Source organism: Mustela nigripes, chromosome 1 (assembly GCF_022355385.1).
Source record: "Mustela nigripes isolate SB6536 chromosome 1, MUSNIG.SB6536, whole genome shotgun sequence".
NCBI classification, from domain to species: Eukaryota; Metazoa; Chordata; class Mammalia; order Carnivora; family Mustelidae; genus Mustela; species Mustela nigripes.
Window position 1 is genome coordinate 122,323,594 of NC_081557.1, and position 288,358 is coordinate 122,611,951.

The 288,358-nt window shown below is 43.8% G+C and overlaps 4 protein-coding genes, 1 long non-coding RNA gene and 1 pseudogene across 14 annotated transcripts; 2 read left to right on the forward strand and 4 right to left on the reverse strand.

Annotated features, from left to right (window-relative positions):
- Positions 1-39,653: 39,653 nt before the first annotated feature.
- Positions 39,654-167,900, reverse strand: DPYSL2 (dihydropyrimidinase like 2). 2 transcript variants are annotated; one of them, XM_059372919.1, is made up of 14 exons: positions 167,522-167,900; positions 106,405-106,493; positions 104,559-104,743; positions 70,251-70,415; positions 67,583-67,644; positions 67,017-67,097; positions 66,380-66,448; positions 61,211-61,331; positions 52,485-52,641; positions 51,928-52,069; positions 49,732-49,902; positions 45,592-45,771; positions 44,614-44,779; positions 39,654-42,665 (listed from the first exon to the last, which is right to left on the reverse strand). In XM_059372919.1, the coding sequence occupies exons 1-14, from the start codon at positions 167,873-167,875 to the stop codon at positions 42,574-42,576; spliced, it is 2,034 nt and encodes a 677-aa protein (XP_059228902.1). In that variant the 5' UTR covers positions 167,876-167,900; the 3' UTR covers positions 39,654-42,573. The 2 variants fall into 2 exon arrangements, with proteins under 2 accessions (XP_059228902.1, XP_059228912.1); XM_059372929.1 differs by lacking the exon at positions 167,522-167,900 and adding an exon at positions 109,963-110,321.
- Positions 162,724-163,002, forward strand: LOC131999815 (large ribosomal subunit protein eL43-like). The gene has a single exon (XM_059372941.1). The coding sequence runs from the start codon at positions 162,724-162,726 to the stop codon at positions 163,000-163,002; it is 279 nt and encodes a 92-aa protein (XP_059228924.1).
- Positions 167,901-168,230: 330 nt separating the features above from the next.
- PNMA2 (PNMA family member 2) lies at positions 168,231-175,681 on the forward strand. 3 transcript variants are annotated; one of them, XM_059372964.1, is made up of 5 exons: positions 168,231-168,364; positions 169,931-170,050; positions 170,151-170,186; positions 171,565-171,694; positions 171,991-175,681. In XM_059372964.1, the coding sequence occupies exon 5, from the start codon at positions 172,465-172,467 to the stop codon at positions 173,557-173,559; it is 1,095 nt and encodes a 364-aa protein (XP_059228947.1). In that variant the 5' UTR covers positions 168,231-168,364; positions 169,931-170,050; positions 170,151-170,186; positions 171,565-171,694; positions 171,991-172,464; the 3' UTR covers positions 173,560-175,681. The 3 variants fall into 3 exon arrangements, with proteins under 3 accessions (XP_059228947.1, XP_059228938.1, XP_059228931.1); XM_059372955.1 differs by lacking the exon at positions 169,931-170,050; XM_059372948.1 differs by lacking the exons at positions 169,931-170,050; positions 170,151-170,186.
- Positions 175,682-186,032: 10,351 nt separating this feature from the next.
- LOC132013612 (large ribosomal subunit protein eL21-like) lies at positions 186,033-186,502 on the reverse strand (annotated as a pseudogene).
- A 20,113-nt stretch (positions 186,503-206,615) lies between these two features.
- LOC132013615 (uncharacterized) lies at positions 206,616-220,872 on the reverse strand. 2 transcript variants are annotated; one of them, XR_009403046.1, is made up of 3 exons: positions 220,397-220,872; positions 212,382-212,429; positions 206,616-208,793 (listed from the first exon to the last, which is right to left on the reverse strand). It is a non-coding gene; the product is annotated as an uncharacterized LOC132013615 (long non-coding RNA). The 2 variants fall into 2 exon arrangements; XR_009403047.1 differs by lacking the exon at positions 220,397-220,872 and adding an exon at positions 216,809-217,285.
- A 26,210-nt stretch (positions 220,873-247,082) lies between these two features.
- Positions 247,083-269,490, reverse strand: BNIP3L (BCL2 interacting protein 3 like). 6 transcript variants are annotated; one of them, XM_059372987.1, is made up of 6 exons: positions 269,331-269,490; positions 262,158-262,341; positions 257,212-257,284; positions 252,467-252,570; positions 252,176-252,325; positions 247,083-249,870 (listed from the first exon to the last, which is right to left on the reverse strand). In XM_059372987.1, exons 1-6 carry the CDS (start codon positions 269,392-269,394, stop codon positions 249,822-249,824), a joined length of 624 nt encoding a protein of 207 aa, XP_059228970.1. In that variant the 5' UTR covers positions 269,395-269,490; the 3' UTR covers positions 247,083-249,821. The 6 variants fall into 6 exon arrangements, with proteins under 6 accessions (XP_059228970.1, XP_059228961.1, XP_059228988.1 ...); XM_059372978.1 differs by having other exon boundaries at positions 269,295-269,490; XM_059373005.1 differs by lacking the exon at positions 269,331-269,490 and adding an exon at positions 268,741-268,836.
- Between the last annotated feature and the right edge of the window lie 18,868 nt (positions 269,491-288,358).

The following is a 288,358-nucleotide window of genomic DNA, read 5'->3' on the forward strand; positions in this document are numbered from 1 at the left end:
AGCCGGTTGTAAGGAGGCTACACCAAGAGGATAGAGCACAGCATAGGACTGGGCCAATGGTATTGATAGGGGTGAAATATCTGAGATGCAGAGTTTATGTGCCAGCTCCTACAACTGAAAATTGTTCTCACAGTCTGCTTGGCTGGGCAAATGAACACTGAACTCAGCAATAGCCTATATGCATTGCATTTGGGATTCTAGAACTTTTCTGGCATAGTATAGAGGAAGGAATCCAAAGGGTTATATAGATAGGAACATTAGAAGAGATTTGTCAAACACAACCTGCACACCTAGTCACACCCCTTTAAGGTTCCCCAAGAGGACTCAATGAACACCTCCCTTCTAAAATATCAAGAACAACAGTCATGAGCAAAGTGCCCATATGTTCACAAACCTCACTAGCAGCTGTCTTTTGGATGCCAGAGTGACATTTCCTGAGATGGGCTCCTTGGTTTCAGGGGAATGATGAGCTCTCAGAGCAGCAGAGGCCTATGGCAGCACCTAGATGTCAAGGTGACACAATTAGTGAGGGCAGCAGGGGTGCCATGGTAATTCAGAACCTTTTGATTGTTCTTTGATCTAATGTGGTTCTTTGATCACAATGTTTCTAGGAGAGAGTGGATGGAGAGAGTAATAGTATACTAACATGTGTCTTGGTCTATATAAAAAGAAAACTCCAGATCTGGTGGTCAGAAATATGACTAGAGTCACAACAATGGAAAAAAGTTTACTTCCTACATTCTATTTCACAAACCCTTGGTTGAAGGAAAAACTGGGTCACCTTAAGAAAAGACCCCTCAGGGAGAAGATATTTGCAAATGACACATCAGATACAGGGCTAATATCCAAAATCTATAAAAAACTTATCAAACTCAACACCCAAAGAATAAATTATCCAATCAAGAAATGGGCAGAGGATATGAACAGACATTTCTGCAAAGAAGACATCCAGATGGCCAACAGACACATGGAAAAGGGCTCCACATCACTCGGCATCAGGGAAATACAAATCAAAAAACCACAATGAGATACCACCTCACACCAGGGAGAATGACCATTATTAGTAAGTCAGGAAATGACAGGTTTTGACGAGGATGTGGAGAAAGGAGAACCCTCCTACACTGTTGGTGAGAATGCAAGCTGGTGCAACCACTCTGGAAAACAGCATGGAGGTTCCTCAAAAATTTGAAAATAGAGCTACCCTATGACCCAGCAATTGCACTACTGGGTATTTACCCTAAAGATACAAATATAGTGATCTGAAAAGGCACGTGCACCCGAATGTTTATAGCAGCAATGTCCACAATAGCCAAACTATGGAAAGAACCTAGATGTCCATCAACAGATGAATGGATAAAGAAGGTGTAGTATATATATATGACTGCATAGTATTCCATTATATGTATAATGGAATACTATGAAGCCATCAAAAGAAGTGAAATCTTGCCATTTGTGACAACGTGGATGGAACTAGAGGGTACTACGCTTAGTGAAATAAGTCAATCAGAGAAAGACAATTATCATATGTTCTCCCTGATATGAGGAAGTTGAGAGGCAACAAGGGGGCTGTGAAGGGTAGGAAAGGTATAAACAAAACAAGATGGGATTGGAAGGGATACAAACCATAAAAGACTCTTAATCTTACAAAACAAACTGAGGGTTGCTGGGCGGGGAGAGGGGAGGGAGAGGGTGGTTGGGTTATGGACATTGGGGAAAGTATGTGTTATTGTGAGTGCTGTGAAGTATTTAAACCTGGTGATCCTGGGGCTAATAATACATTATATTTTAATTTAAAAATTAAAAATTTTAGAAAAAGAATAAAAAAACAAAACAAAAAACCCCTGTACCCTTGGGGTTAATAATACATTATATGTTTATAAAAAAAATAAAAAAAAATTAAAACAAACAAACAAACAAAGAAAAGACCCTTCAACATGGTCACAATTTTATATTTATCCAAGCTCTCCCCCAAAGGACATGTGAGCCTAATAAATGGAGATTGCAAACAGGGGAAGGAGAATACCCAGACCTTGTGGGGATTATAAAACCCTAGCTCAGAATGGATGTTTATTCCTAAGAACCTAAAACATCTCTAAGATCCACTAATCAAAGTGAGGAGTTGTAATTATGAGCTGACAAGTGAAGTTTTAGCTCAAGTCTAGATCACAGTGGGCCCAGGTGGTCTGAGGACCATCCTTATTATTATTTCTCCATTTCCTACATGTATAATTAGAATAGGCACACTCAGCAACTGAAAGGATCACCACGTTGACTCTTGGACCCACAGGGTAAGAGCTACCATGTTAGGAAGGGCTACACAGAGTCCTCAAAACATCCCCTCTCTGCTAGGATAGTGAACCCAAAGCTGTACTACATCCTGCGAGGAGTGTGCAGAAATCAGTGCCACCACCACATTTGAAGGAAGAAGGAGGGATGAAACGTACCACTCTTCTCATTCTATAGATCTATTTGGCTCATCAGGAGGTGGAGAGATCTCAGAGAGCATCAGTTATTGTAAATGTAAACAGGCGCTCCCTTCTCTTGCACCTACTGCTCCAGATGTGAAATCTTTCCTAGGGTAAACTGGAACAACTCACTTCATCTTGTATGCAGTGCTTGATGCGACAGATTTTTGGTTTCTCTACTTCAGTTTCCAAGGACCACCAGAATCAACCCACTTTCACTGGCAGAGCCAACAGTACACCTTCAAATTTTGCCAGAAGGTCGGAATATTGATGGTCTTGACAATCACACCAGTCTACTATATTGACGACATTATGCTTATTAAATGCATTGCATATGAATTAGCAGGTACCTTAGGTGCCTGAGTAAGAAAACGCATACAAATCAGGGTGGAGGGAGAGATGAGCCCTGACGTTTAAACAGAGCATGTTGGGATATCTTCTCCAAAGTGGAAACAGTTGCACCTTCCCTCTCTTACCACTGAAAAAGAAATGATAATGCTTGGCATTATTTTATTTTTTTTATTTTAAAGGGAACATGTCACATTAAATGTGCTATTCTGACTCATCACAGTTCTGGTTTTAAGTGGGGACCAGCAGCCAAGGGGGAGTCTGGATTCCGGGACAAGTCGTTCTGTCATTTGGGCTTTGTGGCATGGAATATCCGTGATGCGTGAAGTTTCTATGGAAACTAACAATGTGGTATGAAGCCTCTGACAAACCTCAGTAAAGGTGTCTTAGTGCAGAACCTTAAGGTTTAGAAGCAAAGCCTTGGTCTATTCCATGGATAATTATTTTCCTCTTGAGAAATGGCTCCTGCCTTTTTACTGGGCTTCATAGGGACTGAATACCTAGCCATGAGATATCATATGGCAAAGGGACTTGAGTATCCCATCAGGTGCTGGTGTTATCTGGTAAACTTAGTCATAACATTGGGGATGCACAAGATCAAGGTGCAAATTTCCAAGTAGAAAATGGTACAGTGAATCAGGTTCAAGCAGGTTCTGAAGGCATGGGTACCTTGCACTGAGTGTCTGTCTCAAACTTCCCTGACATCTGCTCCTGTTCAGTCCCCTTGTACAAGATCCTAGGGAATTGCTTAGGATTCACTGATGGAGGTGGAAAGAGGCTCTGCCCTAGTTTCATATGGTTTTGTACAATCCATGAAGCCAAAATGGACTGCTGCTTGCTACAACCCTATCAAGAGTGTTCCTGAAAGATGGCGGAAAGAATTCTGTTCTAAACATCTGTTGTTCTCTTTGGAGAGATAACCAGAGGCATAGTCTGTGCTGATTCATGGGGAGCTGCTAATGGTTTTGCAGGTGTCTAGGACTTAGAACGGGATTGGAAGATTGATAACTAGGGTGTCTAGTGACAAAGGGGTTTGTGGGTGGATCTCTGAGAATTAGCATTGCGTGTGGTGATACATGCATCCTGTATAAATATTAGCTACAGGGCATCATGACAGTGGAGACACTTCCTAAATAGGTGTGAGTGAGCCCGCCTGTTTCCCACACACCCAGTTCTTTGTCTCTCTGTTCATGTGGAAGAGCCTCTGGTTCAGGGGTAGGGGCTGTTTTAATCAGCTCGGGCAGCTACAGCAGAGTACCACAGAATGAGTGGGTTAAGCAACAAGTAGTTCTTCCTCACGGTTCTGGAGGCTGGAAGTCCAAGATCAAAGTGTCAGTGCAGTTGATGCCTGGTGAGGGCACTTTTCCAAGGTGCAGATGGCGACCCTCTAACTGTATCCTCACGAAGTTCTCTGGCATTTTTTATAAGGAGATTCATTCCATTGATGAGGGATCCACCCTCATGACCTAACCATTGCCCTGTAAAGTCTAAACCTCCAAATGTCATCACATTGGGGATTCAATTTTGACATATGAATCTTCAAGGGGACACAAATATTCAGCCCATAACAGGGGCTGTGCACAAACCCACCAACTTGGGCCTCTCCCCACCAAGGGTCATCTAGCCAGTGTCACTGGCTAGCCTGTCAGGCATTCATTCTCCTGTAAGGAATGCATCCACGAGTCACAGACTGAGAGTCCATGATGACTGCCAGAAAGCCTTGTTGGAATCCTCATGTCTCTGAACCAATGGCAAAAAAGGAGACTCCTGACTTAACTAGACTGACTGGTGCTGAGTCCCAGTGACTGGGTTACTTCTATACAATAGAAAGAAAGGAGATCTTTCTAGAACCCAGTGTTCCCAGTGTGTTCTCCAAAATTTTCTTAGTACTACCCTGCTTGGTGATGATAGTTAATGAAAAACTACAATAAATAAAAAAAGAAAAGACCACAGAGGATTCAGACCCTTTAGGAATAAAGATCTGGGTCATCCTAACAGGCAAAGAGCTCCCAAACAGTTGAGGAAAATGGGAACATGAAATAGCCAATGAAAACTTTTATACATTTTTATATTAGAATATAAAAAGCGCAGAGAGGGCCTGAATATCTATGCCTGTTACCCAGTTTCTCCAAAGGCCATCATCTTCCATTATTGTGGTACATTTGCAAAACCAAGGAACCAACATTGGTATATTACTAGTAACTAAACCCCAGACTCAGTTTGGGTTTCAACAGTTTTTCCATCAATTTTTTTTTCTATTCTCCTCAATCCATAATATGATTCTAGATTCAGTTGTCATGTCTCCTTATTGTCCTCTGGCCTGTGACAGTTTCTCAGCTCTTCCATGGCCTTGGCAATTTTGAGGAGTACTTCTCAGGCATTTTGAAGGATGTCTGACAGTTTAAGTCAGTCTGACAGTTCTCTCATGATTAAACTGGCGTCATAGAATTGGGAAATACCACCGAGATGAAGCACCCTTCTTGTCACATTGTGTCAGGGGGTGCATGACATTCACCGGGCATCAGAGGGGGTGTTAGCCTTCATCTCTTTGTCAAGGTTGTGTTTGCCAGGTGTCGCCCAGTCGAGCTGTTATGTATCCCTTTCCATACTGTACACATTAACAGTGAGTCACCACGTCTAGCCCAAACTCAAGGAGCAGGGTGGGGCAGAATTAACCTTCTCCTCTTGAAAGGAGGACAGCATCTGCATACATTGTATGGAACTCTTCTATAAAGAACAGTTGTCTTTTCTCTCCATTTATTTATTCAGTCATTTAATTATATTATTATGGGTTCATTTACACTTTGGGTTATAATGTAATACTACTTTATATTCTACAGCTCAAATTGGTCTATTTTGGCCATAGGAAGTCCTCTCAAGTTGCCTCCTATGTCCTTTTGGCATACCCCCATCTTTGGGGTTGTTTTTTGTTTTGTTTTGTTTTTGTTTTAGTATTTCCTTACTTTCTGGCACCACAAGATGCTCCAGGCTCATCCCGTGTTTTCCCTGCTCCAGATCAAAAATCTGTCATTTCTTCAAAGAATTCTGATTCCATTTCTTAGAGAATAGAATTTAGAAATGAAGACCTGAGCACTGGGTATCCTCATTGTTGCTGGGGTGTCATTGCTTCTAGGCCTTCTCAGTGGACAAAGCTAGGTGACATATGCATACAGACTACCCCATGTATATACATACATCTATAATTGTTTCTGGATCCATTTATCTGTATACAGACATTAAATGAACCTGAGTTCCTACTGATGTCTCCAACTTAAGCCCAGTATTACAGAGCTCATTCTAGCCTTTCCCCTTTGCTTACCCATAACTTCGGGAAAAGGAAGTTTTAAATATTAACTATGACCCTATAAACAAATAAAGCAAGCAAGCAGTCTAGTAGCTTACACATATTTCTCCCTTCTTGTGTTGTGTGTATAGTATACATCAACTAATTCTTCCCTCTTTCTTACTTTCCTCTTTTTATTTCATATAAAAATTATTGGTAGCTGTTAATTGTCAACTTATTATTTAGGTTACAGAATATTCCAGGAGGAGTCTAACTGAATTGAGGAAGTAATAAATATCACCCAGAGGTGGATGATATGACCGACTCCTCTTGAGGCTTCCTGCTTCCAATCAGAGTGGGTGTTGGTCCCAGCATCCTCATTTACCTGAAAGGTGGTCCCAGCCCAAGCGGCTGTTTTCCAATCATCAAACCCCTTTCCCTCCCTTACCCCATTCCTAAGTGTGAGAGTTGCTCCCTGTAATGCCTGTTTATGTGTTACCTCAGTTTCTCCTGTGTACTTAGTGAGTTCTCCAACTCCTGTTTAGCCAATTCTCTATATTAAATTTTCTCCATTAAAACAACTAGTTTACCTTCTGTGTTCTCACCTAGATCGTTACAGATATTGACCAGAGTATATAAGCATATAACTAAGAAACCACAAGCAATATGCAAGGTGAAGATGGTTGTTTCCATGTGGCGAGCCCATGGGTGCTTCTGTATCTTCCTCCAAATATTTCTAAAGTCCTGGTATAATCTGGTTTTGTAACTCTGTGCCCTTTTCAGAGGACAGCGTGTACCCTGTGTACCAGGGCAATCTCCTCCTTTGAGTAATGACAGGTAAGGAGACCAATTTATGTAACTAACTGGTAATTCCGGGATGGGAGGAGATAGAAAGGAAGTGCTAGGAGAAAAAGCAAATAGAATACTCATGGAGATGCTATCTAATGGAGAAAAAAATGTTTTCTGGTAACAGAAAATAATCCCAGAGTCAGAAAAGAGCACAGTATTTTATCACATTAAAAGTTATGCTCTCTTTTACTCTCCCTGACATTTGGAAATGAGTGAGATACGCAGTAAACTGGGGTACACCCAAGAGGAACAAGCTGTGTTTCAGGAAGCATCCTGCAAGGGAGACTGAGGATCTGGTGGGAAGCTTCCTGGGAGTAGCACTCTAAATGTTAATGTCCTCTGTTGACCAGGACCCCGAGGGGAAAATGGACAGCACTTTGAGTGTTATTGGCTGGATTGTCTCTCTTCCAAAATTCCTCCTTTGAAGTCCTAGCCCCCAGGGTCTCAGAATGTGATTTATTTTTAGTTCTGGCTTTTAAAGAGGTAATTAAGGTTAAATGAAGATCATTAAGGTGGGCCCTCATGCAGTGTGACCGATGTCCTTATAAGAAGAGTCCACACAGACAGAAGGCAATGTGAAGATGTAGGGAGAACACAGCAATCCATAGGCCAAGGAGAGAGACCACAGAAGAAACCCTGACACACGATATTGGGTATCTATTCTCCAGAACTGTGAGAAAATAAATCTGCTATTTAAGCCACCCAGCCTGTAGTGTTTGTTATGGTGGCCCTGGCAAACTAACACACTGAGTCCTTGATTGCCATAATCACAGCCCCTCTTTCTTTGACCCCACTCCAGAAAAATGCATATTTTCTTACTAGGTAGAGCTATGGCCCCAAACCCCTATCAAGACTCCTACTCTGGAAAATTGGGCTGGACAAAGTAAGAACTGCAAGGAATTGGCATGGGGTTGTCTCAAGTCCAAGATAGAATGGTTTTCTATTTCAAGAGTAAGAAACATGAAGGATGCATTGGTAGCTCAGTCCATTGAGTGACTGACTCTTGGTTTCAGCTCAGGCCATTATCTCAGGGTCATGGGATTGAGCCCTGTGTTGGGTTCCACACTCAGTGGGAGTCTGCTTAGGATTGTCTCTCTCCATCCGGCCCTCCCCCCAAAAATAAATAAATAAATCTTTAAAAAAAGAAAAGAAATAGAAGAAGGAACATGAGGCCACATGGCACAAATGGAAAGAGCACCAGTTTTGTAGTCAGGTAGATCTGGTTTCAGTCCCAGTCACAACACTCATTGCATGAGAAAGCAAATCAGTTCCTTAGAGATTCCTTCTCTGTAAAATGAGGATCCTAATGTTTACCCCATTGTTACAGACTTTACCATTATGGAATGTTTGTGTCTACCACCAAAATTTGTACATTGAAGCCATTATCTCCAATGCAGCTGTGTTTAGAAATGGGGCCACTAAAAAAGTAATTAAAGTTTAACGAGGTCATAAATGTGGGGCCCTGATCCCATAGGATCTGTCCTTAGAAGAAGAAACAGCAGAGGGGCGCCTGGGTGGCTCAGTGGGTTAAAGCCTCTGCCTTCAGCTCGGGTCACGATCCCAGCGTCCTGGGCGATCCCTGCTTAGGGCTCTCTGCTCAGCAGGGAGCCTGCCTCCTCCTCTCCCTCTGCCTGCCTCTCTGCCTACTTGTGATCTCTGTCAAATAGATAAATAAAATACTTTTTTTAAAAAAAGAGAGACAGCAGAGAGAGCTCTTCCCCACACACCAACACATACACTGAGGAAAGACCATTATGAGGACAAGGCAAAAAGACAACCATCTAGAATCTAGGAAAAGAACTTTTACCAGAAGCCAAAACTGAACCAGCCAGGTCTTAATCTTGGACTTCCAGCCTCCAGAAATGTGAGGAAATAAATTTCTGTTTTTAACCTTCCCAGTCTGTGTTATTTTATTATGGTGGTTCTGGTAAACTAATACATCTATAGAGATACCATCAGTGGTTAAATAAAAGAATAACTAGCTCCCAATATTCGATAAATACTAGGACCAATTATTAAAAGTTGGAAGGTAGGGGATAGAAAGGGAAGGTGACTTCATTTTCTAAAGGACAGAGTTACCCAAATTGGAAGGGAATACCTTTGCAGGTTATGTCTGCCACCATGAAATTAAAAAATAGCTAGAAAACCCTTTGAAGCTGTTGCCACAGAGATGACTCAAGCATCAAAAAGGGTGGGAGAACATGTCTGTTCAGCATCCTTGGAACCCCAAGTGTTTTTCAAAGTATACACTAGGATTTTAAAGTTTTTCTAAGATGCCTTAATACCATTTTATCTAGATAAAATACACTCTATCTTATAAAGTGATGGTCAATGTCATAAAAAATTATCAGAAAAGGTGTCCTCGTCTAGCTATCCTTGTATGTGTGTGTGTGTGTGTGTTATGGTTAGGATATTGAAAATTCCCACTCTTGTGTTTCCCTAATATCAGACCACTTGTCCAGCAACCATAATGTCACAAACATGCACATAGACAAAGAAAAAGCCAATGAAATAGTTAATCTGTGGCTTCTTCAACCATCTCCAACACAAGAGGGCAACCCTAACAAATCTCTCCCTTTTTGTCTTATCACAGGAAACTTTTTACCTGAAGTCTTGCACAGAATTTTAAGGGTTGATTTTATCAACTAGCAACTGAGAGGGCTTAGTGCTGGTGCTTAGCCCCAAAGATGTCCTGACATTTTCCTTCCACAAGGACACTCCTTCCTGGCTGCCCCACATGCTTCAATATCCTGGCTTGGTGTGTGTCTGCAGAATAGCCAATCTAGGCTATCCTTCTGAGATTCCCCCTCACAGGACACAAGAATGGTCACCATGAGTCAGATTTCCTCTCCTTGAGGAAAGCCACAGACAGAACATCACAGTGAACAGAATTCCTTCGGTTTGACTGCCCCTTGCTTTGAAGACCCTTCAGTTTTGTCAAAGATGGACAACTGAGTGAGTCTGGCCGCTGTCATCAGTAATAGCTGCAGGGACCCAACCTATTAGAACCATGAGAGAGGCTGAGAGCCATGAATTTGGAGATTGTGCTGGAAGCACCCTCTGGTGGACAAAGGCAATGCTGCCTTGGTCTCTGGAAAACTGAAAAATTGTATAAAACTGTATTAAATCTATTTGAAAACGTTAATAAAGTTAAGCACATTATCTTGTCTTCCAAAATTGATTGGTAAGTTTATTTAATTTTACTGAAGTGGCATAGTGGCTAAAGTGTGATTTGAAGACACACAGTCGGACTTTGACTTCCACTTTCCAGCTATATAAACTTAGACAAATTATGTTAACTCTTTATGCTTCAGTTTCCTACTCCATGAAGTATTTCACATCATGTTGTGATAATTGAATGGGTAAATTCATGCAAAGTGCTTAGAACAGTACCTAATACTAAATAAATACAATTCTTAATCTTAAAAGATGCTGAGAAGTCAAGTGTCTGATTCAAAGTTACCTTATTCAGAAATCCTTTTTTATCAGCCTGATTTTGTCAGTCCCCAAATGACCAAGACTTCTAACTCTGAAACTAATGTAATCTTGGTGTCAGCCTTTTAGTAGGTATCTCCTGCTCCCCAATGCAAGTTCAGCATGTCCTTGTTGTAAGGGACTAGTCCAACCAGGCCATGCTACTGTCCCATGATGGTGATGTGTGACTCCCTTGCTCCTATAAACCTTACCTTGTTCCTTTCACTCTAGTACCAGCCAGATGGTCCATGTAGTGTCCCCCATGTAACTTAACCTTTGTCTTCTAGGCAGCTCTTTACCTCCTTTGATACAGGATCCTCTTTGTTGATCTTATTCTTCATTCATACCTTAATCTTCTGTCTGGACCACTGCACCCAATATCCATCCTTAATCTCAGATCACTGGTGGAATGTCACAAGTTGCTGGGGGATGAAACAGATTCATTGGACATGGATGATGACAAGCATCTCCATGAAATGCCTCAAAGTACTCAGTTTATTTTTATTCTAAACTAGATGGGGAAAAAATGTGATTTCTTTCTACTGTTACTGTTACAGAATAAATAGAAAATGTTTTCTAAAAAAAAAAATGTTTAAATCCCCCATACCCATACCCATGGATGAAGAAAGTGAGATCCAGATAAGTGGTGTCAGTTAACCAAAGATAGACAGCTAATATGGAGAAAACTGGAACTAGAACCCAGAACCCCTGAGCCGTAACCGGCCTAGAACCAGAAGGTCTTCTTTCTAGGGCACCACACAACTTCCTACTGCTTGAAAATAACTGCATGATGACATTTCAGTCCAAAATGTCCAAATACCTAAGTACTTCACAAATATGAATATTCTTAGTACATAAGTGATTCATACTTGAATTATGAGGGAAAATGGGCTCATCAACCCCTTCCATATCCAAGTGGAGATTTACAGCAGTTGACAAGAATAAATTGGAGGTGAAGGCACACTGGTAACCGACTTTAATCAAGGGACATGGAATGTGAAAGAAAAATTGCCCCACAGTTCACTGTTGCTCTGTGTTAATATTTGAATAATATACTTATATTTTGTCTGTTTCTAATATGCAGCAACAGATGGGATATAAGCACCAATTCTAGGGAAATGACTGACACAATGGGAGAATAGACAAATGCAAAAAAACCTGGAATCAGGAAAGCAAATGGTCTGTCAAAATGGCATCATGGCATAAAGACATAAATGACTTAGCAAACTCACAAAGACTGAATTATCAAGGAAGCTATTCAACATTAACATTGCAGATTGCCCCCGAAACTTAGGAGTTGGCAGCACCAAGATACATTTATATTTATCCACATGGTTACCATTTCCTTTGTTCTCCATCTATTTTGTGTAATCTAGATTTCCATCTGCCATCATTTTCTTTCTGCCTGAAAGATTTCCTTTAACATTTCTTGCAGTGTGAGTCTACTGGTGAGAAATTCTTACAGTTGTTTTTTTTTTTTAATTTCTAAAAAAGTTCTTATTTCATTTTCATTTTTGAAGAATATTGAGCTTGGTAAAGAATTCTAGATTGATAGTTTTTTCTGGTAGTACCTTCCTCCACTATCCTCTCAGTTGCATTGTTTCCTAGAACAAGTCCTCTGTCATTCTTAAATTGTTTCTTCATATATGTTTCTTCCTCTGACTGCTCTTTTTAATTTTTTATTGTTATTAATAGGCTTTATTTTTTTCAAGATTACTTGTTTGAAAGAGATAGTGTGTGAGGAGGGAAAGGGTTAGAGGGAGAGAGAGAATCCTCAAGTAGACTCCCAGCAGAGCACTGAGCCCAACACAGGACTCTATCCTAGGACCCTGAGATCATGACCTGAGCCAAAACCAGGAGGGAGCCTCTTAACCAACTGAGACACCCAGGCACCCCAGTAGACTTTATTTTTAAAGCAGTGTGGGTTTAAAATAAAAACTGAGGGGCGCCTGGGTGGCTCAGTGGGTTAAGCCACTGCCTTCAGCTCAGGTCATGATCTCAGGGTCCTGGGATCGAGTCCCGCATCGGGCTCTCTGCTCTGCAGGGAGCCTGCTTCCTCCTCTCTCTCTCTCTCTCTCTCTGCCTGCCTCTCTGCCTGCTTGTGATTTCTCTCTGTCAAATAATAAATAAATAAAAATCTTTAAAAACTGAAAGGATAATATAGAGAGTTCCTTTATACCTTCCTTCCTCTCCCCATGCAGCTTCCTCTATTACTAATATCTTACATTAGCATGGCACTTTTATTCTAATTAATGAACCAATATTGATGCATTATTAACTAAAGTCATTAGTTTATAATATGGTTTACTTTTTGCATTTCACCATTCTGTCAGTTTTCATAAGTGCAGAATATCATGTACCCACCATTATAGTACCATAAATAATTGTTTCCCCACCCTAAAAATTTCCTATATTCCATCTATACATCTCTCCCTCCCTCCCTGCCTCTGAACCTCTGGCAATGACCAATATTTTTTCCTGTTTGTATAGTTTCACCTTCTCTAAGTGCTCTGTCTTTATTGCAATAAAATTTATATAACATAAAATTTACCATTTAAAATATTTTTAATTGTACAACTCAGTGGCATTAAGTATACATTCCCAATATTGTACAATCATCTCCAATATCCACTTCCAGAATTCTTTCATCATTTTAAATAGAAACTCTGTACCTATTAAACAATAACTCTCCATTCCCACTTTCTCACACCCCCAGTAACCTCTATTATGCTTTCCGTATCTATGAATTTGCCTATTCTTAATATCTCATATAAGTGGAATCATATGATATCTGTGTTTTGTGTCTGGTTTATTTCAGTCATTGTTATTCACTGATGTCCTGAAAATTCACCCATGCTATAGCATGTATCAGAATTTCATTTCTTTTTTGGTTGAATAATATTTCATGGTATGTATATATCACATTTTCTATCCATTCATCTATTGAATAACTTAGATTGTTTTCATCTTTTAGCTTCTGTGAATAATGCTGCTATAAACAAAGGTGTATGGGTGTCAGTTTGAGTTTCTGCTTTCAACTCTTTAGAGAATATAAATACAAGTGAAATTTCTCTGGTGTTTTTAAGATTTTTGCTTTATCCTTGGCTTTAAGCAATTTAATTATGCTGTACCATGATATAGTTTTTGTTGTTGTTGTGCTTATAATTTGCTGAGCTTCTCTGCTGTCCAATTATCCTTTTCATAAAACTTGAAAATGTTTCAGCTATTATTTCTTTGTACTTTTTTCTGCCCCCCTTTCCCCCGTTATTCTTGGAGAACTCTAATTACACATATATTACGCTGTTTGAAATTGCCTCACAGCTCATTGATGTTATTTATTTTTCTCTGGGTTTCATTCTGGATAGTTTCTAATGTTATGTCTTCAAATATACTAATGTTTTCTTCTGAAATATCTAGTCTTCTGTTAATCCCATCCAATGCATTTTTCATCTCAGACATTCTAAATTTCATCTCTAGATCTTTGATTTGAGTCCTTTTTAAAAAATCTTCCATATGTCTAGTTAACACAGCCCACCTTTCCTCTACTTCCTCAAACATCTGGAGATTGGCTGTAATACTTGTTTTAATGTCTTTGTTTACTAATTCTATCACCTGTTTCATTTTTGTGTCTGTTTCTATTGACTGATTTTTCTCCTCATAATGGGTCCTATTTTCCTTCTTCTTTGCATGCCTGATAGTTTTTCTTTTTTTTCTGGATGCCAGACATTGTATTACCTTGTTTGATACTAGATATTTTGTAATGCCTGCAAATATTCTTGAGCTTTATTCTGGAATGTAGTTAAGTTACTTGGAAATTGTTTGATCCTTTCATGTCTTATATTTACGTTTTGTTAGGTAGAACCAGACAGTGTTAGTCTAGGACTGATTCTGCCCCAATACTGAGGCAGACCTAACGTTTCTGGGTATTCTGTTGGTTTCCCTAGAAATTATGAAGATTTTTTACCCTGCTTTGTGGGAATAGGAACTACTTCTGATCTTAGGTGAGCTGAGTTATTGCTCCTTCTAAACCTTTTAGGTGGTTTTCCTAGGCTTGGGGAATTTCCTCATGTGCATACACTGATCAGTACTCACCTGACATCTAAAGGCAGATCCTACGCAGATCATCACAGCTCTTTCTATGCCGTTCTCTTCAGATTCTCTACTTGGGAGCTTTAAGTGTGTTTGCCTCGCTGTATTCCCAGCTCCATTTCCTCAACTCAGCTTCAACAGACACCACAAGGTCAGAGGCAACAGGAACTGACATGGTTTCAGACCATCCTCTGGGGTTCCAGTCCATGCTCTGGCTTCTAGCCTGCCCTTGATATCCATATTCCCTTCCTGAATCCCTGCCTTGTGGACTTGAAATTCCAGCATCAGACATAGAGAAAACAGACTTAGAGAGACTGCTTAACCTGCTCCCCTAATTGTGTGGGGCCACATTCCTGTAACAATTCCTTGATTCTCTATCCCTTTTATACTTTGATCCTTTTTCCTATGGGTACTGCTTCTCTGGTTGAACCCAGGCTAACATGCCTGGAATTTTAAAGTGAATTTTTCCTGCTTCCAGGGAGGGGAATGGGGCAGACTGCATGAAGCTTGGCTTGGCAGAGTCAGAGCAGGAACACCATATGCTGCATGTCTGGGCACAAGAAGCCTGAAACAAGAGGTAACCAAGAGTTAGCATCAAAGAGGTAGAAACCAAGCTTTCAATGAGCAAAGCATGGCACTGAGGGGTGGAGTCAGTGTCAATTACTAGGGGTCAAATTCAAACACAAAGAACCAACTAGAGTGGCTGATGGTGACAAGGGTCACACCTGTGCCATAAAAAGCCACAGTGGCTAAAATGGTCACAGTGAGTAGAACAGAGATTGGCTTGGGAAGCCAGTGACCCCTCTCCCTACACCTCCACTCTGTGCACTCTTAACAGGACCTATTTACATCAGCTAATTTGCATTTTGCCTCAGTTAATATTAAGACAGGGAAACAGAAACCACTCTGCATAGAGTAAAATGGGTTGACATGCTGCGAATCAGTTACAAATGTGTTGGCAGAACTGGAGAAGTAAAATAGAATGAGGATGGGGATTACCCAGAGGTCAGGACTCTGCTACCTGAGCTGGAGCCACACTCGAGGCCATTGTGGTTTCTAGAACTGTTGTCACTGCTGTGGTTGCAGTGATGCTGTTGGACCCCGCCATCATCGGCTACTGCTGCAGTGTCCAGGGCTAGACCCAGAGAGACGCTTCTATTTCAGGCCTCCTTTTTCCCACCACTTCTTCCTGCTGATGGGCCACACCTGGGAAACAGCCAGCAGGGGAGTCTGAGAAATACAGTTTTCAGATTTCTGGCCCACTGTAAAATAGAGGCAAACACAGAAAGGCAGCCATGGAGCTGAATGCCAACAGACAGAATCTGACATGCATGCTGTGCTCTTACTTTTCTCAGCTGGATAGAGGAATAGGGATGTTTTTGTGAATGGACATCCTGGGGAGTGGTGGGACAAAAGAGCAGGTGCCATTAAATCTTTTCCCACCTAGTCCCATGGGCTGATTCTGATTCACCCTGGAGCAAAGTCAGAAAAGTCAGTGGCTGTTTTCCTGAAACTCCTTGTGAACAGAAAGCAGTCAGGCCCAGTCAGACCACCGAAACAAATCTGTAGGGTTCAAGTTTGTTGGATTGCATGCAAGTGCTTCAATCCCTAAGAGCATGAGAAGAGTACACAACTTGCTCGCCCTAGCTGTACGGGTGTACGTAAGGGAGAAGAAAAGACAGCTTTGCAACCAGACAGAGCTTGCCTATCTCTGAAGAGCCCTGTTTCATGTTGCTCAGGCTACCATCACAAAGTACCACAGACTGTGTAAAGGAAACAAAAGACATTTGTTTTCTCACAGCCCTGGAGGCTGGACGTCTAGGATCAAGGTGTCAGCAGGTTTGGTTCCTGCTTGGACCTTCCTCCTTGGCTGGGAGGTGGCCACATTCTCACCGTGTTCTCACATGGTCTTTCTTCAGTGTGTACATCTGTGTGTGTGTCTCTCTCTCATTTTCTGAGGACACAATCATATTACATGAATGAGTAATGACCTCATTTTAACTTAATCACCTCTTTAAAGACCCTTTCTCCAAAAACAGTCATATTCTAAGGTACTAGGAGTTAGGACTTCTGTATATGAATCAGGGGAGGGGAAACATTTCAGCCTATATGTCTGGAAGTTTGCAGAGTCAGGGGAGCCAAAGAATCCTCAGGAATGCCTCTGAGCTTTGAGCAGTCATGCTTCCTAATGGGAGAGACCCAAGTAATACTTTCCACTCAACAGGGCACACATAAGCACATCAAAATTCAGAGGATGCAGTACTACTGCAACAGAACTCATCTGATCACTGTCAGCTCATTCATAATTTGGCATGTGGTTAAAGCCAGTGCTTCTCGAAGTTTCTCGTGTGTACAAATCCTGGGAGTTTGTTAACACACAGATTCTGATTTAGTGGGTCAGGGTGGGGCATGAGAGTCTGCATTCCTGTACTCTTCTAGGGACCACCCATGCTGTAGGTCTTCAAACCATACCTTAAGTAGCAGACAGTAGTTCTCACCCTTGACCATGTTAGAATCTTGGGAGCATTTAAAACCCCCAAGAGCTGGACTTTACCTTACACCAATAAGCTCTGAATGTTGATCCTGGGACCCAGGCATCCAATGAGCAGCCAAGATAGAGAATCATTTCTATTGATGAGTGCCCACTGCTCTAAGTGTGATGAAACTGGGAAAAAGATCATTCCTCCAGTCATATCTTTACCATGATCCCCACCACCACCACCACTGTGTAGCTTTGACACCAGGCAGCATGTAGATGGCAGCCAGGGATATCACCAGAAATAGGCAGGTCTCAAGTGTGACCCTGGATCTCTGCCAGAGACAGAGAGGCAGAATAATTCCTAAAGACAGGGGGAAACATGGAGACTCCCCAAAATAACTAGGGGGGAATCTGAGGAAGCGGAAATTTCACATCAGCACGTGGGAGATAGGAAGTTGGCAAGAGCTGAGTGGCATTTTTAAAGTGACTTCTTTCAGATGGGAAGTCCAGTGGGATGTGGTACATTCAGGCTAGACAGGTTCAAAGGCCGGGGTGTAGACAAGGCAAACGGTTGCAGGTAGAAAACACTAGGCTGTCTGAGAACCTGTCTGGCACTTAGGAGGTAGGGAAGTGATCACCAGTCACTGGCCTGAGTGTTATTGCATGAAGTGTTCTTCTGAGTGGAAGGTACAACTTAAGGAGGCTGGTCTAGACTCGGGAACATTGGCCTGATGGCTGTGTGTCTGGCAAAGCCTACTTCAATTAGCAGTTTTCCTTCTTAGTACATTTGGGCAAAGGTACTGGACATCCTAATGTGCGCCTATGCACGGACCTGTAGAATAAAGAAAGACTTAATTTATGGTTAAGGTGAGATTGAATACCACGGGTACAGCCCGTGGTATTCAATCTCAGGAAATCGAGTTTTCTCCACAGCTCAATCCTGTGCCCCAGCTCACAGTCTCATGAACAAGCCATACCTGAGCCCCATCAAAGAGCCAGAACTGAAATACCTGCCACAGACAAAGTATGCCACTACTGCCAGCCAGGGTTAGCCAAGAGCAAACTATAGCAATTAACTTTAAAAATACTTTTTTAAATTCTTCGGGGCACCTGGGTGGCTCAGTGGGTTGAGCCTCTGCCTTCGGGTCATGATCTTTTCCTCAAAGTTTCCTTCCCTATCCCCACCCCACTCTGTTGATCTTGAAAACAATAGAGACATAAGGAAATGGGGAAGGAAGAAAAATGTGATTATGCTCCTTCACCACCATGGGTCCTATTTGGGACTTATCTTGTTATGAATTGTGTTCCCCCAGAATTCATATGTTGAAGTTCCAACCCCCAGCACCTCAGAACATGACTGTATTTGGAGACAGGGCCTTTAAAGAGTTCATTAAGTTAAAAAGTAAAGTGATTAGTGGGCCCTGATCCAATATGACTGGTACTGTTCTAAAGGAGATTAAGACGGACAAGTACAGACAGAAGACCATGTGAGGACCCACGGAAGGACAGCCATCTGCAAGCCAAGGAGAGTGGCCTGAGAGGAAACTTGATACCTTGATCTCAAGCCCCATAGCCTCCATAAATTTGAGAAAACAAATTTCTGTTGTTAAGCTACCCAGTGTGTGGGACTTTGCTATGGAAGCCCCAGAAAACTACTCTGGTCCCCAGCCACAGATCTGCCTGGAATTGGGATAAAGGGTAAAAAAGCAAGATGTGGTGTTTGGGGCTGGTCCTTTTCATTGTGCAACTAAGATGCAAATGTCAGATGGGACTTGTTTTTATTACTGAAAGCAATTTGATGCCACAGGTTCTGCAGGAGACACTGTCAAAGAGGAGGAAGCAAATCACAGAGCTGGTCTGAAGGCAGTGCGGAAGGAGATACAAGTCATTTCCTGTTTGGACCCCATGGACTTCAGCCTACTCAATAAACCAAATACACCCAACGTACTTTAGTCTTCTGTTGGCTTCTTTTCTCTCCTGAGCCTTTCTTCTCTACTTATATCTTTTTGAAATCCTTTTGCTCAATTTTTCTGATTCTCGGAATTCTGTAAAAGAGAAAGAATGCTTTAAAAGATCTTAAAGGGTAAGAGCTGAGTGCTTTTATGTCATTTCTGTATTTTTAGTGTTCACAAGTCATAGGTAACTAGGACTTCACATCTGAAGAGATTTTTTTCATGAGTAATTTCTTATTGCAGCATACTCTCATGCTTATTTAAAGCCCTTGTTTATTGAGCCATGGATTCAATTTACAGAACCACTTCAGGTGTGAATCATCTCTATGAGTCTGGACTGATACTCCCAGCCACAAAGAAACAACAGTTTCCAAGATGATCAGTCTCAGTATTGGATCCTGGGCCATAGCAATCAAGGCTCTTCTGTTACAAACAGCAGATTTTTGTTGGCTCCTTAAAGGGGGTGGGAAAGAATTGTATTGGGAAACACTGAATCAATAAGAATTAAGAAGAATTAAGAAGCCAAACCTTCGGAAAGACAAACTCTGGGAGCACACAGAGCAGGAATGCACTGAACCTTTCCTCTTGTGCCTCATTATTGTGGCATAGCTCTACAACTGTCAGACTCTGCTTCTCTGTCCAAATGCACACAACAGACTAACACTGAACCTTAAAAAGCAAGGAAATTCTATCTAACACATGCTTCAATGAACCTTGAAGACATGCAGTCACAATAGGACAAATACTATAGGATTCTGTAAGGACCTATTTAGCCAGAGCGCTTCCATCCGGCTAAACAATAATTTTGTTGTTTAAAAAAACTTAAACTGTCCCTGCCCCCCTTCCCCCAGGGGATTTACTTAAAAACAAGTCCCGGAAACCAGTCCCAGGTAACAAAGCCCAAATACAAGGGTGGGTCAGGCCAGGTAGAGACATCCGATCAGTGAGGGGTGCATACTGTCTCCCTAGTTACCAAGGAGTATGGGCCCCACCCTTTGGGCACCTTTTGGGCACCAATTCTGACCAAGGTGATTGGCTGGTTCAAATATCTAGTAGGGTAAATTGTAATTCAATTGGTCACTTATGTGTGACCTAACATGACTGTGCAGCTTTCTCTGCGTGTTACAATTTCATTGGCCACCTGTGCATGGCCAGGCCCAATCACATGGCCTTTGCCCTTAAAAGCTAGTCTGTGAAACAGAGAGAGGTCGCCCTCTCTGTAAGAGGTACGGCCCTGAGCAGTCGGTTTGATTCTCGCTGCTTGGCACGAAATAAAGCTTTGCTTGACTTTTTATCAGTCTTGCTCCTTTAATCGTGGACCCATTATTGGGGGACCAAACATTGGGGACCCAACAATTCTACTTACATAAGGTGCCCACCGTACTGGGATTAATAAAGACATAAAATAGAAGGGTTCGGGAAAGGAGAGTGGGGAGTTGTTGCTTCATGGGTACAGAGTTTCAGTTTGGGAAGGTAGGGAAAATTCTGGATGTGGATGAGGGTGATGGTTGTGCAACAGTGTGAATGTACTTAATGCCACTGAGGTGTACACTTAAATATGGTAAAAATATTCAAAAGCAAAAAGAAGAGAAAATAAGTAGAAATGATGATTAAGAGGTTAAGTCACAACCCTGATTCTGATGCCAGGAGCTAATCATACTCCAAAGACTACAGGCTCATGTTTTGGTTATCAAATAAACAGAGCAGACCCTGAGAAACAGGCAAGAGAAGGTGATTTGCCCATGAAGAAGAGAACTGGTGTTGGGTGATGACCGCATGCATACCCTGACATGGAGCACTGGGCGCTTACAATCAGGATTGTAGGCACCATGGCCCCGTGTTGAGCTTTCTATCTCAGGGCAGTGAGCCCTTGCTCGGGTGGGATGCTCTGTTCCCAGCACTCTCTCTCAGGTTAGCTCACTTGGGAGCAGGAGCAGGTTCTCCAGTGCTAACAGGGGTCTAACCACCACAGCTTCTTCTGCTGTTGGTCAAGATTAAGCCAGAGGCTTCTATCCTGGTCAAGGTACAGAAAGCCTCAGCTGATCCTGAGGTATCAACCTGATAAAAACAAACTCTAAGTCAGAGAACATAGAGGGAGTTGATGTTTTAATTATATTTAGTGTCAAGAGGCTCTAAGCAGACCTCTTCACCATGCCAAGCAATGAACTCTCCCCCACTCTTTACATACAATACAAACCACATTCCCTTAATTGTTCCCATTTATAATCTAGTTATGACTCCAGGCTCAGACAGTTTTATGCGCAAGTCTTTCCAAACTTCCAAACAATAGACAATTCTTGTGCTCTGTAAACTACTTTGCAGCACAGAAACAAATGAAAACAATCCAAATTAATTTAAGATCCCATAGCCTTAAAACCAAAATCTGAAAAAACTGACATATGCAGAAAAATCAGGTCATTCTTAATAATAAATATTGATCCAAATAAAGCTCTAAAAAATTGATACCATCTTTATGTTAAAAAATAATATGTATAAATTATTGTATCACTTTAGTAGATTTTTAAGTATAATTATCCCAAGAGGATTTGATAAAATTTGGTGTCTGTATTTCTACAAAAAAAATGCCAGAATAGGATTTTAAAAATATTTTCTTAACACAATAGAGAATATCTACATTAACACAACAGCCAAAGCCATATTTACTTGATATATCTCAAAATATGTCCCAAATAATTTTAGTTCTGATGGATTTTATTAGTAAGTATATAAACTATGCTTTGAACAAATAAATTTAAGAAATGATTAACTAACCAAATTAAACAGATGTTTATATATATATATATATATATATATATATATATATATATTAACTGTCCATATGTTTCATACCCATTTGACCCTATAGGATTTTGTTTCCACAGCGTATGTCACCAGACTACTATTTTACCGAAACTTACTTTGGAAAATGTTATATTGATAGTTTCCCCAGCAATGTGGAGGACAAAATGGAATATTGCTGATTCCACTTTAGCGTTGTTCTAAAACTTCAGAATAAATTATTCTTAGCTATACCATATTGGTATGGACTGATATAAGGAGTAGACAGAAAATCATTATGAACATTACAAGATTTGAACGATTCTCTCAGCGAATTTGACCTACTGGCACTTTTAGAATATTCCATTGACTAACAGCAGAAAGTTCATTCTTCTCAAGTGCACTTAGCATATTTTTCAAAGTTGACCACATTTAGGTCCATAAAACAATTCTCAATAAATGTAAAGTTATTTAAGTCATACAAAATATGCTCTTTAATTATGATGAAAATAAAAGAGAAATCAGTAACAGAAAGATCTCGCACAAGCTCTAAATATTTAGAAACTAAATACCATACTTCTCAAAAATTGATATATAAAAGAAAGTAAAACACAACCAAGATAAAATTGATAGCACCAAATGCCTATATTAGAAAAAAAGAAATGTTTCAGATATACTTTAGGAAACTAGAAAAAGACAAATTAAACTCAAAGTAAATAAAACAAAGGAAATTATAAAGATCAGGGTACATTTTCACTTAATTAGAAAATAGTAACACAATAGAGAAAAATCAATGAAACCAAAAGCTGGTTCTTTGAGAAGATCAATAAAATTGATAGCTTCTAACCATTGTGATCAGGCAAAAAAAAGAGAAGCACAAATTACTAATATCAGGATGAGATGGTGACAACTGCAAAAGTTCTACAGATAACAAAAACATAAAGAAATAGTATTAACATAATATTTATTAACATAAATTCAACAACTCAGATGAAATGGATCAGTTCCCTAAAAGACACACATTTCCAAAGCATATGCAAAAAGAGAGAACATGAATAGCTTTCTACCTATTGAAGAAATTGAATTTGTAATCTAAAAACCTTACCACAAAGATAATTCCAAGACAAGATAGCATTGATTAAAATTTTAGCAAACAATTTAGAAAGAAAGAATATCAATTCTACACAAAGCTCTTTTAGAGATTGAGGAGAAAATACTTCAAAATTTATTACATAAAATCAACTTTACATGTATACTAAATCAAAGACATTACAAATAAAGAAAACTCAGATCACTTTTCTCATGAACACAGATATAAACATTCTAAATAAAAGTTTAGCAAACTGAATCAAACAACGTAACAGAAGGATAATACATTAGGGCAGTTTGCCCTAATGCCAAGAATGCAAGGTTTGTTCAACATTTGAAAATCAACCTAGGTAACCCATCATACTAACAAATTTTAAAATAAAAAGTATAAGGTCATCTGGATAAATAAAGAAAAAGCACTTGGAATAAAATCCAACATCTATTCTTATTTTTTAAAAATTCCCAAGGGGTGCCTGGGTGTCCAACCCCTGATGTTGGCTCAGGTCATGATCTCAGGGTTATGAGATTGAGCCCCACACTGGGCATGGAGCCTGCTTAAGATTCTGTCTCTCACTTTTTCTCTGCTCTTCCCCACCTCTCTCTCCCTCTCTTAAAATAAACAAACAAATAAAATTTTAAAATAAAGGCTTTTATTAACAGTGACATAAAAATATAATTCTCAGGAAACAAGGAATAGAAAGGAATTTCCTCAACCTTATAAAGAATATCTATAAGGGGGTGCCTGGGTGGTTCAGTAGTTAGGCATCTGTCTGCAGCTCAGGTCATGATCCCAGGGTCCTGGGATTGAGCCCTGCATCAGGCTCCCTGTTCAGTAGGAAGTCTGCTTGCTTCTTCCTTTCCCACTCCCCTGCCTGTGTTCCCTCTCTCACTGGGTCTCTCTCTGTCAAATGAATAAATAAAATCTTTTTTTTTTTAAGAATATTTTAAAAAATCTTAGCGATGACATTATACTTTAAAAGACTAAATGTCTTCCCCATAAGATGAGGAACATGATAAAGATTTCTGTTCTCTCTACTTCTATTTACCATTAGACTAGAGGTTTTAGCCAATGTAATAAGGCATGAAAAAGAAATAAAGGCATCAAGATTAAAAAGAAAGAAGTAAAATCGTTTTTATTTGCAGAAAACCTAATTGTCTCAGTAGAAAATTCAGTGAGAGCTACAAAAAGGTACTGAAACAAATAAGCAAGATTAGCAAGATTGCAAGATATATAGTTGCTCTTTGTATCCATATACAAAGATATATATCCATATATTGTATCCATATATTGTATCCATATGCAAAGAGCAACTATATATCTAAACACTATCAACAAATCAAAATTTATAAAATAATCCCACTTCAGATAGCATCAAAACTACAAAATGGGGAAAATCTGACAAAAATTAAATATCTAGGGTGTCTGGGTGGCTCAGTCAGTTAAGCATGTGTCTGTGGCTGAGGTCATGATCCTGATTCTCCCTCTTCTGCTGCTCCTCATGCTTGTGCACTCTTGCTCTCTCTATCTCTCTGTCAAATAAATAAATAAAATCTTTTAAAGACTTTTTAAAAAATGAAACATCTATACATTAAAATTCTATATACTCTACCCCCCACTCCTTAGTGCAAGATGTGCATGGTAACCTCTTTCCAAAGAGAATAATTTGTAAGAAAAGAAAAAAAATAGTAACTTCACAGAATAAAAACCTGAAAAACTCTGTCTTAGCCAAGTGATCAAGATTCACATCAACATTGATAAATCAGGTTAATAGTACACACCTAAAATGTAATATGATGAGATACATGTAATGACAATGACATTTTACCTCTGTAGTCATCCTCCCCAAACCAATAACCCCCATCTAATTGTGAGAAAAACACCAGACAGATATCTACTGAGGGACATTCTTCAAAGTACCTAACCAATACTCTTCAAAACTATCAAGACCATCAAAAACAAGGAAAGTCTGAGAAACTGTCACAGCCAAGAGGAGCTCAAGGAGACAAGACAATTTGTCTTGCTGGAGAGGACCCCATATCATAAAAGGCACATTAGGTAAAAACTAAGAAAATTTGAATAAAATATAGATTTTAGTTATTAATAATGTACCAATATTTGTTCATTAAATGTGACAAATGTACCTTGTTCATTAAATGTGACAAATGTACCATACTTACATAAGATGTTAAAGATAGGAGAAACTGGGTATGAGGGGGCATGGAAATCTCTGTACTATCTTCAAAATTTTTCTGTAACTCCAAAATTATTAGAAGTAAATATAGATTTAAAATAAAAGTTTACATGCTGAAAGTAATTTCATAAAAGCCTTAAAAAATGGAAATATATACTATATTTTTGGGTTAGAAAACTCAAGGTTGTAAAATTGTCCATTCTCTCCTACTTTCATCTACTACAAAATCCCAATCAGGCTTTTTCTGTAAAAATTGACAAACTCATTCTAAAATTTATATGGAAACTTAGGGTACCTAGAATAGCCAAAACAAATTTGAAAATGAAACAAGATGGTACCAGGAAGGGAGACAAACCATTAGACTCTTAATCTCAGGAAACAAACTGAGGCTTGCTGGAGGGGAGAGTGGAGGGAGGAATAGGGTGGCTGGGTGATGGGTATTGGGGATAGTATGTGCTATGCTGAGTGCTGTGAATTATATAAGACTGATGATTCACAGACCTGTATCCCTGGGGCAAATAACACATTATATGTTAATAAAATTTTTAAAAATTTAAATAAAAAATTTAAAAAATACAAATTTTAGAAAAGAGAACAAATTTTGAGGACTAACACTAACTGATTCTAAGACTTATTATCAAGACAGTGAAATACTAGGGTCAAGATACACAAATAGGTCAATGGCACAGAATAAGAAGTCCAGAAATGGGCCCACACATATATGAACATCTGCTTTTTAATAGACATATGAAAGCATTTCAATGGAGAATGAAAAGACAATCCCACAGACTGAAGACAAAATTTGCATGATATACATCTGATAGAAACATGAACCCAGAATATTTTAAACCCTCAAAATATTCAATGCCAAAGAAGATATACAGATGGTGAATAAGTATATGAAAAGATGCTTGACAATATACATCATAGGGGAAATATAATTTAAATATTAAATAGACTGATCATATCACATGTTGGTTAGGGGAAGCACCAACTAGACCCCTCATACCTGCTGGTGGAAATGTAAAGTGGCACAGACTCTTTGAAAAATTGTTTGGCAATTTTTTTAAAAAATGAAACATGCCATATGATCTAAAAACAATTTCTAGGTTTTTACATACAAAAGCAGATGTCCATACAAAAACTACCTGAAAGCTCATGGCAGCCTTTACTGTAGTAGCAAAAAAGTGGAAACGATCCAAATGACTGTCAACAAGTAAATGGATAAACAACTTCTATGCAAGGTAACACTGTCCAGCCATGGAAAGGAATGAACTACTGATAGATGCAACAACATGCATGAATATAAAAATAATTATACTAAAAGAAAGAAACCAGGCAAAAATGAATCATACATACTATAGGACTCCAGATATATGAAATTCTAGAAAATGCAAATTAGTTGCTAGGGACAGAAACCAGATAATCGGCTGCCTGGGGATAGGAATGGTAGGGGGTGGGGCATACATGAATTACATGGGCACAATGAAATACAGGGGCATCTGCTCGTTATCTTTATTCTGGTGATGGTGTCATACAAGTGCACAGATGTCCAAACACCAGATTGTTCACTTTAAATATGTATAGTTTAGTATATTTCACTTATAGCTCAATAAGGCTGTTAAAGAACTAGCAGACTTATAAAATATTTTTAAAAAGCAAATCATGTCAAAAAATGGGCAGAAGACATGAACAGACACTTCTCCAATGAAGACATACAAATGGCTAACAGACACATGAAAAAATGTTCATTATCACTAGCCATCAGGGAGATTCAAATCAAAACCACATTGAGATACCACTTTACACCAGGGAGAATGACCAAAATTAGCAAGACAGGAAACAACATGTGTTGGAGAGGATGTAAAGAAAGGGAACCCTCTTACACTGTTGGTGGGAACGCAAGTTGGTGCAGCCTCTTTGGAGAACAGTGTGGAGATTCCTCAAGAAATTAAAATAGAGCTTCCCTATGACCCTGCAATTGCACTACTGGGTATTTACCCCAAAGATACTGATGTAGTAAAAAGAAGGGCCATCTGTATCCCAAAGTTCATAGCAGCAATGGTCACAGTTGCCAAAGAACCAAGATCCCCTTCAGTGGACAAATGGATAAGGAAGATGTGGTCCATATATACTATGGAGTATTAGGCCTCCATCAGGAAGGATGGATACCCAACTTTTGTATCAACATGGATGGGACTGGAGGAGATTATGCTGAGTGAAGTAAGTCAAGCAGAGAGAGTCAATTATCATATGGTTTCACTTACTTGTGGAGCATAAAGAATAACACAGAGGACATGGGGAGATGGAGAGGACAAGGGAGTTGGGGGAAATCGGAGGGAGAGACAAACCATAAGAGACTGTGGATTCCGAAAAACAATCTGAGGGTTTTGGAGGGGAGGGGGTTGGGGGGTTGGGTAAGCCTAGTGGTGGATATTATGGAGGGCACGTATTGTGTGGAGCACTGGGTGTGGTGCATAAACAATGAATTCTGGAACTCTGAAAAGAAATTTTAAAAATAAATAAAAATTTTTTTTTTAAAAAGCAAATGATGAACAGGGTGCCTGGGTGTCTCAGACAGCTAATCGGCCGACTGTTGGTTTCAACTTCCGTCATGATCTCAGGGTCCTGGGATTGAGCCTCATATCAGGCTCCTCAATCAGCAGAGTTCTCTCTCTCCCTCTGCCGCTCTCCCCCAACTCACATACACTCTCTCTTTCTCTCTCTCTCTCTCTAAAACACAAATAAATAAATCTTTTTTTTTAAAAAGCAAAGGATGATTTAGGGAAATATTTGCAAATACATTAAATACATTACAGAGAAAGGGTAAATATCTGTATACAAAGGCTATCCAGATCAATGGAAACAGTAAGCACTGTACATTTAAAATGGACAAATGACATGAATATGCAATTCATGAAGAATAAACACAAATATAAATAATAAATATAAGAAAGTGAAATAAATAAAAATAAATATAAGAAACAATAATCAAAGAGCTATAAATAGCACAAAAATAGAATTCTCTTGCTATTTTTATGGTTAGTATATTCGGTGTTAGGATGTGAGGGCACTCAGGTAAATACTTTCTGATGGTCATTTTGACAATGCATATCACAGTCTTAAAATTTTTGACTAAAGAATTGGTTCCTAGCAATTTGTACTAAGGTTAAAATATGAATGAACACAAATCTATCTGCAAGTGTATTCGTTAAAGAATGAGTTATAACAGAAAACAATGAAAACCAACAATAAGAACAGGGGATTGGTCAAATACGTTCCACTTTTTTTAGAATGTACTACTAATCGGCCATTAAAAATGACATTACTAGGGTGCCTGGGTGGCTCATTGGGTTAGGCCTGGGTAGTGATCTCAGGGTCCTAAGATTGAGTCCCACATCAGGCTTCCTGCTCAGAAGGGAGCCTGCTTCTCTCTCTCTCTCTCTGCCTGCCTCTCTGCCTACTTGTGATCTCTCTGTGTCAAACAAATAAATAAAATCTTAACAAAGAAAAATGACATTACTAGGGGTATGCCTAGGTGGCTCAGTATTAAGAGTCTGACTTCTGCTCAGGTCATGATCCCTGGGTCCCGAGTTCAAGCCTGGCATCCGGCTCTCTGCTCAGCGGGAAGCCTGTTTCCCCTTCTCCCTCTGCCCCTGTTTGTTCTTCTCTTGCTGTGTTTCTCTCTGTCAAATAAATAAATAAAATCTTTAAAAAAAAAAAAAACTCCTAAAAAAATGGCATTACTAGGGACTCTTCCTCTGCTCTCTCCCTGCTATGCTTTCTCTCTTTCTATGACAAATAAGTAATTAAATATTTTTTAAATGACATTATTAAATAATATTTCTGTACAGTATATACAGACTGATACCAGGTTTTTTCCTGGGGGTTGGGGGGCGGAATACATGAATGTACATAGCAAAATATATTGCCTTCTTTGTGCTTTATGCTTTTTAGATACTTTTTTGACACTTAACATGTCTTACTTTTGCTTTTAAATAGTTATTTTAAAATGCTTACTTGTTCTATGTTCCATTCATTTAGAGTGTTAAGCCTTAGTTAGCATAGATAGATGAATTTGCATCAATGGTATATACGCAGCTAATATATTACCTATCCCAGTTATAACACCTTGACTCGCTTAAAATACAATGTGAAGAGAACATCTCTCCAACACATGACTTTAGAGTGGAAAAACCGTGCTTTTTAGGATTTCTTAAATGACAGTGTGTAGATCATATTCCTGTACATTAGACACAATAATGAAGCCAAATCTGGGCATGGGAGCAGGAAATGGGAACAGGAAGGAATGAAATGAAGTATGGTAACCAATTGGACCAGTCACTGGTAACTTCATCTGTATCGACAGAGACAGAAGGGAGAGAGAGAAAGAGAAACTTACTATAGGACATCAGTGTGAAACACCAAAACAGACTACAAGAGGAAATGAAGAGCCCAACTGCCAAAGAGTCTGGCAGGCTAACTAACAACACTGCTGGAAAAAAGCCACCACCAAAAGAAAGACCACCTCATCAGTGGAGGACTTGAGACTTCGGCCCCCAGGAATCAGCTTTTTTAGTGACTCTTGTTAATCCTCCACACCACTTTGTATCAACTCATAACTCTCCAAACTCAGAGTCATCCACTGGTCTCCTCATAGAACACAGCACATCTCTGTATGTAGTGGGTGGATGCTTGTTCAGGAATGGGGGGTGCCCTGGCAAGTGTTGCATTGGGTTCTTGGTTGAAGCTTGCTCTTGCAGAGCTGGTACTGCTGCCATCTAATGGGCAAACTATGCAACTTGCCGGAGCTGAGTTCTTAATGGGCTTCTTCTTTCCAAATCCCTCCACAAATACTTTGTCAAATGAGACCATCCTGTCTTAAGCCTGTCAGCCAGGAGGAAAAGGGCATAGCGAGGACAGAAGGGACCCTCTATCAAAGTGGAGGTAAGCATTTAAAGGCAATCAGGTGAAGGATCGGTCTTCTAAGCAAGTTCCAGAAGGACAGAATGTGATTCTGGAATGAGTGGAGGTTGAGCTGCCGGGTGGGGTGTGGAAAAGATGAAGAAGCGGGAATGAGAAGCAGGAAGGACATTAATAATTCCAGTGGAGTAATCCTTTATGAAAATTATAGCGTTTCGATAAGTGTCAGGTTTGCAAATGAGTTACTAAGAACTGACAAATATTTCTTGGGGAATACAGAAGGACCAGAGAAACAGGACATCTGGTCACCGCGGTCCTAACCCGGTTTCATAAAATGTTCAAGTTCAAGCATCAGATTAGTGTCCTTGGAGATGAACTGGGCCTGAGGGGTCCCAGCCCTGCAGGAGCAGACTTCCCCATATTTGTCTTTGTTCCATTTTCATTGTTTAAGACTCATTAATTCTTTGTGAAATCTTTCCCATTCCCTCAGTTAGTACAATCTCCCGCTTGTGCATCTTGTGGCTTATAGTTCTGTTACAACACTAATTTGAGTTGTTTGTTTACAAGTCTGCCTTCCTCTCTAGAACAAAACCTCATTTGATCCCTCTGCTCTTGTACTGGGCATGCCCCCAGGCACCTGGGCCTGCTGGAAGCCCACCTCTCCACAAACTGCACAGGAGGTGAGCATAAGACACACCACACTGCCCTCTTCTCTCTGCCCAGTGAGCCCCCAGTGCGGGGACTTTATGGGTTCAGCACTGAGGACAAGTACATCAAGAGCTGAGGCCATAACCAAGAGAGCCCTGAGATGCTGCTGGGATCCATCCATTCTGGCACAGAGAACTGCGACGCTATGGAATCACTTTCCCATTTTTCTTTAAATGAAAGCGATGAGTATCACATTGTGGAGAGGCACTTGGGTCTTGCAAATCGTCTTTAAATAATCTGAAGGTAGTAACGTCCATAGCATTTTCCACTCCTCCTCTGCTGCTATCAGCCTGCTTTTCCTTTGGGGAACCATCTCATCCCTGGTGTGGCAGCGATCAGACTCTGCGTTAAGCAAACTATGACACAGTCCCCCGGGACGCACAGGAAGTGCCTGTATTTCCCAAGCTCCTTGCAGGTAGGTGGGTCATAAGATGAGTTATGGCCAATGAACTGCAAGTGAAATGCCTCGCATGTGTCCAGGCCTGACCCAAATCTCCTCCCGCTCTCTCTTCTGGCAGACCATGTGCTAAGGATGGTGATTCCAGAAAACTAAAGGATCCAAGGTCCCCATGAAGTCAGGGACCAGGGTCTCTTAGAAGAAAGACACACAGGAAAGTGTGGAACAGCCATGCTGAAATGTGCGTGAATGAGGACACAAATGAACAGTGGCTGCGTTAGCCACGGAGATTTGAAGGCTGACTGTTCTAAAAAGCCTACAATCTACTTTGAAAGGTAAGACAGGCACATTAGAAAGAAAATGACAGTAATAGCAAGTGCTTTACATAGTGCTTTTGATGAATCTGGTATTGTTCTAAGCCCTTCACATATAATAACTTCTCTAGTTTTCACTGTGAACTTCTAAGGTGGGAAATACTGATTATCCCTTAATTTTTGAATGAAGAAGCTGGGGAGCAGAGTGCTTAAGTCACTGGCTTGAGAGCACACAGCTAGTAAGCGGCAGGTCTGGGGTTTGAACCCAGATTAATCAGGCTCCAGAGTCTATGTTCCTAAGTGTGCTGGCTGCTTCACAGTACAGCTCAAGTGACCCTTATTCATTATCTGCTTGTGCAAGAAACCATGCTAAATGCTTATATGTAAAACCGAGAAGGATCTACTGAGGAGTACTGAGTTCAAGTATGGAGGAGTACTGGGGAGTACTGAGTATCAAGTACTGAGAAGTACTGAGCATGGATAACGTAAGAGGCCAAAGAAGGGAGAGCTGACAGTGCAGGGAACGTAGCAAGAACTAACACCCTTTGACCACTTAGTGGGCATAATGGAGCTTTTATACGCCAGCATATTCAAGCCTCACCACTGCCTAATGAGGTGTGTCCTATTCTTATCCCCACCCTATAAAGAAGGACAGGGGCACAGACTTCCCATGTACCAGCGGGGAGATGGCTAAGCTGGGATTCACGTCCACATGGCCTGGCTGCAGAGCCCGAGTGCTTACCCACCAGTCTGTCGGCCTCTGGGGACTCAGCAAAAGAGCCCAGGATGAGACTCACAGGTTTCAAATTTTGCCATTTCCAGGAATATGAGTCTGGGTTCATTACTGAGCTTCCCTTAACCTGAATTTCATCACCTGTCAAAAGAAGCTAATAATGTTTCCTCCACTCACTAAATTATATTTAGGGCTAGGATCATTGATGTTATTCTTATCAGTGGTATTGTCAAACAAAAGAATAGAGAAAAATGGTGTTTGGAGCAAGTGCACTGAGGTCGAACTCAGAAATATATATAACCCAGGATGCCTGAGTGGCTCAGTAAGTTAAGTGTCTGCCTTCGGCTCAGGTCATGATCCCAGGGTCCTAGGATGGAGCCCCACAACAGGCTCCTTGCTCAGTAGGAAGCCTGCCTGCCTGCAGCTCCCTCTGCTTGTTTCTCTCTCTCTCTCTCTCTCTCTCTCTCTCTCTCTCTCTCTCACATTCTCCCTCCCTCCCTACCTCTCAAACAAAAACTAAAAGAAATATGTATACCCCTGCCACAAAATGTCTTGGGAGATCTGTTAGTCATAAGAAATAACTCAGTCCTGCTGACTGAGCTAATTGTAAATATACCTGGGGGGAATGTTTCTTTATTGCTTTATCAGGAACCTTCCCATCAGTGCCAGTTTTTCTGACTTGATCCCAGGAATCTCTCCCCCACAGTTCCTCGGTAATCTTCCTTCCCTACCTTCTAACACTATGGTGTTAGATAGATAGAAAGGGAAGAGTCAAAGAAGAGATGGCCTAGGGAGAGAATGTAGGGTGAAATGAAATAAAAGAGCCACTGTGGCAGTGAAAGATTCCAAATACCAAGTCAAGTGATGAAGAAATGGCAAGCGAAGAATACCAAATAATGGCTGGAGAGATAGAAAGAAAATAAGGCAAGTGACACCAGCGAGCATCAAAGAAAGAAAGGAGAAGTCAGTTGCACCAAGTGCTCCCAAGAGGTAAGATAAGATAAAGATGGAAAATCTCCCCTGAATTTAGTAACAAGGAGGCAGGTCATTTTGCAGTCCAGTCAGGATTTGAATAGGTTAAGGAGTGAAAGGGATGTGGAAAAATGGATCCAGTGAATCTAGGTATCTCATCCAAGAAAGTTGGCTCTGGGGGCACCTGGCTGGCTCAGTGTTAGGTTAAAAGCCTCTGCCTTCAGCTGAGGTCATGATCCCAGGGTCCTGGGATTGAGCCCCGCATCGGGCTCTCTGCTCAGCAGGAAGCCTGCTTCCTCCTTTCTCTCTCTCTCTCTGCCTGCCTCTCTGCCTACTTGTGATCTCTGTCTGTCAAATAAATAAATAAAATCTTTAAAAACAAAAAAAAGAAGAAGAAAGTTGGCTCTGAAGAGGGGAGGAAGAATAGAGTGGTATCAGAATGGAAATGTAGCCTTAGGGGAGGGATTTATTAAAGATATTTGAGCATGCTTTGATGTTGATAAAATTAACCAGGAGAGAGAGAGAGAGAGATAATTTTCTGGGAGGGTGGGTGCAGCTGACACAGGTAGAGGGCCTGACAGACAAAATGTGGGACTGGAAAGGAAGACAGGGGGAATGGGGATAGCTACAATAGTTTTATTCATCCAGTGAAGTAATGTCAAAGACGTTTCTGCCTGATGGTTTACATCTTCCTTGTGAAATGGGGGGAAAAAACACCTCCTGAGGGGGACATACAAAAAAGGAGGGCAGAGATTTAAGATCTGGAAAGTAGGCCACCAGTATATAAATTAATTAAAAAAAAAAAAAAGATTCGTGGGAAATGTTCACAGGTCAGTGTTCACTTGGAGTCAATGACCAGGATTTTCTCATGATAGCAATCTGCCTTGTGTAATTTTCCCTAGCAGAATTCTGTGGTGCAAGTTACAGAGGAGGATGGGTGGGTTCCTCTAGGGTGGAGGTTTGACACAGAGGATACCATGCAAAAGGGCAAAGGGTCAGGGAATTAGGATGGTGACAAGAGAAGAATGAAATGATGTACCGTGAAATCCAAGTAGAATACAGAAGGAAGACAGGAGGAAGCTGGTGGATGGAGAAGCCAGATGGAATGAGGCACAGGGAGACGTGGTGCTGACAACGAGCAGGGACGTAGGAAATACTTGAACAACAAGCCAAAGGACCAGAGGATTGGTTAAAGAGGAAATGTGTACAGTAGCAATTTCAGCAAAGTATTTGGGGAAACGAAATGGCCCAGGGAGTAGGTAGCTAAGGTCGAGTGGAGAAGGGATCGTACAGTTGAAGATCTCGCATACTGGATGGGCCATCTCCGTGGAGTTGAAGTAACTCCTACTGATGACAGGAGTTGTGTAGAGGGAAAAGCTACACCATGGTTTGATGCCAAAGTCTTCCATAAATGAGAAGTGTCTCTGTAATCAGTAGATTACAGCAGCGAGCAGGGCGCGAGAGCACCAGAGCCAAATGGCAGAGGATGGAGGAAGTATAGAGGCTTGAGCAGGACGGCAGCCCCCTACCATCCTGGAGAATGCAGAGAGTGAGATACAAAGGAACTTCCTCTTGAGAAGACTAGGGATGAAATTTTGTCCAGAAACCAGGATTTTTTTTTTTTAAGATTTTATTTATTTGACGGAGAGAGAGATCACAAGTAGGCAGAGAGGCAGGCAGAGGTGGGGGGTAGGGGTGGGGGGAGCAGGCTCCCTGCTGAGCAAAGAGCCTGATGTGGGGCTCGATCCCAGGACCCTGAGATCATGACCTGAGCTGAAGGCAGAGGCTTAACCCACCAAGGCACCCAGATGCTCCCCCAGGATTTCTTTTTAAAATCAGAGCTGTAGAAGGGAACGTTCAGTAAAGATGGGAGTTTATTGAATTAGATGAGTGAGTTTGTTGGTCTTCAAGCACATATGTAGAGTTTGAGAGTGGGAGGTTTGGTCAAGAGGAGGAAGCACAGAAATGACAGATGCCCAGAACAACACGTGGGATACAAGTGAGAACAGAATGGAAGGCTAGATGTCCCCTATTGCACAGTAGTGCTTGGGCCTCTCAGAATCTAGTAGTGTCCTAGAGGGAGGCCAGGCAGCTAGACGTGGGTCATGAATTCTCATTCCTCGTGATTTGGCACATGGTATGGATGCTGGGGAGCAACTAAGCAGTTGTCAGGAGATCCTTGTCCTCTGCGGTTGATGCTCTGGGTCAAGACAGAGTGGTGCAGGGGCCGCTCTGGCAGGGTGCTGGCTGGCAGGGCTGCTGCGGTCAGGAATCCAGAGTTGGGTTCATTCAACAGGTACAGTTTCAGGACATGGGTTCAAAGAAATTGAGGGAACTATTAAGAGAGTCCTGGTGGGTCCTGGTGGATGGCTCTGGGGAGACTAACAGCCAGAGGACAACCAAGTCAACAGACTGAAGGTGTATGATGTCAAAACATGGGTATAGTCAGAGTGGGTGAGTAGAAACGCTGGTCAAAGTGGAAGATAAACCTGGGGTCCCCTCTCCCTACATCTAGGCAAGATACCCACAGTCCATCCCGGCAGACAGCTAACCCTCCTCTTCGTTCTCTTGAGAAACAAGGCAGTCCTTGATTACATTCTACGCTCTCTCACGTAACTCTTAGTAAGAAAAGAAAAGATAGAAATAATTGTCTCCAGCAGAGGGAGCACACCACCACGGAGAAGCAGATTTGTCATAGGCTTATTGTGTACACAGAGGACTTCTGAACCGCTGAGGGATAAAAAATGGCGGCCGCTTGGAGTGATAGGAAAAATCAAGTGGAATAACCACCAGAAATGGAAAGCCTCAGAAGCCTAGCCTCATCTAGTCCTCTCTGAAGAGAGATCAATCCTTAAGAGCTGTGAACAGCATACAATAAGTTCCCTCCTCCTCACTTCTTCCCTGAGGCATCTACACTTGGGTCCCATCGGAGGTCCCTGGTGTCCCCACAGTTGTAAGATAAAGCTGGAAACACTTGGTCCCAGTGAGGTCATCACTGGAAGTGTATGGCCCACATTTCTCTGACCTCTACCCCATGCCCAACCCACGAAGCAGGTTTCCAGAGAGGGATAAAGTTTATTAGGATGAGGAATGTTCGTGTAACTATAGCACAGACAAAGCTTAGCTGCCAAAGCTAATCACATAAATAATCTCAATGTAATACATTATTTGAACCATAATACTTTATGTGCTATCATGTTTGGTCTTCAATTCTCCCTGAGTTCCTTCCATGAGTCCCTCATGTTATGTCCCTCCTTCAAGACCCCAAACCCTAAGTGGAGGCCACATTCTTCATTGCTAAGGGTGGCATCTGCTGTTCCTGTCCTAACTGGACATCCAATATTCAAAAACAGCAATGCACTTATGTATCTGGGTCCCTTTGCTCCTTTTCAAAGTTTTCTTTTTATTTCTCTCTCTCTCTCTCTTTTTTTTCAAAGTCATGACCCTGAGCTCAAGACCTGAGTTGAGACCAAGAGTCGAATGATTAACCGAGCCACCCAAGTGCCCCTCAAAGTATTTTCAACGGACATTACTTTTGAGACTCCTGGGTGGCTCATTCGGTGGAGTATCTGCATTCAGTTCAGCTCAGGATCCCAGAGTCCTGGGATGGAGTCCTGCATTGGGCTCCCTGCTCAGTGGGGAGCCTGCTTCTCCTTCTCCCTCTGCCACTCCCCCTCTCCCCCTGCTTCTGCCTGCTCTCTCTCTTTATCTCAAATAAATAAATAAATAAAATATTTCCCCCCAAATAGACATTCCTTTTTTTTCTTTCCAGGTCCTTATAAAAATTAATTATGTATATACATTTGTGTCTATACATGATTTGTAATTTTTCACCAAATCAATACAATTTCTCCAAATCTTCTCTATAAAACTCAACCATACTCAAGTTATTATTGTTATCCTTCTAACCCATTTTTCTCCTAGCCCTGTGTATTTTGTAGGCCTCTTAATTCTCTTATTTCTCTTAGAGCCCACAGGTCTCCAAATCTGTGTCAGCTGCATGAGACTGTCATGCTCTCTGTCGCCACGCTCTCGCGGGTCCATGACTTCCCTCCACGGATCTCTCTGCCCGCACAGGCTTACTCTCTGCCACTTTCCACCTTCTCTCTTTCTCATGTGCTTCTAAGCAGGAACTTAGTCCTAAGAAATACTAAATAAGGGGCGCCTGGGTGGCTCAGTGGGTTAAGCCGCTGCCTTCGGCTCAGGTCATGATCTCAGAGTCCTGGGATCGAGTCCCGCATCGGGCTCTCTGCTTAGCGGAGAGCCTGCTTCCCTCTCTCTCTCTCTGCCTGCCTCTCCATCTACTTGTGATTTCTCTCTGTCAAATAAATAAATAAAATCAAAAAAAAAAAAAGAAATACTAAATAATATTCATGGAGAACATGAGCCCTGGCCCCAGACCGAATGGGTTCAAGGCCCAGCTCTGAGCAAGCTGTTTAACTCTCTGTACTTTCGACGTGTCCCCTGTACCCAGGGGCCCTCTCCTGGGTTGCTGCAAAGCCTAAGTGCACGGACATGTGAAATGCCTTTAGAGCAGAGCCTGGCACGTGATAATGTTAGCTACCGTCCAGCGGGGGACTTCAGCCAACAGATTGTTCTGTTGGACAATCGACAGCCTCTCTGATGTGTCGCGGTAACAGGCTCAGCGCTCTACTAAAGACCTCTGCCGTCACCAGTCATCCGCTAATCTAGTTCTATTTTAGGACAGACCCTGAGGACACTGTTTCCGGCAGCTTCCCAGTGGTCTTTCACAATCCTCGGCTCTGCACGCCATCTGATGTAAGGCTTGTCCTTTCCGATTTGGTCCTAAACCTGAGTTAGGTTGACATCATCTGTCTTGCAGGAAGGGTAAATAAGACCCATGGAGGCTTTCTGAAAGATGTGTACCTCGTCAGTGGCCCCATCCAACCCTATTCCCACCTCAGTTGATGAGAAAAGAGTAAATCTCCCTTTTCTTACAAAAAGACATGGGCTACAGAAACTTATCGGAGGGTATTACTGCTCAGATCGTGATCTCAGGGTGGTGAGATCGGCCCACAACAGGTTCCACACTCAGTGCGGTGTGTGCTTCTTTCTCCCTCTTTCTCTTGGCCTCTTGTGTGTTCTCTCTTTCTCTAAAATAAATAAGTAAATCTTAAAAAGAATTATAAAATAAAATAATCTATCTTGCATTAAATCCCACCGCCAGAGAGTTCTCTGCCCAGCTCCATCGTCTAGCCTTGTGGCACCCATGGGACTTTCTCTTTAGAGCACCTGCTCCTGGCTACCCTGCCAGTCTCCACTCAGATGGACCCAGGCCTCCCCTCAGCATCTACGTGGGCCTCTCCAGAGGGCAGACCTCACAGCCCGGGATGACCACCTTGGGGGTGACTCTCTGCTAGGGGCTGAGCTGTCTGTCGGCATGAGCAAGGGTACTTTTTGGTGTAGGATGAAGCTAGGGAGGGAACAAGAGCATGGGCTGTGGGCCTGGGTTTTCCCTTCTTGTCATGGGTCCTGTAATAGGGCGAGCCTTTCTGCCCGTTTTCTGGACAGATTTGATTTTCCTGAGAAACGGTGATGTCACCTCATACAGTGAAGGCAGTAACCAGACCCAGACATGCAACACTGGTTACAGGGGGCCGCCAGGACTTGCCCGTAGAGCTGAGGGCAGGAAATCTGTTTCCCTTCTGAAGGACTAATGTATATTCTGGTCACTATAAAACTTTTATGGTCTTCCGGCTGTATCTGCCTTTTTTGGATTTGCTGTTCGAGCTCCCTCCCAAGTTTACAACTTCAGGGCAGGTGTGTGGTACGAACTCCACTCAGGTCTTATCTTATTTTTCCTTGTTTTCCCTTTACTCAAACACTCTGGTTTATAAAGTTTGGTATGGTGTGTGTATTTTTGCAAACCACCTCATATCCTATTTGGACAGGGCTGGATAGAAAACAATGAGAAAGGAAAGAGAGAAGGATTTCCTCAATCGCAGGATGGGCCTGGGGAGCCCCAACCACACACCTCCGTCATTCAGTGTCTTCAGACCCAATATACCAGCATCAGTTAACAAGGGACTGTGGGAATCTAGCGGCCAGCCGGCTGGGGTTGGCCCACCCCCTCCCCAATCTGCATTCCCTTCACCTGCTCTGGGCGTGGAGGAACACGTACTCTATGTCCTGCTTTCCTGCAAGCTACTGACTGGCCTTGGATGCAAGTCAACCCCAATCTCTTTCTTTTACACCTCCTTGTAGCTTGAAGATTTTCCGGGATGAACCAGCTCTATGGACGCAGAGAGCACAGGAGTCACCACACCAACCCTACATGGTGCCCCCTAGACTCCCACTTCCAAGTTTGGGTTTGCAGCTTGATTCTGGAAAGATCTCACACCCTCACTAGGATAGTCTATGACTGATACTATGCTCTGCCGTGCAGCATTCCGTTTGGCCTTCGACCTCAGTGGCCGGGACACAAGCTCAGAGCTGCCTGCAAGTTTACAACATGCAGTGAAAACTCTTGAACTGGGACCATCAGCAAAGCCAGGCCAAAGACACCTATGAATGCTTCGGGAAGGAAGGCTACAGGCAGGCCGGACCCAGCAACCGCCTCCTTGAACATCTCAACACAGACACACCCCTGAAACAACCACATTTTGCTTTATTAGGCGTTCCATGGTAATATAACACAGAGTTCTTAAGGAATAATAAACACGAGACTTTTTTTTTTTTTACCATAATTATTTTGCCATTAAGACAGTGGTTACAAAAAAAAAAAAAAAAAAAAAGAAGGTACTCTCCTGGCTACACACATCGTCAGCTTTAGCACTGAAAGTTCCTCCACTCATGGGTCACAATCACAATTCCAAGGGTTAGAAACCATCTATGATTAAATCCTACAATGTTTTTAGAGCATCAAGTCACTGTAGTTATTCAGTTCGGAGACACTGTCCATTTATTTTAGCATTTACATATGACATTCATTTAACAGACACACAAAGCAAGCCAACAGGTAAACATGCTTACACAGCCTGCAGAAATCTTCAGGTTTTAAATTGTTTTAAAAAAAAACAATCAAAATAACCAAAACCACCATGACCTGCTACAGGAAAAAACAGGAAGACTCAGTGAATACTAAAAGAGCTGCAAGTGTTTCTTAGAATTGAAACAAAAAAAAATTTTTTTCCAACTTGTTCAAATTTCCTCTAAGTGCAGGTGAGAAAAAAAAAAGCAAATATATTAAGTTAACCAATTATTCTTTAAAAGTGCAATTTACTTTTAAAATAACAAACAACAACAACCACCAAAAATAAACCCCAACCATAACCCCAAAGGCAAAACGTGTGGAGAGATGAGTGTGATGTAAGTGACCTACTTCTCCGTGTTATGCTTTACGAAAGCAGATTTGGTTCGGTAAAAGCCTGCAAACGCTAACATTGCTTAAGAGAATCTGTAAACGCGTTTGGAAAGAAATGCAACACGAATCGGCAAAGACAGGGCCCGACACGAAGGCAGCTAGCGGGAAGGGTCATGGATACGAGGGCGGGATGTGGACACAAGGTCACCTGCGGTCTCTATGAGAGCCACATGCTCGATTTGTAAGATCTTCTCCCCACAACAGCTCTGATGGGACCTATCACTCCTTCAACAGCTGTTCCCAGTCACAAAGTAAAATGGACTCTAAGTTGAATTTCCCAAGGATTTTCTGAGTTTAGAAGGCCTTCTTATACGATAGGTCTTATTCATCTGTGGTCTTGCTTTTCAAGGCTTCAGTTCTTGGCGGTCAACCAACGTCCAGAAGCAAGTGCTCCTCCCTCTGACGTACCGTCAGGAGGTCAGCAAGAGCTGCCGCTTGTCACAGTATCTACGTCATTCACGTCACTTCATCCCATCACATAGCCACCTTACTAGCTGACGTCATCCCAAGAAGGGTGAGTATGGAATAAGGTATTTTGAGAAAGAGAGACCACATCCACATCACTTTTATTACCGTATATTGTTACAATTATTCTATTTTATTATTGTTGTTGTTAACCTCCTACAGTGCCTAATTTATAAATTAAAGTATATCACAAGTACATATGGGGAAAAAAACCAATACATATCAAGTTTAGTACTATTTGCGATTTCAGGTATCCACTGGGGGTCTTGGAATGTATCTCGTGTAGAAGGACTGCATGACATCTCCCAAAATAATTGAATAAGAAAATATTTTTTGCCCCGAAGTGAGAAGACCCGGAATGCTCTGGAATCCCAAAAGATATTTTTAGCAAAGAGCAGGCCCCAGGGTCAGACTTGCACCAACTCAACACTGAGCTGGTGGCTGGCTCCAGGATAACTGGTTCACTTGGGCCATGGGGCTCAATTTACAGATTTGACCGCATTTTTCTTTAGTTAGTTAGCATTGCACAGAGGAAAAAACTTATGTCCTATAGCCTCAGGTTTCTGGAACATCTCAGTACTGCTCAAGTTTCTATGCTGAGCCCACAGGTGAGTGTGGGTAGCTCAGCCCTTCCGCTGCACCCGGAAGCATCCCGAACTCAAACGCATGTCCTGGTGGGGGCGGGTGGGTAGCACCAGTCATGTGTGGACTAGGAAAGCATATTACTATGGCTGCAGTGACAAAGCTCAAACCCTTCTAGGCAGGTTCTTACGACCACGCTAAGACAGGAGATCTGGTCATCTGAGAAGACACAGGGGAACGGGGAAAAAACATGGGTCTCAGAGACAAGGGCTTTAGGCAACACAAAGAAAGGAAGAGACGTGAAAACAGTCATGAATGAAAAAGCTAGGAGAGGGAGAGAGAGAGCAGAAAAGATGTTAAGAAAGGAGAAGAGAATCCTCGAGAAATGTAATCTGCAGCAAAATCTAGGCCAAAAGAAAACCTGCCTTCATCAACAATTGACGCAGAAGACGATGGAATGCAATGCGGACATTTTGGAGCCTCTCAGGAGGGACACGAGTCTGCCACCCACCCTGAAGCAGCTCAATGGTTACATAATTGCATCATTAGGATGTCCAGTTCAAACCCCTTGTATTAATATTGAATTAGGCGCCCCAATTTAGTATGTAAAAAGAAAAAAAAAATAAACAAAAACCTACTCCCCCCGACCCACCCACCCTCTCCCTAGACCCATGAAGAAAACTTTCCAAAATTTAAAAAGAAAAAGGCAGCTCTGGGCAATTCACTTTATCTTCCCCCCCCCCCGCCCCCCTCCCCCCATGAAAAGGAAGATGGTAACAAGTACAACAGAGGTTAGAGATGAAAAATACCCTCGTTGTGATTTGCTTTGTTTCGCATGTCTGAGTGTTGGATGCAGTTCCGTGTATGGGGTTGGTGGGTAGACTTGGGTGTGATATTCCTTAGATGTACAGGGAAGTGGGTGAGCAAAATCAGTGACTCCGGGTGAGGGACGGAGTGCAGGGCCCAAGAGGGAGCCCCGTGAACTGGCTGCCCCACAGTAACTATCACAGGCTCTTAAAAAAAAAAGTTAGGAAGGAAGTCTCAGAATGTCCTCAGGTGTCCCATCCCCCATCCCCAAGTAGGCTGCCGGCTGGCCTCTAGCCCAGGCTGGTGATGTTGGCACGGCCACCAGGGGGAGCCACAATGCGCTGGGTGGTGCGGCGGGGAATGTTGTCATCGATCTGAGCACCTGGAGAGGAGACAGGGATGGGGGTCAAAAAGGGTCACATGGTGGGGGGAACCAGTTACAGGAGTCCCCCCTCTAAACCAAAACAGCACAGCCCAGGAGAAAAGGGCCAGGCCCAGTCTCTGTCCCTCTCCCAAAACCTCACTGCAAGTTTTAAACTGCAAAAAAGGGACCTGCCTAAGGTAGCCAAAGAAATCACCGACCCTGTAAAGCAGTCCTTGCAAAAGCTGGTTGGATCCCTCACTTGAAAGAGTAAAACTGTATATGAAATAACACCATGCTTCAGCTGGAGACTCACTGAGACTGCAGCCTGCCTGTGTCCTCATTAGTCAGACTGCGTGGCTTTTCTGAAGGCTTCTACAGCCTTCTCTCCAGCATTCTATTCCCCCAACTCTGTACCTCTGCTGTGTAACCAGGAATAAGAGTGAGGATGCTTCCCTAGATTGGAATGGCCCGGTCAGATAAAAGAGCACAGCCATGATTATGCCCATTTCACTCTCTGACAAAACTAGTGCTTGTTCTTTTCAAAATTTTTTGAAAATTCATAGGTGGCTCAGTTGGTTAAGTGTCTGACTCTTGGTTTCAGCTCAGGTCATGATCATAGGGGTCCTGAGATCAAGCTCCACGGGCTCTGCACTGGATGTGGTGCCTGTTAAGATTCTCTATCTCGGGGCACCTAGGTGGCTCAGTGGGTTAGTCTCTGCCTTCGGCTCAAGTCATGATCTTGGGGTCTTGGGATCAAGCCCTACATCGGGCTCTCTGCTCAGCGGGGAGCCTGCTTCCCTTCCTGTCTCTCTGTCTGCCTCTCTACCTACTTGTGATCTCTGTCTGTCAAATAAATAAATAAAATCTTAAAAAAAAAAAAAGATTCTCTTTCTCCCTCTCCCTCTGTCCCTCCCCCCCTCTAAAAAAATAAAAAACCAAAATAATAAAATTTTTGAAAATTGGTAACCCACAGATGGAATTACACATGGTAACTTTCTGAAACCCAGCATATTTGACAAGGAAAAAAAAACCTATCAGATTAACGGTTTCTTTAACGTCCCATAGAGAGTGGGATACTGATCTGTGGCTCAGGGAGCTTGAAAAGAAGGCTTTTAGCTATAGACCAAATGGAGGAGCACAAGTTTCAAGTAAGGAAGCCTGACAATCTGGACAGCTCACCTTTGCTGACATCACACAAATAACAACTATCAAATGGCTCTGCTGTGAGCACTTTACGTGGATGGTCACTTATTTAACCCTTCTGACAGCCCTATACAAGGTAGCCACTACTCTTATACCCATTCTATAGATGAGGGGACTGAGGCATAGCTGTGTCTGGCTACAGAGTCCAACTATTCAAGCTCCAGACCCCACAAGCTGAGCTACCACAATATGCTGCATACATGGGGGCAAAGAGAGTTCTGAAATACCACAACAATACCACAACACCCTCTTTTAGGATGGACACGAGACTTTGGAGAAATGTCCTCTGCTACATCAAGTTCTATATATACAGAGTATGCACACCATGACGTTGTATGTGCTGTACACTCACGTCAAGATTCTGAAATGACCCAACTGGTCATTCCATAGGAATTACATCTCTGGGGATATTAGTACTTCTCATGAGCTTCATTCCTTCCCAAGTCCCCCCCCCTCTAACCAAAGCATGCCTTGGAGCACCTGGGTGGCTCAGTCGGTTAAGCATCTGCCTTCACCTCAGGTCATGATCCCAGGGTCCTGAGATCGAGATCCACAATGGGCTCCAAGCTCAGTGGGAAGCCTACTTCTACCTCCCCCTCTGCCATTCACTCCACTTGTGCTCTATGGCTCTCTCTCTCTGCCAAATAAATAAATAAAATCTTTGGAGGAATAAAACAAAACAAAATAAACAAACAAAAACAAGCCTTGCTGGTTCAGCAAGAAAGGTCCCATGGAACCAGGCCCAACCAAACCATAACCGTACCAGACAAACTGAATCCAGACTGGTGCAGGTTCCGGACAGGTGGGGCCTGCTGCTTGGCAGGAGATGTCTTAGCTGAGGAGGCTGGAGTGACAGTCTTGGGTGTCACAGACACCTCACACACAGGTCCGTCGTACAGGCCACGAGGAACCCCTCTCAGCTCTGCCAGCTGCAAAACACAAGAGCCCCTTGACTCAGGCCACGTTCACAGAGGACATCTCCCAGGCAACTCTCTAAAGGGGGAAGGAATGGCAGTTAGGACAGGCCTGTGAGAGTGGGGAGGGAGGGCTCTCTTTATGGACACATACAGTGGGGACAGATGTCAGCGAGGAGCCAGCCCCCACCACTCCAGGCTGAAGTTCCCCCAAGATGAACCATGGGTAGTTGGTTACTCTACAAAAACTGACTAACGTCTCTTACCATTGTCCCCCCCAGGCACTTTAACTTACACCCAAGTTCAAAATCTCTGTGAAGAGATTTAAGCTCACATTCAAGATCACTCTCTCTGTAATTCCTTCACAGCTCTGTCTATTCTCTGCCTCACAGTCCTCAAGTACCAGTGCCTTGAATACACTGTACGTCTTCCCTGTTCATGACATTCTAACTTCCTTGTCTCCCTTCTTTGACTTCTCAAACTCCTGCCTAATCCTCAAAACCCAACTCGAAATGCCCTCTTCCCATGACACTTTTCCCTAGGACTCCAGGCAGTGGCTACCTCCTCTGAACCACTATACATCCCAGCACACACCAGTCTTACTTCATTCTGGCTGGCTATGGACATACCTGACTTGTCTACTGGTATTCTGAGCTCCAGAAATAAAAAGATCATGTATCCCTTATTCGTGAGCCACCTCTCCTCCATACTCCTTCATACTCCTCCACCTCCTCCTCTCAATATTCTAACTCAAAGTGCTTAGTCGGCATGTACAGAATTGAACATAACCCATAACAAAAACAGTTCGTAAGATCAAAGCTACTCACTCTGCTCCTCGCCTTGATACGCTTGTAAACAAAATCAGGGAAGGGCTTCCGGGGGATGTAACGCCCAGAGCCTTCAGTGACATGCAGGGTGCCATCCTCCAGGACGATCTTCCCCTGACTGATGACCACCAGTGGAGAGCCACGGCACTCCATGCCCTCGAAGATGTTGTACTCGAGAGACTAGGAAGAGAGAGCATGAAAACTTTAGCATACACCCTGCCCAAGATCTCACAGACAAAAGAAAGGCCCTGTCCCGAATATCCACCCCAGCAGGCACTTAATCTTTCTGTCTTCATTTTCCTGTCTAGAATTATCTTTCCCTGCCTCTCAAAACTCTTGGGGGGAAAACAGCTGAACAGAAAAACTGTGTGGGAAAGCATGAGGGTTTGTAAATGCTAACAAATACAAAGGAAGTGATTCCTTGTATGAGCGGCAGCTTTGTCCTTACTGACTTAAGCACCCATTGGGCTAAAATCCGAAGATGTTCTCTGACCAAGATCTAAATTTTGAAATGCGGCCATCCATGAGCAGGTTTTCCCACTGGCTTTCCTGGTTCTCAATCTGTTAGCAACAAGGTTCAATGGTAGTCCCTGAGTGAAAAGCCTGTGGGAACTCGAGCCAATGCCTTCAATGAATTGTTGACGTCTAGTTAACTTCCAGAACCATGAAGCTATCCTTCTAGCTTCAGGTTTTGCAGGGTGACATATCCGGGCTTCCTCTTGGAAGGCAGGCAAGATCTTTGTATGCATGTGAGTCTGCTGTTGCAGAAGAAGGCAACAGAAAAGAGGAGGCCCCAGTCCCATCCCCCAGCTTCGATTCACCCTGTGCTCCTTCCCCAGGTTCTACAATGCCCTGCGCTTCTTCCTGCCTGCCTTGTTCCCGGGCACCAATGACTGTGGCTGGAGAATGCACAGGGAAGCTCTCACCAGCGAAAGCAGAATGGCTTTCTGGGGAAAGTCAGACTGGTTATCAGCATTCAGGGGTCAGTCTATGAAGAGAAAGCTGTAATGGGCCAGTGCAGTTCGGGAGAACATTTCTGCCTGGCACAGTGGGCTCAGAAGGATGGGGAAGCCCTGGGCTGGCTTCACAGCTCACATTCAGTGTCGGAATGCCGTGTTATTGGTTAAAGACAGCAGGGAAAGGCTGTCGGCACTGCCCGAGACCCCAAAGAATCCTCTGGAAATTACCTAAGGAGTGAGGCAGAGATGCACCTGCAGAAAGGAAGGGGGGGGGCGCTCCATACACGCACTCTGGGACCAGAGTGTGTGTCCTCAAGCCTGGACTGTCTTCATCCATTTGAAGACAATCATGCTGGAATCAGTGCATGTCTCACAGCAATGGAATGAGCTCTGCTGGCGGGCTCTAGCTTGGCTTTTCTCACCGGCCTAGGAGGTGACCATGCTGAGGCCATTTCACATCAATTGCTCAGCCTGACATTTCTGTGGACTGCTGTGGCAGCAGGAATTCACACCACCAACGTGCGGGAGGACCGGCTTGCAGCTCAGCCTCTCAGGAGACATTCTGCCTGCTCGACTCCCAATGCCAATGTTTTGAGGCACACAGAATTCTCTGCACTCCCCCTTCTCCAGGGCAGAGTCGCCTCTCAGTTGTCCTATGCAAAGCACAGGCAAGCCCTAAAGGAGTCTCATAGTAGACTCAAAGTGGTGCATCTCCTTTCGTGGTGGTATACAAACTCAGGGAATATCTTCAAATCAAGGCATCTCGGATTTGGTGAAATCCAGGAGTTGTGTGTGGAACTCTGAGTAGATCACTTGAATCCTGCCTCAGAACTACAGGTTCTCCATCTGCCTCTCCCCCAAGGCTTACGTGAATATGACAACACGAAAGCAACATACGCGGGTAGATCACACTGTCAGAGTCCTATCATCTCCGACCTCGGATTACCCTGAGGCCATCAAGCCCCATCTTTTACTCTGCACCTGCGTCTACACTCCAACAAGCTCTTCTTGCACCCTAATGGAGGACTGACAACCACCCTGGATGTGGGGCCATCCACCTGGGTTCATATCCCTGGTCTGCCATACCCCGGCTGTATGACTTTGGACAAGTCCCTCACAGCTCCTCATCTCCCTGGGATAAAGCCTGCCCCGCAGGACTGATGCCAAGATTCAAGGAAATAAAAGGAACAGAAGCATCCTGCATGGTACTTGGCACAGACCAGGCATTTAGGAAATGTCCAGTCATCCACGATCTGGTTTTTTTTTCTACTGTCCTTTCAAAATAGAATTGCAAGCTCTTTAATGACAGAGTCATCACAACACGCTTAGGCTGACTTTAATTGCCTGTAAATGACAGATCACAAATGACTAAATGGGTCTTGAGCCATCGCCATTTTGTAAAAATGGGAAGAACCAGCCCCATGAATCTATGTCACTTAAAACTAACAAACGAACAAGCCCAATGGTTGGTTCACAGCTCAGGGAATACAGAACCGACCCGCCCCTCCGCCAAACCGCAAAGCAGTGAGGCTGCATTGCTCACCAGGTATAGACCATTTTAACCTACATCCAACCCTGGGGCTCCCTAAAATGACTCATCTGGCTGGATGCCTGAAAAGCCCGAGCAGACGCTTCTAGCAACAGGCTCAGTAATAGTTAGCTAAATGCTACAAATTAAAGCTAATTAGCCCAGTAGTATGAAACACCGTATTACGCTGGGAAACCCTCTCATTTGTATTTTCCCGGATGATTAATGCTGCACAAATGTGTTTAATGTGGACTCTCTGAATCAATCAGGTGAGGACAGATCAGAGGCACTTCTCTTACATGGGGCTGCCTGGAAGTAGAGGCAGGGCAGTGCTATCACTCCAGGGAAGTTTGGGAGTGATGCGTGAATGGCAGACTCTGTCTCCTCAAATCCTCTCTCCCTCACAGTCTCTCTCCTGCCAAGGTAAGGGCTCCATATGCACACTCCTTAGCTAAGTCATCCACAGCTTAAATAATGAGTCCCGTTTTACCCATCCCCTCTGCAGAACGGACTGCCAGGGAGGGGAAGCATTGTCTCCGTCTAAGCCTGCCCAAGAGGCTGCATGTGTGGTCTGCTAGGGAAGCACTCTGGACAATTGGGGGGTTCTAGTTCTGGTTCTACCACAAAATAGCCATGTAACAGCAGACTGGTCACATAAGCTCTCAAAGCTTCTGTTTCCTATCTTCCCACTAAGCAACTGTGGTCATGGTGCCATCTCTTTACTGAGAAGGCCCCAAGAAGAGTAAATGGGACAGTGTTGTTAATGCATATGAACAGGTATGTTCACTGGGCAGGACCCTAGGAGCGCTGCCCGCCAAGGCTGTTCTAGATCCCAAAAAGGTTGTGATCTAAGTTACACGTAGGTGTAGCTGTAACACTATGCTGGGAAGCTAAGCCAGCCAGCAGGGAGGGAGGGAAAAAGTCAACTCAAAGTTCATTCCTTTAAGACCAAAAGAACATCTTGTCATTGAGCGGTTTTGTCTAGAACACTGACATGAGAAAGCAGTGGCTTAAAGGAATAGAAGTGTCCAATGGGCATTTGAATATTTGCTGTGGGTTCACTGTAGAAGGCACTGCCATGAAAGGTGCTGCCCTCCACCATTGAAACGGGGCAGTGCCTGAGGTGCCTGGGTGGCTCAGTGGGTTAAAGCCTCTGCCTTCAGCTCGAGTCATGATCTCAGGGTCCTGGGATCAAGCCCTACATCAGGCTCTCTGTTCAGCAGGGAGCCTGCTTCCCCCTCACTTTCTCTGCCTGCCTCTTTGCCTACTTGTAATCTCTGTCTGTCAAATAAAGAAAATCTTAAAAAAAAAAAAAAAAGCAGTTCCTTGTTAAAAAATAGGGCAGTGCCTAACTTCTAGAAGCTTCTGACATTTGGCATTACTTTGGAGGCTCTGAAGGTCTATAGACAGAGAGCTCTACCTATAAAGAACTCCAAAATGCTGAGAAGAGGAATAGTCTTACTGTCCTGACCAAAGAGAAGAAGATAGCTTTTTTTTTTTCCTTCCCCTTCGGCAAATTACAAGTTATAATATACCCTGGGAAAAAGTTCATTCCTATCACAGCAAGCTCTTTCTGGGGACTCTCCCTCCCTCAGTCCCTTTCTGGGACTCTAATTCATTCGGGATTGGGTCCATGCAGTTAACAGGACTTACGCTGTTGTGGGTCTTGGCAGAGATGGTTTTGACACTGTCGGGGTCCCAGATGACCAGGTCAGCATCAGATCCCACAGCAATGCGGCCTTTCCGAGGGTAAAGGTTGAAGACTTTGGCTGCATTGGTGCTGGTCACGGCCACAAACTGGTTCTCGTCCATCTTCCCAGTGACCTGAAGAGTACGACACACACATACACCCCAAAAGCAAGTTAAAAAGCTGAGGGGTGGAACACTCCTTAGCAAAAGCAGGAACACGCATTAGATCCACACAATGGATCTAATGGATGGATGCTAAGGGCATTGTGCAGAGTGAAAGAACCAATCTCAAAAGGCCACAGACCACACGGCTTTATTTCTAACCCACTCTCAAAATAACGAAGTTACGGAGATGGAGGACAAACAAGGGACGAGGTGGGGTTTCCTCCAGGGGCTGGGGTCGGTGCAACTAGCACAGGGCAGCAAAAGGGGGGGGTCTTCGTGGCGATGGGACGAAATCTGGGTCCTGACTGTGGAGGTGGTTGCATGTCCCTACATATGGTAAAATGACACAGAACCACACGCGAACACTGCAACACTGTCACTCTGTGGGCTTGGGTATGGTGTCATAATAATGCATCGGTGAGACCGAATGAAGGGTAGACAGGACCCCTCTGTCTTCTCTTTGTTAACTTCCTCTGAATCTATAATTATTTCAAAATAAAAAGTTAAAAAAAAATTGAGGCACGGGCTCTTCAGAAAACATTGCTTGGCTGGAAACACTGGTCTTTTCAGCAGCCCTCGGCTTCCAGTCTGGCCCAGCCAGAGGTCCTAGGCCGGTGTCTGGCTGTCCGTGGCATCCCGTAGGGGCCAGCCCTGGTCTTCTCACAGCCTGCAGCTCCTCATCTCTACCACTTGTCTTCCTCTTCCCTTCAGATAGAGACTCTGAGGAAACGACTGCCTGTTTCTGAGTTAAGGAGCCCGCTCTGAAGCTCGTAGAAAAATGAGCAAAGGAAACGAGCAGGTATCAAGAGAGAGAAAGACAAATGTCAAATTAAGGACACGAAAAAGAAATTCACTGTAATCAGTAACTAAAGAATTAAGTGTAAAACAAATTCGCCAGCCAGGTCAGTAAGACTTCTGTTTTGCTGGTGATAATACCAATTTGGGCCTAGTGGCAGAAGTCGGCATGAACAGCCTCAAAAATATACATACCCTCTGACCCACGAATAACACTTCTAGAAATTTCACCTACAAGTATCATTAAAGATCTGTCCAAGGATGTGTATACAAGAAGTTTGTCCCAGTTAAAAAAAAAAAATCAGAAAACAATATGAACATTCAAAGAATGATGAATGAATTATACTCCAGCATTAAGATGGAAACTGCTGCTACCAAAGGTCAAGTTCTTCAGGTACATTTAAGGAAGTGGTGATATTTTCATAATACCCTGTTTCATAAAACAGGCCACAGAATAGTATAGATGATGCCAGTGTTACTTACCCACTCACACACACACATATCACACACACACGAGTGCTCTTGCACTGGCAAAAACCGGAAGGACATTTGTCAAAAATGTTCATTGCAGTTATCTGAAAGATGTGTGATGAGGGATTTTTACTCCCTTCCCTGCTCTTTCTGGAATAAGGATATATTGTTTCCATATCTAAAGAAATCCTTAACAACCAGAAAAACCTGTTGTGTTACTACATTTTAAAACACTGCAAATCAGAGCCTAAAGGACCCCCGAAAGGTTGGTGGACATTCAAAACAAGCCTGCCAGACGCCTGCAGTGGGCAGAAAGGCTAAACCCAGAGAGCCCGAAGAGACAGTTTTAAGGAAACGGAGCCCATTTCCCAGAGTGGAAGATTGCCTGAGACCGGTCACCCGGTTGCTAAAAAAGTGTTTTCCTGAGTGATCAAAAAAGTCCTTATTTTAAAGAGTCTCTGGGTTGGTCTTGTTTTTGTTTTTTTGTTTTTTTTCCAGTCTCCACTGACCCAGAAGACAACGATAATAAATACATATGTAATATTTAGGAGGAAATGACCTCTAAGGAGCTGTCTGGGATTCCCAAACTGGAAAAATACTGTCACACAAGGACCAGCTTCTAGAATTCTCTCCACTGCCATTTCAGGGCCTCTGTGAGACCTACAACCGTGAGACGAGGAGGCAGGGGCAAGCTGACATCAGTCCACGAGCAAGGCCCCTGCTCCTTACCACAGCCTTATCCCAGATGACAGACATCCGCTCCTCAGTGCCATTGGTGCCTTCAGGGATCAGGGTGAAGTTGTCCTTCCCTACAGCCTTCTGGGCAGTGTTGAATGTACAGTGGGCACTGCCAGTGACCTGCAGATCTCCGCTGGAAGGAAAACACACAGCCAGCATTTAACTAATCTTTGACATCAGTCACCCTTGGACAGATTTTTTTTTTTAATTTGCCGAACCCGGTCCTGAAGCTTCATTATAACACTGCTGTGTATCTAAATCCCTTCCGTGAGGTATCTAATCTCTGGGTGTTGCAGCACCACACTGGAAGCCTTCTGATACCGCTCCTCGCTGGTTGACTTTCAAGATGGCACAGGTTTTATCTGGATTTTCCCCGCAGAACAATGTCAGTGTGATAATGCCCCGTTCCCGCTCTGCAATCTGAATTTTGAGAACAAAGGTCTCTCTGTGTGTGAGTCTGCTTCTGCCCACCAGGCTGTACGCTGATGGGTCAGCCAGTCTGGGGAGAGGCTGGGAATGGGGAGCGTGACCGGGTCACCAAGACTCACCAGGACAGCAAGGAGTTCAGAAAGTCCGGAGTGGTCGGGTCAGGGCTCAGGGGCGGGGAGGTGACAAAAGCAGCGGCCTTGGCCCAGTTCTTGCTCCAGTAGTGGGAGCCATCAGTCCCCAAGCTAGCAGTGATGGGCTCACCATACACCACGGTTCCTGACAAACAGAAAGACAAGGCTGAGTGCTCACGTTACAGTGCGGGAAGGAAACCCCCCTGGTGGGAGTCACTGCTGGCCCGGCTGCGGTCTGCCGGCTCTTGCCATCCCCTCCAAGGAGGCCCCAGTGCCCTCTTGCAGGTGAGGACGCTGATGGCCAGACAGCCCCACCAGCCCAAGTCACCACCCAAAGTGTGCTCCCCAAGACTCCTCCTTTGGGCCCCACTCTTCTACCTCTAAAACTGCTGATTCCCACGTCTACTAACAACCTCCTGCTCAACCACGCACCCAGTCCCAAATGCCATCCAGACTTTCTCAGAAAGGCCATGGGACCATCCCTCCACCTCAAGGTGAACCTCACAGCTCACAAAACACTTCTCGGCTCTCCTAACACTGCCCCACTGCCTCCCCTTGCACTGCCCATTCTGGCTCTGGGGCTGAGCGAGGAAGTTAGACCTGAGACCAGTGGGATGAAACACTTGGGAACCTGTCTACAGCCCCGCGGGTGGGTCCAAGAGACAAAGTGGATCCCTGAATCACTACATGAGGGCCACTGTCCCTGAGAGCCAGCAAAGGCACAGCCGACTTGGCAAGACTGAGAAATGAGGGACCCTGCACAGTTACACTGCCGAAATGTTAGTGTTTCCAGAAGCTTGGTCTAACTTAATACATCATCAGAGGATGTCAAATCGTGTCCTCCTCTCTGTTCCAGTGCAAGCCAGAAAATCAGGAGTCCCAAAGCCACGGAATGCCAATGCTTCGACACCTTAAATACATCCTTCCCTGGTCACCAACATTTCTTCCCTTCCAGCAGGCCTTCTTCCTTGCTCCCGGCTCATTCTGACGCAGCCTCCCAATCACAGCTCATATTTGCTTTTGCTTTCTCCAAGTTCTTCCACCCCCCCCCCCCGCTCATTCCCTGTGACACTTTCAGAGCGATCTTCCCACACCATTCTCTTTCATAAACTCCTCCTAAGCAGCCCTCCTGCCTTTAAGAATTGAAACAAACTTTCCAAGGAAGCATCTAATGCCCTTCCTTATCCAGCTTCGTATCAAAGTTCACCCATTCCTCAGCACCATCCATAACCCACCCGGGTCCTCACCTCCAATAACCCAATCACCACCCAATTTTGAATTTTCTGGTTCTCCACCTGATGGGACAATTCCTAAGAAAAGGAGTTTGACTGCACACAGTAGGCACTCAATAAATGTGTTTCACACTGATGAAAGGACATAATCGAGAGCATCAGCGCCGGAATTTGACCTGAGCCAGCCTTAACCACCATCAGGAATGCACCTCTCCTCGCTTCCTCCCTTCGTACACACGGCTGACTCACCCCCACAGCAACCCCCACAGGGTTCCCGCTTCTCCAAACACAAGGTCCTCAAGGCCAAACACTTCCCAGTCAGGAATGCACCTCCTTTCCTCTCCCCAGCCTCTTCCAAGGACTTTTCTCTTGATAATACACCATAACACCCTCCCTGCTGCTCAAGCCTCAGGAATTTGAGAGGAGCAGCTCTCCAGCTGGGGGAGCGTAGCTCGCCTGAGGAAATCAGTTAACAATCCCAGGCAGGAGGGCCCACTGGGCTACAGAACCCAGAGGAAAGCCTCACACAGCAGGAAACCCCCCAGGCAGAACAGGGCCAAAGCTCAGAATCACCCCAAAGGCTCCTGAGTTCCTGATCCACTCAAAGCCTCCCAGGCAGGATTTGGTCTGAGGAGCCAGCTGGGCAGCTGCATAAACGGCTCCAGCTCACCCCGGAGTGGAAGAACATTGCACAATGAGAAGGCCTTAGCTGCTGCCAGCACCGTTTTTAAACGCAAATGGCCAAGCAGACCAATGCTGGGCCCTGGGCTCTCATGGGACCTCCAGCTCCCAGCTTTTGGTTTGCACATTCAGCCGGACCTTCTGACCCAGCTGGGTCTGGGGGTCCCACTACTGCCTGAGCACAGAGGGGAGGTCTCTGCCAGTCATTAGGGAACCAAAGGTTCCCACCCTAAAGGTTTCCCGGTTCTGTGGACATGAATAGGTTCGATAGAGTGGAACGCTCTGAGAACAAGAGTGGTCAGACCTTCTTTGAAAATCCATGGGCAAGCATAAACATTTTCCGGTAACTTGTTCTTGCTCTTCCTCTCCCTGAAACTTTCTTACAAGGGGCATCTGGTTCCTGTAACACCTCCTGGATGCCACAACTGTGAGTGCCCTCGACCACCGTGACCCTTCTGTGAAGTACAAATCAGGCTGGGGAGTCGAGTCCCGTCCTCTCTATGCACAGGAACTCGCAGTTCCCCACAAAGGGGTGAACCCCGCCAGCAGCCCCCCAGCAAGCCCAGCACGGGGTCCGAGCTCCAAGGCCATCGCACACCAGAACCTGCCTCCTGAGACTGAGGACGAGCAGGACACCTGGCCCAGGGCCGAGCTAAGATGGGGATCCTGGAGAAGGAGGGAGGCATCTTGTAGTTCATGTCTGCTCTGGCCTGTTCACATTCCAAGGGATTCAGAGGTCCTTGCTGGCTCTCGGTTGATTTCTTTTCTTCAGCCCCCAAAGGCAGGGCAGGAGTTAAACCATCCTGTAGGGAACCTCCACCTCCAGGGAGATGTGGGACCACCAGTAAGGGGCTCCACCCCTCTGTCCTAATGGCTGCCCAGTCTCTTCCCAGGGCACCTCTCCCATTTTATAAACCCTATATGGAAGGGAGCAGTGGATGAGCTTTTGGACCTGTGCCAGGCCACAGACCACACTAAAGTGCGTGCCACAGAGAACTCCCAATAATAATAAACCATGAAATAAGCTGAAATTGCCTTCACGCACTCCTCCAAACACACTGCTGACTCTTCCTTGGCAGCAGTTAGACCCTCGTGATTTTCTTCTCCAGGCAAAGTCTGAACTGAAGGATGTGACCCCAAGCCAGCCTCTGGCAGGCCCTCTAGCATGGACGGGAACTGTAAGGCCCTGGCGGTGGTGTTTGTTCACCAGGAGCCCAGGGCCTGAGTGCATCCGGGGAGAATAAATGCGAGGCTGGGGTTTAGAAGTATTTGACAGCTCCCGGCTCTGACAGTTAGGTCATTTCCCATGAACGAGAAGCAGGAGGACAAATCCAGAGTGGAAACAATGGGAAACCACATATGTGTATCTCAAAAAGCAGCCATGAAAGCAGAGTAAGAAATTAACGGGAGGGGGGGGTGGGGGGGCGCCTGGGTGGCTCAGTGGGTTAAAGCCTCTGCCTTTGGCTCAGGTCATGATCCCAGGGTCCTGGGATGGAGCGCCACATCCATCGGGCTCTCTGCTCAGCAGGGAGCCTGCTTCCTCCTCTCTCTCTGCCTGCTTCTCTGCCTACTTGTGATCTCTGTCAAATAAATAAATAAATATCTTAAAAAAAAAAAATCGACAGGGACACACACACACACACACACACACACACACAGAACCACTCTCCCTCTCCTCTCAGAGAGCCCACAGCCAGAATTCAACAGCCTAGGGGCTCTCCACGGATAACCAGCACTACCAGTCCATGGAGTGCTGGGTCAACAGATATGCATAAAATATCACCACTGGATTCCCCTATCAAATATGTCTCAGAAGAGGCTAAGTTTGGGTTGACCATGGATTTGATTCCTTAGAACATTTCTGTCAAACTGAGTCTAACAAGAGTGGCTGGTTCTTCCTGATGATACTGGGCAAAGTGGGGAAAGAAAAGGATGAGTCCGGCGATTCAGACTCCTGGCCCGAGCGCTACAGAAATGACACAAAAGTTTCCACATCTGCCCTGAAAGAGAGCCTTATCTCCGGTAGTCTCGGAGTTCAGATGGCTGGAAACCAACCCCAGAGTCTCATCCTGCAAGTGGCTACACGACAACACGGCACTAACTCCCAGCCTGGCAAGGGCCCTGACTGGGAAGGAAGTCTGCCTCTAGACAGCCTCGGGCTCGGGCCGCGCGACCTCGAATCTTCCGAGTCCGTGGGCCTGCCTGGGTTCAGACCTCACAGCACCCACAACCCTGAGAGCCTCTTGCTTCAGACCCGTCTGCTTCTCTCTCCCCCTCTTCCCCTACCCCTCATTCTCTCTCTCCTTCCTTCTTCTCTTCCCCTGCCCTCCCTGCCTCTCCATAGACATATATGGGCTCTATTTCTCTGAAGAGCCCTAACCCAGATTTTGGTGAGACTTTATGACATTCACAAGCCAACCCATATGTCAAGATCATTAAGTTGTGAATTAACGTAATGCTAAGGCTTCATCCCCAAGTTGGGGTGGTCCTCACGGGCCCCACGAACACAAGTTTCTCACGACGCTGGAGTCATTCCGATTGACCCACAGGGCATAGGAAGTTTTGGTTCCAGCTTGGGTTCCCAGGGTTTAACATGCCTCAGCAGTCACCAGACGTTCTGAACATATCCGCCTCTGATCTGCCTCTGAGTTACAGGGGTGGGGCGAGGAGGATGGAGAAAGACGTCTGTCAGATGAGGTTATCAGGCACAGCTGACACACTACCATTCCTACACAGAAGGCACCAGCAGCCATGCTAGATTCCATTCGTGGACAAAGAGGAGTCTGAGGGAGCCATTTCTAGAGAAATCCCCACCCTGGACCCTCAATGAAAAAAGGTGGCCAGGCGTCTGGAACCATGGGCTGGATGACCTGGGGCAAGATATTTACTTTCTGCATTTGAACTTCTCTTCCACGAAATGAGCCTACTGAATTGACCAATGTCTAAGTTCTTCTGAAGAGGAAAAGCTGCCCCCAATATATTTTTCCAGGCTGTGTCTTCATTTCCTTATCTGCAGAATGGGGTGGATGATACGTAGTCCTGCTGATGGGCACAGCACAGAGGAACAGCCCAAATGATGCCGTCTCTCCGGGAGATGGAAGGACAGCAGGTGGTTGCGCTGGGTCTAGTGCACATAGAATATCTTCTCACTTATGGCCATCTCCCATCCTTACTAGCCCATAGACCTCCTGTCTCAGACTTAGGACCAGCAGCCTTCTAGGTGGAGAAGCACATGGGCATTAAGAAGACATAAAGTCACGGTCTTTCAACCGCTCCCACTGTAGAGAAATGTTGAGTCCCCTTATGCAGCCTGATCTCCCTGAGACAGGTGGGGTGTGTCTGTAAACAGTGGCCCCTTCCTCTGTGTGTTCTAACCATACCTGGTGTGCAACTGAGCATTTCCCATTATGACTTTCTATCCAAGTGTCCCACCCCAACGAGCGAAGGAGCTGAGGGCTGGGACCATGTCTCGCCTCCAGTGCAAAAGTCTGCAAGATCACATAATAAAAGTTTGCTGAATAAATGAAGATTTCATGTATCCATTTTACAGATGAAGACAAGGAGCAGCAGAAAACTGGCAGTGCCTTACCACCTGCCATTGGGGACCGGAAGAACGCACCTGAACTAGAATCCTTAGCAGAAAACCCCTAACCTGGATCAGCAGGCATCCTTGCTATACTTCCAACCAACCCTTTACTCTTTGACCATGAGAACAGTGGGGAGTTATTATAAACGTCTGTAGGCCTATCACCTCTGTTAGGTGCCATCTTCACCCTACAAGATAAGTCACTATCGCTAGCCCCTGCCCTCGCAGAAAATGAGATCTAGTGATGGTATGGGAACTGCCTGGCATCACATCCTCATGCATGCGAGCTGGGATTTGATCCAGGACAGGACACACTAATCCCAGAACGCAAATGTGTAATAAAACCTTATCCTACTTCCTTCTTGGTTGTTTGGGAATCTTTACTTCTGTATTACACACAACTCTACTAAGTGACAAGCTCAAGTTTCTTTTTTTTTTTTTAAGATTTTATTTATTTATTTGACAGACAGAGATCACAAGTAGGCAGAGAGGCAGGCAGAGAAAGAGAGGAGGAAGCAGGCTCCCTGCTGAGCAAAGAGCCCGATGTGGGGCTTGATCCCAGGACCACAGGATCATGACCTGAGCTGAAGGCAGATGCTTTAACCCACTGAGCCACCCAGGAGTCCCACAAGCTCAAGTTTCTACCAGGTTTGTCAAGAAACAAAACCCCAATGGGGACACCGGGTGGCTCAGTCAGTTAAACATCTGCCTTCAGCTCAGGTCATGATTCTGAGGTCCTGGGATAGAGACCACATCGGGCTCCCTGCTCTGTGGGGAGCCTGCTTCTCCTTCTCCCTCTGCCTGCTACTCCCCCTGGTTGTATGTTCCCTCTCTCTGTGTCAAATAAATAAAATCTTCAAAAAAAATAGAAAGAAAGAAAGAAAGAAAGAAAGAAAGAAAGAAAGAAAGAAACTAAACCCCAACACATACCAGCACTGCTCATTTAAAAATAATCTCAAAACATGAAGCTACTCGTGTGGCTCTTCAGGCCTGAAGTCAGGCACCTGACAATCAAGCCCAATCCTACCACACACTAGCTCTGAGCTTCGGTTTACTCAGCTGCAAAGTAAACCAAAGCACAAAAATTCCTGCCCGGGCTGCCTCCCAAAGTTGTTATGATGAAGTTCCAACAAGACGGAAAGAGCCTTAAGAGCCCACAAGCAAGCAAGGATCTCTAATTCTTGCTCATTAGCACCCAAATGCACCGGAAATTCCCTTCTGGCAGCTCAGGCCCAAGGAAAGCAAAGGGTTCCACAGACTACAGAAGGTCGGTTGGAATGCAAAAGCCACCGCAGGAACTGTGTTGGAGGCACCACACTGAGGACTCACAGGTGGAAGGTTCTGGAACAGACCAAAGTAGTCCCTTCTTAGTGCTCACTGCCCAATACACACACAGGGTCAAAGTCCAAAAGACGACAGAGGGACTCATCAGGCACTGGGGTGAGAGTATTAGAGCGGGGCTGGACTTTCCAGTAACATACTCCATCTCTCCTTTTCAAATAAGGAAACTGAGGCACGGGAAGGAGAAGCCCCTGAGCTGCCCACCAAGCTGGCTCACAGCACTCTGAGCCCCAGATCAGGGCTGGTGCCAGCCGCCAGGACCAAGTTCTCAGAGACTGACTCCTCCACCCTCCTGTTTGGACAAGTGAAAAGTCTGAATCAGAAAGCAGGTTCTCGGGTTTTCCATTCTGGTAAATGGAACGTTAAATTATATTAAAATTATGTTAAAATGCCCTATGCCCTATGCCCCAGGAGACTCTTAACTCCTTGCCTATTATCATCATCTGGGTACAGCATGGTTCCTAAAATAACTAAAGCTACCCACTCACTTCCTCTTTCCAGACACTGTGCCAACTGTCCCCATGCTCCGTGGAAGCAGTGGTTCTGTGATCAGTGTTAGGGGCTGAGGCTGAAGCAAACATGTGCCCAGAAAGACAAAGGGCCCAGGCGAGGGCGGGTCACTGACAGAGATCATCCACAGCATCTCCCAGAAAACAACTCCACGCTGATTCTGAGTGGATACCTTACTCCAGTGACTGTCGCTTTACTTCGAAAAGGCAATTCCTACTAGCAGCCAGGAGAGGGCAGGTGTCCAGGAGGATAGGAACACAGCAACCCTGCGTGGCCAAGCTTCCAGGCAGAGGCCCCCGGGAGAGCTCCAAGGAGCCCGGGCAACGAACTGCTGGGTCCGTCTGGAAGCCATCATCTCTGGGGACAAGCTGACTCAGTGGTCATTGAGCAATCTGTTCTAGGACTCGCACCAAGTCACCCACCATTGAAGGACTTCTACGGTCCTTCTGCATGCGATCACATCCCGCAGAAAACTGGAAACAGAAGCATAAAGGTCACACCGCTCCCTTCTTGGCAGAGAAAGAAAAACACAGAGATAAAGGGACAGAAAGAGAGAACGAGAGAGAGACCAGGAGAAAGCCAGACAAAGATCAGGAGAGAAATGATGAGGCCAGGACATGCACCCTCACAAACCAGGTGCCATTGGGCTGTCCGCAAACCTGGACTCCCAAGCCCAGGACACGTGGGTGGTGTGAGGACTCAAAACCATGGCAGATGACAGGAGAGGTCTGTTGCATTCATAACGTATAAGGGGTGCCACGGACCAACCTTTGGAAGCAGCAAGGGAGGCTGTACTTAGTCAACTAGCTCCCAAGAAACTTCTCAATGGGCTCCCTAGTGCCAGCCTCAGCCCCGAATAGGTCAATATAATTTACAGGAAGCGACTCAAGCACCCAGAGAACTAGACATGAGGAGGGCCTGGGGGCAAAACGCTCTCTGCCCTACTCCCTCACAACACTGTCTTACTCACCCGGGCAGAAATCACTACCAGCCACAGAGCAGGGACTCATTTTGCAATAGAATGCTCTCCAGAAGGACTCTGGGGCAGATGGACACGGACGCCATCTGTGTGCCTAGTTTATGGAGACTGCATCGAGTCAAGGCCAACTTGTCTATGGGGGCGGGGGCGGGAGGGAAATGTGCTCACCCACCCACTCTTTGTGCGCGGCTTTAAATAGACAGTGACGAGGTGGCCGCAGTGGAACAGACGGAGAAACTGGAGCTCCCTGCCTCGCTCGGTGGTAATTAGGTTAATGCTGGAACGTGATGAACACAGCCCACTTGGCACGCAGGTCTGGAAAAGGAGACGCCTGCCTCCCTCGCGAACCTGCCCTCAGTCAGACAGCCGGTAAGGCAAAACTCACCCTTTTTCCGGGCCTGGGCGATGACTTCGGCCGCACTCTTGCTCATCACCTTGGTGACGTACAGGGGGCAGTTGGTCTGGTTGGCGATGGTAATCGAGCGGTTCACAGCTTCAGCCTCGACCTGCAGAGGAGCACGTGGATGTGAGAGAGCTGTACCCAGTCTGCACCCTCAACCCACCAAGGGAGGCGGAGAGGAATGAGAGGCTGCCACCACGTCCTCAGGGTTTTGCCCTGAGCAGCATCACAGGAGGGGGATAGGACTTTCCCAGGGTAACTCAAAACAGGTGGGTGGAAATGATGGGGCAATTCCTTCCGAGACCCTGTGAGTGGCTGGAAGGGTGCCCAGCAGACCTACACCATCAGCATCAGCCGGGAGCAGCTGATAAGAAATGCAGACTCTCCAGCCCTTCCCGGAACCAGCGGATCAGTAACTCTGGGGATGGGACCCAGAATGTGGGTTTTAAGAGCTCTAGGTGATTTTTAATGCTTGCTCCTCTGAGAAAACCACCGGGCACGGATAGGGATTGCCCCCAAGTCAGTGCTTTCCTTCCAGCTGCAGGGTCTTGAGTCAAGCCATCCAGGGATGAGATTTTTGTGCTGGGCTTCTATCTGACACTCATAAATGGGACGCAAGGAGCAATGTGACCTTACAGGGCTCTGGGAGCAGGCAGATTTGCGGCAAGCCATGGTCTTCAGTATGGGTAACATGTCTGTGGCTGCACAGGCTGGTATGAGCCTCAGTGCGGGATGGGAGAGCTGTTCCAATTCACGATTCCTTAAACCTGATGCTTCAACGAATAATAACCCAGAGACCCCAAGTGATTGCTGCTGACTACCTGGCCAAGTAAGACTACTGAGCGCAAGGTATACCCTACAGATATATGTGTTAGAACGGACAAGTGCAGAGCCCGTGCAATGGTAGAATGATGGCTCTCAAAAAGCCTTTTGTTCCCTCCCTAAATCCTGGCAGAAGCTGGGACTTCAACACCTCACACCAAGGGGCCAGTTCAACTCAGATTTTTTGTATCTTCTGTGCCCCACCCCCAAGAGTTCCCTGTGTAGTGCCTGGTACACAGCAGCGCTCCAAAATCTTTACTGAGCAAATAAATTACTGTATTGTATGTTAACAGTTAAAGCGAGCTGCTACTTTTCCTAAGAGGTAGCTGAGCTCCTAACTGAATTATCTTAGCCAACCAAGCTTCTACAGGAGCTGGACCAAGAGCTGAAGTTCTACAATGGCGTTAACTGGTAATCTAATTTCATAAACGAAGACAACTTCATTCACGTTGGTCCTTTCGGGCATCAGCTATGTAAAGAGAGAGGCCTCAAAATTCAACGGCAAACCAAATGGCTCTTGCAAAAGCTCATTAAACCTCCAAATGTTTTTAATTCCTGGAATAGCTGAGCCACCCGCCCGCCTTCTCCCTGACTCCAGTTACAACAGAAGTGCCTCTGGCCAGGGGCAGCACAGAGGAGGGACGGCCAGAATCTCTGAGGTCACTTCAAGAGTCCACAGTGTGAAGCGCGCAAAGAACTTCTCTAGAAGCCTCATGGCTTCCCAGGGGCGCCAGTGACTAACCCAACTAATGGGCCCAACACCAACACTTCTGAAAGTGAACAGAGGCACTATTAATAACGGCATGGAAGCAACGGGCACGGGCTGGGACTGTCCTGGGTGAACTGGAATGTGAAATCAGACCAACGAGGAAGTAAATGGAGCGAAAGTGCCAGTTCTATGGGGGGGCCTACAGGATGGGCATCCCGGGGCCCTGTGTGGATTTGCTCATCCTCCGTGAGGGGAGCTCTAACCCCTCCCCCGCCACAGCACATGCCCCAGTGAGGGCACAGGCCTGACTACAAGGTTACCTCATGCAAAGAGGTCACTTAAACCCCAAGTCTCTGGGTTCCTTCCAGAACCGTCAAGGGATCCACATTTACCCTTCTGTGTGTACCTGTGCATACCCCTTACACGCAGTGAATGGATTTAAACAACACCCACTTGAAATATTGTGAAAATACTATTACAGCTCAAAAATTTCTTTTAAAAAATTGTGTTTATCTCAGTAGAGTTATCAAGGGGTTGGAGAGGTCATCCAGCCTTGCTGATTTTTTAAGGTCAGGCACCCCAAGATCCAGAGAGGACAGCCACTCACCTAGGAACACACAACAGTGTCGGTATGCACCAGACAATCAGAATACACAGCAGTGTCTGTACACCACACACCCTCGCACGCCCGTCCTCCATGTCTCATAGCCCAGCCGCACTTCCGACAGGGCCCCGCTGGAAAGCTCCCTTCTCTGGAAATGGTATTTTGTCCCTGTCACCCTCATCCCTGTGTCTCCCACTTTCCTCCCTGCTGCCAGTCTTCCAGCCCAGAGCCCATCACAGTCTTCCCTCCCTACTTACTCTCCACCTGTCTCTTCCTCCCCATCTCAGCCTCAAGCCCCTCCGCGTTTGTCTTGCTGTCCCAGCAGGCCCGGTCATTATGCACACGGGGTACCACCGGGCGGCCAGGCCGTTTCTAGATTTCCACATCCCCGGTGGTGTCTCCTCTCCATCTTCCCAGCTGGGCCTGGGGAGAACCGAGCCAAGTTAACCACCACGATGTGGCGACAGGGCACGACACGGGAAGGAAGGACGTGTTCCTATGAGGTCAACGGCTGCTGGTGGCAAGCGGGCTGGATTTCCCTCACTGCCCTGCCTAGCTCAAGCTCCTGCTCTCTTCTCTTTTTTATCCACAGAGGGTCTAACACACGACAGATGCCCCGAAACAAACAGAAAAGTCATCACCAGGAGCTGTGGGAGAAGGTGGCGGCTCATGCCTGCTAGCTCAAGGGGCTGTCCTTAAGGGTGCATCTGCTCAGGGGAAGAACCAAATGCTGGGGCCGAGAGGGAGCCTCTGATCAGCTAAGAAGCAGGGGACCCTGGAAAGCATCCACTACAGCCTCTTGTGAGACAACAGGGCACTGCCCAAAAGCCCAGAGCTCCTCAAATCGGAGCACTCCAGACCTGCCAGTCCCCAAAGGAAGCCTCATAATCCACGGCTGGGGATGTCGAAATTCTCCACGCAACAACTGCTACAAGGGAAACCTCCTGTGTCTGATCGTGGAAGAACGGGTTTGACTTTAGCGGTCAAAAGAGCAACGAGAACAACTCTCATCCAATAGCTTTTGCCCATTTCACAAACCCTGGGCTTGCATCTTGTGTTTAAGTCTGCAGGGATCTGGGGATACTAGGACAGACAGAAGGAAAAAGCAAAGCAAGCCCCCAGGAAGGCTCTTACAAGTTCAACAAGATTCTGGCTCTCAGAAGTAGCTTCGTGAACCAAGGTAAGTGGCACTGGCTCTTCTCAGAGGGCAACATCTCCTCCCCCACCTGCAACTAGGACAACTGGACAAAGGGGAGAGCACACTCTCTGAGCCAGGTGTCATCACTGGTTACAGGGGCCCACCAGCTTTATAGTGAGCTGGGGCTCCCCAGTGTGCGTTTGTGTGCACATGCACACACAGGTGCATGCGTGCAAACATGCAAGGGCAAGCATTCCCAGTATGCGTGTATACATGTGTACACGTGTGTGTATATGTTACATGTACACACTAGTGTACAAAGCCAGCCTTGGGTACTCTGAGCATCAGCGACGGGGATTATCACCCTCTCTCTCCGATCAGTTCCTCCCCAAGTCCCTGTCCACCAGCCCCAGCGATAGCACGCACAGGGGCCACAAGAGTCACTTTCAACCTCCCTCACCCATGTGCCAGCCCCAGCTCAGCCCTTCGGCTTTCTAGTGTGCGTGGAAGGTTGGACGGTGTGACAGGAACCCTAAGGCCCGGAGCGGGACCGGACAGTACTGGAAATGTCACGGTTTCTGTCCTTCATCTGACAAGAGGAGGGTGTCCTGAGGGCCACAGATGGTGCCAAAGGTGCCCTGGTGTGTGTGTATGTCTGTGGCTCTGTCTCTATGTGTGTGTCTGTCTGTTTCTGTCTGTGTGCATGCGCATGTATAGGAAGAAGGGCAGGACAAGGAAATACAAATCCTCTGTGTGTGCAGGACATTCCAAGGGCCTCCTCCCCCTTCTCTTTTTCCAGCTTCTTTCTGACTTTCTTTCTCCTTTTCCAGCCTCACTTTTTTCCCCAAAGTCAGAGGGAAAAAGCTATAGATAGCCTGCCCTCCCACCCCAACCCGGACAATCTTGATGGCACCTTTGGACTCCAAACCCTTACAAATCTATCTTCTTAGGGGGAGCCGGTGGCCCCTGCACCACAGGTCAGAAACTGCACCCTTCCCAGGGCCAGAGGGAACCTCCCGTTCTCAAGCTCTGTGCTTTGCAGGCACTGGTCCCATTCATACTCCTCTGATCAAGCATCTCCTTCCACCTGTTGCCATAAGGAAAAATCCTACTGCTAAAGCCAACAGCCAGCTCCTTGAGGACTGTCACTGCCTGTCACTTCTCTCTTGTACGAAGAGTCTGTTGGTTTCCATGAGACACCCAGCATTCTCTTTGCTGAGAGCTGACCAGGTCCACAAAAGCCTGACCTCCACGGAGCCTTTCATCAAGCAGCTGATTTCCGAAAAGGTCACATATTCTAAGTTTAGAAAAACAGACTCCCCAGTATGTATGATGTGAGTACCTCCCTTCTGTCTCACTAGCCTAACCATCCAAGACAGTGACTCTCACCCTGTGTGCTCCTGCTCTGTGATCCCTCAGTGTCTGGAAGATTGTCTGCCCCTCTCTGCTGATATCCCGCCCAGACCTACCATGGAAAAACTGACAATTCTCCTTATGCCCTTTAGCAATTTAGAAGAGTCTTTAGATCCCCATGACGACGTCCTGGCGATGGTGAGATTCTGGAGGCCCCACATTATGAACCACGAAACCCACATTGCAGGAGGCTAATAAGAAGCTGTTTGTGTCTACCCAAGAAAGGACGTGGTGGCTCAGAGACACAAGGGAGAGCCTCCAGCTAAACAATCCCCACGGCTCTCCTCTACAGCTCAGGCGAGGACCTCACACTGCCTACATAGACACCCACACATGTAACCTGTGACTTCTCAGAGGGCCCAAATTCAGATCCTGAGAAGCCCCAGTCTCGACGGGAAGTGGGTTCTATGTGGCTCTGGCGGCCCCCAGGGGATACTGAGTCATGCGTCCCATTCAACAGATGTTCACCTCCTCAGGCCGGCTCAGCACATGACCCTCGGGGCCTGTGATGCCCAGATCCAGGATCCTCTGCTGTTCCTGCAAGGTTGAAAGAAAGCCAGGCCATCAGTGAGAGCTGGACTGCACATGGGTCTGATGGCTAGAGATCTTTGACCCAAAAAGTTACTCGGGTAAGATGTAAAAAACGACCCTGCTAACCGCTCAGCCCTCATCCCAGGACCTCGGGAATAGAAGGGCTCACTACACTGTCCCCAGCCCTACCTGAGCTCCCAAGTGTGTTCAGCTCTTCCCCTGGGATGCTGAAACCCCATGTGTGCCCAGCCCTGGGCCACAGTGTCAAATGTCTGTGTGGGGTCACCCATCCCGCCCATCCTGCCCACCCCGGAGGCAGCTCCGTGCCAGCACCGGGACAAATGGCTCCTCTGTGGAAAGGGAACAGGCGGAGAGCCCCATAAAACACAGGAAGGTGCGTGTCACCAACATCCGTGCTGCCAGTGAGACTGCCAGCCCTGGGCCCTAGGATAGTGGCACTGGGTCACCCTGCTTTTTTCCTCCTTGCAGCTGGCCTACAGAGTGCCTTCCCTTTCCCGAGCCCGCCGCTCGCCCTGTAGGTCACGAAGACAGCACGAGGAGGAAAGCGCCGTACCTCTGCAATGATGTCACCGTTCTCTGCATGGACTTGGGCGATGGCACCGATATCCCGAATCACGCTCAGGACTTCATAGATCTGGGGGGGAGAACAGAGACAGGGGTTTCCATCTCCCTGTTTACAAGCACAGCCATGCCTCTGCCAGTCACAGGAGTCAGAAACAGCACCCATGGCTGCTCCTGCTCAAGCCAGCTCTCTTGACAAGCCCCAAGGTCAAGGCTTCTGGCCCCCCGTGGCAGAGCAGGACCACCCAGGAATCAAGAGGAGGCATGACCTAAAGGACGGGGAGTAGGTGAGGCTCATGGAGGACACCTCTGGGCCATGTTGTCCCAAAGAGGGAGCTCCAAGGCCTACTCCAGAGCCTGGTGGAACACCAGTCCTAGGGGGTGGCCAGGACACTGGGGTCATACCCTCCCTAAAGGTAAAGTTACCCCAGGGCCCTCATCCACTAGTCATTCCCACGAAGCTAAGGGACATACACTGGAGGCAGCTTCCAAGACAACAGCATTGGACCCAACGTACTAAATGCCTGTGAGCTTGGGCAGAAAGCCTACTTTCCTTACCTGGGAATCAGTTAGCTGGAAGCGATCCTTGAAAGCCATGTACACAAGGAAGGAATTTACCCCTAGTGGATAGACAAAACAGAGGCAGAAATGTGACTTTAATGCATAAACCAAATAATCCAGAAGCAAGTAAGAAAGATATGATACAGTGCCATATGTGTATAGAGAGAGAAATAAAGAGAGGAAGGACAGGAGAGAGAGACACACAGAGACAGAGCAGAGAAACAAGGATAAAGCACATGAGGTAAAACATAAAGAGTTGGTAAAAACAAAAAACAAAAAAACTAAGACTGGGGTGCAAAAGTGCTTTTTAGTATCCTGACAGTTCTTCTCTAAGTTTATTGAAACTGGAAGTTGCCTGCTTTGTATATCCAACCAGATACACAGCGCTGTTACTCACAACAGCCAAAAGGCAGAAGTGTCCACTGACAGACGAATGGATACACGAAATGTCATGCAGCCATACAACAGGACGGAAATCCTGTCACATGGATGAACCCTGAGGACATGATGCGAAGGAAAATATGCCGGTCATTAAAGGACAGACATGCAGGACTCCATTTATATGTCAAACTTACAGAGACAGAGAATTGGGCTTTACCAGGGGTTAGAGGAGGGGGCAGGGGTGAGGGGTTGGGGTTTGTGTTTAACAGGTGTGGAGTTCCTGTTTGGAAAGATTAAAAGTTCTGGGGATGGAGAGTATAATGATTGCCCACTGGACTGTACATTTAAAAGGGACTCAGATGGCAAAATTTAGGTTATGCTGTATTTTACCACAATTTAAAAAATTAAAAAATAAAAGCTGCCCTCAACTGTCAGGACTTTAAGAACACAAATGAGAAGATTCAGGGGGATGAAGATCTGTAATAAATGCCTCGTCTTTGGTAAATCAACTACTCCAAGCTGATTTTTTAGAAACCTTTTAAGTAAGAAAGGGTCCAATAAGCCCATGTCGCAATTCTCACCCTGGCATTTCAGAGTCCTTGTCACCGAGGCACCAGACCGGACATCCCTGTCCCACATCCATCACAAACATAAACCACTGCACTGACAACCTTCTAGTCCTGGAGCTTAATTCACGCCACCTGGGGTGCTGGACGCTGCCCCAGGTTCAATGGCTCAGGACATCCCAGCCTTTCTCTCCTACCAGGCAACAGTTGCTATGGGAACCCTCCTGGCTGATCTGAAGTCAATTTACTTTCAGTATGGAAAGTTAAACCCTCTGGGGCCTCAGTATTCTCAAAAATAAGAAAGGTCAAGGGTGACCTACTTTCTTTTAGGTGGGATCTTCATACCAGAAAGAATCTTAGGATATCTAGTCTAATACTCTCATGTGAGAGATTTTTCTAAAATTGAGACTTAAAAAATTTAAGTTAATTCCCCAAGGTCATAGGAGTCCAGACTTTCATTCTGGGTGTTTTCTGCCACGTTTATGGATACCTGTCATACCCATGCCTGGAGATTTCCCTCCTGCTATTTTACTCACAGCTCATGGTACTTCTGAGCTTAGAAGTCTTGGAACCTGAGAGCAACAGGTGCATCCCTGACAGTTAAGATCCAGTGAGGTCAACATGTCACCCCAGGAGTCTAGCCTATAGCCAAGCTCCAGAGGGCCCCAGCAGATCATGGGATTTGGCGATAACACCCAAACTCTCGAGGTTCCTTTGGACAAAACGGTTCCAGAGATACCTTGAGGTAGTTCCCTTTCCTCCAGCCTCCCCGTGAATCTTCCAGGGCCCAACCTCTGGAATCCTACTCCCTAAAATAGTCCTATGGAATAAAAAAGAACTTGGAGACCTGAGTGGCTCAGGTAGTTACATGGCTGAGTCTTGGTTTTGGCTCAGGTCACGACCTCAGGGTCATGAGATCAAGCCCTGCATCGGGCTCTGCGCTCCAAGGGGAGGCTGCTTGACATTCTCTCTCGCCTTCTACTCCTCCTGCTGCCACTCTCACTTCCTCTAAAATACATAAATAGGGCGCCTGGGTGGCTCAGTGGGTTGGGCCGCTGCCTTCGGCTCAGGTCATGATCTCAGGGTCCTGGGATCGAGTCCCGCATCGGGCTCTCTGCTCAGCGGGGAGCCTGCTTCCTCCTCTCTCTCTCTCTGCCTGTGTCTCTGCCTACTTGTGATCTCTCTCTGTCAAATAAATAAATAAAATCTTTAAAAAAAAAAAAATAAATAAAATAAAATACATAAATAAATCTTTGTTTAAAAAAGAAAGAAAGAAAGACTGTTCAGGTTGTCCCAGAGGCTCCTCACCCTCAAATCTTATCCTGGTTCTTATGGATCTGTACAAAGAGCTTTCCTGAGTCCCCCACTCAGCATCCTGGGCCCCCGCCCCATGACTGCCCAAATCCTTGGCCTCAACTCTGCAACCTGGCTGGGTGCAGTTCCCTCAAGCCAGTAAGCTGTGAGCAGCTGTTCCATAAGAACCAGTCCCCATGGTGAGGCTCAAGTTCTCATGTCCACAGAAGCTTCTGCTACTGCACTGGGTATGGTCATCTCCAGTGGGCCCTAGCTGCAGTCCAACCCTCTCTCCTGGCAGATGAGGAGGTAAGGCACAAAAGGGATCTGCTAGCGAGATTCACAGAGCAATCCTTCACAGAGCTGCACCGGCTCAGGCACCGAAGGTGGACTCTCCCCAGAGCCCACTGGTCAGCACAACCTACCGTGGTCCTTCACCAGAGCCTCCATCTCCTCCTGGATGCCCTTATGCCACTCAGTGATATCCACGTGCAGAGAGTAGTCACAGCACGACTTGCTGTCAGCCCATTCCCTCCACTGGTCGAAGGCTGCCAGCAGGCTTGTCCCAGGCTCAGGCACGACATGGTCAACTAGAAAAGAAGAGACACCAGTCGTCACCAACAGAAGTCTTGAGGGCCAATGTCAGCAGCTGTTTTCCCATTGCAACCTTGAACAAGGCTCCTTGGGTTCAAAATCGAGATGGTGATCTCTATAATCAGCTTATAAGAATAACCTGAAAACAGCAGACTCCCCCAGAGGAAGAAAGCAGAAACTTGGCATGGTGTGAGTGATTACCCTGGTGAAACCACGCAGGCACTGCCCAGATCTGATCACCCAGTTCAAAGGACCTGAAAACACGTACCTCGGACACATTTCACAGACAATGAGTCCTTATGGACAATGGCAGTGTCAAATGGCCGGCCAGAGCTGCCAGCCCTTTTCGTGTGAGATAGCTGCCAGTGAGACGTCCCCACCAGACGGCAAGGAACTTGAAGATGCTGGACCACAGCCATGCAGACTGGGGCTTTTAAAGGTTCCCGGCATATCCAATCTCTCTACGCCGCTCATATTTCTGCCGCATAATACCACTTTGTAATTTAAGGGAGATCTTTCGTCTTAAGAACTCAAAGCATCTTTTAAAATGGTGGTTATTGTTATATTGGTATTGAGTTAGGCGGAGATGGAGGTCAGGGGACTTCGGACTCCAGCTGACCTGAGTTGATCTCTGGCTCCAACACCTACCAGTATGTGCTCTTGGATAAGTGGCTTAATCTCCAGCACCCTAAGTTTCTGGATTGTTTCAAATGGGGATATGAACTGCCACACACATTTCTTAGGAGGACTGGATGAAACAGCGTTATCTATTGATTTTCTGTCATTCACTTATTTAAATCCTCCAACAGCCTCCCCTTGCTCTTAAGATAGGGAATCGAGTCCCCAGCAAGGGCCGCAAGATTCTGCCCAGCTTGGCTCTTGCCTATATCTGCAACATCACTCTGGATTATCTCTACCTTGCACTCTGTTCTCCAACCACAGGGGCTACCTTTCAGTTCCTGCTCCCTTCTGCCACAAGGTCTTTGCAGAGGTACCGTATCTCTAAATCTCAGAGAGCTCGTACCCGGTTACCCTGATGATAAGCGGTTTACCAGAACAACTACTCCCCATCTTCTACACAAAGACACTAAAATATAAAGCAAAAAGGCTGGTCCAAGGTCGAAGCAAATTTACGCAACGAAGAATATAAAACCCAGGACTCCACACACCAAAAGCAATGAATCATTCTTCTAAATAAAATATTAGATTGTCTACACCCAGGGAAGCAGTTCTCCACTAAAAAAAAATGCCAGCCCGGCAATGCTAGTGAGCTCGAATTTCTGAAACGGATCAAATCTTGCAGATGCTGCTGAACGGTAATCCACTGAGCTTGGTTTTATAGGTCTCAAAAATGTGGGCCTCTAAGCTGAATCTTCTTTTGATGAAATGCTTTCTTAATAAGCAATAGTGTATGTAATTAAATGGGTCCACGCACCGCTGGACCCATAATTCTGTATCACATACAGAATTATCTAATGAAAGCAATGAGGACGTGCACTGGGAATGCGAGTCGGTTCCATCTGTACAATGCTAACATAGAAACCCTGACAAAACAGTTCCAATTTTCTTAAACTGTGCCCCACCCCCCCCACAATGCCAGAAGAGGAAAGGGGGAGTGGGGGGAAGAGAAGGAGGAGGAGGAGAAAATATGACTTTGTGGCCATCACAGAATCTCCCTAGTCATTTGCCGGCTTCATTGCCCGTCCCACCACAGCACTCTGCATAAGCTGCCAGATGGGTCTTCTTAAGTCTTTCCCCAGATCCTGTCATTCTGCCGATGAGTCTTTCAGTAGCAGTCCACCACCTTGAGAATCCAGATTCAAATCCCCTCTACTCGTCCCGTGGACTGGGTCTCATCTCACCCTGGTACTCTCTGCCCCGAGCCCTGCTCACTACCATCAGCCCCCAGCTGTTTTCATTCCTTGACCTGCCTGACCCCTCCCACCTCTGGGCCTTTGCACCAGCAAGCAGTTCTCGCTCCGGAAACCCAGTCCCCTGGCTCTTACTTGGGCATCTTTGCCTCGTCATCACTATCCCAGGATCGCATCCCCATCAGCACTCATTTCTGCCCCTGTCCCCCCTACCGTGGTTTGCTATCTGACTCCCCCCCCCACTAGGATGTAAACTCCCTCTGTGCCGGGACTGAGTGCCTGGATAGAGGAAGTGCTCGATGAACGTCTCTGATGAATGAATGAATGCTCCCGTCCAGCGCGCACTCCTCCCGGCAAGATCAGGCCGAGCACAGAAAGAGGTGCCCTTCCAGGAACTCAGCCAGATTTTCCTGTTCAACCTCAAGTAGATGTTCGGTCGTCTGGTGCTAAGCTACTCAAACTTGAGTGTGTTTAAGAATTCTCTTGAGAGCTTATGAAAACACAGGTTCCTGGACATCACCCCCAGAGTTTCAGATTCTGTAGGTCTGGGCTGAGAATTCCCATTTGTAGTCCTCTCTCTTGGAGCAGGTCTGTGTGCCTTGAGCCCGTCTGAACATCCCTGAGTGCAGATCTCTTCCCATTTCCTTCTCCTACCACCTGAATTCACTCCTGCCCATTTTACCCCGAGGGTCCCGCTGAATGACCCAGCAGTGTTTTCATTTGCAAACCACATCAGGTTCTCTGTGTCTGTGATATGATGATGGCTTCCCTCCGTGTCCAAAAACAGCTCCCAGAGTGACAAACTGGTGCAAACTCAGGACACAGACAAAGCTGAGGGCTCCAGGGAAATTCACATGCTTCCGCTAAGAACTGACAGCACTCAAGTAACGTGGCCGCAAAAAGCTTCCTCGTGTTTTCCCACAGATCTCTTCCCATAGGAGCTCTCTCCGGGGAAAAGCTGCTGCAGGGAACAGGGCAGAATGTCATCCTCGCTTCCGGAGGGAGCAGAGATTCCCCACTGAAGACACAAGCCTGCAGAGGATTTGTCCAGAACTCACAGGCCTTCCCTCTGGTGATTTTCCTCAGCTATCTGTCCCTGCAGGAGCCTGGCTCCTGCCTTGCTGCTGACGTTCCCCCTCCCGCAAGAGGTGAGAGAAAGCTCCTCAACCCAGCCGTCCGCCATGCAGGGAAGAGAATGAGCCTGGGGTCAGCAAGCTGGGTCTGGCTGCGGCTCTGCCCGGCTGCGCCTACTCTTTGGGAGCTCCATTTCTTCATGCATGAAACGTGGGCCTGAAACGACCGACTGGGAGGGCTACTGCAGGCTAAGGGAAGCCTGTATGAAAGCACCTGGCAAGATGTCTGGCACACCCCGAGTTTTCATTCCCCTGGGATGAGCCCTCGGCAGCATGCTGCGGTTTCGGCGGTAGGCCCGTGAGTCTGGTCTAGGAGGGAGCCAAGAACGTGCCCTGGGACAGTGGCCCAAATCGACGAGTCACAACCAGGGTCCTGCCTCTAGAAGACGCCAGCTACTTCCAAAGGACTGTTATTTCTTCTCTTAAAACTGTCAAAAGACCCCCAGTTTTTGGCACCTGGGTGGCTCATGGGTTAAGCCGCTGCCTTCAGCTCAGGTCATGATCTCAGGGTTCTGGGATCGAGTCCCACATCGGGCTCTCTGCTCAGCAGGGAGCCTGCTTTCCTTCCTCTCTCTCTGCCTGCCTCTCTGCTTACTTGTGATCTCTGTCTGTCAAATAAATAAATAAAATCTTTAAAAAAAAAAAAAAAAAAGACCCCCAGTGTTTTAAACAGCTGAATGGAAACGTAATTCACATACTACACGATTCGCCCATTTAAACTGTACAAGTCAACGGTTTTTAGGCGAGTCAGAGAATTGTGCAACCATCGTCACAATCTAATTGCGGAACACTGCCCAAGAAAGAAACCCCATACCCATCTGCCGTCCTTCCATTCCCTCCTAAGCCTGCTGCTCCAGCCCCAGGCAACCACTCATTCAGCCTGTCTCTGTAGATTTGCCCCAGTTGGACATTCATGTAAACAGAATCACAGAGCATGCACTCCTCAGGGTGTGGTTTCTTTTGCTCGACATCACGTTCTCGAGGACCATCCACGCTGGCGCAGGCGTCAGCCCTCCATTCTTCTTTACTGCCCCGAGTGCTTGTAGTACCCTATTTTTTTTTAAAGATTTTATTTGTTTATTTGTCAGAGAAAGAGAGAAAGAGAAAGATCACAAGTAGGCCAAGAGTCAGGCAGAGGGAGAAGCAGGTTCCCTGCCGAGCAAGGAGCCCGATGTGGGACTCAATCCCAGGATGCTGGGATCATGACCTGAGCCGAAGGCAGTTGCTTAACCAACTGAGCCACACAGGAGTCCCGTATCCTATTTTTATATTTAGAGGATATTGGCAAGGTGCTGAATGCAAAATATATAAGCTCTTCCTTGAAAATTCAAAGAGAGAACTCCTCTGAAGTTTGCAGGATGCAGAAGACCCCATGTTTTCTTTGTTGTTGTTGTTTCTTTTTTTAAAGATTTTATTTATTTGACAAGGAGAGATCACAAGTAGGCAGAGAGAGGGGGTGGGGACGCAGGCTCCCCACTGAGCAGAGAGCCCAATGCAGGACTCGATCCCAGGACCCTGAGATCATGACCTGAGCTGAAGGCAGAGGCTTAACCCACTGAGCCACCCAGGCGCCCCCTATGTCTTTAACTTTAAACTTTGAGGTAACTACCGTTTCACAGGCAGTTGTGAGAGATCCTTGGACCCTCCACCCAGTGGAGGTCCCCCTCCTTGACACAATCCAAGACCCCAAGTATTTAAAAGGCCAGCAGGTGGTGTCTATGACCAGCTCTCAAGTGACCCAGCATAACTGAAGACACAGAGGTGCCAAAAAAGTCATCATCGTGGTCCCTGCTCAGGAATTGAAGTGGCTGAGCAGGAACTCCATCCCAAAAGTTTCCTGGAGAGAAGCAGGTGGAGTGGGAGAAAGAGGCAGACAGAACTGCTGGGTCCCCCACTGGCCCCAGCCTCTCTGAAGCCTCACACATGGATGCACAGAGGGCAGAAGTTCTAGAAGCTCCATTTAGTACATGTACCACCTCGCACTCCCCGTGGCACTGAATCTATCAGAACTGCCCATATCTCCTGCCTCCCATTCCAGGATCCTCCCTCCCTCTCTCTCTAGTCCCTGCACTTAGCCATCTGTGCATCTGCCTCTCCCGTTCCCATCCTAGATAGAATCAGCAGCATTGAATTAAAAGCAAATCATCAGGGAGATGACGGATCATCTGTGGGGCATCGAGCTGCCACCTACTTACTCAGCAAAATGCTGGGTGACCTATTCAGCAGAGAATAGCTTTTTTTCGTGGAGAGATAAGAGCCTTCAGGAGCCCCCCCCCCCCCTGCCAGTTAGAGTAACATGATTTTGTTCTGGAAAAAAAGCAGGAAGGGAAGAAAAAGCACCTGTCCTCGGGACATCGGGGGCTCCTGGAGAAGCGGTAAGGGAGGAAATGGAGCTAGCACTAGTACCTAAGCCACGGGGTTCCGGGGAGGTGGAAATGAGCTAGCCTGGGAACTCCTTAGAAGGATGCCAGCTACAGAGCCGTGCTCAAGAAACACCAGAAAGAAGGGAAAAAAAAGAAACACCAGGAGGGAGACAGTTACACTCCTTTATAAGGAAACTGCCAAACATAAACCCCTCTGAGAGGTAGTTTGGGTGCCTCCAAAGCACACGGTTATGGGGCTACCTACTTGCCTTACGTAAATATACTGCTTCTTCAGCAAAGCATTATTCTGAAGATCTGGAAATACCTCAAATGTTTGTGCCTGATTTCTCCTCTACAAACCAGTGACACGCACATCTCATAACACCTTTGTGAGTGCTCGGTAAGGCAGTATTAGTTAACAATGAAGTGCTATTCTGATAGGAGCACATCCTCTTCCCTGGGTCCCCCAGAGCATCAAGTGGGAGGGAGGACTGGCATACAGAAGGTGCTCAATAAGCAGACGAGAGACCAAAGGTCACACATGCCTCTGGCAAGAAAGGTCCCTGGCCGACTCTAGAAACGGAGCATGGAGGAACCTCTTCCTCCAAAAGGCCCAGCCATGGGGTTCTGTGATTGAACACTCCGGTCCAAGGCTCCCTAGCATTCCCTAGGAAAGCTCTCAGAGCACACAGCTTCCCCAGCCATCTGCCACACAGACTCTCTGCGGCTGGGTGTTACACCCCTGCCCTCCTGAATGCTGGCAAGGGGACCCACCGCAGTGACTACCTTTAACAGAAGTGTAATTCACACACTTCACAACGGGAGGAACAGTAACAATTATTCTTATCGAACACTTCCTACATCTGCTGCGATGTCATGCGTCTTTTGTGGATTATCTCATTTCATCCCGACTTGGGCCTGCTAAGGCTACCACCAGTGTGGGTCCCCACTGTTCAGCTGGAGAGGAGAAGCTGCGCACAGGAGGGTTAAGTAACCCCCTCGTATGACTTAAAAGGCAGAGATGCGTAGAAAAGACCTGCAACATTGATACCCCCAGTGCCACGGCCAAGCAAGGCCCTGGGGAGAACTCTGGAAAGTGGTCAGTAACGTGGCCATAGCTGTTACCACTGCTGACTGGCTGAGGTGGAATGTGAGCCCAGAAAGTCTGACTCCAGAGCCTCTACTCTTAAAAGAGGGGGGGCGGGGTGGGTCACTGAGACGTGAAATGGAGACTTATCCCTTTATATTTTATAACTACAGCATGTAGCTCAATTAATTCAATAAGTAGAAAACTGTATAATTAGCGTAGCAAGTCCAGGAATATTAACTCGGGCTCCTAACTGCTCGACCTTGGAGGCACCTGGGTAATCCCCTTATTTCTCTCTTTGCCAGACTTTGTTTAATGGAATCTTGCAGCAAAAGCTAAACAAGTTCCATCCTACCAAGCAAGCTGAGCCAGGAGAAATTGCTCCGCATCCAGTGATCACTGCTAGAATCATTAAGTCAGAATCTGGAGGGAGTAAGAGCTGAAGCGCGAAATGTATTTATAAAACAAGCAAACAACCTCCGAAGTGACCTAGTGATCAGTGAGCTTTGGAGCAAAACGAAGAGGTAGAAGATACAAACCAGACCCCTAAAATGTTGAAAATCTAGTCTGGGAACAACAACAGCAAAAAAAGACATTCAAGAGTCCAAGGAAGAAGGGATTCTGCTCGGTCCTCAGGCCCCCGCACATCCCCCACCCTGCCCTTCCCACCACACTCTGCAAAGAGCCGAGTGCTGTGGATGTCCCACTTTGTCACTCACTGTCGGCTCACTGCACCCTTGGCTCTACTGCACGGACACCTCCCCCAACAAACTCTCGATTCTTTCCTCCCCTGGGGACCACCACCACGCTCTGCAGCCTTGGCACGGCTGCCTGCAGCACCCTGCGGCCCACGCCCGCCCCAGCTTCCAGACAGCACTCCGCATGTCTGCCTCTGCTTCTCGGAGTAACTGTCCCCTGGCCCCTCTTTGGTCCCCACTGTCTTCAATGCTGATCTCCCCGGGAGCTCTGTCTGACTTCATTAAATCCCACTTACATGTCTGTCATTTATTCCGAAGGTCCTGCGGCGGAGAGCTGAGCAGCAGATTCGCAGGCCCTTTCCTCTACCTGGCCTACACGGGGCCCTTATTTCTTGCTCTTGTCTCTTTTCTGCTCTCCTTGCCCCCGGCCATGTCCTCTCTTTCCTCCCTCCTGATCGCCCTCCTCCTCCGTCCTCTGCTTCCTGCAGTCTTCTGCTGTGTGTCTTGGGCTCAGCATTCGACAGATGATGGATATGGGGACTGGGCAAATCCTGGGATCCGCAGCTGGACGCAGGGGAGCCCCACAGGCTAGATCACCTGCTGGGGCTGGCTTCTGCTGCATGAAGGGAGCCGCCCATCTAGAAGCTGGGGGTGGGGGCTTCCCCCTGCAGTCCATGCCTCCTGCCCACCCATTTCCCTTCTTGTGGCCTGCGCCCGCCAGAATGAGAGTGCCATTCCTTCCAGGCTGCTGGAAGTTGACTGCGAGTTTGGGAGCTAGAGCTGGAGGCTGAAGGTGGGAAAAAAGAGGTGGGGAGAAGGGCAGAGAAGACCCAGCTTCCCAACCCAGCGTTATTTCTCAATCTAAAGACAATCCTACAAACCATAAGTGACTCTTAATCTCACAAAACAAACTGAGGGTTGCTGGGGGGAGGGGGTTAGGGAGAAGGGGGTGGGATTATGGACATTGGGGAGGGTATGTGCTTTGGTGAGTGCTGTGAAGTGGGTAAACCTGGTGATTCACAGACCTGTACCCCTGGGGATAAAAATATATGTTTATAAAAAATAAAAAATTTAAAAAAATAAATAAAAAATAAAGACAATCCTAGAAAGACAACCTGAGCTTTCCACCATGTTCACAACTGAACACCGACATTAGCAGAGCTGCGCCCAATAGAGAAATATATCGACCCCTCCAGAAGCACTTCTCAACAGGAATGGGACCATGGACCCATGCTGGAACTTCATACCACTGTCTGCATTGATCTGATGGCAAGAGTATCTGCCTCACGTGGGTACCGCTTTTCAGCGATTCACAAAGGGCTAGCACAGGCCTTTAACCCACGGGGATGCTTACACTAGCGAGGCAGACACATTTCTGATGCTGGCGTCACAAAGGAACCGTGGCCGGGAGACTTGCCCGCAGTCAAGGAGACACAAACTCACAGAGCAGGAGTCCAACCCCCCCTTGCATTACAGCCTTTCCGAACCGCACCGTTCTTGCCGTTTCTAGGAATACCACTCACCTCAACTCTTCAAACCTGGGCTGTCTCCCACCCTCGAAAACAACTGCAGGTTCACTTACGTGAGCAGCTAATGACCTTCACCGAGTGGACAGAGGAGGAAATGGCCAAGGCGAGCCGGTGACAGTCAATTTGGGATGTCAGACAAAAAGCTTGTCAAAATGTCCGCACCTCGTAAGACCCTTTTCTCTGAGGCTTGGCAAAGGCTGCACATGGGCTTAGCGAGCACATGGCCCACAAGATCAAAGGCCAGGCTAATGAAAGCTGTGTGTGGCGATGAAGGGCCATTTATAATGTGTAAATCCTTTCAGAGTGACAAACCGCACCATGGGCAGAATTCCTCTCCCTGACTGGGCAAGGGCACACGTGGGGAGACTGGGAGAATCTGGGAGCCCATCTGCAGACTGCATGGGCGCCGTCTTCCCAGGGAAGGGCCCGGCAGAAGTCGACCAGGGGGCTTGGGGAGCGAGAGAAGCAAGTCACTTCCCCAGGAAGGGTTTACTTCAACACCAGCCTCTGGGGTAGGACTTGGTAGTCTGCTCTCGATTCACTCAGAAAGGATGTGCCTGGGCTGCACAGCGCCCATGGGAAAAGTCCCACCAAACCAAGAACGGTGAGAATAAATTGTAGGTGCACTGTTTAACCACCAAGGACGCTCAAAGGCCTTCAACTGCGGGTGCGCAGTGAGGCTCCTGAGCGCTCGGGAGTCTGTCTTACTGACCGAAGCCAGTCTGGCAGATTCTCCATGAAGAGGAATCGGTGGCAAGAATGAGGTTCAGATCCAGGATGCTTAGAAACTGTTCTGTCTTTTTACCGATGAGGAAATCGGAGTCCCAGGGAAGTTCCAAGAGTCGCTAAAGATACATGAGATAAGCAATACCAGAATTAACCCTAGGTCTGAAGCCAAACGCTATACGCTGTTGCCTTTACAAATCCTTTCATATATATATATATATATATACATATATACATATATATATACACATATATATGAGAAAATGCTACCTATAATCTATATATATGAGAAAATACTCCTATAATCCCACCATCCTCATAGTAGCCATGAATCTATCTCTCAATCATCTTCCAGATCTGTCTTTTGCATCTATTTTATATGGGAGTAACGACAGGGCACACTTACTTTTTCCTTAATACCATGTTACCTTATACAGTCTTCGTAATTCCATTTTTTCTAAAAGCTGTTTTGGGAGGAATGTCCTGTAACTTTCTAAACTGTCCCCATCTGCTGACCCTGTACACTGCTTCCAGTTTTCCTGTGTTACATAACATTCTCGGGAACACATTCACGCAAATACCTCTCCCCTCTTCTAGGTGCTTTTCTCTGGAGAAGGTCCTAGAGCTTGGATGAACTAGGGTTCTTAATACAGATGACCATGCTGCATTCCAAAAGCATCACCCCTTCAGGCTGCCACCAGCAAGATGTCAGGATGTCACCCCAGCCGATGCTGGTATTTTCGTTTTACTTGCTTACTATTTAAGGGGGTAAGAAACAAAGCTCTTTTCACTGGGCTATGCCGACTTCTCTGTTTGATACATGGCCACCTTCCAAGACCAAATCAGGAACGGAGTAATACACGAGAGACCAGACCAACCAGCTGTACAAAGGACTTACTGACTATTTAACAAGAACCTGATTAAATGGCCATGTCCACCATCTTAGCTCTGGTAGCCCCTCAACCCCTCTCCCAGCTTTGTCGAAGGAGCCCAAAGACGGCTCCCAAGTAAGGCTGCCTTGCCAAGCAACCAGTATGTGAGCTGGAGAGGGCCCAGGTGCCCAAGGAGGCTGAGCTTTGTCTCAGCTCCATGTATGTTCACAGGAAGACAGACTCAAGAGGAAGTGCCATCCCCAAAGCACGATGATGAAATCATGGCCTGGGGAGAAGGCGAGGAGATCCAAAGGCGAAAATCCCAGCCAACTTCGTTAGAGTGCAAAGCTTCAAACTTCAGATCCATCGAGCATATCTCCAAGAGATGTTGAAATCATTGGCTAACAGCCGGAGAGGGTTCTGTTTCCTGTAATTAGACAGGCATTTGGAGTCTGAAGAAAAGCCAGGTTTATGGCATCTCCTATCCATGCACCGGTGGAAGAACCACAAAGTTAGCTTCAGGCTAGCATTTTGAGCCTGGAATTCCTCGGAGAATCATTATGTCCTGGAGAGTGACTCCTCCCTACCGGGCTTCACAGTCCCTGCAGTGTGCTGGCTCTCAAACGCCCTGCTCAGACCCCCTGGGCCTCAGCACCACCATCTGCAAAGCTGGGCTCTCACTCGTGAAGGAAATGCCAGAGAACCGGGAAATAGTGTCATGTGGAAACAGTCTCTGATGCTCTAAGTGTCCGTGCCGAACGTGCTGGAAACACGATGTGCAAAAAGCTCACAGGCAGGGGTGCCAGGGTGGCTCAGTCGGTTAAGCCTCTGCCTTAGGCTCAGGTCGGGATCACAGGGTCCTGGGATCAAGCCCCACATCGGGCTCCCTGCTCAGCGGGGAGGCTTCTCCCTCTGCCTGCTCATGGTCTCTCTCTCAAATAAATAAAATCTTTAAAAAAGAGAAAAAAAAGTAAAGGAAAAAAAAAAAACTCACAGGAAATGGGTTGAATCCCCAGCCCTGCCACCAACTAGGTTCTAGGACCTTAGACAAGCTACTTACCAAAAAAAAAAAAAGTGCCTCAGTTTCCCCATCTGCAAAGTAAGAACATCAAGAGTGGCTTCTTCCTAGGAGGGGTTAAAAGCTTGAACTCCGTAGTCAGACTGCCTGAGCTAGCACCCCAGTTCTATCATCCATCCATGACCTGCATAACCCTGGCAACCTTTTCCCTCTCTGGGCCTCAGTTTCCTTGCCTGTAAAATGGACATTTTAATGGCACCCACTCACAAGGTTGTTATGAAATGGCAATTATAAAAGGCTTAGGACACTACTTGCGCAAAAGGTCTTACATAAGCATTTGTTAACTTAAAAGCAAAATGGGATTGTCTTGAGGATAAAAGGCTGCTTGAACCAATTCCTGGCACGAAGTCAGCCTTCCCTAAGTGTTCCATTTTACTGAGAGGTATCACACAAAGGGCCCAGGGCCTAAGGCATCTTGAGGGTGGAGAATCTAGGAGGCCAGGGTATTCGCCAGTGCTGCTGGTGGACCAGGGGGCAGGGGAATGGCTCCACTGGGTAGGCTCAGGTAGAAACCCCAGGAGGAGTAACAGGATATGGGAAGGGACAGGATAAAGGTCTTACTGAAAGGAGGCCGGCCTGGCTCCCAGGCCACAAGAAAGGCATGGAACTTTAAGTCTTTCGCATAAAACAGAGTAAGGACAAAACAAGCAAAACAAATCTGTCCTGTTGATGCAGCAAGTAGGCACTGGCGATAAAACCAAACACAGTAAATGCTAGCGCAGGAAGAATCAGAGACCCTCTTTTAAGCAACATTAAGTGTAGACTTTTCACCTCCCAGGGAACCTCCCTCCTCAACCCTTCCCTAAACCCTGGATACTAGGATGGAAACAATCTTCCTATCAAATGGAACGTATTAGGAATGAATAAATTCATCCCATTTTATTATGAGTCAAATGCAAGAAAAACGACCCAATCAGAACAGAAAACACAAGCCATTAACAGAGTCCCTGTAATTCCAATCACAAGCAAAGAAACCTGGGTCTACCCTGGAGACATCACTTCAGTTAAGTCTCCAGCCAGCTTTTAAAACACTGAAACGATCCATATTTTCAAATACCTCCAAGGATACGGGCACCACAGGCTGGGATCGAGGATCTAGTTTTGCTGGGTCCCCTTGGGGTAAGAGAGGACCTCGCTGGAGGTGAGCTTCCTCAGAGTTCTTAGCAAACGCTGCTTGAGGGTCTGCAGATTTCCTGAGCACACCCGCTTCCATGGGCTCTGTTTACAACACACAATATCCTGGATGCCGGCATGATGATGCAAGAGTATGTCTGTGCGCATGTGTGTGTGCGCACATCTGTGTGCGCATGGGTGTGTGTGTGCATGCCTGTGTGAGCGTCACAGGGGCTGTGGGGAAGGAGGTGAGTTCCCTCTACCTCCTGGGGCCTTTGGGTTGCTTTAAGGATACAGAGACTTCCCTGTTTCCACCACAAAGTCTGCCATAAAATAAAATCCAGACTGCAAACAAATTACAGAAAGGGTGCAGGAAGGTAAGAAGCAACAGGAACCCTCGGGGGTCAGGGCACAACAACGTGCAGGGTCTGCGTGGGGGGCCTGGTCCGACTCTGCGCGGAGGAGCTCCAGCTCCAGAGAGGGGCAGCAGCTGGCAGCGCCAGGCCCAGATGAGGTGGCCGCGGAAACTTGTGAGTAATGACATTTCCTCTGTTTGTCTCAGCTTTTGGTTGCCCGGGGCTACCGGACCACAGATTCAGGGCTGGCTTGCCAAAAATAAGAGATTACAGGGCTGTGTGGAACATCACGAAAGAAATAAAAGTCCTACTGCAAGGCTTTCACGTGCAGAGTGGGTTTGTCTCCGTTTTCCTTCCGGATGGTCCCTCGTTGGAAAGGGAATCCAACTATAAATTCGAGGGCCTGTGACTTCCTAATTAGAGCCCAACAGAAATCCAAATACTCACATACATAATAATGGGTAGTACTGTGTCGAGTGCTACGGCCAAAGACCCAAGGTGAAGGTCAACAACAGGAAAAAACAGGAAGCAAATTAAAGAAACATGGCCGTGTTTACATTCCTATTTAAGTAGCTCATCAGACAAACCCTGATTGCAGCCATCTTTGTGCAGAAATAGGGTCTGAAATAAAAGATGTGGCAGGGGCGTCTGGGTGGCTCAGTGGGTTAAAGCCTCTGCCTTCGGCTCAGGTCATGATCCCAGGGTCCTGGGATCGAGCCCCGCATCGGGCTGTCCACTCCACGGAGAGCCTGCTTCCTCTTCTCTCTCTCTCTCTCCCTGCCTGCCTCTCTGCCTACTTGTGATCTCTGTCTGTCAAATAAATAAATAAAATCTTTAAAAAAAAAAAAAAAAGAGTGAAATAAAAGATGTGGTGTTCACACCCACCATATTTCAGGACATCTTTCATGGACACACACCAACTAATACAAAAAAAAGACAAGAGCACCTAGGTCAAATAAGAACTGACATGTACACAGGACTCTAATTAGCTAAGGAGCTGCTAATCCTCCAGCTGCTGTGACAGTCTCCTTGTATCTGGAAAAGAACAGATCAGCTCTTAGATTGAAGCTCAACCCAGAAACAAAAGCGTGAGGAGCCTGGTACCTATTCTTTTTATTCCAATGCTGCACAGCTGTCCTTCTTGCATCCCCTCCAAAGAAAGGTGGGCAGGGAAGGAAGAGCTGGTGATGTCATATGTTGACTGGGCCCTATCGAGAGCCAACATAATTGACGGGTGTTTTCCTCCAAGGAACCTGGACCAAATTCAAAAACATAGCATAACATCTCTGGAGCCTGAACCATGGTCATTGTACCATCATGTGCTCTCCATCTCAGGCTGAGGGCTAACCGTTCAATGGGTCTTTTTACCATAGCTGATTAATAAGACTCTGAATAGCAGCCAATGTATCTGGACAATGAGGTTCAAGCCTGATAAGGGAACCAGTTGTTCAGGGAGTCTTTTTTTTTTTTTTTTTTTTTTTAAAGAGAAGAAGAGACAGAGAGAGAGAGAGAAAGAGAGAGCATGTATGCATGTATACACCCGACCAGGGTGGTGGGGGAGGGACAGAGGAAGAGGGAGAGAGAGAATCCCAAGCAAACTCCACAGAGTGAAGCCGGACACAGGGCTGGATCTCACGACCCTGAGATCACGACTTAAGCCCAAATCAAGAGTCAGATGCTCAAGTGACTGGGCCGCCCAGGTGCCCGCAGGGAGCCTTTCATTAAACCTCACAACTCTGTGGGTAGTTGAAAGTTCACAAACACTAGCCACTGCCACTGTACATAAAATTCAAACACTTCCTCACATTATGTTCTCTTCCTTCCCACAAACGGCAGGGGTAAGAGATAATACACAGATGCAAAAGGAGAGTTCCAAGGAAACTTCTCTTTTTATAAAATTCCTTTAAGTGAAAAAGTATTTAAATGCTAAAAACCTGGAAAACAAGAGAATTTAGGAAAAACCCCAAATTCTCTGTTAGTCCATCATCCAAAGAAAATACATACTGATGTACTCTACCTAATCTCTTTTCCTACCCACTTACACACTCACTTATATATTCTTTACAGAAGTGGTATCTTAATTTTACAATATGTAAATTCTATTTCACTAAAGTTCTTTTTAAAAAACATTGTATGAAATTGGACATATTGGTCACGGTCTGCTTTCTTCTATCAATATACTATGAACATGTTCATATTAATATGTATTTTCCATGATGGTTTTTAATAACCACATACTACCTTTTCCTACAGATGGCCATCATTTACTTAACCAATCAGCTATTTTGCTCATTTAGCTTGTTTTTAATTTTTTCTCATCATCAATGTCACAATGAACATCCTTAGAGGGAAATGTTGCACATAGGTAATTCAGAGTCACACTGTATGAATACCTTCTTGCTTATACATTGTCAAGGCTCTTGTTAGATACTTGTCTTACTGCCCTTCTAAAGGCCATAACAATGTGAGCACCTAACAACAGTTTCAGAGTGCCCATTTCACATTAACAAGGAATTACAATTCTTTTCAGTATTTGAACATTTAGGAGATAAAAATTTAGCTCGTTATTTTAATTTGTATTTATGTATAATTTGTATTACTCATTCAGTTGACTATTTTTTCATAAGTTTAATGGTAGAATTATTTCTTCTTTTGTGTATACTAAGCTCATATCCTTTAGTTTTTCTTAGTGTTCATCTTTTTATTGAAGTGGTAAGATTTCGTATTTTAAATGCATCAATCCCTTATCATATTTTGCAAATCTAATTTCCTACTTTTGGTATTCCTTTTATTTCTTTTACTCTGACAATGTCTTCCATTTCTTTATTTTTTTTTTAAAGATTTTATTTATTTATTTGGCAGAGAGAGACACAACAAGAGAGGGAACACAAGCAGGGGGAGTGGGAGAGGGAGAAGCAGGCTTCCAGCTGAGCAGGAAGCCTGATATGGGACTTGATCCCAGGACCCTGATATCATGACCTGAGCTGAAGGCACATGCCCTGTGACTGAGCCACCGAGGCGCCCCGATGTCTTTCATTTCTATGTTGTCAAGTGTCTCTGTCTTTTCTGATTCTACCTCTGATCAAATATCTAAATTATAACACTTCATCTGTATTCTCTTCTCATTCTCTTTTGACTTTGTTGTTTAAATTTAACTTAACCCATCTAAAAGGTATTTGGATATAGGATATAAGGTAAGGAATTTATCTTTCTTTGTTTTTCAAATGGCTAACTATGCCAGCATAATGCACCATCATTTCACCATGAGCTTGAAATGTCCTTTATTTCAAACACTAAACACTCAGACACAGTTCCACTTACGCAATTTTCTACTTCTTCTCATCAATATAGACGTCTCTTCTGGAGCTAATGCCATATCACTTTAATTACGACATTTTTAATGGTTTTTTAAATATCCCGTTACACATGGCTTCCTACTCATTTCATTATTTTCTTTTAAAATATTTTCTTGGCTTTTTCTGTCTGATGATTCTTTCACCTGAACCTTAGAATCATTCAGTCAAGAGTCAAAAAAACAAAAATAACTTTTGAGGTTTTGCTTGGAATCACACTGAATTTATAGATTAATCCCTAAAGAACTTGCTTTATAGTATTAGGTCTTTCTATTCATTAACATAGTATTTTTTTTATTAATTCCTCTCTCTTAATATAAGAATGTATTCTTAAAATTTCCAGGTATTTTCTATTTTGCATAGCTATTGTGAATAAGATTTTTAAATTATATTTTTCAATTGATTATTTCTGGCATAAGAGAAAGCTGTTAATTTTGAATACATATTTTTAAACTGGTCATCTTAATAAACTTTCATCTTAAATCCAGTATTTTCTTCCATCAGTTCTTTTGAATATTTAAGACCATCTAACAAATAACAATCATTTTAGTTTTCCTTTCTAATATTTTTCCTGCTTATTTTTCTTGTCTTATTACATTGGCTAGGACTTCCAGAAATGATGTAAGTAACAAAGATAATAATTGGCATTCTGGTCTCTTACTCAGCAGGGAGGCAGACACTGAAGTATGACTAGGTCAGCACTAGGACTCCTGCCCAAGCATCATGGCCCAGAGACCTGATGCAAAATTAAAGTTCAAAGCCAAGAGAAGAGAGCAGCTCCTACACACTTTACAAAATGAACAAATGCCTCTGAGAAACAAATAAGATACTGGATAATAAAAAAGACCAAATGAAGACAATGCTAATATTTCCTAGAAAAATATGACTTGACAGGGAGAGGATTAGAATGGAGATGGCCAGATGTCAGACTTTTCTTGGGTCCTGTAGAGAAAGAGTACCAAAGCACAGTGGCCACGGAGCCTAGGGGGCAGCCAGCAGCTGATTTCCCAGCTCTGTGCTTCCTCTGACTCTCTCCAGAGGAGGGAGATACATTCTCTCACGCATACATTAACCTCCCCTTTCCCCAGCTGGGCCCATTTCCCCTCCTGAGAGACACCTTCTGAGACTATCCAGAGGGAAGCTGTCCACTTGGCCTTCAGATGTGACTGGCTTTCACTTCCTCCCTGGCATAATTTTCAAGATGCAATGACACCTCACTATCCAAATCTGGCCACCTGACTCCTAACTCCATAAAATTGCCAAAAAAAACTTCTATCCAATCAAAACAAACTGCTCTCGGAGAAGTGTGATTACAGCATTTCCTTCAGCACCTGTCTCTTTCTACCATCATACAACAGTGAGGATCTTGGTCATTTGGTCTCCAAGTAGCAGGGAGACTTGAAACATGAGCTGAAATGCAGGAGAGTGGCACCCCTAGTCAGATACGCTAACAGCATTAAGAGGGACAGGAAGGGAGGAGGCAGGAAAATGATGAAATGGAGATAAATATTCCCAACAGCTAGAGACCATTTGTGGGAGTTGTTAAAAGCCCAATTCTCTGAGGGCAGGACAGTGCTTTAACATAGATCCTAATAAAAACCCAGAGGCATCAAATTATTATGTTCCATTCTCTTCACTTAGAAGGGACCAGGCACTACCCTGAGGAGGTATTTTTTTTTTAATGCATGAGAACAGCAAAGAACATCAATTTTTATTTATTTATTGTTTAAGTAAACTCTATGCCCAACGTGGGGCTCGAACTCACAACCCCAAGATCAAGATTCACATGCTCTATCAACTAAGCCAGCCAGGTGTCTTTGAAGAGGTATTTTTCATCAAAAGAATTTAAAGTCCTTTTGTTTTAGAGGGTACATTTTTCAGGAGTTTGGAAGGGGTCCTTCGGAAAGGAAGGGATTAACATTTATCACGTGCCAAGTCTATGTTCAGCAGTTTGTGTAATCTATCAAATTTAAGATGCACAGTAACCTTGAAACCTCATATTACATACCAGAGAAATGTGGCTAAGAATTGCCGTATGACTCAGCACCTGCACTTCTGGGTATATATCCCCAAAGGATTAAAAGGACTGCAACAGATTATCTGCTCACAATAGCCCAAAGGTGGAAACAACCCAACGGATGCCCGTCAGCAGATGAGTAGATTGAAAAATATGGCATATCCATACAATGGAGTATCACCCCACCTTCAAATGCACCAAGATGGACAGACGTCAAAGACATTATGCTGAGTGCAATAAGCCAGTCACAAAAAATGACAAATACGATTCCACAATTCATAGTCAAATTCATAGAGACAGAAAGTAGCATAGCAGTTGTTGGGGGCTGTGGAGAAGGGGACCATGGAGTTAGTGTTTAACAGGGATATAGTTTCATGCTGGGAAGATAAAAATGTCTGGAGATGGGCGGTGGTGACAGTTGCACCACAGCGGGAACCTACGCAATGCCACTGAGCTGTATGCTGATCAAAAAAATAAACTTTCAGTTACGTATGCATGCGGGCCATTTCAAAACAGATTAATTAAAAAGGAAGAAAGGAAGAAATAGCAAACTGGCTCAGAGCAATGAGGAGAACTTGCCCAACTGGTATGCAGTGAAGGCAGAACTCAAACACCATCTGCGCAAATCCAGAACCTGCCCCTCCATCACCATCACACCGCCCCAGGACCTGCCCTGCGTCTAAGGCCGTCCTTGCACAAAGGGGATTTCCTGTCAATGCCCTGGTTCTGCCCTCCAGGAACCGACTCTCTAGAACCTGGGGTGCCTTAACATTGCCTGTGACAGGCCAGGATCGAAGGGATCAGAACCTGGAGAGGGGCAGGGAAAAAAAAAAAAAAAAAAAAAACAGGTGGCGGGGGCTCTCCTTTGACCACGGAGATGAGAGGCGACAACCAACAGGATGCTCTCTACAGTGTACCCTTCCCCACCAGCCTCCGCTCCCCACTCCCCTTCCTTCTAGACTCTTCTATGCCTGTTAGGCTCAAAATGCTTCTTTCTCATTTTTTTTTAATACCCCAAAATACTGATTGACTTGTAAATTCTAAAGCATGCCAGACTCTTATTTACCAGATCCCACATGCCTCAATCCATTTATGCAAGCCTCTCGTCTGGCTGGACGCCTACTCCTGCCGTCCACCCCACAATCTGAGGACTCTAGGGTGAAACCCTGACCCACCTTCAAGCTTTGGCAGAAGTCTCCCCTGACCCTCTCAGGCAGATTTTAAAGATTTCTTCTCAGTTGCCCCTGAACCTTAGCGTAGGGATTACTGTGTTATAGGGTAAGCTTTAGTTGGTCTCCCCAGTAGCCTGCAAATTTCGGGAGAACAGGGACCATAGCTACAGCTCTAAAGCCTAGACGGGTACCTACCATGTGGCGTAACAAACATCAGCTGAACGGATGAATGAACAGGGTTTTCTTAGGGGAAACCACAGCGCTAATTAACTTTGTTGAAGTGACCACATCCTCGTTATCACCCTCCAGCGGCCCACATGAATGCAGCCTCAGCCGCCCAACACAACACCATCAGTTCTCGGATGCGGCAGGTGCTCATCTCCATTACACCAGAAACACCCAGAAAGCAAATGATGACGCCACCTGAAATCCAGCGCACGTCCTGAAACCACGTTCACGTGCCTGATGTCCCCTCGCCTGGTGACAGAGGCCCTGCAACATGCCACCAGATGACCAGGACCTGAGTCTGCATCTGGCCTTGTATTAGCTGGGTGGCCTTGGGCAAGTCACTTAACCTCTCTGTTCTGCGATTTCCTCCTGGGAAGCAGGAGGACGTTTTCCACCCTGTGCATCTTACAGTGTGGAAAGGAGGGTACCAGGAGAGAGCAGCTGTGTGTAAAGGCCTCTGTAACTATCAGTGCAGAAGGTAATTATCTGACCTATGGCATTGGGGGGGACAGGCAGGAGGTGCCCATCTGAGGCAGGAATGATGGACTGGCCCAGGAGATTTCTGGTACTCAGCCAGGAGTTCCCTGGCAGGCTAAAGAGCTTCTGCCAAGTTCCCTCCCTGGCACAGGGCAATGACCTGCCCACCCCACTGTAAAGCAGAATGAAGGATAGTCCCAAAGGGCAGCAAAAATGGGACTCACTCTGGGCCATGGGGTGAGACAAGAACCAGTCTAGAGGGGGCAGAGACAGATATGGCAGCCAACCAGGACAGTGAACCCTGGCTTCCTGGAGTAGGCCTGATTTCAGGTCTTCTGTCCCACAGAGATGAACACCCCTGTCCTTGTCACATCAGATGCCTGCATGCAGGGCTAGGAAAGCATACTCAAAACCAAGCTCTCACATCACAGATCAAGGTAAGTGTGACTAAGAGCCAGCGAACAAGCAGACTGGCCTCAAAATAAAACCTGAGAGTCAAACCACAATGACATACTCCCATCCCCCCCTCCCCACCCCCCACTCCCCGGATGGCTGTGATCAAAACAACAGACAATAACAAGTGTTGGCAAGGGTATGGAGAAATTGGAGGCTTCCTACACTGCCAGTGGGAACGGAAAATGGTGCCACTGGCAAAGTTTGGCAGGTCCTTGGAAAGTTAAAGATAGAATTAGCATAATAAACCCCAGCACTCCCTCTCTTGGATAGAGACCCGAGACAAATGAAAACATATGTGCAGACACAAATTCTGTCCACCAATGAACATTATATCATTCACAGCAGCCGCAGAGTAGAAACAACCCAAATGCCATCAACCAGTCGATGGATAAGCAAAACACAGTCTATCTCTACAACACACCATTCCTCAGCCATAAAAAAGAATGATGGGGGGAAAAAAAAAAGAATGAAGGGCTGATTCACACTACGACAGGCACAACCTTGAAAACGTTCTGCTAAACACAAGAAGCCAGACACAAAAGGCCACATGTTATGTGATTCTGTTTATGCGAAATATCCCAATTCACAGAACCAGAGAACCAATTGTCTGGCATAAGCTGTGGGTTGGGGGGAGCTGGTAATTGGTATGGAGTTTCTTTTGGGGGTGGCGAGAATGTTCTGACATCCGATGGTAGTGTTGGTTGCACAATTCTATGAATATCCTGAAAACCACTGAATTGTACACTTGAAAAGACTAAGTTTTATGGCCCATAAACTACATACACACACACACACACACAAACACACACACATATACACACACACACATTTAGAGAGTTGATATAGTTCGTGCAAACCGACATATAAATAATGAAGGCAAGAAGGAAGGAAGCCTGAACCAATGAGACCTTGTCACTCAGCATCTCTTCTGGATGAAATTCCTCAGAACAAGCAGAACGGACAGGCAGGTTTTTATGCAAACTGCCTTCAGGACAAAGAGAATGAAAAAAGGCAAGGGTCAAGTCTATCCATGAAGAGGGAACACCATCAGGAAAATGGCATTTTCTGGCACTCCCATGGATGGAAAACCTAATGGCTAGAGGCCACCTTTACCTGGCAAGGAGACAATGGAAATTGGGGCTTTATGTCATAGAAACAAACGTTGCGCAGAACACGGTCTTGGGATCATCTGACTCTCAGGACGGAGACATGAAAGTCATATGCCTGTTCACTCCAGCCAAAGGCAGCAGGAATATCGTTGAATAAAAACTTTCTGTCCCCCTAAAGAAGAGAATCTATTTCCTTTTTATCAGCTTTTCCAGTCCGTCTTTCTAAGGCGAAGAGGCCTCGCCATTTAATGAAAACCCCAGTTTTACCACAAAGAGGAATGATACCTTTTCCAGCTCGTCTCTAGAAAGGAAGTTTTTCATAGAGATGAGCCTTTCCACGGTGGAAAAGTTTCTCTTAGCGAGGAGAGAGAGAGGAAACTTCTGCCAGCACTCACTGCTGGTAGTAACTGAAAATGCACATAAGACAGGCTAATACAGAGAGAAATATGTCCCATGGGAGACAGGGCTCAGCATCCGTCTCCGTCCCATCCCCGAGGTCACCCATCTCCTGGTCTTTGGTCTCCCTGCGGCAAAATGAAAAAACAAGCAATAAACAATCCCTAAGTCCCACACACGGGCCTCACCTGGAGCTCCCAGTCAGGTGTTGCACCATCATCCAGCCCCCAGGAACAAAAATTTTGGTGTTCAAATTTTACCTGTCCTTGCAGCCAGCCATTATTTAAAAGTAACTTTTTCGGGCACCTGGTTGGCTCAGTCATTAAGCGTCTGCACTTGGCTCAGATCGTAATCCCAGGGTCCCGGGATCAAACCCCGCATCAGGCTCCCTGCTCATGGGGGAGTCTGCTTCTCCCTCTCCCACTCCCCCTGTTTGTGTTCCCTCTCTCACTGCCCCTCTCTCTCTGTCAAATAAATACATAAAATCTTTTAAAGAATAAAATAAAATGAAAGCACCTTTTTCCTAACTAAACAAATGGGCCTTTTTGTAGAATACAAGGGAGAGAATGATCAGGTATCTTAAAATTTCCCACTAAGCAGGATATAAAATTCAGCAAAGCAAATCCTCCTTTTCCAAAGAAAGGTGGAAACTATGTTTCCTGGGGCCGGGGGCGGGGGGGTTCTCCAATAACAGAGCGAAATGCTTCCAGCAAGAACAGAAATTTGGGTAATGGAGAAGCTGTGCTACCATAATGTCCAAAAAAAAAAAAAAAATGCTGACCCCTTTGATCTAATCTCGATGAAAGAAGGCGAGGCGTATAGATGACGAAATGTGGACAGGATTGTTGAAGTCAATCGCTACAAAACAAATACTTTAGGGTCCAGGCATCATGATAAAAAATTTTCACTGTCAAAACACAAAACTAGGTTTTAGGGCCGACCCCCACCCCCCACATAACCTCAAATGCATCATCCCACTGAATGCTTCCTGCAACCCTATCAGGCAAGAAAGTCTGATCCAGGCCCTTCGGACGATGGACAAAACCAAGACAGGATTGCAGGGCAAACCTGCCTGAGCAAATGAACACACAGCAGGGTCTCTTCCAGAATCCAAGGCTCCTGATCCCCAGCTCTGTGAAGACAAGTTGTCAAGAAGTGCAGGCCTCAAATTCTTTCCACTCTACCGCATGCTTCTCCTTGGATCCTCTCCATCAAGGAAAATGCAACGTGCAGAACAGCAATCCCCAAATGGTCGGGTTTTCCTCCCTGTCCTTGCTCCTCCTCAAACGATGCCATCTGCCTGAGGTGTTTCCCAATCACACGGGTGAAGAGCTGAGCCCGGTGAACCTCGAGAGGGGTCATGCCAAAGTGAATCAGAGAAATGAGGAAAGATGAGGCTCAGACAAGGGCAAGACGAGCTTTGAAGCAGCTTGCGTAACGGGGCACGGCACCATCAGGCCCCGCACAGAAGAGAGCTCCTGGGCCTCCCAGAAGCACGGTTAAGTTCAGCTCATGAACACATGGCATCAGTTACGCCTCTCCATCACTATTGCTTCTTCCTCTCCCTCTGCCTCTCCCCTTACTCGTGTGCTCTCTCTCTCTCAAATACATTAATTTTTTAAAGATTTTATTTATTTATTTATTTGGCAGCGGAGAGAGACAGCAAGAACTGTTAACACAAGCAGGGGGAATGGGAGAGGGAGAAGCAGACTCCCTGATGAGCAGGGAGCCCAATGCGAGGCTCCATCCCACGACCCTGGGATCATGACCTGAGCTGAAGGCAAATACTTAATGACTGAGCCACCCCGGCTCCCCTAAATTAAAAAAAAAAAAAAAAATTTTTAAGTAAATAAATGAAAGTTGGATCAAAGAGCAATAGTGATAGAGCTTGAACACCAACATCTTTCTGTTTCAAGGAGATGGATATTAGCCCAATGCCTGATGGCAAACCCTTGGTGGGGGCTGCATCTAGAGCATCTGTGAAGCACCTGGCCCAACGCTGGGCACAGAGCAGCATTCGTAAGCACACTTTTTATCTCTTAAAAAGCAAATAGCACCCCTTTATTCTGTGACCTGCAGGGGCTGTCCGCCGAGCCTGGATTAGAATCCCAGTCCTAACACTTGAAAGCTCCGTGGCTTTATGCAAGTCTCCTGGCTTTTCTGAGATTCCCATTCATTTCCTCATTTATGGCATGAGCAGAAGCCCACCCATCTTCAGGACTGATGGAAGAAGTAGAAATGGCAGGCACAGGGCTGGGCTGGCATCAATGTTCCCTGGTACCAATGACCTGCTCCCTCTCAGTTACCCCACATTCTTCTAACCATCTCAAGAGCAAAAGAGAAGAGCCATGCTGCTCCACCCTGAGAATTCCTGCGGGCGGGGGGGTGGGGCAGGGTCCAGAGACAGTGGCTGAGTCATTTAGTTTCTCAGCTCGTACGAGGACAAGAGAAGTCAATGCAAGCCCCTTGGAGGAACAGTGATGTTCATCCGGGTTTACCTGAGACCATCCTGGTTGATCCTGTTGTACTGGGGTGACAATCAGGAGCACCCCGTCTTGCTGCCAAACATGCATTCATCTGGACAAACACAAGAATGCACGTCCCAGTCATAGGGCTGAAGCCCCTCCAGCGCTGTCAAATGCCCTGACAACACAACACCAATACTGGACTTGAGCTGCAACGATCTGGCAGGTCTGCATGTAAAATTCTAAAGCAAAAATGACACTTCCTCCCAAATACCAATACCGCAACCCCCTTCCCTTGGGCTCAGTATCCCCAAAATATCTGTCAACCCCTCAGGACGTGATTTGCTAACTAAACTGCCTTCTTCCCTTCACGATGGATTTGTTCCGTCTGCTTTTTTGACCCCCATGATTTTGTAGCTAATGAATCCAGGCAAGAAATAAATAAACAATAAATAATAAAGACTCCCAGCTGGGTGCGAGCAGCAGGAAATGTGCATGTCGAAGAGAAAGCAGCTGTTTTTCTCTGCCAGAACTGGCCAATAATGGATGAGAGACCGGCACTGTCATCTCTGAGGGGTCTAACACTGTCCCTTTATTCGATGTCTAATACAGGTGACTCACCATGCCTGCCCAGAGAAGAGAGAGCTCAGCATTCTACCTGGACTCTCTCACCACGCTCTCTGCATGTTGGGCCCCCTATGACTAAAGCCCTCCTTCAGTAGAACACCCCCTGGGGAAGAATTTGTCGCCAGTGCTGCCAGAGGAGTGACCCCGGGCTGGGCTCGTGCGCTCAGTGAGCTGAGGGGAAAGAGGAATTTGTGCAGGGAAAGGAACGCAAACCCCCTTGCTGAGCCTGCAGGGAATCCCCACGAGACACAGAGGGGCCCGCGCATCCAACAGCACAGCCACGACCAAGTATCAAGTTGGCCTCGTCTGAATTCCTGTTTGGCTGAAAATTCAAATCTGGCCAAGAGTTATTGACTCGATGAGCTGTTTCCTGGTGACATCGCTTTGCATCTGTGGGGCGGCGTATGTTTTCAAGAAATTTGAGACCCAATTTTTCCAGTGATTATTTGGAGGGGAGAAAGGAATTGAAAAGTAAAATTTTAAATTTCTGTATGAGAAGCCATTTTAGAGGGTTTCAGAGAGAGAGAGACAGTCATTATTCCTGCTAGGATCAGAACACAATGTCCATTACAAGGGCTTGAAGACAACACAAGCCTTGAACTCACCAAGTGGCAGCAAAGAGAGGTGAGCCATCTGGAATCAGCTCACACGTGACTGCACCCATGGAGCCGGAGAGACGAACAGCTCATCAACACACCCACTGACACATCGAGAGGTAGGCAGACCTTAGATTATGCAGATGGATTAAACAGATAATACAGATTTATCTAGATGCATTGACTAGATAGAACAGATGATGACAAATCACATACAGAGATGAGAGAGGAGATACACAAGAGACAGACAGACAGACAGAGATATTAGACAGACACGTAATAGATTAGATAGGCAGACAGACTGATCCATCGATTCACACATGTGCCAAGTGTCACACTAATCACTTACAAGTTGTGGTACAAACCACCTCACTGACTTCGCACTTAACTCCACCAACATGTCCGCACATTACGGACGTGGGAACGGACCATCTAGAACTAAGGGATCACATGATCCCACTCATGCAGCGCGTCCTAGAAAGGACTAAACGGAGGTTTTTGGCCCCGTGGAGCTCTCTCGCCCCCGCCTGCTGTGTCGCCCTCTGAAGCACGGTCCAGTCAATTTCACCCAGCTGGCAGACAGAGGTGGGGACAGAAAATCTGAATGGTTGCCTTAAAAGTCTATGATTCTATGTTATTACTAGGCTCTTTTGATTTTTCCCTCAGGCTCCCCACAAGGAAGGATTCCAGTTCTGACCTATCATTAGAGGGAGATTAGGTCATAAACACCACTGATTCAACCTAAAGACAGTAGGGTTTTCTCAGGGAAACCAGCACAGCAGGTGGCCCACAGGGCTGGGGACATCAGTACACACCGCAGCTCCAGCCTGACTTCAGCACTCCCCCAGCACCACCTCCCACCCCACTTCCTCCAAGTGCTAACCAGTGCCCTACGAAGGCGTTAGCCAAGTACACCCTCCCAGGACACCAAGAACAGCAACTGAAGGAGGAGACCCCTTTTGGTGACCTTAGCTCAGCACCATCCCATTTCTTTAACTTTTTTTTTTTTTTTTTTTTTTGTTGTTGGGGGTAAGGGGAGGCACAAGAGAGTAGCAGGCCCAGGGAAAAGCAGGCTCCCCACTGAGCAAGGACCCTGATAGGGGATTCGATCCCAGGACTCTGGGATCATAACCTGAGCTGAAGACAGACACTTGGCCAACTGAGCCACCCAGGTGCCCTTCCTGTTTGATCAGCTTCTAGAAGCCACCTGGCTATAGAATCCATACACCCCAGGCCCGTGACAGTTCAATCCTCACCCCCCTTCAGAAAGAGGACAGGAGATAGCAGGGAGCAGAGGGCAGAGGGCATCTCTATGTTTCAGAAAACCTTGACAGAGGGCACCTGGGTGGCTCAGTCTGTTAAGTTTCTACCTTCAGCTCAGGTCATGATCCCAGGGTCCTGGGATCCAAGCCCACATGGGGCTCCTTGCTCGCTGGGGAACCTGCTTCTCTTTCTGCCTCTCCCCACACTCACACTCACTTTCTCTTACAAAAATAAATAAAATAAAATAGAAAACCTTGACATATACTCAGTTTCAGCTGAACACCAACTGATGGAACAAGATCCCTAGATCCATAGCTTTTAACCCTGGCCATTACCTGGAAGTTTTAAAAAACTAATGCTCAGGCCACCTAGAATAGTTAAGTCAGAGGTTCTGATCTCTGAAGTTTGTGAAAACTTCCCAGGGGAGTCTAGTGTGCAGTCAAGGTTTGGAACTACTGCCCTGGTTCCCCCCAAAATTCCCTTCCCTGGAGAGGCAGCCTCAGCCAGAGCCCCAGTCCGCCCCCCACACCCTCTCTATCATTAGGGGAACATTTAGTCACATTCAAAGAAAGCTGCCTCCCAAATGGGTTGACCAGAAAGAACTCTAATTTCCACTCACTGTAATTACCCTATATCATGACCATGGCAGTTAGGACGGCCTAAAATCAAGAAATTTGGGTAAATGGCTTCACCCAACAAGAGCAGGAAGTTAGAGGCAGAACTTTCAAACCCAAAGAAATAATCATTTTCCAAGAAAAAAAAAAAAAAAAGCGGGAGGGCTTCTCCAAGAGGACAAAGGGGCAAGCAGCCCAAATGGAGTGATCTGAGGCCAGAAACTATGAATGGTAGGTAGGAAAACGCAAACACCTAGGCCAGCCACTCCTTAAGACAGGAATCTGTCCCTTTAAAACACTGCGTGTCATTAATTTTGCAAATGAGAACAGAGTATTTACCTATTATGGGCTTTCAGGAAAAGCCAAGCAAAGCAGTGGAAACCTAGGCAGGGAAAAGGACATGGGTGCTCTGTCCCAGTTCCTGTCTTGAAGAGAGGAAGAGAGGATACAAAAACCACCCCAAACTTCCAGTGCAGTTAGTTTTCTTCAATGACTAAGTGGGTATATCCCTACTTATTAAACGTCCTCTTCCTCTACAACTCCTCTGTGCAGGGAGCAGTCTCGTGGCTGGGTAGGGAAGGGAAGCGATGGGGAAGGCCATATGGAATGGGGTGGTTTCCGAACTGTGCTTCCCCAAACCCTAGAATTCCCCAGAGGTAGAAGGGCTGTCAAGACGGGGAGCACAGTGAGAAAGGGGGTGAGGACCTGGGCTCTCCCACAGCCCAGTGTTCCAGCCAGAGCAGCTCTGCCTTCAATAGCCTTAATCTGCCAGGTGGTGGGGAGCAGCGGAGGGGAGGGCTGCCCAGGTAGGATTTTACATGAGAAGAAGGGTCCCAGGACAACAATGTTAAGCTACGAAGGTAGAAGGAGCAATGCAGTCCAGATTTTGGTCCAGACTTACTGGGCCCTTGATCAGGCAGCCAGCAGAAGCAGTGTCCACACAGCCTAGGTGCCCTATATGAATGGCCAGGGCATGATCCGTGCCTTCCAGAAATTTCTGCCCGGCTTACTGAGCCAGGACCTAGAACAAGGGTGTCCTCAGACACGTATGTGTCATGCAGGCCCTAACTTAGCCACATGGAACCCTGATGCCATAGGATACTGACCACTGAGCCTATCCCTCACCATCTGGAGACTGGGAAGAACTTGCTGGCACTCAACATTTCCACTTCCCAGGTTACCACTCCTGGCTCTCGCTGTCACTGCGGGCAAGAGGATTGACAGGAAGCTCCCAAAAGTCTGAACAGCCCACTCTATGGGAAGTCAGAGAATAGGCTCCGGGAGCATCAGAAGACTGAGATACCCCAAACTCTGAGGATTGCTGCCACATGTCATGGCATAAGGCCTACAGTCCCAAAGAGAAATAGCCCTGCTTCTGGAGGGCCCTTACCCTAAACCCCGAGGGCAATGAGGCTGGCTGATCGAGCCCAACCCAACAGCCTCCTTTATGAAAACAGCACTTAGTAAAGTGGGTATGTGGACCTTCGGGAAGAGCTGAGTCATCTCTCAGGATGCTTCACCTTTTCCCTCCCCTCCTTCATCCTGCTCAACAGCTTATAGTAGATGATCAACCCAAAACACTGCAGGGAGTAGACACATTCTTCCAATCGTGCCGTTCCTGGCTGGGACTTACATGGCGCCACCTGGGTAGGCCCAGTCCCATGGGATCTGCTCACAGAGTGAGCTCGCCCACAGGGGCCAGGGGAGATGTGAGCAGAAGACAGGAGGAGCCTTCACCGACAGCACATCGGCTAACGTGGCTTTCTAATCGCCAGGCCACGGGCAGATTCTGTGGCCGTGACTTTGGTCCTGGACTTTGAAACTTTAGTCTGATGTGGCCGGCCTTTTTTGTAAACACTTTCCAACCCGAGTCAAATGAATGGTGCAAAGGGAATAATCAAAGTATCAATTACAGACAATTCATATTCTAGTGCGTGTATGTTCACACATGTGTCCTCATCAGAAGCAGGGAGCAAACCCACACGCCACATGGATGAAGAAATGACAAGCAGGAAATGTACCACAGTGACACTCCAAGCCACGTCTCCTGAGGAAAGCCTGGCCAGCGGAGCCATGGGAAGCCACCTCGCCTTTCTGTCAGGCCTCCCGCCTCCACAGCCAAGACTCTGCAGAAAGGACGGAAACGGACCTGCCCCAGGGACGTCGGGGAACGGCTGCTGCCTCTCTCACAGTGGTCAGAGCTGCTCCTCCAACAGCTCAGACCCTGTGCGCCTAGAGCAAGCTCTCTCACAGGACAACCACCTGACAGTGCAACCCCGCCTCCTCCTTCAAGAATGATCCAGACAGAGGGAGGGAGGGAGCAGTCCCTGATCAAGACCTTAGTTAGGCCTGGAGCAACTGGGGCTCTCCCTGCTGGCTGACAGCAGACACGGGGGTCACTGCGGGAGACAGCTGCTTTCATCAAAACAGCCACAAAGGACATCAGACACGCTAACCCCACCCCAGGATTATCAGTCCTCTGGCAGCATGCTCAGATGAAGTGTGAAACCAAGTCGCCTTAGAGTCTCCATTCACTTATTCATTCATTCATTCACTCATTCAACAAGAAGTGTCCATGGAGCACCTGGGGGGGCAGGGACACACTGCTGAGTGCATGGGGAGGACTGAAATGAAAGGGGCAGGAGCCTTGACCAAACTATAAACCAGGATGGATGCCCTGAGGCCATGGGATAAAAACCCAAGGTCTGCAGAGAAGCCCCTGTGGATTAGGGTGAAGGGGGCTGAGCAGGGGCTCTCAGAGTTAACACCCAGCTGGGCCTCCAGGAGTAACAAAGCTTCCTGGAGGCAAAGAAAAGAAGGTAAGGGCATCCCTGGCTGAAGTGACAATGTGAGTCCAGACCTGGGCAGCAGGTCAAGTTCACATCTTGGAGGGCTCTGCTGCCAGAGCTGAGTTCCCGGGCAGAAGGGAGCCACTGAGGGCTTCACCGGAGGGAGATGGTACTTATCCCCACCGTGCCAAAGAGCCCAGCATGCAAGGACACATGCAGGCCACAGAGACAGGATCGCAGAGGCAGTGGGGAGGCCAGAGTTGCAGGTGTGTTTTCCACGCCCACCATCCACACCAACGCAGAGGATAAGTGTCCACGAAGAACGCCCTTCCCCCCACCGGGGGCCTCATGTTTCCTATCTATAAAATGGACGTAACCATTCCCATCTGCTTCCCGGAGATGCTGGGGTCTTCCCTCTGATGATCATAAAGCTCCCGGGGAGGCCAGCAGCACTCCCCCCACGATGCAAAGCCAATCTCCACGCCCCTGCCCCTGGGCTGGAAGGGGCTTACAGGGCACGTCTGGAAGCTCCACCCACCCATCGCTGGATGGAAAGGGCAAAGTTGCCGGCACCGAGCGCCCCTTACAAAGATCTCCTTGTGCCATTCTCAATGGGAGGCTCTGTCTGATGGCAATAATATTATTTTCTGCTGCTGACGTGTCACCTCCATTTTTAAACTTGGACGGCTCAGCTACATTTTCCACCTTGGGCAGCGCCAATGCAGACAGACCTGAGAAGCACTCGGCAATGCAGAGAGATGGGAGCAAGATGCGTGTGGACCGGGGGCACCGATTTACTTCGATGGCTTATTTCTGCAAGTGTTCACTGCAGTCTTTTCAAGTGCCCTGAGCACTTCCGATTGGCCTCCAGACTCACTGAAAATTAAGCTATGATCTCATTGAAGGAGGAGGTCGAAGGTACCAAACAAAGTCACATGAAGCAGCTAGCTCTTCCTCTTGTCCAAACTGTCTCTGTAAAGTGTGCCCATGCCAGGGGACTCATTCGAAACCACTGCAAAATGTATGGCCAGCAAGCAGAAAAAACCCTGACTTCCTCACCTGTATCATTCCCACTTCCTAAGCGAAGGGCAGGCCGGTGGGCATTCAATAGAGGTCAGTAACCACCGGTGCTTATTTGCAAGGTAGTTACTATTTTTGTCAGGCTATAAAAGCAGTGGAGTTTGGGGTGTGACAACTCTGACTACATCCCCACAACCACTTTCACTCTTTGGGGTTTGCTCATTAAATTCCCTTACTCTTTGCCCTGAGTTGCATGCATCATAAGCCTTACATTAAAACATGATCACAGGGGCGCCTGGGTGGCTCAGTGGGTTAAGGCCTCTGCTTTCGGCTCGGGTTATGATCCCAGGGTTCTGGGATCGAGCCCCGCATGGGGGGGCCCCCCCCCCTCTCTGCTCAGCGGGGAGCCTGCTTCCTCCTCTCTCTCTCTGCCTGCCTCTCTGCCTGCATGTGATCTCTGTCTGTCAAATAAATAAATAAAATCTTTAAAAAAAAACAAAAACAAAAACATGATCACATTCTGCCCAACTGAGGAGGGCAGACAGTCCCAGTCCAGCTCCTCACCTTCCCCTTCATTCTGACCTGCCATGAGGACATCTGCTGACGGTTCTCAGCCCCCAGGCCAGGGGCAGGATTGGTGGAGCCGTCCCTTGTTCCTGCTCAGAAGGAGCCCACCCAGAAGGAAGGGAAAAGAACCCCAGAGCTGCTGAGGAGGAAGGTCAGAGAAAAAGTCAGGGCATCGGCAAGAAGGGATGTGCCCTGGCTCGTGGTGAAGGTGGTGGAAGATGGAAAAGCAGAGAAGAGACAAGAAGCAGAAAGAGGGACAAAAATGGGTCGAGTATAAGGAGCAAAAGGCACATTCGGGGATGTAGGAGAGGAGGAAACAGAATGATGGGGTCTTTCAAGCAAGGCTGAGAGAAAACAGGGGTTTTACACATCTGCTGAGCAAAGTGTGTTTGATCAGAGGCAAATGGTCTCTGAGCTCAGTGAATCACCAAATGTGGGAGCGGAAAGGGACATCCGAGGTCCTCTGGCACAAATCCTTCATGTGCAGATGAGCAGCCCTGCCAAGGAAGGTGACTTGCCCATGGTCACACAGCACCTTAATGCTGGACGGATCCCAGAATGTCAGACTCCAGGTTGGGGGCATTTCCACCAGGAAGTGCTCCTGCCTAGCCATCCCTCCAGTGAGAGCCGTCACTGGCCACTCACTCGGGAAATATTACTTATGGCTTCTTAACACTCTGTGACCAACGTGAGGGTTTACAGGGGCCTCAGATGAACTCCAAACGGAGGCAGATTATAACCTTGATGTGGCTCTGGAGGCTGACACCCAAGCAGTCTGTGCTTCTCAAAGTGGCTCTGCAGCCAACCCGAGAACGGGCAGCCATGCCTACTGGCACCAGGTGAGGCCTAACAGACGCCACTGACAAAATGGCAGCCTTCTGCAGGAGATCAGGATCCTGAGGTGTGTACAGGGGATCCCCTCACCTCTTGAGAATGGCGCCCGTTAGGTTAGAAGGTGATGTGTGCAGCAAAAAAAATAAGTAATAAGACTTAAATCTGCAGGCTCTGTCCTTAGAGAGCTGAACCAACAGAGAACGGTCCCTCATCCTTCAGGCACTCTGGAGACTGGCGAGGACTGAGAGAAGACCCGGAATGCACGATTTAAAATGTAGGGGAACTCAAACTACAGAGGGATAGCAGGGTAACATTCACCTAAGTGGTAAGGTAGAAAAGAGGAAGTGAGAGACTAAACCATGAAGTTACAGAGGAAACGACCATCATTCTGAAAAATAAGCAGTAAAATGGATTTCTCTAAAGCATAAAATAGCAAAGTTCTTCCTACTTTGACCCTCTTCTGAACTGAATTATAAGTTTTAAAGATAGACTATATATTTACTTTCACTCTCAGAGAAACTTGTTTTTTACCTATGTGTCTGAAGGGCCACTGTGTAGCTTGCCCACCTCCTCAAAAAAAAAAAAAAAAAGATCTGTTACAGGGACACAGGAAACACACTGGAAATTGACATGCTACAAGCAAACTCTTAACATGTGTGCTATGATTCCAGGAAACAGACTTTAGATTTAGATGAAGGAAAAGCATGAATTCTTTGGAGCAATGCATGAAGGACACCCAGCTATTGGTGCTGGCAGTTTTTATATCTAAATGACAATAATATCTGTGCATCCCTTTCCAAGCAGGACTGTTCAATTCCATTTATGTCAAAGCCAGGCCATTTCCCCCGTCTGATTTTCTCAGCAGTAGAATGAAGACTGCTACTTCAACATTTCATTTACTGCACCCCATCTTCACTCCAGGAAGATAAACCCTCAGGAACTCCTTAAAAACCAAAATCAAATACTTTGGAGCAAAAGCTCAAAACAGATAGCTCCAAAGGCTATGTCTTTAAAATGACCACAATCAAATCATATTTTCAGGTTCAGGAAGACAAAAGTTCAAGCAGAAAACAAGAAGTCATTCCTTCTATCCTACCAAGATTCTCTAGAACCATAACCTCCAGTTCACCTGGACAACTCCGAGTTGGACATGAAAATGAGGACAAGGACACCAAGATAGATGGCTGGCCCCACCCCACCCCCTTCCATAGGAAATCAATCCACTGCTCAGTCCAGCAAATTTCAGAAGGAAAGAACCAAACAACAAAGACTCGTTTTCAAATGATAATGGCTCCCAAGCTCTAAGATTATTTTTCGTAAGCTCTCTTACTGATCATGGTGGTTCCCCCAGCCAGGGCTGCCTTGGTGCCTTGAAAGAAGTCATCAGCTGACGTCATTCCTTGGTCAGGCATCTGGAAGCGGGTATGGACATCAATCCCTCCAGGGATCACCATCCTAGAATGGGCTTCGATGGTCTTCACCCCTCCTGGCACAATCAGGTTTTCACCTATTTGCCTAAATAAAAAGGATGGATGTTAACAGCTATAAATGAACCATCCCCAGATCAAACGGCATCTGACAGACATTTCATGAAGCCAGCAACCATCCTCCCCTAGGTTCTGTAGACTTTTTGGATTATTGTCCATTTTTATAATATGTGCGCTTCCCAGTCCCAAAGTCCAACTAAGAGGCAAAGCAGAGCAGACTAGAAAACAAAATTTAAATAAATCACCAGAAGCCCTGATCAAAGAGGTTTAGTTGCCAGAAAACCCCTAAGATCAAAGGATAATAAGACCCCAAGATATCTACAGAAAAGGCCACAACACTTTCTCTGTAACAGACATAGTTGAACTTATTATCACACAGCAATTCTCTCCAGGCCTGGCTGCAGGTTACAAACATTAATTTTCAACCCTGAGAAAGCAGGAGTGCAAAGGCAGTAGGAGAACAAAGCAAAAGAAAAACAAAACAAAAAAAGTGAACATGATGATTACAGCTATTTAAAAATCTGGAAGCATGCACTCACCAACCCAGATACTAAGGACAGAATAACTGATATTATGTTGGAGGACATGGATTCATTTTCAATTTTTAAAAAATATCTGGGCTACATCTTCCTACCAGGTTTGTTTGTTTGTTTGTTTTTCCCCCCCGAAGGAAAAAGTAATCAAGGAGTCGATAAAGTTCTAAAACAAGTTAGTGTTGACTAAAAATAGCACTCAGGCTTGCTCACTTCTAGGCCAGTATCATGCTGCCTTCTAATTGGGGGAAAATGGAACATGAAAGTCATGGTATTTGAGAGCCTGGAACGGAGAATGTCACAAGCAAACACACATGGAGAAAACATTAAATGAGGAAACGTTAAAACCTATTTTAGGTTCATAAATCAGAGTGTGAGTTTCCAGGCAACAGACACATCCACTCCAGTTTTCCACTCCTCTGGACTTTGCTGCTAGCACTTGATGAATGCTGCTTATTTAAAAGATGTCATTTGCTACAGTGTTTGTCTTTAAACAGATGTGTTCCTTCTCCAGGGCCCTGTGAGCTGTCCCAATCCAGAGGGCAGGATACTGGTATATACTCAGCTCACTTAACCCTCTGTTGGTTCTCTTCTGCGGCACAATACACAATAAACACAAGGGCAGTCTTACTTGTGTTTGTTGCCACTTATAGAATGAAACCTAACACGCCCTCAGGATGAGGCAGTACTTTGTTACTTGGAGAATTGTTAATTTGGTGTCCATTGGCCCCCCACAACTTGGATTCTTAATTAAGAAAGCAGATGTGTTATCTTGGTAGAAGAGGCTGTTAACACTCCATTTGTGTTTTAGATTGAGTAATCTACCAAAACAACTACAGTCTAGGAAAACCTTTAATATATTCAATAGATAATAAACCAAGCATTTGAACTTGAACAAGATACTGTGTCACCTCAGTTAAAATAGTAAATTACATAACACATAAGGAAATGGGTGTGCATTTAATTGTGGCTTTGAATTCCCTAAATGTGAATTTTCAAGTTCACTACTTACCACCAATCAAAATGAGCTTAAACAGACCTTAAGTTAGTCAGTCTCTGAAGTCTCCAAAGTTTGATCCTATGTACGTGAACTTAAGTAATGCTTAGGAATACGGGGAAGGTACACAAATTCGTCTTTATAATGAGTTCTACTTACTTGATCAACCCATCTTCCATGTATATGTCTGCATAGAATGACTGGTCATCATTAACAATTTTACCTCCTTTGATCAGAAGACGATCGCTCTGAAACAAAGAAAGTAGTAAGGTCACAATTCATACCTGACCTATAAGAAACACTGGTACTAACTAAGACAATGAGCTAAAGACACATTTTTCACTATTCAAAAGAGATGCTCAAAATGAGTCAATTTTGGAAAGGTTCAGTGACAAAGGGGAACCTAATGGACAACTTATTCATCACTTGATGAGTCAGAACCTACTGGCAAAAGCTCAAAGCTTATCCTGGGTTTAAAAACAAAACAAAACAAAAACTATCCCTTTCCACTTAAAGAAAAGAGAGAAAATGAAAGAAGACACAACAATCTCCTTTAAAGAGCAATGGAAACATTTCAGATAAAGAAGATAATATTTTTTAAATGGCTTTAGGCTAAACGTCACTTAAAAAAAAAAAAATGCACCCACATGTAGGGAAGTCAATTCTTGGCAAGGCTGGTGTCAGGGAAAAATTAACCAAGACTGTTGTCATGGGATACACTACACAAACACACTTGGTTCAACCATTGCAAAGTTTCATTTCAATACATTCTTTATATTTGCTTTTTATCTTTGAGGTAAATCACAGAGATCGTTACAGAGGGGGGGAAACACCATTCAAATACACACCATTTTAACTACCAAGTTGTTAAGAAAAAGGTAGAGTTCTGTGATCAAGTAGATGAAATGGCAAGTTCCAAAATCTATATCGTTGATGCACTTGTGTTTTAATTATTGAAGAATATGTGTCTATGACCAGCAGCACGTGAGGGCCAGAAATGCAACAGAAATGTTACATTATGACTCATCTCTATCCCAAATGCTGTTGCTGGAGTGGGATATCATGGCCTGTGTTCAGTGGAGATGCACCTGTATTCTTCCAGACTGGGCTACAAGTTGAACCACAGATGCTCTCTTAATATACAAAACACTTTAAAGGATGGCAATCACTTGATAATGGTTAACTTAAAATTCAGTTACAAACCCAATATTCTTACTTATGTGCTTATCGCCCACCAAAACAAGAAAATTATAGCAAATCTTTAAAAACTATGAGTGGTGGCGGAAGGAATGAATGAATAAATAAATAAGTAAAATAAATAGATATGAGCTGCCAGACACCTAGGGGAAAAAGATACTTTTACACATAAATGCACACACAGCCAGGTACAGAAAGTATTTATTTCCCTAACATAATGAAAAACAGTAAAATCATTTTAATTTTGCACTGTAGGGTCCTTCATCTGCTATAGACTTCGGAAACTCAAATGGGAATAAACAGTCAACAGTAATTTCTGCACTTGTGTTAGGTAAATATCAAGACCTTTACAAACTGCTGTCATGTATCCAAAGTCACCAAAGCCTCAAAACTCATCTGTGAGGTGGGTGGGGCCAGATTCTTATTACTATTACAGGTAATCAGATGAAGGCTGACAGGTCAAGCCACTTGCTCAAGGTCACCTGCTCCGGTGGCCTTTTCTGTCTATAATGATCTTCCTTCTTTCCCCCAGTCTCCAGCTCTAACAGGATAAATCTCGCCTAGAAGAAGCCTTGCCCTTCACTACCAGCACCCTTAGTCACTGCGGTACCTGTCCCAGTCATCACTGCGAATCCCAGAGCCAACATCATGCTAAGAAAAAAAAAAGAGAGAGAGAGAGAGAAAGACATCACAGCCCGTCCACTCTAGTGCCTTCCAGAAGGCTTCTTACATAAGATGCTGGCCATGATGATGGAGGGAGGGAAACCATGCTATAGGTCCCAAGATAATGCAACCAGATTTAAGGGTAGAGGGGGCGCTCTTTAAAAACAAAACAAACAAACAAAAAAAAAGGTCTTGTTTGCTTCTTAAAATTTTTTTCTCCCCACACTGTCAAAATGAAATTCTTTTTCATTCACGAAGACAACAAATTTGAGGCTTACAACAAATCTGCTCCCCACCCCCACTCCCTAGACTCCTTCCTCTGGAGCAGGGAAAACATGACGTGGGGTCAGTGCCCCTGAGCCCAGCCCTTTCGGATCTTGGGTCTTCCGCCTTCCATAAAAAGCTAGTTACCGCCCCCCCCCCAGCTCCCCTCCCCCGCTGTAGCATAGCTTGGCTCATCCCATTAAGTCCTCCCGAGCACACGCCCCCTCCCCTGTGCATTTGTTTCCACGTCTCTCTCCTGCGGATGGGTGTGCCCTTGTGCATCCAGAGGAAGCCGGGGTGTCCGTGGCTAAGGAGGAAACCAGAGCGAAAGCGCGCCCTCAAATCCAGCCCTAAACACATCTTGAGTTTACCAGGATTCTTTAGGTCTCTGCCTCAGCCCTGCGTTCTACCCAGCAATCAACTGCCCAATTCCAATTGCATATCATTATATAACAATGAATTTCGCTCGCGTTCCTCCCTCCCCGGGATTTTATTCGTGTATGTAGAGAACTAGGACTGGTGAAATTTTTTCCCAGGGGAAGATGGAAAGAGGGTGGGGGCAGGAGAGCGGTGAAAGCAAAAACGGGTGGTTCAGCACTGAAGCATCGCAAATTCATCGTTTAGATGGTTTTTTTCCCCCCCTCATGACTTACAAACTAACCACCCCAGGCCCCAGAACCGCGCCGACACCTCCGGCCGCTGCAATCATTGTCTGGCCGAGGCCAGGCCGGGCCATCTGCTCCGCACGTCGCGCAGCGCCATTACCTCCGCGAGCCCGGCTCTGCGCGGTCCCCAACGCCCACCCTCCCAGCCCGCTTTGTATGCGCCAACACAGGCGCCTCCTTGACTGCAGAAGGGGCAGACACAAGAGAGCGAGTTCAGAGCCCTGTCTCGGTTCCAGCCCCAGCGAGGGCGAGGAAGCCGAGAGGGACACCAAAACCCAGCCCCTCACATCAACAAAAAGCCCACGCCTGGCCCCCCACCCTCCCCTGCTCATCACCGCGTCCCTGTTTTTCCTTCCCGTTTCCACATCATCCCGGTACTCCGTGCCCTTTCCAGCATCCCTCCGCTGTCATTACGCCTCCGGGCTGAACCCCGCTCATTTTTCTAAGAAGCCGGAGGAAGGCTCCAGAAAGCCTTTATGGTGGGGGCGGGAGGCACAGGGAGAATCCATTTCTCCATCTCCCCCATCCAGCTCCCGGAGTCCAGCCTCGCAGCACGCAGCCCGGAGAACAATATCCGAGCTTCAACCATGCATATGCAATCTGGCATCCATTTGCTTACACCCCGCAGGCCAGCACTGCAGCATCTCGCGCTGACAATAAAAGGATACAGCGGCTCTGGCGCGCTACCTAAGACGTCCTTTAATGCACTTACGCTCCTATTTTAATGCCTTGCAAATCACGTAGCTTACAGTTCTCTATGATTGCTTCTCCCACCACTCCGATCACCTTCTTTAGCAACAGGAAAAAAAGAAAAGAAAAAAGAAAAGTTGTGTTCCTCCTCCTCCCCCTCCTTTTAAAAAATTCCTCAGATGTTCTTTGCTACAAAAGGTTGCTGGCCGACGGCAGATTTCCCAAGTACCAAACTCACCGTGATGCGTGGAATATTTTTCTTCCCCTGATAAGACATCTCTCTCCTGAGAAAAAAATAATTTCAAGAGGATAGCTGTAAAAGCAAAAATTGCCAGGAAAGAGATGGTTTTTTTGTTTTGTTTTGTTTTGTTTTTTTGCAGGATTGAAAAAGATGCAACTGCTTAGCTGGTCTTGCTGATAGCAGATTTCAGGAACGTAAAGGATAAATGCAATCCTCTGTCTCTCTTTCTTCCTCTGCTCCAACACAGCCCCAGCTAGGGCGGAAAAAAAAGAAAGAGAGAGAGAGAACAGGAGGGAAAGGGGTGGAAATAAACTACAGCAATAAAAGCCTCGGTTCAAGTCGGCCACCGCGGCGCATGCGCCGCCAGCCACTCCCTTTCCTCTCAGGCAAAAGCCATCCGCTTCGAGAGAGACGAGCCCTGATTGGCCTCAATCGTGGGATATGCAAATGAGCGCAGGCGGGGAGGGGAGCGGCGCGAGAGCGCGAAATGCTGCAGTGTGCCGCCGAGGGCGGCGGTCGATGCGTGCGCCCGAGCGGGGAGCGCGCCTTTCGCGCCCTTTCTTTAGGCCGGAGCACTGGGGACTGTGGCTGGCAGCCGCCCCAAATGCACCGTCGGCAGCTCAAGGACAATGGAGGGGTGGTCATTACGGGCCGGGGGAGCCCAGCCCGGCGACGGCAGGCTTCGCCGCAGCCCGTGCGGCACGCACCCGCTCGCGCGCGCCCCGCTGGATGCCCGCCCGCGCGCCAATCCGCGGAGGCCGCCGCTGCAGCCCCGCGTGGGGTGACTGCGCCGAGCCAATGGCTTTGCTGGCGGCGAGCGCGCGACTGCACCGCCGGCCGGCGCCGCGCCGCCCGGGAGGGGCGCCCGGGCCCTCCTCCCGCCGCCCTCGCCCTTCGCGAAGGCTCGCTCGGCCTCCGCCCAGGAGTCGATGGGGAATTCAGAGGGCAGCGAGCGGAGGGAAGGGGAGCCGGGCGGAGAGCGGCGCAGCGCCGGCCACGCCCGTCCGCCGCCCAGCTCCCGAGAGAGGGGCGGCTGGACGCGGGCCTGCGAGCCGGGCTGCGCGGGGGCGTGGGGCGCGCGGCCGGGCTGCCTGGGGCTCCCGGGGCAAGCTGCGGGAGGAGAGCTATCCTGAGGGAAGGCGCCCGGCGGCGGGCTGCAGTGGCATAAGCCCTTCGTACTGCGAGCAGGGGAGGGAGGCCGCGGGAAGGAGGTGGTCGGCTGCTGGAGCTGGGCGACAGATGGGCCCTGAAAGCCCGTTGGTGCCCGCGGGCGGCCCGTTGAGGCCCAGTGTAGGGCTCTGCTCTCTTGAGCCGTCACGCCTGCCCAGGCGGGGTGCTCAGGTGGTGCCTGCAGATCTGTCCAGGAGAAACTTGGCAGTACGGTGCCGTGGACAGGGCCTCCACATCACAGTGGGACAGAAAGAGGAGATGAACTGTGGGGAAGCAGGAGGAATGAAAGAAGGGGAAACTGAGTCATGGAGAAAACCCCTGAAATCAGAGTTAAAAACACAGGCCACTCTTCACTTCCCAGTCAGAGGCACTAGTTAACGACTCAGAACGCGTTCCGGGCCTCCCTTCTTGATGCTACCAGCCCAACGGGCCCGGAACCCCTCGGTTCTGCTGGTCCAAATCGTGTAGTGGCACTCTAACTGCCAGAATCCTTGTAAGAGAAATAAGCCCGTCCACTTGATCCCAAGCAATCTACCAGGGGTCTCTGGAGATGTTGCCCAGGCAAGTACAACATCTGGGTCGGCCCATGGCTTTGGGTTTCTCTGTCTGAGATCAAACGATAGATAGAATCTTCCATAATCTAGGCCATCAGGCACGCATGGGGGGAAAAAAAAATAGAATCTATTTAATTAGCTCATACCTGCTCAGCAGATTAGCCAGATAAATACAAAATAATCCTGGGGCCACTGTGGGCCCACGTTCCAGTGTCTTTCTGCATCTGGCCACCTGTCTGTCCAGAAGATCTAAGATGATACTCTTTCACTCTTATTCTGGTAAATCCTGAAGTCCCAGAAAAGAGCCACAGCAAGCTTCATAGCTGGCTAATTCATTCAAGTTCCAATGAGCTGTGCATCTTGAAAACAAAGTAGAACCACCACCTGCCCCAACTATGCGATGTGCTAAGAGCAATGTGACTTGATGTCAGCAGGTATTGGTGTCAAGCTGTAAGGGTTAAAGTCACAAGTCTGAGAAAGCTAAAACATGCCCTCCTACCAGTGAAAGCCAACTGTAGGTTCCAGAAGGGCCGGGGGCAAGTGTTCAATTAAATCATGAGTAAAATACCACTAGGAAAGCAAGAACATAATGAGATTCAAATTAATTTAAAACAGAATGACTTCTAATTAAATTGTTTAAGATTCTTGTTAAATTTTCCTGCTCCTGAACTGTTTGATCTTAACAGATTTAACTGTATCTTGTTACCTACTAACTTGCCAATGAATAGTTTGCTTTGTAATAAAAGCTTTAAAAAAAAAAAAAAAGGTTATTTATTTGAGCGAGGGAGAGCAGGGGGAGGAGGGGTGGGGGTATGGAGAGAAAGAATCCCAACCAGACTGCCTGCCGAAAAGAGAGCCCCACAAAAGGGTCTGTCCCATAACTCCCAGACCATGACCTGAGCTGAAACCAAGAGCCAGAAGCTCAACTGACTGAGCCACCCAGATGCCCCTGTAACAAAAGCTTTTATGTCAGTCTTCTTTGTATCAACCTTATTTCTATAGCCATCATATGAGGTTCTTAGTCCATGACAACTGACATTTCCGCTCATACACATCCAAAGATTTAAGGTTTAAATTGATCTGTCTGTTCTGACTAGAGCTTAAGAGTATTTGGCACAAAGAGGATACCAAATAGTTTTAATTGGCCAGGGAACTGTCTGCAACCTGCATTTCCTACCATATTTACCGCTCAGTGCAATGCAGAAAAGTAAAGGGGGTGGGGAAGAATTTTCCACCCACTCTGCACTGATAGACTTGTTAATATACACTGTTTTTTCACATTGTCTTTAGACAAACACTCCATGAAAATTCCTGTATAGTTACAAATCCTTATCCCTGAACCAAATATTTTAGTCTATTCTCGGGCATAATTTTTCCAAACTTCTAAAAAATTAAATGCATATCAGGGAACCTGGGTGGCTTAGTGGGTTAAGCATTGGCCTTCAGCTCAGGTCAAGATCCCAGGATCCTGGGATGGAGCCCCGCATCAGGCTCCCTGCTCAGCAGGAGTTTGTCTCTCCCTCTAACCTTCCACCCATGCTCATGATCTCTCGATCTCTCAAATAAATAAATAAAATCTCTTAAAAATTCAAAATTAAGTGCATATCAAATATGAAAAGAGAGTATTGTACCCAGGTTCTGCATCAGTCTCTGACCACGGCCTCCTCTGCAACCTCGCCTCCCAACCCTTGACACCCGTGCCTCCATCCCCATGCTCAGGTAGTACATACAGACAGAGACCGGCACACATGCTGCGCCTTGAGGCTGTGTGCCTTTGCAAATCCGTGCCCTGGCCTGTGTGGTTCCCTTCACGTCCCTCCCTTGTCCCTCAACCTCCTGTCTCCCTGCTGCCTCCTAAAGCGTTAAGCAGAACCTCCTCTCTCCACCGCTACTGGAACATGCATCTTTCCGTGTTACAATTATTTGTCCTCTTCTTCTGTCAGAACAGGACTCCTGAAAGCCAAGAGCCTGGCATTTCTTCCTGTGGTGACCAGTACCCTCCTCCCTGACCTGTGGCAGGAGCCCTCAGTGTTTGGTATAAAACAAAATGCTTTCGTGCTATTCCCAGAGAATTGCCATGTTTCTTCCATGTCACTGCCATGGTGAGTTTTCAGGTCAGGAAAATCCCCAGCTCAGCCTTTCCCTTAGCACTGTTGTCTTGCTGGGTCTTCCTTCTCTCCTCCAAGTCCCAGAAACTTCAAGAGAGCCTTGCTATAATGCAGCTCATTATTCCTTGTGTGGCCATAGCTGCCTGAATTTTCAGCTAAGCAGCCCCTAAACAAAGCTGCCATGTACCACCACACCTGATAAAATCCAGGGAGAGGGCGTCCGGTTTAGAACTCTAGAATCCTACAAGGAGCCTCGAGTCATTCCCCCCCGCCCGGCCCTCCCCGAGCACTAGTTCTTAGACTGTTCATCTCCGCCCTTCCATTACTCTTTCTACGTGCCTGCGGGGAACCCTTTATCACATCTACAACCTACACCATGCCATCCTCACCTCTGGCATGACAAGGCGAGCAGGACTTTCCATTGAAAGCTAGCTCTCACAAAGACTAGGAACTCTTTCAAAACGGTTCCTCGTGCCTCACCCTTTACAGGGCCTGACAGTGGAGGGGGGGGGTGAGGGGAGGGCTCCAGAGGGCTGACATCCAGTCAGGATTTTTAAGATGTCCAAGTTGTACAAGTTGTCCCAAGTTGTGCTGGGAACGGGGGTGAGGAGATGAGGGACCGGGGACGCCACAGGGTGACAGGCTGTTTTCGGTTCCTCAGCTGCTGGCGCAGTCTGCCGTCCAGCCTCAGACAGGGCCCACCACTGTTCCTGGTTTCAGCTTCCCCCTTCGGGACGCTGCAGTAGCTGGTTCTGCTTCAACGGCCCCCGCTAGGCCTCTCTCTGTGGAAGGGCAACATTCAGGATGTCCCAGAGTAGGGAAACTTCAAGACAGACATTTTGACCAAAAGAACAGAGCCTAGACGTGGCAAAGAGGAGAAGTACCCCAGACCCCCTCACCGCTGCAGAACTGCTGCTGAGGGCTGTGGCCTCAAATGCACCCTGCAGAGGAGGTTAAAATTAATGCAGTGGTAAACAGAAAGCACCAACATTCTTCCTTGCCAAAAACTAAGGGCACTGACTAGGACACTTGAGCTGGAAGTGACACCGTCTCTGCAGATGGAATCTGGCCATAACAGTCGTTTTCTCTGGGTGCAGAGCCCTGAAGGGGCAGTCCACAGAGGGACAGGCACAGGCTGCCCGGTCCAAGCCTTTCCAGCGGGTGCGTCCTTTACCCAGGGTTGCTGAGTGCTGACCCATGAGGGTGGAAGTGACTGGCCCTCTGAGCCAGATGCCGCTTGTGGGAACACTGGAAAGAGTACGGGCCCGCTCAGCAGGAGCTCTGAGAGCATCCCCACCCAGACCTTACTGGGTTAAGACAAGAGGCTCATCTGTCCCAGTCCTGCTGGACACTGGGACACAGAGGAAAGCATGCAATTCAGAATCTCGTAGCCTTTGGCTTTCTCCTTTTACCACTCCTTCATAACCTACCTTGTAGGTCATCCTCTGTATGACTACAGATTTTCCATAAGGTTTTTTCTGCGGGAGGCTGGAGACACACAGCTCCTTGCTTTGGCCGTGGTGCCTCAGGCCCGCCCTCTGGTGGCCAATGAGGAGAGTGCGTTTTGAGTCCCCTCTGTCCTCAACTCAGAACTAGGAAAGGGCCCAGGCCCAGGGTTTTCAGGGGTGATTTTGCCTCTGCATTGGAATCACCTGGGACCCGGTCAGACCTCCTGATTAGAGTCTCCAGATATGAGACCCAGGGATGTTTTTTAACCGGTTTACCTCCAGCCAGTACCCGACCACACCCTGCTTTTTAACGGAAGAGGAAGCTGGGAGAACATGGACTAGCACTCAGGTCTGAGGCCCACCCAGGACTTCACTCCCCAAAGTAGACCCATGGCCCTGCTCTGTACCCCATGGAAACATCTTATGAAAGAGTGGTAAATATTCCCACTATCTTCCCACTTGATTGTCTTTTAGTAAAACACTCATGTGGTCTGCAGGAGGCAACTAGCATTACTGAGCACCTGCTGTAGTCTAGGAAAAGCAGAGTGCTTTAAATATGCCTTATTTAACCCTCCCCCAAAACCGTACTAGGGAAGTCTTCACGTTCCTGTCGTATAGCTAGGAGAATAAAATGCAAAGAAACCTCTCGTTCCAGGCCCAGCTGCGTGTAAGAGCGAGCACGGGATTCGAATCCAGGTCTGGGTGACCCCACAGCCCGAGGCACTAGTTCTTTAAGTGATAAAGTACTTCCGTAGCAGAAAGTGAAAGAGGGGAGTATGGGTGGCCTGCTATCTCTTTACCCCTTTCCCAGTCCTCCAGCTAACACCATGGGAAGCTCCAAGGACTTGCTGCATTCCTTGGCCCTGCCCCTTGTCCGAAAATTCCCTCTCTCTCTTCATCACCAGGAGGACTTCACTTTCTGTCAGTGGCCAGCTCTCCTCTCATTGGAAACATAATAGATGATCACCAACATGTAAATGAGCAATGAACCCTTACCTAGCTACCCCGGGGCTAAAAGGGCAAGCCCTCATTGAGGGCTTGCCTAAAGAAAATGCAAACTATCCAGACTGCCTTCTTTCCTGCCTCATCCTGCCCTCCCCACCTCCGCAGCACCCCGGTTTCCTGCTGCTGCAACTGTCCTCTCCTCTTCCCTTCCCTGCAGGGATGGTCCTTCTCACCCCTCCATGCCCTCTTCCGGGACATGGGCCCTGACTCCCTATCTAAAGTCACCCCACGTATTGGCTACCTTCCCTATCTCAGCAGCCCCTCAACAGGGGGCACCCCAGTGGGAAGTGTTTCGTGTATTTGTTTCCATCTGTATGGTTTAGTCTCTACTTCACAACAACTGCAGCCTCCCTAAGGCACCTTGTTCTCCACCCCACCCAGCAAAGAGCTCACAGCTCAATAAACAGGAGTTCCCACAGCAGCCCAAGAGCAGAGCCTCTCTGAGGATCTGGTGCAGATAGCCTCCCACCGCCCTGCCCCAGCTTGCCAACCCTCCAGCCTAGGTAACCCAGGCCTCCCCTTCCACCTCTGCCTCCCCGACTTGCACCTGCCCCCCTCCAGTCCTCCGCCAGTTCTTACTCATTCCTTTGTTTAAAATGCCAGATGGCAAGAATTCACCTCACTGGATTGGGTCACCTAGCCTCGTGGCTCCCTGTGGCAGATTTCTCTCCCACTGGGACCTGGCCTTCAGGTGCACCGGGCCTTGGCCTTCACCAGGCATGACTCCAGCCACAGGTCTGCCCGTGGTTCCTGCAGGTGGGTTCCCTTTTCCAAGCCCAGGCTTCGGGCTCGGGCTCCAACACTCTTAGGAATTAAAGCAGATACTCATCCATCTGGGCCGTCCTTGGTTCAGAAGCTGTGTCAGTTCCCCAGAGGATGGAGAACACGTGTCAGCTGCGTGTCCAGAGAGTTTAAATAACATGTCAGGAGCTTCGGTCTCTTTGAAGAATCCAGCCGTGTTCAGATACTGAGAACTACCCACTTACTCAAAAACCTTCTGTGCCTCTAGCCCAGCTCGTTCAAACAAGAGTCCCTGGAGACCTCCTCTGGGGCGATTTATTAGCTTAGTCTGTGAATTCTTGGAAGTAGTCCATTTGGGTAGTGTAAAGAATTGCTGAATTTCCCCTTCATCAGATTGGGCTTCCTCACTCCCCTATCGCCTGCCTACCCGTCATTCTAACTTCAAGTTAGAGTTTATTACGCAGTGTATCAGCCCAAGAGGACTGAAGGGTAATCGGGAGGTGAGCTCACAAGCTCACACACAGCCCCTCCTCGGGCTGCAAGGCCTTGTGCCAGGCGAGGCCATGGGGTAAGGATACATGGTGCTTCCCCGGCCCCAGAGAAGCTCTCTGCCACGGGCCTGGGCCCCCACAATGTCACCCACAAGATCACCAAAGACTGACACCAAAGACCACCAAAGACTGAGCACCATCCCAGTTCTAAGCATGCCTGGCTCCCTCGAGAAGCAGAACAGGACCGGACGGGACATATGCAGATAGGTAGGTGACTGTAAGCTACACCAGCTGGAGTAGATTCTCCGTCACATATATGGGCCTTTAAACCAGATCCCACGCGTATGGGCCACACCGACTTCAGACAGGCATGCCATCTAACCAGGGAGGAAGCTGAGTGCCTCAGGAGTTCCCCTCGCTTCCTCAGGGATTGAGAAATGATGTTACATCAGTAAAATGTCCGCTTTAAGGTGATCCTGGGGGCCTGAGAGACTAAGGGCCACTATCTCATTGGCGGTGTCCCCATCTTTCCTGTGCTGAATTAAGGGCGCTGCTGCTTCTGGATCTTATGCTATCCTGAATCAGTCCTTTCCCCAAAGTGCAAATCTGACCAGGTTACTCTTCCATTTAAAATGCTTCCGCGGCTCCATGATACCTGTGTGACAAAGTCCACCGTCCTTAGCACTGTGTCCAGACTTTTTGCATAGTGTGGCTTCCACCTACTTCTTGTGCTTTCTTGAGTGCGGTTGGCATCCCTGTTCCACATCCCATGCTCCAGCCACGTCAAGCTCTCCCCCTTCCCTGGAGGTGTCAGGCTGTTTGTACTGTGTCTGTACTCATATTCCTACATCTCCCATCACTGCGTCCCCTCCCTGACCCCTCACACCATCACCCCCTCTATGCAGCACTCCTGAGACCCCAGCTAGAGCTGACCACTCCTTCTGTTGTGCACCACTGGAGCCTATAAAGACTCCTTAGCTGAGTGCCTGAAGCAGTTTCCTGTGTTATTTCTTTATACGCTGTCTCCTCTATAGACAAGAAACACCTGGGTGGCAGCTGACGGTACTTTCTTTCTGCAGCATGCACCATAAGGCCTTGTAGACACATACATGCATTCTGAAGGAATGGATGGATGGACAGATGGGCAGATGGATGATGGATGGATGACTAGATGGACGGATGGATGGTTGGATGGATGGATGGTTGGATGATGGATGGATGGGTGGGTAGAGGGATGGAAGGAAGGAAGGATAAAGGATAAACATATGAATAAATGAAGAAGCTCCTTCAACAAAAGTCCCGGTTATAAAATATAGTTACACTGATGAGTCTAAAATGATCTTCCAAGGCACAAAGTTCACCACCAGGCTCTGTCTTAGCCCCTATTTAGTCCAAGTCTCCAGGACCACCAGTGGACACTCGTGACAGCCATTCTCTCTTGCCAGAGAATACTGCAGAACCTCCCCTTGGGCCCATGTACCTCTAACTTGCTGTCAGCCCTACTGTGTACTTATAGATGGATTCGGCACTCTCTGGGAGAGACCATGTTGCAGAAACTTCTAGGATCTTCAGACATATCCATAGACACTTCTCCTTGATGGGAATGGGATCGGAGACCTTAAACAAAGGACCGTCTTTACAACACTGGCATCCTCCAGTAAGACAAATGTCCCTGCTTGGTATGGGGAACGTTCAGACAGGCAAAGACAGGATGACCAAGTTTAACCTGTGGAATGTTCGTTTGTTCGTTCGTTCTTTCTTTCAAAATTTTATTTATTTGTTTGTTTGTTTGTTTATTTATTTATTTATTTGAGAGAGAGAGACAGCATAAGGGGGGGGTAAGGTCAGAGGGAGAAACAGACTCCCCATTTAGCTGGGAGCCTTTCCAGAGTCATCCCCTGCTGTCAGATGGTGGAGAAGAAGTGGGAAAGAATACTTCAAGGCTATTGTAATTTTGACTGCAAGGATGCAGCAAAATGTAAGCTGGTAGCATCATAATAAAAAAACACAGTATGTGGCATCAGGACACGGAACCATTCCTGGCTTTAGCCAGCCCCCCAGCCCACAGATAGCCACAGCCAGTTGGCCAAAATGCAGCTTGCTCACATCACTATTTCAGCCCACTGAGGTTAATGCTCAGCAGCAGTTCTTACTGGGACAATCTGGAAATTTCCCCCCATTTGCTTGTGAAAGTCAATTTGGTGCTCAGGGTGACAGCAATGACCATGGTCTAACCCGTCCTCCACATCATCTTCCTAGGATAGCCTTTGCGTCATCTTAAAAGCACCCTCTAGGTATCAGTTTTCTCTGTGTGGTTATTATTCTTTTGCCTCAAAAGTCCTACAGAAAACAAGAGGACAAAAAAAGACCTTCGGTCAAATGTGGAGAGCTTCTTTTCTATTCCTTATCTCCTCATTTTTTTGTCTTTTTCCTTCCCTGTGAGGTGTATGTTTGCCTCAAAGGCATTGTAAACGTCCATACCTGCCCCTAATCCTGTGAATGCCCCATCATGTTTTTGACCACAAACAGTTTTGACCACAAAAAGTTTCCAGACAAGTCCAAATGGGATACGAGGGTTGCAAGCTGTCACAGTCAGGGTTGGATAGTAGGTATTTTTCTCTGAGAGGGGACACAGGATTTTGCAGCTCACTGGGCTCTTGTTCCACTCTCTCCAGTTACTATTGTGCTCTTTCTAGTGCAGGGACCCCTTGAAGGGGGGGCGGTCCTGGAAGTTGGAGTTGGTTTGGGGCCCAGCCCCTCTTAGGTGCCATCAACCGCTATGGACTGGGTCCTGCCAGGCTCTTGCTAGTGTCCCTCTTGAGGATGGACATCCAGTCCTGGACTCCAGCCTGGTGGTGGATTCCAGGAATAGAAATCTGATATGCATAGAGGACCTCCCAAGAAATGGTGGACCTCCCACAGAATGGCAGGTCTCCCGCAGAAAGGCTATTGCCTACCTACCAGCTAGTGCTTCTCAGAGTGACCTACTCTTGGACCCCATCCCAGTCCTCTACTTAACTGATGTACCACTGGCCTTTGCACCTTGGAGATTCCCCTTACCCCCCACCAACCACTTCCACTGCTACCCATTTTGCCCAAGGTGGGGTACAAGAAAGCTGAACTGCTAGATGGACTGTATTTGCCTGACTAAAGCATCAGTCCCAATCTCTGCCCAACAGTCACCTTCCTTGCATATCCATTTCAACATAGAAGGACCTAGGACATGCAGATCACGGTCCCTTCCCACCGGAGGAACCAAGTGCTCTGCCTGTAAGGTGTTAGGATGTCACACCTTCTCCTCACACAGGGTGTGTATCTCATCTTGCACATCTGGAATGCAGTGGATAGAGCCAAGCTGGGGTGGAGGATTCTCCATCCATCCCACAGAGTCAAGTCTCCATAACCCACCAACATTACAGCCCAGGGATGGGTCTTACACTTGTGTGTGAGACAACATGAAACTCTGTGAGTCTTTCCTCTGATCCCCGTCTTGGCTGTGTGACTATACCGAATTCATCAAGATAGATAAAACATAACAAAGGTCTAGGAAAGGGAACCACCTGTGACATGATACTATCTTTCATGCTTCTTCCATCCAGGGAGCTGTGTCTTATAAAAGAACTTCCTTCCATGAGGGGGATGTTCTATAGCTGCTCTGTCCAACACAGTAGCCACCCCCCCCACCCCCACCCATGGCTGTGGAGCATTCAAAAAACACGGTTAGTATGATGGCAGAGGGCCTCAATTTTTAATTTATTTCACTAAATTAATTTTAATGTAAATAGCTCCTTATGGTTATGACTGTTGTGTTCGGCAGTGCAGATCCAGAAGGCTTTAAGTGGTGGAGACTATGTAAGTCACAAACTGGTAGCCCGTGGGCCATATCACCCCAGAGACGTACTTTGTTTCACCACACAGTGTTTTCAATGGATTTTTAATTTGGCCAACATTTTAGAGTGAGGAAGCCTCTCATGAAAAAGCCGCACTTTCACCTTCTTCCAGAAATCAGAAGCTCCAGGCAACCCTAGTGTCTGTTCCCAGGTGGCTGGAGGAGGATAGCAGCTGCCTCTGGAGAAGGGTCCTGGGCTCCACTTGTGTGACTTCTACACTCCATTGGCCCCCTCACACTGAGGCTGAGTTGCAGTTACTATCCAGCATTTACCTGGACCCTCTTCATTCACGTCTAGTACACGTCTACCTACCTGGCTCCAGGTAGCCTTGATGTAAGGGCTGCTCTAGCCAACCACAGACCTCACCCAACTTCTTGAGCAAGATTTCTCTCTGTCTGTGACATTGAAGAGCCTTAAATAAGCAGCAGAAGAAAAATGACTTATGAAACAGCTGCTATTCACTAAAAATTATGACATACATTATCCATGGAATACTGTGAAGTCAGGGGCATCCATCCTATTTTACAGATGAAAAGACTAAAGCTGCAAGAAGTTAAATAATTAAATTGAATAACTGGGCCCAAATCAGAAAGCCAGAAAGTGACATAGCCAGCATTCAGGCCAGATAAATCTGACTCATATACACTCCATCTGTCCACTGGACAAAGTCATTTCCAGACCATCGCACTCCTATTACCCTGTAGAAGCCTCACCCTCCAGTGTGCTGTTATCTCTCAGTTTCCAGGCCACCTCTCCACATTTATCTGGGGTCTCAGTGATTGGATCAGCCTTTCTGTGCAACTGCAATGTGGCAGAGGCTGCTACCTGTTCACAAAATCCACGTTCTCTTCTTCTGGGACCCTCAAGCACACCACATGTCCCAGCCTACTTAGCAACTAGATGTGGCAGGGTCCTAGCCAACTGAATGCCTGGGGGAGAACTATGGTTGTCTCTTCGAGAGACAGAACTCTCTCTGTGCTCCTCCAAGCTCCTTTCTCCTTCTGGCTGACTGAGATGGTGCTCCCTAGAAAACCTTGGGAGCCACATGTGGGAAGTACAGCCATCAGCAGCCCAAGTCTCTAATTAACTGCATGGAGCAGGGACCCTGTGCCCATCTCCACCTGATCAGTCACACACACCTTGAACTGTTCTGTGATATGGACATAAACTCCTCTTGTGCTTGAGTCATTACATGTATCGTCTATTTGTTATAGCAGCAGTATTCCTTCTATCAACTCCTATCCTAATGCTCTTTGGATTCAATATTTGTCTAACACATATACACACACATACACACACATACACACACCTTCAATTCCCTCATCTTCTTAACCCCAGCAACCTTGGCCTGCCCTTACCTTCAGCCATTGCTTCTAGGGCTTGGTGAAGGCTCATAACCACACACATTGTCAAGGCTGGCTGAGTCACCTTCTTCATCCCAGCTAAATTCCATGGTCCATCACATGAACAGCTCTCAGCAGGATTATTCCTCTAACCCTGCAACGTCCCAAACCTAGGGCAACCCTAAACTCACTATTCCTGCACCAGTACTGAAGAGAGATGCCAGAGAAAACTCACACAGCCTTAAAGATTAGGACAGATCATCTCAGAAAAGCCCTTGCCTTGGTCACACTCTCAGATGTGTCTCAGAATCTCAGAATCTCAGAATCATGACCTTTACTCTCTCCTGCTCTCGTGGACCTCACCGTCTGGCTGGCCAGGCAGATGTGGAACAAAGGACTACACAGGCAGTGAGTGTTCCTAGCAGAGAATCATGTACGCTCATCTTCTCTCCTTGGCTACAGTCTCATTGGAAGAGGACAGCCTGTTCAAAGGTTCTTTTTTTTTTTTTTTTAAGATTTTATTTATTTATTTGTCAGAGAGAGAGAGAGAGAGCAAGAGCAAGCACAGCCAGAGAGGCAGGCAGAGTCAGAGGGAGAAGCAGGCTCCCTGCGGAGCAAGGAGCCCGATGTGGGACTCGATCCCAGGACGCTGGGATCATGACCTGAGCCGAAGGCAGCTGCTTAACCAACTGAGCCACCCAGGCATCCCTCAAAGGTTCTTTCTTAATCCATGTTTTGTCCAACCCTCTTCCTCCTAAACCTCATCTTTTCTGCTACTTGTTCCCTTCAGCTTAGAAACCCTCCCCAGGCCTTCCCATTCCCCTCGGCCCTGTGTTCTCACCACTCATTGCCCTGGCATTGCTCTCATCACAGTCAGTGTCATGGTCTCCACCTCCTCAACTTCAGCTCCCACTAGCTTCTTAGACGCTGTCAACTGGCTCTTCCCCTAACTGTACAGAAAGAGCTCTGGCAAAGAGGCCCCTCCTTGGTAAACTTAAGGAACGTTTTGCAGTGTTCATCTTAATGGGCCTCCCTATGATACTTGACATTATCAGCTCTGTTTTTCTTCGAGGCCCCTCCCTTGTTTCTCGGTGCCTTTCTTCTGGCTCCCCTCATACCTTTGTGTTATGTTATGTTTATGTTATTTCAATGTTCATTCTCACCCCATTGTACATATTGATGATTTTTTTTAACATCATCTCCTGAGCTTCTTTCTCTGACACATGCAATGATTAAGCAGAAGGTTAAACACGTCAACATTTCTGACTTCAGAAGCTTCATTTCTGACCCCTCCCAACCTTCATTCATCATTCATCATTCATCATTCATCATTCAACCTTCCATTCATTCATCCAACAAGGATATATTAAGTGCCTCCTACATGCCAAGGTGATAGAGTAATGGGAAAAAAAATTTAAAAAAAAAACAACTTACCACCTGTCCTCATGGAAGTTACATACTAAAAATAGGTAAAGAACATACACAAGATAACTACAGATTGCTCTAGGCACTAGCAATGAGATAAACAGAGCATAGAAAGATGGAGGAACCTTATTTTTTAAAAATTTTTTAAAAGATTTTATTTATTTGAGAGAGAGCAAGAGCGAGAGAGAGCACAAGCATGGGAGATAGGGAGAAGCAGAATGCCTGCTGAGCAGGGAGCCTGAGGTGGGGGTCCATCCCAGGACCCTGGGATCATGACCTGAGCTGAAGGCAAATGCTGAACCAACTGAGCCACCCAGGCGGCCCAAGAAGGAGTCATTTTAGATATGGTGGCCTAGGAAGGTCTTTCTGGGAAGCTGATATTTAAGTGGGGATTTAGTCCCAAGAGCAAAAATCAGGTCCTTGTCCCTGGAGGGAAATTTCTGGACTTAGGATCAGGCAGCAGAAGTTAAGACCCTGACCCCACAGGAAGAAGTCAGAACATGTTGACTAGGAACTGAGTTTAGGCCTTTATCTCTGGAAGGAGCTATCAGGGCTTTATCACTGGCAGCAAAGTTTCAAAGTCATCCTGTCCCTTGAGAGTAAATACTTAATCCAAACTCTGAGAAGGAGCCAATCATGCAATCATCCGGAAGAAGAGAGTTCACATCAGAAAGTACAAAAAAGTATAAAAATTCTGAGTTTAGGATTAGACAGTGTGTCTCTAGAACAGAAAGGAATCTAGTGTGATGGAAAGCTGAGAACAGAAGAGAGAGACAATAATAAGTAAGACAGTATGAAAACACTGCCATAATTTTTCAATATCCTCCTACCTTCGGTGGGGTCCGAGTGCCCTCCCCTTTAATCTGAGTAGGACTGCCACTGCTTTGACTGAAAGAATATGTGAGAAGAGATGCTATTTGCCTTCCAAGTAACAGTTCATAAAAAACCATGTTCTGAATTCTGAGGCACCATGTAAGGAACCCAACTACCCTGAGGCTGCCATGATGGAAAGACACACAAATCCTGATGAAGTCGATGTAGGAATCCCAACGGACAGTTCCAGCTGAGCCCTGCTTTCCTACCATCACTGCCAAGGTGCTAGATGACTCCATCCCCAGTTGTTCAAGTCACTCCAAGTCATTCAGTTTTCCCTAGGTGGGTCCCCAAATATTGTGGAGTAGAGACAATACTCCTCTACTGTGTCCAAATTCCCAGCCCACAGGATCCATGGGCATAATAAAACTATTGTTGCCTTTTGCCACTGCATTTTGTTGCTTGTTATGTTTATAGCTTGTCGTTTGTTTATAGTTTGTTATAGTTTGTTATGCAGCAATATCTACCTTGCACGACTGAACTGAAAGCAAAAGAAAGGGTCCACATGTAGACTTTCTAGGTCATGGAAATAAATTTAGACTTTCTGTATTTAAAAAGAAACCATTTGGGGGCTTTAATCAGGGAGCAACAAAATCCGATTCATACTTTCTGTATATTCTGGCTGCTGTACAGTAGGAGGATTGCTGGGACACAGTCTACAGGAAGGTGAAACTGATTAAAACCAAGAGTAGGGTGGGGGCCAGTAGCAGTGAGAGAAAGTGGATGGGCATGTCTTTTACTTTGGGGATAAAGTAGTATCAACAGTTACCACTTTTTCAGTAATTACTGTTTCAGGCATTGTTCTAAGAGCTTTATATGAATTAACTCAGGTTAATCCTCATAATCCTCACATTTAATCCTCACACAAACCCTGTGAGGTGCAGGGGGAAAACAGAGATTAAGGAGCTTTCTCCGGGACCCAAAACTCATAAGTGGCAGGGACAGGAATCAAGCTTCTGCTGTCGGATCAGAGTCTATGTCTCTTCTCGTTGCTCCGGGCAATGGGAATTATGACTGGATTGGATATAGGGAGGTTCAAGAAAACCACCAGGTGTGAATCCTAATCTGACGGCTGACTGGAGGGGAATGGTGGAACTCCCAGTCAATGTAAGAAAGCCCACGAGAGCAGCAGGCTGATGTGGGGGTGTGTGGATATGAAGCTGGTCAACATTTCCATGGGAGTGGAAGGATTTCCATTTGAGGCATGGTGATTTGAGATGTCTTTTAGACACCGAATGGAAATAATAATCTCTGCTCATGTGAGAACTCAGGGTTTAGGTGAGTTAGTTAGGATTCATTAGCTCATGGATGGTAACTGCTATAGACTAATTGCCTGTGACCTCCCCATACTTTTATATTGACTCCTAATCCCCAATGGGGTGGTCTTAGGAGGTGAGGCTTTGGGAGATGATTACAACATGGGGCAAGAGCCCTCATGAACGGGAAAAATGTGCTTATAACAGTGGCCCCAGAGGGCTCCCTTCCCCTTCTGCCATGTGAGGACACAGGGAGAAGAGCTATCTATGAACCAAGAAGCAGGCTCCCACTAGACACCAATCTGCCGGTGTCTTGACCTTGGATTTCCCAGCCTCCAGAACTGTGAGAAAGAAATATCTGTTGCTTATAAACCACCCAGGCTATGGGATCCTGTTATGAACAGCCTAAATGAACTAGGACAGTCATTAAAGCCAGAGGACACCATGAGACCACACGGGGGCAGAGGGAGGACGGTGGACAGAAGAGGGCTCTGCTTTGATGTTTCCACTGCAATTAGGAAAAAAAAAAAAAATCTGCCTGTGAAGACTCAAAAGCAGTGGCCAAAAGACAGGGGGCTGTGGTGTGATGGGCACCAAATTCCCATAGAAAATCTCCCTGTACCCCCAAAGGTATGACTACTTACTCTTTTAATGCTTCTGTTGAAGAACAGCCATGAACCTGCTTCAGGCAACATTATTGGGTGTCTGCTCCAGGGACTGGGCCCCCGCCCAGAGCTTTCCCTGACCAGTTCCCATTGAGTCCACCCCACAGAGCCTGGCTGTGAGCTAGGGACATACTCACTAATGTCCATCTTCAAGATCAAGTAAATGGATGTCCACTGCTTCTCAGACTTTCAGCCAGAAGTTCATCTCACCAGTGATCACTGGGAATAAAATCTAAATGTCATCTTAAGTAGTGAATAAAGCAAATCCTTTGATGGGGCACTGTCTTTAAGTGTCTCAAGATTTGTTTATTGTCATTTGTAACTAATTCAAATGTGGCCTGGCCTAGAGAATGGAAACATAGCTGGTTTTGTCAAAGTGCCCAAGGTCACTCAGGATTACCCGCCAAGACCATCAGGCATGGTGGTGGGGTCTGCTCAGGATGTGTAGTTACATTTGGTCTTTAGCTGAGCCAACTCTGTGACTACTATTGACGGAGTATCTGTTTTGGACTAACAGGAGGGGAGCTGAGATGCGAGGCAAGAAGAGGATAAAGTCTTCCATGGGATGTTTCAATCCAGTACAGTGTGATTACTGAACCATCCTGGACCACAATCCCAGGCCACTCCTCCCTGTGTCTGATCTCCGACTGGAACTTGCTCGACTCACAGGAGCCAGAGTGCAAAGGAAAGGGTGGTGGATAGAGGGGAATTTGTGAAGCCTGACACCAAAGCTAAAAACCATAAAGGAAAAGATTCATAGAAATGTCTCCATATCATACGTAAAATTAAAAGGCCGGTGACAAACTACGAAATAAACATTTGGAACCCATGACAGTAAAGAACAAATATCCTTATTTAACTCTTTACAGTAGATCAGTAAGAGAAAGGTGAACATTCCAGTATATTTAAAGATGAAACTAAATTCACATTCATAAGAAACAAAAAGGAAAACAAAGGAAATACATCAAACTTTACATTATTCAAAAATAATATTAGTACATATTCTTTACTATTTTAGGTGTCAAGTATATAAACCCTGGAAAGATTGGGAACCTTCAGTGTTGACCAAAATAGGAAGAAATAAGTCCTTTCATTTCTCTCACAGGAAAATATACTAGCACAATCTTTATGGAGGGAAATACAAGTAAAAATTTTAATGTGCACACCCCTTGATACAAACTGATTCCTTTTCTAGAAATGTATCCTAACGAAATAACTGACAGATATGTGTGTTTACAGATGTTTTTCACAATACTGTTAGAAATAGTACTATGAGAAAAAAAAAGCGGGGGGGTACTCCTGGGTAGTTCAATCATTAAACATCTGCCTTCGGCTCAGGTCATGATTACAGGGTCCTGGAATTGAGCCCTGCATCAGGCTCCCTGCTCGGCAGGAAGTCTGCTTCTCCCTCTCCCACCCCCCCTGCTTCTGTTCCCTGTCTCACTGTGTTTTGCTCTGTCAAATAAAAAAATAAAATCCTTAAAAAGAATAGAGGTAGTAAAAAAGTAGAAACAATGGAGAGTTTTTTAAATTCATGATAACTCCGACCATGCAATTATTAATATTTTAATGTTTGCAACATATTAAGTGGAAAGGTAAGTTACAAAACAGTTTATATAATATAATCCCATTTTTAAAATTAATATTTTAAAATAAATTAAAATTTTAATAATAAAATAAAATTAATATTAATATTTTTAAAGAGAAACTTTATCTTGGCAGAAAAAAATGATCAGAAAATACAGACTGCTCTCCTACAGCACATTCCCCTCCCACAAACACAATTCTCTTACTGTTAATATATTAACATCTTGCATTAGGATGATAGATTTGTTACAATTGCTGAGGCCAATATTGGTGTGTAATTATTCTCTAAAGTCCATAGCTCACAGTAGGGCTCATTCTTGGAGTTGTACATACTATAGGTTTGGACAGATGTAAGATAACATGCATCCACCACTATAGTATTACAGAATAATCCCACTGCACTAAGCATCCCACTGATAAATCGTGCTCTGTCTATTTATCATTCCCTTCTAGCTCCTGACCCCCTGGCAACCATCGTTCTCTTTACTATCTCCATATTTTCACCTTCAACAGAATGTCATTTTACTGGAATCCTATAGCATGTAGACTCTCCAGATTGGTTTCTTTACTATGAACAATAAGCATTGATGGTTCTTCTATGTCTCTTCATGGCCTGATAGCTCATTTCTTTTTAGCACTGAAATCTATTTGTCTATTCTCTCATCATTACTACACTGTCATGACTGCTAAAGCTTTATATTAAGTCTTAAAGTCGGGTAGTATTGGTCCTTCAATTTTATTCTTCTCTCTTAATATTGTATTGGCCACACTAAATCTTTTGCTTTTCCCTATAAACTTTTTTTTTTCTTTGAGAGAGAGAGAGAGAGAGCACATGAGTGGGGGTGAGGGGCACAGGAAAAAGGAAAGAGAATCCTAAGCAGGCTCCATGCTCATCATGAAGCCTGATGTGGTGTTTGATCTCACAACCCTGAGATCATGACCTGAGCTGAAATCAAGAGTAGGACACTGAACCAACTGAGGCATCCAGGTGCCCCATTTCTGTATAAACTTTAAAATCAGTTTGGTAGTGGGGTGCCTGGGTGGCTCAGTGGGTTAAAGCCTCTGCTTTCGGCTCAGGTCATCCTGTTCTCTGCTCAGCATGGGGCCTATTTCCTCCTCTCTCTCTCTCTGCCTGCGTCTCTGACTACTTGTGATCTCTATCAAATAAATAAATTTTTAAAAAATATTTGGAAAAAAATCAGTTTGGTAGTATTAATGAAATAACTGATTGGGATTGCACTGATGGTATAGATTAAGTTAGGAATTAATGACATCTTAACAACATTGAATCTTCTTATCCACAAACATGGGTTATCTCTCTATTTAGACCTTCTATGATTTCTTTCATCAGAGAATTATACGTTTCTTACAGGTTTTAATGAATTCATATCTATGACGTTAATAAAAATATTTTGTAATTATAAACTCCAGTTGTTCATTCCTGCTGTGGTAAAGCAATTGACTTTTTAAAATATTAACATTCTACAACTTTGTTACATCACTTACTTGTTCCAGGAGGGTTTTCTTTGTTTGATTCTTCAGAATTTATGACTTAAACAATTATGTCCTATGCAAATGAAGATAATTTTATTTCTTCCTTTCCAATCTGTATACCTTTTATTTCCTGTTCTTATTTTTATTGCATTAGGTAGGCCTTTCAATACCACGTTGAACAGAAGTGGTGAGAAGATAGATCCTTGGCTTGCTCCTAATGTTAATGGGAAAGTGTTTGGCTTCTCATCATTAACAGTAATGTTAGTTATAATATTCCTAATTTTCTGGGAATATTTATCATGAATGGATGTTGGATTTTATCAAAGACTTTTTCTGCATATCTCAATCGATACGATCAAACTATTTTTTTTCTTTAGCCCATGAATGTGATGAGTTATACTATTTGGTTTTTTTTTTTTTTTAAGATTTTATTTATTTATTTATTTGACAGACAGAGATCACAAGTAGGCAGAAAGGCAGGCAGAGAGAGGAAGGGAAGCGGGCTCCCTGCTGAGCAGAGAGCCCTACTCGGGGTTGGACACCAGGACCCTGGGATCATGACCTGAGCCGAAGGCAGAGGCTTTAACCCTCTGAGCCACCAAAAACCACTAATTGGTTTTTGAATGTTGAACCAAATATGCACATCTGGAATGAATCCCACTTGGTTGTGGTATAGAACTTTTTTTATGTTTTGTTGGACTTGTTAATATTTTGTCTTGTTAATATTTCATTGAGGATTTTTACATCTATGTTCATGAGAAGCATTGGTTTATAGATTTTTTTTTTCTTGTAATGCTTTGCCTGGTTTTAGTATTAGGGTAATGTTGGCCTCACAGAATGGGTTAAAAAGTAGTACCCCCTTCTATTTTCTGGAAGCCATTGTGAAGAACCAGTACATTTTCTTCCTTGTTTGGTAGAATTCACTGGCATTTTCTATTTTAGAAGATTATTGATTATTGATTCTAGTTCCTTAATCGATATATCTATTCAGATTTTGTATTTCTTCTTCTGTGAATTTAGGTATATGTGCCTATCAAGGGATAGGTCCATTTAATCTCTTTTACCAAATTTGTGGATATGGAATTGTTCATAATACTCTTTTATTATCCTTTTCAAATCCCTAGAATCAGTTATGATTCCTCTTTCATTTCTGATATTAGTAAATTGTTTCTTCTCTCTTTTGCCTTTAGTAAGTATCTTTAGAGATCTATCAATTTTACTTATTCTTTAAAAAACTACTTAAAAAAAGATTTTATTTATTCATTTGACAGAGAGAGAGAGACAGTGAGAGAGGAAACAAGCAGAGGGAGTGGGAGAAGAAGCAGGCTTCCCACTGCGCAGGGAGCCTGATGCGGGGCTTGATCCTAGGATCCGGGGGTCATGACCTGAGCTGAAGGCAAACACAAAAATTGAGCCACACAGGCACCCCCAAAACAACAGTTCTTGGTTTCATTGATTTTCTCTAGTCATTTCCTGTTTCAATTGTATTGATATCTGTTCCCATTTTTAGTACTTATTTCCTTCTGCTTACTTTGGATTCTTCTTCTTTTTTTTTTTTTTAAAGATTTTCCTTATTTATATTTATTTATTTATTTATCTGAGAGAGAGAGCAAGAGAGGACAAGCAGAGGAATGGGCAGAGGGAGAGGGAGAAGCACTCTCCCCAGTGAGCAGGGAGCCTGATGTGGGACCTAGTCATGACCTGAGCTGAAGGCAGATGCTTAACTGAATGAGCCACCCAAGAGCCCTTACTTTGGATTGTAATTTGCTCTCCTTTCTCGGGTTTCCAAGGTGGGAGCTCAGGTTAGTGACTTGAGATCTTTCTTCTTTTCTAAAAAATGCATGCAATTCTATAGAATTCCCTCATTGTGCTGCTTTTTCTGCATCTTTATTCCTTCCCCCCCCCCCCCCGCCCCTCGCAACTCTTTGCTGCCTTCTCTGGTTTTAATTGAGCATTTTCTCTCCTCTCTAAGTATATCCTTTTTACTTCTTTTAAACTTCGTTTTAGTGGTGGTCATAGAGTTTGCAATACACATTTAGAACTAACCCAAGTCCGGGACGCCTGGGTGGCTCAGTTGGTTGAGCAGCTGCCTTCGGCTCAGGTCATGATCCCAGTGTCCTGGGATCGAGTCCCACATTGGGCTCCTTGCTCGGCAGGGAGCCTGCTTCTCCCTCTGCCTCTGCCTGCCATTCTGTCTGCCTGTGCTCGCTCTCTCCCCGTCTCTCTCTGATAAATAAATAAAATCTTAAAAAAAAAAAAAGATTACACAAATAATGATTAAAAAAAAAATAAACTAATCCAAGTCCACTTTCAAATGTCACTAAACTGCTTCCCTGGCGGTGCGTGTACCTTCTAACAAAGGATTCCCAAACCTTCCCTCCCGTCTCCTCTATCATTGCTTTAATTCACTGCACTTCAAAAGCTATCAATACAAGTATGTTGTTGGTATTATTTTGAACAGTTATCCTTTAGGTCCACAAAGAACAAGAAAAATAAATAATTTCATTTTATCTTTATTCTTTCTCTGGTGCTCTTCCTTCCTTTATGTAGATCCGAGTTTCTGACCCGGATCATTTTCCCTTCTCTCTGAAGAGTTCCTCTGAAGAATTCCTTCTCGCAAGGCAAATCTATATGCAACAAATTCCCTCAATTTTGCTTGAGAAGGTATTTATTTCTCCTTGTCTTTTGAAAGCTAATGTCATTGGATACAAGATTCCAAGCTGATAGGGCTAATGCTCCTATTCTTGTTTTCTTCATCACTTTAAATATTTCACTGTATTCTCTTCTCCTTTGCATGGGTCTGAAGAGAAATCTTAGGTATTTCTTGTTCCTCTCTGCACAAGCTCTTCCCTCCCCTCTTTGGCTTCTTTCAAGATTTTGTTTCTCGGGGTGTCTGGGTGGCTCAGTGGGTTAAGCTCCTGCCTTCAGCTCAGGTCATGATCTCAGGGTCCTAGGATTGAGCCCCACATCAGGCTCTCTGCTCAGCGGGGAGTCTGCTTCCCCCTCTCCCATGCCTGCCTCTCTGCCTACTTGTGATTTCTCTCTCTCTGTCAAATAAGTAAATAAAATCTTTTTTTAAAAAAGATTTTATTTCTCTTGAATTTTGTGCATTTTTCATTGTGATATGTCTAGGGATACATTTTTGAAATGTATCCTGCTGGGTGTCCTCTGAGATTCCTAGGTTTCTATTGTGGTGTCTATCATTGATTTTGAGAAAATCTCAGTTATTATTACTTCAAGTATTTCTTCTGTTCTTTTCTTTATTTCCTCTCCTTCTGGTATTCCCACTACATATATGCTGTGCTTTTTATAACTCTCCCACAGTTCTTGCTTTGTTTAAAGGTTTATTTATTTATTTGAGAGAGAGAGAGAGAGAGAAAGCGAGCACAATAGGGAAGGGCAGAGGGAGAGAGAAAATCTTTTTTTTTCAAATTTTTAAATTTTTTTTTATTAACATATAATGTATTATTAACCAGGGGAGAGAGAAAATCTTGAGCAGGTTCCCCACTGAGCATGCAGCCCACTGTGGGGTTCCATCTCTTAACCCTGAAATAATGACCTCAGCTAAAATCAAGAGTCAGCCACTAAACTGACTAAGCCACCAGCTACCCTGACCCCACAGTTCTTGTGTATTCTGTTCTGTCATTTTCATTCTTTCTTTCCTCTCTGCATTTCAGTCTGGGAAGTGTCTATTAAAGTTTCTTCAAGCTCATTGATCCTTTTTTGTCTGTGTCTAGTCTCTCGATAAGTTCACCAAAGGCATTCTTCATTACTGTTACAGTGTTCTGTTTTCTAGGGTTTCCCTTTGATTCTTTCTTAGAGTTTCCATCTGTTCTTGCATGTTTTCTACTTTTTCCATTAGAACTTTCAGTTGTATTAATGATAGTTGTTTTAAATTCCCTGTTTGATAAATTCAAAGTCTCTGTCATATCTGAATCTTGTTATGATGTTTGCTCTGTGACTTCAAACTATGTGGTCTTTTAGTATGTTCTGTAATTTTATGTTGAAAGCCGGCCACCGTGTCTTGGATAAAGAAACCCATGCTTGCTCTTTTTTTTTTTTTTAAAGACTTTATTTATTTACTCAACAGACAGAGATCACAAGTAGGCAGAGAGGCAGGCAGAGAGAGGGTCCCTGTTGAGCAGAGAGCCCCATGCGGGGATCGATCCCAGGATCCTGAAATCATGACCTGAGCAGAAGGCAGAGGCTTTAAACCACCCCTCCATGCTTGTTCTTACGGAGGGTCTCTGCCCCAGTAAGATGATCCTCTCTATTAGTTTGTCTCTCCAATTGTGGTTATAATAGTTTGACCTGTAACCCGGGTTATCTGGTGGATCTAAAGAGAGTTGCTGATTTTTCATTTGTTCAGTTTTATTTTTATTGTGAAAACAGAAATCATGACTTCCAAACTTCAAATATGTCAGGCCAAAAACCAGAATCCCTCTCATCTGGTCCTGTTTATTCTTAATATAATATATACAGTGTATATACATGCAATAAATGTAAATAAATAAAGGTGTATAAATTCCTTTAAAAGACTCTAAAAGGATATATACCAAAATGTTAATATTATTATTTCTTGAGCAGCCACTGTGTGCCGAGTATTGTTTTATACTCTCCTTGGTAATTAATTATTATTATATTATATAATTATGATTCTATTATATCAGTACTAATAATGATGATTTAGTTAAGTAATTAATTAAATAATTGTTTACATGTTTAAATAAATAGTTCATTTATTCTTGACACCAATCCCAGTGACCGTTTGATATTATTGTCATTTCCTTTTTATAGAGGAAGGAACTGAGGCACAGAAAGATCAAATAACTCACTTAAGTATTTGAAACCAGGCAATCTGTCTGCAGCATTTGCACACTGAACAGGTGGTTATCCTTGAGGTGGAATTAGATAAGAATCACCTCTTTATTCTTTTCTATAGTGTCTGATTTTTTTTCACAATGAGCATATACTACTTCTATAATAAGATAAATAAAGATATTGTCTTGAAAAACAAACCAAGTAGGAATGCAAGGCAGCTGGGGGAGGAAATCAGAGAAAACTTGCCAAAGTCAAATCTACACTGCTCTTATATTATCCAGTCCTAAGAACACATTACCCCTTGTCTCCATAGTGGGCTGTGGTCCATATATTCATCCAGCAGAAAATTTTAGACAAGTGTTTTGGAAACATTTGACCATAGTTCTTTAGTTAAAAAAATATATATATATGTTTTATATCACGACCTAACATACATATGTGTCTGTGCAACTAAAATGAAACAGAATATTTTCTCTCTTAAAAATGGGTCGCAACTAAGTGTGATGATCCCAACCCCCTGTTAGCCCCAGCTGAAAGATTTTTAGATAACTATAATAGAGAATAATTGAGACAACATGACCATAAGTCCCTTTCCTTGACTTTTAGCTAAACATCAGGAGTTTAGAGGGTAAGTCTATGTATACATTCTGTCTTCACAACTCATCTGCCCCAGAGATTATATATCTACTGTTCAAAACTGGACAAATCCCATGGTCTTTTGAGGTTCTGGTGTACCATATAGCAGGCGATTGCTGCAAAAATCACCAGCTCCCAGGACCTGGACTTCACGAAATCCTCAGAAGACCCCCCCTCCAGGCAAACTCAGCGGTGAAGCTGGAGCCTTAGGACTCAACAGTCCTGCACGGTCAGCAGGTTCTGGTCCTACTCAGTAACTGCAGGAGAGCAAATCTGACCTTGGAGCTCAAGACAGATCACTCAGATTCCTGCAACCCCACATCCGATCAGACAGTAAACCAAACTCCCAAGACTTTGGGTCGGATGAGAGCCATCTGTCTACCCTGGCCTCTGCTTTTCATGAAGGACACTGCAATTACCTTCCCTCCTCCAAACTGTTCAACAAATAAGATATCAAGCATGCTTCTGGGCTCTGGGAGTGTAAAGACAGACAAGGTCCATATTATCCAGAAACTTGCAGATTAGAAAAGGAAATAGATAATTAGATAGCCACACTAATGAAGTGAGAAGCTAGGGTTACAAACTAATAAGAGGCACTGAAGAAAGGAGCAGATGTGTTTTGAAAATATCTGCTGTGTGGAGCATGGGTTCCAGAAGACTCAGACTGGACAAGAGGAGAGCAGATAGTAGAGTATCACAGGATGTCCTGGGGAGGCAGAGGGCAGCTGGAACAGTACTGCACAGTGAAGGGAGACCCAGACTCATTCCAGTCCTGCCTGTGTCAGAGATTTACTGTGTCACCGTGGGCAGCAACACCTTGCTGAGCCTCAAGCTCACAAGTGTCAATTTCACAGGTATGATGAGGATTAAAGAGGAAAAAGTCCTGACAATTATAAAATGCTACACACTGACATAAGAAGCATTTTTCTCGACAGTAGACAGACTTCTAAGGTGCCACCTAGTAGCCCCTTCCTCCTGGTACTCACCTTTATGTAATCTCATGAACTGTTGCAGATTGAAGAATATTAAAGAGATGAAAACTAAGTATAAATCCTGACTTACACGGTGGCTGGGTGGCTCAGTCAGTCAAGCATACAACTATTGATTTTGGCTGGGCTGGGATGATGATCTCAGGCCCATGAAATTGAGCCTCTCATCAGGCTCTGCACTCAGCATGGAGTCTGCTTAAGAGATTCTCCCTCTCCCTCTGCCCCTCCCCTCTCTGCTCTCATTCTCTCTCCAAAAAAAAAAAAAAAAAAAAAGTCCTGATTTAGATGTTAAACCCCAAAAAAGGACATTGATTGACAAAATTGTAAGGGCACCTGAAGATTAGATGGTAGTACTGTATCAATGTTAATTTTCTACTTTTGATGGTTATAATTGGTTATAGAGGAGAGTGTCCTTGTCTTTCAGGAAATACAAACTAAATTAATGAGTGATGGGCATTATATCTATAACTTTCAAATAATTCAGAAAAAAACACATTTAGAGGTGTGTGTGTGTATGTTTAAAGAGGGAGAAAGCTTTAAAGAGAGAATAAGGCAGATGTAGTAAAATGCCAACAATTTAGAGAAACTGGTCTAAGTTATAGAGAAAGTCTATACTATTTCTGTACCATTTCTCTAAATTTTAAACTTCTTCAAAATATTAAAGTTAAAAAATAAGCTTAAAAGAAGTTGATTTTATTAGATACTGCATAAATAAAGACTGCCCCAGATGTAACAAAAACTAGCAAATGTCTGGAGTTAGGGACCCTACGCTGAATCACCCTGCAGCTGCTGCTCTTGCCTCCATTCTGCAGAGCTGGGGCAACCTGCCCAAAACAGGCTCCACTAAATCAGCAAGTGGAGAATCAAGGCCATCCCTCAGCTTCTCCCAGAACACTTGATTTTGACCTAATCATCCAAATATTCAGGCAGCTGTGAAGAAACCATTGCCCAATCATTTCTGTAAGAATGACTTTCACTCCATACGGACCGTTAATATAAATTTAGCTGTGAGCAAATCTACTTATGCCACTCATCAGAAAATCAATTTTTAAAATTCCCTATCAAATAAATATATCCTTATGACCTATCATTAACTTCCTGTGCATGCCTGTCAGGTTTAATAGGCATCCCCAGAGTCCCCTCAGTGGCCTAAATCAAGCTGTACTTCCCATCTTCCTCATTGTTCCTTCATCGCCTGTCAATAAATCTGCAGTCAGGGTCTTTACCATTTCTCTTATCAGATGCAAATGTTTCTCTTTCATTTCTGTTCTGCTTCGCTTAGACTTATTTCCAGATTCTTCTTTACTGTCCTTCATGAATCCACCATTCATGTCTCACACACCTAGTAGTTTACCTTTTGGAAGCATGTTACCAACAGAAAACTTACTGTTTAGGTGAAAGAAAGCTATCTGAGCTTGTAATGATAGTGTGCAAGGATAATAGCATTGTGTGTTAACATAAAGTCCCCGTTCTTGTTGAAGTGGAACATGCGGACCCTTGTGTCCTGGCACATTTATTTCAAGACAATGTCAACAAGTTAACAATCTCATCTTGACCAGCTCATTGAAGTAAATAACCCATTTACATCCCAATTCATATTATTGTCCTACACGACCCTTACACTGAAAAAAAAATCCAAATCTCAGTATTTAATTGTGCATGAACAGGCCTAAAACACAGTATGTTTCTATTTTTGTTGTTTTCTACCACAACTGCCATACCTACATTCTATGAAATAAATTCAGGCTTCAGGTTTGAGCAGGAAAAGTTCCTATAATATCGGAGGTAATAGTTTAGTTTTACTATATGCCAACTCACGCTCTCAAAACTGTATATGTATCACACATTTAATCCCCCTAAACAACCCAAATGTTATGGACTGAATATTTATGTCCCCTCAAAATTCTTGAAATCTTAACCCCCAATGTCGTGGTATCTGGAGGTGGGGTCTTTGGGAGAGGATTAGGTCATGAAGATAGAGCCCTCATGAATGGGACTAGTGCCTTTATAAGAAAAAGCCAGAGAGCTGGCTCGCTCTCTTTTCTACCAAGAGAGGATACATGAAGAAGCTGGTTGCCTACAACCTGGAAGGTGGGGGGGGGGGGGTTCATGAGAACCCACCCAAGCTAACACCCTGATCTCAAACTTCTGGCCTCCAGAACTCTGAGAAATAAATGCTTGTTGTTTAAGTTCCTAATCTATATCTGTTATATCATCCCAAACATATTAAGTCACCTAAAGGCTTGGGGCACCTGGGTGGCTCACTTGGTTAAGCATCTGCCTTCAGTTCAGGTCGTGATCCCAGGGTCTTGGAATTGAGCCCCCGAATTGGGCTCTCTGCTCAGTGGGGAGTTGGCCTTTCTCTGCCCTTCATCCACTATTTCTTTCTCTCCCAAAAATAAATAAAATCTTAAAAAAAAAATACACCTGAAGACTTAAACGGTGTTCTTCCCTTCCTTTAAGCAAGGAAACAGTCACAAACTTCTAAGGTGCCCAGTTAAATTTAATTAAAATACAGGATTCCCAGTTAAATTTGTGTTCCATATAAATAATGAATAATATTTTTGATATAACTATATCCCAATATTTAATTAAAAGTACTTATATTAAACAAAGTAAAACATTATTTCATGAATAAAAAATACTTGGTGTTTATCTGAAATTCAAATTTAACTGGGTGCCCCTTATTTATTTATTTATTTATTTATAAAGATTTTATTTATTTATATGAGAGAGAAAGAGAGAGTGAAAGAGAGAGCACAAGCCTTGAGTGTGGGAGGGTTGGGGCAGAAAGAGAAGCAGACTCCCCACCAAGCAGACAGCCTGATGTAGGGCTCAACTGCACGGCCCCAGGGCTGAAGGCAGACACTTCACTGACTGAGCCACCCAGGCACTCCTGGGTGTCCTATATTTAAATTTATGAAAACGAGCAACCCTGCATAAAAAGAGTAGGTAAACTGGTCAAGGTCACACAGTTGGTGTAGTAGCAACTGCCAGTATGAAGCCAGGCAGCTGATGCCAAAGCTCATGCTTTTCCCTCACAGATCTTTGTAAGGATTAAATAAGATAGTCCACGTAAATGGCTTCGCATGGTGTCTGACACCAGTAAGGATTCAGATCTGAGTTGTGAATCATAGAATGCTAATAACCAGCATTGTTGCTCCTGTCATTGTTGTTAGTTCTAAGATTTTCATCTCCAAAGGATGCTATCAAGAAAGTGAAAAGAAAACCCACAGAACAGGAGAAAATATTTGCAAATCATATATCTCATAAGGGGCTAGTTTCCAGAGTATATAAAGAACTCCTAGGGGTGCCTGGGGGGGTTCAGTCGGTTAAGCATCTGACTTTGGCTCAGGTTATGATCTTGCGGTCCTGGCATGGAACCCCATGACAGGCTCTGCTCTCAGTGGGAAGTCTGCTTCTCTCCCTCTCCCTCTCCCTCCATCCCTCCCTCTGCTTGTGTTCTCTCTCTATCTCTCATAAATAAATAAAATCTCTTAAAAAAAAAAAAAAACAAAAACCTCTTACAACAACAACAACAAAAAACTCAATTTTTAAAATGGCGAAAGACTTAGACATTTCTTGAAAGAAGATATCCAAATAGCCAGCAAGCACATGAAGAGATGCTCAACATCATTACTCATGAAGGAAATGCAAACAAATGCAATCAAAACCACAGTGAGATACCACTTCACACTCACTAAGATGGCCATTATCAAAAAGACAGTAACAAGTATTGATAAGGATGTGGAACCATGGGAACAGTTTCCATACTGTAGAAAACAATTTGGCAGTTTCTTAAATGGTTAAACACAGACTTGCCATATCAACCAGGAATTCCACTCCTAAGTACATACCTTAGAAATGTGAAAACATATGGCCACACAAAAACTTATACATAGATATTCATAGTAGCATTATTCATAATAGCCTAAGAGTGGAAACAATGCAACTATCCTTTTAAAATTTTTTAAAAAGATTTTATTTACTTATTTGCCAGAGAGAGAGTGAGAGAGAGAGAGAACACAAGCAGGGGGAGTGGCAAGCAGAGGGAAAAGAAGGCTCCCTGTTGAGCAGGGAGCCTTATGTGGGACTCGAACCCAGGACCGTGGGATCATGACCTAAGTGGAAAGCAGATGCTTAACTGACTGAGCCACCCAGGCATCCCAACAATGCAAATATCTGAATGGGTAAAGAAAAAGTGGGATATCCATAAAATGAAATATCTTTCAGCCATAAAAAGGATAAAATCCTAAGACATCTTATAACATGGATGAATCTTAAAAACATTACACAAATTGTATTTGTTTGGGCTGCTACAACAGAAGGTCATAGACTTGATGGCTTAAGTAACATTATTTCTCACAATTCTGGAGATCGAAATTCCAAAATTCGGGTACCAGCATGGTCAAGTTCTGATGAAAGTCCTCTTCCTGGTTTATAGACAGCCCTCTACTCAACATATCCTCACATGGTAGACAGGGGAAGGGAGAGAGAGAGAGAGAGAGAGAACAAAAGAGAAAGAGAGAAAGATGACTAGTTCTCTTTCTTTTATTATAAGGGCACTAATCCCATCATGGGGCCTCCACCCTCATGACCTAATTACCTCTCAATGGCCTCACCTCCTACTACAATGCCAATGGGGGTTAGGGATTCAACATATAAATTTGTTGGGGGACACAAACACGCAGTTTACAAAACCAAGGAAAAGAATCAAATCACAAAAAGCTTCTTATTGTACGATTCTATTTATATGAAATGTCCTGAATAGGCAAATCAGTGGAGATGTTAAACAAATTAGTGGTTTCCAGGAGCTGGGGGTTGAGGCAATAGAGAATCACTGCTTAAGGGTTTCCTTTTGGGGTAATGAAATGCCTAGAAAGTAGATTGTGTGTTGGCTGCACAACTTAAGAACAAACTAAAATCACTGAATCAGGCACTTTATTTTATTTTATTATTTCTAAGATTTTATATGTTTATTTGACAGAGAGTGAAAGCACAGCAGGGTGAGCAGCAGTCAGAGGGAGAGGGAGAACCACGCTCTCCCCAAGCAGGGAGCCCAATGTGGGACTCGATCCCAGGACCCTGGGATCATGACCTGAGCTGAAGGCAGACACCTAATGACTGAGCCACCAGGTGTGCCAAATCATGCACTTTAAAGAGGTGAAATCTTAAGGTGTATGAAGTATATCTCGTTTTAAAATGCCTTTATCAAAACTCATTCCTCTCCTGAAGTACACCCTGGCCTCACTTTCCTTTGAAGGAAAGTGAAGTACACCCTCGCTCCTCTTTTATACTAAAAATCAAGCCCACCAGACATAAACTTCCTCAAGTGCTCTCCCTTCACATTTACTCCCATCCCTGGTCACACATTTCCAACTGCAATAAAAAGCCCTGATCACCCTCCAGAAACCACATCCACCCCCGCACTTGAAGCCAATCCATCTTTCCTAGTAAGGAAACCAGACCGTCACTCTCTATCAGTCCTGCCCTCTCACTGGGGCCCTCCTCTCACTACCCAAAGTGATCAGGGTTTCCCATTGTACCAAAGCAAATAAACTTACAAAAGCACAAAGGGCCTTCCCATGCCTGCCTCCCCAGCAAACTACCTGTCTTCCCTAAGGACATCTAGATGAGATCCCTCCATCCGCCCCCACCACCTCCCCTCCCAATGTCCCCAACCTCACAGCACATTGGAGCTGCCACCCACCTTCCACCACCCTCCACTCCTTGTTCAAAGATCCAGAGTCTAACAACCAACCTGTGGTGTCCTTTCAGGTTTCATCCTATTTCATTTGATTCTGACTTTGCACTGTTGACCATCTTTCACCTCTGAAATTTCCTTCTCTTCCCTTCTATCTTGACTTTCATGATATTAAATAAAATACAATCACCATTTATAAAGCATCTGGTAATACCGGGCACTGTACTTCCACCAATCTTCTGGGCTAATCTGCACAATGCTATGGAATAGGAGTTGAGGCAATTAAAAAACTGTTTCTATTTTTCAGATATGATTCCAGAGCCAGTAGATTAATTATACTGAGGCCCAAAATTAAATAACTGACTCATCTCCAGCTCTGGATGACTCTTTAATCAGTGCTCTATGTACCATGATACCACACCTGCCTGCTATTGGTCTTACTCCTCTGACAGCTGCTTTTTAAGCTCTTTTGGTCATTTTGCCTCCAGACTCTCTCACATCTAATAAATTCTTCACCCTTGTGCCAGAACAATCTTTTTGCAACGGACATCTAAGCATGCCATCCCTTGAGAACCTTCCAGGAGAGTTCCATCAGACCTTCAAAAAATAGATAAACCCAATGTTATTTAAACCATTCTAGAGCAGGTGGTGCCTGGGTGGCTCAGTCAGTTAAGCACTGGACTCTTAATTTCAGCTCAGGTCATGATCTCAGGGTCAAAAGATTGAGCCCCATGTCAGGTTCTGCACTGAGTGTGGAGCCTGCTTGAGGTTATTTCTCTCCCTCTCTTTCTGCTCCTTCCCACACCACTCTCAAAGAAAGGAAGGAAGGAAGAGAAAAAAAGAAAAAGAGAAAAAAAAAAGAAGTGTGACTAGTCTTAATTGAGATATATTGTAAGTATAAATAAGATACATACCAGACTTCAAAGACTTGGTATGGAGAGATAGCAACGAGATGAATGAATAAGACACCCTTCACTTGTATCCCTTCAAAACCAACAATTTTGCATCTTTTTACAGACAGATGTGCTTTTGTGGGAGCTATGGGATCCCCACAATGTATGTAGGTATCCAGGAGTAGCCTCACATGCTGTGTGTTGGGTAAGAGGCACACAGACCTCAGTCTCAGCTGTGGACTCTGAAGTAGCCCATGCAACAACTCCAGTCCCTCTCAGCCATGGCCAAGAACCTCCTGGAGAACATCGTCTTAGACAATCGTTCACAGATACGAGAGCCCTTATGGAAGTCCGGGATTCCAGCAGAGAAGTTCCAGCATACCATCAGAGAAAAAAACAAACCCATGAGTTTGGATGCATTGGCATGGTAAGAGGGACAAGCTTGAATTACCTGTATCACACCTGCCCCAGGATGGCACAGCTCTTTGCCATGAGCTCTTCTTGACTGTGATTCCTCCCACAGAGAAAAGTTAGAACATGTGAATGAGCACCTAGTTTCCCCAGGTATGTGCAAGGCTGCCAAACAGGCCCTTTCTTTCTCATCCAGATTACTAAATCCTGAGCTGCATGACTGGGGGCGTATGTAGAGGCTGGGAGAGCAGCAGATAAGACAATCAAAGGGCAATAAAGTAATTCAACTACAACAATCAGGAAGCCAGCCCAGGAGCCACTGGAAATGCCTCGATGTGGACCCTTCCAGCTGGCTCACAGGTACCCTCAGTGTCGTAAGCACCTCCTCTGCACACACCCTACTCTGGGGCTGGCTCCCTGTGCACGCTCCGAACAGTGGCGAACGTGGCAAGAGAAAGCTTTGGCAGACAAACTGTGAACACATGTGAATAGCTAACCCAAATTTATGGGACAAGGAGAGGACCACAAACTTGAGATCTCGCTCCACCCTTGGGCAAGCAAAGGGGAGCCTCTCAGAATCTGAGTCCTGCAGGGCATGGTTGAGAGAAAGAGGACAAGCTTAAGGATTCTGCCACAAGAGGGAGCAAGAAGTGTAGAGCAGATACATCCATAGATGATCTGACAAGTCTCTGAAGTCCTAGAAGGGCTGACAAAGGGCACTTCTTTCCCAAAGTCAGGGAGTAAAGACTGGAGTTGGGGTGCCTGGATGGCTCAGTTGGTAGAGCATGCAACTCTTGATCTTGGGGTTGTACGTTCAAGCCCAACTTTGGGTATAGAGAGTACTTAAAAATAATAATATCTCGCTCTCACTCTTTCCCAAATAAATATATAAAATCCTTTTAAAAAAAGAAGAAATTAAAATGGAAATTTAAAAATATCTTTAATAATGAAAATACAACATACCAAAACTTGTGGGATACAGCAAAAGCAGTTCTAAGAGGAGAATTTATAGCAACAAACACCTACATTTAAAAAAATAATAATAAAGGTCACAACTTACCTACATTTATACCTTAAGGAACTAGAAAAAAGAAGAACAAACTAAGCTCAAAGTTAGTAGAAATAAGGAAATAACAAAAATCAGAGAGAAAAAAATTGGAGACCAGAAAAAAAAAAATGGAAAAAACAAAACAAAGCTAAAGATGAGTTTTTTTAAAGATAGAAAAATAGTCAAAACTTCAGCTACACTAACTCGGGAAAAGTGAGAGAGGATCCAAACAAATAAAATCATAACCAAAAGAGGAAACATGACAACTGTTACCACAGGAATATGAAAGGTAATAAGAGACTACTGTGAATAATTATATTCCAAGAAACTGGACATGCTAGAAGTGGATAAATTCCTAGAAACATAGAACCTACCAAGACTGAATTATGAAGAAATAGAAAATCTGAACAGACCAATGAGTAAAGAGATTGAACCTAATCAAAACCCTCCCAACAGAAGCACCTGGGTGGCCCCTTTGGTTGAGCATCTGACTGACTATTCATTTCGACTCAGGTCATGATCTCAGGGTTGTGAGATTGAGCCCTGCATCAGGCTCTACACGCAGTGGGGAGTCTGCTTGAGATTCTCTCCGTCCTTCTCCCTCTGCCTCTTCCCCCCTATTCTCTTACTCAGGTGCCCATAAATAAATCTTTAAAAAAAAAAAAAAAAAAAAAAAACAGCAACAAAGAAAGGCCCAGGACCAGATGGTTTTCCTGGTGAATTCTGTCAAACATTCAAAGAAGAATTAACAGCAATCCTTCTCAAACCTGTCCAGAAAAATGAAGAGGAGAGAGTATTTCCAACCTTATTTTACAAGGTCACCAGATACCAGATACCAGATACCAGAGCCAGTTAAGGACATTACAAGAAAAAGAAAATTCTAGGTCAATAGTCCTGATGAAAATAGATGCAAAGGTTCTCACCAAAATATATGCAAACCAAATTCAATAGCACATTAAAAGGATCTCACACCATGTTCAAGTTGGATTTATAGCAGGGATGCAGGTGTGAAGCAACATATGCAAACGAGTCAGTGTGATGCACCACTTAATACAATGAAGGATGAAAAATTATATGATTGGGGTGCCTGGGTGGCTCAGTAGGTTAAAGCCTTTGCTTTCGGCTCAGGTCAGGATCCCAGGGGCCTGGGATGGAGCCCCGCATCAGGCCCTCTGCTCAGCGGGGAGCCTGCTTCCTCCTCTCTCTCTGCCTGCCTCTCTGCCTACTTGTGATTGCTCTGTCAAATAAATAATAAATAAAATCTTTAAAAAAAATTATATGATCGGGGCGCCTGGGTGGCTCAGTGGGTTAAAGCCTCTGCCTTCGGCTCAGGTCATGATCCCAGGGTCCTGGGATTGAGCCCCACATTGGGCTCTCTGCTCGGCAGGGAGCCTGCTTCCTCCTCTCTCTCTCTCTCTCTGCCTGCCTCTCTGCCTACTTGTGATCTGCCAAATAAATAAATAAAATCTTTAAAAAAAAAATAAAATAAAAACATTTAAAAAATAAATAAAATTAAAAAAAATTATATGATCATCTCAATAAATGCAGAAAAATCTTTTTACAAAACAATATCCTTTCATGACAGAAACCATAATAAGAAGGGAGTTCAACATAATAAAGGTCATATATGACAAGGCCATAGCTAACATCATATTCAATACCTCCTAGTACCCAGACCAATAAGGTGAGAAAAAAGTTAATTAAAAAAACATCTAAATTGGAAAAGAAAAAGCAAAATTTACTCTGTTTGCAGATATATGATCTTTTGTATAGAAAATCCTAATGACTCCACAAAAAAATCTATTAGAACTAATCAAGGAATCCAGTAAAGTTGCAGGTTACAAAATGAACAGACAGAAATCAGTTGCGTTTCTATACAACAGCAATGAATTATCTGAAAAAGAAATAAAGCAATCCCATTCGTAATAACCAAGGAGCCACCTTAACCATGGAGAAAAAAGATCTGTATGTCAAAATCTGTGAGACCCGGCTGAAAGAAATTGAAGGAGATACAAATAAATCCTGTGTTCATGTATCAGAAGAACGAATATTGTTAAAATGTCCATACTACCCAAAATCATCTACAAATGCATTTTCACAGAAATAGAAATAAACAGTCCTAAAATTTGTACTGAACAAAAGGACTGCAAACAGCCAAAGCAAACCTGAGAAAGAACAAAGCTGAGGCATCACACTTCCTCACTTCTCACTATATTACAAAGCTGTAATAATCGAAACAGTATGGTACTGACTTACAAAGATACATAGACCAGTGGGACAGAATCCAGAGCCCAGAAACAAACTCATATTTGGTCATAGGAAGCCGAAACATATTTGACAAGGAAACCGAGAATACTTAATGGGGTAAGAATAATTTCTACAATAAATGATGCTAGGAAAACTGGAAAATCAGATACAAAAGAAATTAAACCCTTATCTTACAGTACTCACAAAAAATAACTCCAAATGGATTATAAATTTAAATATAAGACTGGAAACTATAAAATTCCTATAAGAAAAAAATGGGAAAAATCTCCTTGGAATTGGTCTTAGCAATGATATTTTTTAAATTTTTTAATTATTTTAATAAACATATAATGTATTATTAGCCCCAGGGGTACAGGTCTGTGAATCGCCAGGTTTACACACTTCACAGCACTCACCATAGCACATACCCTCCCCAACGTCCATAACCCCACTACCCTCTCCCTTCTCCCCCCCACACCACCCTCAGTTTGTTTTGTGACATTAAGAGTCTCTTATGGTTTGTCTCCTTCCGGATCCCATCTTGTTTCATTTATTCTTTTCCTAGCCCCCAAACCCCCCATGTTTAGCAATGATATTTTGAATATGACACCAATAGCACAAGCAACAAGGCAAAACTAAAAAATTGGGACTACATCAAACTAAAATGTTCTCCACACAGCAAAAGAAACAATTAACAAAATGAAAAGGCAACTTATATAATGGAAGAAAATATTTGCAAGCCATCTATCTGATAAGAGGTTAATATCTTAAATATATAAGGAACTCATACAATTCAATAGTAGAAACAAAACAAAAATCTGATTAAAAAATGAGCAGAGAAACTGACTAGACATTTATACAGATGGCCAACAGGTACATGAAAAGGTGCTCAACATCACTAATCATCAGGAAAATGCAAATCAAAACCACAAAATATCACCTCACGCCTCTAAGAATGTCCGTTATCAAAAAGACCAGAGACAACGTTACTGGTAAAGATGTGGGAAAAAGGGAACACCCGTACACTGTTGGTGGGAATGTAAATTAGCACAGCCACTATGCAAAATGGTATGGAGGTTCCTGAAAAAACTAAAATTAGAACTATCATATGATGTAGCAATTCCACTTCTGTGTACATGTCCAAAGAAGATGAAGTCACTAACTAGAAGAGATATCTATACCCCTGTGTTCGTTGCAGCATCATTCACAATGGCCAAGATATGAAAACAACCTAAGCACCTATCTGTGGATGAATGGATGAAGAAGATGTGATACACACACACACACACACACACACACACGAATATTACTCAGTCAAGAGAAGGAAGGAAGTCTGGACATCTGTGATAACACAAATGTACATTGAGGGCATAATGATGTTAAGTGAAGTAAGTCAGACAGAGAAAGATAAATACTGTATGATATCACATATATATGGAATCTAAAAAAGCCAAACTCATAGAAACAGTAGAATGGTGGTTGCCAAGGGCTCTGGGGTTACAAATTTCTTATTATAAGATGAATAAGTGGGCACCTGGGTGGCTCAGTTGGTTGAGCCACTGCCTTTGGCTCAGGTCATGATCCCAGCGTCCTGGGATCGAGTCTCGCATTGGGCTTCTCCCCCTCCCCTCTCTGCCTGCCTCTCTGCCTACTTGTGATCTGTCTGTCAAATAAATAAATAAATTCTTAAAAAAAAATAAGATGATAAGGTGACATACTTAACAGTACTGTAGTATATATTTGAAAGTTGCTAAGAGAGGAAGTCTTAAATGTTCTTGCCCCCCCCATAAACAGTAATTATATGAGGTAATGGAGATGTTAACTAACCCTACCGTGATAATCATTTTGCAGTACACGCACATAACAAGTCATCACATTGTACACCTTAAAATTTCACAATGTAGGTCAATTATATTTCAACAAGGCTAAAAAAAATCTTAGTATGAGCAAAAGAATATAAAAGATGTCATTAATGGGGTGCCTGGGTGGCTCAGTCAGTGAAGCTTCCAACTCTTGGTTTCAGCTCAGGCCATGATCTCAGGGTCATAAGATCGAGCCCTGCATCTGGCTCCGTAGTGGGTGTGGAGCCTGCTTGGGATTCTCTCCCTCTCCCTCTGCCCTTCCCTTCACCTTCTCAAATAAGTAAATGAATAAATAAAGCAAGCAAACCCTATTATCTTTTTAAAAAGAAGTCATTAGTCATTTGAAAACAATTGCATATTGAAATTACAATATTTGGGATATGTTTGAGTCAAGTGCATTATATTAAAATTAATTTCACATAGTTCTTTTTACTTTTTCAATGTGGCTACTAGAAAGTGTGAAGTTACCTAGCCCATCATATTTCTACTGGGCAGAATTGCTTAGATAAAGGGGAGCCTTTCTGTAGGGCTTGCTGTAGGAAGATCTTGCTATAAAGGTGATATTCAAATCGAGACCTGAAGCATAAGCAAGAATTATTCATGCAAAGAACTGAGGAAAGAATGATTCAAGTAGAGGGAAGAGATGATACAAAGACTGAAAGATGAGAAAGAGATTGCCATGTTCAAGGAAAAGAATAGAATCCTGAGAAAATAGAGTATAATAAATAAAGGGATGAGTGATCTGGAGGTGAACGGAGTGGAAGACAATTGCCAAATCATGAAGAGTCTTTGGGAAACAAACACTAAAGCCAGAACGAGCTTAGGTAGAGGAATGACACAATCTACTTTGCATTTTTTTTTTAAATCACTGTAGCTGCTGTGGGAGAGTTGGATTATAGTAGCACAACAGTTAATCAACAGTAATAATTAGGAGACTGTTACTATGGTCCAGGTGAAAAAAAATGGTAGCTACAACCAAGGGGTAAGTGTAGAGATGGGTGGAGAGGAATCAGTGGATTTTAACTGTGTTATGAAGGTAAACACTACAAACTTCCTGATGGGATGGATATAAGGGATGAGGAAGAGGGAAACATTGGATGTGTCCTGTGATTTCTGACTTGCACACTCATGTCGATGGTGCCATGCATTGAAGATGACCAATAGATAAGCATATTTAGGAGAAGGCAAAAGTTCTATTTTGGACATGTTAATTTTGAGATGTCTATTAGATATATAGGTGAAAATGTTGAGTAGGCAAGTGGATAAGTCTATGTTAGAGATACAAATTTAAAGTCATTAGCACATGTATTTAAAGCTTTGGGTTTGGAGGACATCATCTAGGTAGACAGAGGATTTAGGCTCTAGTCTGAGTCCTAAGGCACTCACTCCAGCACTGGGTTCCTGCGGGGGGGTCTGGAAGATCAGAACTATTACTATGCAATAATAATACCAAGATGTAATCTGTATTCAATTCCATTCTCTCATGAGTATATAGTAGGATTTTCCAAAGGCTGTAGGATATGTGATAATATAGCTCCAACAGTTACCAGAATATGTTCTCATGCGTCATTATGTTTTCTAGAATTTTCTAAAGTGGTAGGTTTGAGTTACAAATATGTGTGTTTTTAGAGATTAGTTCTTTTCTTGGCACTTATACTCTGTTCTTGCCAGCTATCATCAGTTACACCTACTATATCTCTATAGTCTCATTATCATTCAACAAACAGTTATGTTGAAATCCCAGAATTTCCTTGAGCCCATGTGGAAACATAACTAGCACTAAGTATAATTTGTTTCCTTGTTTTATAATAATGATTTTAATAAATTTTAAAATTTTATCTTGGGTGTTATTAGGGAATTTCATTCTTAAATAAAATTTACTTATATTTAATTATATCTAAGGGAAGATTGTTGGCTTTAAAAAATATTAGAAGACTCAATTTCTAGACATATAGTATACTGTCTACACTTAAAGATGATGAAAACAAAATCAATATATAAGAAGTTCCTTTAGTCACTTTTCATGTAAAAGATGTTATTTATGTTAACTTGAAATGGGTTTATTACTGTTATTTTTAAATAAATGAATAAATGTATTTTAACTCCTCAGTCCTAATTTCTAAAACTGTAAATATAGAGAAATATGGCCTGCAAAAACAAAGGCTCTTCGGGGAACCTCAATTTTTCAAAATTTAAAGGCATCCTGAGTCCACAAAATTTGAGAATCGCTGGTCTAGAGGGTGGATTGAAGGTGTGAATCAGCAAACTGGACCAAGAGATCGGTGATTAGGAAGAAAACCTGACTGAAGCATTATGTAAATCAGGAGAGTTTTAAAAAGAGTGTTAAGTAAATGGGTTACAGATGGCCCCTATATATTGGACCCTACATTGCTTTTTCTTCACAGTACACTGGGACTTCAGGCTCAAAGTCTGCCAACACCAAACTCAAATTTTTACACATTTAATTACTGTGAATGCATTTTTTAAATTATTTATTTATTTATTTGTCAGAGAGAGTGAGCACAGGCAGAGGGAGAGGGAGAAGCAGGCTCCCTGCTGAGCAAGGACCCCGATGTGGGGCTCGATCCCAGGATGCTGGGATCATGACATGAGCCAAAGGCAGCCGCTTAACCAACTGAGCCACCCAGGCGTCCCTGTAAATGCAATTTTTAAAGCCATTTAGAGCCTGCCTGCTTTGCAGATTCCACAAAACTGCACCCAATACGGCTAACCCAACCTTACAGCTATAAAGAAAACAACCCCCAGGCTGCTGCTGCCCTTTGAAGCCTTCTGACCCAGAGACACCCCACTGGGCTGCTGCGGAACATCACCTAGGCATGGAAACCCCAACCCCGTCGCCTAGTGTGTCCCTCTCCCCCAAAAGTTCCCTTGCTCTCTTCCACTTTGGCATGGTGGCTCCCCCTCCGCCCCTGGAAGGTCTCTAGCGACTTCCTCTGCCTCCTCTGCCGGGCACCTTGTCAAAGGACCCACCCAAATAAGACTGTTGCGTGCTACTGCCATCTAGCGGTCATGTTTTTCCTCGACCAGCTCCGAGACCCTCCACCCCACTACAGGGGGCGTGGTCGCGACCTACTGAGATAGAGTAGGACGACAGAGATCTACTGAAGCCACTGTGTGAAGGATCCTATGACCTCAACAAGTTAGTAGAGACAGAAGCCATATGGAAGCGATCTGTATGAGCTGTGGTATCCAAAATAGGCAAACTCCTACAAACAGAAAAGAAAAAGACAAATACTCCCACAGAAAAACAGGTAAAGATTATAAACAGGCAACTCATAAAAGAAACTCTGTAAATAACTAGCGACCATAGGAAAAGATGTTCCACCCACTAGCACAAGTGAAACTGGGGCGTCTGGGTGGCGCAGTTGGTTAAGCAGCTGACGCTTGTTTTCGGCTCAGGTTGTCATTTCAGGGTAGTGAGATCGAGTACCATGTTGGGCTCCGGCTCAGTGGGGAGTTGGCTTGGGACCCTCTCTCCCTCTCCCTCTGTCCCTGCCTCTGCACCCTCTCTCTCTCTTCCAGCAAAATAAATAAATAAATCTTTTTTAAAAAGAAAAAGGTAAGTGAAACTTATGAGATACCATTTTTAACCTGTGCCATTGCAAAATTTTTAAAATTTTGGTAAAACGATAAAGAAATGGTATGCTCCTATCAGATGGCTGAGAATATGAAATGGAGAGGCCCTCTGAAAGGGGATTTGACAATATCCATAACGGTAAATGTGCTCACCCCATGACCCAGAACTTTCCTCTCCAGCATCTACCATCGAGAAGCGCACACCCCTGCACAGGCTTGCAAGCATGTACAAGATGCTTGCTGAGGCATTGTTTATTACTAATAACAACTGTAAATAACAGAAACCCAGCTCAATCAGCCATGGTATATTCATATTGTAGAACAATGGCATGATTAATAACACACAATCTGGAGCCCCTGATTTTATACCCTAACATCATCATTTACTGAGCATATAAACTTAATTAAGCAAGTTCCTTTGTCTTTTTCTGCCTCAGTTTCGAGTGGAAACAAGAGCTCCAGCAGGGGCGCCTGGGTGGCTCAGTTGGCTAAGTGGCCGACTCTCAATTTTGGCTCAGGTCTGATCTCAGGTGGTGAGTTGGAGACCCACGAGCAGCTAGAGCTAGTGTGAAGCCTGCTTGAGATTCTCTCTCTCCCTCTCCCTCTGCCCCTCCCCCTGCTCCCCCACTCTCTCTGTCTCTCTAAAAGAAATAAATAAATCTTATTTAAAAATGGAGATAAGAAATCCTACTCTCCAGTACCATTGAAAGGGCTACATAAGTAACCACATGTAAAACATGGGACATGGTCAGCACACAATAAACATTAGCAATTATTAATAGAATCAGAAGCTAAAAGAATATGAATTTATGTGAATTAAAATAATTTTTATATAGTAACACACACTTCTGAAACAAAGAGAGAAAAGAGATAAATTGCTGATATGGGGTGGTATCATTTAGGTAAAGCAAACACACTAACAGGACTACACGTTTTTGCAAGGACATATGCACACGTACATATGTGGAAACAGGGCTGAAAGGATACAGGGCAACATATAAATCTTGGTCAGGGGAGAGACAGGATGGGAAAAATGCTTGAAGTGGGCTTTAGCCATATCTCCGTGCTTAATAATATATTTCTGTGTGATATACAGAAAATTCATTTTCTTTTTAAGTTTTTATTTATTTATTTAGTGGGAGAGAGAGTATGCGAGCTGGGGGAGGGGCAGAGGCAGAGGGAAAAGGAGAGAGAATCTCAAGCAGGCCCCATGCTCATTGCAGAGCCTAATGCCAGCCTGGATCTCATGACCCTGAGACCATGACCTGAGCCAAATTCAAGAGTCGGAAGTTCAACAGACTGAGCAACCCAGGAACCCCTAGAAAGTTCATTTTCTAAATAGGAAGCTGAAGAAACGGAGACAGCAAATACAGGCAAGACTTCAGAAAAATCTGCTAAGAAAAGAAATAGAAAAATGGTAGCTCTGCAGGAGATTGTGGAGTCAAGAAAGGATTCTGTGAGTTTTGTTGTTGTTTTTTAATGGAGGTGTTAAAGGACATTGGTAAGTGGTAGAAACGATGCAGTAGAGGTGACGGGGTGGACAGTTTCAGGAGGTAAGAAGTGATGCATTCAGGTTGTAGGTGAGCAGATGGTTGGAGAGACAGTAGGACCTTTCTTCTGCTGTGAGCAGCAGGAGGGCAGGACAGTACCAGGGATAGAAGGTGATATAGTTAGCGGTAAGAAGATACATGGGTTCCTCTCTCAAAACTTGTTCCCTCTACGACCTCAGGGTGAATCCTGTGAAGTGAGCCACTGACAGAAGGAGGATGGAGACTGTGTAAGACCTGAGTGTAGAGAAGACGTCGAGCATTTGTCTTTGTCCTGGAAAGGCTTCCAAACCCACTTACGGTTTGTTGCTGTAAGTTAACAGAAAAGAAACCTTTCCCACCTTGGTGTCCCCACAGCAGGGCTTCTATACCTCTGTTATGGACCTCACCAAATGGCGCTCTAATTATTCATACACGTGTCCACCTTCTCACTCAGGCCAAGCAATGCACATGCGATACCACCAGTCTTCACACTAACCTGTGAATTGCTCTTTTGATGCCTGCCTTTTCAAACAAGAAAGCAGGTCTAAAAGAAATGGGTGATTTGCTCGAAGTCACCATCTGGTATAAGCAAAGGCTCTCTGTACCGTGGAACAGTCACCCTAATCTTTTACACACTAAGTTCTCCAGCAACATTCAAGGAAACCTTAAGAACTGAGTGTGCCCTGCACAACACGGGAGTGGTTTCCTCACAGAAGTACATCTTCTGTCCTAACTAAATGGCCACAAGGAAGGAAAAAGAACCAAATGGTGATAATGCTAAACATTAAAGAATTCTAAAAGCAGCTCTTGGTCCTGTTGGGTTAGAGAAGTTTGTAGACCATCCCCACATTGCTTCCTCTGATTTCAAACTTGGGTAATTCCACATAGGGCTTAATTCCTGAATCTTGCAGAATGATTTTAGAGTCCACACCTTCATTAGGCTACCTCAGACCAGTTAAAGGTTATTTCCAGAAGAACATTACAAAGATACCCTTTTGCTCATGTGCTGTGGTGAGGCTGAGGGAACTGGGATAACACCATGATTAGTGGGCTCATGGCTACTGGATGAACTCACGATCAGAAGGTCAAGCTGATCCTGCCCAGAAATCCTGCTTTTGCGAATTCTGTCCTTGAAGTTGGAGGAGATTTAGGGCGCAGAACTGTGGATGAGAATTTTTTGCAGTTGATTTTTTTTCTCCTAACTATCTTCACTACCAGCTTTGGCATGAGCATATGCTCTGTAAGAAATGTAGTTCATTTATATAAAGAAATAAAGTGGACCAGCAGTGGAATGAGCAGGTTTTGGTTCCATTTTTTGTGATTGTAACTATAACTCTGAACACACATCAAGTTTTTAAAAGTTGAGTTATGGATTTCCAGACTTAAAAAGGCATTGGGCGAGAAATTGCAGATAAAACATTCCAAATAAGTACTAATGAAGAATGTACAAGCACAAAAGTGCCCAGTAATTCTATAAACCTAAAACCAGGAGATATCTAAGTTCAGAATCTTGTAATATTCTTAAGTCTGCTATTGCCAGCTAGTACTGTATTCAATCATGTCTTTTTTATGTTCTGTATTTCTGGTGCTAGGACATCCGGGGCTTTACTGACCCTCAAAAGACTGCCCCTTGCAGGACTAGACAATTCCTACATTCCCAAACTCTCTCGGGAGTGCACCTTTCATACCCAAATGAATCAAGAGCCCATACAGTCATCTACCTCGTTTCAGAAGCTCTTAAACTCAAGGCCATTGTCCAACTGCCCTATTCACCCCAGGGCCAAGTATCGGACAACTAGGAAGAGCTCTTATGCCCCAGGGTCCCTAAAATTATCCAAACTAAGTCTATTTTCCTTGCCTTGCATGTTCCTTACCAGAAACCACAATAATGGCTCTTAGCTTTGTCTTCCCTCATCCCACTGCCTCCTGACGAACCCGGGTACTTCTCTTGGAGCTCTGTGCGCATGCTCTGTCTCCCCTTCTAGGGATCCATGAGGATAGAAACCTCCTCCTTCAGCACAGCCATTTCCATTCTGTGTGTCTCACTACCCCGGTTGTAACAAATCCCAGGTGCATTTGAGAAGAATTGCTTATCCTAGCCGGTGAGAGGTGGTCCTTTATCTGACAGATGTAACAACTTCTGGAAAGAGACTACTCAGGAAAGGACAGACCAGGAGAAGCAAAAGAGAGACCACCTCCACCATGCTGGTTTGGTAGCTGATACCAAGCTGCCTGGGGCAAAGGATTCACGCACTAGGTCAGAGTGAGAAAAATGAGGACAAGACATGTAATTTTTCATAAAGCTCAAGTTATGCATACTTCTAATCCTGGAGTTATTTTCCCTTTCATGGCTTTGGCACTAAATTGTTCTTTGCGTTAGAGGATGATACTGTGTAGTACTGTTTTTGTTTGGTTTGGTTTGGTTCTTTAGTGTCCCTATTTTGGCAACAGAAAAATTTGGCAACCCTTAGCTTGTTCCCCAAATTTGTTTTTGAAATTTCACTGGAGTGTGAAAGCCAAAGTCTGCCAACGCAGCTCCAGAAAATGGGAATGGGACAGGCAGCTGGTCCTCGAATCAAGCCTCAAACTATAAGCCTAGGAAAGATTCAACGATGCATGTAGCAGTCAGTTCACACATCCCTTGGCTAAAAGCATGGATTCTGATGGGATCTCACTTTAGTAGAAGGTAAGAACGCAAGTAAAAATATATATATAATAATAACAAGCTTACCAAAAACTATTAGAGAACAAGGGATAGGAGGTATCATGGGGGGTGAGGGGGAGGAAACATTCAAGAAATTATTTGGCATCTCCATTCGAGGGTAGGAAAGTATTGCTAAAACAGAAACAGGAAACACACTAGATGATCTATCAGATCAAATCAATTTTTTTTTTTCACAAAATGTATTCACCTTCCTTGGAACTGAAAAATACATCTATGTACAAACAGGAAGAGTTCAGGCTCCCCTCACCCACTCGCAAACCCCTGCAGATTTCCTCCGGAGTCCTCTGAGATTGGGGGTGGGGACCTCGGGGAGGTTCCCAGAGGGTCGGAAAGAGGTCTGCTCTGTTCCGGGGCCAGTTTGGTGAGGAAGGGCGCGGCCTCAGGATTCACAGGCCGGAGACTGCGTTTCATGTCCCAGACTCACAGGGCAGGGAAGGGAAGAAGCTAGGATTTCCAAACTCTGAAAGTTTAAGTTCGTGGGGGTCTGGGGCTTGGATTCCCAAGGGATGGAATTCTGAGTATACTGAGAAACAGAAAATACTTTCCAAGAGCTGGGCTGGGTGTTGTTCTGTTGAACATCAATTTCAGAGAGTATTATTGACATGGGAACACTCCGTGACCGTGACGGATCAAGACAAAAATGAAACCCCTCTCTAATCATGTCTGATAAAATATAAACATTGTCCAAGTCACAAAGTACCAAATCCCCCTATCCTAAATGCTCTAAGTGTCGGCTGCTTCTTTCCCAATCACAGCTCGAGCTCTGTCTCATCAATCTCTCCTTGTACAGGTAAGATATACTGAGACAACAAATCATAGAATTGTCTTCCTTTTTGCATCCCCAGCCCATGGGGAACCCCCATTTCCTTGGACCCTCCCCCAAATCACCCCACTGAAACCCAAATAATCTCTCTCAAGTACCCCCTCACAAAGATGCCCCATGGGTCTCCACAGTGTGTGTTCTCCCTCACTACAAGTAATAAACCCATCTAGTTCAACCACAAGGGTGCTCCTAGGGATTGCTGGCTGAAGGATGTTACCAGTAGGCTCAAGTAGGAATTCAATGATTATTTAACATGTTGGAAATATCTCTCTCAAACAATAGTGAAGTATAGAGACCTTCTCATTAAAGTCAATTATCAAACAGGGAGCCCTAATACGTCCACCATTATCCAACATTGTTCTAGAAACTCTAATCAATGTAGTCAGACACAGAAAAGAAATAATAAGTAAGGGCAGTGGAAAAAAGACATAAAAGTAATATTAGGTAATAAAACTGTCCCAAGAGAATCAATTGGAAAATATTAAAGCCAAGAGTAAATCGAATAATGTACTCTGCTATTAATTAATATAAAACTCAAGCATCACACAGAATGTAAACTACACAATATAATGACAATTATATTCACAATAACAACAAAGCACTGGGAATAATACAACAAAAAAAAGTCAGAGCAACAGAATAGAATGCCTGAAAAGATAAAAGGGAAGCCCATACTATAAGCTTAGGTAGAAAGACTTGTTATCTTAAAAATTATATATATCTTCCAGTTCATTAGATAGATTTCACATAATTCTGGTAAAAATCTTATCAGGTTTCTGTAACTGAAAATATCTTTCCTGGAAAATTCAGTTGAATGGTGGCAAAACAGAAAAAAATAAAAATATTTAAAAGCAAAAGTAACTAAAGCAGTTTTGAACCACTACATCAGTAAGGCAGATCCATGAAACGGCAAGAAGCCAAAATTGATATCCAGACATATGGAAAGGTGGAGTATATAAAAAAATAAGTCAAGAAACATAATTATTCACTAAATGCCATTAGGACAACAGGCTAGCTATTTGGAAAATTAGGTTACACCTAATTTCAAGGTATTGAAAAATTAATTGCATTTAATTTTTATATAAATATAAATTTAAATATAAATAAACACAGAATCCAAAAAGGTTTTAGAAGAAAATATAAGTGAATAATAATCTCAAAGGTAGGAACATATCAGAAAAGATAAACTGATTTAAGTTCAAAATTTAAATTTGGATGTCAAAATATAAAGGCCACAAAAAAAATCAGATGCAAACTAACAAAAAAATGTCTAACAAGTTGACACTGAAGTAGATATATTCTAATATAGAATTTTTATAAATCAGTGTTTAAAATATGAATGCTTTAGTAGGAAAACTGGCAAAGAGAAAGATACCACTTGTCACCTACAAATTTGGGAAATATCTATAAAAATTATAATACCTAGTGATATCAGAAATGTTGAAAAACAGTATTTCTTATTCATTTTTGGTGGGAGTATAAAGACTGGGAAAAATATTATACCAAAATATTATCAATGCTTATTTTTAGATAATCAAGGATTTTTAGATTATCAAGGATTTCTTTCTTTTAAAAAAAAATTCTCATCACATATACAATAAACATGGTACTGTCATGCTATCTCTAAAGAAAAAAATAGAACAAAATAAAATTCAATTTGTTTCTCAAATTTGTTTTTTCCTAAATTCAGCTTTTTAGTCATTGCCCTCCTCAAAACCATCCCTGTGGTTCCCAAATCACTGGAGAGATAGATAGGTAGATAGATAGATTGATTGATTGATTTATATTTATTACATATATAATTGAAGTTGAAAACTTGTGTGTATATATATTTATATAAAATACCAAATATGTGTGTGAATACACACAAAGGAAATAAATTTCTTTATATGAACAGGATCATGAAATAGATCAGACTTAGGTAGTACACAAAACACTCAAGAATACTGACCTATTGGAAATACTATTCTAAATGAATTTCAAAATTCCCATAAAGCAACGGAACTTAGTTACATAACTATCATTCCAAGAAATGAGGCCCTGGAACTTCTTCGCTAGATTTCAGTAGATCCAGTAGTTTTGAGAATAACTGGGAATAATAATAACACCAAAAGCGGAAGCAACAAAAGTAAAGACAGATAAATCAGGCTTCACCAAAATTAAAAACTTCTGTGCATCAAAAGGCACATATGAAGAAGATAAAAAAAAGAAAAAACAGCCCAAAGACTGGAAGGAAAATAGGGGTACCTGGGTGGCTCAGTCAGTTGAGCACCCAGCTCTTGGTTTTTCCACTCAGGTCATGATCTCAGGATCCTGAGGTAAAGCCCCCTGTGGGGCTCTGTGGTGCACTGAATGTGGAGCCTGCAATTTGGATTCTTTGATTTTGATCTTGATTCTTGGATTCTGCAATAAGATTCTTTCTGTTCCTCTCCATCTGCCCTACCCCCTGTTTGTGCACACTCTCTCTAAAATAAATAAATAAATCTTTAAAAAAAATGGGAAACAATATTTGCAAATCACATATCTGATATTCAGAATATATAAAGAACTCGTAGGGCTGCCTGGCTGGCTAAGTCAGTTGAGCACGACCTTGGGATTGTGAATGTAAGACTCACGTTGGGTGTAGAGATTACGTAAAAATAAAATCTTAGAAAACAAACAAACGAACAAAAAAAACGACTCATACAATACAACAACAAAAGGACAAACAACTCCATTTTTTAAAAGTAGTAAAGCACTCGAATAGACATTCTTCCAAAGAAGGTATGCAAATGGACAACAAGCACATGAAAAGCTGCTCAGATTCTTGGTCATTGGGGAAATGCAAATCAAAACCACAATGAGATACCATTTCACAACCACTGGGGCAGCTATAATCCATAAAAGGGGGGAAACACTGTGTTGTGGAGGATGAGCAGAAAGAAATTGGAACCCTTGTACATTGCTGGTGGAAATGTAAAATGGAAGTAAAATTGTGAGAAACGGTCTGGCAGCTCCCCAAAAAGTTGAACACAGAATACCGTATGATCTAGAAGTTCTGTGCCTATGTGTATACCTAAAAGAACTGAAAACATATATTTAAACCAACACTTGCAGAAGAATGGTAACCATGATATTATTCATGAAAGCCAAAAAGTGGAAACAACCCAAATGTCCATAAACTGGTGAATGGATAAATGAAATGTGATATATACAAACAATGGAATAGTGTTCAGTGATGGAAAGGAACGAAGGACTGACACACGCCACTGCGAGGGTTCACCTTGAGACCGTTACAAGGAGTAAAAGAAACCAGACCTAAAAGGCCACATGTTGTAGGATGCCATGTATGCAAAATGTCCAGAACAGGTCAAATCCATGGAGACAGACATGGATTTGTGGTCGCCATAGGTTGCGGTGAGAGAGTATTGAGGAGTAGCTGCTTAATGCATACGGGGTTTCTTTTTGGAGCCATGAAATGTTCTGGAATTAAATGGTTGCACAAGACTGTGAATGTCCTAGAAGTCACTGAATTGTAGATGATAATGGTTTAAAGGAGTTTAAAGGAGAATTTGATGTTATATGAATTTTATCTCAATGTTGAAAAAAAAAAAAAACCAACAAAACAAAACAAAGGAAGAACAGCCGGGGACAGCATCACTTTCTTTAGAGCCTTTGGTGGAAATGAGAGGAGTCTTGGAGGTCAAGGCCCCGCCTGATGACAGCTCAGGTTAGGTGACTGTGCAGATGGCTCAGCTAGTGAACAAGAGCCAGGACTATGGGCTGGGTTTCCTGACTCCTACTTCGGAGTTCTTTCTGCTGGAGAGCTGCCTCGAAATCAGAGACCGGGCAAGCAGTCGATACATGTCTCAGAAACACACCCCAAGCCACCACCTTCAAGACCAGATGCTTCCCCTTCAAAGCACTATTTGCATGCAGCTCTTGGCCTATCCTACCAGCCTTTGCCCCAGGCTGCAGCCAACCAAATTCAAGTGTCCATCAGTCCATCTGCCAATGTTTTTATTGATGGCTCCCTCGTTATTTGCTTGTAGTTCATGATTTACATCCAGTGGAAAAATCACATTGTCATCACATTGCTCTCATCTTAGAAAAGCATGTCATTCACACTGTCAGATTGGGTCTCTGTCCCAGTGATATCTGAAGACATTTCTTGGGTTAAAAAAAAAAAATGATGGACAGAATATCAGCAGGTTAGGGCACATTCATAAAGACAGATCAGCAGTCCTTTTTACAAATGGCTTTACAGAGTACACCGCAAAACAGAAAACAAACAAAGGTAGGCACTCAGAACTATTTTGTAATAGTTAATTCTTTGGAGATAAAATGACAAAAGAATAATTAATAAAGAAAGCAATTCAGTACATCATAATGATTAAAAGACTATTTAGTCACATGGACCTGGGTTCAAATTCTACTTTTGGTTATCAAGTTGCTTTGCAAGTTTCTTTTACCTTCAGACATTTCTTTTGCAAAATAAGGGTAACAGTAGCACCTACTCAATAGAATTACCTTAGGATTAATAAGATAGCACACATAAAGCATTGAGCACAGAGCCAACCCCATAGAACATACAACGTTTGATGGGATACAGAATATTTTGCCTGCAAAACTAAATTGTACATTTAAGCTCTCTAACTATCTCTGGCAGTGGATGGAATAGTGCAAGAAGTATGGCCCTGATGGGCACCTGGGTGGCACAGTCGGTTGAGCATCCAGCTCTCGATTTTAGCTTATGTCATGATCTCAGGGTTGTGGAATCAAGCCCCATGTCAGGCTCACACTCAGCATGGACTCTCCTTGTCCTTCTCCCTTTGCCCCTCCTCCCCCACACCCTCTCTCTCCTATCTCAAATAAATAAATAAAATCTTAAAAAAAAAAAAAAAAGAAGAAGAAGTATGGCACTGAGTCAAGTTCAGATCCTAGGTCATACATTAACTACAGAGCAAGACCTTGGGGGTGGTCAGTAAATATCACTAAATCTCAGTGTCATTTATAAAAAGGGAAAATGCCTATATCAGAAGGTGTTGAGGTAAGTTTCAAAATAATATATTCTACACATTCTAAAATATAGGATCTAGAATATAAACGTACATTCTAGAATTATATAATGTTACCAAAATAACAAGATTTTACTGGTACAGGACTGCAGTGGGACTGGGCAGTCAGAGGCCTCCAAACTCACCCTGAAACCATCACAATAATTCTGTGGGATGAAGCATAATTTTTCTGGGCATCACTTTCTCCACTGTTAGAATGAGGTGATTAAATAATCATTAGGTCTCTTTCAAGCTCTACTATCCAATGGCAGTGTACGTTCAACCCCATGGTCAATTCTGACTCTCCCAAGAAAGGAGAAAGGGGCACTGGCACCAAAGGACCCCACAAGAAAAGCCTCTCTGGGCTCAGACCTAGTAGGCAGCAACATGGCTCGACACACCAAGAAGGTTGGAGTCATAGGTAAATACAGAACCCATTATGATGCTTCCCTCAGGAAAATGGCAAAGAGGAGTGAAATAAGCCAGCAAGCCAAATACACTTGCTCCTTCTGTGGCAAAACCAAGACAAAAAGAGGAGCTGTGGGGATCTGGCTCTGTGGCTCCTGCATGGAAACCATTGCTGGTGGCCCCTGGACCCGCAACACCACTTCTGCCCTCACAGTAAACTCTGCCATCAGAGTACTGAAGAAGTTGAAAGACCAGTAGAAGCTCCACCATTTGAAACACTGCTAGCCTATAATAAATGGGTTAATTTATGTAACAAAAAAGAAAAGAAAAAAGAAAAAAGAGCCTATCTTTACCACGGGTAGGAAAATGCCCAGCCAACTCCTGATTCCCATGAGTTTATGAACTATGGGGCATTCAACCAGATGTTGCCATTGGACCTTCAATGACAGCAATTTTCTTCTCCACCTTTGAGCCACAAGGGAGACAGATGATAGAGGCTGTTTAGCTGGTGAGAGTTTTCTTCTATTCAGGTCTCTGGCTGGAAGAGTCTATTTCATTCCCAGTGTAACCCTTCTTACTTCCTCCCACAATTAATTGATTGCAAAATTATTAATTGTGCCACAAATTTTCAGTCATCAATGTCTTATTAAAATTTAACAAATTATATTATTCAACCTTTGAAAAAGAAAGAAATCTTGTCACAGGCTAGAACATGGTTTATAATCTTAAGGACATTATGCTAAGTGATGTAAGCCAGTCACAGGAAGATAAATGCTGTACAATTCCACTTATAGGAGGTATCTAGAGTAGTCAAGTCCATAGAGACAGAAAGTAAAATGGTTGATACCAGGACCTGGGGGGGAGGGGATATGGGAGTTAGTGTTTAATGGACACAGAGTTCAGTTTTAAAAAGGAAAGGTTCTGGAGTCTGATTACACAACAATAGGAGTGTACTTACACTACTGAATTGTATATTTAAAAATGATCAATATAAACTGTATGTTATGTGTTTTTCATCACAATGATTTTTTTAGTTATGGATTACCACCATTTCTTTCTCTTCCCTTTGTTCCCTGATGGGTCTTGGGCTTTTTGGAATACTGAACATACAAATGTTCATATTTATGTCTCCTCTTTTGAAACAATGTGGCCGCTACAGTATCAAATGAATGCCCTTGTTCATGGCTTCTAGCCAAAGCTCTACCACATATCTGGCTAAATAAATGTTCATTTTGTTGAACAGGCGAGCCTACTATCAAACACGTATCTCTGGGGGTAACCTACATATCAGTCATTCACATAACAGACAGAAGCCTTCAATCACTGGGATGTCTTTCTAACTAAGATAAACACAAGGAACGGATTTTTGAATGGGAGGTGAGGGCAAAGGAGAAGAGTGATTTCAGAACTTGTTTTGGAGGAAGAAAGACCTAGAATGGGCATCAGCATCAGGATGGGGTAAGAGTGGCCTTGAATAGCAAGAAGGCAGCATGGTCACTGGGCACCAGGGGCTGTGAGTTATCAGCTTGGAGAGGGGATGAGGGGAGACACAATGGCAGGGAATATCAAAAAACATTTTACAGATCTGGGAATTTTATCAAGTTCAGTGGAACTCCTATATAGTTTACTCACTGGCACCCGCCCTGCAGAAATGGAGAATCACTCCCCAGCCACATGGGTTTGCTGTGGGAAGAAGAGCCTGCGAACTTTGGAAGAAAGGCTCATGATTCCGCATTCCTGGTTAAACTGTGTCTGAGGGAGAATAAAGGGAATTCTTAAGAGGAAGGGAGGAGGCTGAGGGACCTCTGGGCACCAGAAAGGGGTAATTGGGCCAATAGTATGGCCTTTCTGCTCTCTTCCAAGAGGCTCAGAGTCCTTCACAGATGGTAACCAACCTAACCTCACTGTAGCTCAAAGAGGAACTTGCCAAGGACACAAAGGAAAAGAGTAAAGAGGTAGCTTTCCTCAGTCATATTCACTACACTGGCTTTTCCCTTCACCAAAACCTAATATCCCAGCTGGAGCCACACCCATTTTTTCTGATGATTACCTGCTAAGCACCTGTAAATGCAAATGTAGACACCAGTCTCCCACAAGCTGCATGGTATATGGGTTGAGGAAGCCTGTTCCCTCCTTTCCCAAAGCCTTGCTAGAGAACAGCAGACCCCCCTACAATAGGTGGACAAAGCCACTTCTGACCAACCTATATTCATTAACAATACCTATAAATACAGATTCAGGGGAGGACATAGGTGCAAATCAGGGACCCAGGGCCCACTCACTCTAGTTCTCCTCCTGTTTCTGTCCCAAGGCTTCAGAAAGGAATGCACTGAGAGATTGGCAGTCATGTTTCTCATTAGCAGAAAATTAAGTGATGGTTACTCAAGTCAATCAAAATGGTGGGCCCAACTTTGGTGTGCCTTTGAAAATCACTATTGTTACACACACATACCCCAAATACCTTTTCTCTCTTGTATAGACGAAATATTCAACCACTGTAAGTACTGATCCCAGTAAGTGCTCTTAGTCATGAATGAAACCAACCCCCCAGGATTGGTTCCCTTATGTGATAAGGCAAGATTGAATGAAAATTCATTGAAGGCTGCAGAAAAACCAAGCAGAATCATCCTCTGTTGCTAATAATTGGGCAACTAAAGCAAATGTGATTTTGCAGAGGCTAAAAGTAGCTGGGGTTCCGATTGTGTATTTCCTCTTCAAATCTCCCCCTCCATACACTTTAGGTTTATAATTTCAAATGTCTATTAAAATCAGGGAGTGTTCATACAAGAAGCTGATGATCAAACATCTAAGCTTCCAGATGGACAGGAAAAGAGATGTATTATTCAACCTAATGAAACTCTTCCTTTGAAACCCGAGTTTTAATTCACTGCGATGGGTGGCCATTCTCAAACTCTGCCCCCTAATCTGCCATTTTAAAAATAATCCCTTCCTTACCTCAAAGAATTTTTCCGTTCCCTTTAAGAAATTAGGATTACCAGCACAATTTGTTAAAGATGAGGATACTCGCACAACCATGATGCTATATGATCATGGTTTGGCCCTCATCCAATGTGTTCACGTGGGAAAGTATTTCACACTCCCTCACATTTCAATATTAGTTACATTTTTTAAAACTTTTGCTTCAATTGTCTGATCACTTGAATTCAGGTGAGTTTTCTGGATTAAGTTCTTTGGGCTGACTCATAGTGAAATACAGGTATCAGGTACCCCCTATATGGAATAAATCAGAGGACAAAGCTGGGAGAGGAGGAATCAACTAAGTAATTAATTGTCCCACCTTTTGAAAATGACAGTAAATGGTTTATCTTTCCTAGAATTTGTGCAATAAAAGTTGAAAGCTGTGCCAAAACTATGCCGTGTCAGGAAACAGTAATGTGTTCTGGCCATTATAACCAACTCTTTGATTGTCTTCCATGCATTCACTGTAAGCTAACAGCCTGAATACTAAATAAATGCTGGTGGAATCAGGGAATATGTATAGACCACTCCCAACTACTCTGAAAGCCCCTTCAGAAGAAATCACCTTGAACTTTTTATAGCTAACCTTCTCCCTGCCCCACAAGGCAAGGCACACAATGGGTATTCAATAATCAATCATTGACTGATTTCTCCTCTTCACCAGTAGGCATGGTAGAGAAACAGCAAACAAGTGTTAAAACATTTCACAGTGTAATCTATCGGTGGAGAAATTAGGGATGTGGGGGAAAATGCACAAGTATGAAGGTCACCCTGATAAAGAAAAAAAAAAAAATGTGTGAGGAGACCACGGCACTTAAAATGCACACTGCTCACCATAGCCAGAGATAACGGATATTTTCTAAATTCAAGGTTCGCAAATTGGTCTTCTTTGTTTCTCCATTAACACGGTACAGGGGGTCTAGTCCATCTTTGGCCATCTATTCAAAATGAAAGGGATTTTCCCCTTTTCTTTTCTTTTCACCCTTTGAACATAATCCACTAAGTCTCCATTCCCAAAGCACCTCCCAAATAGCGGCGAGGGGGAGCACTCTGGGAAGCCCTTGCTGAGAGACTTAGCGGAACTTTGTTCTCCACATGGGCTATTTGGAGCGTCTCGGGTTCCTTGGGTGACTCCACAGCCTCCCTCGTTTCACGCGGCGAACAGGAGTAGGGCGAGGAGAGCCTCCCAGGCGGTCCGCGGAGGCGCTGACCATGGTCCTGGCCTCGGAGCTCCGGACGCGAGCGCCGAGGGCGCCTGAGGGGGTATCGTGGGAGAGGGCGCAGGGCGCGGCGGGGAGCGGCTGTCCAAGCCCCCGCCCCTCCCGAACCCGCGGAGCCTTCGGGCCTGCACGCTAACCCTTCACTGCACGCTCCGAGATGCATCAAAAAAGGGTGGGGCACCCAGCCACAACTGCAATCGGAAGCCGCCCGGAAGGATTTAAGAAGAATGGAATCGGTTCAACCCTCCCCCACACCACCATACGACCCCCAACCGGGCATCGGCATCGGTTCATCCTTTACTCCCACCCCCCACCTACCAGGCCCAGGGAGGAGCGGGCAGCCTTTGTGGGCGCACAGCCGCCCACCGCCGCGCCCGAGCCTCTCTGCACCCTGTACGTATAAGGGGCAAGTAGGGCGGGGTGCATGTATAGATTTGAGGATGCAATATTCAAGTGAGTCAGGACGATGGGCACGCTGGGATCCTCGGTTCTCCACCGAGCTGGAAGGAAGCCTAGGGAGGAGAGACCCCACGTCTGGTACTGCGTCTCGAACACCCCCTCCCCGCCCCCATACCAACCTGGTCGTAGATGTTCTGCAAGGCTTCCTTGCCCGAGGCCCGCCGGATCTCCACCTTCCGGCTCGATTCAACAGATGGCTCCCCGCCGGCGCGCCGGCCCTGCCGGGAGTACGGCGGTTGCGGGTCGGGGCCCAAGTGGGCGACGTCCCGCTGCTGAGCCACCACCTGCCCCGAGCCCCGGCCCACAGACAACGAGTCGAAGTCGATGGTCTTGTTCTCGGAGGACCCTTCCACCGGGCAGAACATGCCACAGAATTTCTGCCGGGGCTTGGGGCTGCCTGAGCCCAGGTTTTTAAAAAAGGCAGGGACTTCTTCGTCCTCTGCGGGCTTCCCGGATTGCTTCCTCTCAGCCATGGCGCGGGAGCTCGGGGAGGGTCCTCTCCGTCCGTCCGTCTGCCGGTCGCTAAATCGGTCTCTCTGTGAACAAACCCCCTGGCTGCCGCGAGGCTGCCGCTCTCTGCCTACCGCAAGGTGTACAGAAAGGAAGGAGGGCTGGCGAGCGAGCGACCCACCCCTCCCGGTCCCTCCCTCTGACCCCGCTTTCTCCCCTCCCTGCCCACGCCCCCCGTCGCCGCGCCAGCTCCCGCGAGCAGCAAAGTTGGGTCTGGGAAGGCTGCCGCTGCGGCAGCGGGAGCAGAGAGGCGACCAGTTCCAGGCAGCGGCAGGAGGAGGGAGGCGCGGGCGGGGCGGGGGCGGGGCCTGGCGCAGGGAAGGGGAGCGGAGCGCAGCGGAGGGAGGAGAGGGCCGGGCCTCCAAGAGTCCCGCGCTCCGGAAGTGAAGCCTCCAGACCACCAGCTAATGGATGCGGAGCCGCAGGGCCTGCTGACCGCTTTCCACGCCAGGGTAAGTATGGGGCAGGGTACGCAGGGCCGAAGACTCGAGGGCGCAGCCCCTGACCTCTGCGCCCCTCTCCCCCACCTGCCTGGCCCAGCAGTCTCTCCCCCTACCGCATTGCAGCGGTGGGCCAGGGGCAAGGGTCCACTAGAGAGAGGGCTCCCTCCACTTTACCCAGGGTGTAAGCTGATGGATGGGGAAAAGGGGACGAACCGACTGACGCCTGGACACCCGGGGAGGGAGGAAGGGGCAGCACTGACGGTGGGGAAGGGATGGCGCAGACTGTATGAAGAGGTTGGTGCCTTACGATGTACAGGATACGAAACCTGGTTACCCGCGGGCCTTGGTGGGCTCTGCAGTGATTGAAACGAATCACTCACCGCACCCACAGTGGTGGGGGGCGCCTAGCCTGGCGGGGAGAAATGCAGAAGGGCATAGCAAACGCGGCGGGCGGTGTGTGTGTGTGTGTGTGTGTGTGTGTGTGTGTGTGTGTAAAGACAGGTCTGCGCGCCGTGGGAGTTTAGCAAAAAGTGCAGTCTGCAAATTCTGGCACCGAAGGGCAAGTTGTAGTAAGAGTGGGATGAGATCTGTTCTATTGCCCAAAGGCGTCAAGTACAGTAACTGCGCCACTGCATCAAGAAGGACCCAGTAGACTGTCTTGATTTGGTATCTTCCGCCCCTCCTTCTTTGCCAAAAAAGAGGGTAAGACGCAGATTGAAGCCCACTCCCCAAGTCCCCAGCCCTCGGCGCCCAGAGTGCCCCGCCTCGATCCCCCGCCCGCGTTGCGCACTGCGCCAGAGCCGCGGGGTTTCCCAGGTTGCCAGACGCCAAGTGCCTGGGATGTAAAGTGCGTGCGTGCGAGTCCAGTGGTGGGGTAGGAGATGGGTTGCAGTCTGTGATGGTGCCTTGAATTGTGTGAGGCCACGCGGAGGAAAGGTGTGTGGACTTGGTGTGCACGTGCAGCTAAACCAGCCACAGCTACTGGGTTGGTGGGCATACAAGGGACATTTTGATTTGTTCCAGTAACGCGGTTTCTGAGAATCCTTCATTGCTTTTTCCTGTCCCCACGTCTTTTCCATGTATCAATCCCTGCCTCTGGTCGATTACAGCCCCGCCCCTCTTTCCATAGTGGCAAAATCCTGCAGGAAAGATGCCCATCTTTTGGCTGCTGGAGAGGGAGATCTGGGCATGCTCAGTAACAGGGTGGGTTTGGGTTAGGAGAAGCTGTATACCGCAAGACCGTCGCGCAGTGTAGTGCGACCAAGGATCCATTCCCATTGTCAGCCCTTGCGCCTGGAAGGATAAGTTCAGATACCTCCCTGCCCCACCCCTCATGGTGAGGGACAGTTTGGAGAATGGAATTAAATTTGGAGAACAACCAGTGACAGTTTGAAGACTAGCCCACCATTACAGGTGGGAAGGAGGACCCGGCTGAGAACAGGAGACTGCAAGAGGGGAAAAATATTTGTGTGGAGGGGCCCAAGAGAACCAGAGGCAGACATTTGGACTTTGCACCCGATGTGCTTCGGATTTGAATAAAGTGCTTCCACAGAAATTACATCATTTCCTACCCAGAGCAAGCCCATGTGAAGAGTGCTTTTATCATCACCTATTTCCAGAGCAGGAAACAGATTCAGAGAGAGTGAGGCACTTTGACCAAGGTCACTATCTAGCTAAATGACCCAACAATCACAGGTGAATATCTGATTCCTTTTCCAATGTATCCCATCTTTATGTGAGAAAATACAAGATTTTTACTTTTTTTTTTTTTCATGTCCAAATATTTCCATTACAGGTAGAGATCATCTTTGGAAAAAGCCGCTGGCCAAAGGTAGCTTAACCTCAACATGGCCTTTATTATGTAGACCTTGGAGATGTTTCTTCCTGGGCAGTTGATACCTTTATACAGTTCCTATTTCCTCTAAATATTATGAGGAGGGGACGCCTGGGTGGCTCAGTTGGTTAAGCAGCTGCCTTCAGCTCAGGTCATGATCCCAGCGTCCTGGGATCGAGTCCCACATCGGGCTCCTTGCTCCGCAGGGAGCCTGCTTCTCCCTCTGACTCTGCCTGCCTCTCTGTCTGCCTGTGCTCGCTCTCGCTCGCTCTCGCTTGCTCTCTGACAAATAAATAAATAAAATCCTTAAAAAAAAAAAAAAATAAAATAAATAAATAAATAAATAAATAAATATTATGAGGAGAGAAAGGTTAACCCTCATATCTTAGAAGGGAAAGTATGGCACGGAGAAACTCAGATCCTTGGGGCTGCTGGCTGGGGGTTCAGATCCAGCATTTTGCCCTCCTGGCCCTCTGGCACATGCCATGCCTTCAGCACCTTCCAGAAGGACTCAGAAAATGTGCCTGTGGCGGGAACAGCTGCCACCATAGTTGTGGGCTGACATCTGTGGCATACGGACCCCATTTGGACTGATGGGGATGTTTCAGGCCTACAGGAGGATATTCCTAGCCCCATAACACACAGCACATGGCAGTAAGTGGGAGAGGGTAGGAACTCTTCCCTCCTATATCCCCTGGTCTCCACCACTCTCCACACATGTGCTTCCTGTTTTTCTTTTTCCTCCAATGACCCGTTCACACTTACATGTAATGAAGCATTTTTAACATTTATAGCAAAAGAAACACCTAGTTGTGCATTTGCAAAGTCTGCCCACACATAACAAAAGAGAATTCATAATTCCAAGTTTAACATATTTGGTTCTGAGATTTTTTTTTTTTTAATTGTTAAACCTAGGGACACCTGGGTGGCTCAGTTGCTTAAGCCTCTGCCTTTGGCTCAGATTGTGATTCCAGGGTTCTGAGATGGAACCCCGCTTTGGGCTCCTTGCTCAGTGGGGGTTCTGCTTCTCCCTCTCCCTCTGCTCCTGCTTGTTCTCTCTTTCTCACTTGTTCTTTCTCTCTCTCAAATAAATAAATTAAATCTTTTAAAAAATGGTTAATCTATACTAAATCATTACGCCTATAGTATAGTATGGTATGGTATATAAGTTAAATTATTATACCTATATTAAGTTGGTTTTAAATGTTTGAGTGATTAATTGGATTTTTTAGTCAAAGAAATGGGGCAACTCCGTATTGTTTAGTAGACTTAATTATATTGTAAAGGATTGTTATTTTTAAAATAAGTTCATTAGCAGTCATCACTGGATATCATCAAGCCATAAATATATATTGTTGTTATTTATGTGTAACAGGGCAGCTTGGCTTGGCTGGAGCTAAGAAGGACCCAGACACACCATTGTGTGGAGATGGGTGACACCTTCCTTTTCTAGAAGCTACTAAATAAGCTCGTGACTCTCATGAACAACTGGAACACATACACAGGTATCTAGCCATATCTAATTTCATTCTTCACATGGGGGAAAATCTCGAGTCCTGTCTTCAACCGTGGCTCAGACATTAATTGGCATGCCTGATGAGCAAATGATGGGGAAGCCAGATTGCAGGAGGGTCCCCCAAGAGAAAAAATAGAAAGTCACTCTAAGCAAAGAAGAGGTCTGACAGAGTGGGGCAGATGATACAGAGCCCCTGGTCTACCCCCACTTGAATCCTGAACCAAAGCACAATGCTCCCCCAGGGAGGAGAGAGCTGTGTGATAAAACTGACCATTGTTTTACTAGGAGTCCAAGCCACCTTGCTGGGACACTTCTCTTCGAGATCACTGGGCACCCGAGTGGAGGCCTTTCCCAGTGGCTAGCGAGAGCAGCTCTTGCAGGTGGCTGGGGCGTTGGAGAAGGGTCAACACCACCACGTGGCTGCTAGCGTCTGGGAGAGAGCCACAGCAGCCCCTGGACAGCAGAGCCACAGGGAGTGGCGCAGGCATTACCGAGATACCCAACCAGGCATCTTGGCTCAGGTCTAGAGACAGAACTGGCAGTGAACTGGCAGTGCTGTGTTCTTACCACTACACCGTAAGAGTAAGGGTTATTGGTCCCCAAGACTTGGGGACTACTGGGGGAGTGGCCTAGGACCCATTCACGGGGGAAGTAGAAGTTCAGGAGCTCACCCAGGATATTCGGAGTCCTACTGCAGCGTGTATCTGCACCACAAAGGAGTTGGTAGCCGTAGAGTTAGAGCAAGCGAATACCGGGACCATGGCACTGGCCCTGTTGGAGGACTGGTGCAGGATCATGAGTGTGGATGAACAGAAGTCCCTGATGGTTATGGGGATACCAGTGGACTGTAATGAGACTGAGATTCAGGAGGTCCTCCAGGAGACTTTGAAGTCTCTGGGCAGGTATAGACTGCTTGGCAAAATATTCAGGAAGCAGGAGAATGCCAATGCTGTCTTACTAGAGCTTATGGAAGATACTGACGTCTCGGTGATCCCCAGTGAGGTTCAGGGAAAGGGGGGGATCTGGAAAGTAGTCTTTAAGACCCCTAACCAGGATACGGAATTTCTTGAACGACTGAACCTATTTCTGGAAAAAGAGGGGCAGACAGTCTCGGGGATGTTCCGGGCCCTCGGGCATGAGGGAGTGGCTCCGGCCACCGCGCCGTGCGTATCGCCAGAGTTATTGGCGCATTGGTTGGGACAGGCGATGGCACATGCCCCGCAGCCTCTGCTGCCCATGAGATACCGGAAACTGAGAGTGTTCTCAGGGAGTGCCGTGCCTGCTCCCGAGGAAGAGCCCTTTGAAATCTGGTTGGAACAAGCCACTGAGATCGTCAAAGAGTGGCCGGTAGCGGAGGCGGAAAAGAAAAGGTGGTTGATGGAAAGCCTGCGCGGCCCTGCCCTGGACCTCATGCACATAGTGCAGGCAGACAACGCAGCCATCAGCGTGGAAGAGTGTTTGGAGGCGTTTAAGCAAGTGTTCGGAAGCCTGGAGAGCCGCAGGACCTCCCAGGTGAAGTACCTGAAGACCTATCAGGAGGAGGGAGAGAAGGTCTCAGCCTATGTGTTGCGGCTAGAAACCCTGCTCCGGCGAGCGGTGGAGAAAAGAGCCATCCCCAGGAATATCGCAGACCAGGTACGCCTGGAGCAGGTGATGGCGGGAGCCAACCTCAGTGAGGTCCTTTGGTGCAGGCTGAGGGAGCTGAAGGATCAGGGCCCGCCTCCCAGCTTTCTTGAGCTAATGAAGGTAATCCGGGAGGAAGAAGAGGAAGAGGCCTCTTTTGAAAACGAGAATACTGAAGAGCCCGATGAAGGGGATGGCTATGGCCGCTGGGATCAGGAGGCAGACGACTAAAACTGAGCTCAGCACAGGATCCACGGCCAGCGCGCCTAGGGACATTCGCTTTATCCAGCTGAGACCGGGCTGAATCGCTCTTTTTGTCATTGAATGTATGCAACTGAAATCGAGGCTTGGAGCCAGGTCTTAATGCTTCCCTCTCAGAAAGAAATTATCCGAGAGTTTCTTGGACCCTGCATGAATGATGAGAAGAAACACCGGATTCAATTCCCAATATGAGCTAGGAAGCCTGAAGGACTCTGAGGCACTTGTCTCCCAAACAGACCAAAGTTTACCCCAACGTAAAAAAAAAAAAAGAAACGATGTGAAGAAAAAAATATCTTTTGTAATTTATTTAAAAATAGAAGCTCTTGGACTTGTCAGGTGATTTTCCTTCTCAAATCAGCACCTTCTCTCGGAGTGCCTAGCAGTGTGAGGCACTGGTCAAGGAGGTCAGGATCCTAAACAGGGAATGGGTGGTGCTTTCAGGGAGCTTACCACCTCCTTGAGGATGTGGCCTCGGTGGCGGTGTGGGAGAAGCTAAATAACCATGTGTAAATAAGTCACCATACCAGTAGACACACCATTGCCAAATAAATACAACCACCCTCCCCTATGATGTTTCTTTTCTTTACTTGGGATGCACTCCTCCACTTCTCCGCTAGATGGCAGAGGGACAGTTCCAGGCACTGTGTTAGGTCCCGAAGGCAAAGATGACTCAGCCTAATCTTTGCTTGCAAGAGATCTGCAGTGTGCCAGACACCTTTGAGAAAGAGTGGACATTATGGGAAAACATGCTAGAGAGGGAGGATTGGATTTAGTGAGCTGACCTTTCTGATAAGAGAAGATTTTTATTGGCAACAAAGGGGATGGAGGAGAGGAAAGAAGCTCATTTATTGAGGGTCTGTTATGTCCCAGGAGTTTCACATGTATCTATTGTATTTATTGTACACAGCAATCCCAGTACGCTACCGTTTTGCCTTTTTTGAAAGAGAAGACGAAGCTCAGATGAGTTAAGTGGTCTCCTCAGTATCGAAATAATAACAATTGGTTATTAAGAGCTGAGATAGAAGTCTGGAACTTTCTGTCTCTTAGTAATCCTCTGGCCACTGCCATTGTGATTTTCAAGTTGCGCTCCATAGTTCTGCAGAGATTTTTCAGGAGTTCCATCTTTAAAATGTATTTTGAAGTCTTCACATCTCTACTGAAAAACAGGTAGATTCAAGCTGTGTTGATATACAAATGTCCTCACACTGGCATTCATCCACAGGCTCCCTGATGTTTCCAGAGGGACCTCGTGCAGACCTTGGAAGTAACATTCTGTTGTGATATCTGAGCGCATATCTGGACTTCTCTCAATTGCTCAAAGATTAAAGAAGTTATGGCACCTCACAGGTTTTTAAATCATATCCATGCGTGCCCTGTGATGCAATGTGTGCTTGGAGAGCACAAATAAGCACCATTCAGTTAAATACTAGTTGATAGATAGTATCATGGTAGCTTTTTTAATACAAAAATCACTTTTCTTAACAAGAAAATGGGAACATAATAGAATAGGGTTGATGTTAGGCTCCAATGATGTAATGCCTTTGAATCACTTAGCATGATGTCTGGAACATAGAAAGCCTTCAATAAGGCTTAAGACTCCTGATTTTCATGATACTTATTGTATGTTTAATGCATGCTGTCTTTATTGTTCTAACAGTGCTGCGGTAACAAGTAAATATGTAATCTGTCAGTCAAGTTGTGACCACACTGCATTGGAAACCATTTTAACTCCCCTGGTACATTTGAGTGCTTGTTGTCTATTATCTTTGTGATAAGTATGCCAGCAGCTGTTGATTCTTGTTAGTGATTTGACTTGAAACAATAAATTATTCTTTCTGATGGTGGATAATTTTAATGGAAGAATATCCTGAGATCATAAGAGAAGCATTTTTTTTAAAAGGTACCATTTGTGATAATTTCTAAGTTACAGTTTTTCAATACTGTTCAACCAAATACACCCTGATTTCAGGTTTTTTGTATTCATGAAAATGGCTTCATTGTGTTCAGTTATCGACCGTATACAAAGTCATGTTGTAAACATGAAGTTATAAAATAAATGTATGCTAATAAAATTCTGAGGTTTTTTGTTTCATGTATTGTGATTCAGTGTTAGCTGTTGCTTGAAGAAGGGGTTAGAAAATCAAACCAAAGCCAAAAGATCTTGAACTCTTCTAGATAGGAAAACCTGAGAGCCACGTGCTGGAATAAGGGTACTTGAGCTTTGTCTCCAGGGATGAAAGAGGGTGCAGTATACCCATCATCAACTTCCCTTTTAAATTCCATAGAAACAACAGATGGAGGCCTGTTCCCTCAGAGACCTCAAACTCATTTTCTTGGTCAAGTTCTGTACAGATAAATTCTCCATATCTATTCTGTCAAGAGTGAAATGACCTAGAAATAAAACATTTCATCTTTTGGATGAAGTTGTTTTCTTTTTACCTTGCAGACATGTAGAAGGAACATTCCTCTTGCCATAGGCCTTCTAGAAATTTTTTTCTCTTCCGCTTTTCTGCAGTGCGGTGAGGGAGGATTCATCCCTGGGCTATACACAGTGCAGAGCAGCATATTACAAGATGAGTGTCCCGAGGAATGCCCAACACCGTCTCCCAATCATTTGAGCAAAAAACCTCATAAAAAATTGGCTGCACTCTGTACTCACTATGTCTCCAGTCCTGACTCTTGGACATTGAGACCTCCAAGATTACTTAGCACACTGCCGAAGACAACTTTTCACCATGGCCATCAGCTTTTTCAGGCCTTAGGGTCATCTGACATCTCCACTGCACCAACCAGTAGTGCCAAACCTCACATCCTATTGTCATCCGCCGTCCATCCCAAATGCAAGATTCTGATCATCAGTCTCATCTTTGCTCTCCTGTCCACGCTGCACTGTGTTTCCTCGCAGTGCTGATCTTCAAGGTCATCCAGTATGCCTTCCTGATACTCATGATGTCCTAGACAAACTAGCCTATATCATCAGAGACCTTGCAAAATTCCCTGGCACCATATTCCTTCACTGAACTCTGGTCCTCCTGGTAGCCTGCTGCCCTCATGTCTCTTGAGTGGAAGCTGCTCTGTCTCCCACCTCAGGAAAGATTGGAAAGTGCTGGCGGGGCTTCTTTTAGTTCACCATCATTACCTTCCCACTTGCAAATGCATTTCCTGGCATAACTGACTCCCTCTGCCCCACACTTGCTGTAGGTCAGTCCTGGCAGCCCAGACAGAGGATTGGCAAAGCAAACTGACGTGGGAAGAGCCTATTTAGGATGGCACCTGGCCAGATGTTATCTCTAGCAAGAAAAAGTAGGAAGAGAAAGAAAATGAATGTAAGCCATATCTAAGGGAGTCCTCCAAGTCAAGACCAGGAAAGCAAAGATGGTTAGAAGCTAGAGTTTCAAGGAATGGAGCCTGACATGAAACATAGAAGTGAAGTAAGAGGATCTGAGACAGTCTTGTCAAGTACACTCAGAGATCATTTTTTTGTTGACCATCAGCATAACCTTTGAATGGTCTAAAGACTCATGATCAGAGCAGACATCTCTCCGAACTCCTTTCTTTCAGGATGGGCCAGGAGCTCCTCAAATTAACTCAGGGAAGACTTCTACTCATTTGGAAGTCTCTTGGGGTGCAAGATGGTGTCCAGAGATGGGCTTCCTAGAAACAGCCTCCCCATGGTAGCAGGCTCTGGATTTGTCCTTGGTCCTGACCTGCATTACACAGCCTTCTGCTGCACCCAAGTGGCCCTTGGTATCCCAGAGAACATTTTCTTAAAAACTAGAGTAACTCTAGAAGTGGATGCCAAAATCAATTCGATCATAAGAAAAAATGGTGTAGGATTTCTATCTGTCTTTCAGGACACCAGCTGGAGCTGCCCATTAATTGTGTGGGGTGCTTAAAGCAGCAGCTGAGGCTTTTTCCAATCTACCCCTCCCCCACCCACCCTTGCAGGGAAAGGTTAAGCTAAGGGAGGTGATACCCACACTGTGGTGGTGCTGAGGCTAGGAGCTGAGACGGAAAGTTCCCAGAGAAGGCAGGGAAGGCTCACCTCCAACCCATCCTGTCCCAGACCTATCCCTGCTCCACACAGCCTAAAGGCAGTTCTGCTGAGGGCCTTCCCTGTCTTCTTGGTACAACAGCTTTCCTGATTAATTCAGCTCCTAACACAGCTTTCTTGAAATAACAAGCAATTGTCACAAAAGTAAACTTTCTTTTTTTTCTTGCTTTATTTAAGGTATAATTGACAAGTAAAAATTGTGTGTATTTAAGGAGTACAATGTGATGTTTTGATGTCCTTATGAATTGTGAAATGATCCCCACAAACTAATTAACACATTCATCACCTTACATGGTTACCATGTGTGTACATGCACGCATGCGTATGGTGAGAACACTGAAAATCTACTCTTTGCAAATTTTAGGTACACAGCATAGTATTATTAATTGTAGTCACCGTGTTGTACACTAGATCTCCAGAACTTATGCATCCTGTATAAGTGAAAGTTTATACCCTTTGACCAGCATTTTTCCCGTTTCTCTCACCTTCCAGGCCCTAGTAACAGCCATTCTACTCTCTGCCTCTATGAGTTCTACTTTTTTCAATTCCTCGTGTAAATGAGATAATGCACTATTTGTCTTTCTATGTCTGGCTTATTTCATTTAGCATAATGTCCTCCTGGCTCACACATGGCAGGATTTCCTTCTACAAAAGTAAACTTTATATTGTAGGTGAACATAAGAAAGACAGAGGAAACCAGGTTGAGGAATAAGGGACCTAAGGGACATGGAGTTCTGTTAATTAACAATCACATTGCATTCTCCGGTAAAATCCCATACAAGGAATGGCAAGACTCTGATGACATTTGTTGATCTTAGGAAACCCCACTATTCCAAATAGTAGCTAGTGGACATTTTAAAGTTTCTAAATAGAAAGCTTCTACATGAGCCTAAGACAACTGTAAAAGTCTGGGGCTAGATGTGGGGCCATCTTGGGAAAAATATCTAACAACCCAGAATTGCCAATTACTGTTGTGATTGATAATATATATACATTTTGGTCCTCCAGACACAGTTTTCTTACTTACAGCTCCCCAAACCCTTGGAATTTCCTAAGTGATAAGAACAATGGGAGCATCATTTGTTCTATTTGGTCTCAGTGTCCTCTGTTCCTTAAGTGACTTCAGAGCCACAGAGGTGAAATGGGTGTCTTACGATTCACAACAAGCTCCTTTCAACCACTGAGTTTATTTTAATGATGCGATTTTGAACCAACCATGGATAGAGGGTTGGTCCTGCCCTCTGATTTCCTGTCAGGGGAGAGGGTACAGGAGGTTGACTCAATCACCAATGGCCAAGGATTAATCCTTGTGCCTAAGTGATAAAGCCTCCACAAAAAAAAGAAATGGCGAGGTGGGTGGCGGGTAAAAGACTTTCCAGGTTGATGAACTGGAATGCATCCTTATGCCAAAAACTTCAGATACAGAGTGAATTCCTTGGCTACAAATATCCAATCACAATGTGAAGCAGAATCACAAAAGGACTCTGAAAGTGAAATGTGACCCTGGCCATATATATGATTACATGGCCCCTTGTCTTAGAAAACTTGAAAGGAAAAAACCCGCCTCTGGCTTCATATAATTTTCTAGGGTGTTTAGGCCAGGTATCCTCTTGTGTATTTTGTGTTAATTACCCAAGCCAACCAAATACCTAAAGTTGACTGTGCAGAAATTCTATTTCTTTTCCCTGTATTGGACAAGCCCAGACAAGATTACCATAAATTCCCCCCAAACAACCACCTTCATCATAAAAGATTAATTATGCTAAAAAATTAATTATCATAAAGCCTGTGAAAAGACAGCTTGTTATTTTTAAAATATTAATATTTTCATATATGTAAGTACTTTATAGTATAAAACTACCCTCACATATATTTTGGTTCTCCCCAATAACCTGTGAAATAGATGTTTTCTGAGACATTTAACATAATTTCCAAGGTTGTATAACTATGAAGTAACAGAAGCAGATGAGAAACTAGATATTCTAATTTCATATCCCATGGCCTGTCCAGTAGGTATTTTGTAACCTCAAGATCTATACAGCTTATAAAATGTTATATGCTTAAGCCTTCTACAGGCACCTCAAACCTGAATTTTGCTTCAGTTTGCTAAAATGTACCAGTGAAGACACCACGACCTGGAGATTGATTTAGGGAAATGTCTTAATTATTTTATTATTGTTAAGTAGGCTCCATGCCAACCTGGGACTCAAACTTAAAACCCTGAGATTAAGAGTCACATGCTATACCAACTGAACCAGCCAAGGGTTCCTAGGGAAAGGTTTTATTACAAATTCAAGCCATTCCAGTTTTCTATTTTTTATTGAGTCAGTTCTGGCAATTTCAAGAAATTCATGCATTTCATCTAAGTGATCAAATTTATTGTCAAAAAATTTTATTGTCACAATAAATGTATTGTTCATAATATACCCTTTGTATCCTTTCCAAGACTGTAGGAGCCCTAGTATTCCCTCCTCCCTCTCCCCACTTTCATTCCTGATATTAGTATTTTGCATCTACTCTTTTTCCCTTGATCACCCTAACTAGAGGTTTGTCAGTGTTATTGACTATTTTAACAACATAACTTTTGGTTTTACTGATTGCTCTATTTGCTCATTTTCTATTTCATAGATTTCTGCTTTTACCTTAATTATTTTCTATCTCCTTCCTTTGTGCTTAATATCTTTTTTCTAGCTTCTTAAGGTGGAATATAAGTATTGAAAGCTATAAATTTTCCTTTACAAACTGTTTTGCCTGCATTTCACAACTTTTTATACATCTCTATTAGTAGTCATTTCAAAATATTTCCTACTTTCTCTTGTGATTTCTTCTTTGATTTATAAACTACTTAATAATATGTTGTCCAGTTTCCAATATTTGTGGGTTTTCAATCATCTTCCCATTACTGATTTCTCATTGAATTCTCTTGTGGCAATGGAATACACTCTGTGATTTTGAAGGTATTGAGACTCAGTATGATCTAACATGCAGTCTATTGTGGTGAGTGTTCAGTGTGCCCATAGAAATAATGTGGACACTAGTATTGAAGCTTATACGTTTTGTTAACCTTCAAAATAAAACTGCCAGTTATTTTACCAACAAAAATAGTTGAGAATTTCAATCCAGAACAAGCAAGCTACTGCTAAACAATGGACAAGTCCCAGAGAACAAAGGAAAGAAATGCTTTTTTACAGAGAAAAGGCAGTTGGGAGAGACTGTTATAAACTAAAAGTCCATTGGAATAAACTGGGAGTTCAAAATATCATCACTTTTCATTGGCTGAGCTGTGACTGTCTCTCATTGGCTAGACTGTTACCAGGGTAGGAAGAAATCTTTCTTCCTCTTGCTAGGATAATAGTACTATTGACTTGCAAGGTCTGTCTTCCTGATGCCATTCTAAATGAGTTTTCTTTTTATTAATTTTTACAGTTTTAATTAAATCAAGTTGGTTGAAAAGGTTGGCAGTTTTTTAAATTTTCTTACTCAACTGTCTACATGCTTTATGAATTACTGAGAGGAGTATTACAATATCCAATTATAATTGTAGATTTTTCTATTTCTCTCATTTAGTTCTTCCAGTTTTTGCTTCTTTTTTTATCTCTTTTGCATATGGATATCCAATTGTTCAGGCACCATTTGTTGAAAAGACTATCATTTCTACTAAATTGCCTTTAAATCATTGTCAAAAATCAGTTGGCCATATATAGAGGTGCTTGTTTCTATACTTTATTGTATCCTATTGATATGTTTGTCTATCTTGGCATCAATACCCACTGTTATGTTTACTGTAGCAATATAATGTCTTGATGTCAAGTAGTATAAGTTTTCCAATTTTGTTCTTTTTCGATGTTGTTTTAGCTATTCAAGATCCTTTGCATTTCCATGTGAATTTTAGAACCAACTTTTCAATCTCTAGCGAAAAAGCCTTCTGGAATTTCATTTGGATGGTCTTTAATCTATAGATCAATGTGGGGATAATTGCATCATGACAATAGTTAACCTTCCGATCTACCAATAGGTATATCTCATTTATTAGGTCATTTTTTTTTTATAACAAAGGTTTGTAGTTTTGAGTATTGATGTCTTATGCATATTTAGTCAAATATAATCATAAGTATTTCATTTTTAATGCTACTGTAAGTCATATTGTCTCTTAATCTGTGTCCTGCAACCTTGTTAAGCTCAGTTTTCAGTTTTAGTAACTTTAAAAAAAAAAAAGGTCTTATTTATTTGTTTGAGAGAGAGAGAGCATGAGCAGAGGGGAAGTGATGAGGGAGAGGGAGAAGCAGGCTCCCTTGGGGCTCAATCCCAAGACCCAGACCGTGACCCAAGCTGAAGGCAGATGCTTAACCAACTAAACCACCCAGGCACCCCATACTCACTTTCTAAAAGATTTCATGGGAGTTTTTAACTGTTTAACTTATTTCTGTTAAAGAAGACTGCTTAACTTCTTTCCAATTTGAGTATAATTTTATTTCTTTTTCTTGTCTTATGGCACTGGCTAGAACCTACCAGTACCATATTGAATAAAAGTGGTGAGAACATTATTGTCTTGTTCCTGATTTAAGGGAAAGCCATTATTTTTTACCAGTAAGTTTGATGGTAGTGAGGTTTTTCATAAATATTTGTTGTAGGTAGAATTTCTAAAATGGCTTCCCAAAGATGTTCTTCCTAATCCTTTGAAAATCTGATTATACAACTACCAGAGCATGTATAAATGTAGAATATGACCCAAAACTTCTGCAGCAACTAGCCCCAAGTAGTCAGCACTTGGTCAATAACTGCCAGCTTCCCTAATTAGTTCCCACTTCAAACTTAAAAACAGTAAGAGAAAGACAAATATGTTCCCCTAAGAAACCACACAGGATGTCTTGCTTCTATTTAGCTCAGTCCAGGTTTCCTATACCAAAAGTCTCCAATCAGAGTGTACTCTAAGCCTTTTCCTTTTCCACTATAAAGTCTTCTGGTTCCCCAGCCTGACTTTGAGAGTCTGCTAAACGCAAATGATGGTGTCTGCCCACACTGCAAGGGCCAAGTAAGTATATTTGTTTATTCTTATTTGGGTAGTCTTCATTTACTCCCATGACCTGGAACCTGTGAATATAATGAGATCTCAGTCCTGCAATTATGTTATGCTATATGACACAATTGACCTGAAGAGAGAGATCATCTATGGGCCTTATCTAATCATATGAACCCTGAAAATTAGAGACCTTTATGGACCAAAGACCTTAATAGACAATTACCAAAGAAGATACCCAGAAGATAAGCATGTAAAAAGAAAAAAAAAAAGTGCCCCAATTCTCCCAACTCCCTGTGGCTCTTTTTGTTTTGTTTTGTTTTGTTTTGCTCTTTGGTTTCCTTTTGGTTTATTTCTATTGCTGTGTCTTCTGTTCATTAATCTTTTCTTCTGCAGTAGCTAATCTTTTACTGACCTTTTTCAGGTATTTTTAATTTCAGTTTATTTCTACTTTTCCATCTCTAGAAATTTATTTTGGCTCTTTTTTTAATATCTTGCATATCTCCACTTATTGTGCTTAAATTTTCTTCTAGCTTCTTAAACATATGGAATACAATCCTAATAATTGTTTTAATGATCTCTTCTAATTCTATCTGATGAGTCATTTGGGTCAGTTTCGATTTATTTTCTTCTCATTGTGAGTCATACACTTCTAGTTCTTTGTATGCTATGCATGGTGATTTTTGCCAGATTTTGTGAATTTTGCCTGCTGGATAATTTTTAATCTTATAAATGTTCTTGAGCTTTGTTCTGGGATATGGGCAAGTTACTTGGTAACAGTTTTATCCTTTTGATTTTTATTTTTAAACAGTTAGATAATAACAGAAGAATAGAATTTAATCGAAGTCTACTTTACCCAATACTGAGGCAAAACTTTTAGAAGTACTCTACCTAATGCCCCATAAATTAAGAAACTTTCTACTCTGGCTTGTGGGAACAAGCACTATTCCTGGACCTGATATGAGTACCAGGAGGACTGTTCTTTTCAGTCATTTGAAGTGATTCTTTGCATTAGTTAGTTTCTTCACACACATAAGCTAATCAGTAGTTAGCTGGATCCTTAGGGGGGATTTCTTCAAATCTCTGAAATTCTTACTGTGTGAAAGCTATCTTATTTCCAATACTCTGGCTTATGAATTATATGAATTGTCTTTGTGCTCTCACCTCCATGTATTTAACTCCGGGAACCCACCAAGTTCTACCTGATTCCTTCTCTCTGCACTACAGTTGAAATTCTCTTCAGGCAGAAAGCTGGAGCAATTATGGAGGTCACTTCGTTTGTTTCCTCATTCTCAGGGATCACTGGCCTTTGGTACCTGATAGTCAATATCCTATAAACTATTTTTTCATATTTTTTTTCTGGTTGTTTCAGACCAAAAAAAAAAGTGTAAATCCAATTCCTGTTCATCCATCTTGGTTGGAAACAAGTCTTCTGGGTTCAATTTTCTTTTAAACAGAGTTTAAAACTAGAACAAATGTCTTTTAGATTTAATATTTTTAACACTATTCAGGTTTTTTTGTGCTCAGTTGAATTTCCATCTAATATCATTTTCTTTCAGTCTGAGGACACAACAGTTTCTTTAGTGCTAGTTTACCAGTAGTGAATTATCTTAGCTTTTTTATATGAAAATGTCTTTATTTTGCCTATACTTTTAAGGAATATTTTTACTAGATATAGAATTCAAGGTTTGTAATTTTTTTTTATTGTAGCATGATAAAAATCTTCCCTTTATCTTCTGGTTTACACTGCTCTTGACAAAAATACCATGGTAGATCTCATTTTGTTCTCCTGTATATAATGCATTTTCTTTTCCTCCAGTTTCTTTAAGATTTTCTCTTTCTTACTGGTTTTCATCAACTAAGATTATAATGTGCTTTGATGTGGTATTTATTCTTCTTAGTGTTCATTGAGCTTCTTGAATAGTGCCGTTCATATTTTTCATCATATTTGGAAAATTTTAACTTTTTTTTTCAAACTATTTGCTAATTCCACTCTCTTTTGGAACTCCACTTTCACATATGTTAGACCACTTTATATCGTCCTCACAGTCATTGACAATCTGTTCTTTTTGTTCAGCCTTTTTTTTCTCTTTGTGGTTTAACTTTGAGAGTTGCTATTATTATGTCTACAAGTTTATTAATATTTTTCTTTTGTGGTAAAAGCAAAAACTAGTAAATTTTTCATGTTAGATATTTTATTTTCAGCTCTAGATGTCCATTTGTTTCCTTTTATGACTGCTATTTATCTCATTATCTAAAGCTTTCCCTTTAAATTCTTTTTTTTAAATAATGTTGTTTTAGTTATTTATTTTTTAAAGTAATCTCTACACACAACGTAGGGCTTGAACTCATGACCCTGAGATCAAGAATCACATGATCTACCAACTGAGTCAGCCTCCTTTAAATACTTAAGAATGGGAGCGCCTGGGTGGCTCAGTGGGTTAAAGCCTCTGTCTTCGGCTCAGGTCATGATCCCAGAGTCCTGGGATCGAGTCCTGCAAGCCGTACATTAGGCTTTCTGCTCAGCGGGGAGTCTGCTTCCTCCTCTCTCTCTGCCTGCCTCTGTGCCTACCTGTGATCTCTGTCTGTCAAATAAATAAATAAATAAAATCTTTTTTAAAAGAAATACATTAATAAATACTTAAGTATATTTGTTATAGATTTTAAAAAATCCTTTTCTATTACTTCCATAATTTCTGTCATGTATAGGTCAGTTTATATTTTTTTCCTGGTTATGGGTCCCATTTTCCTGCTTCATTGAATGTCCAGTATTTCTTAATGGATGCTGAATGAGAGGGCTTTGTAATATGTCGAGTTGGCTCGGCTGAGCTACACCCTGCAGAGTTGTGTTTCTGGTGAAAATTGTACCCAATTAGGATAGGGTACAAGGCGTATTATCTCATGGAAGTTGGCGGTAGAAGGAAAGCAACAGTGGTTTTGTAGCCACACATACATTTTCCAAATTATTGAATCAAACACAAATCTAGTTGGTGTTTTGAAGGAATTTTACAGATGTAATTCAAGTCCATATTTGGTTGTCTCTAAGTTAATAAAAAGGACATTATTACAAGTGGGCCTGACTTTATCATTTGGAAGCCTTTAAAAGAGGGCTCACACCTCCCAGAGCTCATAGACTCCAAACAACAGTTGGGTCTGAAATTACTCTTCTTTGTTCTTTCTCTCCTCCCTTCCAGTCTGCTGTGATCTCTCCTTCCCAACTGTCTGCAGTATGGACTTCAGGCTCTCTTAGCCAGTTCCTATAATTATGTAAACCCTCTTCTAATAAATCCATACACACACACACACACACCCTTTTTGTTTTTTACAGTCTTGAGAGGTTTTTGTTTGTTTGCTTGTTTATTTTTGCACTTTTCATGCTATGAATTCATGGGGAATGGGTTCCAGCAGCTTAGGCTCCTCTCTCAAGTTCTCATAAAGTGTGCTGCTCTGGGTGGAGCTGGCTGGTGCTTCAGTTGAGCCTAAATATCTTTCTCTTTGGCTTCCTTCTTTTTCTGATAATTTTCCTTCACACACTTTAGGAAGCTGTCTTGGCTCTTTGAGTACTTAGTATGCTCAATATGCATATTAATTCTCTTGACAAGAATCTTGCCCTTGTTTGTATACAACAATGCCAACAGCATGCTGGGTAACATTATAGTTTTGCCCTAGTAACATTTGTGGGATATTCCTTTTTGAACAGTGCCCATTCCCTTAATATCTACAATATCACCTTTCTTGTAGATTCATAAGTGTGTGGCCACAGGAATGACTCCATGTTTCCTAAAAGGTTTAGAGAACTTACAGTGGGTGCCTCTCCTCTTTCTTTTTGTGTTGGTCATTTTGGCAAATTACTGGAAGATGGAGGTTCCAGCTGAAAGGCACACATACATATTTCTTACACACTGACACTTGAATGATGCAGGAGTTAGGGATACCAAAGTTAGGGATAAAACTTTGACCCCCCCCCAAATTTAACTACTAATAGCCAATTGTTGACTGGAAGTCTTACTAATAACATAAACAGTTGATTAACACTTATTTTATATATATGTTATACACTATGTTCTTACAATAAAGTAAACTAAAGAAAAGAAAGCATTATTAAAAACATCATAAGAGGGCGCCTGGTTGGCTCAGTGGGTTAAGCCGCTGCCTTCGGCTCAGGTCATGATCTCAGGGTCCTGGGATCGAGTCCCGCATTGGGCTCTCTGCTCGGTGGGGAGCCTGCTTCCTCCTCTCTCTCTGCCTGCCTCTCTGCCTACTTGTGATCTTTGTCAAATAAATAAATAAAATCTTAAAAAAAAAAAAAAAGGAGCCAAGTAGGGCTAATTCAGCCGTCTGGATTCAGCCTTCTGGAGTCTTGTGAATGGTTTCAGTACACAGAGGCTTCACTCTTTCAATTAGCATAACTCAGACAACTCCAAGCCCTGTGTGAGCTCTGGGAATGTTTGGTTTTAGAAACTGCACTTTTCTTTGCCTGGTGATGTGGAGTGTTTTTTATAGAGGCATAATTAAGTATTTAGCCAAAGATTCAAGGGGACACCATGCTTATATATGGAGCTCTTTTCTCTACACAGCTCGCTTCTCTCTAATACTCTGCCTGACAAATTCCAATACGCTGGCTCTCCTTCAACTCAATGCAACCACTGTCTCTGCTTGAGTCCCTCTTCCTTGCACCAACATCAAGAAAGTGTCTTTTGGAAGAAAGCCAGGGCAATCCTAGGGCTCATCTCATTTTTCTCCTATCAGGAATCACAGTTCTATACTGCCTACAGTCTAATGTCTGAACACATTTTTTTTCATAATATTTATCCTGTTTATGGATGTTTACAGCAGGAAGGCAAGTCTGGTGTCATACTAGGTGTTACATCATGGACAAAAGTGTAAGTCTACCTCCTTGTTTGAAATTTATAAAAAACATCCAGTGCATTAAATACTGGTAGGAAAGAACCACTGAAGAGGAAGCTGAAGCTGGAGAAGAGGAATGATTGAGGGTCAGGGTCTCTGACGAGTGGGGTTCTTTGCACACAAGGCCTTGGGGAGGAAGAAAGAGAGAGTTGAAGGCTCTATGATGAGGACCTATTTGGGTTGATGCTCAGTCAAAATATTAAGGCCAGAATGTCTTAGAGATTGTCCAGTCTAAAATCCTGCCTGTATAAAAGAAGAAATTTCAGCTGCAGAGTTTGTGACTTGCCCAAGGTCATGGTTTCTCTGAGTGGCAAAGGCAACGGCAATACCTCTGTCTTTGTCTCTCCAGGCTTTCTTCCTAACTTACAGCCCTATTTTACAATGCTCTATAGGTCCCTTTTCTGCCACTCATGCTTTCCAGCCCCCCAATCCCCCTGCTTTTATTTGTGCACCAAGCCAAAAGGGGGAGCAGGGGGAGGCTTCAGTCAAGCTTGAAGATGTAGGCAACTTCAGGATGGACAAGTAACGAAAAGAAGGGTGATCTGAGTCTGGGGGAAAAAGCAGAACAAAATTACAATGGATGCATTTTTGTGGGACCAGAAAGGAAACTAAGCCACCTAGAGCAAAAGACTGTATCTGTGAAGACTGGAAATTAGGGACCAGAGCTTGGAGAACTGGGAATGCCAGGGGAAAAAATTAAGAGTTATTTCTTTCATTTATCCATTATTCAGTTTTTTAAATTTTATTGAGTGCTTACTATATGCACTGTCTTTGCTTGGAACCATGGACATTGGTAGCCATTAAGAGTCTGAGTAAAGGGAATAGAAAGATGAAACCGGTGACTCCTAGTAAGGACACAGTCAAAGCAGGTCCTCTGAGACATAACACATGCATTCATACTTGGTTGCTGTCCCTGAGACATTGTGCCTGACTGAAAATACAAGTGTGATCCTTATTCTCCTGAAGCGGGTTCATACACAGTGAGCCCTGTGTTAAGTTATGGAATGAGAGAGCAGAACTATTCCTGAGCTGAGTATCAGGAGACCTTGGTTTCCTGAGATCCAGGAGACCTTAGTGCTGCGTTCTGTCTCTCAGCCACTTCAGTTCCCTAAGCTGTTGTTTTCTCTTAAAACAAAACAACAACAAAAAACCCCAAAAACATTAGAAACAGAAGGCCACCAGTTTTCTTTTTCTGGGCCAGAATAAGATTCATTAATGCATTCAGAAATACTTACTTCATGTCTTCATGCTAAGTACAGTCCCCGGGGCCGGGATACCAAGCAAAAGAAAAGAGCATCCCGACCTCAAGGAATCCCGTTATGGGATCTCACATACATTACATATATGGTAAAGGTGGGACTGTAGAAGAAACAAGGACAGAACCCCTCCCTGAGCTGAATCACTCAGACCAACCTTGGCCTCCTTTTGCTGGGAACTGTGGATGGCTAGGCCTCCATCAGCAACTTCCCAGGTTGCTGTATCCAGTGAAAGACCTTCAGACACGTCAAGACACAAACATATCATGTGAGGGCAGCCAGCCTGCCGGTGCCCCCTGAGGACCCCCGCTCTCCGAACGGGGTTATACAGCAGGATGATTTGAGGTTGACGTTTCTGAGTCTGACAAGTGGAGCTTCGGCAGCCCGAGGGAAGTCATTAGTTTGCTCAGGCAGCCACCACAAAGTACCACAGACTGGGCGTCCCAAACAACAGACATGTATTTCTCCCAGCTCCGGAGGCTGGAAGGCCCACAACGAGACGCTTCAGGCTGGGTTTCTCCTGAGGCCTCGCTCTCCAGCTTGCTGACGACCGTCTTCTCATCAGGTCCTCATGAGGCCTTTGCTCTGTGCTTGCACACCGCGGGTGTCTCTTCCGTGTGTTCCAATTTCCCATTCTTATAAGGACACCACTCAGATTGGATCGGTAGCCCCCTTCCCCCAATAGCCTCGTTGTAACTTCCTTGAAGGCCCCTCCCATTCTGAGGTCCTGGAAGTTGGGGCTCTGACATAAGATTGAGGGTGTGGGGCACCTCCACCGGGAACAGAAGTCAAGTCTGGGTCTCTCACTGCTTAGCACAAGGGGGGACAAGGGTGAGGACCAGGGGCCATGGGCAGCTCTCCTCTGAGGGGAAAGCACTGCCCACATGCCATGACTGACAAAGAAACAACAAAAAAAAAGGGAAACCAGCCGCTCCCAGGGCAGGCTTGAGGCTCAGAATGTGCGAACATGGCCCTTTTCCAAAATTAGAGAGCTCTGCAGATACTCTGTTGCTCTAAATAGCGCCTGTTGATGCCACTGTCAGCTTTATTCAGACCTCATCTTTTAACCCCTTGGTCACCACCAGCATGCCACCCCCCCCCCCACCAAGAGACACGTTGAGATGTACCCCTCCCGCCCAGCCTGCTGGCTCCATGTGTCCAGACGCTCTCTCCTTGTCTCAGCAGATCTCATTTTCCATGCTGGCCATTACTCTCAAGAAGAGGAAGGCGGGGGTCTGGCACACCGAACAAGAAATTATTTCAAAGAAAGCCTGTTGCCATGGGAACCGGTTGTCAAATGCTTTTCTGCGAGGGAGGTGTCAAGAGTGGGACCCAGCAGCTTTGCCGAGGCCCTGCCTGCTTTTCTCCTTCGTTTGCAACAAGAACAATGAATGATCGGAGAGGGGGCTGGGGAAGAAAGCACTCATCTGTCAGAAATTTCCTCCTGAAAGTGAGCCCAAGGGCTTAAGGTATGGCGGGCTCTAATGGAACCTTCGAATGGCAGTGCTGAGGGGCAGGCCTGGGGAGGCGCTGGCAACAATGGGGATGGCGAAGTCTGGGAAGCCACCTCAGATGCATCCGAAAATGTTCCCGCGGCTTTTCCTCTGTGCTCAGCCTGGGGCCAGGCTCTGTCAGGGATGCCAAGAGAGTGTCAAACCTAGACTGGAGCTTTGGAGAACCGGCGGTCTCCACGGGTCAGGGAACCCAAGCCTCTGAGAACACGAAGGCCCCAACCCCGCCCTCCACTGGGCCCAGGCACCCTACGTGGCCTCTCCATTCCCGACACTAGGCTTTTCCTCCACTGTCCCCGGAAACTCTATCTGGTTATATCTCTCTGCAGCCTTGTGTTTCCCATTTTGGGCTTAGGGACGCCTCAGAATCTGGAAAACAAGTGTGTAGGTGCAGTTTCAGAGGCAGGGGAAGAAATGCCTCCATTCAGGCTTTTTCTTCCTAAATTATCCAGAAATGGTTTCTGTCATCTGTCACTAAGAGCTTTTATGATTCGGGCTTGAGGGGACACTGAATTACAGGAAGTGACTTTTTCTCACGAGGCAGCAGGAAATTTTACATCTGAAGAGACACTGGGATGAAACAAGTCCCACAGAGAAGTGCTAAAGTGAAACAGAATTTATTTTTGTTTGTATTTTTTATTAAGTAAACTCAAAGTCACAACCCGGAGCTCAAGAGTCCCATATTCTACCAACTGAGCCAGCCCGGTGTCCCTAAAGTGTAACAGTATTAATCATATACAAGGCCGATATTAATTGTAAGGAGGTCTAATAACTCCAATGTTCAAAGCAAATCTCTCCGAGCTTCTTTGAAAAAGGACGAGTGTGAATGGTCTGAGATACGCAGTACGATTCCCTCAGCTCCTGGCATCCCCAATTCACAGAGCCTGCATCCTCACCTAGATTTCCTTCTGACAGCTGGGCACGTGCTTGCTTCGATTAGAAGCCCCAGTGAACGAGGAAGAGTAAAGGTGGGTGTCAGGGTCGCATCGAGTACCCCCAAGACTCGTATGCTGAAGTGCTAGCTCCCAATACCTCAGGAAGTGACCTTATTTGGAAATAGGATCATTGCAGAGAGAATTAGTTAGGAAGAGGTCATACCGGAGCAGGGTGGGCCCTTAATCCAGTATGCCTGGTGTCCTAATAAGAAGAGAAAGCACAGACATATGGGGAGACACAGAGGCTGAGACTGGAAAGATGCAGCCAAAAAGCATCCACTACTGTCCGAAACCACCAGAAGCGAGGGGAGAGGCATGGAACAGACTTCCTGATGACCCTCAGAAGGCACCAACCCCGCAGACACCTTGGTCTGGGATTTCCACCCTCCCCAACTGGGATACAATGAACGTCTATTGTTTCATGATGTCATTTATATGTGGAATTTAAGAAACAATACAGAGGAGCATAGAGGAGGGGAAGGAAAAATAAAATAAGATGAAAACAGAGAGAGAGGGAAACCATGAGAGAGTCTTTTTTTGTTTGTTTTTCAATTTTTATTTATTTTTAAATTTTTAATTTTTTCAGCGTTACAGTATTCATTATTTTTGCACCCAGTGCTCCATGCAATCTGTGAGTCTTAACTGTAGGAAACAAAGTGACAGTTGTTCGAGGGGAGGTGGGTGGGGGATGAGGTAACTGGGTGATGAGCATTAAGGAGGGCATATAATGGAATGAGCACTGGGTGTTGCATGCAACAGATGAATCACTATAATATGAAACACAATAAAATAAAATAAAATAATTATAAAATAAAATTTAAGAATTAAACCAAAATAAAATAATAAAATAAAAGATAAAATAATAAAATAAAAATAAAATAATAACATTAAAATAATAACATTGAGTTAAAATACAATAAAATAGACATCTGTTTTTTAAGCCACTCAATTTTCGGTACCTTATTATGGCCCTATTGACCATCCTGTGCTTAATTAAATTCCTTAAGACCAGTGACACAGCCAGGAGATCCTCCTTTTTTGTTTGTTTGTTTGTTTGTTTGTTTGTTTTAAGGATTTTATTTATTTATTTGACAGACAGAGAGAGAGAGAGAGAGAGAGAGATCATAAGCAGGCAGAGAGGCAGGCCCAGAGAGAGGAGGAAGCAGGCTTCCTGCTGAGCAGAGAGTCGGATGGGGGTCTCGATCCCAGGACCCTGGGATCATGACCTGAGCCAAAGGCAGAGGCTTTTACCCACTGGGCCTCCTTTGTTTATGCTTTGCTCAGCATCACCCCCCGCCCACCCCAGCTCACCTAGACTTTGGGATCCTGACTAACCCTTGAGTGTGTCCCCTCTGCCCTGGTTCAATGCTCCCTTGCGGACTCTCTTGTTTTTCACACTAGACTTCCTCGCCTGAGGACACTCATAAACAACTTCAGGGAGTTCAGGTCTCCTCCCCTAGCCTCTGTCCCTGGAAGCAGTGACCTTCCACAGGGAGTTCAGGCTGTAGGGTGTCTGCCCAGTTCCTCCCCAGCAAGGCCCAGGCTCCCCGCTGGCCAGCCGCCTAAGAAGGGAATGGTCACCAAAGTTTGTCTCAGCTGCCACACGTTCCCGGAGGGCCCCAGGCTGGCCCGGCTGGCCCCACCTCCCACTCCTGAGGCCAACTTAATTCTACTATCATTTGCCAGGAGAGCAGAGACATTTAATAAGCAGAACAGAGCAGTCATCTCATTGTGAAATGTCAGGCACTAGGACAGCTGGTAGGGGAGAGGTTTGGGGGCCAGAGATGTAGTCCAAATCACACCTCACGGGAGGCTCCCTGTGCTGTCTCCTCAGACGGGGCAGCCCTGATCCCAACACCCTCCCTGGGACCAGAAGTGACTTCAATGCTCCTTTTGCTTTCTCTTAAAATTAATGACTTTGTCCATGCGGAGTTGAAGGCCTTATTAATAGATGGAGAACCGACACCAAGGGAAGTAGAACAGTGGGATTATTTAGGGAATTAGAGAAACATACGTGACCAACACAATTAAATTCCCAAGGCAGGAGAATATCAGCTTACTTTTGCTGGGTGGCTCTATCTTCGCAGCAGATTTTTCCACAAGGGTTTATTTTGTCAGATTCCCCCCGCCCCACCCCTCATGCCTGCGCCTCTTCTTACAACAAAGAGAGCAGAGAGGACCTGAGGCAGGATGGGGGAGGAGGGCTAAAATGCAGAGAGCAGTCCACGTGTGGGGCCCCGCCAGGGGCTCGGGGGTACCACTTTGCTCAGGGGCCCGTGGAAGGAAAGTGCTGCCTGGTCTTCATGTTGGATCTCAGATAACCACTGCTCCAGGTGGTGGGCCAAGCCAACAGTTGGCAGTACGTGGGAAGTGGAGGTTGGGGGCTGATCTTAGAACTAGAAAGGAAGGGACTGCTCCTTATTGACCTCTTCCCATGGGCCAAACACTGTGCCAGCAACTTTACAGAAACTGTTTTATTTAACCTCATGGACATCTTTATGAGAGAGTCCCATTTTATAGATGAGGACACCAAGATCCACAGGTCACCCAGCTGATAAACAACAGGGACAAAATTTGACCCAGATCCCTGACTCCGAGCCCAGAGTCTATCCTCACAATACTAAAGCATTTGAGAAAAGAACTAAAAGGTACTGGGAACACAGGGACTTAACGGCGGATTCCAATCCTTACTAGGAGGTCTAAAAAGAGAAAGACCATTTCCTCCCCAACTACAGGACCAAAGTATTCAAGGGTCACCAGGGCAGGAAGAAAAGGGCAGACCACCTGATGGTCAGGTTATCACATGTGGGGCTGGAGTTGCTTGAATCCCTTCTGCCCTGGGTCTGGATTCAACTGCAATATCTATTTTCCTACTACTTGTCTTCCTTACTAAGTCATGAGTTCCTTACGTGTTCCTTGTTGTACAGTACTGGGTGCTGGCCGGGTGCCCCATAAGTAACGATGGAATGAATGAATGAATGAATGAATGAATGAGTCCTTCTCTGAGGGGCAGCACCACAAAGATGTCTAGATCCTGCAGTGACTGTGCAGATATGATGTCAGTCCCCTGTAGAAAGATGCACTGTCCTAGCTCAAATTCTCTCTTAGGATTCTTTGTCCTTTTATGTGGGTTTGATAGGTATGAGTTTTAAAAACCCACACATTCTTGGTCTATAAAAATAAACACTGGTTTGGGGGGGAGGTGGTTCCTACATGCTGAAGACTGAATTAACTTGATTTTTCATTCCCTTGTCTTTTGCATGTGTAGTGGGAGGGACTGTAAACAGTGTTAGAGAAGGATGCCCAGAACCTTCTCAGAAGCATCCAATCCATTGTTTATCCAAGGCCACAAAGAGCCCAGAATGCTAGCATCCTCCTTCTGAGTTGTTCCCATGGAAACCAGGCTTGTGCTGTGCATACAGAAGGGCAACTTCTAGTGTGATCTGCTCTGGCTCCTGAGAGAATGTAGTGCCTGAGGTAGGAAACCGCAGACAAGCCACGACAGGGAAAAGCAAAAAGACTGCTGTTCGTTCTCCAACCAGAACAGACGCTTTTCTCATCCCCCCTTCCACCCCCCCCCCTTCCCTGATACCCCATTGGGAACTGTGCCAGCCCTCAAGGACACTGATTGCAGACCTTCCCTGGGCTGAGTGACGGGTCAAAGAGGCACCTGCTTATGAAGGCTAGAGTGTTAGTTGCACCCTGTCATGTCAGTGAAGGGAAGGGATGGGGCCGAGGGGCAGAGAAGGAATTCTGCACAGGGCATTGTCTGAGGCATTGTGCAGCATGGACAGATGAGGGTCAGGTGTACTCAGGACAGGAGACAGGGAGGGAGACAATGGCCACCCCGCCCTCCCCACCCACTTCTGCTCAGCCCACTGGTCTTTCAGGCAATCCACTGGAGTTGCCATCTTGGTTTCTGATGCCAGCTCCACATCTGTTTCCGTACCACCTACTAGTTAGCTGTGTGACCTTGGGACATTGCATGACCTCTCTGAGGCTCTGTTTCCTTGCCTGTCACAGGAGGATGATAAGATCTGCTGCTTAAGTTTCTTGAAGTTCTTCTTTTTTTTTTTTTAGATTTTATTCATTTATTTGACAGAAAGACCTAGAGAGCATAAGCAGAGGGAGGAGCAGAGGGAGAGGAAGAAGCAGGCTGGATGTGGGGCTTGATCCCAGGACCCTGGGATCAAGACCTGAGCCAAGGGGAGATGCTTAACCATCTGAGTCACCCAGGTGCCCCAGTTTCTTGAGATTCAACACAGAGTTGATACATAGGAGGTTCCCAGCACACGACTGGGCACGAATGAGCATCCAGCCAATGTCCATGTCCTCTTCCTGCTCTACCTGCATGCTAACATCCACTCTCAGGAGGACTGGAGTTCCTGCCTTTGAAATGTCTCTCAACATGCCCCTCTCCCCACCCTTCTCTGTCTCTATTTATAAGAAACAGGCATCTGCCAAGGAATTAGAATCTCTTAAAGGATGTGGGGGTATCTTGTGGAATACTGAGATGGGAAACCCAGCCTGGGACAGGAATGTGGACTGAACTGTTCCTTGTCTTATTGTGTGGCAGGGTACCTGTCTCTCTCTGCTTCTTTGCTTGCCCTGCCACTGTGTGCATGTGGAAAAACAGTCATGGTGGCCCTGACTGCTCATGGCCTTCTGACTTGTCTGTCCGATGAGAACTAGAAGAGTCTTTATGCCAGCTCCCAGTCCTGGGAAGATCATCTCATTTACCTGCACTTGGTCAGGTGTCCCTCTGCAGTCTATTCAGTTATGGCCACAGATAGTGCCTCTGGTCAGACCTTCCCCTTCTGTAGGAGGAATTCACTGACAAGGAGCACAAAAATGAGCAGGCACCCAAAGTCTTCTTTGGTTCTTCAAAGCCCATTCCCCCCACCCCCGGCTGCTCCCCACACTGGCCCGGCCTTAGTGAATTTGTTCCTAAATCTTAGCACAGATGACTCAGTGAGAAGTTCTGGTCCAGACTTTCTTCTAACACATGCCCTGTTCTGGAAGAAACAGAAGTGCCCCTCTGTACCCATCATATGTCCACATCCTCCGTATGCAAGAGGAGGCAGACAGAGCTGAACCTGGGGACTTCCCTTCTGCTGGTCGTACAGTAGAGTGCTGAAATTCAGATCTTATAAATGTGTCCAAATGTTGGCATCTGAAATCCTGAGCACTTCCCTCTAGCTCTAAGGAAATGGGGTTGATGTAAAATGCAGGCTAGGTCCCAAGTATAGCTGTGTGTTGAAAGAAAGACACAATATCTGCTTGTACTGGATCCTTCCACAGAAAGTCAAAAGCCATTCTCCACAGCAGAGTTTAATAGGATGTATCTGTGTTAATCACCCATGGTGTGGGGTGCTGCTTTATCTGCATTATTACAGCAGTCTTGGGAGAAGGCAGCCAGGAGACTCGGTCCTGCTTGTAGAATTCTTGATGGAAATTATTTATTTAGTCCTTCATTCATTTAGCAAATATTTGTTGAGTGAATGCTATGAGTATGACAGTGTATTAAACAGTGGGGACAAAACGGTGACCAAAGCAGGAAAAATCCCTAGTTTCATGGAGTTCACCAACTAATGGCGAAAGCACACTACACAGATCAAACAACCTTTAAAAATTGTAGCTGTGATGGGAGTTCCACAGGAGAGGGAGCCTGAGCTGTGAGATGGAGGCTTGTCCCACTCAGGGAGTTGGCTTCCTTGCCAAGTGATGATTGTTCGAGCTGAGTTATGAATACTGAGCAGGTGTTCCCAGGTATTGAAATAAGGAAGGATTCTAACTAGCGAAAACTACACATGCAAAGGGCCTTGGCTTCCTTGCCAAGTGATGATTGTTTGAGCTGAGTTATGAATACTGAGCAGGTGTTCCTAGGTATTGAAATAAGGAAGGATTCTAACTAGCGAAAACTACACATGCAAAGGGCCTGAGGTCTGAAGAACATGTGAGTAGAGTAGGGAGTGGTCATTGTAGGGCAGGACCATGTTAGGGCTTTGATCTATTCTTGAAGCAAGAGGGTGACATGAAGAGACTTGCATGTTGAGTCTAGCTATTGTCTCACTTGCAGTAATTCTGCTGAGAAAAAATAAAGCCTCGGGTGCCTGGGTGGTTCAGTCATTTAAGCATCTGCCTTAGGCTCAGGTCATGATCCCAGCATCCTGGGATCAAGTCCCACATCAGGCTCCTTGCTCAGCAGGAAGCCTGCTTCTCTCTCTGTTTCCTTCTCCCTCTGCTTGCCACTCCCCTGCTTGGGTTCTCTTTCTCTGTGTGTCAAATAAATAAATAAAATCTTAAAAAAAAAAAAAAAAGAAAAGAAAAGAAAAGAAAAAGAAAAAAATACAGCCTGAACAAGGTTGTTATTGTTTTTGGTCGTGGTAGTGGCAGTGGAGATGAGTGGATTTGAGAAATCTTTTGGAGCTACAATTGGTCGTAACTTGAATACGAGGATGAGGGAGAGAAGGGGAGGGTGGCCCTGAGGGCTCTGGCTTTCCCCAGGTGGATGGTGACATGCATAGAGACAGGGGTTGCCAGAGGAGGGCCAGGACTGGACGCTGAGCATTAGAAATTCCTCCACTCCGAACAGACTTTCCTTGTCTAATCTAGTCTCGATTTCTCAAAAAGAGGGATTAGCCCTTTCACAGAACTTAGAATAAGGGGGTTAATAAATCGTATCAGACTTCAAAGGACCCGAAACCCCAGCTGTCACCCGGTTATAGATTTTACAAAGAGAGAGCGACAGACGACAAATAAACCTCTGAGCTGATACACAGCATGACATGTCACGAGATGACCGCAAATTAAAGCCACAGGGAAACACCACTGCACACCTATTAGAGCAGCTAACATCCAAAGATCTGACCATTGCAAATGTTGACAAGAGCCACAGTAACTCTCATCCATTGCTGGTGGGAACGTAAAATGGTGTGGCCACGTTGGAGGATAGCTGGTCAGTTTCTCACAAAATTAAACCTACACTTACCACACCATCCCACAATCATGCTTCTTGGTACGTATATCCAAATGAGTTTAAAACTCAGGTCCACATGAAAACCGGCACACAGATATCGATACTCATAATTACGGAAACTTGGAAACTACCAAGATGTCCTCGGGGAGGGGGAGGGAGAAGTAAACTGTGCATTCAGACAATGGAATAGTAGTCCATGCCAAAAAGAATGAGCTAGCAAACCATGAGAAACCTGGAGAAGCCTCAAGTGCGTATTATTAAGTGAAAGAAGCCAGTCTGAAATGGCTACATGCTATGTGTTTCCAACTATACATTCCAGAAAATACAAAACTATGGAGACAGTGGAAAGATCAGTGGCTGCCAGGGGTTGGGTGGTGGTGGCGAGGAGGAGAGGGAGAAGTAAGTGAAGCACAGGCAATATTTAAGGAAGTGAAATTCACCGGCATGGTATTGTAGCAGTGGACACACGTTGCTACACATTTGTCCGAACCCATAAAATTCTTTGTCCAAGCCAGAGAGTGAAGCTTGATGTAAACTACAGACTTCAGTTCATAACTGTATATTGATACTGGCTCATTAATTGTCAGGGATACACCACACTAATGTAAGACATTTAAAATAGGGGAAACTGGGGGAGATACGAATAGCATAGAGGAATTTTTCGTGCTCTCTGTTCAATTTTTCTGTAAACCTAAAACTTCTAAAACATAAAATCAATTAGTGCGAAAGGAGAGCATATAGGCAATGTTTATCTCTGTATGCTGAGGCTGTGGTATCTTCTTCTTTTCTATTTGGCTGTAATCTCAAAATTTCAACACAAGAAATTTTTATTGCTGGGACACCTGGAGGGCTCAGCCGGTTAAACCTCTGACTCTTGATTTCAAGGTTGCGGGATGGAGCCTCACATGCGGCTCCATGCTGGGTGGGGAACCTGCTTAGGATTCTCTCTCTCCCTCTTCCTCTGCCCCTCAACCCCCCAAAATGTTTTATTGTTATGTATCTTAAAAATTGTTAATAACCTGATTCATACACAAATAATTCCTTATTGAAAATATTTGAGGGGCGCCTGGGTGGTTCATGACCTTCTGCTTAGGTCATGATTCTGGAGTCTGGGGTTGGAGTCCCACATTGGGCTCTTTGATTGCCAAGGAGTCTGTTTCTCCCACTGTCCTTTCTCCTCTCATGCGCTCTCTCTCACTCATTCTCATCTCTCTCTCTCTCTCAAATAAATAAAAATCTTAAAAAAAAGAAAAATATTTGAAACCCTATAAAACTATTTAGAAGAAAAAGTCAGCCACACTCCATTCCAGAGGGATAATCATAAACAATTTGGTGAGAATCCTTCTGGATATTCTCTGTGTATCTTTTCTGGATGTACATAAACCATTAGGAATATTTTCATCTAGAAATTTTAACCAAAACTAACTGAAACAAATAGGGATTTTTCTTGATTCACAATCCAAGAATTCCAGACACAAGTAGTCCGGGAGTTAGCTCAGTGGTGCTGTGATCTTGGGCGGCACCAGTGTCCCGATGATTCTCTGGAACTTTCGCTAATGTTTGTGACATCATCACTGCAAGATGACACTCCCCTTCCATCAGTTCACCTGCTACACATCTGTGTTAAGACTGGGAGAAGAGGCAGGTGCTGCTGTATCTGACCTTTTCATCAGAAAAACAAAAATTTCCCGGAAACCTACCAACAGAATTCCGCGTGCATTTCATTTGCCAAATGTGTCACGTGGCCAGCGCAAGCCGCAGAAGACTGAAAAGCAAGCATTTCACTCTTCCAACCACTAGGGGAGTTGGCATCAAAGAGGAAGTATGGTGATTGCTTTGGGGTCTGCCAACAGCTGTATCTGACAAAAACAGCTATTTTTAAAATTCAGTTTGTATGTGTTTTCAATTAACAATACGTCTCAGAGATTTCCTCTTAAGTGCATTTATATCATCCTTTTTCATTCTGTGATATTGCATAGTATAAATACATGATGATTTTTGTTTTATGTTGATAATCATGAAGATGACTCTTAAATTTCCCAACTTCAAACAATGCTGCAGCAAACTCCTTGGACAAATTTCTTTGGGAACAGGTGATAGTATCATTCTAGGATAGCCATAAGTGCAACTGTTTGTCAAAGGATAACTGACTTTAAAATGTGGATAGTTGAAAATAGACTTAGCCTATGCCCAAGCAATTGCACCTCTGGGTATTTACCCCAAAGATACAGATGTAGTAGTGATCCGAAGGGGCACCTGCACCACAATGTTTATAGCAGCAATGTCCACAATAGCCAAACTATGGAAAAAGCTGAGATGCCCATTGATAGATGAATGGATAAAGATGTGGTACACACACACACACACACACACACACACACACACACACTATGGATAATTAAACAGCCATCAAAAATGAAATCTTGTCATTTGCAATGACACGAATGGAACTAGAGGGTATTATGCTAAGCAAGATAAGTCAATCAGAGAAAGACAGTTATAATGTGATTTCACTCATATGTGGAATTTAAGAAATAAGGCAGAGGATCACAGGGGAAGAGAAGAAAAAAATGAAACAAGACAAAACCAGAGAAGGAGACAAATCACAAGAGACTGTTAATCATAGGAAACAAAGTGATAGTCGCTAGATGGAAAGGGGAGGGAGAGATGAGATAACTGGGTGATGGACATTGGGAGGGTTTGTGCTGTAATGAGCCCTGGGTATTATGTAAGACTGATGAATCACAGACCTATGACCCTGAAACAAATAATACATTATATGTTAATTTAATGTAAATTTTTAAAAATTTTTTAAAAATTAAAAGTGGATAGATTCTGCTGAATTGCCCTCAAAAATGGGTTGATTCACCTCCCTACTAATCCTGTGTGTGGGTGCTGGTTTCCCATATCCCTACACACAGAGGACATTCTAAATTTTATCCAAACAAGGAGCAAAAATATCACATTGTTTTATTCTTATTTGTTGGAATAAATAAGATATACAAATATAAATATATATAATATATTACATATATACATAAATAAAAATATATAAATAAAGTACTACATGTCTCAACTGATTGTCTAGGATGTTTGTAGTAGATAATTGCAGTAATGCAAATAACAGTCTTCTCTCTTCAACCTCTGAAATTTTATTTGGATTATCCTTTCTTTTAGTTTTGAGGGGGCCTTAAGAAAAGTCTTTTTTCAGTTGAAACTTAGTTCTCTTATGTTCTATGTTTACTATTTTTTTATACGTACATTTGAGACTATACACTCTCTCAGGCTACTGCTTTGTATTCACCCACAGGTTTTGAAAAATAATGGTACTTTGCTTGTTATGTATCTTACTTCTTTGTTACTTTATATATTTGTTACTTTAGATGCTTCAGATTACTTTACATACTTTGCACACTGATGTACTCAGATTACTGATGTACTTAATAAAAAAAACTCAAGCAAATACTTCATGCATGAGAGGGTATGTAAAAATTTCCAGACCCACCTCCAACTCTTCTCCAGAAATAATCACTACCAATGGGATTTGGTTCTTTCTTAAATTAACATATGACTTTTCATTTTTTGCTTTCTTTTGCAATCATCTTCATTGTTGTGGCCCTCTTGCATTTTTGGTATTGAGATTTTCTTTCTGACCTGGTAGTTAATTTTTATTCATGTATGTTAGATGTGTAAAAATAATATAGTTACCCTTTCTTGTGTATAAAATTCTACATATAGTTATTTGTAAAGTGTTCATTTATTCAAACCCTCTGCATCCTCGCTTAAGTTTTGCTTACTTTGTCAATATCTGAAAGAGATGTATTCAATCTCCCACTATGATTATGAATTCATTCATTTCTCGTTATACTTCTGTCAGTTTATGCTTACTATGTTGGGTTTTTTTTTTAAGACTTTATTTATTTATTTGACACAGAGAAAGAGATCACAAGTAGGCAGAGAGATGGGCAGAGGGCAGGGGGGATGGTGAAGCAGGCTCCCCTGCTGAACAGAGAGCCCCATGTGGGGCTCCGTCCAAGGACCCTGAGACCATGATCTGAGCTGAAGGCAAAATCTTAACCCTTTGAGTCACCCAGGTGCCCCTTACTGTGTTTTGAAGCTACATTATTAGTTGCATAAAGATATTTATAATTATTATAATTCCTTGATGAATTATAACTTCTAAAAATAAAAAATAACTTCTCATAATTTCACTTCTCTCATAATTTTTACTTTGAATTCTATTTTGGTCTGATATGTTTTGTTAACATTTGCTTAAACCATCTTTTTCATGTTTTGTTTTCTGCTGTCCTAAGACATTTCATTTTAAGAAGTTCTCCTAAAAAGTGTGTATTCCTGGATTTGAAGTTGTTTTTCTTTTTCTAGCTCAATCTGAGAGACTTTTAATAGAATTTTCTAACCCACTTTCATTTTATGTGATTACTGATGTACTTGGATTTATTCCTGGTTATCTTTTATGTTTTTTACTTGCCATGCTTTCTTGTTCTTTATTTTATTTCTTTTCTGGTTTTTATTAGATTGTATTTTCTTCTAAGGATCTGGGGATTCTACATGTTGATTCTATTTTTTTTTTACTGATATTCTTTAATTTAAAATTGATTTTTTCCCATCAAAATCTAGTGTTAATCAGAAAGATTAACTCTCTCTCTTCTTTAAGATTTTATTTAGTTATTTGCTAAAGAGCTAGAGAGGGTGAAAGAGAGATTAGGAGAAGGGGAAGAGCAAAGGGAGAGGGAGAAGCAGGCTCCCTGCTGAGCAGGGAGCCCATGTGGGGCTCAATCTCAGGACCCTGGGATCATGACTCAAGCTGAAGGCAGACACTTAACCAGCTGAGCCACTCAGGCGCCCCAGAAATACATCATTCTTCTAAACACTCTTGGTAGAGGTAGAGGGAAACTACTGTGTTTGAACCTGAAGGCCCTCCTTGACAAAGACCGATTTTATGTCATTTCATTGGATTTGGGACAAGGGAAGAAATAGATCCATATATCATTTTGATCCAATTTCTATTCTTTTGTTGTACAGGGAAAAGCAATTGAGAAAGCATATTTCACAACAAAAAAGAAAGTGAGAGAAAGCCGAGGATGATGCTAAGGGCAAAGGGGACCATCCGGTGATGGGAAAATTTAAAGCATCAGAGTGAGCTGATTTGGGGTGTTGGAGACTTTTTAAGGCAACTCCAATTACCCTGTGAATGTAAACTTCTCTTCCAAGCATAAGTTCAGCTCTGCTTGTTGTGTCTGTGTTGACACTGGCTAGAAAGAAAGGAAAGCAGGTTAGCAGCAGGTTTGTCTGAAGAGCCAGGTGACAAGCTTAATCCTTGATGAAAAAGTCAAGGCCAAGACCAAGGAGCCAAGTTCCATTTTGAATGTCACCAGGAATTGCCAATATTTGAGCCAAAGAGCAGCTGCAAGTCGTTGTAAATTATATCTGGGATTTTTTTTTTTTTTTAGATTTTATCTATTTATTTATTTGACAGAGAGAGAGAGGTCACAAGTAGGCAGAGAGGCAGGCAGAGAGAGAGGGAAGCAGGCTCCCTGCTCAGCAGAGCGCCTGGTGCGGGGCTCAATCCCAGGACCCTGAGATCATGACCTGAGCCAAAGGCAAAAGCTTAACCCACTGAGCCACCCAGGTGTCCTGTATCTGAGATTGTTTTAATCAGGTACAGTGACTGTCATGAAGGAAGTATTTCACACACACACCTAAAACTAGGGGACATGGCACGCCATGCAGGGCCACACTGGGAAGCACCAGCATCAGGGGGATACAGGGACAGGAGCCTTTACTGTGGCTTTTGCTGGGAAGGCAAAGCAAGGAAGCAGGTTTAGGATTGGCTAGTCTGAGACATTTGGGTGGGCTCTGGGGCATAGAAGGTGTTCCTAGTTGTCCAGTGCCCCGCCTTGGGGTGGTTACAGTAAGCAGATAGGGGCATGGAGTGTGGGAGCCGGATAGTGGATGTCGGGGTGTGGGCTTTGGATTGGTCAGACTGCTTAGGAAAGGCGTATTTGCAGGCAGGTCTTCACGATCTCTAGGAATTGGCTAGGTCTGGGAGGGGCAGTCCCTCCAGCATGAGCAAGGCCCCAGATGTCAAACGTCAGAAAGTAAAATGGCATGATTAATACAAAAGTGTCAGATCAAAGTGGGAACTGAGGATCAGGAACCAGCAACAAAGTCGAAGTGCCTGCAGACCAGAAGACTACAAATGTTTACGTGGAGATCTGATATTAGCCAAAGAGGATCTTGGGGACGTTTCAAAACGCTGTGCCCACACGGGCTCACTGGAGCCTCTGCCTTCTGTCTGAAGGGGGACGTCCGATGTTGTCCAGAAACAGAAAATTGTCTTCCCAGCTGGAACATCTTGTCTCTCCGTTTCCCCATAGCTCATGCAACACAAAAAGTAAGGGCAAGGGGCTTTCTGAAGGATTGGTAAAATCAGTGACTATACATTTAAAAAAAACTTTACAACGTTATAAAACGTACCTCACGTTCAACAGTTACGTTTAGCACTTGATCTCCATTCCAGGGAACGATCATCTGAACGAGTCCAGAAGAAACGCAGACTAACTCAGCGTGTTCCTCTGGATACGGGGAGATCTGGTTTCTATTAGGTGATGGACAGATCCAGCTCCCCCTGCCGATGAGCTTCCTTGGAGAAGGCGGACGCACAGGGAAGTTGCCAGGCCCGCAGACAGGCGCACAGGAGAGGCTGATGTACAAATCCGCACAGAGGACCAGCCCGCTTACCCGGGCTCTCCCGCTCGGCCAAGTCCAGCTGAGATGTTAAACAGAGCCCATCGGTGACAGGAAGCCAGGCCAGCCAAGAGCCAACAGGTCTGCTCTAATGAAAAGGCCTTTGGCTGGTGGCCCTAGAGGCAACAAGTACAAGCCTCTGACATGTCCGAGGTGCCTGCCTCCGTCCCCTGCCTCCGCGGTCTTGGCCGCTATGCTGGGTCCCGCACAAAGAAACGCTGAAGCGGCAGGGCAGCTCTGACCCAGAGTTTACAATTCAGAGAGGGCAGGAGAAAGAAGAGCTCCGTCGGTTCCTTTTCAGCTGCCTTCCCCTCAGGGTGGGAGGCAACAAAGCCGGGGGCTGTGGATTCTCACCCATTTTTATAACCACTGAGCATTTCATGCAGCCCCTCCAGGTCCGGCGCCTGGTAAAGCACAAAGCACACAATCTGGGCTCTGCCCTTGGCAAGCTCATGGACCAGAAAGGGGTGAGGTCAGCACACAAGACCCAGACACGCAGGGAAACGGAGTCAGAAACGGTATCGTGGGGAGGCAAAGCGTCTCCCCAAACCAGCAGCACCCTAGGGCTGGTTAGAGCAGACTGCGCTGGGAGCCAGAGCAAGGACCTCATCTTCACTCTCTCAGAAATTCAGTCTAACGCGGGGAGCAAAGGGAGGCGGGCAAACACCTCCAAGCCAGTGCTCTATATGCAGTGATGGAACCACAGAAATAGCGCAGTGGAGCGCTTGAGCTGGGTTTTTGAAGCATAGGGTTTCAACAGTGGGGAAGAGTAAAAATCAAGGCTCAGAGGCCAGACGTCCAGGGCATGTCCAGGTTAGGCAAGCCAGAGACCAGACGTGGGTGGGGCTTCCAAAGCCAAGGTGCAGAAGATTGATTTAGACCCTAAACCATCTGGCATTTTTAAACACTGTGGCAAAAAGCATGTAATATAAAGTTGACCATCCTAACCGTTTTTAAGTGTGTATATGGCTCAATAGTGTTAAGTGTATCCATGTTGTGAAACACATCTCCAGAAGTTTTTCCTCTTGCGAATTTGAAACTCTGTACCTAGTAGACAATAAATCCTCTCTCTTCCCTCCCTAACCGGCCCCCACCTTCACTTACTCCCCCATTCTACCTTCTGCCTCTATAAATGTGACTGCTCTAGGTAACCTCATTTAAGTGGAATCATATAGTTTGCTTTTTTTGCGACTGGCATACTTCCCTTAACTTTAAGATTCATCCACATTGTATCACGTGACAGGATTTCCTTCACTTTTAAGGCTGAATAATATTCCATTATAGGTATAGACCACATTTTGTTTATGTATTTGTCTATTGATAAACAGTTGTGTTATTTCCCCCTCTTGGCTATCATGAATAATGCTGCCATGAACATAGGTGTGCACATATCTCTTTGAGCCCCTGCTTTTAATTCTTTGGGGGTGTATCCCCAGAAGTGGGATTGCTGCATCGCATAGTAGTTCTATCTTTAGTTTTTGGAGGAACCACCTCAATGCACTATACTCAATGTACTCAATGGCTGTGCCATTGTACTTTTCCACCCACAGGGCATGAGGCTTCCGATTTCTCCACATCCTCACCAGCAGTTGTTACTTTCTGTTTTTCATAGTAGGCATCCTTGTGTGTCTAAGCATCACTGGTCCTTTCTGAGTGGAGGCATGATGAACCAGAGCCGTTAGTTGGAGGTTCTCTCCGGCAGCAGAAAAGCCACAAGGCAGAAGATGGTCAAGGATTTGGCAGCGGTCAGACTAGAGGGAGGGACTCCTGTCAAAGTGTGGCAGCAGAGGAAACCAACAGGGCCACCAAAGAAAAAGAAGTAGCCAGACTCAGGACAGAACAGCGGACGCCAGAGAGACACCAGAGAGAGGAGCTAAATGGGACTCGAGTTGCAAGCAAAAAGACTGAGAAAATAGCACTACAGGGAGGAAAAATGGGAAGTTGTGACAGGGTGCTGCTTGTGGGGAGGTGCTGAGATGTGAGAGGTGCCCGCAGGTGACAGGTTTAGTTGTTGATGCAAACTGGTGTCCCAAAGAGAGACCAGGGCTAGACATAGTCATGGCATTCATTTGTACAGCACTTTTATTTATATGAGCCCCTTGATGTTCATGACACCTGGTAAGGTCAGTCCAAGCAGGTGTCTTTTCCATCAGCAAAGCAACAAGAAAGCAGGAAGTACAAGGGACAAGCCTCATCGCACATCAGATGGCATGAGAGCCTGGGTAAAGTCCTGAATCTGCTTCTAGTTGAGTGGCCTCTACTTTTCCTGAGATAAGACTTTTCCTAGGAGCACACACAGGGTCCGATCATTGGAAGACACATTCGTTCATTTGACAAATTTTGAATGCCAGGTGCTGGAGAGTCACTAGTTAATAAAACAGAGAGAATAGACAAGATCTTGCCATCATGGAGCCTATATTCTTGTAGATGGTGGAACAATCCAGCTGAGCTTCTGGCAGTCTCCCAAGAAACCCAAAGAATTCCCCAGGCATATCCGTCCCTTGAAGAGAAAGGTAGTCTGATCTGTCTGTCATGCTAACTCAAGATGGACCCACTTGCAGTCTTGACAGACCACACTCAGGACAACAACAAAGGAGAGCACTGCCTTGAATAAGCTTATAAATTATTCAGGCACAAGGAGTACTTAGAGTTGACTTTTAGGGAAAACACTCTTTTCTCCCTATTTTCCTTCCCTTTTTCTTGAAACTCGTCAGCCAGAAGTCTGTCTTCTTCGCTAAATACGTGTCTACAGAGATGGTTTCCAATACACCCATTTTTATAGCAGCATTATTTACAATAGCCAAAAGGTGGAAAGAACCCAAGTGTCCATCAACAGATGACTGGATAAACAAAACGCGGTCTACAAGTACAATGGAATATTATGCGGCTATACAAAGGAAGGAAATGCTGTCACATGCCACAACATGGATGAACCTTGAAGACATCATGCTAAGTGAAATAAGCCAGGCATAAAAGGACAAATATTGGATGATTCCACTATATATGTATGGAGGTTCCACGGACTTAGAGTCATCAAATTCCTAGAGACAGAAAGTAGAATAGTAGTTACCAGGGTCTGGGGATAGAAGGGAGAAATGGGAGTTACTGTAATATTAGGGTATAGAGTTTCAGTTTATGAGAATGCTGAGAAATTTCTGGAGATGGGTGTTGGTGTTGGCTGCACAATTTTATGAATGTACCTACTGCCACATGACCATACACTTCAAATGTCTAGAATGGTAAATTTTATGTTATCTATTTTAGCCTGCTGCCAAAAGGAAAGTCAGTAAATCACTTTCCCATCTCATCCTTGTCATCATCTTTTATAAGAGGTGCTAACTGGATGCTTCTTGGTCTATGATCTAATGTTTCCATAGTAACCACTGGAATGCAGAGAGAAGCCTGGTGGGCATGATCTCACCAGACCAACAGAGTTCACTCTACTGGCCTCTCTCCCAACTCTGTAAGCTGCTCCACCAAGAGCAAAAGATCAGTGTTGAATCGCGTGCTTCTCTGCACCTCACACCATCTTCAGCCACTCCGAGGCTCCGTTCCTCAAGCACTCCACATGGTAGTTTGCTCTCAGCCAGTCATACATGCTCATCTTTCCACTCCAGAACATCTTTTCCTTCTGCTCCTCCCCCACGCCCCCACCTTGTTCCTTTACTAGCTCTTCCTCCTCAGAATTCTTCAAGGCTCTGATGAGGTGTCTCTTCTTCCAAGAACCCTTCCTTTCCTGAATGCCCAGATGATGTTATGTCTCCTAGTTCATGGTCCTGTGGGGAAAAACCACAGTGAGAGTGAGAAAATCAGGCAGCAGGAGAGGGGAGTCATCCTAGATGCCTTTTATTTAAATTAGACCAAAGCCTGTAAACATAATGGACTTTGGATTAAGAATCCATCCGACCAGAAACCCCAGATGTCCTGCTCACAAGCTCTGTAACCGTAAGCAAGCTACTTAACTCCTCCCAGTCCCTTTCCTCTTCTGTAAAGCCAGATGAAATGTCCTAACTTTCCTGGGTGCTGAAAAGGTGAGGTAGGGGAGCCGCATATCCCAACCCTTCTTGTCTTGGGCCACTCCCCACCCCGGTTAAATGTCCGCACCAACTCCCAGATTCACACCTGCACTCTACTCCCCCTCCAGCCCACTTCTCAGGTTGCACTCGGAGCATCTTTTTAAACTGCACATGTGGGGCGCCTAGGTGGTGCAGTCGGTTAAACTTCAGACTCCTGATTTTGGCTCAGGTCATGATCTCAGGGTCATGGGATCGAGCCCCATGTCTAGCTCTGTGCTCAGCACAGAGTCAGCTTGGGATTCTTTCTCTCACTCTCTTCCTCCCTCTCAGACTCTCCCCCTGCTGACTCTAAATAAATAAATAACATCTTTAAAAATGAAATGAAATGAAATAAACTGCATATGTGACAGGCCTCTGCTTGCCTGTAGGTGAAAATCCTCATTCATAGTTGGTCCCTGCCTTCTCTCTTGGGTTCTCCTGTCTCACTACTGACCCCATGCCCTGAGTTCCAGCCATACCGAGTTCCAGCCTCAGGCTCTTTCAGGCCTGTGGGTCTTCCCACACATTTCCTCCTCCTTAGGAAAGACCCTCTCCTACCTCACTTTCTGCCTGACAACACTTGTATGTCCTCTGGTAGTTTCGTCTGTGAAGCCTCACCTGACCGCCACCACTTGCACACACAGCCTTGTTTGCTATGGTTTTCCTGCCCCTTTCTTATTGCATTTTTTCTGTGCATTAAATTTGTTTTAATTTCCACTTTAACAACTTTACTAACATGCAATTGGCATGTAATAAGCTATACATACGTGAGTGTATAACCTGATAAGATTTTTTTTTAAGATTTTATTTATTTATTTCACAGACAGAGATCACAAGTAGGCAGAGAGGCAGGCAGAGAGAGAGGAGGAAGCAGGCTCCCCGCCGAGCAGAGAGCCCGATGCGGGGCTCGATCCCAGGACCGTAGGATCATGACCCACTGAGATAAGTTTTGACATATGTAAGCATTTATGAAAGGATGACCACAATTAAAAAAAGGGAGATTCTTCTATGAACCCCCCAATGTCCCTTGTGCCCCCTGGTAATCTCTTCTTCCTGCCCTCCCTGACCTCTCTCTCATTTGCAGGCAACCACTGATTGACTCTCTATTACCATATAGTAGTTAATATTTTCTAGAATTTTATATAAATGTAATCATACAGCATGTACTTTTTTTGCCCAGCATAATTATTTTGAGAGTCGTCCTTGTAATAGCAATGGTTCATCTTCTTTCTTTTGTTGTCAAGTAGTATTCCATTGTACGCATGTAGTTTGTTTATCTATGTATCTGTTGATGGACATTTGTATTGTTTCCTGTTTGTATGAATGTATGATTTCATTTCTCCTGGGTAAATCTGCAGGAGCACAATGGCTGGGTCATGTAACAGGATAACTGTTTTCCAAAGTGGTTGTACCATTTCACATTCTCACCAGCAGTGTATGAGAGTTCCATCCTCATCAGCACGGGGTATGGTCAATGTCTTCGGTTTTAACCATTTAGGTTTGTCATGGTGTCTTATTCTGGTTTTAAGTTATATTTTCTTAATGACTAATGGTGTGGAGTCTCTTTTTTTTTCTTTTAAGATTTTTTATTCATTTATTTGACAGACAGAGATCACAGGTAGGCAGAGAGGCAGGCAGAGAGAGAGGAGGAAGCAGGCTCCCTGCTGAGCAGAGAACCCGATGATGATGATCTGGGGGCTCCATCCCAGGACTCTGGGATCATGACCTGAGCCGAAGGCAGAGGCTTTAACCCACTGAGCCACCCAGACGCCCCTGGAGCCTCTTTTCATGTGCTTATTTGTTACCGATACATCTTGGTAACCAATGTGTCTGTTCAAAAAGTTTTAAAAGAAAACAAATTGTAAAAGCTAAGCCTATTAGGTAAGTTTATTTTCATGAACTTAATTTCTATGCTTTATTTCACTTCGTAAAGGTAGCATCATTTTTTCCACACTTAAAAATATTGTGTTAAAATAAACACAACATAAAACTTACATTTTCACCATTTTTAACGGCACGGTTCAGTGGCACGAAGCACACTGCCATTGTCACCCAACCATAACCACCATCTGTCCTCAGAAATTTTGTCATCATTCCAAATTGAAACTCTGTACCCAGTAAACACTAACTCTCCACTCCTTGCCCCATCCCCCACCCCAAGCCCCTGGCAATCACCATTCTACTTTCCATCTTTCTGAATTTGGCTACTCTATATACCTCAAATGAATCATATGGTATCTGTTATTTTGTGACTGGCCTATTTCACTTAGTACAATGTCTTCAAGGTTTGTCCATGTTGTAGCCTGTGTCAGAATTTCCTGCCGTTTTTTACAGCTGAATAATATTCTTTTGTATGTATATACATTTTGTTTATCCACTATCCATCAGTGGACACTTGGGTGCTTTCTAACTTTTGGGCTATTGTGAATAAAACTGTTAGAAACATGGGTGTACAGATATCTGAGTCCCTTAGTGATTGCATTTTTGATTGTGTAATATACTTTTTAACCAATTGCATTTTTTAAAAATATTTATTTATTTATTTATTTATTAGAGAGAGAGCATGTGAGCACATGTGGGGAGAGGGGAAGAAGGAGAGAATCTTCCAGCAGACTCCATAATGAGCAGGGAGCCTGATGCGGGGCTCACTCATGACCCATGAGGTCATGACCTGAGCAAAAACCAAGAGTCGGAAGCTTAACCAACTGAGCCACTCAGATGCCCCTAATCGCTTGCATTTTAATGGTTGCATCCCATTGCCTACCACAGGGCCTGACACGTAGCAAGTGTTTAATAACTACATGTGACATTACTGGCCAAATGAAAGAACGAGTGGGTGTGAGTGACGGCTCACACGGCTACTTCATTCGTCCTGTAGGTGTCAGTCACGGTGTCCTAACGCCAGGCTGCTTTGTCTGTGAGAAAACCCATCTCAGAATCCCTTCCAAGAAGTGCCCAAAACACTACCCTTGACTTGGTTTGTCACCCTGGCCACCACTGTTGCCCCACAGGAGGCCCAGCTTCCTGAAGACTCTGTGTTAGTCATAAGCTACTAACTCAGGGGGAGGCTTAGCTGAGGCTACTCCGAGAAGGAATTCTCTCTTCCGAGACATCTGGGGAACCACTCACCGCATTCCTTCCCACGAGATCACAACAATACCAACAGCTCACATACTTGTGTGCTGACTCTCTGTCAGGTGCCCCAGAAGCACTATCTCAGTTAACTGACAAATACCCCCGAATTAGGCACTGTAAGATTCCTCACCTTATAAAACAAACAAAAAGGCACAGAGAACTTAATGGACTTACCTAAGGTCATCAAGCTGAGATCCAAATCCAGGCTCTCTTCTCCAGAATCTACCAGGCAGAAGGAAAAAATATATATATATTTAAAATAAATATTAAATTTAATATTAAATTAAATTATTAAAAAATCAAAAAAATAATAAATAAATAAATAAAACCACAACTGACCACTTAGGCTAAAGGCAGTTTTCGATTAGTTATGTTGAAATTAACCAGAGTCCTTCTAAAATACTTTTTTTTCCAAAGTTTAAATAATATTTATTGACTATATATTGGAAAACATATTTAAAAACTTTAAGCCACATAAGCCCACCAAAAAAGATCATCATTGTTAGCACATTAAAATGTTTCCTCCTTAAAACAGCATTTTCCCCTTACTTATATATTTTAATTCAAATAATAATAAATAATAAATTAATTAATTAATTAAAATTTAATAATGAGTGTCTTCATTCTCTTAAAAAGGGGGCATTAATCCTCTGTTGATATATCCACCATTCGCACCCGCTCCTCCTGCCTTCTCTCTGGCATCTCTAATGTGTCCCTGCCAGAGGACACAGTAAACCATGAAAATGTTAATGTATAGTCACAGTGATGGCAGTTGACAGTGAGTGCCCTCCAGGAGCTAGGCACCGAGCTGAGGAAGCACCTCACATGCGTTACCACATGGACTGCTCATGGCAGCCATATTAGGTGGGAGCCATCATTCTGCTCATTTTACTAATGAGGAACCTCAAACTTAACATTTAACACGTGGCTCTTCCTCTTCCCTTCTCTTCCTGAAGAACTCAGTCCTAGCACCACTGGCTGAGGCCCAGAAAGGTACGTGTCCACACAGGGGGGTGGCAAGGGGTCAAAACTGGGGTACCAGCCCCCATGTCACCCCAAGCAGATGAAGAATATGTCTGTATGTCTGCATGAGGGCAGAAGAGCTTCTTGGTATGGGGGAACTCAGTGTGGAGGTATGAGGCCCCAAAGAGGGTGAAGAGAGCCAATGGTGGTATGCGAGGGTGCCCCAGTGGGGGGTGTCAGAACCTGAGCAGATGGAGGAGGGAGTCTATGCAGGAAGGGGGGGGGGCTGCATGGAGTATGAGATCCTAGGCAGGGAAAGGGGACTGTAGGTGGGAGTGGGGTGCTGGAGCCCAAGCTGGGGGAGGATGGCATCGGCATGCGGGAGGGACACAGTGACAATGGGAGACTGGTTACAGGAAAGGGAGGTGATCACTAAGCAGTCATATGATATGCAATGCAAGCCAGAGGTGTCTCTGCTAGAGAGTCACAAATAAGTCAAGGGAGGAAGCTAGAAGGAATCTTGCAGTGCTAGACTGACATTGAGCTCTTGGTGTGAGGTCAATGTAGTCAACAGTATGGCAGACACAGAAATAAATATATATGTGTAGATGTAAATATATGAATGTCTCTTCACGGATCTCCCTGGCTTTGTCCACTGAGAGGGCCTGGGAGCCACAACACCCCAACTGTAACAAGCCTACCTACCGCCCCCATCTTGGTTTCAAGTTCATTCTCAGCTAAATAGAACCAGCGCTAATGGGACAAATGGCCAAGAGAGGACTAGAATATTCGTATTTTACTCATGTAAGGAAGTGCTCAAAGACTGATGGGGACATCTCAAAAGGACACAGGAGCCAGCTCAGGGAGGCTCCCACTGGTCCAAGGGAGGACAATTTGATATCATAATTAAAAAAACAAAACTATAGTAATATACTACAGCTTAGTAAACAACACAGGAATCCGTGATTCCATACTCCTGTAAGTAACTAAGTGAACTCAAGTCTCATGAAGAACAGGTCTCAAAGGACCTCCTGCAAAATAAGTAACAATTACAATGGAAAAAGTAACTTTACAGGGGAGAGAGCTTGGCAGGCACCATATTAATCAACTGGCAAAAGCGATCATTCCAGGAACGGTTCAAGTTGAAATCAGGAGCAGCCTGAGAGGTCAAAGTGAAAATGACAGTCACTTGTGTGATGTTCCTGCCGAGGATTCACAGCTAGAATCCAAAGAAGAGGAAACACTGGACAAACCCAAACTAAGGACATTCCATAAGACAAATGATGTGTAATCTGCAGATGGTTTAAGCTTCTGCAGGCCAAGGCTGAAAAGCAGTTCCACCCTGAGCCTAATGCAGTGTGTGGCCCTGGGTTAGATACTTTGCTACAAAGAATATTACTGGAAAAAAGGATAACCGTTTTAGCCTAAAGATTAGATGGTAGAAAGGTATTAATGTCAGTTTCCTGACTTTGATGGCTGTGTCCCACACAAGCGGAAGGTCTTATTTGTGGGAAGGGCATCATGCCAAGGCACTGGGGAGTGACGCAACACAGAAACTTATTCTTATAAAGGCTCAGCAGAGAAAAAAAACGAATTTTTGTTTTATTTGCAACTTCTCTAGGTTTTTTACTTTTTTTTTTTTTTAAGATGAGTTAACATATCCAAGGTCACCTAAGTAGTTAGAGACAGGATTTAAAACCAGTTCTAAAAATCAAGTTCCCCATCTCTAAACTGTTTGTTCACTCCTTTGTAAGACAGTTCTTTCTGGCATGGGGAGGCAGGCTGGGGGCCAGAAGCCCCATTCAGCTGGGTTCTGTGTCTTTTGAAATGTCCCTGTTGATCTTTGAGCACTTCCTTATAATAACAGAATATTGGGAGGCCTGGGTGGCTCGGTCGGTTAAGAGTCTGCTTTCAGCTCAGGGGTCCTGGCTAATTCCCGGGGTCCAGGAATCAAGCCCCAGCATCGCTTCTCCCTCTCCCTCTGGCCCTCCCCACTGCTCACACTGGTGCATGCAAGCACTCTCTCTCTCTCAAATAAATAAAGTCTTCAAAAAATAATGACAGAGTATTGTAGGCACCTTCTGTCCTGTCTTAGTCCAGCCACTTGCCCTAGGAGCAGTAGTTCCTCCTGGCAGAGTTGGGGGAAGGCACAGCTCATCACAAACCCAACAGCAACTACCAAAGTGACCCCCGGAAGTCACATACTCAATGATGCAATTGTGTATTTGTTTCTAGGCCCGGCTTCCTCATTCGCTTTCAATCCCCACGCGTCCAGCACCGGCCAAGATCCTAAATGTGAAAGCGCATAGTACTACCCATGTGTAGTATGTAATACTGCAGAAGCAAGAGCAAAAGGGCCATGTGCACCTTGCCTGTGTGGCACCCGGCGGAAGGGGAATACAGCCAGGCCCCTTCCCCCTTGGTTGGCCTCCCCCCAGGCGCTGGTCAGCACAGGGCCCTGCACGATGCAGGTAGTCAATGCCGGCACAGGAGTTTCTAACTGGTGAACGTTCTCAGCTCAGTCGATGAGACTGATGGCATTATTTCCTTCGCTTCCTGGGCCAGGCAGACCACACTTCTTGGCACTGAGCAGTATGTCTTTATTTGAGAGAGATCGAGCATGAGTGGGGTTGGGGGTAAAGGGAAAGGTTGCTGAGCAGGGAGCCCAACACAGGACTGGATCTCAGGACCCTGGGATCATGGCTTGAGCTGACGGCAGATACTTAAGCTTAACCCCACCACGCAGCAGGATCACAGCTTCCTGGGCTGCTCCAGATCTTACTCCAGAGGTAGCTGAGCTGTGTCTGGGCCCCTAGAGAGATCTGGCCTCTTCCCACCTGAGGGCTAAGGCCAGAGGTGCCCAGGCTCAGAAGGCTGCAGACAGGGGGAATGACTAATGGTGGTGGTGGGGGGTGTCCTGCAGTGACCATGAGGGGCCGTGCCCGCTCCGAAGGGCCCTTTCTACCACTGAGGGGCTTGGGATCACACAGCCGCCCATAAACAGCTTCACTTTCTGATGCTCAGTAAGCATCAGGATGAGAGACAATGGTTTTTTTCCTTCCTGAAAAGCCTCGAGTAACCATTTACACACATAGCTCTTCTGGATTTTCTATTTAGGATTTTCTATTAGAGGGAACTTCTTAACATCCACACAGATATTTGTTGAACCTGTGCCTCTTGGGGGGTGGAAAGCCAGAAGGTAAGCTTGACTGTCGGAAAGAAAGTGGTCTTAGTCTGACACAGACCCAGGACGGCACCAACCAGTTGCTCACTTTTCCTCTGGATCTCGTGGGCACCATTCTGCCCCAGGTGGGCCTCTGCCCCTCTCTCGGCTCTCCTTTTCCTCCTCCCCCATGGAACCTCCCTCTCCCTACCTGGGGCCCTCCCCACACAGTCCAGCCGGAATCACGAGCCTCTGTCTCAGGCAGCACATGGAATCCACCTGGTTTCCAGGCAGTGGCACTGGAGGGGAAGCAGGTCTGGTAAGCTGAGAGGGCGGGGGTGTGGAGGGGGTGTCGTGCCCGGGGAAATGGGCCCTTCCGGGCTCCTGCACAGCGACATTTCTAAAAGACCTGCCTCTCTTGAAGAGGTAGTGTGGTTTTAAACACAGCCACAACCATCGCTCCCACTCCGCCTACCTTTTTGTGGTGTGACTCTCGCCAGTCCTCCTATTAAGAGATGGGGTCCATGTCCCCTCAGAGTCTTGGCTGGCCCTGTTTTTTAGTCAGTAGAATGCAGAAGTGACACCGAGTGACTCCTAGGCCTTGGCAAGAAAGGCCTCTCAGAAGGAAGCAGCCATGCTGTGAAGAGTCAGCCCGGCCACGGAGAGAATGAGGGAATCCATGGAGAACGGAGGAGCTGCCCCTGAGGGCACTGACTGCAGCCCTGTGAGGGAGGCCATTTGGAACGGCGCAGACGGGCTCCCAGCCCACAGCAAACACACAAGCAACCCCAGGCAAGAATGGGCCCCCAAAGCGCTGCCGGAGCCCAGCCTGGCTGGCTTCCCTTCATGAGCAAATGGTTGGGTTTAAGTCACTAAGTTTTGAGAGGAGGAGGCTGTTACACTGGAAAGATAATGAAAGTGCTGTTAAAGCGGACTGCTTTCCCTTAGCAAGGCCGTGGCGTGTTGGTATACCCCTTTCTTCCATCTTACCAAGACCCTGCCTCATCTTCCTAACTGGCCACGGCCCCGAGCCCCAGCACAGGGAGAAAGAAAGGAATACAGCCTGCCAGTTATACCCAGAAGTATTCTGTGAGAGCCCAAAACTCATTCAGCATCACTTTCAGGGCCGTGGGGTACGAAGACATATCTGGGAGCCTCTCTGCCACCAGGAAACCTACATGCCAGAGGAAAAATTAAATTCATAAACGCGGAGCAATGGCAGGTACCTCACGATCGCATCCAAGTGTGTGGAGGCACTCCGAATGCTGTTGGTTCCCAGAGCCAGGCTGGGGCTGTCGGGAAGGACCGAAGACGGAGCTTGCGCGAGCCTTTGAGGATGGGAAGGACTGACCGAGATGGAGAGAACATTCTAGGTGTGTATAGGAGGGTGTTTAATTATAGGTGAAAAGATAAATGAGCTTGCTGAGAAGAGGGGGACCATAAGGCCGACGGGACAAAGAGGTGGGAAGACAACAGCATGCCAGAATGAAGAGGGGTCTCACAAGCCAGGGCTGTTTCTAGGGTTCCCTGGGCTGTTTCAGTGACATTTAAGAGCTGACATAAGCAAAGGCCGCTCAGCCTGGCGTTCTGTAAAGCCCTTTGGAAGAGCTCCAAGAAGGAGGCTTTCGTCAGAGCTGGGTGCACTTGGAGAAGGAAATGAGGCGGCAGCCAGGGTCAGCAGGGTTTGGCTGACTTCAGCACTCAGGTGGGAAGAAAGTGCACACCTGCATGCAATGCATGTGGGGCAGCCCTGATGACGCCATTGATCAAACCACGTCCTAAACCCGAGTCCACGTTTGATACAAAGGGAAGCTTCCCCCGTCCTGGTCAGCATCCAGGCATTCAGACAGCCATGCTCTGTCCCCAGGAAGAGGACACTGTGAACCCCAGGGTCATGATGTCTCTCTCTACCAAACCTGCCACATCTCTCTAGCCTTCTTCCTCCCCTCCCTTTAGTGGGGGTACCACCCTCCCTAACAGGCTTCTCCTGGCTCCTCCGTGTTGCTTCAGCCATGCCAGGGCACTGAACTCACTGGAAGGTGGCACCCACACCATCCCACAAAAATGACATTCCCACCCACCAGCTGTCTCAAGGTGGGAGGAGCTATTTAAGACTGCACCTACCCTAAGGGAAGCTCTACAGCCCATGTCCTTGCTCCTAATTTATAGGTGGTGATACTGAGTCATGAGAATGATTTACCAGGGCATTTTCAACACTCTAGTGACTCATCAGGGTCAAAATCTCACAAAGCCCAACCCACAAGTTGTGTGACTTTAGGCACGTTTCTCTGCTCTGTGCTCTATCGCCGACAGTGGGACTCTCTGGTGCCTGAAGTTTTGCCTAGGTCTCTGCCAGAGCAGTCCTGGGGTCCCACCTCTCAGACCCTGATAGGTCTCTACTCTTAAGCCTAGAATCCCATACCCAACCAACATTGAGTTGCAAATCAAGGAATTCTGATTGAAGATAACCTGGGCATGGGGCTCCTGGGTGGCTCAGTAGGTTAAAGCCTCTGCCTTCGGCTCAGGTCATGATCCCAGGGTCCTGGGATTGAGCCCCACGTCAAGCTCTATGCTCTGCAGGGAGCCTGCTTCCTCCTCTCTTTCTCTCTGCCTGCCTCTCTGCCTACTTGTGATCTTTCTCTGTCAAATAAATAAAATCTTAAAAAAAAAAAAAAAAAAAAGATAACCTGGGCAGTTGTGTGAACCTGTGAGGGAGGGAGTGTCGTCAAATGTGTTTCTGTGCGTGCCCATGCTGAAGCAGTCAGTTCAGTAATTTCCCTCTGTTGTACTGTGTAAGAATTCTTTAAAACAATTTAAAGAGTTGAGCTCCTGGCCTTACTGCAGACCCAGCCTATAAGGGGATGTGCATTCCAGAAATAGACGGCCAGCTAGGCCAGGCACCTATTACCGACTCAGCAATCCTGTTGAACTCTGTTTGGCTGTGTTCCTAGTGTCCACAGAAGCCTCACAAGTTGACTTCCTTCTCCTTCCAGAAGGGAAAGGCACAATTTCATTCACATGTCTTAGAAATCCTTCCAACTGCCAGCTACAGTTCCACCTACCCATGAGGACACCAAGGACACCGTGGCTCACAAAGGCTACCTTTGCCAGGTCACACTGCTGAGTGTGGGGGCCTCATCTTGCACCAGGCAGGCTCTGCAGGGCACTAGACTGACCTGGAACTTCAGGGTCCCTCCCTACCCCTCCAGTCCCTGCAAGCCATGTCCCTGCCTCCATCGCATCTATCCCTCTGCCTGGCGCAAGCACCTCTCCACAGGCCAGATCGCCCCCTCCCCACCAAGGCCCAGGCCTCCTCCACCCCTGAGCTTGCATATCCCATGATCACACCCCTTCAAGGACCCCCTAAAGCTGCCCCTCTCTCGGGGTCCTCCTGGTTGCCAGTATTCCCGTCCCCATCCCACTCACCCACACCGCACCGGGCACGCAGTAGGTCCCGCTAGAGGTCACTGGGTGTCCCCCACCCCTCCGCCCCGCCCGCAAGCACCAAGGGGCACGACCCAGACGTCCCTGCCCTCGGGCGCGGGGTCCGGCAGCCGAAGGAGGTAAGGGCGGCGGCTGGAGAAGGGCTTGGATAGCACCAAAACGCCCAGAAACGTGCTGTGACCAGAAAACTCCTGGCTGCGGCGACAGAGCGAGAGCCAAGGTTCACCCGCGCGGGTGCGCCGGTCCTGGCCCCGCCGGCCCTAGGCGGCCCTGGACCGATTCCTCTTGCGCGGGCGGACTGGTCCATTCCCCTGATGGAGCGGTAGTGATTCTCCAGGGCCACTGTCCCCGGTGGGAAGAGGGACGCGGCCATCGGGGTTGAGTGCAGGCCTCCGCCCCGAAGCGCAAAAACCACTCCCGCCCTCCTCCCCGCCTTACTCCCTCCGCAACCCTGCCGCGGGTCTCACCCTAGCCTGTCCCCCTCCCTTCCTCCTCCCCTTTCTTCTCCCCCTCCTCCGCCCCTCCCCCTCCTCACTCTCCCTCTCTGCCCCCCTGCTCCCACCCCGCCCCTCCGTGCCTCCGCGCCCTTCCCGGCGCGGCGCGTCACCGCTCGGCCCACCTCCTCCACAGCCAATCCCTGCTCTCCTCCGCGTCCGGCCTGTCCTCCCGGGGGGAAACCCGTGGCCCATGACGTGGAACCCAGAGCTGCGTGTGCAGCCACCGTGCGCGGGTGAGGCTCCGGTGCAGAAGAGGCCGGAAGATGGGAGCTCGTCCATGGCCTGAGGAGCGCGCCACCTGTCCTGTGGCTGTAGTGGTGGCGCTGCCACTGTCGCGAGTGTTTCATTTAGCGCCTTATGATTTACAAAATGCTATCCTATGAATGATCTCTCACTTGGGGCTCAAAACAACCCAGGGAGGCCGGTGGTTATCTCCTTTCACAGGGGAGGAAATGAAAGCTGGAAGAGGTGGAGGAATGCACCTCCAGGTCCCAGACCCGCTGGCGGAGCCCGGTAGGGGCAGACCCCACCCAGGCCGCCTCCACCGCCCTCCCGCTCGGAAACCGAGGACAAGTTAAAGCATGGGTGATCGTCTCGGTCAGCCCCGATCTAGGTCTGAGATCCATTTGCCTGGTCTGCATTTTTTAAGAACGTCTATGGTTCGGGCACGGGAAAACGGGAAAACGCTGGGGAGAAGGGCGGAGTTTACAGAAGACATTTAGATTGAGGAAGCCAAGAGAAAGGAGTAAATTCAAAGGGTTACTTAGCGGTTTGCTCAGCTACAGAACAGACGGGAGAATTTGCATCTTAAAAGGAACCCCCAAGATGTTAGAGCTTTAGAACGAATGGCAGAAACTCGAGGCAAATAAAGCTTTACTTGTGAGTGCCCCCAAGTAAGCACTGGGCAGGGGGCCTGCTGCATCGCCAGGCTTGGGGGGTGCAGCTTGGAACCAGAGCCCCAACCCACCCCAAACAGAGGGCCTGGGATAAAGACTTACTGAGCGTGAGTCGGGTGTAACCAGATGCTGCTTCACCGGCTCCCAGTGCCCCGGTGGGGGGCTTGGGGTGGCCCTTAGCATTAGCTGCAGCTTCTTTCTCCAGGTATGTGTTGAGCTCACCTCTGGCACCCCAAGGACTCCTTCCCAGCGAGGCCTCCCTGACCCCTGAAGTCTGAAAGGTTGGAGTTTGGAGCCTGGAGCCAATGGCCCAGAAAGAATTCTTGAGACATCTTTGGTGCAAAAAGTTGCTTTTATTAAAGCACGGGGAACACGACCTGTGGGCAGAAAGTATTGGGGTGGGCAGAAGTGCCAGATTGTATACTTTCAGGGTGGGAGGGCCTTAGGGATAGGTCTCTAAGGAATTTTGGAAGCAAGGTTTCCAGGACCTTGACGGAGCTAGCTATTGTTGGGAAAAGGACATTTATTACTGTCTAATAAAACCTGAGTCATGACCCTTCTGATGTATATCAGTGGGCCATTGCCTTGGAAGATGATTGCCAACAGGAATGGGGGGGGGCGGTTAAGAGATAAAGGGAGTTTCCAAAGGAACTTTTATATGTTAAAGAAGACTTACAGAGTAATGTTAAGCTAAGATTGCCTTTTGCCTTTAGCAAAGTATTAGCATTAAGGCAGCTGAGTCCCCAGAGAAATATCACTGTGCCTGTTTCAAGGACTTGTCAATGGACTATAGTTAGTAAGGAAATTTAATTTATCTTTTGCCCCTCCTGCCTAGTTTTCCTAAAACCCTAGCCCTCAGTAGGGGCTAAGTGGTGCTTCTCAAACTTGAATGTGCCCGTGAATCATTTGGCCATCTTTCTAGGACCCAAAGCCAAACTCAGCAGGCTCAGGACGGGTCCCCGAGTTTCCAACAGGTTCCCCCATGGTGTTGCCGCTGCCCTTCTGCCTGTGAATCTGTGGAGGACACTCTAAATAGAAAAGATCAAAGACGCTGTACTATATTTTCACATGATCTTTTTCACTTCCTTCCTCCCTGCACAAGAATGTAAAGCTCAGAAGGGTAAAGATTTGGTATATTTTGTTCCCTGCTAGTTCTCTAGCACCTCCAAGGGCACCTGACACACAGGTGGGACAGTGGTTATTTCCAAGCAGTGGTTCCCAATGAAGGAGTAAATGAAAGACAAGCCAAGAAAGGAATCAGAGGGATAAATGTGTCATACCAAATAGAATTCAAGGGGAAAGTGTAAATGGAACAAAGATTTATTTGGCATTTGTGAAAAAAAGGAAGAAATAACAACCACAAACCCTTAAGTCTTGAATAGTATGATGTCAGCTTATTTAAAGTAAAAACTGTCCAAGGAACCAAAAATTGCAAAGATTACATTGATTTTAGAAACTTTAATTCCCTCGCTCTTGGTCACATCTCACAGACAGAAGGTTGACGTGGAAAACTTGAAGAAATAAATTAATTTTAGGGCTCTGTATATATCTTTTTATTGTGGTAAATATACATAGCATAAAATTTAGCATTTTAGCCATATTTAAAAGTAGAGTTTGGGGACATTAAGTATGTTCACATTTTTTGTAACCATCAGCATCATCTATGTCCAGAACTTTCCATCTTCCCAAACTGAAGCTCTGTCCCCATTCTCTCTCCCCCCAGCCCAAGGCAACCCCCATCCTAATTTCTGTCTCTGAATTTGACCTCTCAAGGTAACTCACATAAGTGAAATCATACAGTATTTTTTCTTTTGTAACTGGCCTATCTCCCCTGGCACGATGTTCCCCAGGCTCACCTGTTGTGGGGCCCGTGTCAGAATGTCCTTCCTTTTTAAAGCTATTTTGAATAGTATTCCATTTTACGTACATACCACATTTTACTTATCTGTCCATCAGCTGATGGACACTGGAGTTGTTTCTACCTTGTGGCTATGGCAAATAATGCTGTTAGAACCTGGGTGTACAAATATTCAAGTTCCTGCTTTCAGTTCCTCTGAGTATGCACCCAGACATGGGATGGCACAATTATCTGGACCGTTCTTTGTGTAATTTTTTGAGGAACCACCATACTGTTTCCCACAGCAGCTGTACCATTTTTATAACCCCTCTGGCAAAGCACAAGGATTCCAATTTGTGTATATCCTTACCTACATTTCTTTCTTTCTTTCTTTCTTTCTTTCTTTCTTTCTTTCTTTCTTTCTTTCTTTCTTTCTTTTTAATAGCCATCTTGCTGGGTGCCAAGTGGTAGCTCATTATGGTTTTGATTTGCATTTCCTTAGGGCTTAGTGATGCTGAACATCTTTTCATCTGCTCATTGGTCATTTAGATATCTTCTGTGGGGAAGTGTCTATTCAAGTCTTTGGCCCATTTTTGAATTGGATCATTTGGTTTTTGCTGTTGAGTTGTAAGAGTTTGTTATGTATTCTGGATATGATCACTTACCAGACATATGATTTACAAATATTTTCTCCTATTTTATAGGTTGCCTTTTCATTTTGTTGGTAGTACCCTTTGAAGCACAAAAGTGTTGGGTTTTTTTGTTTGTTTGTTTGTTTGTTTGTTTGTTTTTTAAAGAGAATTTACTGGGGAGAGAAAGAGAAAGCAAGGGAGTTGGGGTGGGGGAGCAGAGAAAGAGAGAGAGAAGCACACTCCCCACCAACCCTGAGATTGTGACCTGAGCTGAAACCAAGAGTTGGATCCCTAATAGACTGAGCCACCCAGGTGTCCCAAAGGTTTTTAATTTTGATGAAGTTCAATTTATTTCTTCTTTTGTGCCCCAGGTTTTTGGTGTCATACCTAAGAAATCATTGGCAAATCCCATGTCAGGAAGCTTTTCCCCTGTTTTCTTCTCAAAAGTTTTATAGTCTTAAGAACTCTTGATTGACTTTTACAGAGAAGATCTAGGGTCGGCTTTAGCTCAAGCGGTTACTTCACGTGCAGTCTACAGAGAAGATCTATTCTTTTTTTTTTTTTTTTTTAAAGATTTTATTTATTTATTTGGCAAACAGAGATCACAAGCAGGCAGAGAGGCAGGCAGAGAGAGAGGAAGGGAAACAAGCTTCCTGCTGAGCAGAGAGCCTGATGTGGGCCTCAATCCCAGGACCCCTGAGACCATGACCAGAGCCAAAGGCAGAGGCTTTAACCCACTGAGCCACCCAGGCACCCCAAAGATCCATTCTTTTTAAAAGCCCCATACAGTTCAAAGGTTGACATTGTACAGGCCACAATATCTAGCTGCAATACAGTAAAAACTAGTAATTACTAATAATGAGTATTCTAGTAATTATATATTTGAGCATTACAAAGAGAGTAGATCTTAAAAGTTCTCATCACAAGGAAAAAAAATGCGAAACTATGGGATGAGTGTTAACTAAACTTACCATGGTGATCATTTTGCAAGATATACAATGGTATATCTTGTATACCATAAGCGGAGGCTTTCCCTCCTTACCCTCATGCCCTCATCTGGGTAGATGCAGAGAGAGAACATTGCCTGGCAGCACTCTGTGGAATCATCCCACACATTCCATGATAATCCTCTTCAATTGTTATGATTTGGGCAAGTTGCCTCCATCCCTCAAAAGATGGGTTTGTGACCTGTGACTCCTAATGGTGGGGGTGCCATAGACTTGGAGAAGACCTTTGTCTGAGATTACCTTCGTAAACCTGAATGTAACAGTTTGGGTGGAGGGTGATCGTAGCCTTAGTGTGGAGGGATCCTTCCTGAGAATGAAATAACACTGAGGATGGCAGATCGACTCCCATGTGCTTCAGATTTTGCCAGTAGATACATACCCTTTCTTCCCCTCAAGCCAGAGCTTGTCTGATACTTTCAACCAGAGCAGTGCTAATAGACCTATGGTGGGTTGAATTGTGTCCATCCAAAGATCATTCAAGTCCCAAACTCTGATACCTGTGGATATGACCTTATTTGAAATTAAGGTCCCTACAGATGTGATCAAGCTAAGATGAGGTCATCATGGATTAGGGCGGGTCTTATAAGACAGGAAATTTGAGCCCATAGACACACGCAGGGGAGGACACCATGTGAAGACAGAGACAGAGATTGGGTGTGTTGTGTCTACGAGCCAGTAGGTACCAAGGATTATCAGGAGCCTCCAACAGCTAGGAGAGAGGCAAGGAAACTCCCCCTCAGATTTTCTCTCCGAACCTCCAGAAGGAACCAATCCTGCTGACACCTGGATTTTGGACGTCCAGCTTCCAGATCCATGACAGCATGAATTTCTGTTGTTAAACCAGTTTGTGGTCCTTTGTTATAGCAGCTCTAGGAACCTAAAACAACCCTAAGGGACAGTGTTGAGCAGAGTATCACCTCCTTCCTTTTCCTTCTCAGAAACACATACAAGAGGTTTTTGTGAAGTAGAATCAGCAGTATGCCCTATTTTACCAAAAGATGACGTTTTGGTAGCTGTTTTTATCAGATCCCTGACCTCTTGGATATCCTGCCAACTCTTCCCCCAGCAACTATGCTAACAGAAATTTTAGTGTGGGCCCTCATCATGTCTTGACTGGATTGCTATAATGAGTCTGTCATCAGAGCACCTGGGTGGCTCAGTCAGTTAAGCATCTGACTTCAGTCAGGTTATGATCTCAGGGTCCTGGGATTGAGCCCCACATCGGGCTCTCTGCTCAGCAGAGAGTGTGCTTCTCCTTCCCTCACCCCTGCTAATGCTCTCTCTCTTGCTCTACTCTCTCTTTCAAATAAATAAAATCTTAAAAAAAAAAAAAAAAGAGTTTGTCATCTTTTTCTGTCTTAGTTCCTCTACCCATTGTCACTTTTCCCCAAACACTGATTTCATCATTGGTTACCTGGGCTCTGAAGAAAATTCCAAGCTCACCAGCATGTCATTCAAGAAGTTAAAGAATCTCATCTCAACATCTCTCTGTGTTGTTCACCATCTCCGCCTTGCCATATGCCCTATACTTTGGTGATACCAAATTATTTGATCTTAAATATTCCACACACTTTCACAGCTGCATGTTTTTGCAAATCTGGTTCTGTTTAAAATTATCAGTCTGGGGGCACCTGGGTGGCTCAGTCATTAACTGTCTGCCTTTGGTTCAGGTCATGATCCCAGGGTCCTGGGATCGAGCCCCAAAAAGTGCTCCCTGCTCAGCGGAAAGCCTGCTTATCCCTCTCCAACTCCCCCTGCTTGTGTTCCTGCTCTCATTGTGTCTCTCTCTGTCAAATAAAATCTTTAAAATAAAATAAAATAAAATAAAATAAAATAAAATAAAATAAATCTGTCTGTTAGTTGGCTCACTCAGGAGCCCATTACAACCCCCTACTCTGACCTGGCTTGCCGTATAGAAGCTGGAAAAGGCAAATCGTCTCTTTCCCAGACTCTGTTGGTGCTAACGTTAGTTATGTGACACAGCTCTGGCCAATGAGATATAAGGAGAAATCTGCCAGGAGGTTTCTGGGAGTTTTTGCTTTCCTGATAGAAGGAGAAAACATAGCTGGCCCTGTCCTCCTCCTCATCTTTATCCTTTGAATGTGACCACAATGTCTGGACTGTGGCAGCCAACCTGTGACTATGACTAAAAGGTCATGAGAATTCCAGACACTTCAGCCCTGACATTGTGGAGCTAATGAGTCATCTTGAGTGCCTAACCTATTTATTACAATAGATATATATTATATATATCATATATGTTATATATAATATTTCTTTATCTTTATTATTACTATTATTTAAAGATTGATTTATGCTAAGAAAGTAGCGTGATCAGGGGCACCTGGGTGAGAGAGAGAGAGAGAGCATGCAAACATGGTGAGGGAGAGGAGAGAGAATCTTGAGCAGACTCTGTGCTGAGTGTGGAGCCAGACACAGGACTCAGTCTCATGACCCTGACATCGTGACCTGAGCTGAAACCAAGAGTCGGATGCTTAACCGACTGAGTTACCCAGGAACCCCTATTATTATTGTTTTTTTAAACCACTGCTAGTTAAACATTCTGTTACTTGCAGCTGAAGACATTTCTAACCAACACACTGGTAAGCTCTCCGATGTTCTAGATCTTTCTAAATTGTTGCTTGCTGTGAGAAGTAGTCCCAGACATCCTCATCAGACTGTGACTTCCTCCTCTAAGCACCCAGGACTTTGGCACTTAGCTTAGTTGCCGTACACATCACATTAGAATGAACTGCTTACTTCCTGCAGTAGGACTAGGAGCTCTGATTTTAATCTTGCACCTACCTGCCTAAGGCATGCCAGCACCCAGCAGAGTGGCCTGTACAGAGGAAAGACTCCCAAAACACAGTGCAGCTAGAGGATTCCATTCACAGCAGCTCACTGTATTGTAGCCAGGGGCAAGGAGTCTCACCCTTTGAAATCTGCAAGACAATGGCTGACCCACCTCTCTGAGGCCTTTCCACAGTCTGTCTAGGCAGATTGTGCAATGCAAGTCAATCTCTCCACCAGATAAACACCCCCCTCATAAAAAACCCCCCCACCCCTGTACTTTCCTGTGGAAGATGCTGTAGTATGCTCTGTGCAGGACAGAAAGGAAGGCACATCTTGTGTTTTAAGGAAGTTAATGTTTCTCTTGCCTATGACTTTTTTTTGAAGATTTTATTTATTTTTTTGACAGAGAGAAAGAGATCACAAGTAGGCAGAGAGGCAGGCAGTGAGAGAGTGGGAAGCAGGCTCCCCGCTGAGCAGAGAACCCGATGATGATGATGATGATGATGATGATGATGATGATGATGATGATGTGGGGCTCGATCCCAGGACCCTGGGATCATGACCTGAGCCGAAGGCAGAAGCTCTAACCCACTGAGCCACCCAGGTGCCCCACTCTCTTGCCTATGTCTTAAATAACATTGCAACCAGAGGAGAGGAAGAAAAACATAATTGTTTGCAACCGTCGTTCTCACTCCTGGCTGCATGTTAGAATGACCTGGGAGGTTAAAAAAAAAAAAAAAAAGGCAAATGCCCAGGAGTACCTGGGTGGCTCAGTTAGTTAAACATCTAACTCTTGATTTCAGCTCAGGTCGTGATCTCAGGATTGTGAGATGCAGACCCCTATCTGGCTCAGGGAAGAGTCTGATCGAGATTCTCTCTCTCCCCCACCCCTCCCCCCATCATGCTCATGCCCTCCCTCTCTCTCTCAAATAAATAAATAATATATGTATATATTTTAAAAAGGCAAATTCCCGGGGAACTCTCCCTGGAGAGCCTGATGAAGTTGGTCTGCTGCTCCCTTCCCCACCCTGTCTAATATTTTAAAGTTCCCTGGGTGATTCTAATATCCAGTCAGGGGTAAGAACCACTGACTTAAAAGAGGGAGAGATGTATACTAGGAAGGCATCTTAGAGGCCATGGTCTCTGGGCCAAACCTTGAGGTGTAAGGGAAGGTTGGACAACAGGGAGCCGGGGTATCTGAGGAGGGAGGAGTGGCAAAACCGAAACATCAGTCTAGCTGTCAGCCAATCAGCCAAACTAGTTGCAGAAGAGAGTTGTAATGAGGTCCGTACCGGGAGATGCAACTAGAAATATGAGTGGGCGTGGGGCGGAAGGGCCTTGAATGGCAGGCCAAAACCGTCGGACCATTCTGAAGGCAAGGATTGCCGTTCTGATGGCAATTTTTATACTAAGAGAGTAACATGATCAGGAGCCCCTGGGTGGCTCAGTTGGTGAAGCATCTGACTCTTGATTTCAGCTCAGGGCTCGATCTCAATGTCATGAGTTCAAGCCCCATGTTGGGCTCCACGCTGGGCATAGAGCCCACTTTAAAACAAAACAAAAACCTACCAAAAAAAATTTTTTTAAAAAGAAAGTGTGGTCAAAAAGAAATGGAAGAATATGGATTGTATGAATTAGTAAACAATGATATTGTCTGTTGAGATAATTACGCTCCAGCTAACGCAGCCATCAGTGAGGTTGCCCATGGCCCCGAGGTATTCCCAGGTTAACCTGCTTTTCTCCACAACTTCCACCGCAACACCTGCCCAGTACAGACATGCTCAGACCTAAATGATGTTTTGAAGAGAACCCCATGTTTCTTTGGAGTTCCTTGGTATCAACCCTCATGTTCCTTTCATCCTTTTCTACCTAATGCCTACAATAGCTCATCACAGTGTCTGGCACCTCTCATGTTCTCGGGAGACACTTTCAGAAAAGAACCCCCCTGCCCCAACAACTCAGGTAGGTTCAGCTGCAAGGCATCCTGGGAGCTCAGAAACATGAGATGGTAGAGAAACGGAAGAGAAGGTCAGACCCAGTCGGAGCTGAAAGAAATAACTCTGTCAGGCTGGCCTCAGGCACGAGTGGAAGATGGTACAACACAGAACATTCCAGGGGCCATTCCAGGGTGAGGCACCAGGAGCTAACCAAGGCCGGAGTGCAAACTTGGGAAAGTTGGGAGGACCCCAGCATGGTAGTGTCCAGGTTGCAGACCTGCTGAAGAACAGGTGGAAAGGGAACTGTAATCCCAGCTGTTCTCATGGTTCTGGCCAAGGAGGATGGCCCGAGAGCTCGGCAGGGTATCAGGTCCAGACCAGAGTGGAAGGTCAAACAGAGCATGGGGCCACACACCCCCAGTGGAATGACAAGGCCAGCACAGCCAGCGTCAGGGCCAAGTTGTAGTTCTGAAGGCATATGAGGGTCTGAGTTTCCCCTGAGCCTGGGGCCCATGGCAGCAGGGACAGGTCTGGCCCCCACTGGGTGGTGGGATTAATACCACCAGTGCTCTACCCAGCACTGACTCTGGGGCTGCTGGGGGGCATTACACTGGCCACATCTTCAGCTGATCAAAATGGAGAGGTGCTGAAGATGCCCAGGGCCAAGGTGCCCATGAAAAACAAAAGAAGAGTTGCTGGTTTGTTTTCAAGACCTAGCATGGGGTCCAAATCAATGAAATGAAAACACACATTTCTGGCCTCTTTTATCCTCTCTGCAAGAGAGATGATGTGACCGATATCCTTTCCCTGAGCCTTGCCTCTCCAGGACCATAGAGGCCCCACCTGTCTCTTGTCCATCCCAGCCTTGCTGAGCCTGCCCTCATGTGCTCCCCTAGGGGCCTCAGGCAGCCAAGAGTTTCTCCAGGGCAGACACCATAGTGATGAGGGAGCAGGAGGCTGGCTGAAGACAAAGCAAAAGCTGGCACCTTGCACCCCCTCTCCACCCGCTCCCCTTGCTAATGTGTGTGCCATTCCTCACGCACCTCTGGCTGCCCTAAAAGAAAAACAAATAGTTAACTTGTAGAGATCACAGTCCTGCAAGACAGGAGTCTCCCTTGGTTTACCAATGTCCTAGAGATGTACAACAAAGAAGCTATCTAATAATAGCACAATTTCCAGAGGCAAATAACTCAGTTCCTCAAGCCCTAAATAAAGTTAAATTTCTTCTAAACCCAAATCTCACTAACAAGGACACTTGATAGGAGAAATGTGAAACTTTATCTCTAGATCTCCAAGATAGTGTCGAGAATCATTCCCAAGCATATGGCCCACTGATAGACATCTAAAGGGTCTCACAAGAAGATTTTTACTACTAGTAATGAATAACCTTTCTCCCAACAATAGCTAGCCCCTCAAGGTCCTGTAGACCTTGCTTCCACAATTCCTTAGAGACTAACATCACCCTCTTTGTCCTCACCTACCCAACTCCTGTGTATATAATCAGCCACTCCTCACATGCCCAGCGCAGCAGCATCTCCGTCTGCGCACGGGTCCTGTCTCTGTGCTCTAATAATCCACCTTTTTGCACCAAAGACGTCTTAAGAATTCTTTCTTAGCCGTCGGCTCTGAACCTCACCCCATTGAACCTCACCTAGGTTCAAGAACTTCATCAATAGGAGGCAGACAGACAGGCAGTGGACTGTTGGGGAAAGAGCTCTGGCCTCGAGTCAGAAGATCCAAGTTCTGGCCCGATTGCATCATTAATTTATTGCATGCCCTTGAGCACAGTACACACAAGGCCTGTCATTTTGCCCACACACCGCCCAGATGTTTTCCAAGGTCCCTTCCTGCTCTCCCACTCTGAGGCTTCCCATTAGTGTGCAGAGAGCAGGCCAGGCTGACTTAGAACCAAAGCCAAATGGCCGCTCGGAGTCTATCCTGTCATGGCTGCCCCTTCTCGCATCTCTCCCAGCCCTTCCCGATGCTGCTGCTGGCTCATCCTGCTGAGTTGGTCACTGTGCTGTGCAATGCACGGCAGGAGGAAGAGAAGGGCAGTTGTTGGGAAATGATGTCAACACTGAGAATTCAGACAGCTTTTGTGGGGTAGAAGCCATGGTGCCCTGCCCAGAACTACCGCCAGGACCCTGTGCCAAGTGACTGTGGGGGGTCCCCAGGGCAACCCCCCTCGCCTCCACGGTGACCCTTCCCTGATGAAAGAAGCCGCAAACTGATGTCATTTACAAAGCTGCTTCTTTTGCCTTGGGGTGGGTCAGTTCTACAGTGCAGTTTATGTTCTAGAAGCTTCCCCCTGTGGATTAAGCCAAACCTAAATTTTACTTATTTTTTTTTTTAGTTGAAAGAGAGTCGACAATGTTATATCTGTTTCAGGTGTATGATATAATGGTTCCACAAGTCTCTACGTATCCTGGCCCACCACAGTGTAGTTACTACCACTGTCTGACACCACAATGCCACTGACCATCTTCCATGTTGTGCTTTTCATCCCCATGGCTTACTCCTTCTGTACTGGGAGCCTGAACTTCTCATGCCCACGCCTTCACCCATTTTGCCCATCACCCTACCTCCCTCTCTCTGGCAACCACCAGTTTGTTCTCTAAATTTATGGCTCTGTTTCTGCTTTTTTGTGTGTTTCATACCTAAACTTAACTTGAGACGACATCTTTGCTTGGCCGCAGCCCTCCCCCACACTCCCTCACAGGATTTTCCCACAGAGCCATTCTCTGAATAAATCACTTCCACAAGAGTATCTGTCTCAGGTCCTGCTTCCTGGGACTTGATCCAAGACAGGATGTTTTTAATAAATGAAAGTGAAATGCCGTCAACGGGTAGAACACGAATGTGGACAAAATACGTTTGAGAATATGGGAAATACATTCCCAGATTCTTTTTTTTTTTTTTTTTTTTTTAAAGAAAAAAGGAAAGTCTGCAATAGTCTGTTTTTGGGAGGGAAGGAAGCAAAGACTAGCTTCCTGTTTGTCCTTGAAGGGCAGTTAGCTGAGAGGTTCCCTTCGCTGGTACTGAAATGCCATTTTGCCTCATGCTTCTCCTAAATATCATGGGGCAGCTGAGAGCTTCCCAAATCAAGATCAGTCGCACTTTCTTGAACGACTCCCATCTATGACCTACCTAAGTCATGCAAGTAACCAAATCCTCTTCCGATTATAAAAGGGGCAGGAGCTGCTTATAATGAAACTCTCATAGTGAATGTAGCATTTTTCTTTTAGAAACCAGGCTGACCCGTTAAGAGTCCTACTCAAAAAGGCTACATAGGTCAAAACACCCAAACTCCCTCAGGCCACGGTGGCCACTCATGTCTGAAGGAGGTGACCTAAATAAAGGCCATGCCTAATGAAAAGCTCTCCCAGGCCCCCGAACTGTTGTCAGGCACGTCTTTCTGATGTTCTCACATGGTTGTTGATGGTGCAAGCTTAGAATCAACATGCCCAAGTTTAATTCCTGGCTCTACCCCTAGCTAGCGGTGTAGCCTCACCTCAGCATCCTCATGTGTCAGACTAAGGGCTCATGTGTTATTAAATGCATCGGTCCAAGGATGAGCTGAGAACAGTGTTTGGCACAAACTGAGCTGTAACACATGTTAGCTTATTATTATGGTAAAACAATTGCTCATTCACTGGAGAGCACTTGTCTCTCCATTACTACGCGGCTCTATGTATCTAAGCAAAACATTTAAGCACTTTACGCTCTTAAACACAAGGTTCAGCAGGATGCCCTCTTCAGGCCTTTCCAGGCCTAAAATTATATGAGTCAATCAACTACTGATGTCAGCTTTGAACTCATTTTCAGGTCTTGAACTGTTTTTCTCATTTATCCATGAGATTTGCGATGTTGATAATTTTGGGTGTCGACCAGATTGGACCACGGGATGCCCAGATATTTGGTAAAAGGAGATTCTGGTCGGGTCTGCCTGGGTGTTTCTGAGTGAGGCAAACACGTGAATCAGGAGACTGAGGAATGCAGATTGCCTTCGCCAGTGTAGGTGGACCTCGTCCTACCTACTGGAGGCCTGACTAGGACAGAAAGGTGGAAGAAGGAACAAGTTACTCTCTCTGCCTGTTTCCAAGCTGGTACATGGCCCTTCTGCACTCCGGCTGAACTTCACCACCTGATTTACAGTAAGACCGAAATATAATAAGACATAAGTCTATTTATGTATTATCCCGGTGTCCAGGACATGGCTGTATTAATTTGCGAGGCTTGCCATAGGAAAAAAAGCACAGTTTGGGTGACTTAAAGAAGAGAAATTTATCTTCTCACAGTCTGGAGGCTGCAAGTTCAAGATCAAGGTGTCGGCTGGGTTGGTTTCTGTTTCCTCTCTCCTTGCTTGCAATGGCTGTCTTCTCCTGTGTCTTCACATCGTCTTCCCTCTGTGTGGGTCCATGTCTTAATCTCCTCTTCTTGTGAGGACACCAGTCATATTGGTGGGTTCCACCCCACTGACCTCATTTTATCTTCATTACCTCTTTAAAGGGTCTATCTCCAAATACAGTCATTTTCTGAGGTGTTAGGGATTCTGGCTTCAACCCTAACCACACTCAATTCAATGTGAATTTTTGGAGGACATAATTCATAGCAACAGCTTAACATATAGTAGGCATGCAACAAACATGTATCGGACAAATGATAAAACGAGGAGCATACCAATAGAAAAATAAGTGAAAGAAATACACTAGAAAATCACAAAAGAAAAACTCAGCTGGACAGTAAACACACAAAAATATATTCAGTGTCATTGGAGCCTCAGAAACACAAATTAAGTCAACACTGAGATATTATCATTGGGCCTATCAAAATGGCCAAGATGAAAAAGAACAGAGAATAGCCACCCAGCAGCAGAGTAAAGATATGGGGAACCCAGGTCTTTGCTACCTTGCTAGTAAGAAGGCACTTGGAACACACCCTGACCAAGGCAGCTTAGCATCCTTTTTTTAAAGTGCCATTCCAGCAGGTGAGCGGACATCCTTGAAGAAGTGACCTGAAGGGTGGGTCTTAGTCTAGTGAAGGAGGGAGGAGCAAATAAGGCAGAGATAACAGTTTGTGTGAAGGTCCCGTGGCCAGAAAACATAGCACCTTTGAAGAGACGGAGAGTAAGGAGGGGAGGGGCCCCCTCATGCTGTCCCCTCCTAGACCAAGGTCAACATGAATGTCTTCTTCCTCCCCAAATCCACTGCATTAACGTCTACTCTCACATCTAGTGCATCACCCTGGTTTATTTGCTTGATTGCAACTTATCATCATCTAAAGGGCCTTTGTTTATACAATTTATTTAAATATCTGTTAATATAGCTGTTTCTTCCTCCACTCAACAAGGCTAAGACATGGGTCTTTTTACCAATGACAGTTGTAAGCCACTGAAGGGATTTGAGCAGAAGCTGATATGCAGGCATGGATTTTAGAAAGATCACTCTAGCTACTGTGTGCAAAATCCTCTGAAGGTTGGAGGCAGGGGGCACATTAGGAGGCTGCTCGGTAACCTGACCAAAGATTACAGTGACCAAACCAGCAGAGGAACAGCAGGGAGTGAGAAAGTAGGTGGATGCTGGAAAAATATCAGAGTCAGCATCAGTAGGCTTGCAATGTATTTGACCTTGGGAGAAGGGGTAGAGAAGAGAGTGTGGGTGCCATTGAGTTTTTGGCTGGAGGAGTTGAATGGTGGTAATGCTTTCCAAGGGAGTAAAGGAACAGGAGGAGGAGTTTGAGGGGAAGAGGTCAATTTCTATCTTAAACACATTGGGTTTGAAGTATTAGGAGATATTGCCATGGAGAAGTCCTAGGAGACAACATATAATATTATCTATATAAAGTGAAAAGTGGAACCCAAAAATCTATAGTTGGGATGAAACAGCCCACATAGGGCGCTATGGCTACCCAGGACCTGTCCACAGAACCCCAACCACTAGGGTCCTAAACAACACACATCAAAGCCCATCTCCTGGGGCTGACAGGACACGGGAGACATTACAGGCTTCATGGTGAGGCCAACACCATATGGAAGGTGAACATTGTCCTTACATAAGGCTGATTCTGAGAGAAAGATTTCACAAAGATTTTATGAAGTCCAAAAATGATAATAGAATATCTTTTATAAAGGCCCTTCCTTGGGCTCCTGGGTGGCTCAGTCGTTAAGTGTCTGCCTTTGGCTCAGGTCATGATCCCAGGGTCCTGGGATCCAGCCCCACATTGAGCTCCCTGCTCAGCAGGGGATCTGCTTCTCCCTCTCCCACTCCCCCTGCTTGTGTTCCCTCTCTCACTGTCTCTGTCAAATAAATAAAGAAAATCTTAAAAAAAAAAAAAAAGTAAAAATAAGGGCCCTTCCTTAACCTTAGCACCCTCCCTTCCCGACAGAGTAACCATGTACTTACAAATCAGAATGAGGGGAGGATGCCTTAAAGAAGAGGCAATTTTTTCTTCGTCATGTGTGTTGAAAACCTTTTCTCAGCTCATTGTTTATATTTGGACTTGGTAGGTGGTTTGCTGTTGTTTTTGCAGTATACTTGACAGGTGCCATTTTTTAAAAAGATTTTATTTATTTATTTTAGAGAGAGGGTGAGAGCAATAGAGAGAGCAAAAGTGAGGGGAGTGAGAAGGGGGAGAAACAGACTCCCGCTGGGCAGGAAGCTTTAACCGGGGCTCCATCCCAGCACCCTGAGATCATGATCTGAACTGAAGGCAGACGTCTCACTGACTGAGCCACCCAGGCACCCCAACAGATAATATTTTATTAGGTTCAGGTATGTAACATCATGATTCAATATTTATAGATATTGCAAAATGATCACACAAATCTAGTTAACATCCATCACTACACAGCTACAGAATTCTTTTTTCTTGTGATGAGAATGCTTAAGATCTACTCTCTTAGCAACTTTCAAATATACAGTGCAGTACCATTAACTCTAGTCAGCATGAAGTATACTATATCCCCATGATTTACTTTTTTTTTTTTGAGATATTATTTTTAAAGTAATCTCTACACCCAACATGGGGCTCAAACTCACAACCCTGAGATCAAGAGTCTCATGTTCTACCAACTGAGCCAGCCAGGTGTCCCTTACTTATATTTTAATTTGAAGTTTATACTTTTCGACTCCCTTTACCCATTTAGCCCAGGCTCCATCCTACAACTCTGACAACCACCAATCTGTTCCCTGTATCTGTAAGCTTATTTTTTTTTAGTTCCACATACATGTAAGATTAGATAATATTTGTCTTTGTCTGTCTGACTAATTTCCCTTAGCATAATGCCATCCATGTTGTCACAAATGGCAAAGTTTAATTCTTCTTAATAGTTGAATAACATTACACACACACACACACACACACACACACACACACACACACCCCATATTTCCTTTATCCATTCATCTGTCTGTAGACACTTGGGCACTTGGGATGCTTCCTTATCTTGGCCATAACGCAGCAGTGAACAGGGGCACCTGTCCAGCTCAGTCAGTAGAGAATACTACTCTTGACCAAAGGGTTGTGAGTTTGAGCACTATGTTGGGGGTAGAGTTTACTTTAAAAAAATAAAACTAAAAAAAAAAAAAAAAAAACTAGATAAGTTTGTGTTTGCAAATGTCGGTACCAATAGACCCACATATTGTAGTAAAAAAATTCTGATTAATTATATGCTAACTCAAAAAGCTGAAAAGGACTTCATTCAGTAGCACTATCAGTTTGTCTAAGATATTAAGCTCTGAAATGTTAATTTGTCCTATGCTTCTCCCCACCCCACCTTTGAATCATAAAGTGTCTTTCTCTGCCCTCTCCCAATCAGTCCTCGAATCTGATGCATATCCATCACACTGAACCCAGTTTCATGAAACTCCTTACAGACACAGGGAGACAAGGAGACTCCACCTCAGGGCTAATGGATCTCAGAAGTACACAGAAACAGCTTAGTTTGAGGCAGAGCCAGAACCAGGAGGGGGTTAGCTGGGCATTGCCGGGGCTTCAGTCCCTGGGAGTCCTGAGACATCACTGTAAGTGTAAGGAGAGAGCAAATTCCAAGTTCCTCTGGCATTCTGCTTCCATAATGGTGCTGAGATCAGTCTGCTGATACTCCTCTCCTTCTCTTTATAAGCATCAATTTATACCTTTATTGAGTTTTTCTCCCTTCATTTGGATAGAGTCTCAGGAGGGAGAGGAGATTAATATTTGTAATTATAACTCCTAAAGCTATGATCCTCTTTGATACTGTGTGTGTACACATGTGTTCATGTGTGGGTATGTGTGTATGTATGTGTGCATACAGATTTCAGGACAAGAAAAGAATTTGGCAAGCAAGCAAGTTGCTCTGGAAGCCACTGTGGAAACTTTGTTTCAAAGGTAGAGACCCAGCTTTTGGTGGGAAGAGGGAAGTGGTCCAACTTTAGGAAGAGTGGATTCCCTGAGCCTGAAGGAGGAAGGACTAGTGGGTTTGGGGCAGAGCAGACACCCGTGCCCCACTCCTGTATAACTGAATCCAGCTTTGTATATTTATAGTCACAGCTAAATTTTATTTCAGGAAAGCACACATGAATTTGCTTTAAATCACTTAATATAATTTGCCACACTAACATATGAAGGAAAAAACAAAAACAGATACAGTAAAGGTTTTCAGTGTAAGTCAAAGCCCATTGGTGGCAAATGATTTTTTCCTGGTTTTTTTTTTTTTTTAAAGGCATGTGTATGTGACATAAATAGCATCCTGTCATAAAGCTGTTTTAGGTGCCTGAACTCCCTTCGCCTGTATCGGGTGCTCCATCTCCACACATCCCCTTAGTCATTTTTCTCTGAAGTCATGCAATGCCATTCACACTCCATGTGCTGTGCTTGGAACAATTGTCCCCCACCCCCTGCCAGCAGCCATTACCCATTGGCCTTTTTGGAGCAATAAGGGGCTTGGAGACTGAGATACCACCAAGACATCCTGAAAAGGCTTTGCCTTCTGTGTCATAAAACTTAACATGTCAAAAAGCAGAACAAAACCCTGCCCCTTGTCATCCCTCACCCTCATCTCCAACTTCTCTATTACATCTCTCCCATAAATATTTATTTTTTTTAAAGATTTTATTTATTCATTTGACAGACAGAGATTACAAGTAGGCAGAGAGGCAGCAGAGAGAGAGAGGGGGAAGCAGGCTCCCTGCTGAGCAGAGAGCCCGACGCGGGACTCGATCCCAGGACCCTGAGATCATGACCTGAGCCGAAGGCAGAGGCCCAACCCACTGTGCCACCCAGGCGCCCCCCTTCCATAAATATTTAAGTATGTTCAAATTTGTTCCATCTTTTAAAAAGAAGATCCTCCCCCAAGTTCTATCCCATTACCACCCCATTGCTTTCTTGTCCTCTGTGGCGCATTTTCCAGAAAGGGCCATCCCCCTTTCTTCCTCTTCTCACTCCGCAAATTGTTCCAGTCTAGTTCCCATCCCCTGGAATCTTTGAGTCTGCAGTTCCCATCGATGATGAACCCAACCAACTGCTGTGCAGTCCCTCATTTAAACTCATCCTAAATCACGTGGCACGGTAGCTCTTATAAAACGCTCTTCTCCCCGGTCCCATGGCCCTGGTTTTCCTTCCAGTTTCTTTCTGTCTCTTCAACCTCCTTTTAGTTTCTCTTCTATCCAAATTTGTCAGTGCCGCAGGCCCCTGGGGCTTCTCCTCGACTTCTTCTCTTTTCCTCTCTCCCCTAGACTACATCATCCAGGCTATCACCCTTTTGCTGATTAAGACCAAAATCTGCATCTGCAGCCCAGCTCCTTCTTTGGGGTTCCAGACTCATCTATCCAGTGACCTGTGTACACTTGGAGTGGATTCTCCAATGAGCCCTTGAATCCTCGGGACCGCTGGGCTGGTTGTCCTTCAGGAAACGGCACCTTCATTCGGTAGCACTCAAGAAGTAACCCTTTTTACCTTGGGGTGGACTGTTCCATCATTCACTGCATCTTGTTGATTTTACCTCCTGGATAATTCTCAAATCCATTTTTTGCCCCATCTCCACAAACATAAATTTAGTTTGAAGCCACTATATAACCTCTTCATCCTCATCAGTCATTCCACACCCATTCTTTTCCTTCTCAAGGTCATTCTTTAAGTTTAAAAGTGTTTTGTTTTAAGATTTTATTTATTTTAAAGAGAGAGAGCATGAGCTGGATGAGAGGCAGATGGAGAAAGAGAGGTAGACGCCCTAGTGAGCAGGGAGCCTGATGTGGGGCTTGATCTTAGGACCCTGGGATCATGACCTGAGCTGAAGGCAAGAAGGGGCAGACAGTTAACCGATTGAGCCCCCCAGATGCCACAAGAGAGGTCTTTTAATAATGCAAATCTATGCTTTTTGCTCCACTGCTTGAAACCCTTCAATGGCTTTCTCAAGCTCTTGGAATGACATCCATCATCATGAGCTTGGCTTCTGAGGCCTATTTTGTTTGTTGCCTGTCTCTCTGACTGCTGTCAGCTCATCACTGACCTTCTCCCAGTTTTTTGCACATGTTCTTCTTACTTTACCAGCACATGCTGCTCCCTCTGCCTGGAATGTTCTCTGCCTTTCCCCCTGGCGGTTTCAGCTCAGTGTCCAGGGTATGGTCTCAGGCGACCTCCTCTGCTCCCTCAACATTTTTTCAAGTCCCCATGTCACAGGCTCAGAGTGTTCTTCACTTCATCCTAACACTTATTGTAATTTGTGTAGTTTTGATGTTCACTTTTCCTGCTAGATGGAAAGTCCCATTATCTGTTCTGTTCAGTCATAGATGACATTTGTCTTTCCTCATAGTGACTTTGCACCAGCACTTTTATGTCAGAACAATCAGCCACTTTATGAATCTTGGTGGGAAAGGGAAGGAGCCCAAAAGACCATCCCCAGCTCTGCTCACTTTCCCAGCCCCTCCTTTAGGCAGGACACAGACAATCCCCCCGCCAACACATCCTTAAAGAATTTGGGTTCAGGAACTGGTAACATAGAAGGAAAGGGGGAAATTCACATTTCTCTTTCAGGTGGAAGCAGTGGTGTGATGTCTCCTGGCACAGAAGCAGCTTGGGAGGTGGCTGCAGCAGTGGCTGCCCCATGAGGTCCTGAGAACAGAATGAAAACACCGCCCTTTGTGTTCAGCGGTTGCCCTCTGGGCAATGAGGTGGCTTTCCAGGCCTCTCAAGGATTCTGTCACTTGTAATCAACTTTTTAATAGACACTATGTCACTAGATTGAAACTCTACCAGAATCTACTAGTCAGAATTGACTAATGTAACAGCTATAAATCTGGTGTCCCAGAGGAGTCCCTGGCACAGAGCATGTGCACAATGAACATTTGCTGGCTTAAAGAATGCATGAAACATAAGGTTCCTAGGTGCCCTTGCAGACTGGGGATCCCTTATTCTTACACAGAATAATTTTTAAAGCTCCCATCCACCTTACATTTAAAAGGCAAAAATCACAAATATTAAACCAGTTTGGAAAATACTGCATTGGTTGATATTGAAAATTTCTTAGAAATTGCACCCACTGGATTGCCATGATTTCTCTCCCCACCAGGAAAAGCTCACATCCACCAAAGAATAGTTGGCCCTGCAACCAGGGAGTGTGTACTGGGTGAAGGACAGTTCATTTGGAGGTGTCACCTAGCTATAGACTAAAACTCAAAGGGATCCAGGAGCTGTTCTATGAGAAAGGATGCGGGGCAGCGACCTGCTTCATTTACTGAACCGATTTTCTCTTCTGTAAAACCCAAAAAACAACTACCTCAAATGGATTGTTATGACATTTAAATTGCAGAATGTTAAGCTCTCTGAAGTCCATGTCTGGCCCATGCTTAGGGCTCCCTCCATGTTTCTATATTTTCTCCACCCCACCCCCCCCACCGCCCCGCTGCCCCTCTGTCCTCACCCAAAACAGTGATCTGTTTATTAAATCATATGGCAAGTGTGGCAATGTTTAAAAAAACAGCGATACTGACAGTTTGTCATGCTATTCTCACCCTGAATTACACCCCCCCCCCCAACATGGATTCTTTGGCAGGATCATGGTAGCATTTCCAAAAGCACAGATGATATGAAGATTAGCTTTCAGAAATGGTTAAAATGTCTATGAATTTCCCTTTCCAGATTTATTCATGATGCTGAATCTGATGCCCAAATGGATAGCTTGAAGCTCAAAGATCTGCCTCTACCAAAAAAATCATTAGTGTTGCCAAATGTAACAAAGTGCACCATGCTGCCAACACTGCCCAGCACTTGATCCCATTCTGTTTATCTCCTACAGCTACTGGTAAAACTGTTGATAAGCATTTTCAAGAATATTAATGACTGCATAACGTTTAGTGAGAAGATGTGATTTTTCAGGATATAAATTGATATTGCAGAATTATTTTGAGAAAACTAACACACCCCAGATGCTTTTAAAAAGAGACTGGGGCCCTGGAAAGTACTTTTGCTTTGCATTGGCATCCTGTCATTTATTAATGGTAGGATGCGGGCTAATTGTTGAACACCTCTGAGCCTTGGGTCTTTCGCAGTAAAATAACCTATAGGATTCTATTAACTGACAGCTACAACAATGCTCAGCAAAAAGAAAATCTCCAAAAGATGTAGTTTTTCTTAACAGGCAGCGGAGGTAAGTTGTAAGAAACTCACCCCACCTTTCTCTGTAGGCAGAATTTTAGTCCAGACACCTCCCACATGCAGTCATCTCACTGCAAGACATCTAATTCAATCCCACCCCATAACAAGGTTATCTGGCGAAAATGAATCAGTTCCATGTATAAGTCATGCTAGCCAACCCTGCAGTACCCCCTAATCCCATTATTGAAACAAATGGCCACACAGAGTGGCCATTTTTGCACGTGACAATCCTAATACAAAACTCACAGGGCACCCACTTGGCCAGGGTGAAGAGGAGATTCTGGGTTTCGCCAGAATCTTAAGTAATCAATTTGACTTGTCACTTCAGGGGATTTCAGGTGTCCATGGGCTCTATTCTTTTCCTGAAGTGTTTCTTAATATTTTCCTCTTCTGTCTTAAAAAAAAACTTCAAAAATCTAGTGCAATTTTATTCAACTTTTCTTAAGAGTTCAATCTTTCCTGATTTCCTGGGTTTTTTCAAAATGTTCCATCTTGCTATTCCACTTATTTAATTCAGGTAAATTAAATAAAACTAGCCCCAAACTAGGTTGGTATTTCTTTTTTCTTCTTTTTTCTTTTTTTTGGTGTCAAAAATAAAATTCAGTCATTTTCAGTATTTTTAGCATGTATCATATGACAAGCATTGTCAGTTCTGGGATAGTGGGAAATAAACAAGATTTGGCACTTCCCTGAGGACCTCACAGAGTGTTAAAGAATCGTAATTCAGGGCAAATGCGGGTAAATGCCAGATGTTCAGGGGGATTACCAGAGAGGCACCTAACCTACCTGGGTGTGTGTGTGTGTGTGTGATGTGTCAAGAAGGCTTCCCAGAGGAAGTGAACTGTGAGCTGAGCCCTGAAAAGTGGAGGATGGGGGGGGGGGGAAGATCCCCTGCAGAGGAAAGACACTTAAAAAGGTGACAGGCCTGCAGAGCACAAAGGTATATTCATAATTTGGGGAGGTGGTGGCAGGCAACCACAGGGAGGTAAGGCTGGAGACGAGCAGGACCTGAAGAAGAAGGGCCTGACAGCAACTTTGGGAACTTTATCCTCAGGACAATGGGAAAGCATTTAATGGTTTCAAGTGACAGTGGTATGATCAGATTTTAGTTTTATTTTACTTTCCATATAAATGGGAGGGGTAAGGAGTAGGCGACAGAATGCCAAGCAGACTCCCCAGTGAGTGCAGACCCTGGACCTGGGGGCTTGATCCCACTACCCCGAGATCATGACTTGAGCAGAAACCAAAAGTCAGACGTTCAACCCTCCGCACCACCCAGGCGCCCCTTGATTTGACTTTTGGAAAGGTTACTGGGGCCCCTTGAAAGCACAGAGCCCTAGAGACCAGCTGGGAAACTATTGCAGTGACCCAAGTAATGCTGGGGGCGGTGGCCTGAATTAAGGCAGCGGAAGGGGGAAGGAGCTGCTGGAGCTGAGATATTCTGAAGGTGGAATTAACAGGAAAGGTGACTAGATGCATGGGTGGAGGACTGGCAAGTTTCTGGTTTGGGTAATCGAGGGGATACTTATGCTCTTCACAAACGACACGAGAAGAGGGGTCAAACGACACAAGAAGAGGGGTACATGGAAGGAAAGAGGAAGAGAGATGGGGAATACAAGTTCAGGAGGAGCTAAGTGGCCATGTCTAAGGGGTAGTGGGACGGAAGGGTCTGGAGCCCAGCACACACCTGGCTTGATTACAGCTGCAGGCACCACTCGCATTTACCTGTGGGTCAGTGACCTGGTTGTGTGTCAGCATCACTTTGGAAGCACTTAAAAACAAACAAACAAACAAACAAACAAAAAAACCAAAAAAAACCCCTGTCATTTGTTTCTTTATTAAATATACCACATTTTTTCTGTATTCATGCTAGGAGTGGGAGTGGAGGACAGGACTCTGTTGAGAGTACAGGTAAAATTCACTGAGGTTGGGGAACTAAAGCTTTGAGTTTTTGTTTTGTGAGCATTTGAAAACATGATACAAACTGCAGAGGAGGTAGGTGTAACTTCACTAAGTGGTAACCAAGTAATTTTAGTATGATTTGTACTCCTTCCCTCCCTGCAAGTTTCCAACCCCATTCCGCGTAAGCGAACTTTAAATTTGCATTTCAAAGTCTAAGAATTGATCAGCAGCTTAACCACCCATTGGTACTTACTCAAAAACCCCTTGAAACACATCCAAATGCTCTTTTCAGTTATTTATAAAACTTGCTATTGTCTAATAACTTCTGATGAGCTGTCTTCTCAGCTACAGAAATAAAACCTTTGTCAAAACTTTTCCCCTTGATTTGAACTCATAAACAGGCTAATTTTATGACCTTTATATTTGTATTTCTACCATTCCAAAGTAAGAAATAATAAGTGAAGCAGAGGACATCTTTACAAACTGATCCCCACATTCTAAATCAAGATTTCACTAAAATTTATAATTAGTCTATGAAAGTGGTCAACACTTTTAACTTCTACCCCTCATGAAGCAGAAGAGGTACAATTAATCATTCCCGGGCTAAAACACATGGAAGTTAAAATGTCACGAATGGGGCCTACTAGTTTACTGAAGATTATTAACCATTTGTGATGTGGAAAGTTAGCTCACCTAAACTTAGAATTTATAGCTTTTTCCCTGAATTTTGGTTATCTTACCAAGAGGCATAAAGGAAACATTTAGAATAAACACACATTCTTGTTCCACTACCAAATATAAAAGTATTATTTCTAGGATTCTGTAACATCTATACCTACTTCAGCCATTCTCAATCCTGCTTTTTAGACTGAACTGTAATTTACTAAGAGCAAGGACGGAATTAAAAGGCCCCAAGAGATCAGTTAGTCCAATCTAAGGTGGGAAGCTCAAAATCATCAAGTCGACTAGGCAGCAAAGTGGGGAGCCTAGTCGGTGGACTGGAGATGCTTTTGGTTTTACTGGAGAGTAATGGCAGGAGCAATTTTTAAGGCTTCACGAATCTTACGCTTTAGTTCCAGTCTCCTTTAGGATCAGGAGATACTGATGGAGAACAAACCCATTTTCCTTCTGCATCTACACCGTTTTCATCTTCAAAACCTAGTCTTTATAGACAGAATGGTCTATTAGACTTGAATTTCCTCAACTCCTCATTCTTTTGCTCTTAAGACCTCTCTTGATGCTTGCTCGCCTACCTCTCCACTTCCCATCATGAATGTTTAGGTTTGTGCAATGGTTCCAAAAGTCCTTCTCCCCTTTTCCAAGGTCAATCTCCCCTCTGAGTCCTTAATATATCCCAGCTACTCCCTTCAGGGTCTTACTCCAGTATTTTCCTGCTCCCTTGTGTCTTCCTTTTGTGCTTTTTTGTTAGATCTACTCCTATCCTATATCTGACTTAAGTGAACAATAGTATCACCTGGTTTCCTCTTAAGAAATCTTCCCTTCTTTTTTGTCATCTCCAGATTGAGAAAAGCCAGCACTTCCTTGATAGTCTTTAACTGACCCAATATAATCTTGCCTGGGGACCCCTCTTTTGCTCCTACAGAAAATGCTCTTTGAAGGATCAGTGGTGATTCAACAACCAAAATCAAAAGGTTCTCTTCAATTTACCTCCTTAACCACTAAGTCTGATGGGACTGGCCACCTCCTCCCCTTTTAGGGGGGTGGTTCTCCTACCTTACTATTTACATCACTCACCTTTTTGAGCTTCTCTTCTGCTCAGTCTTCAATTGCTGGAATTCACTGTTTTCTCCTTTCCTCCTGGCCAAATCTTCAAATAGTATAAAATACACATGCATAAATGCCTTGTGTATTTCATTTCCATTCCAGACCTTTCTCCTGAGTGCTAGTGCTATGGAAGAAGTATCTACTTGTTAGGTTCCAACCAGGTTCAGGGTATTCAAAATTGAAGTCATCTTTCGTTCCTCCCACTACTCCATTTCTCTTCCAGTCCTCCCTCAGTAAATGGCATCAATTGAAACTCAAAGCAAAAAAAAAAAAAAAAAAAAGTGGGGGTGGGACAGGCACACATGCATCTTCCTCTCTAAATCATCTCACCACTGACTTTGGTTTTCCCTCAGATCTTCATATCCACCCTGGCCCAGCTGTCCCATCCTTGGGGTTACCCGTTGGGCAGGCCCTATTCCTTACCTAGAGAATCAACTCTTTTTTTTTTTTTATTTGACAGAGAGAGATCACAAGTAGGCAGAGAGGCAGGCAGAGAGAGAGGAGGAAGCAGGCTCCCCGCTGAGCAGAGAGCCCGATGCGGGACTCGATCTCAGGACCCTGAGATCATGACCTGAGCCGAAGGCAGTGGCTTAACCCACTGAGCCACCCAGGCGCCAGAGAATCAACTCTCTTAATGCCTTTGGTGCTTTCTCCTTACTCTACCAGGACCATCTACAACTTCATCTTCATCTTCAGCTCCCAGAAGAGCACATAAACCTCAACTTGGTTCAATGCTAAACTACACTTTCAATTTCCTCTCTACCCATCCTGCTTTCCAGTCACAATGACCTTCCACTTCTTTCTAGAATGTTTCACATGTCAGTTTCTTCCATTCCTTTATAGGCATACTCTTTTTTTTTTTTTTAAGATTTTATTTATTTATTTGACAGAGAGAAATCACAAGTAGGCAGAGAGGCAGGCAGAGAGAGAGGGGGGGAAGCAGGCTCCCTGCTGAGCAGAAAGCCCGATGCGGGACTCGATCCCAGGACCCTGAGATCATGACCTGAGCCGAAGGCAGCGGCTTAACCCACTGAGCCACCCAGGCGCCCCAATAGGCATACTCTTGATTCCCTTTTGCACCTGTTGAATAAGTACTTACTCATCTTTTAATACATCAGCTCTTCCGTAAAAATAGCCTGATGCCATCTGCACCACGAAAGTTCTGAATGATCTGGCCCCATAATATTTCATACACACTTCTCTGATGAATAATATTTTGTGGTTAGAGTCTCCCTGCGAGTAGGGAAGTCAGGAACACAGGAATAGCATTTGTTTCCATGCACCTGCACACTGTTAGGCCCTCAAGTATTTAAGGAACTTAGTGATGGAAAACGTCATCTCTAAACTCCCAAGCCACACACATGACATAAAATGATATGCTGACAGAAGTTGTTTTGTGAGAGCTTTAATGGCACAAAATGTTTATAGCTACAAGTTATACATGTCTTGTAAACTGTATATAATGATACAAAGTGCTAACTAAATAGATGAAGAATGCATATCACTTTGGCTCAGTTAATTCCAATAATTTCAACAACTGGTTCACTTAAAAATTCACCCAACTGGCTAAATCTTCAATTTTCACTTTTTAGAATAGTAAGTATTTTTACTGCAAAGTAACTTGTTGCACTTTTCAATGTGCAAGTTTGTGCAGTTTTGCTCATGATTCTGTTTACAAGTACTGTTAGCCAGTTTTCATCAATCAAGAAAAATGAAGGCTGCCTTTTCATCCCCAAATTGTAAACAGGTATAAAGCTTTTTGAACATTAATCTTAAAACGTCAACTGTTAATTGTCAAAATCTCCTTTCCAACCATGCAATCTGTTTCTGTTCAACACAAATCTGGGTAGGAGCATAAACATGTATTCTGTATGTTAGAGCTATCAATAAATACTGCATGATTTCATCTTAGGAGAAGTTTTACTGTGATCATGTATTTATGTTTTAAGTAATAGTCCAAAATTTCACAGATAGTTTAAGAAAAAGGCAGAACTAAATTTATTTCCAATGTTGAAAAGAAATCATAAATATACCCAAGTTCAACCACACTACTGATAGAATTCTATTGAATTTCAAAGGACGGCAATGTGTTACCTGTAAAAAAAAAAGTTGTTCTTATTTTAAGATTGATTTTACTTTTTCCCTCCCAGGATACCAACTGTAATACAAACTGCATACTGTAGCAGTTTAACGGTTTATTTCTTTCACCTCTATCAGCCTTTCCAATTTTACCCGGGGTTTTCAAAATCAGCGGGCTGTCCGGTTCACTTTCCTTCCAAAGAAATCCAAGTATGAACACTTGAAATAAATAGGTTACAGAAGGCAAATCAAGTGTTACCAGGTTTGAGAATAAGATAGAAACAAGGTATAATAAAAAGATATCCAAAATTACTTAGGCATCAAGTGCTAGAAAGAAAACAAAATGATTCAGAAAACAATTCTGGATATATCATCTTTCTTAAAGATAACCAGCTATGTTTATGAAAAAAGATAATCAGAAATTAACTTTTTTTTAATCTGTAGGTTATTTTCCACTATAACATGTCCATTTTACAAAACTTAATGTGAAAGACATCTGTCTTTCTGCAAACTGGCAAATCTGGTTGCCAGTGTTCTCATCCCAGGCAAACCTGATGTGCTTTATTTAATGAATAAATGGCCAGTTTTAAAATTAACAATGGTTCTCTACATTGTCAGGAGTAATGTCTACAACATAAACAGTAATTATTTATATATAAAACATATGATAGTATCCTCTTCAGAGTCATGCTAGTTGTTCCAAAATCCAATAAATCTACTTGGAATAACTGGTAATCCTGCTGCTTTCTAACAGTTTGGTCCTAAAGCTTCACATTTTAGAAACAAACAAACAAAACAGAAACAGTCTATCACTGAAGGAAGCTGCCGAGCGCTCTGGGACTGTAGGAGTCGAGCACGACCGAAAAGACGGCCCCGGGAGAACGTGACCGGTGCCTGCACAGTCCTGGGCACCACCTTGGGAGGCTTGTGCAGGTCAACAGTAAAAAGGGAGAGATCCAAGGAAAACAAATGGCATCTTCTCAGAACTTTGTCAACTGTTCCCACAACCCAAGTCTGGTTTTCAAAGTTGCACAAGTGCTTGAAATTACTCTGAAACAATCATCTTCAGAGTTTAAAGGCTTCAGAGTATAAGTGGTGCTTCCTAAAATAAGAAGCCTATATTTATACCACAAATTGGAACTCATTCCAAAGCCCCTTCTTAGAAAAGAATTAAAAAACAAAAGACAAAACTTAAAAGTCATGAAAAATTCACATGCAGCTAAAGCTAATTAAACAAAAATACCAAATACACACAAATCCCCAAAGCAATTTTGTATAGTTCTAGGCCTGAGACGTTCCTTAGGAGAAATAAGGATTCTACACCATAGAAAAGACAGCATTACAACATACTACTATTAAAATCTGTTGATGTAGTTTAGTTCTCATTCTACTTCATACCCATCACTTACGTAGCCGGCCTCCTATAAATTAAAAGGCGCCATTAGGAGGCTGTTTAGACAAAACGTGGCTCCAAAGCTTGTTTAAAATAATTTTTTATTGCCCAGGATATTTTTTTTCTTGTGTCTTGTTTTTTTGTTTGTTTGTTTTCTTTTTTTAATAACTATAAATTCAAGCTTAGTGAAGCTTGCTTTGTCTTGAAAAAACAAAACAAAACAAAACAAAGCTGTTCTATCATTTGCTAATCTGATCTCATTTGAAGAGAGAGATGGTAGTTATCTTGCAAGTGTAAAATTTATACCATGAATGATGCAGGTCTAAGTCTGGTGGCACTAAAAGGAGACGATAGCATTGTTGACAAAATTATAATCTGCTGGTGGCATTTGCGGAAAAGAAGCCCTTGCAAATTTCTAAGTAACAGTAAACTCTGTTAGGAAATTCTAAAGTGTCTTACAGGCCAAAAAGGGAATGAGGTTAGTAAAATGCCTCAACAGAGTTTGAATAAAATACTGGATTTGAGAGTTACTGGAACTTGGATATGTAAAAATAGGGTGGCAGGTTGGGTCATGCTTACAATGGTCTCAAGTTCAAATAAACTACTGTGACAATACACTTCACAGGTCACACGCTTTTCTGGGGCTATTCTTTCCTTCAGTAGGTGCTGGCAGAAGGTGTGCTGAGTCGCTTTCCGATATAGATGCTGAAAGGAAACAGTAGAGTGTTTCATCAGTGTCAATGGATGCAAACCAGCTGCCCACAGGATGAACTGCACCTAACAACTCCATGTTGTAAAAGACTCTAAAGGTGTATGTGCACAGTTCCCTAACACCCTGAAATCACTGCTGCCTTCCTTAAAACCAGTCACCAGGCAGCCAAACTGGTTTTATGTAATTATGTTTACTCATTAGGCAGGACTGGACAGCACAGGGGCAGTGATCAGATGAAGTAAAACCAGAGAGAACAGATCTCTCCAAATGACAAAGCACAGCCAACTTCCTTTGACACGTTCCCTTACAGCAGACAGAAAGTTCTACTGGTATTTTACATACAAAATACAGTAACATGCCAAATCACAAAGCTGCCAGTGCTTTATAGTGGGCTCTTAACTAATCATTTAACTCTTCAGGCTTAAGGCCTAATACTACTTTTCCCTGCCAAGCAAGTATTTTACCAGTAAATAGCATAAGCAGAAGGGAAGTTAAGGAAAATAGGAAGGTAGTCCCACCAACCTCCAGTGTAATGAAGCCAACTTTCTCAAATCCTTTGTTTTCTATACTTATCTATAACAATAGTTACACCAGGAAGCGAGACAGTCTGTAGACTCATGAAAGGAAGAGCTACTGGAAGTTATAAAAACCAAGTTCTTGAGGGCAAATGAACTACTGTGCAGTAAATATCGAAGGGGAATTTGAACTCCTCCCCATGCCTGCCCTCACACCAACTCTGTTCAACACTCACACACTCCCTTCCTCCACAAACCCTTCCATCCGTTCTGCTGTTTGTGATCATGGCCTTCACCATCACAAAAACAGATCAGGTACTCAGGAAGACAAAAGGAGTTTATGGGAAAGTTATGTTTATGTTTCCATATTTATGACTGTGAGTAAATCTCTCCCATATGCTGAGCTCCTTACAGAGGAGATAAGGGAGATAAGAGCTTTTGCATATTATATAGAGAAAATGATTCTTTGCACATGCTTAAAGAGAATAACATATATCTTATAAAAAGAAAAAAAACAACAACTAGTGTTTAACTCCTTCAAAAACAGATTTCCTCAATTGTTCCAGCAAGACCAAAAAAAAAAAAAAAAAAAAAAAAAAAATTAAAAAAAAAACCCTAAAAAAAAAAATTACGTAAATTGTACCAGAAAAACAAAAAAAAAAAAAAAAAAAGAAAGAAAGAATTTAAAAGACAATCCTAAAAAAATTCATTATGTATAGGTAAATGTGGGGTCAACTTTAGAAGAATAAATGGAAATGCCACAAAAAAAGAAAAAACAGGATCCTGAACCAACCTACCAGTTTCACTCAAGGACTATTAAATAGAATGGTGTACTTTCCCTTCTGGGGAAAAAAAAAATGTTCAAATCAACCCTAAGTTTATACACTTAAAGGTTAGTTTACTTAAAAGATTTTTTTTTTTTTTTTAATTTATTTGACAGACAGATCACAAGTAGGCAGAGAGGCAGGCAGAGAGAGACAGGAGGAGGAGGCAGGCTCCGGGCTGAGCAGAGAGCCCGACGCGGGACTCAATCCCAGGACCCTGAGATCATGACCTGAGCCGAAGGCAGAGGCTTTAACCACTAAGCCACCCAGGCACCCCTAGGTTACTTTACTTTAAAACTTAGCTAATCTTGGGCGCCTGGGTGGCTCAGTGGGTTAAGCCGCTGCCTTCAGCTCGGGTCATGATCTCAGGGTTCTGGGATCGAGTCCCACATTGGGCTCTCTGCTCAGCAGGGAGCCTGCTTCCCTATCTCTCTCTGGCTGCCTCTCCATCTACTTGTGATTTCTCTCTGTCAAATTAATAAATAAAATCTTAAAAAAAAAAAAAACAACTTAGCTAATCTTGATGAGTCACTAAATTCTTTCCCCAAAACTAATATACTGTATGTTAACTAAATTGAACTTAAATGAAAAAATAAATAAAACTTAGCTAATCTTGAATAATTTATAAACAAGAAAAAAGGAAAAATTCAAGCACAGAAGAGCCCACTTAAAGATGATCATTGGTGGGGGTGGGGGAGTGGGGAGGGGTTAGGAAGATGACCTTTGAGAAGATTAACATGAATAACTTATTTTCAAGTAAGAAAAATAAAACTCCCCTATTGAAAATGCTTACCAGTGTACCAATACTGTATCAAGCTTCAATAATTCTTTTAAGCTCTCCCTATTTGCACTGAAACATTAAAAGCAAAGCAAACTGTTTCACATCTATTTCTTATGTCTGGAAACACAAGAGGGGATGAAATGAAAGGAAAACCCATTAGGAGTCGACCAGTACTTACCCTAGGCCCAAAGCCAAAACATGAGAGAGGAAGAGAGACGGAATGAACACCTTAAGGAATTCTGCGGAGAAAATACCCCCTTTCTTCATGGCCCCACTTTTCCTCATGCTTAAAGAGACAGAGCGTTTGGGGTGTCTGAAGTGGAATTCCCTGGGGGAAGAAAAGCAGAGGCAGGGGTCAGAAACTCCGAAACGCACTTGCTGAAAGCATCCTGGGAGTGAGCAGGTCCACTGCCTTTGGGTGGGAATGGCGTCTGCCATGTTCCCTGAGAAGACATGTGCAAGGACTTACTTAGGTGGAATGTTTTCAGGTCTACTGGACCAGTCAGACACCCAGTCAACACTTTTCTTCAACGCATCAACTTCTTTCTCTCCTTCTGCAACTTCTTCTTCTGACTGTGAAGAAGAATTACAACTTTAAAAAAGAAAAAAAGGAAGCCCAATTGTTCCCACTACAAAAGAGAAATCTAGACAGAAAATATACTAAAACTCTTAAGGTTGTGCATCAGCAATTTTCATGTAAGAAACACGCCGGTTTTCTAAAAAAACTGACCCAGTGATCTGAGATCAGGGCATTTAATATCTTAAAAAGAACCTGAGTGGGCCTCACCATTGTTCAATCAAAGCATAGGATGTGAACCTGGAAAGTGCACTTCGGGCTAAAATGTTCACTGAAATGTGGAGAGCATCAGTAACTGCTGCATCTGGGTGATACTTATACAGAGGCCCACTGCAACATTCTCTTTACTTCTGTTCATACTCAAAACTTTTCATTATTAAAAATTTAAAAATCTCCAAAAGTATATGCTAATCAATATAAAGTGATGAGAAAACAAGTGGGAGATGTGATGAGGAAGTAAGTAATAACAGTATTAATCATTTATCAAGAGATAAGCATCATTCTAAGCACATTATATGCATTAATGATTTTTACTTGGCAACAATGCCATAAAAACAGAAATTATTAATATTCCATTTTACAGATGAGGAAACGAAGACATAAGTGCCTGAAGTTTTGTAAGGAGCAAGAGATAAGGCCAGTATTTAAACCAGGTAAACAGTCTCTTTGAGTCCCCAACTCCTAAGCATTAGGCTTTACTTCCTTAGACAAATCACTAATGAAACATTTTCCGAGGTTTATTCAAAATTACATAAGCTAAAAGACTTTGGAATCATTTATTTTATAATGGCTTAGAATTTGACATTTTTTTCCATCAGGTAAAAGAAAAGTAAGTCCTTTTTCTTGGTAATGATAACGTACAGTTTCAGGCCAAGAACAAGCAAAATTCCCAATATCTTCTCCTTCACAAGAACCCTCAGAAATGAGATGGTCCTAAAAATGAACAATACCATTCCCTCAGCTTTAAGGAATGTGATGATAGGACTTCAGACCCATGGGTCTCAAAGCTAAGAAATGTTTTGATTTGTTACTCTGTTTGAATAGAATTCATTCTTTTTGGTAGATAGCTATGAAATGCAGAGCTTGATATAAGCATGTGGTTCTTTTTGACAGGGCTAGTTCTCTGTGAGCTAGGTGCCCCAGGAAGGTAGTTCAGAGAGTAAGAGGGGCGACCCTACCTCTAGAGACTATCAAACCAAAAGTAAAATCCCTGTGGATTTTTGCTACTCTGGTAGTATCATTCTTACTTAGTTCTGCTGGACTTGGCAAATTCCACTGAATGACACAATGTAGCCTTTAGGATTAAGCTTTTTCCATTGGGTATTGAGGTTACTCAGAATCATGAGTTGGCTCTTTTTGGTATAAATCTGAAAACATCCTAAATCAAAATGAAGTTGCTACAATTTCCTTATAGATCAGTTTGTGTACACACAATATTTGACTATATTCAACACATTCATGTCATTTCTGGTTACAGTTTCCAACTCTGGTCTCGCATTGTCTCTCCTTAAAACTGCTCGAAGACTGAGGTTTAAATTTGTGAACAAGTTAATATTTCCTACTTTCCAAGAGAATGAAAATGTAGTAAGATTTTATGGCTTAATTTACTTTATGATGTCATTTTCTCTCAGTTGAGTGAAGCAAAGTTATCTTTGGACTACTAGTAAAAACAAACTCCCCAAATCAGTTTAGAATGCTTACCTTAAGAACCAAGAATCCTATGCTATCCTCATTTACGAATGCTGTGTGCTTCCCTTTACTAATCTTAAATTTGCCAGTTTCAGGTTTTAAATTACCTTCCAATTCTTGGAAAAATGTACTTAATATGGTAATAATGCACTTTATCTATAAATATGATTCATACTTTTAACGAATCTTCTGACTATTTTAGCCTGTTCTCATGTGCAAGTCCTTTACCTTCAAAGCACTTACATTCTCCCTCCACGGCCCATGTCAAGCTCTTTCTTGACATGGTCTCTATGTGCAGCTATTAAAACCACACAGAATAGGGTCCATAAACCCCAGTTCTACCAGACAGGAAAGGGAGGACATTTTGCTCTGTACCAATAACAGTGATACCCAACACTGTGCTGGCCCCTTTAACTCCAGAAACACACTACAAAAAGGACTTCAAGAGACCTAAATAAAACAGAGACTTCTGAGGACTATGGTCTTAAAAGTATAGTCTGAATGACCCTTTTCCTAAATGCATTATACCTTAGGCTTCCTCATACCATCACTCACCCAGCACATCTTAGTTCATTCTCAGGACTTCGTGAGCTCTCCTGAAATCAACCCCATGCATGGATTTATTTTAGTAGAAGGCACAAGAGCTGCAGGCTCAGACAGCCCTGGTTTCAATCCTGGCTCTCTCACCCATTGGCTTTGTGATCTTAGATTAATGATTTAATGAAGACAAAGCCCCACTTCTCCCATTTGTTCTAAGGGCTAATGTGACCTCTTTCACTAGAATGAGAACACTGGAAGTGGGAAAAATTTTTTTTAAAAATAAATTTAGCACCTAGAATACTTCTAGTATGTATTAGTGTCTTTCCTTCCTCCTCCTAGAATAGGCTGAACACATTCTCTGTTCCTCGTACAGACAATATATAAATGTTTGATAAGGGCAATCCCATAAGAGTCCTGTGGTAAATGTTTCTGTTTGCTAACCCTGAGCTTGCTTCTCGCTCATGAAAAAAAACCCACCCTCCCAAAACCTAAAGTTAATTTTTAAATGATCATTTCTTCAATTTTAAAAAAGCAATGGAAAAGGCTTTTTGAAAGTTTAAATAAATCATACCTACTGATTTCTCTTTTACTACAAGTCTTACTCTAAAAAAACACATTTTTCTTAAAGGACTTAAAACTGCTTTTCCAAAGATGTAATCATGTTTATATGGACTGCTCTGATTGTTAATATGGTTTACCCAACAACGCTGACGGTAACTAATATTCTTTTAGGTACTGATTTCTGAATTGGGACCACACGAGCAATACTATCATAATCTGACATAGAAGCCAAAAATGTTGTATTTTCTACCCTGGCTTTCATAAATTCCTCTGGAATTCTAGGTTGGATGCAGTCAGCTCTACAATTTTATTTAAGTTCAAGTATCAGTTAAGGCTAAATGTCTACTGCCACTCCATGAATCAAGACAGCACTTACGAGAGTGTTCCAATAGGTTGTTAGGTAGATTATTAGGGGGAAAATGTATGTGTGTGGGGGAGGGAGGTCTAAGATCAAATAAGCTTGGGAAACACTTGGTTTAAACTAAGAGATTCTTCTATTGCCGGAATTGTCAGAGCCGTCAGTGTGCTACCATGTGCTGTGACTACTGGGGATGGGGAAAGGGAGAAAGGGAGCCCAGGGACTGTATTACTTCCACTTGACTTTGGAACTATCTTATGGAGCTTCCCATTGAGCAAATGTTTGTTGAAACATATTCTGTAAAATGCTAATCTAGATTTTCAAAGTGCCAGTACAAAAGACAGTATGAAATGAGGACATCTTCCTCAGGAAAGACTACAACAAATAATTAATTTCACTTCTCTTCCTTGGGATTCCTTAGTACACTTTTGCCATGCAAACTACTATTTTCTTCTTCATTAGTTATGGCTTATGCATGTGACAAAACCGACATACATCAGCCAGCAATTCCACAACTGCAGTCAGAATATCTCTGTACACGACAATCTTATCTATAATATAAAGCTCCTCATAAAACAAATTATATTCAATCCGTAGATTTTCTAGGTTTTAGAGAACAGCACAGACTATGAAAAAAGCAGGGAGAAACTGCAGCCTTCTGAAACAGAATACTGGGTGCACCCCATGTTATCATGCACAGTATTTCCAGAGCAAAAGGGGAATAGGTCACTATGCAGGGAGAATCCCACAATGCAAAGTTTCTGTCCAAATGCATTTTTAACATTCCTTCCACAAATACTCTGCCAGCCCATGAACACGGTAGAGAGAGACAATGGTTCTGGTCCTCACAAATTTGCACTCTGGCACTTTTAGGCGAATCAACACATCAATCCAGTCAAGGGCCAGCTATGAGCATTTTAAATCACTAGTAACAGTTACTTCTCTTAGGTTTCAGAATATTAATTGTTGTATACTTTCAATACTACAGCCATCTATTTTACTGACAACGTCAACTCTTAGCGAACTACATTTATCTTAAGGGACCCTGCAAAATTCAGATGAATATTCTCTCTAGCTGTTGAAACTCATCTCAAAAGTCACTGGTTTGCTGTGAGATGCAGGAAAAAGTTTTCACACCTGATTCTACAACTTTCCTTTTCATTAATTTTGTGACCTTAAATAAAACATCTGTCTCAGCTTTCTATTTATAAACTCAAGAAACTAGCCTGGAATACTGGAATGATACATTACAGACAAGAGTTTTCCAATTCTTTTACAGTGAGAGGACCCCAAATTCTCAGCTGCAAGGTGTACAAAGCTGTATCATCCTAAGTAAATTCCAAAATCAGAAACTGAAGAACTTAAAACAGCTTCAAACTACTTTTTAAAGTTTTCTTACTCTTTAATATATTTAAGTAAAACATACTTATTTAGAGGTTCACATTCCTAATTATTTAATGTACACCAGAAAAATAAGCACACAACACACCTGAGAGCTATGGTCCCTGCTGGTGTGCATCTCCACATCAAACATAATCTGCCCATCTTCTTGTGGGGAAGGGCTAGAAGAGAAAGAATTTAGCCATTACTTTTAATTCTCTTTTTGTAAAGTAAATTAACCTCCACTGGAAATTAGAAAACTGAAAGTTACAAGAGTAGTATGGTTTTGAAAAAGCAGCAATCAAAAAGTATTATCTTGACCCCAAAGAACAAATGAAATAGAGCACTCTTATGCTCAAAATATTCTGGAATTTCGTGATGATGATGATTTCCTTTGCAAGGATAATTTCTCTCTTTTTACTTTTTTCCAGTAAAGTTATAAAGATCTTCAAAACCAGAAACCTAATTTGGGGTTCTTTTTCTCAAAGTTCTTTCATCATTAAATAATTCATCACTAGGGATTTTCAAAGTGTGAAAGCAGTTCTCAGAGTCTAGTTGGCTCCCAGCCTCCAAAACAGCTTCCTTGGTGTAATCTGAAACCGGCCCCCACACAGGATGGCAAGAGGCAGACCACTCCAGGGTGGCAGGTGGCAGCTTTAAACTAGGGAATTTACAGACCAGGCCTGTCTTGGAGTGACAGTGAGGTGAGCAGATCACATCCACCTCCCAAATTTTAAAAAGTATATAGAGGCCTTAACTGGGTTTAGTCACGTATGCCGTGCAAACACCATGTTTCTGTCTCAAGGCTATATTCTTTTTTTTTTTTTTTTAAAGATTTTATTTATTTGACAGACAAAGATCACAAGTAGGCAGAGAAGCAGGCAGAGAGAGGGGAAGCAGGCTCCCCACTGAGCAGAGAGCCCAATGCGGGGCTCCATCCCAGGACCCTGACATCATGACCTGAGCCGAAGGCCCAGTGACCCACTGAGCCACCCAGGCGCCCCTCAAAGCTATATTCTTGAGTCAGCTTCTGGGAGCCAGGAAGGCAGGTAGAATGCACATTCCAGGAACAGGGGAGGGAATGGGGAGCTTCCAATTGCCCAAGTCCAGCTCCAGGGTCAACCTGCAGTCATGTCTTGAACACCTCCCCCAACACTCTTTCAAAGGGTTTTCAAGGTTAAAATTATTTTCATGATACTATTATGATTTGCCTTTTTTAATTCTTATTCTGTCACATCTGTCATTCTTATTCCATGGATCATGAAATTTTCCAAAGGCTACATGAAATGTTTTATCATTACAGAATGAATGCAAAAGCAAATGAGAATCCAGCTGTTTTCTATTAAGCCAGATAATAAAGAGATTTGCAAAAATGTAAAACAATGCTACTACTTATTTATTTATTTTTGGTTATGAAAAAGTTATTTTTCATTCTAAAAAACTTATTCACACAGAAATGCGATGGGTTTATTATTGATAATGAATACATTTTAAAATCTGTTTTCATTTTTAATATAATTTAATATCAAAATATATAACCCACATATACAAAAGATCTTTGAGGATCCCAGCAATTTTTAGGGATGTAAAGGAGTATGGAGACTAGAATCACCATTCTACTTATTTCAGAAATACCTGCTTTGAGATATTTCAGAGTGAATTATATAAGCTTATATACGAATATAGAACCTTCAATAAAAAGTATAAAGATGTATTTCCAGAAACAAAATTTACAGGTAAACTTTTACATAAAAACACATGATCATGAACTATACTTGATATGATAGAGGAAAACAACATGGTAAGTTCAATTCTTAATCTTATCAATGATTGCTTGTATAACCACAGCAGGTCATTAGATTTTCCACTCTACACCCATGCTGCCAAATCTCATTGAAAGTAGAGATGAAAACTCTCCAGGCTTAACCAGTTCAAAGGAGATGTGATCTGTTAAAGCCCCCAAGAGCTCGTACACAATGTTAACATATAGAGAAGATGGTGAGACAGATTCAAAAATAAATAAGATCACCCAAAATGTGTCAGACTGATTTGGCCTTGGCGTCTCAGACTATTATAATTAACATAAAAGAGCATTAAATGGGGACAGCAAAAGAGAAACGCTGGTTCTGTATCACACAAATATGTTAGTTTATTTAGACATTTTTTTGAACTAGAAATCTCAGGCTAGAGCACAGGAACCAGATGGAAGGAGGCACTTTTACTGTCCTCAGTTTACTGTCATTATACTCATATGACACTGTTGCATTCACAGCCAGATATCAAATTAAGGGCCATTCTCACAGAGCCAGGAGTAAGTCAAGCAGTAAATGAAATAGTCAAGAACCCTACAGAAGCACTGTTCCACTTCTACACTCCTATCACTGTACCAATCTCACTTAGAAGAGTACTAAACATTTCACTGGTGAACCGTTTACTAACAATTTGGAATGCATTAGAGCTTCAACCCTGGCTCATATTAGAATTAGCTGGGGAGCTTTTAAAATACCCTCATGTCTCTACCCCATCCCTGATGACAGAATATGAACCTCCAGGGACATGGCCTGTGCACTGATATTTTTAAAAGCTCTCTGGGTCTCCCTACTGTGTAGGTTGACAACTCCTGCAGTAGGGTAAAATGTAATACAAAACACATAGGGGTTATCTTCTAATAACCACTACAGTGACAAAAATGTATCTCTGGAATAATTTTTAAATTGAAAATATGGTTGACCGTTGAACATTGTAGGGCACTGGACCCAACCTGAACAGTTAAAAATCTGTATATAACTTCTGACTCCCCTCAAACCTAATTACTAACAACGTGCTTTTGGCAAGAAGCCTTATAGATAACAGAGTCAATTCACACATATCTTGTACATTATAGGCCTTATGTACTGTATTCTTACAATAAAGTAGGCTAGAGGAAAAAAATGTTAAAGAAACTCATAGGGAAGAGAAACTACATTTACAGTACTATACTAGATTTATGGAAGAAAAATCCACATGGCTATGCAGTTCAGACTCATGTTATTCAGGGGTCACTATATATATAAATTAGCTCTGGGACGAATATCCAACAGCCTTAAAAATGCTTCCATCTACCAAAAACACTTCTCGACGACTTCAAATATAGAGATGCCTGGCAATTCAAAGGGCATGAATTGTGAAGACATTTTAAAATGTTATGGTGGGTTAGCACAGGAGAGTATTACTGGGCTACAGTCATAGGCCTTCTCTGAAAGATGACTAGGAACCCATAGCCTAAAGATACAGAAGCTGAGGGTGAGGGAAGTATTCAAAAGCACGTGCCACGCCTTGCTTCATGTATTTAGAAACCTAACTTAAACCTATCCGGTCACAAGAACTATAACCACAAGTGAAATAAGATGACCAGAAAAGCAAGCCAGTACCTTTTTCTCTGCTCAATGACAACAGCAAGTGAACAATAGGTTAAGAGATACGCTGGGGGCACCTGGGTGGCTCAGAGGGTTCAAGACTCTGCCTTCAGCTCAGGTCACGATCCCTGGGTCCTGGGATCGAGCCCCGCATCGGGCTCTCTGCTCAGCAGGGAGCCTGCTTCCCCCTCTCTCTCTGCCTGCCTCTCTGACAACTTGTGATCTCTGTATATCAAATAAATAAATAAAATCTTTAAAAAAAAAAAAAAAGAGATACGCTGATACCAATGATCAAAGGTCATGTACTTGAATGTATAGTAAAAGTCTTACAAACAGGCCCAGAAGAAGCAGAAAACTTCAGAAACCCCTTACAAGTCCCATAATATAAATGTAATTAATATGAACTTCAGTCTGAAAGACAGACGAATGCTGCTGCAACTGGAATCATTGGGAAGCTGCTCAGCAAAGAGCCATCTGCTCTGCTTCTGCTTATAACAAGAGCCATCCCAGGCTCCTAAGAAGCACAGGGACAAAGGCAGAGAGATAAGACGGGGTGGCGGGGGCGCACAGAGTGCCAGAGCCAGCAAACCGGTCCTCTGCTACCTTGGTAACATCAGTGGATTATAAGATATGTAGGAACTTCAAACATGACCGAACTCCTGTTACTCCTTTTAAACTTTTTCTGACAAATAAAATATGCTACATATACAATTTTTACAAAGTACAAAAATATTCAGAAGAAAAATATCCACAATTCCATCCCTTGGAGATAATCACTTTTATTTTCAGTACACATTTTTAAGTGTTTCCTCAGTCTTTGCCTTGTGCATCTGCATTTTTACATGACTAATATCAGTTAACTCTTCATCAGCCAGAAGATCATCCAGTAGCCCATAATGCTAACAGCATGGCTGCCACCAGTCTAAAACTGTCACATATACCACCCATCCCTCCGGAAAAAAAAATCAAAGCTTACACTGCAAAATAAATGAACAACTCAGTTTCATTTTACTCATACGTATCACTGTATCCTTACTCTTTCACCAAAAGCAGTCCTTCAACAGTGGAATTACTGTCCCAAAGGCCAATGTAGAAAAATGAGGCATGAAACAGAAGTTCCTCTGAAGACACAGAATGGCCTTCCAAATTAACTATCTTTACAGATCTTGGTTGGTGTTTCCAACGATGCAAATACCACTATAACTTGAATCAACCTGCAGTTTCTAGGACCCAAATGTTTACTGAGTGTATACCGCACACCAGCATGACGACTGTCAAGGGTACAAAGGAAATGAAATGACTCCTGCCTTTTGGAGCCTCACAGTCCTGAAGGGGGGACAGATACGTAACTCGCAGAATGTGATCTGTTAAACAGGACACAAAGGAAAATGGGAGAAAGTTTAATACTACAAGTAAACATTTATGGCATTGACTTCAAAACTGATAAACATCAAAAAATGATACAATCTGAACAAGGAAATTGATTTAATCCAGTGAAAAACACAGGCACTCAAATATTTGTCAATTAGCTATCTGATTTAAATTACACATGCTGCGATAAACCAAGAGTTGTGTTCTGTAAAATGAAAATGAAAGTAAATTTATTATTTTTCTCTAATGGGAACTGACCTTGTAACCCATCTGTATGGATCTTACTTACCTGTCACAGTGAGAACTGGCTCTTGAACTACTCTGTCCTGATTCGTGTTGTGCATCCAAAAGAATCTTCTCCATGTCTCCATTGTGGATAGAGGATGAGGACGGTACATGTTCTAGCCCCCCATTTTTCCCATTGCCATTATCATTGCCATTGCTGCTGTTCATGGGTAGCTCCACCCAGGAACCTGTTGGACAAGTCAGATAGCTTAAGTTAACCACAGCAGAACCAAACTCTGTCATGTGCACACAGATGTGAATGCGGTGAATTCTGATAAGAATTCAGTCTGGCCTCAAAGCAAATGCAAGAGTATTCTGAAGAAAATAAATAAGGAGCAACAGAAGTCTAAAAATATATATAGTTCCTGTTCCTGAAGTAGCTCATGCAATCAACCAATTTAGAAGAAGCTGGAACTCTACAACTATTATCTTAGAAAATGCGTCTTTTAGCCAATTTTCTCTCTAGTTAAAGCTTAGTTTATATATGATAAGCATGAGATTGCTTTTCAAAAAAATAAGTGGTTACTTTATTACTACTTATCTTTACTATTTTAATTATATATGTTTAATATAACATATTTATGCGTATTTTTTCCCATAGTCTACTGCAGCTATTTAGTTGTATCCTCCCCACAGATGAAGTAAACTTATGGCTTAGAAACTTCTTAGAAGTCATCTAAATAAGTTAACAACTGTCCTAATCAGCACAATTAGAGGCTTCTAGAGAACTTAAATCCAATCATAAAATTTTCAATTTGTGTACAAATGTGCCACATAAAATTAATGCACATAGCTCTAATTAAATCTGGTGATAATACTAAAAAAATCTGAAAAAAGCTTTCTTTCTACCCCACAAATTAGTTTATTCCTTTCCTTTATACCTCACCTCTTTCTATCCTCTTCCTATGCACTAACCATACCTTGTGGACTTGTCCTTTCTTCTCTCCCACCACTTCCTATTTCCGAGAGTTTCACAAAGCCTTGTTGGTTTTAGGGGAGAAACTGCGCATCTGTACAGGAGACACTGAGGTTTTCTTAGGCCAACAGTCAAAGAGGGTGGAGCCACAGGAAAGGGGACGTGGCCCTGGTAATCTGGATAGCTCTTGAAAATATTTATTTATTGGCTCAGTGAATTTGCTGAACACATTACAGTGCTTTAATTTTAATAAGAATTGGTAACAGCAGCCAATTCACAACAAAAAGAAACACTGCTGAATTTTCTTCCTAATTTCCATTCTGTATAATAAATTTTATTTTATAAAATATAACCAAGCAGATTGATAGGGCCATTCCTCCAAACTCTCAGCAGAAGCATTAGAGTTCTGTGGCTGAAGAGTCTTCCATCAGTAAATCAGAACCATCACCAAAAGAGGCTCAAACCCTAAAATGCACTCTCAGTGAGGTGAGGACTATTCTAGATCCAAAGTAAACTCAGTATCATCCTTACTGGAAGGAAAAGCTCAAAGGCAGACCTGGGTGGAAACCCGACTTCACCACCTAGTTTTTGCCTGTCTTTCTGAGCTTCAGTATTCTCTGTAAAACAGATATTCAAAAATACAGATCCCTAAGAGCAGCTCTGAGGATTAAACACAGGACACAAGTAAAGTACCCAGTAGGTGGAGATATTCAGCTATCCACTAGTTAGAAGAGCTTACATTTGTCAAGTACTTAGAACAGCGTTGGCTAAATGAAAATGAAGTTACCCTTTCCGTCCTTTCCCTCTAAGGCAGTCCCAGTATGTGTCACAGTCCCATAACCACCGCCAAATCTTTGGGACTGTACTGCCAAACAACACAGTTGCAGGACATCTCTGTGACCTCATTCTATACACAAAAATGGGCACAGACTAGACAGAACTCAAAATGGATTAACAAGTTCAACTAACAAAGCTAAGACAGATTTAACACTAACTAAAGGTAATTTAAATACTTCAAGTGCCTCTGGAGTATATGAGCAATATGCCAAAGCATCCCTAAATTTAGAGTTCTGTAAAGTATTTTAACAGAAAGAGACAGAAAAAGAAAGAGGTATATGATAAATTTTTCTACTCATACTGTTTTCTAGGATTGTCAAACTTATTTTACACCAGCAAAATACATTCTTCTTGTATAGAAGACTGAAGTATAAAATAAACAAAACAACCAAAAGACCTGAGCTGCTCTGGTAAAAACCTAAGGAACCAGGAGTTCATGATGGGTCTCTGTGGAAGCCAGTCTTCCCTTAAATATAGTTAATTTTCACTTTAAATAGCTGATCAAAGAAAAAAGTGCTGTAGCAGTATTAGCTTTTCCAGACCTTACTTTTTTGAAGGACTTCCAAACGAGTATCTAAATTCTACTTTCTGCATTAAAAATGCATGAGCAATCATAACCTAGGAACTTGAGAAGACATACCTGGAAAACCTTAGTAAAACTGATGTTTGTGATTAGCTTCATACCCAGCATAAATGAAGTCATTTCTACTTAAGGCAGACAATATTTATCTGGCATATACTAATACGGTGGTTAAGAGTAGAGAGTGAAGGCAGACTCCCACTCTAACACTTACAGCTGTTACACCCTAGACAGGTTACTTAACCCCTTAACAGTTTTATCATCTGTAAACTGGGGATAATAATTACATCTACCTCATAGGATTGTTAGAAGGTTGAAATGAATAAAGCATGGAGAAAAATAAAGAAGGTCACTAGTATATGGAAAGTGCTATGTGTTAGCCACTACTGTAATTATATTCTGTATCTTTTAAAAATGTATCTTATTGCAAAAATGTGTTTCTTGAAAATAAACATATAAAGTAAAAATAGCTCTCCTCCCAAGCTCCCATTCCTATTCCTAAAGGCTACTTTTCAAAGGTTCCTATGTCAACTTCCAGAGCTTTTTCAATGAAATACAGTGCTGTTCTTTGGTTTTGTTTTTACAGAAAAATTGAATTGTACTATACATATTTTTCTCTAAGAAGCATTTCTTTCGTTTCTTTTCTTTTTTAAAAGATTTTATCTATTTGAGAGAGAGAGAGTGTGCTAGCATGAGCAGGGGGAAGGGCAGAAGGAGAAGCAGACTCCCCTCCAAGCAGAGAGCCTGATACAGGGCTTGACCCCAGGACCCTGAGATCATGACCAGAGCCAAAGGCAGACGCCTAATCCACTGAGCCACCCAGGGGCCCCTGTAAGAAGCATTTCTTACCTAACAGCTTACAGATAGATGTCTTTCAATGTCAATGTATATTACCTTACTTCAAAACAACTGCTTTGCATCTCATCTCATACCATTATCCAAATGTCAAGGTTAACCATTACCCAAATTGTTTCTATTATCACGTTATCTATAATCAGGTCTTCAATAAATGATAATCTGACAATGTGCATTAAGACACCTAAAAAGGTAGACTTCCCTTAATAATTCTCTTCCAGATAGGTAACTATGGACATAAACAGCACTGCACAAAAAGTTATGCACACAAATTATTAAAACCTTCATTTTTTGACTAAGATGGGAAAAAATAAACTTGTCTTTCTCAACAGATGGACTACACACGCTTTTCATTACCTAGTTCATTCCTGATTTACAGCCTCAGAATTTCCTGATGTTCTAATTCCACCAATTCTCACAAGTCCCCTTCTCCTTGGAAAGGAAACAAGACAAGATATGAGGATTGTGCTGTCCAAGCAATACAAAGTAGAAAAAAATCTGAGTGAATTCTCTTCCTAATAATCAGACTTTAAAATTAAAAACTATAGGTTCTCTCCACTATAGTAAAACACTACTTAAAACTGAAAAGACCTCTCTATGCCAGACTCTACACATACACAATACATGAGATATACTTTAGTTTAAGTGTTTGAGAATTCCTAAGAGATTCACACTTCTACATTTTGTAATATAGTATATTGTGAGGATTGGCCCAGTAATTGCGAAGGAGGAGGGAGTGGGAGAGCTGAGGGGTAGAGGAAGGGAGAGAAGGAAGAAGAGTAGTTCTCATCTTTTTCCACAACTTTCCAAGGTCCCATGTATAACTCTTATCCTAACCAGGGGTAACACATTCCATTATGTCTGATGTTCTTTCCTTGAAGCCTTTATTTTATGTAAAGTTCTGGATGCTGGAATCCAGACCAAGAACAGTCACCAAAATTCTTCTTTAAAAAAAAAAGTTAGGACACCTGGGTAGCTCAGTGGGTTAAAGCCTCTGCCTTTGGCTCAGGTCATGATCCCAGGGCCCCGGAATCGAGCCCCACATTGGGCTCTCTTCTCAGCGGCCAGCCTGCTTCCCCCCTCTCACTCTGCCTGCCTCTCTGCCTACTTGTGATCTCTGTGTGTCAAATAAATAAAAAACATCTTTAAGAAAAAAAAAAAAAAGGTAGGTCATTTTCCACAAGTGGATACTTACACACCAGTTACTTATGTATTCAAAACAGTATCATGAAGCAGTAAGTCTCACATGCCATAGCCTTAAAAGCCTTCTCACCATACTGGGGGAGCAAGTACATCACAGCTGAAGATGTTTAAAATGGGGGGGGGGGGCGGTAAAAAAAAAAAAGGAAGAAGAAAAAGAAAGGCTGTACTTCCTACATTAAAAAGTAACAAGATTTTCTTATATTACCTACCAACTTATATAGCATAAATGTATACAGATATTCTTACATAACTTGTTAGTTTTCTTAAGAATAAAACTGAAACTGGAAACTGGAAAAATGTTGTTTTAACTCTGCCAGTAGTTCAGACATTTATCTACTGATTTTGTAAGGAAAATGAATAGTTTCCCAATGGTAAACAAACAAAAAAAAAAGTCAGAGAAAGGTTTCATTATTCCAAATATTTCAATAATTTGCTGTTAAAACTATCTTGACCCCTGAACTGAAGAAAAATCCCAAACCACAGATAATCTGTACAATGAGTTCATCTCCTATGTTTCATAGTTATGCAACTTTACAGAACAAAGAACTTCAACTAATCAGCAATTTGGGTAGTATTAGATATCTGAATAAGTTGTTTTACCTAGCGCCCAAAAATCACTTGAAGGAATCAGTAAGGCTTCTTGTTTTGATTAAACCACTGTTGTATAATGAACTAAAAACACAAAATAAAAGACAAGAAGGGAGAAATTAAATATGGCACTAGCTAAAAGGTTTTCAGTAACTTTTCAAAGCTCACCCTACTCAAAAAAAGTACTTTCTATCTAGCAGACTTCCCAAAGCCAACATTTTGGTATCATACACAAAGTGTTCTTCCACTTCTGTTAAGGTTAATATAAACGTAGCAGCAACTCAACGACCAAAAACATCAAATACCTCTTATGTCTATCAAACACAAGAGATAAACAATCACAGACAACTCGACCCCATTTGCTGTTTTTGTTAAATGATCAAAGGAAACTAAAATTCCTTTTTTCCTGTGAAATCATGTATGCATACTAACCAAACAGCCAACTTGAGAGTACTGCAGGAAAATGGTGAGTACAATCAAGAAACAGTACACTAAAGAGAGCTAGATAGGCAGGTCACCTCTGTACATCAATAACCTACTGGGAGAATAGGAAACACACATTACCTGGGGATTCTGGGCTACTATCAGAAAGTAAAAAATCTCAGCTCTAAGTCCTAGCCTGCTGTGAACTTAGAAAACATACTTTACTCTTGCTCTCTTTTACCAGTAAATAACAGAGACAGTAAGCACTAAAGTGTCTTCCCATTCTAAAATTCCATGCTTCTAAAACAGTATGCTAAAAATGGTAAGCAGTGTTTTAAGTGCACATTAAATACATGAAGCAAATGTTTAAGACACATAAATTAATCCTTTCTGTGGGAAATAATATACAAATCTTAAATTCCAGAACATAAGTCACCTGGGTTTCAAAAACTCAACATTTAAGAAAAATTTATCCATCAAAAGATGGAACAGCAGCAACAAGCAATGAAAATATCTTAAAATACTGAAATTCTATCCCCATCTTGTGGGGAGGAACTCTTTTCCCTAAAATAATTTTTAGGCCACGATGGAACACCTCCCTCTTATGAAAGAGATTGCAATGCCTTTGAAAATCAGTTAAGCATCCAAATGATTTTTAAACGATTTCATCTGGCCATATGCTAACTGTCCCAACTGCCTCTTTCATAAGATCAATTACAGAAAGGTTGGGCAACGATCTTTCCAAGAAAACTGAGCTTTCAAGACAACTGGGGAAAACCTTAGGACAAGATGTCTGAGCACCAGAATGTTATGATGAGCAACTGCAGCTGGTCGTAACTCAAATATTGCACATTAACTTCCAAGCGCTCGACTGTTATCAGTGTGGTTTTAATCCCGTTTCTGAACATTTATTGCCCCAGATTCCATAATTTATGCAATCTTGCATGGCTCAAGAGGCTGTTCACAAAATGTTTTCAGGGCACACAACCCCATCGTTTAAAAACCAAAACCAAAAAACTCACTTGGGCCAACTCTCATAAAAAAAAAATTAACAAAACAAAACACGAAAAAAAGTAGCACAGCCTCCTCACCCCCACCCCCACCGTCAAACAAGTAACCACTAAATTACCAAATGATTTTCCTGACCAGCCTGTGGTAACAAAGGAAGGGAACTGGAGGGCTTACATTCCGAGTCCTAAGGGGAGGCCGACCCAGAGAGCTGGGGTCAACCCGGCCAGGCGCGAGCCCCGCCGCACACCTGACCGCCCGCGAGTCCTCCCGCCGCCCCCTCCCCTCGGCCCGCCGCCCGCGTCCATCCCCCGGCGTCCCAGCTGCACGTCCCCATCCCTGCCCACGTCCCCTCCGCCGCCCGCTCCGCCCACCGCGCTCCCCGCGCCCCCAAGGCCCGCCCCCCCGCGTTCCGATTGGCTAAGCTAGGGGGGCCCACCGCAGGTGGGATCGGCTCGCCCCCTTCTCCTCCCATCCAGCAGCCCTCCCCGACTGCAAGCCCAAGCAGCCCCCCGACCAAGACCAGGAGGGAGGGGAGACGGGCCACAGGAAGACAGGAGCCACTCCTCCTGACAGGTGACGGGAGCTGTCAGTCACCCGCACATCCTCAGTCTCGGCCAATGGACTGCCTTCTCCTCCCGCCCCCCGCGCAGAGCTGGCGGCGGCGGCCGGAGCAGCTCCTCCCCCGTCCCCCCCCCCCTCTTCGCCGAGCCCACCGGCCCTGCACTCACTGTTGAGGCCGGCTGGCGGGGGCAAAGGTTGTTCACCTTCCTCGCAGTTGTTGTTGTTGTTGTGCGGGGGTGGCGGCTGCTCTACTAAATGAGACGACATTGTCAGGTAGCTGGAAGGGCTTGCGGCCGCAGCAGGACCGTCTCTGGTTCTCCGGCAGCAACACAACAAGCCGAGTCCCCCGCCCCCTTTTCTGCGCCTGCGCAATCCCTCCCCTACCTTGACGTCAGGGTCCGCTCCGGCCACGTGATGACAACACAACAAGCGACGGGGCAGGGAGGGGGCGTTCCCAGACGAGCTTCAGACCGGGAGACGCTGGAGTCACGCTGACGCGCGCACCTGGAATGAATTCTTGCGTGTCATTGTACTGGCCTGATGGAGTGACTTATGCGACTGGAACTGATATAGAGGTTAGGGAGAAATGTGTAATGAGGAAGGGTTAGCTGCCCATATTTGCCACACAGATCTCCTACAGCGACATTGTTTTAGCCAATCCCTGAGCATTTCTTTTTCACTATCTATAAGGATTCATTTCTGTAATAGGTTTCGTGGTGACACAAAGGAAGAAAAAACACCGGCGCCTCCCTGTCATAAAGCTAGCACAAAGCTGACAATATATGAATGCCTCAAACAGGGAACAATGTAAGGCAGGCCAGAATTTTTAGTTATTAAAGATTTTTTTAAATTTTTAAGTTATAAATGAAACACGTGATCATTGTAAAAAATGGAAAATTCCAGGAAAACATGCGGAAGAAAATAACCACCCGAATTCCATCATCTAACCTATTTCTGGGGCTTGACATGGGAAGCCATGCTCGGTATACTTGGGTGACAGTAAACTACTTTATATTCTTAAACGCTCCACCTATTTCATATAACCGTGTCTTTGTCCATTCCTTGGTCTGTGTGGCATGAATTTCTCTCTGTCACTTGTCTTTTAACTTTGTTTCACCCTGAGGAAGTTCAAAATTTTCTTGCAATCAAATATATTATTTTCGTATGATTTGGGAGCACCCTCACACTAAGATTTTATATCTATTCCTTATAAATTTTCTGGTTTTCTTATAGGCTTATTTTTTATATTTAGGTCCTTGATCCATCTGAGATTTATTTTTGAGGTCTTGTAAATTAATTAACTTCAATTTTTCCCAATTGGGTAGTCAACCGACCCAACAGTATTTATTAATTTTTAATTTTTAAATCATCCTTTACACACTGATTTGAAACTGTACCTTTACCACGTTCTAAATTTCCTCAAAAGCATGAGTCCATTGAAGGCCTCTCTACAAGAGCTCTATTACATAAAAGTAAGAAAAAGTTTGTCCTCTTTTGTCTTTTCAAAACTTTTCATGACTACCTTTAGATGAGTTTAAAAGTTGCCCAAAATTGACCACGTGTTGGCAATTATTGAAGTTTGGTGATGGTTACATTAAACTATTATTCTAGTTTTGAATACATTTGCAAAATCCCATACGAAAAATTTTTTTTAAAGATTTTATTTATTTATTTGACAGACAGAGATCACAAGTAGGCAGAGAAGCAGGCTGAGAGAGGAGGAAGCAGGCTCCCCGCAGAGCAGAGAGCCTGATGCGGGGCTGGATCCCAGGACCCTGAGACTATGACCTGAGCCGAAGGCAGAGGCTTAACCCACTGAGCCACCCAGGCGCCCCCAAAAATGTTTTTTTAAGGATTAATTTGTCAAACTTTATTGCAATTTTTAAAAAGATTTTGGTCAGAAATGTATTCAATTAATAGATTAATTGGGAGGATAACTGACATATTTACAAAGTTGCCTTCCCATTCAGGACTACTGTCAATCATTAAAAGAAAAAAGTAAGCAGTGTAGCAAGCAAAATTGAGTTTTTTCAGGAAGAGCGGAGGCATTGCAAACTATGGTGAACCACAGGGAAGTCTGAAGAAGAAAGAAGAAAGCAATTTTTAAGAAGAAAGGAAGAGGTTTGGAGGGGTTATTCTGAACAAAAGTTCATTAAGAAGAGCAAGAATTTGATGTTGTGACAGCCTCTCATTGGCTGAGCTGTTGCCAAGCAAGAGGAAAATCTTCCTTCTTCTTGCTGGGGTATGTAAAGTAAGTTTCTTCCTGCTGAAGTATGTAAGGTAAGCTGCCAAGAGTAGTGCCTGAGTGAAAATCCTCCCTTCATTGAGTCCCTTCTCCATTTTGAATTAGGTTTCCTTTATTCATTTTCCCATTTCCCTGTTTTGATCAAGATCCTTCCTTGAATTCATTGCTACTCAAGCATGTGGTTGGTTATTTACTTATTAATTAAACATTTAGGTCTGTCTGTGTCCCTTAGTGGCAGAGAGGACCTTTCCTGGTATTCCTGTCCCAGGCTGCGGGGAGACCTTCAGGTGATGAAAAACACAGGAACCACATTTGTGCAACAAAGTAAGTAGGAGAAGGAGCTCTCAGGTATTTTCCATTCCTAAGGTTGTATCTTGTCTAGATTGTAAGCTTTGGAAATCATCTCAAAGTGTTGAGCTACATTATTCTATTTGGTGCATTACTTCTGTAGAGACTTGACAAGCAGCAAGTTTAAAAATAATTATATGAAATAGAATTAAAAGTAACATGACAATTCCAGAATGTATAATGGTTCTTAACCATGACCCAAATCTGAAGGTTGCCAACTGAACACATCAAAGGACTGGGGACATCAGGTGAAATTTGTTGTAACCAGTGTGCCTGTTCCCTGATCTTGTGTAATTGAGTTTCTATCTCTCCAGAGGCATTTATCCAGGTGCAACAGGTGGTGTTTGCTATTGCACAAATGCCTCCTTGTTCAGCAAGTAGTCAAAGGCTATGCAGTTGTCCAAAATTATCTTAGCCGATGAGTCAAATGATGAGTGTTGGGCTGCTACTGCTTTGGTGTGGAATTGGCTAGCTCTCCTAGTATTAGAGCTCATTGGTAGTTACTCTAACCCAAGGAAGAAAACCTCTCCCTACCGAGTCTTTTTTTTTTTTTTTTAAGATTTTATTTATTTATTTGACAGAGAGAAATCACAAGTACACTGAGAGGCAGGCAGAGAGAGAGAGAAGGAAGCAGGCTCCCTGCTGAGCAGAGAGCCCGATGCGGGACTGGATCCCAGGACCCTGAGATCATGACCTGAGCCGAAGGCAGCGGCTTAACCCACTGAGCCACCCAGGCGCCCCTCCCTACCGAGTCTTGATGCCTCTTGGAAGTTCATTTAAGGCAGCCACAGAGGCTCAATGGGTTCTGATTTGTTATGGATGTTAACAGGGATGGTTAAATGTCCCAATAAGCACTGGTCTCCAGTTCACCAGATATCTAAACATTCATATGCCCATGAAAATGCCATCCACTGCAGACAAAACTGAAACCAGGTGGAGCATAGAGGACTTCAGTTAAGGTCTCGTTATTAATAGATACATTAACTGGAATTTCCTGATTGAAATTTTCAAGCCAGAGGTCAGAGAAATTAGGATGGCATTCCGTAAAGTGCCATCCCATCCTAAAACTATCTTTTCTAAAAGCCTTGCAAAGAGGAGTTAGCCCATTTGTATTACCCTTGAGTACAGGCAAATGATCATATTTAAGTAAGGAAAAGATGTGGATTGGAAGGAAATAAAGGTTGTATGATTGGCAAAGGTAGAAGTGTCTAACTGAGTTAACATAGTTATGACTGGGGTAAGTAGGGGAACACCTGACTGTAATAACCTAGCTCCCTAGGTAACATGCACAAGTTTGTGGGTTTAATCAGTAGTGGTATTTGATACTAAGGAGAAATTGATGACAGGTAAGACCAAGGGGTCTCTGACATTTTGAATAGATTAGAGTTTCTGGCGATAGATGCAACTGTCAGAAAGATTTGCCTTTTGCAATAGATTGGAAAAAGAAAATAAGAGCATTGTCTTTCCAAAAAGGAGAGAAAGAAAAAAGGCAAGAAGCAAAAGCAAGAAAAAAAGTGTACATGCCTAGCCCAATCATTTGGGAAAGTCATCTGCCTTGGCTGTCATTTGCTTCAATTCCTGGTAAGGTCCCTTCTGACCAGCAAGGTTGGAGGGACTCTTGCTGAAAGTGTCTTTTCTAGGAGATGAAGTCTCCAGGCTGCAGGTTATGATGATGTCTAATGGTTTTGTCTCCTGGGAGCACTATGGAAAGATTGTTTTACCAAGTATGCTCATTCTCTTAGGATTTTATTAGACCTTAGCAAATTGGAAGTATATGTCCCTTTATCAGCTGTGGGTCAAAGGAAGCAGGAGCTAGCTAGGTACTTTGGGCATACTGTGATTATCCCAAAAAAGGGAGTTTTCCAGTTTCAAAAGGGGTGAATCTGAGATTCAGAAGAACCAAAAACAGTGCTTTTGGCCAGGATATTTCAAGGGGTCTTACAAATTTTGCTAATTCAGTCTTAATGATGAATTAGTAATTCAACTGGTTCTGAAAATCAAGGGTGGTAGGCACAGTGAAAATGTTGCAAAAGTGGCCAAACAGCACAAATTTGTTGAAGCACCTGACCAGTAAAGTGGGTTCCTCAATTGCTAGGAAATTCAGACGTGGGAGGTAGAGGGAATTCCCCAGATAGGAATAATCCTTTCTAATAGGATCTTAGCCAAGATGGAAGCGATTGGCCTGTTTACAAGGAGAATAGATTCTTATTGAACTCATACAAATAATTATCCTGCCATGAGAAAAAATACACAAGGTTCTGAATTCTGGAGGAAACACTTAGGAAGAAAAAAATCATTTTGTCTTTATTCACAAAGATTTTACCAATTTGTTGTAAGCCATAGACCACTTAAGAGAAAAAGTTTTATGTTCAGTTCAGTTATATGATCCTAAAGCTATGAGAGACCTGTATTCTACAGTATTTGTCAGAGTTCTTTTTATGAATTTCTCTTTAAATGAAATACATTTGCAAAAGCATCAGAGTAAAACAATAACAAGTAACTTAAAAATGCCCATTATTAAATATCTGATGACAGTTCATTACAGAGGAATTGACAAGAAATTTGCTTATTTCTGTGACACATATTTTTAAATTATGACTGAGAACATTTTACCAGGACACCAGAATTTTAGGAATATCATATAAATTTTGGAGCACATAATTACATATCCAAATATAACATAAAAAAGGTTTGGTGTTTCTTCTTATTTGACAAGCTTCTCATATAAAAGCCTAATTAGTTTAAAATTTCCTTTTGGGGGGGCGCCTGGGTGGCTCAGTGGGTTAAAGCCTCTGCCTTCGGTTCAGGTCATGATCCCGGGGTCCTGGGATCGAGCCCCGCATCGGGCTCTCTGCTCAGCGGGGAGCCTGCTTCCTCCTCTCTCTGACTGCCTCTCTGCCTACTTGTGATCTCTGTCAGATAAATAAATAAAAAAAAAAATAAAAAATAAAAAATTTCCTTTTGGGTAGGGAGAGAGAACAAATGTTCTAGAAACCTTTGAGATGTTCTAGGAACCCTCTGAAAAAACTCAAGTTCAAAAAGATTTCACCCAGAATTTGAATTTTGTTAAGTCTGTCAAAAATATGAAAAGATTTTAAACACCTGACCAAAGAGGATCACAGAAAATTATGAAACAAGACATAATTATCCATCTAACTAGAGTGACAAAAACATTTTAAAGGCAAATACAGAAGATTCTATAGTTGCCAAAAGCATTAGCTCTTTTTTTAATAGAGAAGGCTCCAGTTTTCTTTTATCTTTTCTTTTTCTTTTTATTTATTTATTTATTTATTTATTTATTTTTTTTAAAGATTTTATTTATTCATTTGACAGACGGAGATCACAAGCAGGCAGAGAAGCAGGCAGAGAGAGGGGAGGAAGCAGGCTCCCCGCCGAGCAGAGAGCCCGATGTGGGGCTCAATCCCAGAACCCTGGGATCACGACCTGAGCCGAAGGCAGAGGCCTTAACCCACTGAGCCACCCAGGCGCCCCATCTTTTTATTTATTTTTTAAATTTCTTTTCAGTGTTCCAGAATTCATTGTTTATGCACCACACTCAGTGCTCCATGCAATGTGCCCTCCTTAATACCCACCACCAGGCTCACAAGGTTCCATTTTTCTAAGGAATCAAAGACCTGATAAAGATAAAACAGAATCTTTGTTCCCTAGGCAGATTACATTAAAGGTAAAGAAACTTTGTTTACAATTTCTTATTAAGAGCAAAGCAATAATCTAAGGAAACTCTGTCCTTTTAATAGAAAAAAACAAATTTTAATTCTGTACCAGTGAATTTTTGATACTAAAATTCTTTCTCTGTCTTTTTCTTTAACTTAAAAAAACCCATTTCAATTTCAGTTGGACCACAAAAATATTTCTTTTTTCACAATCCTTCTACAACTTACTGTATCTATTCCACTTTTGTTCCTTTTCCTCTCTTTTTCTGGTAATCATTTTTCTTTAGAATAAAATTACTGTCTTTTTCCTCAACAAGAAAATGCATATCCATTCTAATACTTATTGTTGCTGTAAACGGACATCCTATTTTTCTTGCTTACCTTTCATAAATAATCATTTTATTTCACCCCCATTGTTTCTGATAGCTTTATTTTTACATATATCAACTAGCATTCTTAATCCATAGAATCTTCAGTTCCTAGTGAAAGCTAAGAAGTAAGAAATGATGGACTGGCAAACTTATTTATAAATACATTTCATAATTCTAGAAGCATATGTCCTTTTAACTAGTACAGTCTTTCAATGTGGCACAAGATGTTGTTACCCACAGACCCAAATTTATCTTCAGTTTTTCTGAAATAGAAACCCCAAAGTAGATAAACTTATGTTCAATAATTAACATTTTAGTATTTGGTCTTGGTGAAAAATGGTCTAGATAGTCAATGAAATTTCATCATTTAAAGTTTCAAGTTACCAAAGATTTGGGGAAGGTATGTTCTAAGCACACATACCATAAAACATAATTGTTCTACCTTAAAAGATTCTCATTCCATTTTCATTTATCTGTAACACTTGCTCCCCAAAATTATGTTTAGATTACTCATAAAAGCTAATGAGACATTTGACAAAATCAGCAATAATCTCAAGTGAATTTTCTTGCTGACAAATTTTGCAACAGAAATAACATGAACTTAATTGATTACATTTAATGCTGATAACTCTGAGGACATGCTTATTTTTATGAAACCAACAAACTTAAACTAGCTTTTAGTGTATCTCAAAGCATGTGAATTCAAAAAACATCTGAACCAGTCTACTTAATTTATAGAAGCATTTTTAACCCACTGAGCCACCCAGGTGCCCCTAGAAGCATTTCTCAAAGCCAATTAAATAGAGTTCTTTACAAATTAATTTTGGTAATATCATCCAGAGATAGAAAAATATCACATATCTATAACATACATACATAGACCTACATAATATATAGACAGACACAGAGATCTTACAACTTTTGTTTAGAAATTTTAGCTATGTGTCAGGTATAAAACTCAAAAGAATAGTTAAATCCAAATTGTGTTTCTGGCAGATAGATGGTCTAAGTTAATGTTACCTCCTCAGATGGCCAAAGTTTTTACTAAAGATTTTTTTATTTGTATACTATAAGGATCCTTTCAGAACTATTTTTGGAATCATTTTGTCTTTCAGGATCTTCTGCATTCCATTCTAAGAATGCATTCCATTGTCACTGAGATGTTGCAAACTTCTCTTTTAAGGGATCCCCGTAAGGTGGATTTATCTAAAATAAAGTTTCCCCAGAATGGCCATTACTAATTCCAAAGTATCCAAAAGTTTACCCAGTTTTCAGAAAGGCACAAGAATCTGGTCCAAGGATTGAATGGAAACTATCTTTGGACTCTCTAAAACATAACATGAGGGGCCCTATTTTCCAATAGCTGTCTTATAACACTAGAAATCATGTGTATTCCCATCTTTTGAACAGGATGGGTGACTTACCAAGAGGCTTCAACAAATGGAAACAGAAACAGAAGGGAGTTAACAGAAATAGAGAACAAGTATGCACAGTAAAGTTGGAGAGCTCAGAACACAAACAAAATAAAACAACCAGAAATTTAGAAAACAAAAGATTACTCAACAGAAAGATTGATATTTTTATAAAAACAGATCCCAAGTAAAGTCCAAAAGATTGACCAAAAGGAGAGAGCTTGAATCAGAGAGGAGACTTACCCAAATCAAAATAGAAGAAGACAATGCACCTTGCAAAGAGTATGAGGAGCTCAAGTGGGTACTGTGCATAGTTCTGGGTGTCAGTAGTTTTCCAGGGTTTGTCTCCTTTGATTCCACTTCCAACATCAAGAAATGTCGGGGGGTGGGGTTTGACATTGGGGAGGGTATGTGATATGGTGAATGCTGTGAAGTGTGTAAACCTGGCAATTCACATACCTGTACCCAGGGGGATAAAAATATATTATATGTTTATAAAAAATAAAAAATTAATTAAAAATAAAAGAAAAAGAAATGTCAACCATCAAAAGAAGGTAAGCAGTTTAGTCCACAAAAGCAACCTTGGTTTGGAATAGCAGAGGAAATCAGGACAAGCAAACTGGCTATCCCCAAGCAAGTCTAAAGAAAAGAGAAGACCATCCTTACATAGAGGAAAGGAGAATGTTTGGAGGGGTTGTTTTGAACAAAAATTCATTGGAGGAGAAGAAGAAGAGTTTGGGATATTGACTTTTCCTCATTGGCTGGGTTGTTGCTGGGCAAGGGGAAAGTCTTCCTTTTTCTGGATGACTTATGTAAAGTAAGCTATGACTCTTGATCTTGGGGTTGAGTTCAAACTCTACGTTGGGTATGGGCCTACTTAAAAAAAAATAATAATGTCACTTAAATTTATATATTTTCTCCCTCTTTATGTGTCATGGATTTCAACACATCATTTCCTACTCCTGATATGACTATATTCTTTCTCTTTCTTTTTTATACTTGATACTTCAGTAATTGACTCACAGGTATTCATAACTGTCTCTTTATTATAATGAAGTGGTCATAATTTTTCCCTCAGTTCAAATTTTTCTGAACTTACATCATGAACCTAGTTTCTCTTGTGGTGGTGGTTTTTATTTAGTTGCAACGTTGTAGTGTGCCTTTACCTGCTCTTTTATTTTCTACCTTTCTGGATCACATTCTATTAGATGTGTTACATGATAAGACTTTGTGTTACAATCTAATCAGAACTTTTTTTTAAAAAGATTTTATTTACTTGACAGAGATCACAAGCAGACAGAGAGCAGGCAGAGAGAGAGAGGAGGAAGCAGGCTGTCTGTCTGCGGAACAGAGCCTGTGGGGCTTGATCCCAGATCCCTGGGATCATGACCTGAGCCAAAGGCAGAGGCTTTAACCCACTGAGCCACCCAGGCACCCTAATCAGAACTTTTTAATACAGTCATTTAACACATTTATATCCATTAATAATATAAACATATTTGGCTTTAATATTGTTATTTTATATCAGATCCTTTGTTTAATATCTCAAAATATATTTCACCATAGGTCTCTTTGTTTTATAGTATATTTCATCCTATAACTTAGAAATCTTATTTTTGCTCAACTAGTTCCTGTTACAACTATATATTTATATAATTTCTATAATTCTCCATTTTTTCAGTTCTTTTAATGTCCAGAAAGGAACGATAATGAAATTAGTGTAATTCTCTTCTTCCACCTTTTCTTCTACTACCCTTTTTAAAATCATATTCTCTTAATATTTATCTTTGTACTTTTAGATATAGTTGTACATCTATCACTTGATTTATCAACTTAATTTAATAAATTTTGATGAGTAGAAATAAATTAGCATATCTGCTCTCTTACTTTTCTCCCTGTTTTCTGCGCTACTACTGTTTGTTAATTACTCAGTTCAATGTTATTAGTTTATACATCACAGTATATGTATGTATCCAATAGCTATTACCACAGTCATGCTGAATAATGAGCCACCCTAAACTCACCCTAACCTCACTCAAACTTATTCCCTCTCATGCACCTGAGGGATAATTAATATAGACTCAGCTCAGGTAGATTTGGTTTCAGGGTGAAAGGTGATCCAGCTCTGCTTCCCTGTCTGTCATCTTCCTTGGGCCATGGGTTGGCCAGGTCATGTTCCCTGCATAAGGATGGAAGAAATTCGAGAATAATGAGCACATGCAGCTCTGAGCTATCATTCTGTGCACATTCTGTTGGCCAAAGCAAGTCAGAGAGCCAACTGCTATGTCACATTGCAAAAGGAATGGATTCTAGGAACCTAAAAAAACCCTGGAAACAGTAGTATACTCTTCACAAATATGTTAGCATAATTCCCACATTTGTTTTAGCTCAGTTATGTAGTTACAGATTCATTGCTCATTATGGATCCTATTGCCACAATTTATGCAATTATCTCTGGCTTGCTGAAGTTTTCTTCCTGAGAATAGTATCCCCTAAGATAATGCATGTTCTAAAATGTTGGCCTATTGGCTATGAATTTTTTTTCTTGAAACAACTTTTTTTTGCACAATAATTGAAATAAATCACGTGTTTTATAAGTACACAATTTGATAACCTTGGACTTCATGTATACACTGTGAAACCATCACCACAGCCAAGATAGTGGACATACCCCTCATCCTCAACATTTCCCTACTGCCCCTTTTATTCTGTCCCTCCTGTCCTTCCCCTCCTTTCACTCCCAATTGATCAGCGATCTGGTTTCTGTCACTCTAATTAGCATTGTCCAGAGTTTTGTATTAATGAAATCATGTATTACATACTCTTTTTTTTACCAGGTTTCTTTCACTCAGTATAGTTACATTGACATTTATTTATGTAGTTTGTATATTAGTGGTTTGTTGCTTTTTATTGCTAAGTAACCTTACTTTGAATGAATATACCTAATTTGTTTCTCCATTCATGCACTGGTGGCACATTTAGGTTGTTTTCAGTTTGGGGCTATTACAAATATGGCCACTATGAACATTTATGTACAAACCCTTGTATGGACATACATTTCCTTTTATCTTTGGTAAATACCTAGGAGGTAAATGAATGGATCATATGGTAGGAGTATGTTTAACATCTTGAGAAACTGCTTAAATATTTTCAAGAGTGACTTTATGTTTTCCCCAACAGTGTTTGAAAGTTATTTCCTCAATAACCTTGTTAACACCTGGTATTGTTTTAATTTTAATTTAACTTTAGTTATTCTCACGGGAGTGTAGTGTTGTTTCACTGTGAACTTAATTTGCATTTTCTTTAATGATAAAGTTATTGAGCAGCTTTTCATATGCTTGTTATCCATATATCTTATTTGATGAAATGTCTGTTCAAATAATTTACCCTTGTTTTAAATTGAGTTGCTTTCTTATTTTTAAGTTATGAGAGTTCTTTATATATTCACAATACACATCTTTTCTTAGGCATATGATTTGCAAAGATTTTCCCCAATATACATATTTGTCTTTTGTTTCTCTTAGCAGTGTCTTTTGAAGAACAGAAGTTTTCAATTTTGATAAAGTCCAGTTTATCAATCAATTCTTTTATGTATTATGTTTTTAATGTCATATATTACCCAATTCAAGGTCACAAAAATTTTCTACTAGGTTTTCTTCTAGGATTTTGATGCAATTGCACTGAAGATGTAGATTCTTTTAGGTAGTATTAACATTTTAACAATAATGTTTTCCAATCCATGAACATGGGATGTCTTTCCATCTATTTAAATATGATTTCATTGCTTCCAGCAATGTTTTATATTTTTCAGTGTACATATTTCTGATTTCCTTGATTAAATTTATTCCCCGTTATTTTATTCTTTGCATGCAATTACAGATTAATTATTTTGTAAATTTTCTTTTCAAATTGTTCATTGCTTATATATAGGAAAAACAATGGATTTTTATATGTTGATATTATACCCTACAAACTTGGCTGAATTCATTTATTAGCTCTGGTAGTTTTCTTTTAATTCTTTGGTATTTCCTATTGTGACAATATAGTAGTTTTATGTATTCCTTTCTAATTGGGTGCCTTTTAATTATTTTTTTTCCTTGCCTAACTGCTTTACTCAGAACCTCCAGTACAGTGTTGAATATCTTTGGTGTAAGGAGGCATCCTTGTTTTATAACTAATCTTAGAGAAAGCCTTTAGTCTTTGACCTTTGAGTATGTTAGCTGTGGGTTTTTCATTAATGTCCTTTATCATGTTGAGGAATTTCACTACTATTTCTGGTTTTCTAAGTATTTTTATCATGAAAAGATAAATTTTGTCAAATTAATTTTTGTCTCAGTTGAGATGATAATGTGGATTTTCCCCTTCATTCTGTTAATGTGGTATATTTTCTCATGTTAAACTACCCTTGCTTCCTGAGATAAATCCCATTTGGTCATGGTGTATAATCCTGTTAGTATGCCCTTGGATTCAGTTTGCTAGTATTTTGTTAAGAATTTTTACATCTACATTCATAACGGATATTGGTCTGTAGGTTTGTTTATGGTAACTTTGTCAGCCTTTTGTATTGGGATAATACTTGCTTTATAGAATGAGTTAGGATATCTTCCTTCTTCTACTTTTTGGAAAAGTTTGAGAAGGATTGTTGTTAATTTTTCCTTAAATGTTTGGAAAAATTCACCAGTGAGGCTATCTGGTCCCAAGTTTTTCATGTTAAGAGGTTTATGACTACTGATTCAATCTGTATACTTGCTGCACTATACTGTAAGCCTACTTAAATTTTTCTGTGTCTTCTTGAGTGGGTTTTGGTAATTTATATCTTTCTAAGAATGTGTCAATTTCATGTAGGCTTTATAATTTGTTGGCATATAATTTTTCCTAGTATTCTCTTATTATTCTTATTACTATAAAACCAGTAGTAATATCTCCATTTTTATTTCTGATTTTAGTTATTTGCTTTTTTGTTCTTAGTTTGTCATTTTTGTTATCTTTTCAAAGAATCAACTTTTGGTTTTGTTTATTCTCTTTTGTTTTACTAGTTGTCTATCATGTTTATTTCTAATCTTTAAGATTTAATATATCTCTTTATTCTAGAGAGAGAGAGAAAATGTGAGTATGGGGAGGGGCAGAGGAAGAGAAAATCTCAATCAGCCTCCATGCTGAGTGTAGAGCCTTGTACAGGGCTCAATCTCACGACCGTGAGATCATGACCTGAGTCAAAATCAAGAGCTGGACACTTAACCTGCTGAGCCACACAGGAACTCCTATCTCTAATCTTTATTATTTAATTCCTTCTGCTACCTTTTGGCTTGTTTGGTCTTCTTTTTCCAATACTTTCATTCAGAAAGCTAAATTATGGGCTCACAGTCTTTCTTCTTTTTTTTTTTTTTTTAATTTTTTAAATTTATTTTCAGCGTAACAGTATTCATTGTTTTTGCACCACACCCAGTGCTCCATGCAATCCGTGCCCTCTCCAATACCCACCACCTGGTAGTCTTTCTTCTTTTTTAATGTAAGCATTTACCATAGTAAATTTTCCTCTGAACACTTCTTTTTCTGTATCCCATAAATATGTTATCCTACTACCCTCTTGCCTCCTTGGTTTTGATGAGAAATAACTTTTGTCTAGATTTTCTAGATTTTTTTTTGTGTCTGGCTTTTCACAATTTGAATATAATGTGTAGATTTCTTTGCATTTATCATTGTGAGATTTATTGAACTTGTTTGGTATTTATCAAATTTATTTCCAAATTTATCAAATTTGGAAAGTTTTTGACATTATTTCTGCAAATATTCTCTAGGACTTCCATTATGCATAAGATGGTATGCATCCCATAGGTATCTTATGCAGTGTTCATTTTTCTTATTCTTTTTCTTTCTTTTTTTTTTTTTTTTTGAAATAGACTTTAATTCTCAGAACAGTTTTAGGTTCACAGCAATATCTAGCAGGAGTAGAGATTTTCTGTAGAACACATGTCCTCACACATGCATAGCCTCCCCTGTTACCATCATTCCTACTGGAGTACATTTGCTACAATTGATGAACCCATACTGATGCATCATTAGCACCAAAGCTGATAGTTTTCATTAGGAATCACTCTCCGTGTACATTCTAAGGGTTTTGGCAAATATAGAATGAAGGTATCCATTATTATGTTATAATAGAGTATTTTTACTGTCCTAAAAATCCACTGTGTTCCTCTTATTCAGCCTGCTCACTCCAGTCCCTGGTAACCACTGATTTTTTTTTTCACTATCTTACCGTTTTGTCTTTCCTGAAATGCCATATAATTGGAATTGTACAGTCTGTAGCCTTTCAAATTGACTTTTTTCACTGAGTAATATGCATTTAACGTTTTTCCATATCATTTTTTGTCTTCTTAACTCATTTTTAAAAATCACTGAATAATATTTTACCGTCTGAATGTACATGGTTTATCCATTCACCTACCAAAGGACATTTTAGTTGCTTCCCAGTTTTGGCAATTATGTATAAAGGTGCTATAAATACCTGTGTGAATTTTGTGTGGACATAAGTTTTCAACTCCTTTGATTAAATGTCAAAGAGTGTGATTGCTAGACGATATGCTGCAAGTATTTAGTTTTGTAAAGTACTGCCAAACTTCCAGTGCAAAGTGGCTGTACCATTTTGCATTCCCACCAGCAATAAATGAGAGTTCCTGTTGCTCCACATCACTGACAGCATTTGTCAGCGTTTTGGACTTTGGCCATTCTAATGGCTATGTGGTGGTATTCATTGTTTTAATTTGCATTTCTCTGATGACATATTATACAGAGAATCTTTTCATATGTTTATTTGCCATCTGCTTACCTTTCTTGGTGAGGTCTCTGTTAAGGCCTCTGGTTAATTTTTTTTAAATCAGATTGTTTATTTTTTTAGGTTTTAAAAGTTCTTTTTTATATTTTGCTGAGCTGTGTTTGGATTGTCTTTTCAATTTCTTGACCGTGTTTAAAAGAACAGAATTTTTATATAAATGAATCCCAGATTATCAATTATTTCTTTTGTGGATTGCACCTTTAGTATCATAGCTAAAAAGTCATTGCCAAATGCAAGGTAATTTATATTTTTTCATATGTTATCTTCTAGTTTTATAATTTTGTGTTTTACATTTAGGTCTGTGATCCATTTCGAGTTCATTTTTGTGGAGGATGTTAAAGTCTGTATCTAGAATCAGTTTTTTCCCTGTGAATATACAGTTGTTCTGGCACCATTTGTTGGAAAGATTGTCTTTTCTCCATTGTATTGCCTTTATTTACATGTGTCTATTTGTAGACTTTTTAGTCTCTTCCACCAATCTGTTATCTCTTATTTTACCAATACCACTCTGTCTTGATTATTTTTGACTTTTAGTAAATCTTAAAGTTTGATAGTAACGGTCTTCCAGTTTTGTTCTTTTCATTTTTTTAAAGATTGTTTTTAACTTGTTTTAGAGAGTGAGAGAGAGAACAAGCAGGGAAAGGGGCAGAGGGAGAGAGAGAGAATCTCAAGCAGACTCCACAGAGTGCAGAGCTTGACGTGGGACTCCATTTCATGATCCATGATACCACGACCTGAGCCAAATCCAAGAGTCGCACATTCAACTGACTGAGCCACCCAGGCACCTCTCAGTTTTTTTCTTATGTTCAATATTGTGTTACCTATTCTGGGGTTTTTTCATCTCTGTATAAACATTAAGAATCAGTTTGTCAGTATCCACAAAATAACTTGCTGGGATTTTGATTGGGATTGCTTTGAATCTATAGATCAAGTTGAGAAGCACTTCTTGACAATATTGAGTGTTCTCATTCATCAACATGGAATATCTATTTAGTTCTTTTTAAATTTCTTTCATCAAATTTTTGTAGTTTTTCTCACAGATATTGTACATATTTTGTTAGATTTATATGTAAGTATTTCATTATTTTGAGGTGGTAAGAAATGGTATTGTGTGTGTGGGTGTTTTTTTTTTTTAAGGCTTTCTTTATTTAGTTGACAGAGATCACAAGTAGGCAGAGAGGCAGGCGGGGCGGGGCAGGAAGCAGGCTCCCTGCTGAGCAGAGAGCCTGATGTGGGGCTCTATCCCAGGACCCTGAGATCATGACCTGAGCTAAAGGCAGAGGCTTAACCCACTGAGCCACCCAGGTGCCCCTGGTATTGCGTTTTTAAATTTCAAATTCCACTTATTCATTTCTGGCATATAGAAAGTGAAGGACTTTTATACATAAACCTTGCAATTTTGCTATAACTGTTTCTTAGTTTCAGGAGATTTTTGTTGGTTGTTTTGGTTTTTCCACATAGGTGACTATATCATCTGTGAGCCAAGATAACTTTATTTTTTCTTTACCAATTTGTATAACTTTTATTTCCTTTTCTTGCTTTATTTAATTTGCTAGACCTTTCAGTACAGTATTGAAAAGAAGTGGTGAGGGGGACATTCTTTATCTGATCTGAGAGGGACAGCTGCAAATTTCTCACCATTAGCTATGATATTAGTTGTAGGATTTTTGTAGATATTCTTTGTCAAGTTAAGGACATTCCCCTATTTTCTTGGTTTATCAAATTTTTAATCATGAATGCATGTTAGATTATGTCAAAAGCATTTATTGATATGATTATGTTATTTTTCTTCTTTAGCCTGATTATCTTTTTTTTTTTACTCTTTCATTGTTTTAATTATGTACTATATTAACTAGAATGTTACTGCATAACATTCTAGAAGGGGTAGATAAGCATAACTGAGTTGTTTTCCATTAATCAGGAAAATGCTTCTCTGGTGTAGCTACTCTGGAAAACAGTGTGGAGGTTCCTCAAAAAGTTTAAAATAGAGCTACCCTATGACCTACCAATTGCACTAATGGGTATTTACCCCAAAGCTACAAATGTAGTGATCCAAAGGGGCACATGTACCCCAATGTTTACAGCAGCAATGTCTACAATAGCCAAACTACAGAAAGAGTCCAGATTTCCATTGACAGATAAAGATGTAGTGTGTGTGCACATGCGCATGCACACATGCGCACGCACGCGCACACACACGTAAACATCTAAACAGACTCATCACTAGTAAAAACATTGATTTGATAATCAAATCTTCCCAACAAACAAATGCCCAAGACCAGACAGTTTCCCTGAGGAGTTCAACAGGTTAAACGATAGAGAAGGGCATCTGTCCAACTCATTTTATGAAGACAGCATTACCCTCCTACCAAAACAAGACAAGGACTTATAAGGACTAAGGAAAGGCCTATATGTCTTATGAACAGAGATGCCAAAATTCTCAACAAATTATTGGCAAAATTAATTCAACAATACATCAGGAGAATCACACAACAGGATCCAGTGGGATTTATTCCAGGGATGCAAAGATGATTCCACATCTGCACATCCACCAATGGGATACACCACCTTAATAAAATAAAAGATAAAAATCCTACAATTGTTACAATAGATGCAGAAAGAACACTTGATAAGAATCAATGTACATTTATGATAAAGACTCTAAACCATCTGGGTATTGAGAAACATACCTCAGCCAAAGGCCCTATATGGAAAGCCCATAGCTGACATTATACTTGAGGGTGAAATGCTGAAAACTTTTCTACTACCACAAGAACAAGATAAAGATAACCCCCTCTTAGCACTTTCACTCCTCATAGTATTGAAAGCCCTAGTCAAACCACTTAGACAAAAAAACAAAACAAAAAAGATATGAACTCTAAATAGAAAAAGAAAATGGTCACTATTTGCAGATGACATAATACTACACATAGAAATCCTGAAAAGGTCCACAAAAAATAAAAAAACCTGTTAGAATAAACAAATTCAGTAAAGCTGCAGAATACAAAGTCAATATACAGAGACCTGTTGCATTTCTTTTTTTTAAAAAAAGATTTTTTTTAATTTATTTGACAGAGATCACAAGTAGGCAGAGAGGCAGGCAGAGAGAGAAGGGAAGAAGGCACCCTGCTGAGCAGAGAGTCTGATGCAGGACTCGATCCCAGGACCCCGGGATCACCACCTGAGCCAAAGGCAGAGGCTTTAACCCACTGAGCCACCCAGGGACCCCACATTTTTTTTTAAAGAATATATTTATTTAACAGAGAGAAATAGAATAAGCAGGGGGAGAAGCAGAGGGTTAGGGAAAAGCAGACTCCCTGGTGAGCAGGGAGGCCAATGCTGTTCCAACGTTTGCTTCTAATAAATGTATTTTTAAACATGCTCTTTCATTTAAATATATATTATGAAATAGGATAATTTAGAATCCATACTTTAAGGAAAAATTAAATTCACTTTAGTAAAACTACCATGGAAGGTAATATAGAAGGAAATATAGATATCCATCATCAGAACTGAGAACATCACAAAAGAAGACAATTAGACACGATCTGTAGTCTGATGAAAGAATAGAATACTACTTAAGTAGTTCAACCTAAATGTTCAACCTGTTAAAGGCTATAGATCCAGCTACTCATTTGCAAATCACAGTTGTCAGAGAAAGGTCCTAACAAAGAGTGTGAAGATGTTGCCAATGAAGTCCACAATGCATATGACTGACAGGAAAAAGATCTACGTTATTACCCAGTTCTAGTAGCAGGAGGAAAGCTGAAGAGGATTTTCCTTTTATGAAAAAAGTCAAGAAGTGAACATTGCCTTCAGTATCTGTTTGTGGGGAACCACTATAGAGGCGGTGTGCACCCCAACCAACTCCTTCCTGGGCACTGCTCCCTGCAGCCAGCCGCCAGCACTTAGAATTGTGTCTGTGAGCATCTGCTGTACTTTATTTCCATTTACTTTGTGTTGGAACAGGACATAAATATTATTAATTCCCACTCAGAGTTAATAATTCTATTAGAACTAAGTTTAAATATACCTTTAATATATGAATGAATAAACTTTGCCAATAGTACTATGGTTATCAGTTTCTGAGCTTTCTGTACTCTTTGAATACTTTGGCTATTGTGGACATTGCTGCTGTAGACATTGCGGTAGAGGTGCCCCTTCAGATCAGTTTTATCCTTGGGGTAAATACCTAGTAGTGCAATTGCAGCATTGTAGGTTAGCTCTATTTTTAACTTCTTGAAGAACCTCCATACTGTTTTCCAGGGTGGCTTCACCAGCTTGCTTTCCCACCAACAGTATAAAAGGGTTCCCCTTTCTCCACATCCTCAACACCTGTCATTTCC

Bases quoted from the DNA above. Each gene is read 5' to 3' on its own strand.
- LOC131999815 (XM_059372941.1), top strand. From the start codon at position 162,724: ATGGCTCGACACACCAAGAAGGTTGGAGTCATAGGTAAATACAGAACC.
- DPYSL2 (XM_059372919.1), bottom strand. From the start codon at position 167,875: ATGGCTGAGAGGAAGCAATCCGGGAAGCCCGCAGAGGACGAAGAAGTC. The intron at 66,449-67,016 runs GTACGGCGCTTT...TCAACCTTGCAG, and splicing joins ACGGTGACATCATTGCAGAG to GAACAGCAGAGGATCCTGGA. The intron at 42,666-44,613 runs GTACGGTTATGG...TCTCCTCTCCAG, and splicing joins GTCTGGATTCAGTTTGTCTG to GTGCTCAGATCGATGACAAC.
- PNMA2 (XM_059372964.1), top strand. From the start codon at position 172,465: ATGGCACTGGCCCTGTTGGAGGACTGGTGCAGGATCATGAGTGTGGAT.
- BNIP3L (XM_059372978.1), bottom strand. From the start codon at position 269,394: ATGTCGTCTCATTTAGTAGAGCAGCCGCCACCCCCGCACAACAACAAC. The intron at 262,342-269,294 runs GTGAGTGCAGGG...CTTGTCCAACAG, and splicing joins CCCGCCAGCCGGCCTCAACA to GTTCCTGGGTGGAGCTACCC. The intron at 257,285-262,157 runs GTAAGTAAGATC...TTTCTCTTCTAG, and splicing joins GCCAGTTCTCACTGTGACAG to CCCTTCCCCACAAGAAGATG.